A 249,628-nucleotide genomic window follows, 5' to 3' on the forward strand; every position below is an offset into this window, starting at 1 on the left:
CTTAATCTTTGAAGGTCAACCTTTATAAGTTGATAGTAAATATTCACACCTATTGATGCTTCAGAATTAACTCCTTCATAAGGTGCAAAATCATGAAAATCACAGAAATGATGGGTGGAATATTTATTGGATATAAATGGAAATACATAAGGATAAAATGCCATTTGTTTTGTTTTCAAATATCTAAAAGGTCAAAAAAACATTCTGAGCTGTAATGACGAAAAATAAAGTAAATTCTAGTCCTCTAAACATCAGTTACAATAATGCATCTTCTGCTTCTAATTCACTGTCATGTTGGTGCTTGAGTGTATCCCAGCATGCATTGGGTGGAAGACAGGTAAGCAGGGATGTCACTACCACGGTGGAGGAAGTACTAAATCTCAGTACTTAAGTAAAAGTACAAATAACCAGAGACATCTTTACTTTAGTAAAAGTAGAAGTACCACAGTGACAACCCTACTTAAGTAAAAAGTACCTGATTTTAAATGTACTTTAAGTTTTAAAAGTAAAAGTATTTGCATAACAATTTATTCTCTTAATCTTATTTGCATATTACCATTTTGGTAATATAAAAAAGTTGGTTAGTTGGTTAGTTTGCACCTTGGTCAGTGAGGACACTGTGTCTAGCGAGCCGTGTTTTACAGAGGGGTGGTTCAGTTATTTTGATGCTGAGCTTCGACACTGTCCACTGACACTGCGCTCGGGCTCTGGAGCACCGGAGCCGGCTTGGAAGCCGATGAAGGATCGGCAGTGCCCCATATCTATGGCAACCAAACTTCACTGGTGAAACAAACGTGTGACGGTCAGGAAGACAAGGGTTATAAATGTAACGGAACATTGCAGAAATGTAGTGGAGTTGAAAGTATAGATAATTGCTGCAAAATGTAACGAATTAAAGTCAAAAGTATGCACTATTGATTCTACTTAAGTAAAGTACAAATACGTGAAGTACATGAAGAAGTACAGTAATGAAGTATTTGTACTTCGTTACATTCCACCACTGGTTACTACCCGATGTGAGTCGAGTGCAGATGTGAGATGCGTGTGCGTCATGTGAGTTGCGCATGCTCAGATTCAAACGGTTTACTGGCTACCCGATGTGAGTTGAGTTTACGGTATAACACCAAGGGATCCGGATCCGGCTGCAAGAAAGGTGGGCACGTCTGTGTCTTACTGAAATTTGTGAAATCCGTAAAATAATAAGCTTTTCTCCTCCCACTTGATTTTTGCCCCAATGCCAGTGGCATCCTCAATGATCCTCAATAGCTCAAAGCTCTATTGAAAATAACCTACAAATCAAAAAATCTATAAATTATTATTATTATTATTATTATTATTCCTGTTTTAAAACTCTAGAGGGCAGACAAGGACTGTCTTTAAAGTACCCATATTATGAAAAAAAACTTTTTCTAGGATTTGGGGTGTTATTTTGTGTCTCTGGTGCTTCAACACGCATACAAACTTTGAAAAAAATCCATCCATGCTGTTTTGAGTGAGATACAGTTTCTGAATGTGTCCTGCCTTCAGTCTCCGGGTGAGCTGTTCAAAATCGGCGTCACAAGCCGAAACAAGCTGGCTAACCGCAACCATTAGCTTGTAGCGCTAGCATGCTACCTCGTTCTCAATAGCAAAGCACTGCTACAACACACACAAGTTCACCATAATCTACGAAAATAACTACTTACATGTGCGCCCTCATTTAGAAGTCTCCCAGCTAATCCTGCCTTGTAACTGACCAAAGTTGGAGAAACAGCCTTTCTTTTACTGTCTATGGAGCTAGCTGAATTCTGATCTACATCTGAGCTACGGCGCATGTGCGAGTGCAATGAAAGAGAGTACAGAAGAAGAAGAAGAAGAAAACAGGTCTCACTCTGTAGCTAAAACAGAGACCAGGTGAAAAGAGGATCTGCAGCAGTGAGAGAGAGCTGTGCAGTACAACAAAAATATGGTGTTTTTTGAAAATTAAACTATGTAAACCTATTCTGGTACAGATGTTTCCTCCCTGTGGGGAGGAGTCAATGCAAAACTCAGATATCTTCACCTCTACTTATCTGAGTGCAGAGAGGAGGACAGAGAACAGTGGACACACAGTTTAACATGATGGACTATAGGACAGGACTGCTGCTTTTAACTCTCTGCTGGGCAGGTGAAGATTTTTACTGATCTCGATTTGAAGTTGTCTTTAAAACATTACCAAAATTAAAAGCAACTGATTATTTTCTTTATTTGACAGGTGTCGATGGTCAGACTCTGAGAGAATCAGAACCAGCAGTAAAAAAACCTGGAGAATCCCACAGACTGACCTGTACAACATCTGGATTGTCATTTAGTAGCTACGATATGGCCTGGATCAGACAGACTCCTGGAAAAGGACTGGAGTGGGTTGCGAGTATCCACACGCTAGCATCCACTACTCTCAGTCAGTCCAAGGCCGGTTTACCATCTCCAGAGACAACAGCAGAGAGCAGCTGTATCTGCAGATGAACAGTCTGAAGACTGAAGATTCTGCTGTTTATTATTGTGCTCGACGCCCACAGTGACTGGAGTTGGTTGAGCAGCTGTACAAAATCCCGCAGATCCCGTTCTTAAAGATATATTCTTTGATACAAATAATTTTTTTTTAGCTTTTGTTGTTTTTAATAAAATCACAAAAATGTGCCCTGAAAAAGACAGACATTAACCACCAACAAAAATATCTTAATTTAATTCCAATGTATTGAATTTATTTAAAGGGGTGATAGAATGATTATATAGGGTATTTCACACTGTTCCTTATGGTCTCCTAATGGGGTATGTAACATTGGTTGGGATGAAAATGGCCTGGTTGATATTTTATGGGCCCTTATGCATCCCTGTGTTTTGGCCCTATTTGTAACAAGAGCTTTTCTTCCAAATATGGTATGGTCATGAATATTTAGATGACGCGTTGCAGTGATTGGTTGGGCGACTTGCCATACGCGACATTAGAGACGCAGCTGATTGGTTGAGCGAATCCCCAATACACATACATTAGAGAAGCAACAGAATCTCATATTCGAGACACTGCAATGTTTCATTACCAAATTCACTTCTGAGACTTTTTAAGCGAGAAATCAATTATATAAAGCTCAAATATGGGCCGTTTACAAAAATTTGATGGCTAATTGCAAATTTGGTAAAGACGTGTCGGACTTTAGGAGCTCCACACAGTCGTCGACGAAGCGACAGCCTGCTGGGCTCCATACCCAGGGCAAAGTCACCCTTTGTGGATACTGCATACGGGGCTCCGCGGCCAGCTGCCGGCATAACTATATCTATAAATAATACATTTACGGTTTTGAATGTCCCAATGTCTTATAAAGCTAACCGTTGTGTCCGATTTGATTTTAAGGCATTTTTATGAACGCGAGGAGTCTTTGTAGGACAAGCAGCTGCTTGCTATATGTCCCATTCATTACAATGGGGAAATACCGCAGCTAGCTAGCTACATTGTCGTCATAACTAAATTATATTTACAGTTTGAATTTCGTCACGCCACTTATACAACATCATTCCCCAATGTCTTATAAAGCTAACCGTTGTGTCCGATTTGATTTTAAGGCATTTTTATGAACGCGAGGCGTCTTTGTAGGACAAGCAGCTGCTTGCTATATGTCCCATTCATTACAATGGGGAAATACCGCAGCTAGCTAGCTACACTTTCGCCATAACTAAATTATATTTACTGTTTGAATTTCGTCACGCCACTTATACAACTCATTCCCCAATGTCTTATAAAGCTAACCGTTGTGTCCGATTTGATTTTAAGGCATTTTTATGAACGCGAGGCGTCTTTGTAGGACGAGCAGCTGCTTGCTATATGTCCCATTCATTACAATGGGGAAATACCGCAGCTAGCTAGCTACATTGTCGCCATAACTAAATTATATTTACAGTTTGAATTTCGTCACGCCACTTATACAACATCATTCCCCAATGTCTTATAAAGCTAACCGTTGTGTCCGATTTGATTTTAAGGCATTTTTATGAACGCAAGGCGTCTTTGTAGGACGAACAGCTGCTTGCTATATGTCCCATTCATTACAATGGGGAAATACCGCAGCTTGCTCACTTTTGCATAACTAAAGTATATTTACAGTTTGAATTTCGTCACGGCATGAATATTACAGGTTCCTCAAGGTCTTACAAAGCTTAGCTAACACTTGTCCGATTTCGGATTTCAATTGAATGTATTTTTGTGATGCAATGTAGCTAGCTCTCATTGATGGACTCCATCTCACCGCGGATCTATCAATGAGACTCGCGGACAAGAGGCGTTTATTTTCCCGATTGTTTGTTTAAATAACTCAACACACATACCCATTATAAGATTAACTGGAACCTGCGGGCTGCGGTAAAAGATTGCAGGCGTAACAAGCTCGCTGACACTGCGGTCAGGGCGGCGATGTAGCAACCCAGGCAGCACCAACACCGGCACTAAACTCCGACACACAGTCGGAGAAAATTTGCAATTAGCCATCCTTTTTCGTAAAGCAGCCCATATTCGAGCTTTATATGGTTGATTTCTCGCATAAAAAAGTTTCAGAAGTGAATTTTGTAATGGAATAGCAGAGATCTGCGTGACCTAGCTAGATTCAGAAGACTACCTGATCTCAGGTCAGTTGTGTAGCCTATGTAAATGTTGGGGCGTGACTGTTCTCTTAAGGTTCCGGATTTTGAGATGCTTGCGCAAGCAACTCAGCTTTGCTGGGATTCGCCCGTTTTCAGAGGCAGTTTCAAAATATGAGATTTTCATAGTAAAGGGGTGTCAGTGGGATTTTGAGCTTCTATGTATGTCCTATTTACCCACCAAACTGTCGTTATTCAACTATGACAGGGTAAAATCGGTTTTGCATTCTATCACCCCTTTAAAGGTCCCATGACATGGTGCTCTTTGGATGCTTTTATATAGACCCTAGTGGTCCCCTAATACTGTATCTGAAGTCTCTTTCCCGAAATTCATCCTTGGTGCAGAATTACAGCCACTAGTGCCAATCCCACAATCAGCTTTCCTTAGGATGTGCCATTTCTGTGTCTGTAGCTATTGAGGAGGAGAGGGGGGGCAAGGTGGAGGGTTGATATGTCTCTCTCTCATGGGTGGGCCAAATTCTCTGGGCGGGCAAAGCAGAGAAAGGGGAGGTAACCTTGCTCCTTATGACCTCATAAGGAGAAGATTCCAGATCGGCCCATCTGAGCTTTCATTTTCTCAAAGGCAGAGCAGGATACCCAGGGCTCGGTTTACACCTATCACCATTTCTAGCCACTGGGGGACCACAGGCAGGCTGGGGGAACTCATATTAATTTAAAAAAACCTCAAAGTCATAACATCAAGTGACATTTTCATGCCATGGGACCTTTAAAGGATAGCCCCTTGAGATGTAGCATATCATTTTAGAGGGGGTCCTATCAATGATCACTTCCTTACAATACAGCTAAAGACAGCAAAACAATCCTTGTCCAGGTATGAATAAAATAAATACTACATACACATTTCAGCCATGTGGCATCTAAAGTGTGAGTGACAAATAATGTTATATTATCATTCATAAAAACCATAGAATGCTTCAGTCTTAAGTTTCTCTATCCTCTATATGGAAACACTTAGTTCTGCTTATCTCTTTGATTTTGACTGACTGCCACTCAAAACTACAATTTTATACTCCGACCCTTTGAGAGCTTGCTTCACCCCAACAAAAATAGAACATTTAGGTGCTGGATCAGCAGTGACTGATTCTTTGTGTATTCATTTACTTGTATAGTTCTCCATTTCATCATTTCAAATCAATTTCAATATAAACAGCTAGAAGACTGAAGGAGCTGCTGTTTATTCTTGTGTATGTAAGTCATTTGGTTGGAAGCTGAATGGATACTGTAGTAATACTGCAAAAAGGCAAACTTTTACTTCCTTGGCTCTTGGAGGATAAACTATGTATTCCTTTGTCACATTGTTTTCTCTATTAGCAGTAATCCACCTCACTTAGGTGAACAATAACCTTTTAAATTAACGTCTTAGACTGACATTACAGCTTGTACTGTACACATTGAACTACACACCACACAATCTTACCCTCTTAGAAATGCACACAGTTGAAAAACTGTCCAAACACACTGAAAACAAGAGAAACAATAAACAACATATTTAATGTATCTCATTCTGTTTTGAAAAACTCTCTCTCTCTCTCTCTCTCTCTCTCTCTCTTTCTCTTTCTCTCTCAGAGTCCAGCACTCCTCCTTTTCTGACAGAAAACTGTATCTCCCACTGATAAAATGTAAATTCACACACTGATGCATAATCCCCACCCATTCTGTCCACACAATATATAATCCCCATAACAGCCTCTGCAGGTGCAGACTGAGTCAAGTTCCCACCATGACAGTTGTACAGAGTGTCCTCCTCTTGGCTCTCATTTCAGGTGAGTGAAGTCGGTGTTGAGCGAAGGAGGAAAAAAGGAGCTTTGGATGTCGGCTGGCTCCCTGTAATCTAAACTCTGTCTTTTCCAGCTGCTCAGGGCCAGTCCCTCACCTCCTCAGAGCCAGTGGTGAGCAGAGCTGGACAACCAGTCACTCTGTCCTGTAAGGTGGACGGACTGTCAGACTGTCAGGATTCGTCAGAAACCAGGGAAAGGACTAGAATGGATCGGACGCATCGATAGCGGAACTGGCACAATATTTGCCCAAAGTGTCCAAGACCAAGTGTCCAAAAGACACTTCCCAAAACCTTGTGCACTTAGAGGTTAAGAGTCTTAAATAAGAAGACTCTGCAGTTTATTATTGTGCACGAGAGCCACAGTGACACACAACACTACTAAGCTGTACAACAACTGAATAACACTGATCTCTGTGTGAGAAGCACTGAAGCATGTCAGGGCTGTGAAAACACATGTTCCACTGAATGATTGACAATTTATAATGAAAGATATGTCATCAATATAAACTGTATTTGTCACTATGTTAGGACAGTTTATCATGACTCAGAGCTTGCATTTGTAAAAAGATTATTGGAATTAGAAAATAAATGAAATATATTATAATATAAGCTCTGTCCTAAAAATATAGCTCTACAGAGATGCAAACCACCAACAGAACTGCAAAAATACCCAGCACCCATGTGACTCAACCATACATTTTAAATCATATCTTTAATTTTTTTTTTTGGTTATATGATAAAACACTACAAAAAAGGAGCCACTCCCTCCCCATTATGTCCTGATGCAAATCTTGAGTCTGTGCAGTGTACTTCTGTCCTGCTGACTGCTCTTGTACTTTGTGTGGAGCATCAGATGTCACATCTCCAGCCTCAGGATGATGAACACACTCACTCTTCTGCTGGTTGCTCTCTCTCTGCCCTGTGAGTTCTCCTGCTTCTTGCTGTGTTATCTTTTCTCAGACAACATGGACTGATGGTCAGTCAGTGACACCAGAAAACTTCCCAGATGATTCATTTCTTCTGTGTTTCCTCTCTCCCTTTTATTTCATCAGGTTGTACAGGTCAGAGTATGGAGTCCATTCCTTCCAGTTGAGTAGTGAAAAAGCCTGGGGAGACTCTCAGTCTCTCCTGAAGGGGATCTGGCTTCACATTTAGCTGCTGTGTTATGAGCTGGATCAGACAACCTGCAGGAGAAGCACTGGAATTGATAGGGAGCGGATACTCTTCTGCAAGCAGTAACACTTATGCCAGCAGTGTGCAGGGCCGTGTAGAAATCAGTAGAGATGACAGCAACAGCATGGTGTATCTGAGACTGTCCAACTTAAAGCCAGAGGACTCTGCTGTGTATTACTGTGCCAGAGAAACACACTGGTTAAAGGAAGCAGAGAGGCTTGACAAAAACCTCACACAATTTATTTTACCAAGTACCTACAGGTGGCAGTAGAAGATAAGACGTCAGATGATACTAAGGAGAAAATGAGTGTCTCTAAACACACACAAATTTATGACCACAATGGAAGCAACAGCTGATGTTGTGGTTTGTGACTTCCTGTTTTGTAGTTTTACATTTGAAATTTGCTTTTACGCAAAAAAATGGTAATAATGTTCTTTTTTTTGATTTTGAACAGCAGATGTTGAGAATATATTTGGACATTTATACATGATATATCCAGTATATGGATGGCCATCAAATAATGCTGAGCAAATTATATAAATACATGTCATTTGAGTATAAATAAATGTATCTTCATTATTGAGAAAATCATGCGTATAATCATATTTAGTTTAGAATGTTTGTTCAAAATCTTAAATTTACAATCCAATTGAATTGCTGAATTTAGAGCTTACCCGTACTGCTTGAAATCTCTTCCTGTTTGTTTTTGATCGGAGTGGAAAACAGTCAAGAGCACTCCGCGGTCCTAACCTTCTTCTTCTCTGAAATACCTTTTTAAGGTTGGAGGTATGAGGCAGGCGATTTTTTGATCCCTGGATAGCCAGTCATCAGCGACCCACGGAGCACTTTTTCCCTGTTTTCTCATCTAATCCTGCCGGACAACGCCAAATTGTGGTGGAAGTTTTTTGATAAATATCAATGATACGAGATGAAACGAATGAAAGACTGTTTGAGAATTAAACCAAAGTTTGGTCTTTGAGTATTTATTATATTTGCAAATAGAGAAATTCAGTTTCACAGGTATACGCAGCACGTCTGAAAAAGTCTTTCTAACCTAAAGTTTAAACATCCAAACATCATATAGTGAAAACCTCAGTTAAGCCACCCCTCTAAATTTATCTTTTAGCATGGCCATAGTTGATCACCTTCCCCTCTGCTCCTGTTCTTTTCATTAGCCTAAACAACAGTTTATCTCAGGAGACAGAAAGAGATACGGTTCAGACAGTGTTATAGCCTTCTTCACTTTATCTGCTAAAAATAAACAGTATGAGAGACCGAGGTCTTCTCAACAAGAAATAACTTCAGCTAGACCCAAGGTTCATAATTTCAGCTATTTCACTTGGAGTGGAAGAGTCTTCACAAAATGTAAGAATATCTTGTAGAATATTAAACAATCATTAAACCAATAATGTTAAAATAAAATGTTCTACCATTACGAGACAAGATTTCTTTTCCTGTTAAATACAAAGAGCTGGATCAGGCAATAACATTTAAAAAGCATGATATACATACCCATTCAAATTTATGCAGTTTAAGTATCCAAATAACATTTTCGTAATTTGGCCATAAAAAATATGTTACCTGCTTTTTTTTTTTTATCTAAAGAATATAATCATCTTAATGAGATCTGAGTCCCCAACCCCCCCCACAAAGCTATTTGATATATTTACATTATATTTCTATATATTTAACTTTGTACTTATAAGTAAATATGTATTCTCTTTATGGTGTTACATCACTTACATTATTAGATAGAGTTTCTTCAATTGTCAAAGCATTATCTACTGTAATAATAAGTTGCCAAAGTCAAGTACAAACCATAATGTTGGAAAATAAATGGTGGATTGACAATAACTTAATTGTCAAAAATGATAGTAGATGTTGATCAGAATGAAATTGTATATGATTATAAATACTCCATGTGCTGCATATTGTTCTTTAAATGACTAATGAGAAACACAGCCTTGATAACAAGATTAATTATGAATTAACACTTTTGAATAAACCTTGTATGTTATTGTGTCAGATGTCATTTGTGTCATTATTCAAATTAATGTGGTTGTGGTGTTAATACTGAAACATTTTACACAAATTAAAACATGTCTGACAAAGGTGAAACCAGCTGACTTGGAGGGTTGACTCTGACTCAGTTTCATTAAATATCTCCAGTCCAGATGTTTCCTCCCTGTGAGGAGGAGTCGATGCAAAACTCAGATATCTTCACCTCTACTTATCTGAGTGCAGAGAGGAGGACAGAGAACAGTGGACACACAGTTTAACATGATGGACTATAGGACAGGACTGCTGCTTTTAACTATCTGCTGGGCAGGTGAAGATTTTCACTGATCTTAATCTTAAATATCTTTTATTTTTTAATTTTTTTCATACAATGTTTTTTATCCTCTTGACAGGTGTTGATGGTCAGACTCTGACACAATCTGAACCAGCGATTAAAAGACCTGGAGAATCTCACAGATTGACCTGTCCAGCCTCTGCATTGGATGTTAATGGCTACACCATGCACTGGATCAGACAGGCTGCTGGAAAAGGACTGGAATGGATCGCTTACATTAGCAGTAACAGTGGCAGCATCCGCTACTCTCAGTCAGTTCAAGGCCGGTTTACCGTCTCCACACTGTAAACCCAGATTTTGATTCAACTCAAAAGATTGAGTTCATATTACTTAAATGTGTCTAATTTATTGACATTACTTGTTAATTCTGATTAAGTTGTACTTTTTCATGTCCTTTCTTATTGTAATTGTGTTTTTAAGTCCAATCAGTAGTTTCTACTCAAACAAACTGAGTTTGTATTACTTAAACATGTGTCATTTCTTTACATTAATTATGAATTCTGAGTAAACTGTACTTTTTAATGGCCTATCTTATTGTAATTATGTGTTTGAGCTCAAACAACTCAATATCATCACGTTTTGCGTGTTACTAACAAGACTGGCTGCAGCCTGGCGCTTCCCATGTCATGCCATCCTGTCTCATGCCATCCCGTCTCATACCGAGGTGTGTCCAACGGTAAGTTCAGAGGGTCAAAAATAAAATACGAAATTGCGAATTACTTTCCAGATTGAGTCATGGGCAAGTTCATGATTTCTGGATGTTATTGTTGTGTCCCTGATGTTAGTACATTTGATGAAACCTCATTTAAAACTGCATTAGCGTTGGTTGACATTTGTTAGTCAATATTAGTTAACAATTTTATCCATACATATAGTTTGCTGATTTCTGGATGTTATTGTTGTGTCCCTGATGTTAACGTACATTTGATGAAACCTCATACACAGCAGTGTCTTCAGGCTGCACATTCTGTCACTGGTCACTGAGTTTGCATAAAATCAAACATATGAAGCATCAATGTTGGTCTAACTGCAGTCAATAGAAGAGTTTGTTCAGTGTTATTATATCTGCAGAATGAAAATATGAGTGTTATTTTTTATTTCTTCATATCTAGGTACAGATGACTTTATTGCATTAAACTGTCAATATTGTCTCCACTTTTATATCTAGACTTTCATTTGTGTTAATACACAACAATAATTCCTTAATGACTATATTATTATTCTATCTGCAAACATTAATAATCTTTTTAATATAAAATAGATATCTCCACACACGATACAAGTAAATTCACTCTAAACTATAACGTTAAATGCTGTCATCACTCATCTCCACTTTCAGCTGTTTTCTCTTAGAAATAATTTTAATGAAATTACAGTATGTGATGGAAAGAGTAACATATTTTTATTTACCTATTGATTTTTATTAAACAGCAATATGAATCATCAGGATTATTAATTTATAATTAAAGCATATATGAAAATAAAATTACAGAATATAAAACAAATTAACAACCTGAAAACAACAAAAATGTAATATAAGATGTTAACCCTTGTGTGGTGTTCGGGTCTGTGGGACCCATTTTCACACACACACACACACACACACACACACACACACACACACACACACACACACACACACACACACACACACACACACACACACACACACACACACACACACACACACACAATCATTACATATGAGTTGTAGGTGATATGAAACTATGTTGTCTTTCTAAATCTGCTATTCCCACACAAAGTTACACAATTGTTACATTTCAAGCACTTTCACCTGTTCTGATTACGTTCTAAAAAATAAGCACCAATATTGATCAATAATCTTGTTTTTTTTTACCTTTTTTATAATTTAATTCCCTTGTTTTCTCACAAAAAACGAAAATGATCATATGATCAGAAATCTGATCTCACAGGGGTAAATGGCAAATATGAACCATAAATTATGTATATATCATTGGTAATTGAGCTATAGTAAACATATATTAAGTATTTTTACATAAATTGGTATGGCTGTATTGATTTAAAAGCCTAATAATGTGGAGGGTCCACCAGACCCAGGAACATTGGCTGTGTAACAAAAATATGAACACCACACAAGGGTTAAATATATACATATTATGAAAAATATTTCAAACTTGTGCACTACCAGCCTGAAAGAATGAGTACTGTAGGATTTTGTACAGCTGCTCAACCAACTCCAGTCACTGTGGCTCTCGAGCACAATAATAAACAGCAGAATCTTCAGTCTTCAGACTGTTCATCTGCAGATACAGCTGCTGTCTGCTGTTGTCCGTGTTCTGTAAGGAAGTGATAATTGATAGGACCCCCTCTAAAGTGATATGCTACATCTCAAGGGGCTATCTTCAAATAAATTCAATAAATTGAAATTAAAGATTAATTAAGATACTTTTCTTGGTGGTTAATGTCTGTCTTTTTCAGGGCACATTTTGAAGATTTTATTAAAATCAACAAAAGCTAAAAAATAAATGAATAATAATACATCTATAAGAATGGGATCTGCAGGATTTTGTACAGCTGCTCAACCGAATCAGTCGTTGCGCACAATAATAAACTCAGAATCTTCAGTCTTCACACTGTTCATCTGCAGATACAGCTGCTCTCTGCTGTTGTCTCTGGAGATGGTAAACCGGCCTTGGACTGACTGAGAGTAGCATTTGGTGCTACCACCGTTACTATTCCAGGCAACCCACTCCAGTCCTTTTCCAGGAGCCTGTCTGATCCAGGCCATGTTGTAGCTGCTGAGTGTGAATCCAGAGACTGTACAGGTCAATCTGTGGGACTCTCCAGGTCTTTTGATCGTTGGTTCAGATTCTGTCAGAGTCTGACCATCAACACCTGTCGAGATATAAAACAAAACATCACATGATCTTAGTTGTTACACAATTCAGAACTATGTTTAATCAAGATCAGTGAAAATCTTCACCTGCCCAGCAGAGAGTTAAAAGCAGCAGTCCTGTCCTATAGTCCATCATGTTAAACTGTGTGTCCACTGTTCACTGTCCTCATCTCTGCACTCAGATAAATAGAGGTAAAGATATCTTAGTTTTGCATTGACTCCTCCTTTTTTGGCTTTCTCCTAAATGTATTTTGTTTTCACAAATTATCTCACCGTATCTCTTACCATTTTGAATTTGTTTCACATTGTCAACCTGATGTTACTAATCCTTTTTTCTTTACTTTAAGTCACTTTGTAACATTTGAATGTGTTTATTTACTCTCAGGTTTGTCCAATGCAATGTACCAATTATGGAATAATGTAATATGTATAATATAAATTGCTTTCAGTTCATGTAGTAGATAAATCACCTTGTCGGCTTGAGATAAGTAAACAACATCTCATGTCTCCTAAAGTTATTTTTGACGAAATTGCTGTTTTTCATGTGAATAAAACTTATGTACAATATTATTAGACCAAAGATCGATTTTTAAACAGTAAAGTTCAGAGCAAAAAAATTAACTTTTGATGAAAATTCAGCTGTATTTATTTTTAATTACTTAAATAAGGTTAATGTTAAACACTTTCTAAAAGTGTAATTCAGTCTGTCTTGTGGGAAAACAGACAATGATGTATCAGTGATTGAAACCTCCAATTATTTAAACTAGGGCTGTCAAAATTAATGCCATAATAATAATAAGAGTTAACGCAAGCGTTTTTAACACCACTAGTTGTTTTAGATGTAGGATTAATGCATGCACGTTTTGTGATTTGGGTCTCGGGACGTTCTTTAGTTTTGGAAAACCCGGAAGCGATGCACAGTAATGTTGTGGGTGGCTAGCAGAAACAAGCCTTGGGCAGAAATTGATAAAGAAAAGAGTTTTGAATGGCAAGTTCAGTTTCAAAGTCCTTCCAGATGGTTCTCTTGACAAGACTAGGGGTAGTGGTGGAATTATGGAAATTGGTTCTCTGACAAACACATTTTAGATTGTTAACAAAAAGAAATAATGATGTTATGAAAGAGAAACTGACTTTTTGAGGATTCATTTATACTGTACTGTAGATAAATCACCATTTAAAAAAAATCTAAAGACTGTTTCTCTCTTTACTGTAACAGTGAGCTGGTGTTGAAACCATTAGTGGTCTGAGGGCTTCTCCTCTGGTGGCTTCATGTTACAAGTGTTCAGGCTCTGAGGGGTTTTTGTTCAGGTCTACTGATGAGTCACTGGGAGAGTCTTAATTCGATACTGAACTTGTTCTTCAGTGAATCTTTGTAGTTTGGTGGATGCAACACCACCATGTACAATCACTCCAGTCCTTTCCCTGCATGCTGTCTGATCCAAGCTGTGTAGTAGCTGCTACTTGCATTCATTTTTTCATATATTCTCCAGGTCTTCTAATCGCTGGTTCAGATTCTGTCAGAGTCTGACCATCAATACCTGTCAAGATATAAAAAAACATTACATGAATTTAGTTGTTACACAATTCAAAACTATGTTTAATCAAGATCAGTGAAAATCTTCACCTGCCCAGCAGAGAGTTAAAAGCAGCAGTCCTGTCCTATAGTCCATCATGTTAAACTGTGTGTCCACTGTTCTCTGTCCTCCTCTCTGCACTCAGATAAGTAGAGGTGAAGATATCTGAGTTTTGCATCGACTCCTCCTCACAGGGAGGAAACCAGGGCCGGTTCTAGCCTTTTGGTTGCCCTAGGCGAGATTGAGTTTTGTGCCCCCCCGTTGCCATAGCGAGCTTTGCCATGTTAATTGATATTACATTACTTAACATTACTGAAGAAACATATATTAACTTAACTGCTTTACTTTGTATAGCAGTTTTTTCACCCACTTATAATTCTACTATTCTACATTGCTGTTAAACAATAAATGATGCATGGACAACAAACACCAGAATAGTTTCATATCTTTTTCTTTTTTATTATTTTAAATAATGTGTTACACACTCAAAGTTTGGTTCAAACCATGGATGAACTCCATGAAGTGTAAAGGTGCTCATAGGAGAAATCTAAATCTTTAAAAGTTAAAAAACAAAAAAAGGTCTACCTCCATACATAAATTAAAGATATTTAAAGGATTTTAACATGAAATGAACAATATTAACTGTGGAAATAAAAGTGCTTTTAAGGACACTGAAAAAGTATATACATATATATATATATATATATATATATATATATATATATATATATATATATATATATATATATATATATATATATATAAATAAAAGAATATTTAACAAATTGTGATTCAAAGAATAGATGAACTCCAGAAACTATACAAACAAAAATGCTCTTGCTCTTATAGTCACTCCAACACTTCAACAAGCAAATTATGACTTAAATAATACACTCTAATAAATTGCACATACAGAAAGAGAATAAGAAGAATGGTCAATGATATTTAACAAATTATGACTCAAACAATGGATGAACAAACAAAAATGCTCTTATAGTCACACTTCAACAAGTAAATTATGACTTGAAGGATCAACTGTGATAAAGTGTTCATACACAAAATGCTACAAATAATGTTCAAGAATATTTACCAAATTGGATTAACTCCATAAACTGTGCAAAAACACTCTTAAGCACCTGCAAGGACACCTTAGCAAATTATGACCCATAAACTGTATTAACTATACCCTTTACAAACAAAAGTGCTATTATGGATAGTGTACGTACCACTACAAAATTAAAAGATTGAAGTTCTTGTAGTTCTATCCCTATCTCAAATAATAAAAGATGAACAGTTGTTTCTGGCATTTCTATTCACCTTCATATTGACGCAGCATTAAAATTTGACTCGTCTGGACTTCCTAATGGCAAATTCATTGATTGTATCATCAAATGATATTTTGCTTGAGACCTCTTGGTTGATGCTCATCAGTGCAAGCCCATTGAGGCGTTCCTGACTCATCGTTGACCTCAGGTAGGTCTTAAGTAATTTTAATTTAGAGGAAGCTTCTTTCAGCAGAAGCTACTGTCACAGGTAGTGTGACAGCAATTCTTAGGGCCACCCACATGTTTGGAAAAACTTCTTCAAGTTTCTTCTCCTTCAAGTTACTCAGAATTTCCATTGTCGTCATGCCAGCTTTTGGCAACACTGGGAAATTTTTCAACTCAAGTGCCAGTTCCCTTCCGTCAACATCTTTATGGTCACCGTGGCTCAGAGTGTTGCTGAGGGTTTCGCACTCCTTTGCGAGTTCTTCCTCTGGCAAATTAGGAAAGTTCACCAACACTCCAAACTTGTCCTCAACATCACCCAAGAGCTTGAAGCGTTCTTGCAGTGATGTAACTGACACATCAACAATGGCATTGAAAAAGGAAATTTCCAATTTCTTTAGCGCATCTCCCTCTGGCTCATCAGGGGATTCATAAGAGAACTGTCTTTTGTTTTTTCTCAGCCTCTTCTGCTTTAGGACAGTATCCACATTCATCTCCTCACACATATCTCTTGCAGATACCTGAGCAGAAGCAAACCCAGTGCTTCTGTAGCTGACCAGAGAGGCTTCAGTTGTCCTCAGGAGATTCAGAGCCGCATCCAGTTGCATAGACATTGACTGCAATGCTTTGCTGACATGATGAATTTTGGCCAGCATGTCATACCACACAACACTACAAATGGAGAAGCGGTATGACCCAACCTCTTCAGCCAAAGACTGTGCCTCAGTTTTAATCATAGAATCAGTGGCTTTCTCCCTGACCTCAAGAAGGGCTTCCCTCACCTCTGCTGTCTGGAATCTCACAGCCTGTACACTGTTAATGCGACTTTCCCATCTTGTATCCGACCAGGATTTCACAGTTGTTTTGACGTGGTGCTTTAGGATGGTCCACCTTTGTGTGGAGGCAGAGAATAGTGTAAAGATGCTCTGTAGGTAGCCAAAATAGTTAATTGCATCTGTGGAGCTTTTTGCTGCATCAGCAACAACAAGATTTAATGTATGTGCTCCACATGGGACAAATAAAGCCCTGGGATTTTGTTTCAAAAGTCTGGCTTGAACGCCTTTTGACTTTCCCTTCATGTTGGCGCCGTTGTCGTAAGACTGTCCCCGGCAGTCTTCAAAGGGAAGGTTAAACTCTTCCAGTCTTCTCAGAATAAGGTTGGAGAGGCTTTCTCCCGTGGATGATTCCACCTCAAGGAACCCCATGAAATGTTCTTTTACTGTAGGGGTGTCTGTGTCATCTGCTGCAACCATTCTAACTATAACTGATAACTGTTCTATGTGGCTGAGGTCTGGGGTGCAATCCAAAATAATTGAATAGTATTTGGCTTGCTTTATCTCCTTTAACATACAGTGTAACATTTTTTCACCAATGCAATCAATTAGTTCATTTTGAGTATCCTTTGATAAGTATGTTGTATGGCTGGCTCCTCTCTCCACATCAGCAACATGCTGTTTGAGGACAGGGTCAAACTTGGCCATGAGCTCAACTTCCTTAAGGAAATTTCCATTATTTGGCTGGCATAGCCTGTCTGAGTTCCCCCGAAGGGGAATATTTCGCTCGGCCAAAGACTGTATTATGACCACCAACCTGGTCAGGACTTCACGCCACTTGCTCCTTTCAACTTGAAGGAGTGCCATTTCCATTTGATCAATTGTCTGTCCCTTTTCAAGTCGAGTCTCCAATTCCTTCCATGCTGTCATGTGCCCCGAATGCTCTGCACTGTGCTCGTGGCTTTTCAGGATTTTACTACAATTCTTCCAGTCATTTAGGCCACTACTAATGAGGTGATACTTTTTCTGTGAAAAGAGCTTGCAGCAGAAGCAATACAGAGTATTTCCTTTCCTTGAATATACAAGCCAGGTTCTCTTGATTTTCTCCCCATTTACTAATTTCCTATAGAAGTGGTTGTGGTGGCAGCGTCTCCGATCATCTCTTTTTGGAAATGTAAAGTCTGGACTGGTCTGGTATGGTCCTCTGCTAACTAACTCTGTCCTTACCGCATCACAGAGGGCTGGCCAGTCAGCAGGATCTGTAGGTGCTCCCTGGATATCAGGAATTGCGGAGGGTGAGGTGTCTGCAGGCGGCAGTGTAGTGGCAGAGCATGTTGTGTTTGTTGTTCCTTCACCTAAAGGCAAATGCATACATGCAAAATTGATGTTAATGCTTTAATAGGGGTACACAATGTCAAGCAAAAATGCAATAACAAATGTACTCTTCATTTTATCCATATCCATCAAATGTTCTTATTTTGTTTGTGCTGTTTATATATATAATAATCTTATAAGTATAATACAACAGACAGTACATATATAAAAAATGTACATCATTACTATGCTGTGCTAAAGCTATACATTACTATAGCAAAGCATATAGAGTATAATAGACCAGCAGTGTTTGAGATAAATTAATGAAGAATGTCAACTTGGTTTTACTTGGAAACAAGTAACAGAAGTTTTAAATTGTGGTTGAATAAATAGTATTCAAGGGTCTTACTTGTTTCAGGCTGCGTGTCCCTGGTGTCAGTCATCTGTGTTTCACTGGTGCCCTGAGTGCTTGATGTGGTCCTGGATGTCCCTTCACCTTCATCTGTATTCAAGCATATTGTATAGCCAGACAAGCAGTGTTTAATATAATAAGTGAAATGATCATGAATGAGGTTGAACTTCTTTAAGAAAACAAGCTAATGCATTGTAATACGTGCTAACCTGTTTCTATTGTAGAGCTGCAAAGATTAATCAATTAGTTGTCAAATTTTAAATTAATCGCCAGCTATTTTGATAATCGATTAGTCGGTTTGGGTAATTTTTAAGACAATAAGTAAACATTCTTTAATTCCAGCTTGTTAAATGTTAGTATGTTCTAGTTTCTTCTCTCCTCTGGGACAGTAAACTGAATATCTTTGGGTTGTGGACAAAACAAGACATTTGAGGACGTCATCTTGGACTTTTTGGGAAACACTGATCCACATTTTTCACCATTTTCTGACATTTTATAGATCAAACAACTAATCGATTAATCCAGAAAATAATCAACAGATTAATTGACAATGAAAATAATCGTTAGTTGCAGCTCTATTCTATTGTACTTTAAGTATGGATCTGGCAAAAATGAATACTATTAAATAGACTCACCTGATGCAAGCTGTGTGTTCCTGGCCTGTCTGTCACTGGTCCCTGGAGCACTACTACTGGATGTCCCTTCTCCTGCAGCTGTATTTAAACACAGTTTATCCATGCTGTTTGTTACATAATTGCATTTGGTCAGTTCTATCATCCTACCACATAGTTGCATTGTACAAATACATTTTATCTGACCATGTAACTTGTAGTAGATAAATTACAATTACTGTTATTACTATTAGGCTGCTACAAGGCTAAATAATACTACTGATTACAATTAGTAGTATTAATGTGATGTGATAAAAGTAATAATTGCTAACAATAATAACAATAACAAAAAAAACAATAGTACTAGCTAGTTGTATTTACCAAGTTCAGAGAGAGGCGAAAATGAAGGGTTAGGCATCCTTTCTCCAGCAGGTGCCGGCTTCTGCAAATATTGCCTGAGTGCATCTGGCCAATTAAAATAAATAAATTAATTAATTAAATTAAAAAACACACATTTTAGTATATTCCTGGAGGGCAACTGTACAGAAGGGTGAACACCACCACTATCACCAAAATGTTTACTGTGTGTGTATGCACCTGCTATGAACTCACTAAACAGAACTTATGCCATTTATAATGAATGTAAAGAGCAACTGTACTTTTCATATCTAGCATATGTTATCCAGATACCGGTGGTCTTTGACATTTACGTCCATGTAGCTAGATTATCAGTGAAGTTACATTTGCTAGTAATTCGAAGCAAACTAGCAAAGTAGCTTGATAGCTAGCTAGCTTAGTACTTGCTAGCTAGCGATAGCTTAGTGACAGCAATGAAACGTCAAATATTAGGTGATTCACAATACTAAATTTATTTCGTTTGACACTTTAATGGCTGAGATGAGAAGACTTACCTCTATACTTGGCTTTCTTTTCTTCGTCTTCCTTTTTCCGTTTTCGTCCCTGTGCACCAGAGGGTTTAGATCGCTTCATTTTTCACCTCTCCGATCAACGCGCCAGCAGCGGGCACTTGCCCGTAACGTAACCCCCCCCCCCGCCCGGTTTGTAAACGATCGACAGTAATCATCCCTGCTTCAACCTAATAATCAGGTTGACAAGTAAACGTGTGGCTGAGGGGGCGCCCTAGGATGATCATGTTTAATAAACATGTTTTATTTCGCGTTATTCTAATTCTATGATTAATGGGAAGTAGGCCTAAGGGCGACACTAGAGGGCGCCCCCAACACATTTGTCGCCCTAGGCAATCGCCTAGTTCGCCTATAGCAAGCGCCGGCCCTGTTTTGAATACACCCATATTACGAACTCACCCAAAAGCTTCTGCAGCTTGTTTCACTTTTAAAAACAAAACAAAATATAAACAAACACAGTAAATATTTGCAGACAATGTGTATATAATATATTTAATTTGTCTAAAATACAAACACATGTATATGCTGCTGATTAGAAAACCCAGATGTTATTATGATCACTACACATATCTGTGGAGGTTTTTGTGCAGCTGCTCCACTGTCTTCAGTCACTGTGTCTGTCGAGCACAGAAGTAAACAGCAGAATCTGCTGCTGTCAGGCTCTGGACCTCGAGGTACTGAGTGCTGCTGGGAACATCTTGAGTAAAACTGAAACGGCTCTGAAAGGAACTGGCATAGCTCGGAGTCGTATCCAGCTTATACCGTAGCTTGTCATGCTATAACCAGATATGATACATGACATCTTCACTGTATTACACATACAGGCAGAGCTTTACAGTGTGAGTATTTCATTCACATTTGCCCCTAAAAATAAATGTGATCCAGAGATATCATTTACCAGCATTGTGCGAGTAACTATTATGACCTACTGTGATCTTTTTTCGTCTCACTGCTCATTGTTCAAAAAAAAGTCCCACAATTCCACAAGCTGCAATGTCCAATCACAGAAGAGTTTTTGTCGCTTTTGGCGCGAGTGAGAGAACAACAATGAAGAATTGGTAGGCTGGTGAGTGTTTTCAAAATTGGGTTCTGGGGAACCACAGAGCTCCTTGAGGGTGTTTAAGGGGTCCCCATCAAAAATGAGGATTTGTTTATTTTTACTCCATTTTCATCCAAGTGAAGACAATGACAGAAGTTCATAAACAATGACAGAATGTATAACTATTTGGGTCATGGGTTTAAACGCTTTCTGTAGTAAAACATCAAAGAGAAGATCAGAAAATCTTATCAAATGGGGGTCAGTGGTCTAATTTGTTTCAGTGTAGGGGTCCTTGATGTGAAAAGTTTGGGAACCACTGCAGCAAGCTATAAGTTAACTTTATACATGCAGATGTCACTAAAAATCCCATTCATTTTATTTGGATTGAGTGAAGAAAAAAAACTGTACATGTTTTTAAATGAACTTAAATGTGTGTATTTTCTTTGCCTCCCCTTTCGAATGCAACATTCAAATTACTAGACAAAAAATTATATCCTGAGAAAAGTGGATTTTGAGGGGTATAGCTCCATAGACATCCATTCATTCTGCACTCCCCCGGAGCGCCCTCATATGGAACCAGAGTGGAACTGCAACCAGTTCAGAAGCCGGAAGTTTCCCGAGAGTGGAAGTTCTCTAACCTGGCTGACACCAGACCCTTCTCAGTTGTAACTGAGCGTGGGTCTGGGCAAGCTTCATTCACAGCTCATTTCCAAAGGGGCGTCACCAAGGGACGCCGCTCAAATACCTCTGGGCGCAATTGGATAGTCCTTCAACCAATCAGACCAACGATCCGGGTGACAGCTAGAGCAGTGGCCGTTATGTTGAATGTAAACAAAAAGCTGTTTGCCGTCGCTGCGCTGTCGTCATCGTGTGAAGCCCGTCTCAACGGTTGTGATCGGTGCCTCGATTTGGAAAAATTGGAAATGGGCTTGAATGGATTCTTGGCCAGACTAACTTGCAGAGCAAATCTCAAATTTGACGGAAGTTCGTCAGGGTTTTCCCAGGCTAGAAGTTCTCCCCTTATTAGACATTCTCTGATATGAATAATTATCCTAATGTTTTATATTTTCTGCGTTTCTCTGCATGTTTAAAGTTATAGTGCGCAGTTTCTGTCTCCCCCATGACAAATTCGAAGTAATGACAACAAGACTTACAGAGCATCCACATGATACAACCCTTCTTCTGTGAATTAGCTTTGTATCAACTCATTTGGCAATGGTTTGAATGTAACGGACGTTCATTAATATCAAAAAGTTACGCACTAAAGCTTTACCTTAACATGCTTATTTTAGACAACATTACTCCAGAAAAAAATAATTCATGTTTACTAATGATTTTTAGTAATGACGACTAATGTAGACTTGTTTAGTCTACTGCATCAACTTACCGTTCTGTGTTAATACAACTCGACCTGTTAAGTTTCACCTTGTGTAAAAATTTAAGGCAACAGGTTTCCAAAAAAATTTCTGGTAAAGTCAACTAATTCAGGATAATTACTGTGCCAGAGAGCCACAGTAACACAAACCATCAGTAGACCTGAACAAAAACCCCTCAGAGCCTGAACACTTGTAACATGAAGCCACCAGAGGAGGAGCCCTCAGACCACTAATGGTTTCAACACCAGCTCACTGTTACAGCAAGGAGATAAAGTGTTTTAGGTTCTTAATGAAATTTATCATTAACAGTACAATCAATCAATTTAAATACTCTGACATAACAATCAGTGATACATTATTGAATGTATATATAACCTTTCAAGTGATGGAATACATTCAGTGATTTAACTACAGTATAAATGAATAGTTTCTCTTCCATCATATCATTATTTACTTTTCATTAACAATCAAACATGTTTGTCTCTTTATGTGAGAACACCTGAACATTTCATCTTCATTTTGATTTATTCAAATATACTTTAGTCAGCTGATTTACTATCATCAGTATGTAAATCAGCCTCCTTGTGTGTTGCCTCAAAAAGAAGTGAAGTGTGTGTGTCAGTGAGAGACAGAAGAGCTGACATCAGTTCAGCTTCAACATCAACATGTTCTCTGTAGCTCTGATACTGCTGCTGGCTGCTGGATCCTGTGAGGAGCTTTCAGTGGATTCACTCTAATACACACATTAGAAACACTGAATAGTCAGATGAATGATGGAGATAATGTTGATTTGTGTTTCCACTGGTGTGAACAGTATTGATCTCATCCAGACAGACTCAATGGTTGTGCAGCCTGGACAGTCTCTGACCATCAGCTGTCAGGTCTCTGGTTATTCTTTGACTGATGACAGCTATGCAACACAGAGCTGGCCCGAGGCATAAGCGAACTAAGCGACTGCTTGGGCCCCCCTGGTCCCATCTGGGCTCTCGTAGTTCCGAATGGGCCCAGCCCTCCCCCCGCGCGTTTGCCATAGTGATACACAAACAACATGGCAGCGACAGTGGCTAACATTAGTTATTTTCTTAACTACTCATTTCATTACTTACTTAACCGTAATATCCGCCAAAATGACCGGCAGCTCATTGTGCTCTGTACCCGGCTCAAAGTCACCTATTTTCGGATTACTGAACTACCGCCTCCTTGAGGAACTCTGATGCGGCTCAACACATCTACTAAAAGCCGCTGATACGACCGAGCTGTGACGGAGGTCTGTAGCGGCTTACAACAACTAGCAATCGCCACTCTGTAGCACGGAGCTCCTCTTCGACGTTTGTTTTTACCGCTAGTTACTACGAAGGAGCTTGCTACAGGTATGCTACACTCATGAGACTATGGCATGTTAATGTACATTACTCAGCAACAGGTGAAAATAGGGGCAAGGTTGCACGACTAAAGTTAAAATGAACTGAACTTTTACTGAGGAACAGAAGTGAATTACCTTTATGTGTGAAAACAGCTTTATCTCACGCATCTGTTTAGTGGTTGTTGAATATATAACATTATTATATAATTTGTTCAATATATAGCATAATATCATTTTTTCACTCTTTCAAAGAGGGCGCCCCCCCCAATACAATGATAGGGAAAACACTCAAACCAATATTTACATAAAATTGGCATGAATAATCATAATGGTATACATGCCCCGTGTGTGTGTGTGTGTGTGTGTGTGTGTGTGTGTGTGTGAGATCTTGTCATTTGTCATCTGCAGATTCATTTTAAGTGTGTGTGTGGGGGGGGGGGAATCATCAAAATCATGAATCAGATTCTTTGTGAAAAAATCAGGGATTTTTTTGAGGCCATATCGCCCAGCCCTACTTCCTACTAACACAGAGTATGTCAGTATTGTTTGGCCCTGAAGCCCAAGTAGTTGTGTGAAGTCACTACCTTAATAAATCAAAAAGCAAAAGGCTATGAATCTGAACAAATTTAGGTATTGCCCTTCTCCAGCTGACCATCCCCAAAATGCACCAGAATACAGGAAATCACATCTATCACATTCAAAATGTCCCTCGCCGTTTGCATCCACTTTTTCACAAATAGAATAGGGGGGGAGGGTCCTTATGCATCTGTGCCCTGGGGGGACAGTAGTTCATAAACCGTCACTGTATTAATAACCTCACTGTATTCATTTATAATGTAACATTATAGCGTGACATTTGTGTCAATAATCGTCAAGCACAGGTGACTCCGCGTGGTGGGAGTGGGGGCCCCCAAATCAAATTCTGCTTAGGGCCCCCAAAAGGCTCGGGCCGGCGCTGATGCAACAGGTTGGATCAGACAGAGTGAAGGAAAACCAATGGACTGGATTTCCCATCAGTGGGGAACAAGTGGCCTTTACCAAAATGATGCTCTGAAGAACAAGTTCAGCTACAGCAGAGACACTTCTGCTCTAACAGTGACTCTAAAAGGACAGAATGTGCAGCCTGAGGACACAGCTGTGTATTACTGTGTACGTTACCCCACAGTGATACAAACCACCAACAGACCTACACAAATACCCAGCAACCAGCAAGACTGGTAAAATAAAATGTAAACAAATAAATTATCCAGCAGAGTATATGTGGCCAGTTACTCCCTGATAGAGAGATTGATTTGAGAAATTTGTCACTACAAGGATATGAGGTTTTGTATCTCTGTAATTGTATTGATATGCTTTGAGATGACAAGAAAAAAATATTTTCTGTTACATACAAAGAGCTGGATCAGACAATAACATTTGAAAAAGCAAGATAAACAGTACCCATTCAAATATGAAGTTAAGTATGCAAAAAACATTTTGTTTGTCACCTGCTCGTCAAAATTTCAAGACTATAATCCAAGAAAATAAACATTTTGATTTCCACTTAAACAGTAAATATATAAGAAATATTTCTCAGTTCAATATACTGTCATAAAAATACATCTTGTCTGTCACTGTAGCATCAAAGTACTATATTTCATAAGCAGAAATAGTTGACAAGACTTTGATATTTCACAGTTTCCTCTGCTGTTATAGAGATACTCTACTTATGGAAATGTATCTGTGTGACATGTTCCCATTTTAAACCTGTAGAGGGAGGTCTATGCAAACTCTTCCTCTCTTATAAACACACCATCAGCAACTTGTGCCAGAAAACTGGGACGGTTTGATATATTTCTGAAACACTCAGATCAGAAAGCACTGAACGACGACTGCTTCTCCCAGAATGGAAAACACCATTATCTGGAGTTTGTTAATTGTAGTTACTATTCATGGTGAGAAAAAAATAATTCTGCTTTACTTCTTTAGTAAATATCCAACCTGGGATTTACAACTTTGTTGGATGATTATCACAATTTCTTTCCTTACAGGAGTTTGGAGTGAGATCAAACTGGACCAGTCTCCCTCTGAGGTGAAAAGACCTGGAGAGACAGTGAAGATGTCATGTATCATATCTGGTTATAGCATGACAAGCAACTATCTTCACTGGATACGACAGAGACCAGGAGAAGCTCTGGAGTGGATTGGGAGGATGGATACAGGTTCAAACTCTGCTAGCTATGGCAGCTCCTTTCAAAGCCGTTTCATCATGACTGAAGATGTTCCCAGCAGCACTCAGTACCTCGAGGTCCAGAGCCTGACAGCAGCAGATTCTGCTGTTTACTTCTGTGCTCGAGAAGACACAGTGACTGAAGACAGTGGAGCAGCTGCACAAAAACCTCCACAGACAAACAGTAATGTGATCTAAAGCATCTGAGTCCCCCCCCCTTACAAAGGACTTTGATATTTTATGAAATATTTCTATACATTTTACATTTTACTTTAAACTGATGAGCACATATTTATTCAGTTCATGATGTTACGTCATTTCAGTTATTAGACAGATTTTCTTCAATTGTCAAAGCATTATCTACTGTAATACTAAATTGCCAAAGTCAAGTATAAACCATTATGTTACAATAGTATAAAATGGTGAAATAAAATAATAATGTTACTGTCAAAAATGATAGTAGATGTTGATCTGAATGAAATTGTATATGATTGCAGGGGCGATTCTAGGATCTGACCTTTGGGGGGGCTCAGCCCCTAATGAAAAGTTGACAGCAGTTAAGCTAGGGGTGTCCAGGGGCATGCCCCCGTAAGAATTTAGAATTTAAACCCTTAAATCATGACTTCTGGTGAGTTTTGGGGAAAGAAATAGACAGATTGAAACAAGCACTTATAACAAACTATCAACAGATTCAAAGCATCTGCTGTGAAAAAAAGATTGAAACTATAAAGCATGATTATTGCAACACACATACCCAGGGGCGTCGGACTGGGGGTGGGGGTGGGGGTCGGGGGGACTGAGTACCCTAAAAAGATGCTAGAATTAATAGCTGTGGATGCAGGTATACGGGCCCATAGAAAATGCCTTTCTAGAGGACCCAGAATTTTGAGCTACACCCCTGCACATACCTTGACAGGATTATTCATGTTTTTTTCTGCTGTTTATTTTTAACTTTTTCATTTACATCATTGATAGAAACTGATTTGTATACAGCTAAATGATGAATAATCTAATCTAATAATGCCTCTGAACCAGATGGGGAAAATCCAACATGTCTTTTTCTTAAGAGCCTAGTCCTCCATGAAATGCATATGTAAATATGATGTGAATGGAATATTTTAAGTGTTTTTGCCCGTATAATATATGTCTACTTAACGTGTTCATTTGATTAGATTTAATTTTCACTCCATTAGCCATACCTGCACAAAAACCTCCACAGATATGTGTAGTGATCTTAATAACATCTGTGTTTTCTAATCAGCAGCATATGCATGTGTTTATATTTTAGACAAATGAAATATATTATATACACATTGTCTGAAAATATTTACTGTGTTTACACAATTTGTGTGTGGCTGACCAGCAAAAAATACTATTTTGGAATCACAAAAAATATTTTCTTCCTAAAACATCATGGGCTTTTAGAATTTGTTTTATTTTTTTAAGTGAAACAAGCTGCAGAAGCTTTGGGTTGAGTTGATAATATGGGTGTATCCAACATACTGCATAAAGAATAAAGAATCAAAGACAATTTACTAATTTGATGTAATCATTCATTATCCAATTATTTCAAAGCTGTAGCAACTTTAAATCAATGCTACCACTTCAAAAGTGCAACAAATAGTTACCAGTTTATTGGGCTTTTCTCTTTAATATAATGCAATCCAATATGACCCAATAGAGAAGATCCAATATTTTCCATAATGACTGTTTATAATTTAGTTTATAATGTTCTGGTCTACAGAAATTGACCTGGATAATCTGTACCTGTATTGTGCCTGTACAACCTTGTCAGCATTGCCCGATAAAAACCAAAGATTAGCTGTTTAGAGCATTCAATCACCCCCTGTCAGTTGCTGATATATATTGACATGAGTTCTGCTTCTCGGACAGGAACATGGCTGGGATCTTAATATAAGACATATTCAACTTAATTGAAACATGTCAGACAAAAATGAATTGTTTTGATTTAAAGAAATGAAAAAATAAACATTCACTTTTCATTCATCCATTAACTATACCCCCTTATTCTTGAGAGTCATTGGATGCTGGAGCCATCCCAGGTTACATTGGGGTGAGAGGCGACAGGTCGCCAATCACAGGGCTCATTCACATTACATTTTCACCAAACAAAAACGGAATGCCAAGCCTAATCTAGTGGTATCCTCCCTGTGAGGAGGAGTCTATGCAAAGCTCAGATATCTTCACCTCTACTTATCTGAGTGCAGAGAGGAGGACAGAGAACAGTGGACACACAGTTTAACATGATGGACTATAGGACAGGACTGCTGCTTTTAACTCTCTGCTGGGCAGGTGAAGATTTTCACTGATCTTAATTTAACATAGCTTTTATTTATGTCATCAGCTTATTTCACTTGATGTTTTTTATCCACTTGACAGGTGTTGATGGTCAGACTCTGACAGAATCTGAACCAGCGATTAAAAGACCTGGAGAATCCCACAGATTGACCTGTACAACATCTGGATTCACATTCAGCAGCTACGAAATGAACTGGGTCAGACAGGCTCCTGGAAAAGGACTGGAGTGGATCGCTTACATCAGCACATCTAGTTCTTATCTCTATTACTCCCAGTCAGTCCAGGGGAGATTCACCATCTCAAGAGATGACTCCAGCAGTAAACTCTATCTTCAGATGAACAGTCTGAAGACCGAGGACACAGCAGTGTATTACTGTGCACGAGAGACACAGTGAGAGACGATAATAGGAGAGTCATACAAAAACCTCCTCCTTTTTTTCCACCACCACTGACATTCAGCTGTCTCAGTATCACTTGTTTACCATACTGCTGATAAGTTATCTGTGGTGAAACTGTGTCCACATGTCTTCACAAGTACCTGCATGAAGATCATACAAAAATCAACATTTTGGCAACATTTAAAAATAAAAAAGCTTCCACATTGTTTTCAGAATGTACACAGGGTTTTTTTTTGTGTGAAAATGATATTCCTATACAGAACCAAATCCATACAAAATCCTGAAATTAACAATTTGTATATCCATAAAAAGGAAGTGAAGATATTTAACAAATCAAAGCATTGGTGCCACTTTTGCAGATCCTACAACATCAGCTTTAGGACCAGCAGGATGCTTAACAGCTTCTTCCCACAAGCAGTACAAATAATCAATGGACTGTGTCCCCTCCCCTCACACAGTCACTCACTACATCCAATCCCCCCAACACCTTGACAGCTAGTCACATGTCAAGTTGATGACACTGAAATTCACCTTATGATGCTTCCTATTTAATGGACTGATTGTTCTGTCTGAATGTTGGATTTTAGCTCTATTTTATATATGATTGTTTTTTTACTCATAAGTATTTATTCCTGATTTTATGACTGATAAGAAACAACTTTTCGTTTCTTCTGTGAATGCAAGTAGGCCTACTCAGTGAAATGACAGATACAGTGATACTTTTTCTTTGTCTGTTTTAAATATCCTCTGACTTGATAGATTGTTTTAATTTGTCTGCTCATAGATCTTAGCAACAACTCGTCCCATTATGAAAGCAGCTGTATCTGCAGATGAACAGTCTGAAGACTGAAGATTCTGCTGTTTATTATTGTTCTCGATGGCCACAGTGACACAGGAAGGAGGAACGCTGTACAACAACTCATCAAGCCAAAAGTTTGCTTTCAGCTTTTCACATTCACAAAAAATGAACACATTCATTCATGATTCAGTTGCTGATATATATTGACATGAGTTGTACTTCTCTTACAGGAACATGGCTGGGATCTTAATATAAGACATATTCAATTTAATTGAAAGATGTCAGACTAAAATTAATTGTTTTGACTTAGAGAAATAAAAAAATAAACATTCACTTTTCATTCATCCATTAACTATACCCACTTATTCTTGAGAGTCATTGGTGGCTGGAGCCAATCCCAGGTGACATTGGGGTGAGAGGCGGCGTACATCGTGGACAGGTCGCCAATCAATTACAGGGTTCATTCACATTATATTTTCACCAAACAAAAACTGAATGCCAAGCCTAATCTAGTGGTATCCTCCCTGTGAGGAGGAGTCGATGCAAAACTCAGATATCTTCCACCTCTACTTATCTGAGTGCAGAGAGGAGGACAGAGAACAGTGGACACACAGTTTAACATGATGGACTATAGGACAGGACTGCTGCTTTTAACTCTCTGCTCGGCAGGTGAAGATTTTCACTGATCTTGATTTGACATTCCCATTTGTATTACTGACATATTTCACATGAAGATTTTCTCTGATCTTTGTACCAAGGTAATGCATGACAGGCTTATCGTTTTTGGTTTGACAGGTGTTGATGGTCAGACTCTGACAGAATCTGAACCAGCGATTAAAAGACGTGGAGAATCCCACAGATTGACCTGTACAACATCTGGATTCACATTCAGTGGCTACAGCATGCACTGGGTCAGACAGGCTCCTGGAAAAGGACTGGAGTGGATTGCTTATATCAGATATGATAGTGCTAGCATCTACTACTCTCAGTCAGTTCAAGGCCGGTTTACCGTCTCCAGAGACAACAGCAGAGAGCAGCTGTATCTGCAGATGAACAGTCTGAAGACTGAAGATTCTGCTGTTTATTATTGTGCTCGACACCCACAGTGACTGGAGTTGGTTGAGCAGCTGTACAAAATCCTACAGTACTCATTCTTTCAGGCTGGTAGTGCACAAGTTTGAAGTATTTTTCTAACGTGTATTTATTTATTTTTATATTAGCTTTTGTTGTTTTGAGGTTGTTAATTTGTGTTATATGCTGTGATTTACTTGAAATGTTTTTTAAAATAAAGTAATAATCCTCCCTGCATTATACACATTCCTGAAAACACATTAAAAACACAATAAAGATCACTCATTGATAAAAGATCCAAAGACAGCCCAACAATCTGGTTGCTGAAATTAAACTTCTACAAATACTTTACATTTCTACAAATTAAAACACAATACTGTCTGAGAAAACAGCTGAAAGTGGAGATGAGTGATGATAGCATTTAACGTTATTGTTTACATATAAAGTGAATTTATTTGTATCGTGTATGGAGATAACTATTTTATATTAAACAATTTTCTATGTTTGAAAAAGTCTGGAAAATATGTGGAAATAATATTGACAATTTAAAGTTATCTGTATCTGGATATGAAGAAATCAAAAATGCCACGCATATTTTCACTCTGCAGATATAATAACACTGAACAAACTCTTCCAGTTAGACCAACATTGATGCTGCATATGTTTGATTTTATGCAAACTCAGTGACCTTCCTTGTTTCTCAGCTATAAAAACATCACATCAGGCTGTCAGTGGAGTTCACAGCACGTCAGTTACAACATAAACCATGTTCTCTGGAGCTCTGCTGCTGCTGTTGGCAGCTGGATGTGAGTCTCTCTGGATTTGTTAAAGTCAACAGTTCTTCTTTTGCAGTATAACTATAATTTGTTACAAAACCTTTTTTTTTCTACAGGTGTGAAGTGTGAACAGTTGACCCAGCCAGCCTCTGTGACTGTGCAGCCAGGTCAACGTCTGACCATCACCTGTCAGGTCTCTTATTCTGTTGGTAGCTACTACACAGCTTGGATCAGACAGCCTGCAGGGAAAGGACTGGAGTGGATTGTAAGTGGAGCTGCTGGATACACAACATACTACAAAGATTCACTGAAGAACAAGTTCAGTATCAGCTTGGACTCTTCCAGCAACACAGTGACTCTAAATGGACAGAATGTGCAGCCTGAAGACACTGCTGTGTATTACTGTGCCAGACACCCACAGTAACACAAACCATCAGTAGACCTGAACAAAAACCCCTCAGAGCCTGAACACTTGTAACATGAAGCCACCAGAGGAGGAGCCCTCAGACCACTAATGGTTTCAACACCAGCACACAGCCTGCACTCTTGCTTGACTTTAAATTATTTGGGGTTTCAATCACTGATCATTGTCTCTTCTCCCACAACAAAAACTGAATTACATGTTTACATTGTTAAATGCACACAACTGAAACATTTTGGATGTCAGAGTTTTCCTGGAACAAATGCATGAAACCCTGTTCTTATTATCAGGATTCAAAATTACAAATTAGTAAAAACAAACAAGTAAAAAAGGAGACATAACATAATGTTTGTTGATCTCAAACCAAGCATACAAGTTGATTTAATAAACAAAAACACATTTTTCTAATGCTTGATAACTTTTATATGTAGACAGTAACACTATTACATTATTTGTAAGTTGCATTTAACAAAAAACATCTGCCAAGTAAATAAATGTGTTCAAATGTTAGAGTGACTTACAGTAAAACATGGATAATAATCACATTACGTTAAAAATGTAAATAGAATCTGAATTCTAAGATACAGTAAGATTATTCTTACTGTAAGAATGACACAAATGATGTTAAGGAGAAAGCTGTAACATGAAAATGTTTTGAGGAAAGATTGAACAAAAAACACTGTTCAATCAAAAAGGAGGAGTTAATGCAAAACTCAGATATCTTCACCTCTACTTATCTGAGTGCAGAGAGGAGGACAGAGAACAGTGGAAACACAGTTTAACATGATGGACTATAGGACAGGACTGCTGCTTTTAACTCTCTGCTGGGCAGGTGAAGATTTTCACTGATCTTAATTTAACATAGCTTTAATTTGGTGTCATCAGCTTATTTCACTTGATGTTTTTTATCCTCTTGACAGGTGTTGATGGTCAGACTCTAACAGAATCTGAACCAGCGATTGAAAGACCTGGAGAATCTCACAGATTGACCTGTACAACATCTGGATTCACATTCAGCAGCTACCCTATGAACTGGGTCAGACATGCTCCTGGAAAAGGACTGGAGTGGATTGCTTTCGTACACACAGGCAGTTCTCATCTCTTTTACTCCCAGTCAGTCCAGGGGAGATTCACCATCTCCAGAGATGACTCCAGCAGTAAACTCTATCTGCAGATGAACAGTCTGAAGACCGAGGACACAGCAGTGTATTACTGTGCCCGAGAGACACAGTGAGAGACGATAATAGGAGAGTCATACAAAAACTACTTCCTCTGTTTACAATCACCACTGGGATCATATAGTTGACTCAGTATTACTTTTTTTGTGCCATACTGCTGATAAGTACACAAGTAACACAAGTAAATGTGTAGTACAGGTGTGGCGCCAGGTTTTGATGCTAATATGCTAATATTGAATATATTTTGTTCATTGGACCCCACCCCGTACAATTTAGAACAGTTTAGTTTCTCGCCTATTCATTATTTTTGTTATTTTAAGATGCATGTAGTTACAGCAAGACAGACGGTCTAGCGGTGTTTAAGTCTGTTGCACTCCTCGCCACTAGGCGGCGACATTGACCAGTAAATGGCAGAGTGAACTCTAGGGGCAGAACTAACGTGAGTTTTACTTAGTTTTGCAAAAGCGTCTGTTAACATCGGCGGCCATTAGGCTTGTGGAAACTACAGTGCAACTTATATTGTCTTTCTTCTGTTAATTACAGGTAAGTAACAGTATGAATCAAAACATGATAATATGTTAGCAGAGGTGGGTAGTAACGAGTTACATTTACTCCGTTACATTTACTTGAGTAAGTTTTTGAAAAAATTATACTTCCAGGAGTAGTTTTAAATCACTATGCTTTTTACTTTTACTTGAGTAGATTTGTGAAGAAGAAACTGTACTCTTACTCCGCTACATTAGGCTACAATGAGCTCGTTACTTTTCTTTTTACCTCTTTGGTATTCTACGTGTCATTGTTTTTATCCCCCAAATGTTCACCTCATTTTAATGTTTTATTTTGACAGAGAGAGAGACTTCCGCTAAAGGCTCTACCACGTGACTTTGTTTCACCAATCAAACATAGTTGTAGTTGTGCAGTCTCGTCACATGACCATAGGCCGGATCAACATGTCCTGGATTTATTATTTATTACCCGGCTTCACCTAACCTAACAACCGCGGTCCCGCAAGCTGTGTCACGACCACTGACATATAGAACGGTGGTTAACAACTAGTTCAATCAACCATCAGGGTTTCCCAATCTAGCGGCGCTTTACATAAAAGAGGCGATGTTTGCACAACAAGACCAATAGCCACATATTTTACATAAGAAGAGTAAACTACAATTCTACATAAATATGAAGAACACAGACACGGTTTTACAGACAAAACTTAATACAGTCTCTGCTTCCTAAAACAGGAGGACAGCTGGCAAAAAAAGAAATAAATAGGCGACGCTGTAGATGCGTAGGCTAGCCTACATCACAACGCTTACAACATCTGACCATAATTACACTTGTGCTTTCCATAAATTGCCGTTGCTTTAGCCTATTATTTCAGTTGCAACCCTGGCAGTGGAAGCGATCGTGAGAGCAAATAAAAAATATGAAAAACATAATTCAAACCGCTGTGCGCGTTGGCGACACAAGGCTCAAGAAGCCGAGAAATAGCCGATATGTAATTCCCTCCCATTAAAATCTATATATTTCATAAATATACCCATCAGGGAATGTTAACGGGGTTGTCGGTCTCTAAAGGTTTTTTGTATGAGCGCACCCCTCTCTCTCTCTCTCTCTCTGCGCACCGAGCTCCGCCTGATCTTCTAAGAACTGTGACGCTATTATCAATCGAGTATTGATTGGTCAGTAGGCGGTGCTTTTACACCGGTTGATCTCTGATCTCCAACATAACCTGCTCCTGACCAGGTTAGGCGTCCAGCATAAGTTACCACGGCGATTGAACCCGGTAACAAGTGATCCACCTTCGTGATACAGAAAACCAAATCTTGCTTCGTAGTCCAGGCCTCTGGCCTCATAATGAAAGCTTGTTTACCTTAGTAAAATTGCCAAACAGCAGCTACATTACCTTGTTCTAGTTCTGCCTGCAGAGCCTGGTAAAAAAAAATGATAAAGGTTTGGAAATTTGTGTTACTTGTGCTTATTTATTTTTTATGTATTATTATTTTATTCATTTTATTTTTTAAGTATTTGAATTTACCTGGATCATTTTAATTTAAGCTATTTTGTAATTAATTAATTAATTAAAATTTATTTTATTGATTGTTTGAACTAGGCTATAATTTGCCTAAAGATGATTATTTTGTATTTTTGTCCGTCTGATTGAATGTTTGTGTTAAAAATAAACCAGACGTTACTCAACAGTAACTCAGTACTTGAGTAGTTTTTTCACTAAGTACTTTTTTACTCTTACTCAAGTAATTATTTGGATGACTACTTTTTACTTTTACTTGAGTCATATTATTCTGAAGTAACAGTACTTTTACTTGAGTACAATTTTTGGCTACTCTACCCACCTCTGTATGTTAGTAACTCAGCGAATAGCCTTCTTGATGTGTGTTGATGTAGTTTAAAACGTTAGCATCACACACGCTAGCACTACTGTTAGCTAGCTGGTTAAGTCCGTCTATATCTGTTAGGGCGCTGACACACTAACCCGATAATCGGCCGTCGGACAGTCTGGCGAGGTCGGTGATCGAGTCTGTTCGGTGTGTCCCGTGCCGTCGTCAGTCTCGGGGGCTGTCGGCGTTCATTTTGGCCGACCTGACATGTTCAGTCGGAGGCAGGGCAGTCGGGACTCACCCGGAAATGGCGAGCGGAATGAGCGTGACTAGAGTCTCTCAAAATCTGACGAAAATCTTTTAAACTGACCTTTGTTGAGCTGAAATGAAGACAGATTCAGCAACTGCATGGCCTATTTCTCGCTTACAATCTTTTCAGAAACACGTTTCAGTGAACTATTTTAGTACAATATGAGATCGTATTCTGAACAAGCCGCCATGACAGTCTGGCTTTGAATTTCCGGAGAAAACAAACCCATGTGACGCGTTCGTCCAATCAGCTGCAGGTTTTCATTTTTTTGGGCAACAATACAGAGTAGCGCTGCCTGGTCTTATGGAGACGTATTACGTCTCGTCTCTTTGGCGTGTTCTGTGGCACTTTTTGGACCAACTCCGGGAGACTGATCAGTTCGACTGGCTTTTCTGCCGACGGTTGGCCGTCTGGTTGGTGTGTAACTGCCATTAGGCTAACGTGGTGTGTGAGCAGTTATGATTAGGTTCCTTTTTGTTATTCAATGCCAGATGTTTCAAATGGATATCTGAATATAATCTGTTAAATTGATGTGTTTAGAATCACTGTATAGTATGTAACTGGGGCAGCTGTAATGATGCAGTGTATTTTGTGTTCAAATGAGAATGTGCTGAGGAACATTTTGGTTTTATTATTGTATTTAGTTTTGCAAAAGCATCTATTAACGTCGGCAGCCATTAGGTTTGTGGAAACTACAGTGCAACTTATAGTCTTTCTTCTGTTAATTACAGAAACTGAGTTTTTTTTAAATTAAAACATGTGGCACCAGATTCATCCTTCTGTCGTCAATCTGCACCTGCTACACATGCATGAAGATCATGCAAGAATCACCATTTTGGTAACATTTAAAAATAAAAAGCTTTCACATGATTTTCAGATTGTATATAGGTTTTTTCATGAAAAAGACAGAATGACAGAACCAGTTTTACACCAAATCCTGGAATTCACACATTTTACAGCCATTAAAAGGAAGCATCAACAAACCAAAACCTTGTTGCCATTTAGTCTCTTTCAGTTTTAAAATAACTCTGACTTGAAAGATTGTTTTTGTCTGTTCATAGATCTTAGCAAAAACTCTTCCTATTATGAAAGAAGTTATATCTGCAGATGAATGTACAATATCCTACAGAACTGTCTGACATTCTCCATCTTTGAAGGTTAACCTTTACAAGTTAAAAGTATATGTTCACACCTTGTGATGCTTCAGAATTTAACACCGGGGCAGAATCATGAAAATTAGTTAGAAACCAAAAAATGGCAACTGATTTCCTCAATTTTTTTGAGTACCGCTTACTTATTTGGGTTTGCACTGTACATAAGGATAAAATGCTATTTGTTTTGTTTTCAATTAAAAATCTGAAGCTAATAAAAACATTCTGAGCTGTAATGATGAAAAATTAAATACATTCTAGTCCTCTAAACATCATTTAAGTTCAAAACTTTTGTCAATATGGACATGCTGTATATCGTTTGATTGGTAAAATTCTCTGCAATTTAATCATCCAGTTCATTTTACTGAAATCATAAGCACCAAAGCATTATTCATGATCTTAGTGCTCATGCTATTTGGAAAAAAAAAAAAAGAAAAAAAAAATTATGACGCTTCCCTACCTGTATGCTGTCCTAAACGCTCAATCGTCGTCCATTCCTGGCTTATTTATATTCCTCTAGTCCGTAAGTGTCCACAGATCAAAAGGATAACAAGGTTTTTTCACAAGAATTAATCCAGGTTATGAATATTGTCCTGTAGAACCCATGCTAATTGTCCGCTAACTGTCTGCTAACTTCATTAGCCGATCTCATTCGTCTGTGTCACTACCCAAAATGAGTAGAGTGCAGCTTTGAGTTGCGCATGCGTCACTTTGCGACGAGTGCAGATGTGAGTTGCGCATGCATCACTTTGCGACAAGTAGCCTACAAGATGCTAACGGCGGTTTGAGCTAACGTTAGCAATCAAGTAGCCTACTAGATGCTAACAGCGTTTTTAGCTAACGTTAGCAATCAAGTAGCTAGCCTACTAGATGCTAATGGCGTTTTTAGCTAACGTTAGCAGTCAAACAATCATAAATAGCTAAAACTTTTTGAAATGACTGCTAGCTACAAGTTTGCAATCAAACACAACATTGGCTGTCACTTGAATGACGTTTTGAGCTAACGTTAGCAACCAAACAATCATAGAGAGCTAAAATGTTTTTGAAATGACTGCTAGCTACAAGTTAGCAATCAGACACAAAGACTGTCACTTTAATGGCGTTTTGAGCTAACGTTAGCAACCAAACAATCATAGATAGCTAAAACGTTTTAGAAATGATTTCCATCTTCTGTTATTGTATGTAAAGAGAAAAGTTTATTATTTTACAGATTTCACAAATTTCAGTAAGACACGTTATGCCGTAAACAGTTTAAATCTGACCATGCGCAACTCACATTTGCACTCGACCAAAGCCGGTCTGACTCGGCTAACATCGGGTATGACACGTTATGCCGTAAACCGTTTAAATCTGAACATGCGCAACTCAAAGCTGCACTCTACTCATTTTGGGTAGTGACAGTGTCAGTACCTCGATCCGTTCCACCTGCACAATCCGTTCTGCGCATGTGCAAGATGACACGTATGCCATGACGTAGCCGCAGATGATAATGCTGCGTTCATGCCACCTCGAAATAACAGGCACCGCCCCACTGGTTACGTTGTTTCTGCAGCTAGATTCAGTCTAAAATAACGTTAAGTCAAACTTAATGGGAAAAGCAGGCTACAGCTAAATTAAGACATTACAGTAATAACAATAAAGACAAGTATTGAGTGATTGTATTTTAAATGAGCACAAGTAAAGTAGAACTGATGTAACAGCTGTTATATATGTTAACGTTTATTCCCGGTGGAGGCTAACGGCAGACCGCTATAATCACCTAGCGGTCCGCCGAATTAACCGTTAGCTACCGCTATAATCACCTAGCGGTCCGCCGAATTAGCTATTAGCTAACTAACGTTAGCTGGAGGCTAGCGTGTGAACATCTTGCGCATGCGCAGAACGGATCGTGCAGGTGGAAGCGGTGCCGTTATTCCAAGGTGGTGGTGGAATGAACGCAGCATTATCATCTGCGCCTACGTCATGGCATACGTGTCATCTTGCACATGCGCAGAACGGATTATGCAGGTGGAACGGATCGGGTACTGACAGACAGTCTGAAATAATATATTTCTCCTTGCCCTGCACCGTGTTGCTGGGTATGTTTGTTTTCCTCAGGTTGCTGCCTACACAATGAAACTATCCCCACCTTTGTCTGTTTAGTTTTCACCCCGGAACAGCCCCCGACGCCCAACAAGCGCTCCCACTGTGGACGTCAATACGCTGCGTCATCTCTCTGAGCAGCCATCTTAGAAAAAGCTGTCATTGGCTATCAACACGTCAATCATGGCAGTTGTAGCCAATCACATTCCCTTTCCAACGGTATATAGCATGATAGGAATATCCAATGGGAACCAGTCCAAATGAATGGGTAACAGACCTAAGCCTCGCCTCCCAGAGCCAGCATGCGCATGTGATTTATGAGAAAAAAATATGATCAACAGTGTTTGAATGAATGTAAAAAGGTTTTGTAAGTCATTTTAAGTATTTTGTATGTTTTTTTCTAATAGCATAGAAGTGAGTAAAAGCATTTAGCAACATTTGGTCACTTGGAGAAGTTTTGGAGAGGTTTTGGCACACCGGTGACATCTGTTATACCAAATAGGCTACTGAAAACTCCCTAGCTCCCATTAGGTTAGGACTAGAGTTCTGAAACTTTATAGAGGTCTTCTTGACAAGGTCTAGAAGGTATGTGTTGTGTTCTGCATAGTGTGGCACAAAGTATTTTTTTGTTATTTCTTTTCAAAAATTACGTTTTTTTAGACAGGACCAAAATAACTATTTTGAACCATGTTTGAACTGCTGTAGTGTATGTTGTGTTTTAATCACATGCTAATCAAGAACACTTCCCTAAAGTAGAAGAATTTAGGTTTCAAATGAAGCCTCATACATGCATTTTGGCCTTGCAGTTCTTCTGTTATAAGCTTTTCCCTTTGGGAACGAGAAATAGGCGAAAATCAGACAAAAGAGGTGGATGCAAACAAATCTTATTGGGTGTCACAAGTGAGTTATCGTTCTCTGTTTAAAAGTAGCTACCATTCCTGTTTTAAAACTCTAGAGGGCAGACAAGGACTGGCTTTAACACGTATCCCAGTGACGTCCATATACAGGAACAAAAGACAGGGAAGAAAAGCAGTACATGTTTTATTGTTTTCAGCCCCTAATGCTCCAGATATTGATGTTTTCCTCCTAATGATAATCTTTTACCAACGTTTCTGCCATGAAATTACCGTAAACCTTCACAATGCCCCATCCAGGTGTGCTGGGCACCACTGATCCACTGATTGTAACTTATCATTTAAAAATAATTAATCAGATGACATTGTGCTTAAATTATTGTTGTGGTAATGTTGATACCCAAGTTAGTCATTGTTAAACAGCATTTAAAAATGTGCAAACTAATATGGACACTTCCTGGTCAGTACACATTAATTCTAGTTTCACCAAAGAAGATGTTAGATTAAGTCCAGTCCAGATGTTTCCTCCCTGTGAGGAGGAGTTAATGCAAAACTCAGATATCTTCCACCTCTACTTATCTGAGTGCAGAGAGGAGGACAGAGAACAGTGGACACACAGTTTAACATGATGGACTATAGGACAGGACTGCTGCTGTTAACTATCTGCTGGGCAGGTGAAGACTTTTACCACCTTTCTTTTGAGGCTAATTTAGTTGAAAAAATATGTATATATCTTGGTATGTTGTTTGGCTCTGTTCTGATCAAACTGCTTTTCTCTCCAGGTGTTTGCAGTCAGACTCTGACTGAGTCTCAACCAGTGGTAAAGCGCCCTGGAGAATCCCACAAACTGACCTGTACATATGCAGGAATATCAGATAATAGCGCTGATATCGCTTGGATCAGACAAGCTGAAGGAAAAGGACTGGAGTGGGTTGCCTTTATTTCTGCTCCAAGTGGAAGCACTAAAGCTTATTCAACGTCAGTCCAGAATCGCTTCACCATATCCAGAGACAACAACGTGGACCAGGTGTATCTGCAGATGAACAGCCTGACGACTGAAGACTCTGCTGTTTATTATTGTGCTCGAAGGCCACAGTGATACAGGAAGCCACAGAGCTGTACACAAACCACTGCAGATGTCACTGTGACAGTCACTGATAGAAAGTGCAAGTTTAAATACCCCATCATTGACAGTATTTGATGCATTTCCCCACACTATGCTTTTATCACAACTTGCCCTAAACAGAAACAAAAAGTGGAGTTCACACACCTTCAGGATTATCATATTATATGAGGCTGAGCTGTAAGAACAATAACAAAAAAATTATCTAAGTCTTTCCTGTCCCCTCACTACTGAAGGCTTGCCAAAAGGTCCAAATAAAAACAAAATATTCATCAGTGCTTTGATGTTAAGATTTTTATTTATCAATTTTACAACAGCATTAATTATATTTCACCAAATGACAATAATTATATAATCTATTGTTTATTTTCATTTAACTGTGTTTTGTTCTGAGCTTTTCAAGTTCCATAAGATGCTGTACATTTACAAGTTCCCAGTATTTCTCAAATATCTTACAAAACATTAATAAATAAAAAAAAAAATCAACCAATATAGCTCTTTTATACTATGATAGATTATTCAGTGCCCCAGTTCAACACATTTTCATGAACAGTGTTTGGATAAAAAATGTGTATTATGGTCTGAGTAAAGGATATTGGCCGACCTTTATTGGCATGGTGTTTTATCAATATATAAAATGTTTTTATATTACAGTTTTTTATATTGAAATACATACATTAGTCATGTCATGGTATATCAATGATAAATGATAAAAAACAATTGAATTTAAAACTTTGAAAAACTGAAAAAAAAAATACATTCAATGCAAAATACAATTTAACCAACTTACAACCTTAAATATAGTTATTAGATTAGAATATTTTGTTTTTTTCTTACCCACTGCTGATAATACAGGCCCCCTTCCCTCCAGAGCAGGAAACAGTGTATGGTTTTTGTATTAGGGTTTATCACAGTGATGGGTTGGGACACACTGAGATATAGATCAATATAAAAACCTAAGAGCAATAATCTCACGCTCTCCCATTGTTGTGATGAAAAAAAAAAGCTCAGGACTGAATATTTCCTACTGAAATGTGAGGTAACTATTGTGTTTATCATTTTTAATGAGCAGATTTGTAGTTAAAAGTTAGTAAATTAGTAGTTTAAAGTCAGAGTTGGTGCACAGACGTAATTGTCATCTTGCAGTAAATCTTAACTTTAAGAGCTGATTAAGAATCAGTGACTGAAGACAGTGAAGCAGCTGCACAAAAAATTGTATATGATTGTAAATACTCCATGTGCTGCCTATTATTCTCAAAATGACTAATGAGAAACAGCCTTGATAACAAGATTAATTATGATTTAACACATTTTAATAACCCTTATTTATACCATAGGTCAATGTGTCAGATGTCATTTGTATATTATTAGAATACATTTGGTTGTGGTGTTAAAGGTGCAATATGTAATATTGTGTGTAATACTGGCAGCTAGCGGTTAAAATAGTTACTGCAGTACAAATTCAAAATACTGGAGAGTCGTTTCCCCCGCCCCCTCCTGCCCAGACTCGAAGTTCACGGAGGTTGCCAGGCTGAGACCGCAGCATTCACAACAATGTTGCTAGATGCTTTTCTCACATAGCCAGACATTACTTCACAGCACAGCAGAGTAGCTAACGTTAGATGCTAGTCTCACATAGCCAGACATTACTCCACAGCACAGCGTAGCTAACGTTAGATTCTGGCTATATTGACAGTCATAAAAGCCCGTGCTCATTCGGGGCTCTGTAACCAACTGACAGACACACTTTTTCGGTTTAAAATTACAGTATGAACCGCTAAAAACACAACAACCTCACCGTCCTCTCCACACGCCAGTCAGGCACACTTCCTCGGCTTAGAATTACAATACGAAACGCTAAATATACCACTACCTTGCCGACGGAACACACTTCATTGGCTTAGAATTACGGCAACAATCGCTAAACACACTGCAAACTCACAGTCCTCTCTTTCCGATTTACAGCCCCCCTCGTGGTTTAAAATAACTCACCGTTGTCGGCTCCAGCCGCTGAAGAGGCGACATGCTGTAAACAGCCATGGGCTTGCCTGGTCCCCGGAAGCGTTAGCAGTAAGCAGGGTTAGCAAGGCAGCGTTAGCCAGGACCAGTCGGGATCACTTTACTGTCTCAATTGTTTTTGCAAGTAACCAACTCCGGTACTCTAGCTATATAATTCAATGTGAGTACACAAATGTTGAAATGACAAAAATGCCCCTAGTAGCTGTGATAAATTAGCCTGAAGCTAATGCTTACCGGTTCAGGAGGAAATAAGCCAATTCTGCGTCCTTTTGGGCTCTAAGCTGTCTCCATCTTTCAAATACATCTCCAATATTTACCAGGGGTTGTTACGTCTCTGGTCACGCAACTGTTAGAAAAATGCTGTTTTCTTTTTTAGGTGGGTGGAGAATCTATCTCTGTTGATCCTGTTCGTTTGTTTGCTGCTTTCATGGCTGTACTACCGTTACAGCTGTAGCGTGCTGGGTTTACGTTTTTACAGGTATATCTGGCAACCCAGCCTGGCTGTAAAACTGGGCCGTTGATAACAACACACAGATCAAAACATAAACATAAATTCCGTCACGGAATGTAAATTTCAAAAAGAAAAATACTGAAATTAGCATTGTTGTCAGAAAAGATAGTATTTCAGTTTAACATGTTTCCTTAATATCTGATGAGGCATTGGTGTCATTTTTGGATTTATTACAGTACAAATATTACATATTGGACCTTTAATACTGAAACCTTTTACACAAATTAAAACATGTCAGACAAAGGTCAAAACAGCTGACTTGGAGGGTTGACTCTGACTCACTTTCATTAAATATCTCCAGTCCAGATGTTTCCTCCCTGTGAGGAGGAGTCAATGCAAAACTCAGATACCTTCACCTCTACTTATCTGAGTGCAGAGAGGAGGACAGAGAACAGTGGACACACAGTTTAACATGATGGACTATAGGACAGGACTGCTGCTTTTAACTCTCTGCTGGGCAGGTGAAGATTTTCACTGATCTCAATTTAACATAGTTCTGAATTGTGTAACAACTAAGATCATGTGATGTTTTTTTATATATCTTTTTTTTAGGTGTTGATGGTCAGACTCTGACAGACTCTAAACCAGTAATTAAAAGACCTGGAGAATCCCACAGATTGACCTGTACAACATCTGGATTCACATTTAGTAGCTACTGTATGGCCTGGATCAGACAGGCTCCTGGAAAAGGACTGGAGTGGATTGCGATTATCTACACTACTAGCATCTACTACTCTCAGTCAGTTCCGAGCCGGTTATCATTATTGTTATTATCATTTTTAGATAATAAATTACCCTTTGTCTCTTCATCATATAACGTCCTGCTTTCCTAAGAAATATTATGACTCAACATGAAACACACAAAAACACAATAAAGATCACTTGTTGGCAAAAGTGCAAAAAACATCGACGATCTGGTTGCTTAAATGAAACTACTTCAACTCCTGCAGTAAGAAACATTTCTTGTCTTTCCTCAACCTCCCAGGGCTGATAAACTCTGCACTGTCTCACATGACTTTTTTACAGAAGAGTAACTTGTAAATGGATGAACTACAATAGTTTTAATCTTTTGTTAAAGGATTTAGTATTTTTCATTTTGTCATGTTTCAGTTCCTGAGCAGCTGTTTTCCTCTAAAAGGCTCCAAGTTTCTCTGTATGTCTGTTTCTTTAAACATCTGCAAACACTGAAACCATTAAAAGTCTTTTATTAAAACCTGAAAAATATATTACTATTCACATGATTGTGGCTGCTGTCAGTGTATTTATGTTTGCAGCAAATACAGTCAGCAACCAAATATATGAAAAAATAAATGCAGGTAGCAGCTACTACACAGCTTGGATCAGACAGCATGCAGGGAAAGGACTGGAGTGATTCTACATGGTGGTGTTGCATCCACCAAACTACAAAGATTCACTGAAGAACAAGTTCAGTATCGAATTATGACTCTCCCAGTGACTCATCAGTAGACCTGAACAAAAACCCCTCAGAGCCTGAACACTTGTAACATGAAGCCACCAGAGGAGGAGCCCTCAGACCACTAATGGTTTCACCACCAGCTCACTGTTACACTAAAGGATGAAACAATCTTTAGATTTTTTTAAAATGGTGATTTATCTACAGTATAAATGAATCCTCAAAAAGTCAGTTTCTCTTTCATAACATTATTTCTTTTCGTTAACAATCTAAAATGTGTTTGTCAGAGAACCAATTTCCACAATTCCACCACTACCTCTAGTCTTGTCAAGAGAACCATCTGGAAGGGCTTTGAATCTGAACTTGCCATTCAAAACTCTTTTCTTTATCCATTTCTGCCCAAGGCTTGTTTCTGCTAGCCACCCACAACATTACTGTGCATCGCTTCCTGGTTTCCCAAAACTAAAGAACGTCCAGAGGCCCAAATCACAAAACACGCTTGCATTAATCTTACATCAAAAACAAGTGGTGTTAAAAGCATTTGCGTTAACTCTTTATTATGGCGTTAATTTTGACAGCCCTAGTTTAAATATTTGGAGGTTTCAATCACTGATACACCATTGTCTGTACTCCCACAAGACAGACTGAATTAGAATTTTAGAAATCATTTTACCTTATTTAAAGTTCCAATATGTAATATATTTTCTGTAATAAATCCAAAAATGACCCCAGTGCGTCATCAAACATTAAGGAGACATGCAAAGTTGAAATACTATCTTTTCTGACAACAATGCTAACGCCAGTATTTTCTCCTTTAGCTTACCAACGAACGGGATAAACGGAGAAAGATTCTACCTGCCCTAAAAGAAAACGGCATGTTTCTAACAGTTGCGTGACCAGAGATGTAACAAACCCCTGGGAAATATTGGAGATGTATTTGAAAGATGGAGACAGCTTAGAGTAGCGTGACCAGATTTCCCGGAACTAAAACCGGGACACTTTGCGTGTGATCGTATATTTATACGATTTTAACGTGAACATGTGCCAGCCCAGGTCAGACATAGACAGATTAGACACAATTTTGCCAACAGCACACATAGGCCTACTGCTCACAACATAATGGGGTATCTCAGCTAATCATGAATTTTCTTGGTATGTAGCCTACATATCTAAGAAATAATATTAAAAGACACTGAGTGAGTTTCGTGCAGGACCAACTTTATTTTTCCGAATGAAAGCATTCTTTTGGAAAATGCACCCACTGAACTTGTGAAAAACTTTGTGAAAATGTATTTTTCATTGCATGGCACTAGACAGATTATTTGTAACTGCTGCCACTACTGCTGCTGCTACTATGAAATTGCGCACAGGTGACAGCAAAATTGGCCCATGTGACGAGTAGCGCCTTGAATGGTCAACATTTGTGTACTCACATTGAATTATATAGCTAGAGTACCCGAGTTGGTTACTCGAAAAAACAACTGAGACACAGATAGTAAAGTGATCCCAACTGGTCCTGGCTAGTCCTGGCTAACACTGCCATGCTAACCCTGCTAACTGCTAACGTTACCGGAAGACCAGGCAAGCAGCCCATGGCTGTTTACAAAATGTAGTTCAGCGGCCAGAGCCGACAATGGTGAGTTATTTTAAGCCACGAGAGGGGGGCTGTAAATCGGGAAGAGAGGACTGTGAGTTTGCAGCGTCTTTAGCGATTGTTGCCGTAATTCTAAACCAATGAAGTGTGTTCAGTCGGCAAGGTAGTGGTATTTTTAACAGTTCCTATTGTAATTCTAAGCCGAGGAAGTGTGCCTGTCTGGCGTGTGTAGAGCACAGCGAGGTTGTGGGGTTTTTGGCGGTTCCTACTGTAATTCTAAGCTGAAGAAGTGTGTCTGTCAGTTGGGTACAGAGCTTCGCATGAGCATGGGCTTTTATGACTGTCAATATAGCCAGCATCTAACAATAGCTACTCCGCTGTGCTGTGAAGTAATGTGTGGCTATGTGAGACAATCGTCTAATAACATTGTTGTGGAAGCTGTGGTCTCAGCCTGGCAACCTCCGTAAACTTCGAGTCTGGGGAGGAGGGGGAGGGGGAGACGACTCTCTCCAGGATTTAGAATTTGTACTGCAGTAGGCTAACTTTTTCTAACACTAGCTGTCAGTATTGCATATTGCACCTTTAAGTGATTATGTAGAAATGCAGCTGAATTTTCTTCAAAAGTTCAATTTTGTGCTCTGAATTTTGCTAGTTTAAAAATCAATGTTTGGTCTAATAATATTGTACATAAGCTTTATTCACATGAAAAACAGCAATTTGATCAAAAATAACTTTAGGAGACATGAGATGTTGTTTATCTATCTCAAGCCGACAAGGTGATTTACAAACTACATCAACTGAAAGCAATTTTTTGAATGAAAATATTATTAATAACTTGTATTTATGAACGGTAACATTATTCCATTATTTGTACTTTGTATTGGACAAAAGTGAGGGTAAATAAACACATCCAAATGTTACAATGTGACTTAAAGTAAAAATAAATAAAAAATAAAGGATTAGGTAACATCAGGTTAAAAATGTGAAACAAAGTCAAAATGGTAAGAGATATGATGAGATAATTTGTGAAAACACAAAATACAGTTATGAGAAAGCCAAAAAAGGAGGAGTCAATGCAAAACTCAGATATCTTTACCTCTACTTATCTGAGTGCAGAGAGGAGGACAGAGAACAGGGGACACACAGTTTAACATGATGGACTATAGGACAGGACTGCTGCTTTTAACTCTCTGCTGGGCATCTTGATTTAAAGTTGTCTTTAAAACATTACCAAAATAGAAAAGCAACTGATTATTTTCTTTATTTGACGGGTGTTGATGGTCAGACTCTAACAGAATCTGAACCAGCGATTAAAAGACCTGGAGAATCCCAAAGATTGACTTGTACAACATCGGGATTGTCATTCAGTAGCAACTGGATGGCCTGGATCAGACATGCTCCTGGAAATGGACTGGAATTTGTAGCAACTATCGAATATGATAGTGACAGAATCTATTACTCTCAGTCCGTCCAAGGCCGGTTTACCATCTCCAGAGACAACAGCAGAGAGCAGCTGTATCTGCAGATGAACAGTCTGAAGACTGAAGATTCTGCTGTTTATTATTGTGCTCGAGACCCACAGTGACTGGAGTTGGTTGAGCAGCTGTATAAAATCCTACAGTACTCATTCTTTCAGGCTGGTAGTGCACAAGTTTAAATATATTTCATAAAATGTATATATTTAAACATTTTATATTACATTGTTGTTGTTTTCAGTTTGTTAAGTTTTAAGTTTTACATTCTGTAATTTTATTGTCATATATGTTTTTATTATAAATTAATACTCCTCCCTGCATTATACACAAACTTGAAAACACATTAAAAACACAATAATTATCACTCATTGATAAAAGGTCCAAAGACAGCCCAACAGTCTGGCTGCTGAAATTAAACTTCTAGAAATACTTTACATTTCTACAAAGTAAGACACAATTATGTCTGTAAATGATATGATGTGGAATCTATGAGAATGAAAAATAATGTTAGTGTTTCTTTTATAAAATCACTAGAGGACAGTCAGTGTCTAGTTTCTCTCTCCTCTGTTACTAAAAGGAGAAACTCAGATCTGCTGTTCTCATTGATCTTAACTGACTGATACTCAAACTTTGAAATGATTAATATCGTTCTGTAATAAAATCAATAGGTAAGTAAGAATATGTCACTTTTTTCATCACATACTGTAATATCATTAAAATTATTTCTAAGAGAAAACAGCTGAAAGTGGAGATGATGATGACAGCATTTAACGTTATTGTTTAGAGTGAATTTACTTGTATCGTGTATGCAGATAACTATTTTATATAAAAGAGATTTTTAATGTTTGAAGACAGAATAATAATATAGTCATTACGGAGTTATTGTTGTGTATAAAACAAATGTAAGTCTAGAAAGTAAGTGGAGACAATATTGACAGTTTAATGCAATAAAGTCATCTGTACCTAGATATGAAGAAATCAAAAATGACACGCATATTTTCACTCTGCAGATATAATAACACTGAACAAACTCTTCTATTGACTCCAGTTAGACCAACATTGATGCTTCATATGTTTGATTTTATGCAAACTCAGTGACCTTCCTTGTTTCTCAGCTATAAAAACATCACATCAGGCTGTCAGTGGAGTTCACAGCACGTCAGTTTCAACATAAACCATGTTCTCTGGAGCTCTGCTGCTGCTGTTGGCAGCTGGATGTGAGTCTCTCTGGATTTGTTAAAGTAAACAGTTCTTCTTTTGCATTATAACTATAATTTGTTACAAAACATTTTCTTTTTTATCAGGTGTGAAGTGTGAACAGTTGACCCAGCCAGCCTCTGTGACTGTGCAGCCAGGTCAACGTCTGACCATCACCTGTCAGGTCTCTTATTCTCTCAGCAGCTACTACACAGCTTGGATCAGACAGCCTGCAGGGAAAGGACTGGAGTGGATTAGTAGTGATACAAACGTCAAAGATTCACTGAAGAACAAGTTCAGTGTAAACATGGAATCTTCCAGCAAGACAGTGACTCTAAATGGACAGAATGTGCAGCCTGAAGACACTGCTGTGTATTACTGTGCCAGAGAGCCACAGTAACACAAACCATCAGTAGACCTGAACAAAAACCCCTCAGAGCCTGAACACTTGTAACATGAAGCCACCAGAGGAGGAGCCCTCAGACCACTAAAGGTTTCAACACCAGCTTACTGTTACAGTAAACAGAGAAACAGACACAACAAAAAAGGATCTTAATTAAATTTAACAGCCACAGTTTTCATCAAATGAAATACTTTAAAATTAAAATCAATGATACATCATAATATGTATATACTGTGTAATCTTCAAGCGATGGAATAAATTCATCTCACAACTTCATTTTAAAAGAATGTAATCTAACAGTAGAAATGAATCCTAAAAATCAGTGTCTCTTCCATAATATTATTTTTATATATATTTTTATATTTTTATTTTTATAATAGTGTTTAGGAAACATCATTGTAATGTAAATTAGTCAAACTACAAAAAAAAACTATTTTCATTAACTAACACGTATTTGTCAGAGTTCAAACTTTTCTTTGTGAGAGATGAAGACCTGAACATTTCATCTTCATTTTGATTTATTCAAATATACTTTAGTCAGCTGATTTACTATCATCAGTATGTAAATCAGCCTCCTTGTGTGTTGCCTCATAAAGAAGTGAAGAGTGTGTGTGTCAGTGAGAGACAGAAGAGCTGACATCAGTTCAGCTTCAACATCAACATGTTCTCTGTAGCTCTGATACTGCTGCTGGCTGCTGGATCCTGTGAGGAGCTTTCAGTGGATTCACTCTAATACACACATTAGAAACCCTGAATAGTCAGATGAATGATGGAGATAATGTTGATTTGTGTTTCCACAGGTGTGAACAGTATTGATCTCATCCAGACAGACTCAGTGGTTGTGCAGCCTGGACAGTCTCTGACCATCAGCTGTCAGGTCTCTGGTTATTCTTTGACTGATAACAGCTATGCAACAGGTTGGATCAGACAGAGTGAAGGAAAACCAATGGACTGGATTTCCCATCAGTGGGGTGAAGGTAGCCTTACTCAAAATAATGCTCTGAAGAACAAGTTCAGCTACAGCAGAGACACTTCTGCTCTAACAGTGACTCTAAAAGGACAGAATGTGCAGCCTGAGGACACAGCTGTTTATTACTGTGTATGTCAGCCCACAGTGATACAAACCACCAACAGACCTGCACAAATACCCAGCAACCAGCAAGACTCAACCACACACACTTTGTAAAATTAGTGTGAACAAATAAATTATCCAGCAGAGTATATGTGGCCAGTTACTCCCTGATAGAGAGATTTTCTATGATTAAATGTATTTGAGAAATTTGTCACTACAAGGATGTGAGGTTTTGTATCTGTGTAATTGTATCTTGATACTTAGAACAGACAAGAAAAAAATAATTTCCTGTTACATACAAAAAGCTGAATCAGGCAATAACATTTGAAAAAAACAAGATAAACATACCCATTCAAATATGCAGTTTAAGTATGCAAATAACATTATTGTAATTTGGACAAGAAAAATATCATGTCATCTGCTTTTTTTAAATGTCAAGACTAGAATCCAAGAAAATAAACATTTTGTTATCACTTAAACAGTATATATATATATATATATAAGAAATCCTCACATCCTCCATCACCATCTGGCACGCTGCTGCCACTGCCAAGGACAAGGGCAGACTGCAGCGTGTCATTCGGTCAGCTGAGAAGGTGATTGGCTGCAATCTCCCACCGCTCCAGGACCTATACGCCACCAGGACTCTGAAGCGTGCTGGAAAGATTGTGGCTGATCCCTTCCTCTTTGAGTAACTCCCCTCTGGCAGGAGGCTGAGGTCCATCAGGACCAAAACCTCACGTCACAGGCACAGCTTTTTCCCCTCCGCCACTAGCCTTATTAACAAGGCCCGGAAACCACCCTGATTCTCTCCACACCCACATCTGGCTCTACATGCCACTGTACTTAATCTGCACTTTTTATCTTAATTGTTACTCTTATTTTATTATATTACATCCTGTGTGTGTATATATACACATATATTTATACTTATATTGTCTGTTCTGTTTACCTGTTTGTTTAACTATTTTAGATAATGTGTGACATGCACCTACGACACCAAAACAAATTCCTTGTATGTGTAAAAAATGTACTTGGCAATAAAGCTTTTCTGATTCTGATTCTGATTCTGAATATTTCACAGTTCATTATACTGTCAGAAAAATACATCTTGTCTGTCCCTGTAGTATTTCATAGCAGAAATAGTTGACAGGTAATTGGTATTTTTTAGTTTCCTACTCTTGTAGAAAACTACTGATGTTAAAGTCCATCTGCTTTCCATGTTCCCTTTTCAAACCTGAAGAGGGAGATTCATGCAAACTCTTCCTTCCTTATAATCACACCATCAACATCTCTTAGAACATTTATGACAGAACAACTGGGACACTTTAGAAAACTTAGAAATATTCAGATCAGAAAACACTGGATTACAGTGTTTATTACAGAATGGAAAATATGATTTCACTGAGTTTATTCTTTATACTTACTTTTCACGGTAAGAGTAATTTCTGCTTTAAAACACTGAAGACAGTGTAACTATTTAACCTCTGTGATGGATGATTATCCGTTTGGAGTGAGATCAAACTGGACCAGTCTCCTTTTGAGGTGAAAAGACCTGGAGAGACAGTGAAGATGTCATGTATCATATCTGGCTTTGACATGACAGACTACTATATTCACTGGATCCGACAGAGACCAGGAGAAGCTCTGGAGTGGATTGGGAGGATGAATGCAGGCTCAAACTCTGCTAGCTATGGCAGCTCCTTTCAAAGCTGTTTCATCATGACTGAAGATGTTCCCAGCAGCACTCAGTACCTCGAGGTCCAGAGCCTGACAGCAGCAGATTCTGCTGTTTACTTCTGTGCTCGAGAGACACAGTGACTGAAGACAGTGGAGCAGCTGCACAAAAACCTCCACAGACAACAAACAGCAATGTGATCTTAATGACATCTGCGTCCCCCCTCCCTCCCCCACACCTTACAAAGCACTGTGATATATCTTCATTATATTTCTATATATTTTACTTTTTACTTATGATTACATATTTATGCTCTTTATGATGTTATATCACTTTAATTATTAGACAGAGTTTCTACAATTGCCAAAGCATTATCTACTGTAATACTAAGTTGCCAAAGTCAAGTACAAACCATAATGTTATAATAGTATAAAATGGTGAAATGACAATAACTTAATTGTCAAAAATTATAGTAGATGTTGATCTGAATGAAATTGTATATGATTGTAAATACTCCATGTGCTGTCTATTGTTCTCAGAATGACTAATGAGAAACAGAGCCTTGATAAGAAGATTAATTATGATTTAACACATTTGAATAAACCTTATATGTGTCAAGGTTCATTTGTATATTATTAGAATACATTGGGTTGTGCTGTTAATACTGAAACATTTTACACAAATTAAAACATGTCAGACAAAGATTAAAACAGCTGACTTGGAGGGTTGACTCTGACTCAGTTTCATTAAATATCTCCAGTCCAGATGTTTCCTCCCTGTGAGGAGGAGTCAATGCAAAACTCAGATATCTTAACCTCTACTTATCTGAGTGCAGAGAGGAGGACATAGAACAGTGGACACACAGTTTAACATGATGGACTATAGGACAGGACTGCTGCTTTTAACTCTCTGCTGGGCAGGTGAAGATTTTTACCACCTTTCTTTTGAGGCTAATTTAGTTGTAAAAATATGTATATATCTTGGTATGTTGTTTGGCTCTGTTCTGATCAAACTGCTTTTCTCTCCAGGTGTTTACAGTCAGACTCTGACTGAGTCTGAACCAGTGGTAAAGCGCCCTGGAGAATCCCACAAACTGACCTGTACATATGCAGGAATATCAGATGACGATGCTGATATCAGCTGGATCAGACAAGCTGAAGGAAAAGGACTGGAGTGGGTTGCCTTTATTTCTGCTCCAAGTGGAGGCACTAAAGCTTATTCAACGTCAGTCCAGAATCGCTTCACCATATCCAGAGACAACAACGTGGACCAGGTGTATCTGCAGATGAACAGCCTGACGACTGAAGACTCTGCTGTTTATTATTGTGCTCGAGAGCCACAGTGATACAGGAAGCCACGGAGCTGTACACAAACCACTGCAGATGTCACTGTGACAGTCACTGATAGAAAGTGTACGTTTAAATACCCCACAATTCACAGTATTTGATGCATTTCCCCACACTATGCTTTTATCACAACTTGCCATAACCAGAAACAAAAAGTGGAGTTCACACACCATCAGATTATCATCTCTTATATGAGGCTGAGCTGTAAGAACAATAACAAAAAAATGATCTGAGTCTTTCCTGACCTCTCACTACTGATGGCTTGCCAAAAGGTCCAAATAAAAAAAAGCATTCATCATTGCTTTGATGTTAAGATTTTTATTGATCAATTTTACAACAGGGTTAATTTCATTTCACCAAATGACAATAATTATATAATCTATTGTTTATTTTCATTTAACTGTGTTTTGTTCTGAGCTCTTCAAGTCCCGTAAAAAGCTGTACGTTTACAAGCTCCCAGTATTTCTCAAATATTTTAATAAATATTTTGAAAAAAAATTATGGATTTATATTTTCATATATATATATATATATATATATATATATATATATATATAATATATATATATTTAACCAATATAGCTCTTTTTTTACCATTATAGATTATTCAGTGCCACAGTTCAACACATTTTCATGAACAGTTTTTGGATAAAAAATGTGTATTATGGTCTGAATAAAGGATATTGGCCAACCTTTTTTTTTAAATGTTAAGAAAATACAGTTTTTCCATATTGAAATACATAAGTGATGTCATGGTATATCAATGATAAATAATACAAAACAAAATTGTATTTAAAACTTTGATAAACGGAAGAAAAAAAATATGTTTAATGCAAAATGCAATTTAACCAATTTACAACCTTTAATATAGTTATGTTGATTAGAATATTTTGTTTTATTCTTACCCACTGCTGATAATACAGGCCCCCTTCCCTCCAGGGCAGGAAACAGTGTTTGGTTTTTGTATTAGGCTTCATCACAGTGATGGCGGGGTGGGGCACTGAGATATAGATCCATACAAAAACCTAAGAGCAATAATCTAACACTCTCATTCTTGTGATGAAAGAAAAAGTTGAGGACTGAATATTTCCTACTGAAAAAGTTGTTTTAAAATGTGTTTATCATTTTTATTAAGCAGATTCGTAGTTAAAAGTTAGTAAATTAGTAGTTTAAAGTCAGAGATGTAATTGTCATCTTGCAGTAAATTTTAACTTTAAGAACTGATTAAGAATCAGCACAAAACACATAGCTCACAGGATGACATCAGGGGATAATGCTGATCAGGATGTATGTGTTCTTTAGTCACGTTATGAGGTTTCCACACATTATTTTTGGTATGTCAGGTTTTTGTTCCAGCAGTGAGTGGAGATGCAGCACTGTGATTACTTCGACTACTGGGGCCGTGGGACTGAAGTCACAGTAACAGGTAAGTCACATTTAAACAATATATTTTTAGTCAGAAGATTATTTTTGAACTTTATAATGTGATTATTGGTGCTAGAGAAGTTTAACTTATAGTCCTATTTAGATTTATATTGATGTTGGACACACTAGAAAACAGAGCAGACAGATGTTTTTAATGCAGCTGTTTCTTAGAAAGCATTTGAAAAACTTCCTCTTAATGCAGATGGTGGTTTGAGTTAATCCTGTAATTGATTCAGCTGGATTGTAATTGGTGTTGATGAATGTTTGCATCTTTTTATTCACATTATTATTCAATACATGTTGTATTACCGTGGATATTAATCACCATACTATACCTGAATTTAAGAACTATTTATCAGTTCAATATACTGTCAGAAAAATACATCTTGTCTGTCCCTGTAGTATTTCATAGCAGAAATAGTTGACAGGTATTTGGTATTTTTCCCTGCTCTTGTAGAAAACTACTGATGATAAAGTGCATCTGCTTTCCATGTTCCTTCCTTATAATCACACCATCAACAGCTCTAAGAACATTTATGACAGAACAACTGGGACACTTTAGAAAACTTAGAAATATTCACCAGGGCTGTAACAATATGCAATATGAAACCGAAATCGCGACACTCAGATCCACGAACCTGTGTCGCGCTGTGAAAAGGCAGAATCGCGACACACCCCTTCCAGATCACAAGATCACATGGCAAGTTGCGTTTTAAGCTCCTCTTTTTTCTGCTTGTCGAGAGCTATGTGACACTATATCACTGACGACCGTCGAGTTAAATCGGCTGTCGAGAGACAGGCAGACAGACGCAGACACTGGAGACAGGCTCGGACATACACGCCGCGGGCCGCTGTGGACTTGTGCAGTCCCGCAAGCGGTTTCAGGAAAGTGACTACTGTGTCCTACTGTGGACACGGAGTGCGGAAAGTGTGTCAGAGCCTCCTGAGAATCTGTTGCCTGTGCTTTCTTTTGGAAGGCTGTATGCTGCCCCAAAATCGCTTCTTACTAGCTAATTAAAGAGCCCATATTATGAAAAAAACACTTTTTCTGGGATTTGGGGTGTTCTTTTGTGTCTCTGGTGCTTCCACACACATACAAACTTTGAAAAAAATCCATCCATGCTGTTTTGAGTGAGATACGGTTTTTGAATGTGTCCTGCCTTCAGTCTCCGGGTGAGCTGGTCAAAATCGTCACGGCTTGTGACGTCACAAGCCGTGAACGAACTCGTGAACGAAACGAGTTGGCTAACCGCAACCGTTAGCTAACGCTAGCATGCTACCTCGTTCTCAATAGCAAAGCACTGCTACAACACACACAAGTTCACCATAATCTACAAAAGAACTACTTACATGTGCGTCCTCGTTTAGAAGAAGTCTCCCAGCTAATCCTGCCTTGTAACTGACCGAAGTTGGAGAAACAGCCTTTCTTTTACTGTCTATGGAGCTAGCTGACATCTGATCTACATCTGAGCTACTGCGCATGTGCGAGTGCAATCAAAGATAGTACAGAAGAAGAAGAAGAAGAAAAGAGGTCTCACTCTGTAGCTAAAACAGAGACCAGGTGAAAAGAGGAACTGCAGCAGTGAGAGAGAGCTGTGCAGTACAACAAAAATATGGTGTTTTTTGAAAATTAAACCTTGTAAACCTATTCTGGTACAACCTTAAAATACAATTATGAACCTGAAAATGAGCATAATATGGGCACTTTAATTAGCCTGCATTAAACGCTAGCTATAAGTAAACAGAAGGTATTTGCTGGTGGTGGCTGGTGTGTGCGCCAGTGTTCATGCGTTTGTGTGTCGGCCGACCCCCACATTTGGCAACAGGCAAGTGTTAATTTCGGACCCTGCACAGTACTGTGAAAAAGTAGCCAGAACTTGATTGAAGAAGAATTTTCAACAAGCTTGAATAATCTCCACAATGGAGTTTAGTTCTGTTTGTTTTTCAACAGCATTTTGTTACAAAAAGAAGAGAAGTGTTATAGCTGTGGCTATTTATTTATTTGACTTAGGTATATTGTTAATAATTTGCATAGTTAATATTTTTCTTTGGTGTTCAGTTTATACAGGTTTTTCAAATGTTATTTAATAAAAATGCTATTACAGATTGGAAAATATGATTTCATTGAGTTTATTCTTTATTGTTACTTTTCATGGTAAGAGTATTTTTTTCTTTACACACTGAAGAAACTCTAGTCTAATATTTAACCTCTGTGATGGATGATCATCACAATTTCTTTCCTTACAGGACTCTGGAGTGAGATCAAACTGGACCAGTCTCCCTCTGAGGTGAAAAGACCTGGAGAGACAGTGAAGACAGTGAATAATGTATCATATCTAGTTGTAGCATGACAAGCAATGCTATTAACTTGATACAACAGAGACCAGGAGAATATTGAATATTTACCACCACCATCAATTCCAAGTATTCCTTTTGGCTTGAAATTTTACGTTTGCATTCGCTTGAACTGGGGTAGACGCTCCATATTCATGCGCCATCTTGAAATAGGTTAGCCGGTAAGAGACATACAGGACATACTGCTCCACCTTTCGCGTTTCCGCTGTCACTTGATAAACTCACAGGTGCTGCTAATGCTGCTAATGGGTATCGTAGCTTCCCGGCCCCGGCAACTTTGAAGAAGGAAACATGGAGGACCACACGTTATCTTAATATATTCTGCGGTAGAGTGGGACAAAAATAATCTACTGGGAATTATATTGATTTTGAAGCGTGAAGGCTACCGTAGCTGTAATACGAAATTTAAACGGCGTAGTGCGAGAGTTGATTGCAATATATGAGCTCAATGCTAGATGGGAGTAATTCCTATACATTGGACCTTTAAGTATCTGAGTGATTGTAAATACTCCATGTGCTGCCTATTCTTCTAAAAATGACTAATGAGAAACAGAGTCTTGATCACAAGATTAATTATAAATTAACACATTTTAATAACCCTTATATATACAGTATGTCAATGTGTCAGATGCCATTTGTATATTATTAGAATATATTTGGTTGTGGTGTTAATACTGAAAGATTTTACACAAATCAAAACATGTCAGACAAAGGCCAAAGGACTCAGTTTCATTAAATATCTCCAGTCCAGATGTTTCCTCCCTGTGAGGAGGAGTCAATGCAAAACTCAGATATCTTCACCTATCTGAGTGCAGAGAGGAGGACAGAGAACAGTGGACACACAGTTTAACATGATGGACTATAGGACAGGACTGCTGCTTTTAACTCTCTTCTGAGCAGGTGAAGATTTTCACTGATATTAATTTAACATAGTTTTGAATTGTGTAACAACTAAGATCATGTGATGTTTTTTAGTATATCTTGACAGGTGTTGATGGTCAGACTCTGACAGAATCTGAACCAGCGACCTGGAGAATCCCACAGATTGACCTGTACAACATCTGGATTCACATTTAGTAGTTACGGGATGGCCTGGATCAGACCGGCTCCTGGAAAAGGACTGGAGTGGATTGCTACTATCACTCAGTAGCAACATGTACTACTCTCAGTCAGTCCAAGGCCGGTTTACCATCTCCAGAGACAACAGCAGAGAGCAGCTGTATCTGCAGATGAACAGTCTGAAGACTGAAGATTCTGCTGTTTATTATTGTGCTCGAGACCCACAGTGACTGGAGTTGGTTGAGCAGCTGTACTAAATCCTACAGTACTCATTCTTTCAGGCTGGTAGTGCACAAGTTTGAAATATTTTTCATGAAATGTTTACATTTAAAGATTTTATATTACATTTTTGTTGTTTTCAAGTTGTTACGTTGTTTTATATTCTGCAATTGTATTTTCATATATGTTTTATTATAAATTAATAATCCTCCCTGCATTATACACAAACTTGATCAAAGAAAACACATTAAACACACAATAAATATAACTCATTGATACAAGGTCCAAAGACAGCCCAACAATCTGGTTGCGGAAATTAAACTTCTACAAATAGTTTACATTTCTACAAATTAAGACACAATACTGTCTGTAAATGATATGATATGGAATCTATGAGAATGAAAAATAATGTTACTGTTTCTTTTATAAAATCACTAGAGGACAGTCCGTGTCTAGTTTCTCTCTCCTCTGTTACTAAAAGGAGAAACTCTGATCTGCTGTTCTCATTGATCTTAACTGACTGATACTTAAACTCTGAAATGATTCATATTGCTCTCTAATAAAATCAATAGGTAAATAAGAATATGTCACCTTTTCCATCACATACTGTAATTTCATTAAAATTATTTCTAAGAGAAAACAGCTGAAAGTGGAGATGAGTGATGACAGCATTTAATGTTATTGTTTAGAGTGAATTTACTTGTATCGTGTATGGAGATAACTATTTTATATTGTTGCCAGATAAAAACTCAAAAACAAAGAAATAGCAGAATCCATGTCATTTCTTGCTTTACAGCATATGTAGCGTTGTCAGTATTAACAAGATAACCATATGTGGCGGCACGAGAGCTGACAAAACCAAACACCGACAACGCCACCCTGGGAATTTCACTCAGAGAATGATATCACTTACTAATGAATGATTTTACTTCCAATTGCAAGATTATTGATATATTTAAGGTCACACAGGTCAGTATACAAAGGCGCCAAAGACGAGGTTCAACTTACAAAAAGAATACAATTTTATTTCAATAAAAATCCATTACGTTAAAAAGCAATCAATTTAAAACACATTCACACCAAAAAGGGGAAAAAATAATTAGGGCTGAGGCTTACCAGTGGAGGGGGAGAAGGGAACGAGGAAGGTAAAGGGGGATCCCAGGGAAAGTCACCCGTGAACACACTAAAACAACACAACAGTGAACATGGCAAATGAAAACGGGGAGACACAGCACGCAGGGGAGGAGATACCACCACCCGGACACCAACACCGCTACCACCAACGGCTGGTGGTGTAAGAAACACACACAATTAAAGGGTTTTACTCCACAAAAGAAATCTCAAAAAATCAATAACAGATTATAAAGAAACAAATTGAAAGAAATCGAACACAATATAAATACCATATAATGGCCAGAACCACTAGTGGTTCCAGGAAGCCATACAAAGCAAGAAACAAAACACTTATAATTGACACAATAACATAACCAAAAAAAAAAAAATCAATGTTTAAATAGAAAAAGACTAACTAAAAGAAACTAAACAAAATATAAATACAACTTTTAATTAAATTGAAAACAAAATAGAAAGAAAATAAAGAAAGACACAACTAAATCAACCAAATTAAAGTAGGGAGTCAAAACCCCTCAACTATAAAACAATACAATACGCTTACATATTAATCTGTTTTTTGCTTATACTGATCTGTTTTTGCATTTTAGGACAGAAAGAGCTTTCTTTGAGAAACAGTAAAGTATAGGAAAGCACCTAGACAGATAAGAAGAGCACAGGCAGAGGCTGAGGCCTTGATGGGTGCATGCAGCTGTGTGTGTGTGCGTCTTGAAGGCACATGTGTGGCCATACACAGTACACGAGCTGTAGAGTTCATGAGGTTAATTACTGTAACGTTATTTGTGAAGTGTTTCCTACATTACCTTACAAGGATAGGGACGTACATATAGTACGTCCCTTTTGATAATTTTGGGAGGAGTAAAATGTTTTTCGTGTATAAATATGAGTGTTTTTGCCGAGTAGCAGCCCCTTTTCGGGTGCCCTTCTTTTGGGTGCCTTTTGGCCCCTTTTTCCATTTTGGGTCCCTTTTGGGCTCTTCTAGTGCTTTACGTGGCATCGGGATGCCATGAAGCCTTCTCCATCTGCCCTTGCACTTTCTGTTGCATTGGGGAAGATTCATTATGCCTCTCTCAGCTGGAGAGGGGTTCCCTTGTGCTCGCTGAGTGTAAGGGAGGAAAAGTAAAAGAAAAAAAGAAAAAAAGACTATCTCTGAGAAGCGGCTTCGAATACCTCTGTTAAACAAAGGCCAAAAAGTGCTCTTCTCTCTTAGTTTGCCCAGACGCTCTTTTCACTGCGTTTTGGGGAAGATTTATTTGCCCTCTTTGACATAGTGAGAGGAGATTACCTGCACTTTTATGAGTGTGGGAGACACAGAGCCAGGAGGAAAAGAGAAGCAGCTTTAAATACTTCTGTTAGAGCGGAGGCTTTATCTTTATTTTTATTTTTAGTTTCATTTTGTAGAGGACCACTTGCTTTTAATTTCTGCTTTTGTCACAAAATAATAAAAATCACCTGAGTCCGACTTTGGACTAGGGGAGCCAACCTTTGCCAGTTCTTTATTTTCTCTGGGATCGTCTTGCCCGCTGTCAAGCGGGGAGGGTTTCCCCCCCCTACGGGGGTTAGTGACTCCTCTTTAACCGCCCGTGGAGAGTTGCGTCCCGGCGGGGATCGACTTGGACATGCATACCTCCTGTTATCTCCTAGTGGGAGTGCATTTCCCTATCCGCGCGGCCTGGTCAGAGCCTCTGAGCATCCCCCTCTCTCAGTCCGGCGACCAAGAAGGGCAAGGCGGGCGTCCTTGAGAAGGAAGGGACCTCCGGTGACCCTGGGAGGACGGCTGAGACCGTGAGTACTAAAGAAAAATCATTGGTTTTAAAGATCCCCTTGGGCAGTGCTTGTCATATACAGGGGAATAAGAGCCCGTGTTTTATTGGGGACGTCTGGTGTAGTGTGTATCTAACCTCTTGCCTCGCCTCCGGGTTCCCTGATCCGGGTGAGGGCTTCTCCTTAGACGGAGGGCGTGTCTCTATAAACTAAATTAATCAGGGAAGCGTCAAAAGCAACACCTTTTTAGTATAGGTAAAAACATCCGCCCCGCTGACGGGCAACTGGCGTTCGTCCTTACTGCTGAAGAGGGCACTAGTAGGGCTGGGGGTTTGCTGAGGGGAAGGCAATAAAAAGGGGTTGGCTCGGCCACAGCGAGCGACGCCTCAGCGAACTGCCACACCGGTCGACAATATACAAAACATTATTAATTTTTAAAGATAGAATAATAATACAGTCATTAAGGAATTATTGTTGTATATTAACACAAATGAAAGTCTAGAAAATAAGTGGAGACAATATTGACAATTTAATGCAATAAAGTTATCTGTACCTAGATATGAAGAAATCAAAAATGAAACGCATATTTTCACTCTGCAGATATAATAACACTGAATAAAGTTTTCTGTTGACTCCAGTTAGACCAACATTGATGCTTCATATGTTTGATTTTATGCAAACTCAGTGACCTTCCTTGTTTCTCAGCTATAAAAACATCACATCAGGCTGTCAGTGGAGTTCACAGCACGTCAGTTTCAACATAAAACATGTTCTCTGGAGCTCTGCTGCTGCTGTTGGCAGCTGGATGTGAGTCTCTCTGGATTTGTTAAAGTCAACAGTTCTTCTTTTGCATTATAACTTTATAATTTGTTACAAACCATTTTCTTTTTTAACGGGTGTGAAGTGTGAACAGTTGACCCAGCCAGCCTCTGTGACTGTGCAGCCAGGTCAACATCTGACCATCACCTGTCAGGTCTCTTATTCTCTCAGCAGCTACTACACAGCTTGGATCAGACAGCCTGCAGGGAAAGGACTGGAGTGGATTGGAGTGAAATATACTGGAGGTTCACACTACAAAGATTCACTGAAGAACAAGTCCAGTATCGACTTAGAGACTTCCAGCAAGACAGTGACTCTAAATGGACAGAATGTGCAGCCTGAAGACACTGCTGTGTATTACTGTGCCAGAGAGCCACAGTAACACAAACCATCAGTAGACCTGAACAAAAACCCCTCAGAGCCTGAACACTTGTAACATGAAGCCACCAGAGGAGGAGCCCTCAGACCACTAATGGTTTCAACACCAGCTCACTGTTACAGCAAGGAGAGAAACAGACACAACACAAATGGTTCTTAATTCAACAGCCACAGCTTTCATCAATTTAAATACTTTGAAATTACAATCAATGATACATCATAATATCTATATATTACTCAAACTACACAGTTTTTTTATTTTCATTAACTAACACGTATTTGTCAGAGATTCAAGTTCCACATTTTATTTGTGTGAGATGAAGACCTGAACATTTCATCTTCATTTTGATTTATTCAAATATACTTTAGTCAGCTGATTTACTATCATCAGTATGTAAATCAGCCTCCTTGTGTGTTGCCTCATAAAGAAGAGAAGTGTGTGTGTGTCAGTGAGAGACAGAAGAGCTCACATCAGTTCAGTGATTTGTGTTTCCACAAGTGTGAACAGTATTGATCTCATCCAGACAGACTCAATGGTTGTGCAGCCTGGACAGTCTCTGACCATCAGCTGTCAGGTCTCTGGTTATTCTTTGACTGATGACAGCTATGCAACAGGTTGGATCAGACAGAGTGAAGGAAAACCAATGGACTGGATTTCCCATCAGTGGGGTGGAGGTAGCCTTATTCAAAATAATGCTCTGAAGAACAAGTTCAGCTACGGCAGAGACACTTCTGCTCTAACAGTGACTCTAAAAGGACAGAATGTGCAGCCTGAGGACACAGATGTGTATTACTGTGTACGTTACCACACAGTGATACAAACCACCAACAGACCTGCACAAATACCCAGCAACCAGCCAGATTCAACCACACACACTTTGTAAAATTAGTGTAAACAAATAAATTATCCAGCAGAGTCTATGTGGACAGTTACTCCCTGATAGAGAGATTGTCTATGATTAAATGTATTTGAGAAATTTTTCACTACAAGGATGTGAGGTTTTGTATCTGTGTAATTGTATTTTGATGTTTTGAGATGAGAAGACAAGAGAAAAAATGATTTCCTGTTACATACAAAGAGCTGTATCAGGCAATAACATTTGAAAAAAGTAATATAAACATACCTATTCAAATATGCAGTTTAAGTATGCATAACATTATAACATAATAACATTTTTGTAATTTGGCCATGAAAAATATTGTGTCATCTGCTCGTCAAAATTTCAAGAATAGAATCCAAGAAAGATTTCAACACGTAGCTCTGTTGTTTTTGTATCTCTGTTTAGTTCTGGTGTTGAGACGGAAAGACGAGTGCTCCGGGACCGTCTAAAAAGTACAACACAGAGAAGAGATACAAAAATATTTTAAAAAATAGGCATATGCTTATTTTAAGTAAGTGCTGTAGTACAACTAGCAGCAGACAAGTTATAATTGAGTTAAGTTTGGAGACACTACCTTATTTAATCATTAAATTAATACATATTTTTGTATCTCTTTTCGTTGTTGTACTTTGTAGACGGTCCCGAAGCACTCCTCTTGCCTCTCAACACCGGAACTAAACAGAGCTGAATTAGCACACATTTTATGCATTTCTTTCACATCTACTGCAGTCAGATTCACTGTGTGCACTTGTAATGACATTTTGAACATGTTAAAATAATGTTTAAAACGTGCCCAGTTTCAGCCTGCTGGGTGCTAACGCTAGCAGGAGGATAACACGGTGTAGGCTACAGCGATTCTTTTTGTTTTTCTCGCTACTGACAGCACTCCAAATTTAGAAACAACAGCGCTGCATGTTGAAATCGACCTAAATTCTCCTTTAAACAGTAAATATGTAAGAAATATTTCTCAGTTCAATATACTGTCAGAAAAATACATCTTGTCTGCCCCTGTAGCATCAAACTACTGTATTTCATAGCAGAAATAGTTGACATGTATTTGGTATTTTTTAGCTTCCCTGCTCTTGTAGAAAACTACTGATGTTAAAATGCATTTGGTTTCCGTGTTCCCTTTTTAAACGTGAAGAGGGAGGTCCATGCAAACTCTTCCTTCCTTATAATCACACCATCAACAGCTCAAGAGTATATTCTTTATAGTTAGATGTCATGTATCATATCTGGTTATAGCATGACAAGCTACTATATTCACTGGATCCGACAGAGACCAGGAGAAGCTCTGGAGTGGATTGGGAGGATGAATGCAGGTAGAAACTCTGCTATCTATGGCAGCTCCTTTCAAAGCCGTTTCATCATGACTGAAGATGTTCCCAGCAGCACTCAGTACCTCGAGGTCCAGAGCCTGACAGCAGCAGATTCTGCTGTTTACTTCTGTGCTCGAGAAGATATAGTGACTGGAGACAGTGGAGCAGCTGCACAAAAACCTCCACAGACAACAAACAGCAATTTGATCTTAATTAAATCTGAGTCCCCCCCCCTCTTTACAAAGTACTTTGATACATCTACATTATATTTCTATATATTTTTCTTTATACTTATGAGTAAATATTTATTCTCTTTATGATGTTACATCACTTAAATTATTAGACAGAGTTTCTACATTTGTCAAAGCATTATCTACTGTAATACTAAGTTGCCAAAGTCAAGTATAAACCATAATATTACAGTTTTTTCCGATTGCTAAACGACAGTGGGCACAACTGGAGTCACATGTGCAAAACTCAAACTACAGTCTGCACTACCAGGAGTCACCTGAGCTAAACAGTTCACATCACCTGCAAAACTCATTCAAAGCAACGCAACTCTTAACACACGTCTGAAAACAGGCTCAGTGCAGCCAAACACTATGAACAATCCTCACTGAGATAACATACACTGTCACTCAGAACACACTGAGGGTAAAAACACTAGCGTCAAACACCAATACAGAAAATACAAACTTTTTCATCTTTACAGTTTGAACAATTTGAGTGACTTGACACTACTCAACAGTTTATTTAAGGAAAAAAATATAGATTGTATAGCCTACCGATTTTTACATAAGGTAAACAAGAAAGAATGAAAATCAGCAGTTTTCTTCATTAAAGTATTTTGTCTCTAGTAATTTATGGAATTACTGGGGAAAAAAAACTAAAGGTACATACGTAACAGTACCAAAGAATAGTGTGACTAATCCTGCCTCTCTCCAGCATCATGTGGCAAGTTTTCTTCATCACATTGGATGTCTGCATCATCTCTAAATAAAAATGAATGTGGTGTTTCTATTGCTTTCACCTCCATTACTTTCTGAAAAGCAGTAAGAATGCAGTTTTACTATTGTAAAGATATAGTGTTTTTCACTTTTTTTATAGCTGTGTACATAACCTTAGACATCTTACCTGGACATATTGGTATCTCTGCTCTTTTACTTGTATCTCTCAAACGGTACAGTGTTTGTTTCATTCTTATTTGGTGTTTGTATACAAAAAAAGACTTTCTGAGCTTTCTCTGTATGAATACCGTATATGTTCACTAACTAGTCTAAAACAAGACACCTGCTTAGGCTTTCAGCTAAAATTGAAATCAGCAGTGTTTGATAGGCACCAGAATGAAATCTATTTTGTTTTGAATGTGTGGTTAACAGTTTTGACAGCAGGGTGTTAGCATTTGAACAAAGTGCTGTAAATCTACACTGTTGTGCACGTTGTGGTAAAGGCATGGGATAAGTGTGTAGAGTTTTGAAAACTGTCTTCAAGCAATGAAAAACAAACTAGAGTTTGGTCCACATGAACTGCTGCTGTGCAGACTGTAGTTAGCGTTTTGCACGTGTGACTCCAGTTGTGCCCACTGTCGTTTAGCAATCGAAAAAAACTGTATAATAGTATAAAATGGTGAAATGACAATAATGTAATTGTCAAAAATGATAGTAGATGTTGATATGAATGAAATTGTATATGATCGTAAATACTCCATGTGCTGCCTATTGTTCTCAGAATGACTATTGAGAAACAGAGCCTTGATAAGAAGATTAATTATGATTTAACACATGTAAATAACTCTTGTATGGTGATGTGTCAAAGTTAATTTGTGTATTATTCGAATAAATTTGGTTGTGGTGTTCATACTGAAACATTTTACACAAATTATAACATGTCAGACAAACATTAAAACAGCTGACTTGGAGGGTTGACTCTGAATCAGTTTCATTAAATATCTCCAGTCCAGATGTTTCCTCCCTGTGAGGAGGAGTCGATGCAAAACTCAGATATCTTCACCTCTACTTATCTGAGTGCAGAGAGGAGGACAGAGAACAGTGGACACACAGTTTAACATGATGGACTATAGGACAGGACTGCTGCTTTTAACTCTCTGCTGGGCAGGTGAAGATTTTCACTGATCTTGATTAAACATAGTTTTGACTTGTGTAACAACTAAATCCATGTGATGTTTTTCTTATACCTTGACAGGTGTTGATGGTCAGACTCTGACAGAATCTGAGCCATCAGTTAAAAGACCTGGAGAATCCCACAGATTGACCTGTACAACATCTGGATTGTCATTCAGTAGCAGCTGGATGGCCTGGATCAGACAGGCTCCTGGAAAAGGACTGGAGTGGGTTGCTACTATCAGTTATACCAGTGGCAGCATCTACTACTCTCAGTCAGTTCAAGGCCGGTTTACCATCTCCAGAGACAACAGCAGAGAGCAGCTGTATCTGCAGATGAACAGTCTGAAGACTGAAGATTCTGCTGTTTATTATTGTGCTCGATACCCACAGTGACTGGAGTTGGTTGAGCAGCTGTACAAAATCCTACAGTACTCATTCTTTCAGGCTGGTAGTGCACAAGTTTGAAATATTTTTCATGTTATATTTTTGTTGTTTTCAGGTTGTTAACTTGTTTTATATTCTGTAATTTTATTTTCATAAATGTTCTTTTTATGAATTAATAATCCTCCCTGCATTATATACAAACTCAAAAACACAATAAAAACACAATAAAGATCATTGATACAAGGTTCAAAGACAGCACAATAATCTGGTTGCTGAAATTAAACTTCAAAAATACTTTACATTTCTACAAAGTAAGACACAATTCTGTCTGTAAATGATATGATGTGGAATCTATGAGAATGAAAAATAATGTTACTGTTTCTTTTATAAAATCACTAGAGGACAGTCCGTGTCTAGTTTCTCTCTCCTCTGTTACTAAAAGGAGAAACTCAGATCTGCTGTTCTCATTGATCTTAACTGACTGATACTCAAACACTGAAATGATTCATATTGCTCTGTAATAAAATCAATAGGTAAATAAGAATATGTCACTCTTTCCATCACATACTGTAATTTTATTAAAATTATTTCTAAGAGAAAACAGCTGAAAGTGTAGATGAGTGATGACAGTGAATTTACTTGTATCGTGTATGGAGATATCTATTTTATATAAAAAAGATTATTAATGTGTGAACATAGAATAATATATAGTCATTAAGGAATTATTGTTGTGTATTAACACAAATGAAAGCCTAAAAATTAAGTGGAGACAATATTGACAGTTTAATGCAGTAAAGTTATCTGTACCTAGATGTGAAAAAAATCTAAAATGACACGCATATTTTCACTCTGCAGATATAATAACACTGAACAAACTCTTCTATTGACTCCAGTTAGACCAACATTGATGCTTCATATGTTTGATTTTATGCAAACTCAGTGACCTTCCTTGTTTCTCAGCTATAAAAAGATCACATCAGGCTGTCAGTGGAGTTCACAGCACGTCAGTTTCAACATAAACCATGTTCTCTGGAGCTCTGCTGCTGCTGTTGGCAGCTGGATGTGAGTCTCTCTGGATTTGTTAAAGTCAACAGCTCTTCTTTTGCATTATAACTTGATCATTTGTTGATAATTTTCTTATTTTAACAGATGTGAAGTGTGAACAGTTGACCCAGCCAGCCTCTGTGACTGTGCAGCCAGGTCAACGTCTGACCATCACCTGTCAGGTCTCTTATTCTCTCAGCAGCTACTACACAGCTTGGATCAGACAGCCTGCAGGGAAAGGACTGGAGTGGATTGGAATGGCAGCAGTTGGATCCACTACATGCTTAAAAGATTCACTTAAGAACAAGTTCAGTATCAGCTTGGACTCTTCCAGCAAGACAGTGACTCTAAATGGACAGAATGTGCAGCCTGAAGACACTGCTGTGTATTACTGTGCCAGATACACACAGTAACACAAACCATCAGTAGACCTGAACAAAAACCCCTCAGAGCCTGAACACTTGTAACATGAAGCCACCAGAGGAGGAGCCCTCAGACCACTAATGGTTTCAACACCAGTCTTAAGCTCTTAAGTAAATGTAACATTAACAGTACAATCAATAAATTTAAATACTGTGACATAACAATCAGTGATACATCATTGAATATACTATATATAACCTTTCAAGTGATGGAATACATTCAGTAATTTATCTACAGTATAAATGAATTGTTTCTCATCCATCACATCATTATTTACTTTTCATTAACAATCAAACATATGTTTGTCAGAGATTCAGGTTTCACCTTCTCTTTATGTGAGAACATCTGAACATTACATCTTCAATTTGATTTATTCAAATATCCTTTAGTCAGCTGATTTCCTATCATCAGTATGTAAATCAGCCTCCTTGTGTGTAGCCTCATCAAGAAGTGAGGTGTGTGTGTGTCAGTGAGAGACAGAAGAGCTGACATCAGTTCAGCTTCAACATCAACATGTTCTCTGTAGCTCTGATACTGCTGCTGGCTGCTGGATCCTGTGAGGAGCTTTCAGTGGATTCACTCTAATACACACATTAGAAACCCTGAATAGTCAGATGAATGATGGAGATAATGTTGATTTGTGTTTCCACAGGTGTGAACAGTATTGATCTCATCCAGACAGACTCAATGGTTGTGCAGCCTGGACAGTCTCTGACCATCAGCTGTCAGGTCTCTGGTTATTCTTTGACTGATGACAGCTATGCAACAGGTTGGATCAGACAGAGTGAAGGAAAACCAATGGACTGGATTTCCCATCAGTGGGAAGGAGGTAGCCTTCGTCAAAATGATGCTCTGAAGAACAAGTTCAGCTACAGCAGAGACACTTCTGCTCTAACAGTGACTCTAAAAGGACAGAATGTGCAGCCTGAGGACACAGCTGTGTATTACTGTGTAAGTTACCCCACAGTGATACAAACCACCAACAGACCTGCACAAATACCCAGCAACCAGCAAGACTCAACCACACACACACGTTGTAACTGTGAACGTTAATAAAGACAACACTCTCTAATGAGTTAATACATTTAATGTTTATGTATTTCAATGAATGGTATTAATCGTGTTGTAAAGCCTATAAAAGATTTTTTCATGTAACATCTGATAACTAACAACATTTAAACTGTAGCTATTTGTCTTCACAAATACACAAAGTCATATTCATAAGTACAAAGCATGTTTGTTAAAATGACATAGTGAGATGATAATAAAGCAATTCTCAGAAATGTTGGTGATCAGACTAAAACTTTTGTTCATTCATATTATTGTGAATGCTTTCGTGTGCTGTCCATTACGTTCAAAGTGAGTAATGAGAAACAGAGCATTAATACCAAGATGAATCATAATTTAACACATTTTAATAACCCTTCTTTTTGAATGTGTCAGATGTAATTTGTGTATTATTAGATTGAATATGGCTGTGGTGTTAATGCTAACATTTTACAAAAATTAAAACATGTCAGAGAAACATTAAAACAGCTGAATTGGAGGGTTGACTCTGACTCAGTTTCATTAAATATCTCCAGTCCAGATGTTTCCTCCCTGTGAGGAGGAGTCAATGCAAAACTCAGATACCTTCACCTCTACTTATCTGAGTGCAGAGAGGAGGACAGAGAACAGTGGACACACTGTTACGACCCCACCTCTGCAGTGCAGGGGTGGTTCCTCCTGCAGGCAGAGGAGGGTCGTTAATGATTGGAACCACCTGGGCTCAGGGTATTTAAGCTGCTTCTAACCACTCTCTTTTCTCTCTCTGCTCTTCCAGGTATGATCCTGTTTTGTTTGTTCCTTTATAGTTTTACTTATTTTCCACTCAGTCATTTACACCCATACAGATTCACTCATCCATGCACTTTACATACACCTTACATTATGACATTCTCACACCTCATTCCCTTTTCTTTGTTTAAAGTTAATAGTTTTGATTTACATTAAAGTATCTTTTTGATTTGACTATACTTGTTGTTGGTGTCCCCTCATTTCTTTGCCACAGGCCATGAGCCTGTTTGAGGGCTCGTTAAAGTTAATTATACTTTAGTCTTGCTTTAGTATTTTAGTTTACTTTGACAATTTTCCATAGTTGGTTAAAGTTTTGTCTAGATTGTTTTTGCTTTATTTATTTGTAGTATGGATTATTTGATTATTGTTTTGTACTTCACACAGTTTAACATGATGGACTATAGGACAAGACTGCTGCTTTTAACCATCTGCTGGGCAGGTGAACATTTTCACTGATGTAGATTAAACATAGTTTTGAATTGTGTAACATCTAAGATCATGTGATGTTTTTTTTTTATGTCTTGACAGTGTTGATGGTCAGACTCTGACAGAATCTGAACCAGCGATAGGGGTCCGTTCCAGGTAGGAGGTTTAACAAACTCTGAGTCTAACCCTGATGTCTGAGTTGATTTACCCTGAGATGGGAAACTCAGAGTTTTCGGTTCCAGAACAGCTGATATGAGTTGGTTCAATCAACTCGGAGTATGTTCACTCAGGGTTACGTGCGTGCACATAAGGCAGTATGAATGGAGCCATGATTCTACGATTCACCATGGTAACAACCACAAACAAACGGGTCGGCGGAAATACTCATGCGCACAAACTGCGAGTTTGAACATGCATTTCGTTAAAAAAGCAAGACAGCGGCTGCTGCTGCAAAAGAGAGAATTGGTGTGGAAGAAAATTGCTGCTCGAGTCAATGCGTACGCATTAACAGTGTATTAATTTCATATTTAATCACAGTTAACTTATAATATTAGGCTACTGGTGAAAACTGGAATTGTAGGCTACACCTATAATTTTATTCAGGTGCAATTCTGCGGGCGAAAAAGTAAACTATACTATTCCCATTCTGAGGCTGCAGCACGATGATCATTAACAGAATTATTTCTTTTTAATGGCTCTCACTGGTTTGTGTGCAGGGAACACGTTTCAGAGCGATCACACTTTTCTGACAGCTCTACATACAGTGGCTTTACTATTACAGTATGATCCGCTACTGTTATAAAGAAAACTGCCGTTTGCAAAAAACGTAATGCGACACAAAGAATCTGCACTGCGGTCAAGCCAGCCTCCACTTCAAAATGAGCGGTCAAACTAGCCACCCCTATATTCCGCGGTATACACTTGCTATTACGGTGAAACTAAAAAGAGGGAATTTTCTGACGAAGGCAATTTCCCATTCATTTATTCTGTCTGCCTGTCTGTCTATCTGCCTGCCTGTCTGTCTGTCTGTCTGTCAGAAAGAAAGAAGGAAAGAAAGATTTTAGCACACCTCACAACCTCTGTGACAACTGCATGATATGCTGAATTCCAAAATAAGAGCCCCCCCAAAACTCAAATATTAGCTGTTTTGTCTACACATTAAGAAAATCATGAAAATAAAAGTCCTAGCTTCCACAGACCAATTTCACCTCAGATGGAGAGGACTCCTTCTCAATGTGTGATCTACAATGTTTCAGGACATTCTGATGTTGTTTTCCAAAATAAGAGCCCCCCAAAACTCATATATAAGCTGTTTTGTCTACACATTCAGAAAGTTATAAAAATAAAAGTCCTAGCTTCCACAGACCAATTTCACCTCAGATGGAGAGGACTCCTTCTCAATGTGTGATCTACAATGTTTCAGGACATTCTGATGTTGTTTTCCAAAATAAGAGCCCCCCAAAACTCATATATACGCTGTTTTGTCTACACATTCAGAAAGTTATAAAAATAAAAGTCCTAGCTTCCACAGACCAATTTCACCTCAGATGGAGAGGACTCCTTCTTAATGTGTGATCTACAATGTTTCAAGACATTCTGATGTTTTCCAAAATAAGAGCCCCCCAAAGCTCAAATATTAGCTGTTTTGTCTACACATTAAGAAAATCATGAAAATAAAAGTCCTAGCTTCCACTGACCAATTTCACCTCAGATGGAGAGGACTCCTTCTCAATGTGTGATCTACAATGTTTCAGGACATTCTGATGTTTTCCAAAATAAGAGCCCCCCAAAACTCATATATTAGCTGTTTTGTCCATACATTCAGAAAATCATAAAAATAAAAGTCCTAGCTTCCACTGACCAATTTCACCTCAGATGGAGAGGACACCTTCTCAAGGTGTGATCTACAATGTTTCAGGACATTCTGATGTACAGTTTCAAAATAAAAGCCTGTCAAAGTCTTGAATATGAGACAAATTAGATATGATTTTGGATTCAATTTAAAAGGAAACACCCTGTTATCAAACAATAAATCCACTTCAGGGTTATATTACACGACCCCGTGGTGTGACTCATTAAGTATCAAGACATTCTGATGTACAGTTTCAAAATAAAAGCCTGTTAAAGTCTCAAATATGAGGCATATTTAGGCTGGTGACAAATGGTCAAAAAGGGCTTTAGTTTTTGAGATACCCCTACTGGAGGTAGAACTAAACCCAACAATGTTTTTCCTCATCCCTAGGGTCTCCCATATATTAAATTGATTCTTGGCAAAAGATATTTTACTGCTAAGATTGTTAAATTAACAGATATTGTTACACAACCCAAAACCAAAGGAGGACTAAAATATAGCCTGTCCATGGGAGTTAAGGCATCTAAACTAATGCAGATCAATCACACAAGCTCTGAGAGCTTTGAAACATAGCATGTTTGTAGTCAGGAAGTTGCTTTACCTACTAGAAAAGACTGGATGTGAATATCATAATGTATGGAATAAATAAAGACATACCTAAAATAGGCAAACATGCAAAAAATTAATATCTATGCAGAATGTTTTCATTTACTTTGTGGTTAGGATTATAATAGAAACACATATGATTTCTTGTTGGAAAAGTGGGGTTGTGCTTAATCCAGCAATACCAAATGTGTAAATATAGCATGACAAATCAGGGTGTTCTTTCACTCAATGTATGATGTGTCTAAAATGAAAGAAGATGGAACACTGACATAATTTAGTCTCAAGTCCAAAGCCCATTATCAGTGGTATCATATGGCACCTTGTACTATATAGTCCATATGGAAACAAAGATTGAAATCGAAAGATAACACCTTACCATAGCACAAACAGGAGACCAGGATTCAGGATTGCAGTTTGACCTTAATGAGCCTTTTAATAAAACTATAATTTAACACAATACAAATTAAATGACTGTCTTAAACAAACAAATGGCAATCTAACAAAAGAAACACTGTGAGGGGGAATGACCCCCCTCATCACTGAATCTCAAGCTCTTTCTAGCAGCAACCATTTGGAACATGAACTGCTTTTGGTAGTCATTCTGGGGGTTAGGCCATCTCCAGTGGCCACTTTGGGGAGGTCAGCTCCCCATGATGTTACCACTGCAACACACCACTGTCACTCATCCACATTGTCATCAGTGACAAAGTGGGTCATATTTGGATAGCCTGGGAAAGGGCAAGAGCAAGACTCTGTGCAGGTCAAGCCCACTGAAAGACACTGGCATTTGGTAGCATCGTTGCAGTTTCCGTCTTTACAGTATAGTAGTGGGTGATGTCTCTAACTTCTTTAGGTGCTGGTGTCTTCTGTAACATCACAGGTTCAATGCACCCATCTTCTTTGAGCCTCCATCCTCCAACTGGGTTCCAGAGAAGAGGTTTGACCAGGTGGCTGTGACGCCACACTGCTGTTTGGTACAAGGCTCTCAGCACTTGTTGGCCCAGTACTGGCGATGTAGGTGCTGACAAAGCTACATACAGGGATATTCTTGAGCAAAACCTGTTACACTGTGCGTGATTTGATGCTAGGACGGAGGTTCACCTTCCAGCAGGACAATGACCCCAAACACACCTCAATCCAATAGAAAATCTGTGGTCAGACTTAAAGATTGCTGTTCACAAGCGCAAACCATCCAACTTGAAGGAGCTGGAGCAGTTTTGCAAGGAGGAATGGGATGATGTAGATGTGGCAAGCTCATAGAGACTTATCCAAAGGGACTTAGAGCTGTGATTCCCGCAAAAGGTGACTCTACAAAGTATTGACTTTAGGGGGGTGAATAGTTATGCACATTGACTTTTTCTGTTTTTTATTTCTAAAAAATAATTTTATGTATATTTTTCTCATTTCACTTCACCAACTTAGACTATTGTGTTTTGATTCATCACATAACATTCAGATAAAAAAACATTGAACTAAAGCCTCTAATGTAACAAAATAGGTAAAAAGCCAAGGGGGGTGAATACTTTTGCAAGGCACTGTACATGCAATACACCTTGCACAGTCACATTCTTGTCTAATTGTTGAATGTGATGATACAGATGTAATAGTTTTGCTGCTATACTATTCAAGCAAAGGGATGTTTGGATCCTCAGCAGTGTTTATGCACTCGGGACATGGCCTTAAGGAAAGATTTGTCCCTAGTTGATCACTCAGAAGCTTGGAGCAGTGCTTTGTGATTGTTTACCTGCATGACACGTCCTCACAGGTTGTAACACCACAAGCAGTTTGTACAGAATTGGGAAGGCCACTGCCCTCACAAGACTTTTCTGACAGCTCTACATACAGTGGCTTTACTATTACAGTATGATCCGCTACTGTTATAAAGAAAACTGCCGTTTGCAAAAAACGTAATGCGACACAAAGAATCTGCACTGCGGTCAAGCCAGCCTCCACTTCAAAATGAGCGGTCAAACTAGCCACCCCTATATTCCGCGGTATACACTTGCTATTACGGTGAAACTAAAAAGAGGGAATTTTCTGACGAAGGCAATTTCCCATTCATTTATTCTGTCTGCCTGTCTGTCTATCTGCCTGCCTGTCTGTCTGTCTGTCTGTCAGAAAGAAAGAAGGAAAGAAAGATTTTAGCACACCTCACAACCTCTGTGACAACTGCATGATATGCTGAATTCCAAAATAAGAGCCCCCCCAAAACTCAAATATTAGCTGTTTTGTCTACACATTAAGAAAATCATGAAAATAAAAGTCCTAGCTTCCACAGACCAATTTCACCTCAGATGGAGAGGACTCCTTCTCAATGTGTGATCTACAATGTTTCAGGACATTCTGATGTTGTTTTCCAAAATAAGAGCCCCCCAAAACTCATATATACGCTGTTTTGTCTACACATTCAGAAAGTTATAAAAATAAAAGTCCTAGCTTCCACAGACCAATTTCACCTCAGATGGAGAGGACTCCTTCTCAATGTGTGATCTACAATGTTTCAGGACATTCTGATGTTTTCCAAAATAAGAGCCCCCCAAAACTCATATATACGCTGTTTTGTCTACACATTCAGAAAGTTATAAAAATAAAAGTCCTAGCTTCCACAGACCAATTTCACCTCAGATGGAGAGGACTCCTTCTCAATGTGTGATCTACAATGTTTCAGGACATTCTGATGTTTTCCAAAATAAGAGCCCCCCAAAACTCATATATACGCTGTTTTGTCTACACATTCAGAAAGTTATAAAAATAAAAGTCCTAGCTTCCACAGACCAATTTCACCTCAGATGGAGAGGACTCCTTCTCAATGTGTGATCTACAATGTTTCAGGACATTCTGATGTTTTCCAAAATAAGAGCCCCCCAAAACTCATATATACGCTGTTTTGTCTACACATTCAGAAAGTTATAAAAATAAAAGTCCTAGCTTCCACAGACCAATTTCACCTCAGATGGAGAGGACTCCTTCTCAACGTGTGATCTACAATGTTTCAGGACATTCTGATGTTTTCCAAAATAAGAGCCCCCAAAAATCATATATTCGCTGTTTTGTCTACACATTCAGAAAGTTAAAAATAAAAATAAAAGTTCCTAGCTTCAACCAATTTCACCTCAGATGGAGAGGACTCCTTCTCAATGTGTGATCTACAATGTTTCAGGACATTCTGATGTTTTCCAACCTAAGCCCCCAAATCATGTATTGTGTTCGTTCAGATTCCGTCTTTACAAGTATAATAGTGGGTGATGTCTCCAACTTCTTTAGGTGCTGGTGTCTACCGTATCACACAAGTTCAATACACCACATCTTCTTTGAGCCTCCATCCACCTCCAACTGGGTTCCAGGGACGTGCTGTCTACAATGTTGTGAAATTACATGTTTCAAACAAAGAATTCTTCCTATAATGTCATAATTGGCCTTGGGTTAGTAGCTCGTAGTGGGTCTCGGCTTACTAGTAGTAGGGATGTCCTCTAACTTCTTTAACAGTGCTGTGTGTGTTTATAACCTCGTGTTAATGCACCCATTTCTTTGAGCCTCCATCTCCAACTGGGTTCCAGAGAAGAGGTTTGACCAGGTGGCTGTGACGCCACACTGCTGTTTGGTACAAGGCTCTCAGCACTTGTTGGCCCAGTACTGGCGATGTAGGTGCTGACAAAGCTACATACAGGGATATTCTTGAGCAAAACCTGTTACACTGTGCGTGATTTGATGCTAGGACGGAGGTTCACCTTCCAGCAGGACAATGACCCCAAACACACCTCAATCCAATAGAAAATCTGTGGTCAGACTTAAAGATTGCTGTTCACAAGCGCAAACCATCCAACTTGAAGGAGCTGGAGCAGTTTTGCAAGGAGGAATGGGATGATGTAGATGTGGCAAGCTCATAGAGACTTATCCAAAGGGACTTAGAGCTGTGATTCCCGCAAAAGGTGACTCTACAAAGTATTGACTTTAGGGGGTGAATAGTTATGCACATTGACTTTTTCTGTTTTTATTTCTAAAAAATAATTTTATGTATATTTTTCTCATTTCACTTCACCAACTTAGACTATTGTGTTTTGATTCATCACATAACATTCAGATAAAAAAAAAATTGAACTAAAGCCTCTAATGTAACAAAATAGGTAAAAAGCCAAGGGGGTGAATACTTTTGCAAGGCACTGTACATGCAATACACCTTGCACAGTCACATTCTTGTCTAATTGTTGAATGTGATGATACAGATGTAATAGTTTTGCTGCTATACTATTCAAGCAAAGGGATGTTTGGATCCTCAGCAGTGTTTATGCACTCGGGACATGGCCTTAAGGAAAGATTTGTCCCTAGTTGATCACTCAGAAGCTTGGAGCAGTGCTTTGTGATTGTTTACCTGCATGACACGTCCTCACAGGTTGTAACACCACAAGCAGTTTGTACAGAATTGGGAGAGGGCCACTGCCCTCACAAGACTGAAGACCCATCTTTGTAAGTTACAGGCAATTACTAAATGTGGACTCTCTGGTAGCCTGGAAGAGGCTTTGCCTGTGGCAAGAAGTGTATTCCCCTTCTTCTGTATAAGCCAAAAAAAAGTTGGATGGACATCCAACCTGGATGTTATGAGGTACAGATTAGCACTACGAGACCAGACAGCCAGCAGCAAATCTACCCCCAACAGAAGATGCTTTCCAGCATGTCTTCATGCTTTCCAGCTTTCAGAATGTCTTGATACTTACTGGGTTACACTATGGGGTCGTGTACTATAACCCTCAAGTGGAATTATTCTTTGATAACAGGGCGTTTCCTTTTAAAGTGAATCCAACATCATGCAATTAGTCTCATATTTGACATTTTGACAGGCTTTTATTTTGAAACTACACATCAGAATGTCTTGATACTTAATGGGTCACACCAAGGGGTAGTGTACTATAACCCTCAAGTGGAAATAGTCTGTGATAATGGGGCGCTTCCTTTTAAATTGAATCCAAAATCATATGTTCTATGCCTCATATTTAAGACTTTGACAGGCTTTTATTTTGAAACTATACATCAGAATGTCTTGATACTTACTGGGTCACACTATGGGGTTGTGTACTATAACCCTCAAGTGGAATTATTCTTGATAACAGGGCGCTTCCTTTTAAATTGAATCCAAAATCAGATCTAATTTGTCTCATATTTCAGACTTTGAGAGGCTTTTTTTGAAACTGTACATCAGAATGTCTTGATACTTAATGGGTCACACCAAGGGGTTGTGTACTACAACCCTCAAGTGGAATTAGTCTGTGGTAACAGGGCGTTTCCTTTTGAAGTGAATCCAAAATCATATCTAATTTGTCTCATATTTGACTTTGACAGGCTTTTATTTTGAAACTGTAAATCAGAATGTTCTGAAACATTGTAGATCACACCTTGAGAAGGTGTCCTCTCCATCTGATGTGAAAGTTGTCTGTGGAAGCTAGGACTTTTATTTTTATAATTTTCTGAATGTGTAGACAAAACCGCGTATATATGAGTTTTGGGGGGTTCTTATTTTGTAAAACAAAATCAGAATGTCCTGAAACATTGTAGTTGACACCTTGAGAAGGTGTCCTCTCCATCTGATGTGAAATTGGTCTGTGGAAGCTAGGACTTTTATTTTTATGATTTTCTGAATGTGTAGACAAAACAGCTAATATATGAGCTTTGGGGGGCTCTTATTTTGGAAAACAACACCAGAATGTCCTGAAACATTGTAGATCACACCTTGAGAAGGTGTCCTCTCCATCTGAGGTGAAATTGGTCTGTGGAAGCTAGGACTTTTATTTTTATAATTTTCTGAATGTGTAGACAAAACAGCGTATATATGAGTTTTGGGGGGCTCTTATTTTGGAAAACAACATCAGAATGTCCTGAAACATTGTAGATCACACCTTGAGAAGGTGTCCTATCCATCTGATGTGAAATTGGTCTGTGGTAACAGGGCGTTTCCTTTTGAAGTGAATCCAAAATCATATCTAATTTGTCTCATATTTGACTTTGACAGGCTTTTATTTTGAAACTGTAAATCAGAATGTCCTGAAACATTGTAGATCACACCTTGAGAAGGTGTCCTCTCCATCTGATGTGAAATTGGTCTGTGGAAGCTAGGACTTTTATTTTTATAATTTTCTGAATGTGTAGAAAAAAACAGCGTATATATATGAGTTTTGGGGGGCTCTTATTTTGGAATTCAGCATATCATGCAATGACAGGTTGTGAGGTGTGCTAAAATCTTTCTTTCTCTCTTTCTGACAGACAGACAGGCAGGCAGACAGAATAAATGAATGGGAAATTGCCTTCGTCGGAAAATTCCCTGTTTTTAGTTTTGACGGTCTCACCGTAATAGCAAGTGTATACGCGCACCGCGAAATATAGGGGTGGCTAGTTTGACCGCTCATTTTGAAGTGGAGGCTGGCTTGACTGCAGTGAATCTGCTGGGATTTTAAAGCCTGTCCACGACGTTGAACTAGTGGAAGGATAAGGTATCTACATATCTAATGGACTGTGATAAAAAATACCTCTCAAATCGGTTATGTGGAAATGAAAAAACCTCTATAGTCGGGACTCAATATCATCTCCCGACGTAAACTCTCTGAATTAATACAGCTTTTTCATCAACGGGATCGTCGACAAAAGGACATGACATGTTTGAGAAAAAAAACATTTTATAGTCTGCCTAACATAAACCAATACGTTTTTCTATTCATGCAGATAACAAACTGCATTAAAATGCGCCTGATACAGACTGAATGAATGAGGAAATGAGTTTCCCCTCCCTCTGATAGGGAGGAGAATGAGAGAAACTCGAGGTTTTTTTCCCCGTTTCTCTGTCTCCTCCCTCTCCAGGTTTCTTGAAGAAAACCTGCTCCCGACCAGGTTCGGTTCACAGGCTCAGTTACCATAGTAACTAACTCCGGGGTTAAGTTACCTCTCTTTCTGGAACGGAAAACCCAGAGTTTCCCTCATCTCAGGGTTAACCAACTCAGAGTTTTCACTAAACCTGCTTTCTGGAACGGGCCTCTGGAGAATCCCACAGATTGACCTGTACAGCATCTGAATTCAGATTTAGTAGCTACAGGTTGCACTGGATCAGACAGGCTCCTGGAAAAGGACTGGCGTGGATTGCAAGTATCTACATTACTAGCAAATACTCTCAGTCAGTCCAAGGCCAGTTTACCATCTCCAGAGACAACAGCAGAGAGCAGCTGTATCTGCAGATGAACAGTCTGAAGACTGAAGATTCTGCTGTTTATTATTGTGCTCGAGAGCCACAGTGACTGGAGTTGGTTGAGCAGCTGTACAAAATCCTACAGTATTCTTACTCGGCTGATGAAGCCAAATAATGAAGATAATATATGAATGTAATTTATATCATAATTTATACATTTTTAAATATTAAGTTTTTTTTCCCTAAATTTTACATTATGTATAATTAGATAATAAATTACCCTTAAATTACCCTTTGTCTCTTTATTATATTACTTCCTGCTTTCCTGAGAAATATTATGACTCCACATTAAACACACAAAAACACAATAAAGATCACTTGTTGGTAAAAGTGCCAAAAACGTCACAACGATCTGGTTGCTTAAATGAAACTACTTCAACTCCTGCAGTAAGAAACATTTCTTGTCTTTCCTCATCCTCCCTGGGCTGATAAACTCTGCACTGTCTCACATGACTAATGTCCTCAGGTCAAGTCATTCAAAATGAGACAACACAGACATTTGAGTATGATTGTTGTATGACTGGCTTTTAACAATTCTGAATTAAAACAATTAAAAATCATGCTGTGTGATATTTGATATATGATATATTATTATTATTTCTGACATAACTACACACATATGAAGATAAAACGTGTTTTTTACTTTAACTTGTAAATGGATGAACTACAACAGTGTAACGCGAGGGTTCGGTATGTGGTAGTGGACCACTCTTTATGAGAATAAACGGCAGGATGGAGACGGATAACTTTCTCAAGCAGTACTTTACTGAACACTACCAAGACCGTCTTTGACACTACCCACAACAACAACACGACCTTTCACATGACCCCACTAACCAATCAGAAGCGAGAACTTAGCCTGAGGTAAACGTGATGGAATCAGACAGGCTGATTCAACAGAATTAACTGTGTTAAATATGTAAATATGTAACTAATAATTGTGTAATATATTAAATTCTGTGCCTTACAACTTTCAAATATGAATTAAATCCACTTCTAAACCTTACAATAGTTTTAATCTTTTGTTAAAGGATTTAGTTTTTTGCTAAAAGGCTCCAACTTTCTCTGTATGTCTGTTTCTTTAAACATCTGCAAACACTGAAACCATTAAGTCTTATTAAAAACTGTAAAATATATTACTATACACATGATTCTGGCTGCTGTCAATGTATTTATGTTTGCAGCAAATACATTCAGTAACCATATATGTGAAAAAATAAATGCAGGTAGCAGCTACTACACAGCTTGGATCAGACAGCATGCAGGGAAAGGACTGGAGTGATTGTACATGGTGGTGTTACATCCACCAAACTACAAAGATTCACTGAAGAACAAGTTCAGTATCGAATTAAGACTCTCCCAGTGACTCATCAGTAGACCTGAACAAAAACCCCTCAGAGCCTGAACACTTGTAACATGAAGCCACCAGAGGAGGAGCCCTCAGACCACTAATGGTTTCAACACCAGCTAATCTAAATCAATCTAAAATGTGTTTGTCAGAGAACCAATTCCCACAATTCCACCACTACCCCGAGTCTTGTCAAGAGAACCATCTGGAAGGGCTTTGAAACTGAACTTGCCATTCAAAACTCTTTTCTTTATCCATTTCTGTTCAAGGCTTGTTTCTGCTAGCCACACACAACATTACTGTGCATCACTTCCTGGTTTCCCAAAACTATATTAACTTATATAACTTATATTATATTATAAAACTATAATACGCGTGCAGTAATCTTATGTCAAAACAACTAGTGGCATAAAAAGCATTTGCATTAACTTTGAAAGCCCTAGTGGAGGTTTCAATCACTGATACGTCATCTGTACTCCTACAAGATAGACTGAATTAGACTTTTAGAAAGTGTTTAACATTAACCTTATTTAAGTAATTATAAATGATTGCAGCTGAATTGTCTTCAGAAGTTGAATTTTTTACGCTGAATTTTACTAGTTTAAAAAGTGTGATCTAATAATATTGTACATAAGCTTTATTCACAAAGAAAACAGCAATTTTGTCAAGAATAACTTTAGGAAACAAGATGTTGTTTACTTATCTCAAGTCAACAAGGTGATTTACCTACTACATAAACTTAAGCCAATTTTTTGAATGATAATTTTATTATTATTCCACTATTTGTACTTTGCATTTGACAAACCTGATAGTAAATAAACACATGCAAATGTTACAAAGTGACTTACAGTAACAAAAAATAAGGATTAGGTAACATCAGGTTAAAAATGTGAAACAAAGTCAAAATGGTAAGAGATAAGGTGAGGTGATTTGAAAACACATAATACACTTAGGATAAAGCAAAAAAAGGAGGAGTCAATGCAAAACTCAGATATCTTCACCTCTACTTATCTGAGTGCAGAGAGGAGGACAGAGAACAGTGGACACACAGTTTAACATGATGGACTATAGGACAGGACTGCTGCTTTTAACTCTCTGCTGGGCAGGTGAAGATTTTCACTGATAGTTATTAAACATAGTTCTGAATTATGTAACAACAAAATTGATGTGGTGTTTTCTTGTTTATCTTGACAGGTGTTGATGGTCAGACGCTGACAGAATCTGAACCAGCGATTAAAAGACCTGGAGAATCTCACAGATTGACCTGTACAGCATCTGGGTTTACATTCAGTAGCTACGAGATGGCCTGGATCAGACAGGCTCCTGGAAAAGGACTGGAGTGGGTTGCTACTATCAGTCAGCCTACTGGTAGCAGCATCTACTACTCTCAGTCAGTCCAAGGCCGATTTACCGTCTCCAGAGACAACAGCAGAGAGCAGCTGTATCTGCAGATGAACAGTCTGAAGACTGAAGATTCTGCTGTTTATTATTGTGCTCGAGAGCCACAGTGACTGGATTTGGTTGAGCAGCTGTACAAAATCCTACAGTATTCTTACTGGGCTGATGAAGCCAAATAATGAAGATGATATATGAATGTATTATTTATATCATATATTTTATATCATATATTTTTTATAATACTACTTTTTTCTAAGTTTTTTTCCCTAAATTTTACATTATGTATCATTTTTAGATAATAAATTACCCTTTGTCTCTTCATTATTTAATGTCCTGCTTTCCTGAGAAATATTATTACTCAACATTAAACACACAAAAACACAATAAAGATCACTTGTTGGCAAAAGTGCCAAAAACATCACAACGATCTGCTTGCTTAAATGAAACTACTTCAACTCCTGCAGTAAGAAAGATTTCTTGTCTTTCCTCAGATCCCGTTCTTATAGATATATTCTTAGAAAAAAATACAATGTTTTAGCATTTGTTGTTTTTAATAAAATCATGAAAATGTACCCTGAAAAATATAGACATTATTAACCACCAACAATAATCATTATATACATTAAAAAAATATCTTACCTTAATTTCAATTTATTGAATTTATTTAAAGGATAGCCCCTTGATATGTATATCATTTATAGAGGGGGTCCTATCCTCGTACGTGAGATATACTGTATGTGTGTATGTGTTTTTTGTGTTATGGTTGTCTAAGCTACTGGATGCCTAAAATTTCCCTTGGGATGAATAAAGTATCTATCTATCTATCTATCTATCTATCTATCTATCTATCTATCTATCTATCTATCTATCTATCTATATCTATCTATCTATCTATCTATCTATCTATCATCACTTCCTTACAAAACAGCCAAAGACAGCAAAACAATCCTTGTCCCGTTATGAATAAAATAAATACTACACATTTCAGCCATGTGGCATCTAAAGCAGGTATGACAAATAATGTTACATTATCTTTCATAAAAACCCTAGAATGCTTCAGTCTCAAGTTTCTCTGTCCTCTATATGGAAACACTCAGTTATGCTTATCTCTTTGATTTTGACTGACTGCCACTCAAAACTAAAATTTTATACTCAGACCCTTTGAGAGCTTGCTTCACCCCAACAAAAATAGAACATTTAGGTGCTGGATCAGAAGTGACTGATTCTTCATGTATTCATTTAGTTGTACAGTTCAAATCAATTTCAATATAAACAGCTAGAAGACTGAAGGAGCTGCTGTTAATTCTTGTGTATGTAAGCCATTGTGTTGGAAGCTGAATGGATACTGTAGTAATACTGCAATAAGGCAAACTTTTACTTCCTTGGCTCTTGGAGGAAAAACTATGTATTCCTTTGTCACATTGTTTTCTCTATTAGCAGTAATCCACCTCACTGAGGTGAACAATAACTTTTTAAATGAACATCTTGACTGACTGACATTACAGCTTGAACTGTATACATTGAACTACACACCACACAATCTTACCCTCTTAGAAATGCACACAGTTGAAAAACTGTCCAAACACACTGAAAATAAGAGAAACAATGAACATCTTTATGTATCTCACTCTGTTTTGAAAACCTCTCTCTCTCTCTCCCTCCCTCTCTCTCTCTCTCTCTCTCTCAGAGTCCAGCACTCCTCTTTTCTGACAGAAAACTGTATCTCCTACTGCTAAAATGTAAATCCACATACTGATGTATAATCCCCACCCATTCTGTCAACACAATATATAATCCCATAACAGCCTCTGCAGGTGCAGACTGAGTCAAGTTCCCACCATGACAGTTGTACAGAGTGTCCTCCTCTTGGCTCTCATTTCAGGTGAGTGAAGTCGGTGTTGAGCGAAGGAGGAGAAAAGGAGCTTTGGATGTCGGCTGGCTCCCTGTAATCTAAACTCTGTCTCTTCCAGCTGCTCAGGGCCAGTCCCTCACCTCCTCAGAGCCAGTGGTGAGCAGAGCTGGACAACAAGTCACTCTGTCCTGTAAGGTGGACGGACTGTCTCTAGCTTGGCTGCACTGGATTCGTCAGAAACCAGGGAAAGGACTGGAATGGATCGGACGCATCGATAGCGGAACTGGCACAATATTTGCCCAAAGTGTCCAAGGCCAGTTTTCCATCACCAAAGACACTTCCCAAAATCTTGTGCATTTAGAGGTTAAGAGTCTGAAACAAGAAGACTCTGCAGTTTATTATTGTGCACGAGAGCCACAGTGACACACAACACTACTAAGCTGTACAACAACTGAATAACACTGATCTCTGTGTGAGAAGCACTGAAGCATGTCAGGGCTGTGAAAACACATGTTCCACTGAATGATCGACAATTTATAATGAAAGATATGTCATCAATAAAAACTGTATTTGTCAGCATGTTGGGACAGTTTATCATGACTCAGAGCCTACATTTGAAAAATATTATTGGAATTAGAAAATAAATTCAATATATTATAATATATATAAGCTCTTTCCTAAAAATATAGCTCTACAGTGATGCAAACCATCAAAAGTCCTGCAAAAATGCCCAGCACCCATGTGACTCAACCATACATTTTACATGACATCATTAATTTGTGAGTACATTTAACATAAGTCTTACAGATAATCCTTAATTTTTTTTAATTTTTTTGGTTATATGATAAAACACTACAAAAAAGGAACCACTCCCTCCCATGATATCCTAATGCAAATCTTGAGTCTGTGCAGTGTACTTCTGTCCTGCTGACTGCTGTACTTTGTGTGGAGCATCAGATGTCACATCTCCAGCCTCAGGATGATGAACACACTCACTCTTCTGCTGGTTGCTCTCTCTCTGCCCTGTGAGTTCTCCTGCTTCTTGCTGTGTTATCTTTTCTCAGACAACATGGACTGATGGTCAGTCAGTGACACCAGAAAACATCCCAGATGATTAATTTCTTCCGTGTTTCCTCTCTCCCTTTTATTTCATCAGGTTGTACAGTGTAGGATTCACGTAGGGTACAGATTTGATCATTGGCAAATTATCAAATATGTTTTATCAATATTAATAAAGTTATGAGTAACACTATCAAATCGACAAACAATCAAAAGCGCGCACCACCCTGCAAGTCAGGGACCAATAATCAAACTGTGGAACAGTCTCATTTCTGTAAAAATCCTTTAAAAGGAATTAAAGGAAGAAGGTGATTTGGAGGCGGACCCGTTCAACCAGCAATTATCAAAAACAAATACACAAATAATCACCAGCAACTGCTAATTAAGTATAATCGAATTTATTAACGTCACTATTATCAGTAGCCAATCAATAATCCTTCAATAATAAAACGTATATACCTTTTTCAGTATCACAACCCAAAACAAAGAAAAAAACAAAACAGCATGTGTTGTGGACACATCTGTGTGTGTGTGTGTGTGTGTGTGTGTGTGTGTGTGTGTGTGTGTGTGTGTGTGTGTGTGTGTGTGTGTGTGTGTTGTGAGTGAGAGAGTGAAAGAGGAGGGCGGTGTCGAAGTGTAGTTCTAACACAAAACAACAACCCCCAAAATGGCTACTCCTGTGAGCTGCACAAAACTATTCAGCCTCAAGAGGGCGATAGTGGTGCTGGGTGCACGAGGAGGGGGTTGGACAGGAGCCGAGGGGGTTGCTAGGCAACCCCAGGTGGGTAAGCTTGCAGCGGTAGCTACCTAGCTAGCTTGCTTGTCCGTGTGTGTGTTAGTAAAAGGAACAGAATAAAGGAGGAAAACAAAAGAGACACTCTGATCTTAGTTATTGATAACGGCCAGCTCAGTGGCTAACAGCTGATTTCCGCGATTGTCTCGCAGACAGTAACTAAACTCCGTGAAAGGAGTGGTTTAGCAGGCAGCGCTTACGGTTTTAACCAGCTACTTAACACAACAAAATCAAACAGTATAGTGATCAATTTATACATTCACTGAAAACAGATTAATAATCGAGTAGACCAGTACATAATTAAAATCACAGATCACATTACTGGAAAAAAGTGGTAGCGAACCCTTTGCTCATTAATAAACACACTACTTATCTCTGCCCAGACGTCAGCCTTTTTACGGTGTGTTCAGTCCGTTTGTTCCTGTCCATAGGTTTCCACAGAAATGAAACAGAACGGGTCCTTGGCGCTCGTCAGCGGCCACGGAGAAACTTCCCTCCAAAAAGGCAGCAAGGGGGAAAGTTTGGTCGACTTTGAGAAGGAAAACGTCGTTTCCTTCTCACTGCAGTTATGAAAAACACTGGTGCGTTTTTCATAGGATCCTCCGAAATTAAATCCACTTTCTCCAGAAAATGGAAGTTCAGCACAAGCGCTTGCGTGCCTCCTGTCAGCAACGTGAGTTGCAAGTGAAGACAACAGGATTTTGGGTGATCAGGCTTATTTATAGGTCAAGACTCCATGCTGTGTTTATGGTCCCGCTGACCCAATAGGAAGACTCGAAACTCTCGAAAGTGTCGAGACTACAATCTTGTAGTTCTTTGACTTCCTGCCAGTTGTGAGGCTTGTCCCTTCTGGCTGGGACTTTAGCATAGAGGTGTTAATTAACCAGGCTTTGGGGTTTACATACAGGCCACGATTCCTTTGTCTCTCTGGTCAGCTCAATCTGAGGCCTTTTTGGTTAAATCAGGTTTAACCAGCTTCTTGGTCCCCAACAACAGGTCAGAGTATGGAGTCCATTCCTTCCAGTTCAGTAGTGAAAAAGCCTGGGGAGACTCTCAGTCTCTCCTGCAGGGGATCTGGCTTCACATTTAGCTGCTGTGTTATGAGCTGGATCAGACAACCTGCAGGAGAAGGAATGGAATGGATAGGGAGCGGCTTCTCTACTGCAAGCAGAAACACTTATGCCAGCAGTGTGCAGGGCCGTGTAGAAATCAGTAGAGATGACAGCAACAGCATGGTGTATTTGAGACTGTCCACTAAAGCGCCAGAGGACTCTGCTGTGTATTACTGTGCCAGAGAAACACACTGGTTAGAGGAAGCAGAGGAAGCTGGCAAAAATCTCAGACAAATTATTTTCCAAAGAACCAACAGATGGCAGTAGAAGATAAGACGTCAGGATGATACTAAGTAGAATATGACAGTGGCTCTAAACACACACAAACAAATTCATGACCACAATGGAAGCAACAGCTGATGTCGTGGTTTGTGACTTCCTGTTTTTTAGTGTTGCATTTGACATTGGCTTTTCCAAAGAAAAAATGGTAATAAGGTTACTTTTTTTGATTTTGAACAGCAGGTTTGTTTGTTTGTTTGTTTATTTATTTGATTAGGACAATGCACATTAATGAACATTTCTGTAAATGCGCCAGTGTTAGCCAGTCGGCTAATTTTCAACTGTAGTCCTAGTTGCCTGGCATGCATGTCTTTATGGTGGGAAGAAACCGGAGCACCCGGAGGAAACCCACGCAAGCACGGGGAGAACATGCAAAGGTGTTGAGAATATATTTGGACATTTATGTATGATATATCCAGTATATGGACGGCCATCAAATGCTGCTGAGCATAGTATATAAATACTTCTAATTAGAGTATAAATAAATGTATCTTCATTATTGAGAAAATCAATCGTATGATCATATAATGAAAGAATTATATAAATCATATTTTCCAGAGATATGTTGAGTTTCTGTTTGAGGAGGAGGAGTCAATGCAAATCTCTGACCTCTTCCATCTCTACATATGTGTTGCAGAGTGAAGGACAGACACTAAATCACTGACATACACACTGTAGACTGGACAGAGACAACTGGCTTTAACAATGATCAGACCTGATTATTTGGTTGTTTTTCTCATCCTGTCATTTAACTGGTCAGGTAAGAACAATAGATGTTTTTCTGAGAAACTTCCTGGTACATAGACAACATGGCTGCATTACAGAAACTAATGAGCTGTTTAAATGTCTGTAGGTACTGAGGGTCAAACACTGACTGAGTCTGAACCAGTGGTTAAAAGACCTGGAGAATCCCACACAGACCGCTGCACCATATTCTGGGTTTGGTGGGGATTATACTAATGCTTGGATCAGACAGGCTGCTGGAAAAGGACTGGAATGGATCGCTCGCATCAGCAGTGCTAGTAGCAACATCTACTACTCTCAGTCAGTTCAAGGCCGGTTTACCATCTCCAGAGAAAACAGCAGACAGCAGGTGTATCTGCAGATGAACAGTCTGAAGACTGAAGATTCTGCTGTTTAATATTGTGCTTGAGACCCACAGTGACTGAAGACAGTGGAGCAGCTGCACAAAAACCTCCAAAGACAACTAACAATGTGATCTTAATGATATCTGAGTTCCCCCCCCGCCCCAAATTACAAAGCACTTTGATATATCTACATTATATTCCTATATATTTTACTTTATACTTATGAGTAAATATGTATTCTCTTCATGATGTTACATCACTTAGATTATTAGACAGTTTCTTCATTTATCAAAGCATTATCTACTGAAGAACTAAAGTTAAGCACAAACCATAATGTTACAATAGTATAAAATGATGAAATGACAATAATGTAACTGTCAAAAATGATAGTAGATGTTGATCAGAATGAAATTGTATGTGCTTGTTAATACTCCATGTGGTGCCTATTGTTCTCAAAATGACTAATGAGAAACGGAGCCTTGATAACAAGATTAATTATGAATTAACATACTTGAAAAACCCTTGTATCTTAATGTGTCAGATGTCATTTGTATATTATTAGAATACATTTGGTTGTGGTGTTAATACTGAAACATTTTACACAAATTAAAACATGTCAGACAAAGGTCAAAACAGTTGACTTGGAGGGTTGACTCTGACTCAGTTTCATTAAATTGCAATTATCTACACTACTAGCATCTACTACTCTCAGTCAGTCCAAGGCCGGTTTACCGTCTCCAGAGACGACAGCAGAAAGCAGCTGTATCTGCAGATGAACAGTCTGAAGATTGAAGATGATTGTTGTATGACTGGCTTTTAAGAATTCTGAATAAAAAAAGTAAAAATCATGCTGCATGATATTTGATATATGATTTTATTTCTGACATAACCACACACATATGAAGGTAAAATATTTTGTTTATTACCGAAAAGTAACTTGTAAATGGATGAACTACAATAGTTTTGATCCTTGTTAAAGGATTTAGTTTTTTTCATTTTGTCACGTTTCAGTTCCTGAGCAGCTGTTTTCCTCTAAAAGGCTCCAAGATTCTCTGTATGTCTGTTTCTTTAAACATCTGCAAACACTGAAACCATTAAAAGTCTTTTATTAAAAGCTGCAAAATATATTACTATTCACATGATTGTGGCTGCTGTCAATGGATTTATGTTTGCACCAAATACAGTCAGTAAGCAAATATATGAAAAAATAAATGCAGATAGCAGCAACTACACAGCTTGGATCAGACAGCATGCAGGGAAAGGACTGGAGTGATTGTACATGGTGGTGTTACAGCCACCAAACTACAAATATTCACTGAAGAACAAGTTCAGTACCAAATTAAGACTCTCCCAGTGACTCATCAGTAAACCCCTCAGAGCCTGAACACTTGTAACATGAAGCCACCAGAGGAGGAGCCCTCAGACCACTAATGGTTTCTACACCAGCTCACTGTTACAGTAACAATCTAAAATGTGTTTGTCAGAGAACCAATTTCCACAATTCCACCACTACCCCTAGTCTTGTCAAGAGAACCATCTGGAAGGGCTTTGAAACTGAACTTGCCATTCAAAACTCTTTGCTTTATCCATTTCTGCTCAAGGCTTGTTTCTGCTAGCCACCCACAACATTACTGTGCATCAAAAACAACTAGTGGTGTTAAAAGCTTTTGCGTTAACTCTTTATTATAGCGTTCAATTTGACGGCCCTAGTTTAAATATTTGGAGGTTTCGATCACTGATACATCATTGTCTGTACTCCCACAAGACAGACTGAATTACACTTTTAGAAACCGTTTAAAGGTCCCATGACATGGTACTCTTATAGACCTTAGTGGTCCCCGAATACTGCATCTGAAGTCTCTTTCCCGAAATTCAGCCTTGGTGCAGAATTACAGCCACTAGAGCTTTCAATGAGCTTTCATTAGTATGTGCCATTTCTGAGTCTGTAGCTTTTGAGGAGGAGAGAGAGGCGGGGGGTGCAAGGTGGAGGGTGGGGGTGTGGCCTTGACCCACTTTACTCATTTGGAAACCATGATTTCTCTCTTTAATGGGTGGGCCAAATTCTCTGGGTGGGCAAAGCAGAGAAAGTAAATAAACATATTCAAATGTTACAAAACGACTAATGTAATAAAAAAAGGGATTAGTAACATCAGGTTAAAAATGTGAAACAAAGTCAAAATGGTAAGAGATACGGTGAGATGATTTGTGAAAACACAAAATACAGTTAGGAGAAAGCCAAAAAAGGAGGAGTCAATGCAAAACTCAGATATCTTCCACCTCTACTTATCTGAGTGCAGAGAGGAGGACAGAGAACAGTGGACACACAGTTTAACATGATGGACTATAGGACAGGACTGCTGCTTTTAACTCTCTGCTGGGCAGGTGAAGATTTTCTCTGATCTTAATTTGAAGTTGTCTTTAAAACATTACCAAAATTAAAAGCAACTACTGATTTTCTTTATTTGACAGGTGTTGATGGTCAGACTCTGACAGAATCTGAACCAGCAGTTAAAAGACCTGATGTTGTACAGATTGACCTGTACAACATCTGGATTGTAATTCAGTAGCTACTTGATGGCCTGGATCAGACAGGCTCCTGGAAAAGGACTGGAGTGGGTTGCGAGTAGCTATGACAGTAATAACATCTTCTAATCTGTCAGTCCAAGGCCGGTTTACCATCTCCAGAGACAACAGCAGAGAGCAGCTGTATCTGCAGATGAACAGTCTGAAGACTGAAGATTCTGCTGTTTATTATTGTGCTCGAGAGCCACAGTGACTGGAGTTGGTTGAGCAGCTGTACAAAAATGTTGCAGTACTAATTTGTATGGCTATATCCTAAGAAATAATATATTTATTAATATATTATACTTAAATACTTGGAGGTTATAGTCACTGTTATTTTAATGTATTGTTATCCCACATGAAAAAAAATAATTACACTTTATATATTATATTAACATGTTAAAGCAACAACAATTTTGTTGACAACTTAGCTTTAATGCTTATCATCTAATAATACTTAATATTTTTTTTCAAAGTCTGTTTCATCATTACTGAAAAATCTGAATCAGTCAGCTGTAGGAATGAGTGTGGAGATGAAGAAGGTTGGTGAGCTAAGATGGGGCCTGGTCATATAGAGGATTTGTGAATAAATCAGTGATCAGCTGAGTTCTCAAAGTCTGTTACAGACTTCAGAGGGGTGTACACTGTTATCCCGAATTAGTTGACTTTACTAGAAATTTGTTTGCAAACCCGTTGCTTGTTTTTACACAAGGTGAAACTTAACAGGTCAAGTTGTATTAACACAGAGCGGTAAGTTGATGCAGTAGACAAATCAAGTCTACATTACTGTAGTAGTCAGTCTCGTTTTGCCAGACCTTCCTCCACCACAGTGCTGTGGAAGAGGGTCTGGCTAGTCCACACAGCATTCCTGGATGGGAGAAAAATATCTCTGCTCTGGTTTATTGGCATTTCTATAAAACAATCACAATAGTCATGGGCGGCGCTAAGCGCTGTATGGAGCAACGGTGCCTCTGCAAAATAGCCTCGGCCTGGAACTTGTTTTGGTGGAACTTGTACGTTCTAAAGTTGTTTTAGTCGTACAACAAAAGACAAGATTGGACAGATAGTCTAGCTAGCTGTCTGGATTTACCTTGCAGAGATCTGAGAAAAGTTTAACCTTAGTCCTCATAAATCAACCAGAGTTTAAAATGTCAACACAAAGAAATCCCAAGGCAACGGATATCCGGCGTAATTGAGTGAAATCCGTCGACAGCAACGGAGCAATCCCTGAAGTGCAACATTGAGGATATAGACTAAGTAGTCAGAACTAAAAATCATTAGTAAACATGAATACTTTTTCAGGAGACATGTTGTCTGAAATAAGCATGTTAAAGCTTTAGTGCGTTACATTCAAACCATTGCCAAAATGGGTTGATACAAAGCTGATTAAGACTGTCAGCTCCACACAACTCCCTCTGGATTTCTCAGTATGGCTATGTTCAGAATCTGGTGTTGTCCGAGAACTATGTTCAAGTAACAGAGTTTTTGACACATTGAATAAGCTGAAATGTTCGAACAGCTTAAAAAAAAAAGAATGTAGGGTTTTTGTATTTCTTAGGGTTTATTTAAGTTTATTTAAATACATCTTCACTCAATCCAAATAAAATGAATGGGTTTCAGTTTTAGTGACGTCTGCACGTATAACGTTAACTTATGGCTTATTGCAGTGGTTCCCAAACCTTTTCACATCAAGGTCCCCTACACTGACACAAATTAGACCACTGACCCCCATTTGATAAGATTTTGTTCCCAGATCCCCAATCTGATCTTCTCTTTGATGTTTTACTACAGAAAGTGTTTAAACCCATGACCCAAATAGTTATACATTCTGTCAGTGTATGAACTTCTGTCATTGTACTTAGGAAATATAGTAAAAATAAACAAATACCCTTTTTGCTGGGGACCCCTTAAACACCCTCATGAACCCCTGTGGGTCCCCAGAACCCCCTTTTGAAAACACTCACCAGCCTGCTGTGGCGGCACGAGAGCTGACGAAACCAAACACAGACAACGCCCTAGGAATTTCACCCAGAGAATGATTTTACTTCCAATTACACGATTATCATATTTAAGGTCACACAGGTCAGTATACAAAAGTGCCAAAGACGAGGTTCAACTTACAAAGAATACCATTTTATTTCAATATAAAACAATAAAGTTAAAAAGCAATCAATTTAAAAACACATTCACACCAAAAAAAGGGGGAACATAATTAGGCTGAGGCTTACCAGTGGCGGAGAAGGGGGTACGAGGGGGTAAGGGGGATCCCAGGGAAAGTCACCCGTGACACAAAAAAAATCAGTGAACACAGCAAATCAAAATGGGGAAACACAGCACACCGGGAAGGAGATGCCACCACCCGGACACCAACACCACCACCTTCGGCTCTCAGTCAACTAAAAAATGGGAAGAGAAATGGAAAACACAAAATTAAAGGGTTTCACTCACAAAAGAAATATCAAAAATCATAACAGATTATAAGGAAACAAATTGAAAGGAATCAAACACAATATAAATACAATGTAATGGCCAGAACCACTAGTGGTTCCAGAAAGCCGTACCAAAACAAGAAACAGAACACTTATAATTAACACAACATAACCAAGAAAAATCAATATTTAAATAAAAAAAACTAAACTAAACAAAATATAAGTACAATTTTGAATTAAATTGAAAGCAAAATAAAAAGAAAAGAAAGAAACAACTAAATCAACCAAATTAATATAAGGAGCCAAACCCCTCAACTACATTCATTCAAATAAAAGCAGGTGGCTCATACATCGGCCCAGTAGCCATGAAGGCAACACAGGCGTGCAACAATACTCAGGATTTTTAAATAGCAGCAGTGGCAGTCTCGGCAAAAGCCTCCTTAGGTAAAACAGCAATCTCGACAGACAGCAGCCTCGGCAAAAGCTTTCTTAGGCAAAACAGCAGCCAGTAGTTGAAGTGTTACAGCTAACAGGGATCTCCGGCGGCTTCAGCATTCCGTTCAAGCAGCGTTTTAGTAGACCCAGAGGGAGGCAGCTCCGAGCATGCAAACCGCAGCAGCTATCAGTGTTACTGCTTACTTAAGGTAAAAAAAAAAAAAACCCCCCCCACAAAACAAAAAAAACACACCGCGGTGTAGAAAAACCCGAAAGTGTAGAGGACTTCCGTCAAAAATGAGCAAGAGAGGGCGGAAGGAGGACAACTAGCTGCTTTTATACCAGGCCCTTAGCCAGTGATTGGTCAAAAAAGCGCCAGGTAGTTAGGAGTTCAACTCATACTGCTACACTACCAATACTTAATTATTGTTCTCTCACTCGCGCCTAAAGCGAAAAAACTTTTCTGTGATTGGACATTGCAGCTTGTGGAATTGTGGGACTTTTTTTGAGCAGTGAGCAGTGAGACAAAAAAAGATCACAGTAGGTCATAATAGTTACTCGCACACTGATCATAAATTATATTTCTGGACCACACATTTATGTTTAGGGGCAAATGTGAGTGAAATACTCGCAATGTAAAGCTCTGCCTGTATGTGTAATTTATATATTTTTTATGTATTGTATGCAGGATGTTTACAGTAAAATAACTTGTTTCCAGGCCTTCAATGTTTCATTTCGTGATTTTGTCTTAATTGTTCCATTCTTAAAATAATCACACATCACAAGCAGCAGGTAAAGTCCATCTATGATGTTCCCTTTTAAACCTGTAGAGGGAGGTCTATGCAAACTCTTCCTTCTTTATAAACACACCAACAGCAACTGTAGAATCATTAGAGGCAGAACAGCTGACAGTTTCATACATCTCAGAAAGACTTTGATCAGACATCAGTTCATCGCAGAGTTTGATGGGAAATATGATTGTCTGGGGTTTATTTTTTGTAGTTGCTATTAATGGTGAGGGAATCATTTTTGCAGTTACAAAGTAAAGCAATTAGTTATTTTAAATGCTCATATTTTCAAGTGTGATGGATGATGATCATTTCTTTCCTTACAGGAGTTTGGAGTGAGATCAAACTGGACCAGTCTCCCTCTCAGGTGAAAAGACCTGGAGAGACAGTGAAGATGTCATGTATCATATCTGGTTATAGCATGACAAGCTACAGTATCAACTGGATACGACAGAGACCAGGAGAAGCTCTGGAGTGGATTGGGTGGATAAACACTAATACAAACACTCCGAGCTATGCCAGCTCCTTTCAGAGCCGTTTCAGTTTTACTCAAGATGTTCCCAGCAGCACTCAGTACCTCGAGGTCCAGAGCCTGACAGCAGCAGATTCTGCTGTTTACTTCTGTGCTCGACAGACACAGTGACTGAAGACAGTGGAGCAGCTGCACAAAAACCTCCACAACAGCAATGTGATCTTAATGATATCTGAGTCCCCCCCCTTACAAAGCACTTTGATATATCTACATTATATTTCTATATATTTTACTTTATACTTATGAGTAAATATGTATTCTCTTTATGATGTGACATCACTAAGAGTATTAGACAGAGTTTCTTCAATTGTCAAAGCATAAAGTTGCCAAAGTCAAGTACAAACCATAATGTTATAATAGTATAAAATGGTGAAATGACAATAACGTAATTGTCAAAAATGATAGTAGATGTTGATCTGAATGAAACTGTATATGAATGTAAATGCTCCATGTGCTGCCTATTGTTCTCAAAATGACTAAGAAGAAACAGAGCCTTGATAACAAGATTAATTATGATTTAACACATTTAAAAAAACATTATATCTTAATGTGTCAGATGTTCTTTGTGTATTATTAGAATAAATTTGGTTGTGGTGTTAATACGGAAACATTTACACACAATATAACATGTCAGACAAACGTCAAAACAGCTGACTTGGAGGGTAGACTCTGACTCAGTTTCATTAAATATCTCCAGTCCAGATGTTTCCTCCCTGTGAGGAGGAGTCGATGCAAAACTCAGATATCTTCACCTCTACTTATCTGAGTGCAGAGAGGAGGACAGAGAACAGTGGACACACAGTTTAACATGATGGACTATAGGACAGGACTGCTGCTTTTAACTCTCTGCTGGGCAGGTGAAGATTTTCACTGATCTTGACTTAAAGTTGTCTTTAAAACATTACCAAAACAGAAAAGCAACTGATTATTTTTTGTACTTGACAGGTGTCGATGGTCAGACTCTGACAGAATCTGAACCAGCGATTAAAAGACCTGGAGAATCCCACAGATTGACCTGTACAGCATCTGGATTGTCATTCAGTAGCAGATGGATGGCCTGGATCAGACAGGCTCCTGGAAAAGGACTGGAATTTGTAGCAACTATCGAATATGATAGTGACAGAATCTATTACTCTCAGTCAGTTCAAGGCCGGTTTACCATCTCCAGAGACAACAGCAGAGAGCAGCTGTATCTGCAGATGAACAGTCTGAAGACTGAAGATTCTGCTGTTTATTATTGTGCTCGAGAGCCACAGTGACTGGAGTTGGTTGAGCAGCTGTACAAAATCCTACAGTACTCATTCTTTCAGGCTGGTAGTGCACAAGTTTACATATATTTCATAAAATGTATATATGTAAACATTTTATATTACATTGTTGTTTTCAGTTTGTTACGTAGTTTTACATTCTGTAATTTTATTGTCATATATGTTTTTATTATGAATTAATAATCCTCCCTGTATTATACACAAACTTGAAAACACATTAACAACACAATAAAGATCACTCATTGATAAAAGGTCCAAACACAGTCCAACAATCTGGTTGCTGAAATTAAACTTCTACAAATACTTTACATTTCTTCAAAGTAAGACACAATTATGTCTGGAAATGATATGATGTGGAATCTATGAGAATGAAAAATAATGTTAGTGTTTCTTTTATAAAATCACTAGAGGACAGTCAGTGTCTAGTTTCTCTCTCATCTGTTACTAAAAGGAGAAACTCAGATCTGCTGTTCTCATTGATCTTAACTGACTGATATTCAAACTCTAAAATGATTCATATTGCTCTGTGATAAAATTAATAGGTAAATAAGAATATGTCACTTTTTCCATCACATACTATAATATCATTAAAATTATTTCTAAGAGAAAACAGCTGAAAGTGGAGATGAGTGATGACAGCATTCAATGTTATTGTTTAGAGTGAATTTCCTTGTATCGTGTATGGAGATAACTATTTTATTTATAGAGATTTTTAATGTTTGAAGAAAGAATAATAATATAGTCATTAAGGAGTTAATGTTGTGTATCAACACAAATGTAAGTCTAGAAAGTAAGTGGAGACAATATTGACAGTTTAATGCAATAAAGTCATCTGTACCTAGATATGAAGAAATCAAAAATGACACGCATATTTTCACTCTGCAGATATAATAACACTGAACAAACTCTTCTATTGACTCCAGTTAGACCAACATTGATGCTTCATATGTTTGATTTTATGCAAACTCAGTGACCTTCCTTGTTTCTCAGCTATAAAAACATCACATCAGGCTGTCAGTGGAGTTCACAGCACGTCAGTTTCAACATAAACCATGTTCTCTGGAGCTCTGCTGCTGCTGTTGGCAGCTGGATGTGAGTCTCTCTGGATTTGTTAAAGTCAAAAGTTCTTCTTTTACAGTATAACTTGATCATTTGTTACAAAACATTTTCTTTTTTAACAGGTGTGAAGTGTGAACAGTTGACCCAGCCAGCCTCTGTGACTGTGCAGCCAGGTCAACGTCTGACCATCACCTGTCAGGTCTCTTATTCTCTCAGCAGCTACTACACAGCTTGGATCAGACAGCCTGCAGGGAAAGGACAGGAGTGGATTGGAATGAAATATACTGGAGCTTCATACTACAAAGATTCACTGAAGAACAAGTTCAGTATTGACTTAGAGACTTCCAGCAAGACAGTGACTCTAAATGGACAGAATGTGCAGCCTGAAGACACTGCTGTGTATTACTGTGCCAAGAGAGCCACAGTAACACAAACCATCAGTAGTAAATTAAAATCAATGATACATCATAATATGTATATACTGTATAATCTTCAAGTGATGAAATAAATTCATCTCACAACTTCATTTTAAAAGAATGTAATCTAACAGTAGAAATGAATCCTAAAAATTAGAGTCTCTTCCATAATATTATTTAATAATTATGTAAATCATAACTGCATCAGTAACGGAATTGGGTTTAGGAAACATTGTGATGTAAATTAGTGAAACTACAAATTTTTTTTATTTTCATTAACTAACACTTATTTGTCAGAGTTCCACCTTTTCTTTGTGAGAGATTCAAGTTCCACATTTTATTTGTGTGAGATGAAGACCTGAACATTTCATCTTCATTTTGATTTATTCAAATATACTTTAGTCAGCTGATTTACTATCATCAGTATGTAAATCAGCCTCCTTGTGTGTTGCCTCATAAAGAAGAGAAGTGTGTGTGTGTCAGTGAGAGACAGAAGAGCTCACATCAGTTCAGTGATTTGTGTTTCCACAAGTGTGAACAGTATTGATCTCATCCAGACAGACTCAATGGTTGTGCAGCCTGGACAGTCTCTGACCATCAGCTGTCAGGTCTCTGGTTATTCTTTGACTGATGACAGCTATGCAACAGGTTGGATCAGACAGAGTGAAGGAAAACCAATGGACTGGATTTCCCATCAGTGGGGTGGAGGTAGCCTTATTCAAAATAATGCTCTGAAGAACAAGTTCAGCTACGGCAGAGACACTTCTGCTCTAACAGTGACTCTAAAAGGACAGAATGTGCAGCCTGAGGACACAGATGTGTATTACTGTGTACGTTACCACACAGTGATACAAACCACCAACAGACCTGCACAAATACCCAGCAACCAGCCAGATTCAACCACACACACTTTGTAAAATTAGTGTAAACAAATAAATTATCCAGCAGTCTATGTGGCCAGTTACTCCCTGATAGAGAGATTTTCTATGATTAAATGTATTTGAAAAATTTCTCACTACAAGGATGTGATGTTGTATATCTCTAAATTGTATTCAGAAAGTTAGAAAAGAAAAAAATATTTCCTGTTACATACAAAAAGCTGGATCAGGCAATAACATTTGATATAAGCAAGATAAACATACCCATTCAAATATGCAGCTTAAGTATGCAAATAATATTGTTGTAATTTGGCTATGAAAAATATCATGTCATCTGCTTTTTTTAAATGCCAATACTAGAAACCAAGAAAATACACATTTTGTTATCACTTAAACAGTATATATATATAAGAAATATTTCTCAGTTCAGTATACTGTCAGAAAAATACAGCTTGTCTGTCCCTGTAGTATTTCATAGCAGAAGTAGTTGACATGTATTTGGTATTTTTTAGTTTCCTGCTCTTGTAGAAAACTACTGATGATAAAGTGCATCTGCTTTCCATGTTCCCTTTTTAAACCTGAAGAGGGAGGTCCATGCAAACTCTTCCTTCCTTATAATCACACCATCAACAGCTCTTAGAACATTTATGACAGAACAACTGGGACACTTTAGAAAACTTAGAAATATTCAGATCAGAAAACACTGGATTACAGTGTTTATTACAGAATGGAAAACATGATTTCATTGAGTTTATTCTTTATAGTTACTTTTCACGGTAAGAGTAATTTCTGCTTTAACACACTGAAGACACTCTAGTGTAACTATTTAACCTCTGTGATGGATGATTATCACAATTTCTTTCCTTACAGGAGTTTGGAGTGAGATCAAACTGGACCAGTCTCCCTCTGAGGTGAAAAGACCTGGAGAGACAGTGAAGATGTCATGTATCATATCTGGCTTTGACATGACAGACTACTATATTCACTGGATACGACAGAGACCAGGAGAAGCTCTGGAGTGGATTGGGTGGATGAATGCAGGTTCAAACTCTGCTAGCTATGGCAGCTCCTTTCAAAGCCGTTTCATCATGACTGAAGATGTTCCCAGCAGCACTCAGTACCTCGAGGTCCAGAGCCTGACAGCAGCAGATTCTGCTGTTTACTTCTGTGCTCGAGAGACACAGTGACTGAAGACAGTGGAACAGCTGCACAAAAACCTCCACAGACAACAAACAGGAATGTGATCTTAATGACATCTGAGTCCACCCCCACCGCACCTTACAAAGCACTTTGATATATCTTCATTATATTTCTATATATTTTACTTTTTATTATGAGTACATATGTATTCTCTTTATTATGTTACATCACTTAAATTATAAGACAGAGTTTCTACATTTGTCAATGCCTTGTACAAACCATAATGTTATAATAGTATAAAATGGGGAAATGACAATAACATAATTGTCAAAAATGATAGTAGATGTGGATCGGAATGAAATTGTATATGATTGTAAATACTCCATGTGCTGCCTATTCTCAAAAATGACTAATGAGAAACAGAGCCTTGATAATAACATTAATTATGAATTAACACATTTGAATAAACCTTATATGTTTCAAGGTTCATTTGTATATTATTTGAATACATGTGGTTGTGGTGTTAATACTGAAACATTTTACACAAATTAAACCATGTCAGACAAACGTCTAAACAGCTGACTTGCAGGTTTGACTCTGACTCAGTTTCATTAAATATCTCCAGTCCAGATGTTTCCTCCCTGTGAGGAGGAGTCAATGCAAAACTCAGATATCTTCACCTCTACTTATCTGAGTGCAGAGAGGAGGACAGAGAACAGTGGACACACAGTTTAACATGATGGACTATAGGACAGGACTGCTGCTTTTAACTCTCTTCTGAGCAGGTGAAGATTTTCACTGATATTAATTTAACATAGTTTTGAATTGTGTAACAACTAAGATCATGTGATGTTTTTTAGTATATCTTGACAGGTGTTGATGGTCAGACTCTGACAGAATCTGAACCAGCGACCTGGAGAATCCCACAGATTGACCTGTACAACATCTGGATTCACATTTAGTAGTTACGGGATGGCCTGGATCAGACAGGCTCCTGGAAAAGGACTGGAGTGGGTTGCGATTATCTACAGTACTAACATCTACTACTCTCAGTCAGTCCAAGGCCGGTTTACCATCTCCAGAGACAACAGCAGAGAGCAGCTGTATCTGCAGATGAACAGTCTGAAGACTGAAGATTCTGCTGTTTATTATTGTGCTCGAGAGCCACAGTGACTGGAGTTGGTTGAGCAGCTGTACAAAATCCTACAGTACTAATTTGTATCGCTATATCCTAAGAAATATTATATTTATTGATATGTTATACTTAAATACTTGGAGGTTATAGTCACTGTTATTTTAATGTGTTGTTATCCCAAATGAAATTGAAACATGTTCAAGCATTAACAACAATTTTGTTGACAACTTTGCTTTAATGCTTATCATCTAATAATACTTGAATTTTTTTTTAAAGTCAGTTTCATCATTACTGAAAAAACAACAACACACACTTATTATCAGAATCAGTCAGCTGTGGGAATGAGTGTGGAGATGAAGAAGGTTGGTGAGCTAAGATGGGGCCTGGTCATATAGAGGACTTGTGAGTAAAAAGAAAATGTAAATCAGTGATCAGCTGAGTTCTCAAAGTCTGTTACAGACTTCAGAGGGGTGTACACTGCTATCATGAATTAGTTGACTTTACTATAAATTTGTGTGGAAACCTGTTGCCTTAAACCATCTACGTTTTTACACAAGGTGAAACTTAACAGGTCAAGTTGTATTAACACAGAGCGGTAAGTTGATGCAGTAGACAAATCAAGTCTACATTACTGTAGTAGTCAGTAGTCTCGCTTTGTCAGACCTTCCTCCGCCACAGTGCTGTGGAGGAGGGTCTGGATAGTCCACACAGCATTCCTGGATGGGAGAAAAACATCTCTGCTCTGGTTTATTGGCATTTCTTTAAAGCAATCACGATAGTCATGGGCGGCGCTAAGCGCTGTATGGAGCAACAGTGCCTCTGCAAAATAGCCTCGGCCTGGAACTTGTTTTGGTGGAACTTGTACGTTCTAAAGTTGTTTTAGTCGTACAAAAGAAGACAAGATTGGACAGAAAGTCAAGCTAGCTGTCTGGATTTACCTTGCAGAGATCTGAGAAAAGGTTAACCTTAGTCCTCATAAATCAACCAGAGTTTAAAATGCCAACACAAAGAAATCCCAAGGCAACGGATATCCGGCCTAAATGAGTGAAATCAGTCGACGGCAACAGAGCAATCCCTGAAGTGGAACGTCGAGGATATAGACTAAGTAGTCTGTACTAAAAATCATTAGTAAACATAAATATTTTTTTTATAGAGACATGTTGTCTGAAATAAGAATGTTAAAGCTTTAATGCGTAACTTTTTTATATTCGTGAACGTCCGTCACATTCAAGCCATTGCAAAAAAAGTGTTGATACAAAGCTAATTAAGACTGTCAGCTCCACACAACTCTCTCTGTACTTCTCAGTATGGCTATGTTCAGATACTGGTGTCGTCTGGCGACTTCTGCGCACAGAAAATCAAGCAAAGATAATTACTTCTTCTGAAGAGTCCATCATGTTTTTTTAAAAGACTAGTATCTGAGGAGAGGAGGATGTGATGGTAAATAAATACATCCTTTAACAGATATATTCCATTTTTTCTGGGGTCTAATGCTTTAAAAAGATGTACACTGCGAAAAGACAATTTTCTGTTGCATGCAGTGGAATATGAAAAAGAATTAGGAGCATGCGTGAAAAATGTAACAAGGTTTTGACACATTGAACAGCTGAAATGTTGGAACAGCTTAAAAAAAGAATATAGGGTTTTTGTATTGCTTAGGGTTAATTTAAGTTTATTTAAAAACATGTACAGTTTTTTCTCTTTACTCAATCCAAATAAAATTAATGGGCTTCAGTTTTAGTGAGGTCTGCATGTATAACGTTAACTTATGGCTTATTGCAGTGGTTCCCAAACCTTTTCACATCAAGGACCCCTACACTGACACAAATTAGACCACTGACCCCCATTTGATAAGATTTTGTTTCCGGATCCCCCATCTGATCTTCTCTTTGATGTTTTACTACAGAAAGTGTTTAAACCCATGACCCAAATAGTTATACATTCTGTCATTGTGTATGAATTTCTGTCATTGTCTGTACTTGGATGAAAATATAGTAAAAATAAACAAATCCCCTTTTTGCTGGGGACCTCCTTAAACACCTTCAAGAACCCCTGTGAGCCCACTTTTGAAAACACTCACCAGCCTACCAATACTACATTGTTGTTCTCTCACTCACGCCGAAAGCGAAAAAACTCTTCTGTGATTGGACATTGTGGCTTGTGGAATTGTGGGACTTTTTTTGAACAATGAGCAGTGAGATGAAAAAAGATCACAGTAGGTCATAATAGTTAATATTTACTGTGCTTACACAATTAGTGTGTCGCTGACCAGCAACATTTTTTATTTTGAATTAAATATCTTTTTTTTTCTTGCTAAAACATTATGGGCTTTTAGATTTTGTTTTATTTTTTAAAGTGAAACAAGCTGCAGAAGCTTTTGGGTGAGTTGATAATATGGGTGTATCCAACATACTGCATAAACATACTATTAGAATAGATTATTAAGAATCAAGACAATTTACTCATTTGATGTAATCATTCATTATCCAGCTATGTCAATGTTGTGGCAATTTTAAATCAATCAAAACATGTCAGACAAGCATTAATTGTTTTGACTTAGAGAAATAAAATTCACTTTTCATTCATCTATTAACTATACCCACTAATTCTTGAGAGTCATTGATGGCAGGAGCCAATCCCAGGTGACATTGGGGCGAAAGGCGGCGTACATCGTGGACAGGTCGCCAATCAATCACAGGGCTCATTCACATTACATTTTTACCAAACAAAAACTGAATGCCAAGCCTAGTCTAGTGGTATCCTCCCTGTGAGGAGGAGTCGATGCAAAACTCAGATATCTTCCACCTCTACTTATCTGAGTGCAGAGAGGAGGACAGAGAACAGTGGACACACAGTTTAACATGATGGACTATAGGACAGGACTGCTGCTTTTAACTCTCTGCTGGGCAGGTGAAGATTTTTACCACCTTTCTTTTGAGGCTAATTTAGTTGTAAAAATATGTATATATCTTGGTATGTTGTTTGGCTCTGTTCTGATCAAACTGCTTTTCTCTGCAGGTGTTTACAGTCAGACTCTGACTGAGTCTGAACCAGTGGTAAAGCGCCCTGGAGAATCCCACAAACTGACCTGTACATATGCAGGAATATCAGATGACGATGCTTATATCAGCTGGATCAGACAAGCTGAAGGAAAAGGACTGGAGTGGGTTGCCTACATTTCTGCTGGAAGTGGAAGCACTAAAGCTTATTCAACGTCAGTCCAGAATCGCTTCACCATCTCCAGAGACAACAACGTGGACCAGGTGTATCTGCAGATGAACAGCCTGACGACTGAAGACTCTGCTGTTTATTATTGTGCTCGAGAGCCACCGTGATACAGGAAGCCACAGAGCTGTACACAAACCACTGCAGATGTCACTGTGACAGTCACTGATAGAAAGTGCAAGTTTAAATACCCCATAAATCACAGTATTCTATGCATTTCCCCACACTATGCTTTTATCACAATTTGCCCTAAACAGAAACAAAAAGTGGAGTTCACTCACCATCAGGATTATCATCTCTTATATGAGGCTGAGCTGTAAGAACAATAACAAAAAAATGATCTAAGTCTTTCCTGACCTCTCACTACTGATGGCTTGCCAAAAGGTCCAAATAAAAAAATAATTCATCGTTGCTTTGATGTTAAGATTTTTTTCATCAATTTTACAACAGCGTTCATTTAATTTCACCAAATGACAATAATTATATAATCTATTGTTTATTTTCATTTAACTGTGTTTTGTTCTGGGCTTTTCAAGTTCCGTAAGACGCTGTATGTTTACAAGCTCCCAGTATTTCTCAAATATCTTACAAAACATTTTAATAAATATTTTGAAAAAAGTTTAACTTAAAATTAAAAAAATAAAGTTTTTTTATTTTATTTTTTTACTATTACAGATTATTCAGTGCCACAGTTCAACACATTTTCATGAACAGTTTTATCCAAGATTATGGTCTGTATAAAAGGATGTTGGCCAGCCTTTATTGGCATGGTGTTCTAACAATATATTAAATGGTTTTTTTTAAATGTTAAAAAAAAAATAGTTTTTCATATTCAAATACATACATAAGTCATGTCATGGTATATCAATGACAAATAAAACTAAACAAAATTGAATTTAAATCTGATAAACTGAAGAAAAAAAATGTGTTTAATGCAAAACGCAATTTAACCAACTTACAACCTTAAAAATAGTTATGTTGATTAGAATATTTTGTTTTATTCTTACCCACTGCTGATAATACAGGCCCCCTTCCCTCCAGAGCAGGAAACAGTGTTTGGTTTTTGTATAAGGCTTCATCACAGTGATGGGTGGGCTGGGGCACTGAGATATAGATCCATACAAAAACCTAAGAGCAATAATCTAACGCTCTCCCATTCATGTGAAGAAAAGAAAAGCTGAGGACTGAATATTTCCTACTGAAATATGAGGTAACTACTGTGTTTATCATTTTTAATAAGGTTAACATTAACGTTATGAGGTTTGTCAACAAAAGAAAATCAATAGGACAATATTTATTAAAATATTTAATCATTGAAATTATTTTTTAGGCAGATGTTCTTGTCCTCAGTTTCATCACGCAATGTTGTGCAATATATTTAAAATTAAACTTTATACAAGCTATTGATCATCTGTGTTCTTTAATTGACCTTTATTGGTATTTACCAATTTGGTTTCACAGAAACTACAACTGCATCCCCGACTCTGTTCCCTTTGGTTCAGCGCAATCCTGGGGCTGCAGATAAAGTCACTGTTGGCTGTCACCCCCGTGACACTTTTAAAAGGTATGTGATTTGTTTATACTTATCATCATGACTCTCTTATGTCTATGGGTCCACCTGCATCATCTTATTAATCTCTTTTTTTATGAAAATGGTCAATAATAATGTCTGTTTCTCATGTGTCTGGTATTTTACATTCAAAATTATAATATTTATTATATATACAAATAATATTACTATATAAGCATATCTTGCTTATTCCATAACATAGCTTCATTAAAACATCTCCTCAGAGAAGAAAGCAGCTGAACAATAAACAGCATTTGTATTAAATTAAATTACAATATGCACAGAGTACTGCAAAGTCTGTGGATTGATAAATATCCAAACTGTTTTTCAGCTGTACAGTCACTTAGCGGTCCAAGTTGTCTACTGTTTTGTTTATTTATCTTGATTGTTATATACAGCAGCACTTTCATACACATAATTTAACAGGTACGCCAGCAGGCATTTTTCTGTGCACACAGCAATTAGTTTTTTGAATATCGTCACACAGGTTTTAGTTCCTAAATAGTTCATTTCCTCTCGAGGCTCCAAGTTTCTTTCCATGTCTGTGAAACTGCCACGATTTGAATACTGAAACCTTTAAAAGAAAAACTAATCCCAGTCTGCAGCAAACTATAGTGTTCATTTAGTTTATCTTGCTTTCACTTCAAAAAATAAATCAAACCAGTGTTTAAACACAAGTGAAGCCATAATGTAACTGAGTCAGTCAAATAAAAAAAAGAACAAATCTGCTGAATCTATTGATGAAAAAGAATAATATTTTCTAAATGAAGAGTAGACCACACATTGTAAATTAGGCTGACTTCCTGTTGCCAGTGGTTGGCGCTATGACTATATCTATAATGGCATGTAGATGTCCTCAGGCCTGACTCTTATCAAGCATCACAAATTCCAGGCAGATTGGACAATGTATATTGGAGATACAACAACTTCCTTTTTCATGACAATGTCCATATTACAGCCATGTCGTTTGACGAAAAATGAAACTTTTTTTTTTTCATGGTTAAGGTCTTTAGGAGAAGTTGATTAAAGCACAGCGCCCTGAAATGGCAAAAAAGAAAGCACATTTAATTAAAAATGACTGACTTCCTGTTGGGTTTAGGTTATACCTTCAAGAGGCTTTTTTGTACCTCGCACCCGTAGGTGTTTAGGCCCTAATAATAACAACAGTTTCTTTTTCTTTTTTTTTAACTCCAAACCAACCCACAATCATAGGTGTTGTGTTTGAATCTATGCAAACTCAGAAATCTTCCTGGTGACCCAGGTATAAAGACTTCACATGAGACTGTCAGTGGAGGTTAAAGAGGATAAGAAGCTCACATCTCATCAGTTTCAACATAAACCATGTTCTCTGGAGCTCTGCTGCTGCTGTTGGCAGCTGGATGTGAGTCTCTCTGGATTTGTCAAAGTCAGCTGTTCTTCTTTTGCTGTGCAGCCAGGTCAACGTCTGACCATCACCTGTCAGGTCTCGTATTCTCTCAGCAGCTACTACACAGCTTGGATCAGACAGCCTGCAGGGAAAGGACTGGAGTGGATTGGAATGGCAGCGGTTGGATCCACGACACGCTTTAGAGATGCATTGATTGGAGAGTGGATTGAAATGAAAGATACTGGAGCTTCATACTACAAAGATTCCCTGAAGAACAAGTTCAGTATCGACTTAGAGACTTCCAGCAAGACAGTGACTCTAAATGGACAGAATGTGCAGCCTGAAGACACTGCTGTGTATTACTGTGCCAGAGAGCCACAGTAACACAAACCATCAGTAGACCTGAACAAAAACCCCTCAGAGCCTGAACACTTGTAACATGAAGCCACCAGAGGAGGAGCCCTCAGACCACTAATGGTTTCAACACCAGCTCACTGTTACAGTAAAGAGAGAAATAGATATTTAGCAATGAAAAAGTAAAAGTAATATAACTTTGCTGGGGAATAATATGTACAATATTATTAAAAGGCAATTTCCAAAAAAGTCTCCTCTTTCTGACTCACTGACTCAATATTTATACAAATAAGTCTTCATCCCACATGAAATTAATTTTTTTTGTTTTGACTTAATGGATGTATATTTGTATATATGGATGGATACTGAAAATGGTATGACTCTTGAAGACTTTGTGAAAAACAGTATAACATAATTAACAACCCTTGTTTTTTGTCTTTTACTATTTAAATGTAGTTCACTTCAGGGGTAGTGTAAAAAGTCTCCACATGATGCAGACGGTGGTCAATATGTATATAATGTGTTTGTCAGCCTATTGCACAAAGTATACTGAATGAATGTCTCACATGTACAGTAAACATTCATTTTCCAGTTTCACCAAACAGTAACTGAGATCAAAGTCAGATCCAGTTCCTCCCTGTGAGGAGGAGTCAATGCAAAACTCAGATATCTTCACCTCTACTTATCTGAGTGCAGAGAGGAGGACAGAGAACAGTGGACACACAGTTTAACATGATGGAATATAGGACAGGACTGCTGCTTTTAACTCTCTGCTGGGCAGGTGAAGATTTTCACTGATCTTAATTTGAAATTGTCTTTAAAACATTACCAAAATAGAAAAGCAAACTGATTATTTACTTTATTTGACAGGTGTTGATGGTCAGACTCTGACAGAATCTGAACCAGCGGTTAAAAGACCTGGAGAATCCCACAGATTGACCTGTACAACATCTGGATTGTCATTCAGTAGCAGATGGATGGCCTGGATCAGACAGGCTCCTGGAAAAGGACTGGAATTTGTAGCAACTATCGAATATGATAATGCCAGAATCTACTACTCTCAGTCAGTGCAAGGCCGGTTTTCCATCTCCAGAGACAACAGCAGAGAGCAGCTGTATCTGCAGATGAACAGTCTGAAGACTGAAGATTCTGCTGTTTATTATTGTGCTCGAGAGCCACAGTGACTGGAGTTGGTTGAGCAGCTGTACAAAATCCTACAGTACTCATTCTTTCAGGCTGGTTAGTGCATAAGTTTTAAATATTTTTCATAAAATTTATATATTTAATAATTTTATATTGCATTGTTGCTGTTTTCAGGTTGTTAAGTTGTTTTATATTCTGTAATGGTGGTTTCATATATGTTTTTATTATGAATTAATAATCCTCCCTGCATTATACACAAACTTGAAATCACATTATAAACACAATAAAGATCACTCACTGATACAAGGTCCAAAAGCCCAACAATGTGGTTGCTGAAATTAAACTTCAATAAAAACATCACATCAGGCTGTCAGTGGAGTTCACAGCACGTCAGTTTCAACATAAACCATGTTCTCTGGAGCTCTGCTGCTGCTGTTGGCAGCTGGATGTGAGTCTCTCTGGATTTGTTAAACTCAAGAGTTTTTTCTTTTGTTTTATATCTTGATACTTTGTTACAAAACATTTTCTTTTTTAACAGGTGTGAAGTGTGAACAGTTGACCCAGCCAGCCTCTGTGACTGTGCAGCCAGGTCAACGTCTGACCATCACCTGTCAGGTCTCTTATTCTCTCAGCAGCTACTACACAGCTTGGATCAGACAGCCTGCAGGGAAAGGACTGGAGTGGATTGGAATGGCAGCTGGATCCACCACATACTACAAAGATTCCCTGAAGAACAAGTTCAGTATCGACTTAGAGACTTCCAGCAACACAGTGACTCTAAATGGACAGAATGTACAGCCTGAAGACACTGCTGTGTATTACTGTGCCAGAGAGCCACAGTAACACAAACCATCAGTAGACCTGAACAAAAACCCCTCAGAGCCTGAACACTTGTAACATGAAGCCACCAGAGGAGGAGCCCTCAGACCACTAATGGTTTCACCACCAGCTCACTGTTACAGCAAGGAGAGAAACAGACAGAACACAAATGGATCTTACAGTAATTAAATTTAACATTAACAGTACAATTAATCAATTTAAATACACTGACATAACAATCCGTGATACATCATTGAATGTATATATAACCTTTCAAGTGATGGAATAAATTCAGTGATTTATCTACAGTATAAATGAATTGTTTCTCTTCCATCATATCATTATTTACTTTTCATTAACAATCAAACATATGTTTGTCAGAGATTCTGGTTTAACCTTCTCTTTATGTGAGAACACCTGAACATTACATCTTCATTTTGATTTATTCAAATATACTTTAGTCAGCTGATTTACTATCACCAGTATGTAAATCAGCCTCCTTGTGTGTTGCCTCATAAAGAAGTGAAGTGTGTGTGTGTCAGTGAGAGACAGAAGAGCTGACATCAGTTCAGCTTCAACATCAACATGTTCTCTGTAGCTCTGATACTGCTGCTGGCTGCTGGATCCTGTGAGGAGCTTTCAGTGGATTCACTCTAATACACACATTAGAAAAACTGAATAGTCAGATGAATGATGGAGATAATGTTGATTTGTGTTTCCACTGGTGTGAACAGTATTGATCTCATCCAGACAGACTCAGTGGTTGTGCAGCCTGGACAGTCTCTGACCATCAGCTGTCAGGTCTCTGGTTATTCTTTGACTGATAACAGCTATGCAACAGGTTGGATCAGACAGAGTGAAGGAAACCCAATGGACTGGATATCCCATCAGTGGGAAATAAGTGGCCTGACCAAAATAATGCTCTGAAGAACAAGTTCAGCTACAGCAGAGACACTTCTGCTCTAACAGTGACTCTAAAAGGACAGAATGTGCAGCCTGAGGACACAGCTGTGTATTACTGTGTACGTTACCCCACAGTGATACAAACCACCAACAGACCTGCACAAATACCCAGCAACCAGCAAGACTTAACCACACACACTTTGTAAAATTAGTGTGAACAAATAAATTATCCAGCAGAGTCTATGTGGCCAGTTACTCCCTGATAGAGTGATCGTCTATGATTAAATGTATTTGAGAAATTTGTCACTACAAGGATGTCATGTTTTGTATCTTTGTAATTGTATTCAGAAACTTAGACAAGAAAAAAAATATTTTCTGTTACATACAAGAAGCTGGATCAGGCAATAACATTTGAAAAAAACAAGATAAACATACCCATTTGTAGCAATGGTATCACACCACTAACTGTGCCACTGGACCAGTTCTAGGTTCTAAGGAGTGGGGAGCAAAACAATAATTACACCAGAGACCGTTGCTTTAAATACAAAAGGCCGGCAATTTACTTAATGCAAAAACACACATAAAATACAGTACACAAAACAACCTGCAGGTTCTTAATATTGAATAAATGAAAATGTATTTCACTTTCTTTTTGTTCTTTAGTTCACCTAAGTTATTTTAATAAAGCTAATCTAAGTTAGACCAGTTTTTTTCCCTAGGTTGCACCTATTTTAGGATTCCTATTTTACTTCCTGAGTTAACTCTTTTCCCTTTCTTTTACGGGTAAGAAAATACCTTCAAATACACAACCAAATCAAAGTGGACCACAATCATTTCAAATCACATTCAAACATATGAACATATGTAAACAAAGTATGACACCTTAAATTCAAGTTCAAGTCCAAATGAGAGTTCGATTATTCAGTTCAATGAAGAGTTTCAGTTTGATTCAGTCCAAAAGTAATAATTCAATCAGTTTCCTGTTCAGTTCAAAACCGATTCCTGATACTCCTACCACTCTGGCAGCGAGTCACCATATGCAGGAGATTTCCTCACTGATGCGATGGAGAAGATGAGTTGAAGTTCTGGGTCTGGCTCGCCATCTTGAATCCCGTTTGTGCATGTGCATGCCCGCACACTGCAGACCAATCCTCGCTCCGACCGAGCTTCAAACCAAGCAAAAAAATTGACCTGTGTAACAGGTCATAAGCACAATAAATCTCTTTTAAATCCTTGAATTACACAAATAAATGTTTCACAGTCTCTGAGTTGTATCGTTACTGCTACAGTGTTTTTTTTCCACTTCAAAAATGGTGGCGGAGCGGTCTCTTTTAACTCACGGCTCCATCCCCCACACAACTACTGCACACATCTTTCATCTACACAGCATACATTCACTTTTATAACATTCACAGCCTTCATAAACCCAAAATATTAACCAGTAAACCGTTTATGACGAAGCATCTCCTTGTAAACAGCTAAGTTTTTAGCGTTAGCTCTCCACCAGAGGAAAAAAAAAAAAAGGTACAACACTGCAAAAATACATGAAACTACAAAACTCACCAAAACTGGTGTGGCTTAGTTCTCATAAGATCCCCGTCAATTCCCGTCCAGGTAAATTATGTTTTTCAACTGCAAAATCTACTTTTTCACTCTTTTTTTTCTGCTCATTAACCGACACTCGTTCTCTCCGATTTCTCCTCTGCTCTCTCACGTCTCTCATGAATTTTCTGTCAGCATACTTTTAATCTTAAACATTAAATGATTGTTGTATTAGCGTTTTTAATAAACTCTGATGAATTATCATTAAATAAATCACTTTTAAATTTCAACTTATTTATGCAGCTTTTAAACTATTTATATTTATGTCATATTTTAAACATGGGTTACACATTCAAATATGCAGTTTATGTATGCAAATAACATCATTGTAATTTGGCCATGAAATATATTATGTCATCTGTTTTTTTTTAAATGTCAAGACTAGAATCCAAGACTATAAACATTTTGTTATCACTTAAACATTAAATATATAAGAAATATTTCACAGTTCATTATACTGTCAGAAAAATACATCTTGTCTGTCCTTGTAGAATCAAACTACTGTATTTCATAGCAGAAATAGTTGACAGGTATTTGGTATTTTTCTTGTAGAAAGCTCCTGATGTTAAAGTCCATCTGCTTTCCATGTTCCCTTTTTAAACCTGAAGAGGGAGATCCATGCAAACTCTTCCTTCCTTATAATAACACCATCAACAGCTCTTAGAACATTTATGACAGAACAACTGGGACACTTTAGAAAACTTAGAAATATTCAGATCAGAAAACACTGGATTACAGTGTTTATTACAGAATGGAAAATATGATTTCATTGAGTTTATTCTTACTTACTTTTCACGGTAAGAGTAATTTCTTAACACTGAAGACACTCTAGTGTAACTATTTAACCTCTGTGATGGATGATTATCACAATTTCTTTCCTTACAGGAGTTTAGAGTGAGATCAAACTGGACCAGTCTTCCTCTGAGGTGAAAAGATCTGGAGAGACAGTGAAGATGTAATGTATCATATCTGGCTTTGACATGACAGACTACTATATTCACTGGATACTGGATTCTCAGCAGCCTTCTCCTTTTCCCATGGGCCTCCCTTCCTGTTGCTGTTCTGCTCTTTTTATTTAAAAAACAATCAACCCCTTCTGACCCTCAGGTGCAAGTCCTTAGCCTGATTACCACTGTTCACTGGCGGAAGTTAACATTAAAAACACACACCACATATTTCAGAATAAAAGCATGCAATATAAAAGCTAAAAACACAGCAAATAATAAAACCACAGCAATTAATAAGACCACAACAAATCCAATAAAAGCATGCTCAAATAAAATAAAACTTCCGCCCCGTGACACATGCATGAAGATCATGCAAAAATCAACATTTTGGCAACATTTAAAATTAAAAAGCTTCCACATGATTTTCAGATTGTACACAAGTTTTTTATGAAATAATTTTCTTATTCATACCAAATTTACACAAAATCCTGTAATTAAATCATTTTCCAGCCATAAAAAGGAAACATGTAGATATCTAACAAATCAAAACCTTGTTGTCATTTTTAAAATATACTCTGACTTGACAGATCGTTTTAATACTGTATGTCTGTATACAGATCTTAGCAAAAACTCTTCCCATTATGAAAGAAACTGGATCGGAAATGTCTGAAGACTAAAGTTGCTGTTTATTATTGTGCTCGAGAGCCAAAGAGACTGGAGTTGTTTGAGCAGCTGTACAAAATCCTACAGAACTCATTCTTATACATCGAGTGCAGATGTGAAATGCCCATGCGTCATGTGAGTTACGCATGCTCAGATTCAAACGGTTTACTGGCTACCCGATGTGAGTTGAGTTTACGGCATAACACCAAGGGATCCGGATCAGGCTGCAAGCAAGGTGGGCACGTCAGTGTCATACTGAAATTTGTAAAATCCATAAAATAATAAACCTTTCTCCCCCCTTTTTGCCACAATGCCAGTGGCCTCCTCAATGACCCTCAGTAGCTCAAACCTCTATTGAAAGTAAAGTACAAATCAATAAATTCATCTTGTACATGTTTTATATGGGTACATAAAGCAGACAAATTGGGAGACAGCAGGTACAATATTTATAGAGAAAACAACCTGTTATGGACTCCACTCCCATGACCCCTTACGCATGTTTACTCCACAAGACTCCAAAAAACTGCAGGAAAACATACTGAACCTCATTTAAAGTTTAAAGTTTAAAGCGTGTAGATGTCGCCGCGTCATTGTCGCAAAGTGACGCATGCGCAACTCACATCTGCACTCGACCCACATCGGGTAGTGACAAGGTAGTGTAGAGGGCTTCAATAACAAACGTTTTTTGGGTGTCACAAGTGAGTAATCTTTCTGTTTAAAAGTAGCTACCATTCCTGTTTTAAAACTCTAGAGGGCAGACAAGGACTGACTTTAACACGTATCCCAGTGACGTCCATATACAGGAACAAAGACAGGGAAGAAAAGCAGTATATGTTATATTTAATTGTTTTCAGCCCCTAATGCTCCAGATATTGATGTTCTCCTCCTAATGATGATCTGTTACAAACTTTTCTGCCATGAAATGACTATAAACCTTCAAAATGCCACATCCAGGTGTGCTGGGCACCACTGCTTCAATCTATCACATGACATAAATGATGCTTAAATTGTTGTTGTGGTAACGTTGATAACCTAGTTACTAAATTTAAAATAGAATTTAAAATGTACAAACTAAAATTGACACTTCCTAGTCAATAAAAATGTATTCTAGTTTCATCAAAGAAGATTTTAGATTCCAGTCCAGATGTTTCCTCCCTGTGAGGAGGAGTCAATGCAAAACTCAGATATCTTCACCTCTACTTATCTGAGTGCAGAGAGGAGGACAGAGAACAGTGGACACACAGTTTAACATGATGGACTATAGGACAGGACTGCTGCTTTTAACTATCTGCTGGGCAGGTGAAGATTTTCACTGATCTTAATTTGAAGTTGTCTTTAAAACATTACCAAAGTTAAAAGCAACTGATTATTTTCTTTATTTGACAGGTGTTGATGGTCAGACTCTGACGGAATCAGAACCAGCAGTTAAAAGACCTGGAGAATCCCACAGATTGACATGTACAGCCTCTGGATTGGACATTAACGGCTACTGGTTGGCCTGGATCAGACAAGCTCCTGGAAAAGGACTGGAGTGGGTTGCGAGTAGCTATGACAGTGCTAGCATCTACTACTCTCAGTCAGTGTTACCATCTCCATCCGCAAGATGACATCCAGAGAGCAGCTGTAAAATGAAAATTCAACAGCCTGAATTAAGTGCTGTTGTCTTCTGTGCTCAGACAGACAAAGTGACTAATGATGTTTTGCGCGTGCACAAAACTCCACAAAACAAAAACAATGTGATCTTATTGTAATGACATCTGAGTTTTCTCACTGTCTGAAAAGCACTTTGATATATCCACATACAATTTCTATATATTTTAAACTCACAAGTACATATTTATTTTTATAATGATGTTACGTCCTCTACAGTAATAGACATAGTTCTTTCAATTGTCAAACCCTTATCTAAATTTCCAAAGTCTTATTCATAAGTACTAACCATGAATGGTATAATAGTATGACATAGTGAGATCAATACAAAGCAGTTGTCATAATGATACTAGATGTTGGTGATCAGAATGAAACCAATTATTTATATTATTGTGAATGCTCTCATGTGCTGCTCATTCTGCTCACAGAGACCAATGAGAAACAGAGCCTTGATACCAAGATTAAACATAATTTAACAAATTTGAATTAACCTTGAAAAAACAGATGTAATTTGTGTATTATTAGAATACATGTGGCTATAATGTTAATACTGATAAACATGTTACACAAATTAAGACTCTTGCACATTAATTTCCCACTTTCATTAAATATCTCCAGTCCAGATGTTTCCTCCCTGTGAGGAGGAGTCGATGCAAAACTCAGATATCTTCACCTCTACTTATCTGAGTGCAGAGAGGAGGACAGAGAACAGTGGACACACAGTTTAACATGATGGACTATAGGACAGGACTGCTGCTTTTAACTCTCTGCTGGGCAGGTGAAGATTTTCACTGATATTTATTTGACACAGTTTTAATTTCTATAACTGACATATTTCACATTTTCTTTTTGTCGTGACAGGTGTTGATGGTCAGACTCTAATAAAATCTGAACCAGTGGTTAAAGACCTTAAAGATCTTTAATTTCAATATATTGAATTTATTTAAAGGGGTGATAGAATGATTATATAGGGTGTTTTACACTGTTCCTTAAGGTCTCCTAATGGGGTATGTAACATTGGTTGGGCTGAAAATTGCCCAAATGATATTTTATTAGGCCCTTAACTACCCTGTGAATATGGCTCTATTTGGAACAAGAGCTTCTCTTCCAAATATGGTATGCTAATGAATATTCAGAATGAGCTACGTGCTGATTGGTTTGAGCAAACTACATAGAAACACATGGGAGACTCAGATTTCAGACACTGCAAAGTTATACATTGTTTATCGGGCTATTTCGTTATTAAATTCACTTCAGATACTTTTTTAAGCGAGAAATCAACTATATAAAGCTCAAATATGGGCCGTTTTACGAAAATTGATGGCTAATTGCAAATTTGGTAAGACTGTGTCGGAGTTCTGCCGCTGGTGCTGCCTCGCTGACTGGCTTGCCTTCCTTCACAGACCCCGGCCTGCTATGAGGTACTTGGAGCTTCGTCACGGCTGGCAGCCCACAGCAGGGACTACCAACACCGCTGCCCTGACAGAGCTCCAGGGCCTTCAACTCCCCTCTTCCTGCTAGCTAAATGGCCTGTTGTATTAGAGTGAAAGCGCGGTCAGCGAGCTTGTTACACCAGCAATCTCTTACCACATGTTCCACACATGTCACGCCACTTATACAAAATCTAACTAAATGTCTTATAAAGCTAACAACGGTGTCCGATTTCAAGTTAATGAATATTTGTGAAGACAAGTGTTTCGTTAGCTGTGACTGTCCCTTCAATCCTAGCTGCAAATCACGGATAGTTAGCTTCCTTTTCGCCTTAATTTGAGTATATTTACAGTTTGAATTTCGTCACGCCACTTACACAACATTTAACTATATGTCTTATAAACCTAACAACAGTGTCCGATTTCAAGTTAATGAATATTTGTGAAGACTAGGTGTTTCGTTAGCTGTGACTGTCCCTTCAATCCTATCTATGTGTAGCTACAAATCACGGATAGTTAGCTTCCTTTTGCCTTAATTCGAGTATATTTACAGTTTGAATTTCGTTACGCCACTTACACAACATCTAACTATAGGTCTTATAAAGCTAACAACGGTGTCCGATTTCAAGTTAATGAATATTTGTCAATTCCAGAGGAATTCTAAGAGGAGGCTAGCTAGCTAGCTCATTGATAGAGCTACATCCAGCCGCAGGCTCTATCAATGAGACTCGCGGACAAGCGGCGTTTATTTCCCCAATCGTTTGTTTAAATAACTCAACACATTATAATTACACACATTAAAAGATTAACTGAAACCTGTGGTAACAGATTGCTGATGTAACAAGCTCGCTGACCGTGCTCTCACTCACACACGCATTTAGCTAGCAGGAAGAGGGGAGCTGCAGGCCCTGGAGCTCTGTCAGAGCCGCGGCGTTTAGTGGTCCATTAGCGGTGTTACCGGTACCTCGCCGTGTTTGGCTGCTGCGGCCGCAATGGAGCTCACAGCAGGCCAGCGGCGCAGGCAACAACCCAGGCAGCACCGGCCGCTTAAATTCCAACCCACAGTCGGACAAAATTTGCAATTAGCCATCCATTTTGGAAAGCGGGCCAATATTTGAGCTTTACATAGTTGATTTCTCGCGATGAAAAGTTTCAGAAGTGAATTTTGTAATGGAATAGCAGAGATCGCGTGACCTAGCTAGATTCAGAAGACTACCTGATCTCAGGTCAGTTGTGTAGCCTATGTAAATGTTGGGCGTGACCGTTCTCTTAAGGTTCCGGATTTTGAGATGCTTACGCAAGCAACTAGTTGCTTTTTGCTTGCCCGGTTTGCCAGCGACAGCTTCAAAATATGAGATTTTCATAGTAAAGGGGTGTCAATGGGATTTTGAGATTCTTGTATGTTACCTATTTACCACACGGAATCTCGTTTGTTATTCAACTATATCACCCCTTACAGGGTAAAATCGGTTTTGCATTCTATCATCACCTTTAAAGGATAGCCCTATCAATTGCAATATCATCTTGTACCAACTCTATCATTATCAATTCCAAAAACAAACAGCAAACACAGAAAAAAAAACAATCCTTGTCTAGCTATGAATAAAATAAATACTACATAGACATTTCAGCCATGTGGCATCTAAAGTGGGAGTCACAAATAATGTTACATTTTCTTTCATAAAAACCCTAGAATGCTTCAGTCTCGAGTTTCTCTGTCCTCTATATGGAAACACTTAGTTCTGCTTATCTCTTTGATTTTGACTGACTGCCACTCAAAACTACAATTTTATACTCAGACTCTTTGAGAGCTTGCTTCACCCCAACAAAAATAGAACATTTAGGTGCTGGATCAGCAGTGACTGCTTCTTCATGTATTCATTTAGTTGTATAGTTCTCCATTTCAGGCAAACTTTTACTTCCTTGGCTCTTGGAGGAAAAACTATGTATTCCTTTGTCACATAGTTTTCTCTATTAGCAGTAATCCACCTCACTTAGGTGAACAATAACCTTTTAAATGAACGTCTTAGACTGACATTACAGCTTGTACTGTATACATTGAACTACACACCACACAATCTTACCCTCTTAGAAATGCAGACGGTTGAAAAACTGTCCGAACAACATCTTTAAAGTTGTATCTCAGTCTGTTTCGAAAACCTCTCTCTCTCTCTGTCTCTCTCTCTCTCTCTCAATTTCAATTTTCAATTCACGTTGCTTTATTGGCATGACAAAAAAAATACATCTGTGTTGCCAAAGCAAAAGAACGAACTGTTCTTATGACAAATGACAAGGAGTAAATACATCTGATGTAATAATAATACAAATAAACATATTATAATTATGATATAAATGCAGATACTAAACAACTTCCGTGCAGTTCCCTCAGAGGGTACATTGAAACAATATATAAAAAAAAGAATACAAATAACTAAAATAATAAATTAGAAAAGAAATGATAATCTATACAATTCTCTATTTATTGTTCCTTGTATTGTGGCAGGAGAAGACATATCTAGCTGCTAGCCATGCCGTGTTTTTCTCTTCCCCTAATAGAAAAGGAAGCTTTTTGTCCTCAGTGTAGGTAGTGAAGCCTGGTATATGTTTTTCGAATTTTTGGAAATATTTGGTTCTTAAGCCTTCATATTTGGAACATGTACATAGGAAATGTAATTCTGTTTCGATATCCTGGTGGCAGTGTGTACAGACTCGTTCCTCTTTTGGTCCCCACACTTTTAAATGTCTACCTCTTTCAATTTCAAGCTCATGGTCACTGACTCGGTATTTTGTTAAAATTCGTATTTCTTTTGGATTTTTTGTTTTGAGATATTCAGCCAATTTGATATCTCTGTTCAGGGATTGATAACAGAAGAGTTTGTGTTGTATTTTATTTTCATTTTGCCATTGTTCTGTCTTTTAATTTAGTTTCAAATCTTTTGATTGAAGACTGAGGATTGTGTCTGTGGCGGCTCTGAGGCTCAGAGTACCTGTCTCTCTCTCTCTTTCTCTCTCAGAGTCCAGCACTCCTCCTTTTCTGACAGCAAACTGTATCTTCCACTGCTAACATGTAAATTCACACACTGATGCATAATCCCCACCCATTCTGTCAACACAATATATAATCCCCATAACAGCCTCTGCAGGTGCAGACTGAGTCAAGTTCCCACCATGACAGTTGTACAGAGTGTCCTCCTCTTGGCTCTCATTTCAGGTGAGTGAAGATATTTGCTTAAGGTGTCCAAGGCCAGTTTTCCATCACCAAAGACACAAATTGTGTGCACTTAGAGGTTAAGAGTCTGAAACAAGAAGACTCTGCAGTTTATTATTGTGCACGAGAGCCACAGTGACACACAACACTACTAAGCTGTACACAAACTGAATAACACTGATCTCTGTGTGAGAAGCACTGAAGTTCTTTGATAAAAAAAAATAGCTCTACAGTGATGCAAACCACCAACAGACCTGCACAATTACCCAGCAACCATGTGACTCAACCACACATTTTACATGACATCATTAATTTGTGAGTTCATTTAACATAAACCTTACAGATAATCCTTATGTTTTTAGTTTTTGGTTATATGATAAAACACTACAAAAAAGTGCTCATGTCTCTGGATGTGATATTGTATTTAGCATAGAAGGACAAGCCTCTCTGCTTCCTTTAACCAGTGTGTTTCTCTGGCACAGTAATACACAGCAGAGTCCTCTGGCTTTAAGTTGGACAGTCTCAGATACACCATGCTGTTGCTGTCATCTCTACTGATTTCTACACGGCCCTGAACACTGCTGGCATAAGTGTTACTACTTGCAGTAGAGAAGCCGCTCCCTATCCATTCCAGTCTCGTTCTCCTGCAGGTTGTCTGATCCAGCTCATAACACAGCGGCTAAATGTGAAGCCAGATCCCCTGCAGGAGAGACTGAGAGTCTCCCCAGGCTTTTTCACTACTGAACTGGAAGGAATGGACTCCATACTCTGACCTGTACAACCTGATGAAATAAAAGGGAGAGAGGAAACACAGAAGAAATGAATCATCTGGGAAGTTTTCTGGTGTCACTGACTGACCATCAGTCCATGTTGTCTGAGATAACACAGAAAACACAGCAAGAAGCAGGAGAACTCACAGGGCGAGAGAGAGCAACCAGCAGAAGAGTGAGTGTGTTCATCATCATGAGGCTGGAGATGTGACATCTGATGCTCACACACAAAGTACAAGGCAGTCAGCAGGACAGAGTACACTGCACAGACTGAAGATTTGCATCAGGACATAATGGGGAGGGAGTGGCTCCTAAACCAGCACTCTGTGTAATTTATACAATTATATATATATATATATATATATATATATATATATATATATATATATATATATATATATATAATTGTATTTATTTATGTATATATTTATTTATTTATGTATTTATTTATGTATATATTTATTTATTTATGTATTTATTATGTATTATTGTATTTATTTATACAATTATATATATATATATATATATATATATATATATAATATATAATAATATAATAATTGTATAAATTACACAGAGTGCTGGTTTAGGAGCCACTCCCTCCCCATTATGTCCTGATGCAAATCTTCAGTCTGTGCAGTGTACTTCTGTCCTGCTGATCGCTCTTGTACTTTTGTGTGGAGCATCAGATGTCACATCTCCAGCCTCAGGATGATGAACACACTCACTCTTCTGCTGGTTGCTCTCTCTGCCCTGTGAGTTCTCCTGCTTCTGTTGTGTTATCTTTTCTCCAGACAACATGGACTGATGGTCAGTCAGTGACACCAGAAAACCTCCCAGATGACTGTCTGACTTGTTTCTGTCTCTCTCCTTTTATTTCATCAGGTTGTACAGGTCAGAGTATGGAGTCCATTCCTTCCAGTTCAGTAGTAAAAAGCCTGGGGAGACTCTCAGTCTCTCCTGCAGGGGATCTGGCTTCACATTTAGCTGCTGTGTTATGATGTGGATCAGACAACCTGCAGGAGAAGGAATGAAATGGATAGGGAGCGGATACTCTTCTGCAAGCAGTAACACTTATGCCAGCAGTGTTCAGGGCCGTGTAGAAATCAGTAGAGATGACAGCAACAGCATGGTGTATCTGAGACTGTCCAACTTAAAGCCAGAGGACTCTGCTGTGTATTACTGTGCAAAACACACAGTGGTTAAAAGAAGCAGAGAGGCTTGACAAAAACCTCATACAATTTATTTTCCCAAGTACCTCCAGGTGGCAGTAGAAGATAAGACGTTAGGATGATACTAAGGAGAAAATGACAGTGTCTCTAAACACACACACAAATTCATGACCACAATGGTGACTGTGACTTCCTGTTTTTTAGTGTTACATTTGACATTTGCTTTTCCACAAAATATAATGGTAATAATGTTCCTTTTTTTGATTTTGAACAGCAGGTGTTGAGAATATATTTGGACATTTATGCATGATATAGCCAGAATATGGATGGCAATCAAATGCTGCTGAGCAAAGTATATAAATACATCTAATTTGAGAATAAATAAATGTATCTTCATTATTGAGAAAATCATACGTATAATCATAAAATGAAAGAATGATATAAATCATATTTTTCCAGAGATGTGTTGAGTTTCTGTTTGAGGAGGAGGAGTCAATGCAAATCTCTGACCTCTTCCATCTCTACATATGTGTTGCAGAGTGAAGGACAGACACTAAATCACTGACATACACACTGTAGACTGGACAGAGACACCTGGCTTTAACAATGATCAGACCTGATTATTTGGTTGTTTTTCTCATCCTGTCATTTAACTGGGCAGGTAAGAACAATCTTTTTTCTGACAAACCTCCTGGTATAAAGACAACATGGCTGCATTACAGAAACTAATGAGCTGTTTAAATATCTGTAGGTACTGAGGGTCAAACACTGACTGAGTCTGAACCAGTGGTTAAAAGACCTGGAGAATCCCACAGACTGACCTGCACATATTCTGGGTTTGGTGGGGATTATGCTAATGCTTGGATCAGACAGGCTGCTGGAAAAGGACTGGAATGGATCGCTTACATCAGCAGTGCTAGTAGCTACATCTACTACTCTCAGTCAGTCAAAGGCCGGTTTACCATCTCCAGAGAAAACAGCAGACAGCAGGTGTATCTGCAGATGAACAGTCTGAAGACTGAAGATTCTGCTGTTTATTATTGTGCTCGAGAGCCACAGTGACACAGGAAGGAGCAACGCTGTACAAAAACTCAACATGTCAAAACAAGTCAAATCTTTGCTTTCTTATTTTGTCATTCACATAATAAGCTTCAGTTCAACATCTTCAACACATTCAGAGAAACCGTCTCAATAGTCCTAGTCTGTGGCAGGGGGCAGAGGGGGCAGGGTGGGCAGAGGAGGAAGTGAGGAGGGAGGGAGTGACGGTAGAGCAGGGAGGGAGTTGAGTCTTCTGACAGCCTGATGGAAAAAACTGTCTTTGAGCCTGCTGGATTTGGCCCGGAGACTGCGCAGTCTCCTCCCTGATGGCAGCAGGCTGAAGAGGCTGTGAGATGGGTGGGTGGGGGTCACCTTGTTGTAAATATAAATCTATGTGAAAAAACAAATGGATTTTAATTTTGTTTTAAGTTTGTAATAATAACTACATTTTCTTTCATGTGTCAAAAATATATTTCATAACACAATTTAAAGCTTTACTTGTGGCAGGACACGTCATCCTTCTTTCATAGCTTGTCAGTGTCCTCTATGCAAAGTGAACTTCCTCACAGTCTGCTATAAAGACTTGATATCATGCTGTCAGTTGCAGCAGAAGAAGAGAAGCTCCCATCAGATTTGTGTTTCCACAGGTGTGAACAGTATTGAGCATTGTGCAGCCTGGACAGTCTCTGACCATCAGCTGTCAGGTCTCTGGTTATTCTTTGACTGATGACAGCTATGCAACAGGTTGGATCAGACAGAGTGAAGGAAAACCAATGGACTGGATTTCCCATCAGTGGGGAACAAGTGGCCTTTACCAAAATAATGCTCTGAAGAACAAGTTCAGCTACAGCAGAGACACTTCTGCTCAAGACTCAACCACACACACTTTGTAAAATTAGTGTAAACAAAAAACTATCCAGCAGAGTATATGTGGCCAGTTACTTCCTGATAGAGAGATTGTCTATGATTAAATGTATTTGAGAAATTTGTCACTACAAGGATATGAGGTTTTGTATCTGTGTAATTGTATTTAGATGCTTTGTCATGACAAGAACAAATGATTTCCTGTTACATACAAAGAGCTGGATCAGGCAATAACATTAAAAAAGCAAGATAAACATACCTATTCAAATGTTTGCAGTTTAAGTATCCAAATAACATCTTTGTAATTTGGCCATGAAAACTGCTCGTCAAAATTTCAAGTCTAGAATCCAAGAAAATAAACATTTTGATTTCCACTTAAACAGTAAATAGATAAGAAATATTTCCCAGTTCAATATACTGTCTAAAATACATCTTGTCTGTCCCTGTGGCATCAAACTACTGTATTTCATAGCAGAAATAGTTGACAGGTATTTGGTATTTTTTAGTTTCCTGCTCTTGTAGAAAACTACTGATGATAAAGTGCATCTGCTTTCCATGTTCCCTTTTTAAACCTGAAGAGGGAGGTCCATGCAAACTCTTCCTTCCTTATAATCACACCATCAACAGCTCTTAGAACATTTATGACAGAACAACTGGGACACTTTAGAAAACTTAGAAATATTCAGATCAGAAAACACTGGATTACAGTTTTTATTACAGAATGGAAAATATGATTTCATTGAGTTTATTCTTTATAGTTACTTTTCATGGTAAGAGTCATTCCTGCTTTACAAACTGAAGACACTAGTCTAATATTTAACCTCTGTGATGGATGATTATCACAATTTCTTTCCTTACAGGAGTTTGGAGTGAGATCAAACTGGACCAGTCTCCCTCTGAGGTGAAAAGACCTGGAGAGACAGTGAAGATGTCATGTATCATATCTGGTTATAGCATGACAAGCAATGATATTCACTGGATACGACAGAGACCAGGAGAAGCTCTGGAGTGGATTGGGTGGATGAGCACAGGTTCAAACTCTGCTAGCTATGGCAGCTCCTTTCAAAGCCGTTTCATCATGACTGAAGATGTTCCCAGCAGCACTCAGTACCTCGAGGTCCAGAGCCTGACAGCAGCAGATTCTGCTGTTTACTTCTGTGCTCGAGAAGACACAGTGACTGAAGACAGTGGAGCAGCTGCACAAAAACCTCCACAGACAACAAACAGCAATTTGATCTTACTGTAATGACATCTGAGTTTTCTCACCACCTGAAAAGCACTTTGATATATCCACATAAAACATCTATTTATTTTAAATTCACGAGTACATATTTATTTTTATAATGTTACATGCTCTACAGTAATAGATATAGTTATTTTAATTGTCAAACCATTATCTAAAATGCGAAAGTCTTATTCATAAGTACTAACCATGAATGGTATAATAGTATGACACAGTGAGATCAATACAAAGCAGTTGTCATAAATGATACTAGATGTTGGTGATCAGAATGAAACCGATTATTTATAATATAATATATAATATACATTATTGTGAATGCTCTCATGTGCTGCCCATTCTGCTCACAGAGACCAATGAGAAACAGAGCCTTGATACCAAGATTAAACATAATTTATCAAATTTCAATAAACCTGGATAAAAAAGATGTAATTTGTGTATTATTAGAATACATGTGGTTGTAATGTTAATGCTGATACACATTTTACACAAATTAAGACTCTTGCACATTAATTTCCCACTTTCATTAAATATCTCCAGTCCAGATGTTTCCTCCCTGTGAGGAGGAGTCGATGCAAAACTCAGATACCTTCCACCTCTACTTATCTGAGTGCAGAGAGGAGGACAGAGAACAGTGGACACACAGTTTAACATGATGGACTATAGGACAGGACTGCTGCTTTTAACTCTCTGCTGGGCAGGTGAAGATTTTCACTGATATTTATTTGACCCAGTTTTAATTTCTATAACTGACATATTTCCCATTTTCTTTTTGTCGTGTTGATGGTCAGACTCTAATAGAATCTGGTTAAAGACCTTAAAGATCTTTAATTTCAATTTACTGAATTTATTTAAAGGATAGCCCCTTGAGATGTAGCATGTCATTTTAGAGGGGGTCCTATCAATTATCACTTTCTTACAAAACAGCCAAAGACAGCAAAACAATCCTTGTCCAGCTATGAATAAAAGAAATACTACATACACATTTAAGCCATGTGGCATCTAAAGTGGGAGTGACAAATAATGTTACATTTTCTTTCATAAAATCCCTAGAATGCTTCAGTCTCAAGTTTCTCTGTCCTCTATATGGAAACACTCAGTTCTGCTTATCTCTTTGATTTTGACTGACTGCCACTCAAAACTACAATTTTATACTCCGACCCTTTGAGAGCTTGCTTCACCCCAACAAAAATAGAACATTTAGGTGCTGGATCAGCAGTGACTGATTATTCATGTATTCATTTAGTTGTATAGTTCTCCATTTCATCATTTCAAATCAATTTCAATATTAACAGCTGGAAGACTGAAGGAGCTGCTGTTATGTAAGACATTGGGTTGAAAGCTGAATGGATAGTGTAGTAATACTGCAATAAGGCAAACTTTTACTTCCTTGGCTCTTGGAGGATAAACTATGTATTCCTTTGTCACATTGTTTTCTCTATTAGCAGTAATCCACCTCACTTAGGTGAACAATAACCTTTTAAATAAACGTCTTAGACTGACATTACAGCTTGTACTGTATACATTGAACTACACACCACACAATCTTACCCTCTTAGAAATGCACACAGTTGAAAAACTGTCCAAACACACTGAAAACAAGAGAAACAATGAACAACATCTTTAACGTTGGAACTCAGTCTGTTTCGAAAACCTTTCTCTCCTCCTTTTCTGACAGAAAACTGTATCTCCCACTGCTAAAATGTAAATCCACACACTGATGCATAATCCCCACCCATTCTGTCAACACAATATATAATCCCCATAACAGCCTCTGCAGGTGCAGACTGAGTCAAGTTCCCACCATGACAGTTGTACAGAGTGTCCTCCTCTTGGCTCTCATTTCAGGTGAGTGAAGTCGGTGTTGAGTGAAGGAGGAGAAAAGGAGCTTTGGATGTCGGCTGGCTCCCTGTAATCTAAACTCTGTCTCTTCCAGCTGCTCAGGGCCAGTCCCTCACCTCCTCAGAGCCAGTGGTGAGCAGAGCTGGACAACCAGTCACTCTGTCCTGTAAGGTGGACGGACTGTCTCTAGCTTGGCTGCACTGGATTCGTCAGAAACCAGGGAAAGGACTGGAATGGATCGGACGCATCGATGGCGGAACTGGCACAATATTTGCTCCAAGTGTCCAAGGCCAGTTTTCCATCACCTAAGACACTTCCCAAAATCGTGTGCACTTAGAGGTTAAGAGTCTGAAACAAGAAGACTCTGCAGTTTATTATTGTGCACGAGAGCCACAGTGACACACAACACTACTAAGCTGTACAACAACTGAATAACACTGATCTCTGTGTGAGAAGCACTGAAGCATGTCAGGGCTGTGAAAACACATGTTCCACTGAATGATCGACAATTTATAATGAAAGATATGTCATCAATAAAAACTGTATTTGTCAGCATGTTTATCATGACTCAGAGCCTCCATTTGTAAAAAGATTATTGGAATTAGAAAATAAATTCAATATATTATAATATAAGCTCTTTCCTAAAAATATAGCTCTACAGTGATGCAAACCACCAACAGACCTGCACAAATACCCAGCACCCATGTGACTCAACCACACAGTTTACATTACATAATTAATTTGTGAGATCATTTAACATAAACCTTACAGATAATCCTTAATTCTTTTTAATTGTTTTGGTTATATGATAAAACACTACAAAAAAGGAGCCACTCCCTCCCCATTATGTCCTGATGCAAATCTTCAGTCTGTGCAGTGTACTTCTGTCCTGCTGACTGCTCTTGTACTTTGTGTGGAGCATCAGATGTCACATCTCCAGCCTCAGGATGATGAACACACTCACTCTTCTGCTGGTTGCTCTCTCTCTGCCCTGTGAGTTCTCCCGCTTCTTGCTGTTTTATCTTTTCTCAGACAACATGGACTGATGGTCAGTCAGTGACACCAGAACACTTCCCAGATGATTAATTTCTTCTGTGTTTCCTCTCTCCCTTTTATTTCATCAGGTTGTACAGGTCAGAGTATGGAGTCCATTCCTTCCAGTTCAGTAGTGAAAAAGCCTGGGGAGACTCTCAGTCTCTCCTGCAGGGGATCTGGCTTCACATTTAGCTGCTGTGTTATGAGCTGGATCAGACAACCTGCAGGAGAAGCACTGGAATTGATAGGGAGCGGCTTCTCTACTGCAAGTAGTAACACTTATGCCAGCAGTGTGCAGGGCCGTGTAGAAATCAGTAGAGATGACAGCAACAGCATGGTGTATCTGAGACTGTCCAACTTAAAGCCAGAGGACTCTGCTGTGTATTACTGTGCCAGAGAAACACACTGGTTAAAGGAAGCAAAGAGGCTTGACAAAAACCTCATACAAATAATTTTCCCAAGAACCTACAGGTGGCAGTAGAAGATAAGACATCAGATGATACTAAGGAGAATATGACAGTGTCTCTAAATACACACACACAAATTCATGACCACAATGGAAGCTGATGTCGTGGTTTGTGACTTCCTGTTTTTTAGTGTTATTTTTATTTTATTTTAATAGTTTATTTAGATAGGGACAGTGCATATTAATGGACATCAGTACAAGTACACAATGTAAATATGCTAGAGTTAGCACCATAGCTAATTCTCATCTATTGTCCCTAGGCAGATATATAAAAATAAAAACATGAAAACAGTAACAAGCATACAACACCCTCATAGTTTGAGAGGCAAGACAAACACTAACAAAAACAGTCCAAGACAAAATACAACAGAACATACATTGTTACACATAGTGAAACGTGTGAGGCAGTTAAAAGTTAAAATTGAGTGCAGCTTTGGTTTTCTAAAAGCCAGAATTTTAAATGAGTTTTAAAATTGATGTATGTGGGACGGCCCCTTATTGTGGAGGGAAGGCTATTCCAATATTTATTTCTCTTTACTGACAAAACAGTGATTCTGCTGTTTATTATTGTGCTCGAGAGCCACAGTGACACAGGAAGGAGTAACGCTGTACAAAAACTCAACATGTCAAACGAGTCAAATCTTTGCTTTCAGTCTGCAGTCTCTGTTGATCTTAGTTTAACAGAATTTCAAGTTTTGTGAAGAATTATTAAAAATGAATGTAACTTTGTGTTAACTTTGCTGTGATAATAAATACAATTTCTTTCATGTGTCAGAATGCATTTTTTTTAACATAAGTCCAGTCTTTGACTACTTATGACAGGACAGTCCATCCTTCTTTTATAGCCTGTCAGTGTCTTTCTCTATGCAAAGTGAACTTCCTCACAGTCTGCTATAAAGACTTGATATCATGCTGTCAGTTGCAGCAGAAGAAGAGAAGCTCCCATCAGATCACCTTCAATAGCAACCATGTTCTCTGTAGCTCTGCTGCTGCTGCTGGCTGCTGGATCCTGTGAGTCTCACTGAGGCAGAGACACTGACAGTATGATCACAGCACACTGTTCACTGTTATTACACTGATTCAATACTCAACATGTTTTCCTCCACAGGTGTGAAGTGTGAACAGTTGACCCAGCCAGCCTCTGTGACTGTGCAGCCAGGTCAACGTCTGACCATCACCTGTCAGGTCTCTTATTCTGTTGGTAGCTACGCTACAGCTTGGATCAGACAGCCTGCAGGGAAAGGACTGGAGTGGATTGGAATTAAATATACTGGAGGTTCGCTCTACAAAGATTCCCTGAAGAACAAGTTCAGTATCGACTTAGAGACTTCCAGCAACACAGTGACTCTAAATGGACAGAATGTGCAGCCTGAAGACACTGCTGTGTATTACTGTGCCAGAGAGCCACAGTAACACAAACCATCAGTAGACCTGAACAAAACCCCTCAGAGCCTGAACACTTGTAACATGAAGCCACCAGAGGAGGAGCCCTCAGACCACTAATGGTTTCAACACCAGCACACAGCCTGCACTCTTGCTGGAGTTTAAATACTTTGGGGTTTCAATCACTGATCATTGTCTTTGCTCCAACAACAAAAACTGAATTACATGTTTACATTGTTAAATGCACACAACTGAAATGTGTTGGATGTCAGAGTTTTCCTGGAACAAATGCATGAAACCCTGTTGTTATTATCAGGAGTCAAAATTTCAACTTTGTAAAAAAGGAGACATAAGCTAATGTTTGTTGATCTCAAACCAAGCATACAAGGTGATTTAATGAACAAAAACTAATTTTTCTAATGCTTGATAACTTTTTTATATAGACAGTAACACTATTACATTATTTGTAAGTTGCATTTAACAAAAATCATCTCTAAGTAAATAAATGTGTTCAAATGTTAGAGTGACTTACAGTAAAACATGAATAATAATGACATAAAAATTTTTTGAATCTGAATTCTAAGATACGGTAAGATTATTCTTACAGTAAGAATAACACAAATTACGTTAAGGAGAAAGCCGTAACATGAAAATCTTTTGAGGAAAGATTGAACAAAAAACACTGTTCAATCAAAAAGGAGGAGTTAATGCAAAACTCAGATATCTTCCACCTCTACTTATCTGAGTGCAGAGAGGAGGACAGAGAACAGTGGACACACAGTTTAACATGATGGACTATAGGACAGGACTGCTGCTTTTAACTCTCTGCTGGGCAGGTGAAGATTTTCACTGATCTTGATTTAACATAGCTTTTATTTGGTGTCATCAGCTTATTTCACTTGATGTTTTTTATCCTCTTGACAGGTGTTGATGGTCAGACTCTGACAGAATCTGAATTAGCAGTTAAAAGACCTGGAGAATCTTACAGATTGACCTGTACAACATCTGGATTCACATTCAGCAGCTACGCTATGAGCTGGGTCAGACAGGCTTCTGGAAAAGGACTGGAGTGGATTGCTTTTGTACACACAGGCAGTTCTCATCTCTTTTACTCCCAGTCAGTCCGGGGGAGATTCACCATCTCCAGAGATGACTCCAGCAGTAAACTCTATCTGCAGATGAACAGTCTGAAGACCGAGGACACAGCAGTGTATTACTGTGCCCGAGAGACACAGTGAGAGACGATAATAGAAGAGTCATACAAAAACTTCTTTCCTCTATTTACAATCACCACTGGGATCATATAGTTGACTCAGTATTACTGTTTTTTATGCCATACTGCTGATAAGTACACAAGTACCACAAGTACAGGTCTGGCGCCAGGTTTTGAGGCTAATATGTTAATATTGAATATATGTTGTTCATAGGACCCCACCCCATACAATTTAGAACAGTTTAGTTTCTTGCCTATTCATTATTTTTATTTTAAGATGCATGTAGTTACAGCAAGAATGACGGTCGAGCGGTGTTTAAGTCAGTTGCATTCCTCGCCACTAGGCGGCGACATTGACCAGTAAATGGCAGAGTGAACTCTAGGGGCAGAACTTACGTGAGTTTGACTTAGTTTTGCAAAAGCGTCTGTTAACGTCGGCAGCCATTAGGCTTATGGAAACTACAGTGCAACTTATATTGTCTTTCTTCTGTTAATTACAGGTATGTAACAGTATGAATCAAAACATGATAATATGTTAGTAACTCAGCGTATAGCCTTCTTGACGTGTGTTGTAGTAGTTTAAAATGTTAGCATCACACACGCTAGCACTACTGTTAGCTAGCTGGTTAAGTCCGTCTATATCTGTTAGGGCGCTGACACACTAACCCGATAATCGGCCATCGGACAGTCTGGCGAGGTCGGTGATCGAGTCTGTTCGGTGTGTCCAGTGCCGTCGTCAGTCTGGGGGGCTGTCGGCGTTCATTTTGGCCGACGTGACATGTTCAGTCGGAGGCAGGGCCATCGGGACTCACCCGGAAATGGCGAGCGGAATGAGCGTGACTAGAGTCTCTCAAAATCTGACGAAAATCTTTTAAAGGGGTGATAGAATGCAAAACCGATTTTACCCTGTCATAGTTGAATGAGGACAGTTCGGTGGGTAAATAGGACATACATAGAAGCTCAAAGTCCCACTGACACCCCTTTACTATGAAAATCTCATATTTTGAAGCTGTCGCTGAAAACGGGCGAATCCCAACAAAGCTGAGTTGCTTACGCAAGCGTCTCAAAATCCGGAAACTTAAGAGAACAGTCACGCCCCAACATTTACATAGGCTACACAACTGACCTGAGATCAGGTAGTCTTCTGAATCTAGCTAGGTCACGCAGATCTCTGCTATTCCATTACAAAATTCACTTCTGAAACTTTTTTATGCGAGAAATCAACCATATAAAGCTCAAATATGGGCCGCTTTACGAAAAAGGATGGCTAATTGCAAATTTTCTCCGACTGTATGTCGGAGTTTAGTGCCGGTGTTGGTGCTGCCTGGGTTGCTACATCGCCACCCTGACCGCAGTGTCAGCGAGCTTGTTACGCCCGCAATCTTTTACCGCGCCCGCAGGTTCCAGTTAATCTTATAATGGGTATGTGTGTTGAGTTATTTAAACAAACAATCGGGGAAATAAACGCCTCTTGTCCGCGAGTCTCATTGATAGAGCCGCGGTGAGATGGAGTCCATCAATGAGAGCTAGCTAGCCTCCTCCTAACTCTGACATTCACAAAAATACATTCAATTGATATCCGAAATCGGACAAGTGTTAGCTAAGCTTTGTAAGACCTTGAGGAACCTGTAATATTCATGCCGTGACGAAATTCAAACTGTAAATATACTTTAGTTATGCGAAAGTGAGCAAGCTGCGATATTTCCCCATTGTAATGAATGGGACATATAGGAAGGAGCTGCTCGTCCTACAAAGACGCCTCGCGTTCATAAAAATGCCTTAAAATCAAATCGGACACAATGGTTAGCTTTATAAGACATTGGGGAATGATGTAATATAAGTGGCGTGACGAAATTCAAACTGTAAATATAATTTAGTTATGGCGACAGTGTAGCTAGCTAGCTGCGGTATTTCCCCATTGTAATGAATGGGACATATAGCAAGCAGCTGCTGGTCCTACAAAGACGCCTCGCGTTCATAAAAATGCCTTAAAATCAAATCGGACACAACGGTTAGCTTTATAAGACATTGGGGAATGATGTTGTATAAGGGTGGACGAAATTCAAACTGTAAATATAATTTAGTTATGGCGACAGTGTAGCCGCTAGCTGGGGTATTTCCCCATTGTAATGAATGGGACATATAGCAAGCAGCTGCTCGTCTTTACAAAGACGCACGCCTTCATAAAAATGCCTTAAAATCAAAGTGGCGTGAACGAAATTCAAACCGGTAAATATATTATAGTTATGCCGGCATCTGGCGCGCTGAGCCCCGTAGTGCGGTATCCACAAAGGGTGACTTTGCCCTGGGTATGGAGCCCAGCAGGCTGCCGCTCTCGTCAGACTGTGTGGAGCTCCTAAAGTCCGACACGTCTTACCAAATTTGCAATTAGCCATCAAATTTTGTAAAACGGCCCATATTTCAGCTTTATATAGTTGATTTCTCGCTTAAAAAGTCTCAGAAGTGAATTTGGTAATGAAACATTGCAGTGTCTGGAATATGAGATTCTGTCCCTTCTCTAATGTATGTGTATTGGGGATTCGGCTCAACCAATCAGCGGCGCTCTAATATGCGTATGGCAAGTCGCTCAACCAATCAGCGCGCAGCTCATCTAAATATTCATGACCATACCATATTTGGAAGAAAAGCTCTTGTTACAAATAGGGCCAAAACACAGGGATGCATAAGGGCCAATAAATTATCAACCAGGCCATTTTCAGCCCAACCAATGTTACATACCCCATTAGGAGACCATAAGGAACAGTGTGAAATACCCTATATAATCATTCTATCACCCCTTTAAACTGACCTTTGTTGATCTGAAATGAAGACAGATTCAGCAACTGCGTGGCCTATTTCTTGCTTAAAATGTTTTCAGAAACACGTTTCAGTGAACTATTTTAGTACAATATGAGATCGTATTCTGAACAAGCCGCCATGACAGTCTGGCTTTGAATTTCCAGAGAAAACAAAACCATGTGACGCGTTCGTCCAATCAGCTGCTGGTTTTCATTTTTTTGGGCAACAATACAGAGTAGCGCTGCCTGGTCTTATGGAGACGTATTACGTCTCGTCTCTTTGGCGTGTTCTGTGGCACTTTTTGGACCAACTCCGGGAGACTGATCAGTTCGACTGGCTTTTCTGCCGACGGTTGGCCGTCTGGTTGGTGTGTAACTGCCATTAGGCTAACGTGGTGTGTGAGCAGTTATGATTACGTTCCTTTTTGTTATTCAATGCCAGATGTTTCTAATGGATATCTGAATATAATCTATTAAATTGATGTGTTTAGAATCACTGTATAGTATGTAACTGGGGCAGCTGTAATGATGCAGTGTATTTTGTGTTCAAATGAGAATGTGCTGAGGAACATTTTGGTTTTATTATTGTATTTAGTTTTGCAAAAGCGTCTGTTAACGTCGGCAGCCATTAGGTTTGTGGAAACTACAGTGCAACTTATAGTCTTTCTTCTGTTAATTAGAGAAACTGAGTTTTTTTAAATTAAAATATGTGGCACCAGATTCATCCTTCTGTCGTCAATCTGCACCTGCTACACATGCAGATCATGCAAGAATCACCATTTTGGTAGCATTTAAAAATAAAAAGCTTTCACATGATTTTCAGATTGTACACAAATTTTTTCATGAAAAACACAGAATGACAGAACCAATTTTACACCAAATCCTGGAATTCACACATTTTACAGCCATTAAAAGGAAGCCTCAACAAACCAAAACCTTGTTGCCATTTAGTCTATTTCAGTTTTAAAATAACTCTGACTTGAAAGATTGTTTTTGTCTGTTCATAGATCTTAGCAAAAACTCTTCCTATTATGAAAGAAGTTATATCTGCAGATGAATGTACAAAATCCTACAGAACTTAATGGACTTATAGAGCACATCTGTCTGACATTCTCCATCTTTGAAGGTTAACCTTTACAAGTTGAAAATATATGTTCACACCTTATGATGCTTCAGAATTTAACACCGGGGCAGAATCATGAAAATCAGTTAGAAACCAAAAAATGGCAACTGATTTCCTCAATTTTTTTGAGTACTGCTTACTTATTTGGGTTTACAGTGTACATAAGGATAAAATGCTATTTGTTTTGTTTTCAATTAAAAATCTGAAGCTAATAAAAACATTCTGAGCTGTAATGATGAAAAATGAAATACATTCTAGTCCTCTAAACATCATTTACAACAATGCATCTTCTGCTTTTCATTCACTGTCATGATGGTGCTTGAGTGTATCCCAGCATGCATTGGGTGGAAGGAAGGGAAACAGGGAAAAAGCACAGAGCTTCATTAACAAACAAATCTTATTGGGTGTCACAAGTGAGTTATCGTTCTCTGTTTAAAAGTAGCTACCATTCCTGTTTTAAAACTCTAGAGGGCAGACAAGGACTGGCTTTAACACTTATCCCAGTTACGTCCATATACAGGAACAAAGACAGGGAAGAAAAGCAGTAAATGTTATATTTAATTATTTTCAGCCCCTACTGCTCCAGATATTGATGTTTTCCTCCTAATGATAATCTTTTACCAACGTTTCTGCCATGAAATTACCGTAAACCTTCACAATTCCTCATCCAGGTGTGCTGGGCACCACTGATCCACTGATTGTAACTTATCATTTAAAAATAATTAATCAGATGACATTGTGCTTAAATTAATGTTGTGGTAAAGTTGATACCCAAGTTAGTCATTGTTAAAGAGCATTTAAAATGTGCAAACTAATATGGACACTTCCTGGTCAGTACACATTCATTCTAGTTTCACCAAAGAAGATGTTAGATTACGTCCAGTCCAGATGTTTCCTCCCTGTGAGGAGGAGTCGATGCAAAACTCAGATATCTTCACCTCTACTTATCTGAGTGCAGAGAGGAGGACAGAGAACAGTGGACACACAGTTTAACATGATGGACTATAGGACAGGACTGCTGCTTTTAACTCTCTGCTGGGCAGGTGAATACTTTTACCACCTTTCTTTTGAGGCTAATTTAGTTGTAAAAATATGTATATATCTTGGTATGTTGTTTGCCTCTGTTCTGATCAAACTGCTTTTCTCTCCAGGTGTTTGCAGTCAGACTCTGACTGAGTCTAAACCAGTGGTAAAGCGCCCTGGAGAATCCCACAAACTGACCTGTACATATGCAGGAATAGCAGATAGCAATGCTGATATCAGCTGGATCAGACAAGCTGAAGGAAAAGGACTGGAGTGGGTTGCCCACATTTCTGCTCCAAGTGGAAGCATTATAGCTTATTCAACGTCAGTCCAGAATCGCTTCACCATATCCAGAGACAACAACGTGGACCAGGTGTATCTGCAGATGAACAGCCTGACGACTGAAGACTCTGCTGTTTATTATTGTGCTCGAGAGTAACAGTGATACAGGAAGCCACAGAGCTGTACACAAACCACTGCAGATGTCACTGTGACAGTCATTGATAGAAAGTGTAAGTTTAAATACCCCACAATTCACAGTATTTGATGAGTTTCCCCATACTATGCTTTTATCACAACTTGTCATAACCAGAAACAAAAAGTGGAGTTCACACACCATCAGGATTATCATCTCTTATATGAGGCTGAACTGTAAGAACAATATTAATATATTATAAAAATGATCTAAGTCTTTCCTGACCTCTCACTACTGATGGCTTGCCAAAAGGTCCAAACTAAAAAAAACATTCATCATTGCTTTGATGTTAAGATTTGTATTCATCAATTTTACAACAGCGTTCATTTAATTTCACCAAATGACAATAATTATATAATCCATTGTTTATTTTCATTTAACTGTGTTTTGTTCTGGGTTTTTTAAGTCCCGTAAAAAGCTGTACGTTTACAAGCTCCCAGTATTTCTCAAATATCTTACAAAACAATATAGTTTTTTTTTTTTTTTTTACTATTATCGATTATTCAGTGCCACAGTTCAACACATTTTCATGAACAGTTTTATCCAAGATTATGGTCTGTATAAAAGGATGTTGGCCAGACTTTATTGGCATGGTGTTCTAACAATATATTAAATGTCTTTTTTATGTTAAAAAAATACAGTTACAGTTTTTCATATTCAAATACATACATAAGTCATGTCATGGTATATCAATGATAAATAAAACTAAACAAAATTGAATTTAAAACTTTGATAAACTGAAAAAAAAATATGTTTAATGCTAAACGCAATTTAACCAACTTACAACCTTAAATATAGTTATGTTGATTAGAATATTTTGTTTTATTCTTACCCACTGCTGATAATACAGGCCCCCTTCCCTCCAGGGCAGGAAACAGTGTTTGGTTTTTGTATAAGGCTTCATCACAGTGATGGGCTGGGGCACTGAGATATAGATCCATACAAAAACCTAAGAGCAATAATATAATGCTCTCCCATTCTTGTGATGAAAAAAAAGCTGAGGACTGAATATTTCCTACTGAAATATGAGGTAACTACTGTGTTTATAATTTTTAATGAGCAGATTGATGGTTAAAAGTTAGTAAATTAGTAGTTTAGAGTCATAGTTGGTACATAGACGTAACTGTCATCTTGCAGTAAATCTTAACTTTAAGAGCTGATTAAGAATCAGCACGAAACACATGCTCCCAGGATGACATCAGGGGATAATGCTGATCAGGATGTATGTGTTCTTTAGTCACGTTATGAGGTTTTCACACATTATTTTTGGTATGTCAGGTTTTTGTTCCAGCAGTGAGTGGAGATGTAGCACTGTGATTACTTTGACTACTGGGGCAGCGGGACTGAAGTCACAGTAACAGGTAAGTCACATTTTAAACAATATATTTTTAGTCAGAAGATTATTTTTGAACATTTTAATGTGATTATTGGTGCTAGAGAAGTTTAACTTATAGTCCTATTTAGATTTATATTGATGTTGAACACACTAGAAAACAGAGCAGACAGATGTTTTTAATGCAGCTGTTTCTTAGAAAGCATTTGAAAAACTTCCTCTTAATGCAGGTGGTGGTTTGAGTTAATCTTGTAATTGATTCAGCTGGATTGTAATTGGTGTTGATGAATGTTTGCATCTTTTTATTCACATTATTATTCAATACATGTTGTATTACCGTGGATATTAATCACCATACCGTACCTGAATTTCATACAGAAAGAGTCACCGTAAATCTGAACATAGGCGAAAATATTTTATTTGTGCATTTAATTACTGGGTCAGTATGTGTTTCAATTAAACAACTGAACAAATATGTATTTAAGTACATACTATTACATAGTATGTAGTATCTATTTATAGTTTCATTTGAAACACCAAAGCAACAACTTTTGAAAGACCGTATGCATCATTTGCATTGTAGGTTCAATTGTTAGTAATCTCTTTTAGTTTTAGAGGAATTTTTTTTCATCGAGTGAGTTTCAATTCTTCCAGACAACTTTTCTAGGTTTTCAGATTTAGCGTTAAACCAAAAGGAGCAAATAATGCTCATCAAAAATCATATTTTATGTTCATAATTTTACTATTTTAAAAGTCTTGATTCCAAAAAACAGCGTAGTGGTTTTTATTTGATATGTTGTATTAACCCACTCAGCTCGTCTGCCTGAACAGATCATGTTTTGCTTTTGAAAAAAAGAAGATAGAATTGTCTTTATCTTTCTTGTGCAAACACAGTCATAGTTGCTCGTGTGCATTGTGATAACATTATTATTTAATCATTATTTATTCCTTCATAAGTTACTATTAAATATATAGATATAATGATAAAGATTAAGATAAACCACACACAATGGTAAAGAATGATTTAGGTTCCAGTTTGGGAAATGCTAAAATTCTCCAACAATGAGCGGCATTTTAATATTCACAATAATGCTGATTTTGTAGTCGCAGGTGGTAGTTATAACTACATATATTAGACCTGAGTTTTAAAAATGTATTGAGTTAGTTTACAATTTCATGGTTATATCACCAGTTAAAGTTATTTGTATCATTATTTGTTTAATATTTATTGATTTAGCTTTGGGTTTCTATATTTCAGTTATGTGGTTTAACAATTTAACAAATCATTAGCTTTTAGATTAACAATTGATTATCTGTGATAATGTATGCACATTTGTATTCATAGGATTTTAAACTTAAAAAATCTCCTTTTTGAAAGATTTTAAAACGGTTCCCTTTGGTTCTGTGCAAAACAATTACCTGTTGGTTGTGTTGCACACACCTTCCACCCAGAAGAGTATACCAGCCATGGCAAAAATGCTTTAAATTGATACATTACATTTCACAAAACAGTGCGGTATTAAACATTAGTGCCATTGTATAAGCTACGATCCAGCCTGTTTGTCAAAAAAAAAAAAAAAATTCAATAGGACATTATTTATTAAAACATTTAATCTTTGAAATACATTTTTTTAGGCAGATATTCTTGTCCTCAGCTTCATCATGCAATATTGTGCAATATATTTAAAATGAACCTTTAGACCTATTGATCATCTGTGTTCTTTAATTGACCTTTATTGGTATTTACATGTTTTGACACAACTGTTTCACAGATACTACAACATCACCACCGACTCTGTTCCCTTTGGTTCAGTGCAATCCTGGGGCTGCGAATCTAGTCACTGTTGGCTGTCTTGCACAAGACTTCTACCCAAATAGTCTTACTTTCCAGTGGACCGATGCCAGTGGGACCACCCTGACTGCAGCTGAACAATTTCCTCCAACTGAGAAAAACAACAAATATACAAGAGTCAGTTCGCTCAAGGTACCAAAATCTGAATGGGATTCAAGGAGACCTTATAGTTGTTCTGTGACTCACCCTGGAGGCCCCAAAACCGTGGAACTATTAAAAGGTATGTGATTTTTTTTTTATACTTATCATGACTCTCTTATGTCTATGGGTCCACCTGCATCATCTTATTAATCTTGTTTTTTTACGAAAATGTTCAATAATAATGTCTGTTTCTCATGTATTTTACATTAAAAATTCTAAAATGAATAATTACAGACTGATGCTTTAAAATGGGTATGTTTATTTCAGCTCCTTCAGCTCCTCCTTCCCCAACCATAAAGCCCCCAGTGCCTCCAAATGGACCTGCAGTCAAAGTGGAACTGAAGCAAGTCTCAAGTGTCAAAGAAATCTTTAGCAACAACCAGGCAAAGTTGAAGTGTATCGTTACTGGACAGGACCAGAATGTTGTAAATCAAATTAAAATCACTTGGCAAATCAATGGAAACCCTGTGATCAACAACATCACACCAACACAGTCAGGAGTCAGCACAATGACTCTTACCCGCACTGAGTGGATGAGAAACAACAACGTGGGCTGTTCTGCCACGAAAGACGATATGACACTAGCTAGTCAAGATCTGACTATCCGCAAAGGAGGTAAGTTACTGAGTGTCTTTGACGGAGACAGATTGGTCGAACAGTGACCTGTAAGTCTGGGGAGGCAGCCAATTTACACACACACAAACATGTCATAATCGATGTATAGCAAATGTAAAAGCCTAAATATGAACATCCTTGTTAAACCGAGTATCTCTTTCAGATGGGAGCGAGCCAAAAGTAACAGTCCACATCCTCCCAGATGAGGACATCATCGATGATGTCACTCTGGTGTGCCTGGTTTCCAATCCGGTGCAGCAGGATTACTACATCGCCTGGTCAGAACATATTGGACAAAACACCCCCATCTATACTGATGGCATTAACTTACCCCCAGTGAATACCCAACAAAGATACTCAGTTGCAAGTATTTACACCACCACCAAAGAAAAGTGGAAAAAGTCCACCATGTTCTCCTGCCACGTATGGCCTGGTACTGGCGAAAAGCCTACTATATCCAGAAATGTGTCTAATGCCATGAGTAACTCCATTGAATGTAAGAAATAGTAGATTCAGCTTTAAATGTGGCAGTTTGTGCTAATGTGTTGTTCTGTCTCTGTGTGTACTCTCTGCCATGAGAACCTGTCTTTGTGATTGTAAAACGGTCAATTTACTATTGTTTGTCATATTGTGTTTCAATCTGTCTACGTCACATTGTCTAACAGCTTGAGAAGTGTGCTGACTGTTTCAAATAAATGTTGCATGGAGACACTTTTGTTACACGTTTATGAATGACTTCAATATTTTAAACAATCTATGTACAATTAGTCTTCAATGATATCTTACAATAGTACTGTATAATACTACACTGCTCCACTGGATTAGGATCCACACTTTACATGTCATCAAAGTGAATAATGCTTGATTTCAGTTCCTGAGCACAATTCAAGAGAGAAAAATGTCTTATGTGCTATATTATTAAAAACCTCTCTCTCTCTCTCACACACACACACACACACACCTAACTGCCTATGCCTTCCTCTTCTTAGATTTCACTCCAGAATCAAATCTGAGTTTTGCTCTGAGCTGCACAGATGATGCCTTTGAGGAGGAAGAGTACAGCAGCCTTTGGTCCACAGCCTTCTCCTTCATAATCCTCTTCATATCCTCTCTTCTCTATAGCATGATATTCAGCCTGGTCAAGGTAAACATGCAGGCTTCCTCTTAGTTGTACTAAAGACTGAATGTAATACAGGATTTATACATTACAGTTTGACCAAGTACTTTACAAGTTAAAGCCCAGTCATGTAAATAAAAATCAAGCACTTAAAGGAAAGGATATTTTTGACCTACTCATCTTTGAACAGTTTTTCTGTGGTTGCGGTAGCTAATTTCCATCAACACAAACAATAATGTGCAAGAGAAGAAAAGACTCTAAATTGCCCGGATATTATCAGTATAATATGGGATTCCCCTGTAATAAAAACGATTGCATCCATTTTGCAAAATAAAATAAGACATAAGTAATAAAAATAAAAAAATTCTGAAAAGTTAATTGACACCAAATGATTATCTTTGGCTGGTGAATTGCTCTGACTATAACAATAACTGTAATATTAAAGGTTTATTGTGTTGATTTTAATGGACACAATTACGCTGTAAAAACTGCATCCCTTTTAGAGTTTATTGGAGAGAATAGGCATGGCCAATGAGCTCAGGTGTGACTGATCACAATGAGCATCAGCTGAATGAACACAGAAAATGTGCTGGTTTCTGTGTTTTTAAATGCTCCAATAACCATACTAGTATATTAGCGATTTATTAAATTAAACAGAAATGCCATCTTTAAGTAAGTTTAAGTACTGTACATAGTTATGTACCGGTATGAGGATAAACCTTTTTATGCTACTGTTAAAGTTGTTAAAAAAATCTAATTAAGAACCAATAATCTAGTCCAATAGTTTATATACTGTAGCCAAATCTGCTGGCCAACTATCTATTATTATTGAAGTATTGAAGACACAGAGATCATGGTCAATTCTCAGGCTGGGTTAAACTCCAGATTAAAGTGATCAATCAAACCTTACCACTATTTATCTGTATTTGAGCAGTGAATACATATTTTTTAATTGTTTGTGTGTTTGTTTTTTCAGATGAAGAGAACATAAAGGATGAGATGGATGCACAGCATGATGACGACAGGTCTTCTTGTTTTTTGTCTTTTTTATCTAATTTATCTAAAAAAAACGATGTACATAATCGATAATCTACCGTATATTTGCCAAATAAAATGGTCATCATATATAATGGATTTCTCTGTAACTTGTAAAAAAATAAATAAAATACAATTGCAATTCTTAATCATTTACTGTGTATGAATCAGGCTCATGAAAATGAACATGAACGTACAGCTACGAAAAGTAACGCACTGTAATGTATTCCACGTACGTTTTGCTGTATGCACCACATTGACTGCTGCTGTATAAGAGCGCTCTGGAACCGGTGGATGGGTGGCTCATAAAACACAGTGCTTTCATGTCAGGGAGAGGAGTTCACTTCCAGGGGAAAACAAAAGACTTTCACCCAGGAAACACATGTTCATTCCTCAGGAGTGTTTTAATCCAAACCACAATCTTTTTCCTAAATTTAACAAGTGGTTTTGGTGCCCAAACTTAACTATGGATGCCACATTAAGCTAACTTGTTGTTGGCTAAACTTAACGGCCATGGCCCCTTAAAGGACTATCATCTTGCGTGCCCTGTAGCCAGCTCCCAGTAACCTTTTGTCAGCTAAACAATAGATTGTATAATAATAATGGACAAACAAAAAAATGAAGCCAATGCAGAAGTGCGTTAAACCTGCATTCTATCTACTTAAGGGAGTAACTAAAGGGAAAGTTTGCCAGTTTTCTGTACTGCCTTACATGCAGATGGATGGCGGCAGTTGCCTACCCAGAGGTCCGTGTTTACCTGCTGGTAAATCTCCATTGGATGACTCACTTCAGAAGGGTTGGAAATCAGCAACTTTCCCTCTTTAGCGTTTAGCTTAGCGCAGCGCTCTTGCAACAATAAAAAACACTGGCTTGGCTGCGTCATCCTTCCCCGCTTACCCTTTCGTCAAAAATCATCACATCCGGTTGCAAAAAACACAAGAGCTTGTGTCTCCAAACTCAAAGCTTTAAAATGGCAGTCCATAAACTAATGGGTGACGTCACAGATGGCACGTCCCCTATTATATATGTCTATGGGCTAAACTCAACTAGCAACGGCCGCTGATACGAGCAGCAGCTCATAGAGCTCTGTAGCCGACGTCTTGCCTAATTTCATAGGATGTTAAGGTGTGCATTCATTTTTGTGTAATATCCTACGAACCCATTCATTAGAACGTGTTGCATGAATACATGTTCCAGCACTGGGTACTGTTGTTTCATTATGATTAGGAAGTTATTGATTACTTTTTTATTTTTAGTGTCCTTAAAATGTATTATTGAAGTATAGTATTGATTTTTCATTTACACGTAAATAACAAATTGGACTGTTGTAGAAATAGACATTCTGTATGTGGCTTTGCATTTCATAGTTTGACTATAAATCTTCACTTTTCATGTTTGGTCATTTTGTTGATCATATTTGCTTTCATCTTTAATTTTCAATAAATATAATATTACAATAAATCAAATTTGGACAGCCACATTATTAAATTAAAGGGAGAATGAATATGAGTGATTGTGATGTGCTTGTGATAAACATGGAAAGCTTTTGAGGAATTTGTTGTCATTAAGAGTCACAACACAGGGATCTATGAACATCTAAAATAATAACGCATCAAGTCAACATAACGGAAACATCTGTTAGCAGTTAAGCTCTGTAGGTTTTTCAGTTTCTAAACATATAATCTTTGGCGAGTCACTTCCCCCTCTCTCTGCACCTTTGGGACCACACCTGTCATAGTGAAACTTGTGGAAACCGTCAGAGCTACAAATAAACTTCCTCGAAACAAGAGACCCATCTTTCTGTGAACATTTGCATATCAGCACGTGTCCAGGCCTGAAGCGGCTAACATGCATACAACAGAGATATCAAATACACATTTAATAATATTATAAAATTTAATAAGCTCATTAAACAATATAACAGCAAATGCAAGACATGCAGAGTACAGAAATACCAGATAGAGTACAAATATATTTGTGTACCTATTTGTTTTAGCTGTATGGTGCACAGTTCAGGGACGTGCACAGACATTTGGAGGGGGTATTGCCCTAAACTGGAAAAAAAGGCAAAGACTTTATCATTTTGAATAAGTTCTATTATGTACCTTAAATTAAGAATACTATTGTCCGCAGCATGTATCTTTCTCCTTGTCACACTTTATTACTGACATGGCCCTTTTAGGAACACTCACCATCTTCTTTATGTAGCTGTCTGATTTGTTGAGTGAAGCTCCGCATGCTCTTCCTCACTCTCTGGTCTGGAGCCTTGTGGTTCATCTGAAATAGAATTATTAGAATCAGAATAAAGTAGCTTGCAGTACTTTACTAAGACAACAGAACACTAGTGCAACCAGTTAACTCTACACTCAATGATTCTGGTTGAGATAACTATTGTTATGATTTGGCACTATAAATTATATATATATATATATATATTATAAAGAACAATTAAAACATGACTACTGCTATTACATTTTTTTTGCTTTATCCCCAGTTTCTCAAATGCTCTGTGAACTGGAGCTATTGGGGTTAGCCCCATACATAAAATAATAACTAATTCACAATGCTATGCACAGCACATATACAATATACCGTGGATTTATTCTTGAATGAATAGTGATATAATGATAATAGCCTACTCCAACTTAAAGAAAATGCTTTTGATGAAACAGGCCTACTTCACATTAAATGAATAATGTAGGATGGTTGCTTGACATTATCAAATGCTTCACCTGCAGCTGGCCTGCTGACAGTTTTAATCCAGCTCTGCAAAGTTGCAGTTCTTTTAGCTGCTTCCTTAAGCTCTTTCTCTCTCTTCCTCAGTCGTCTTCATTGTGAAGGCATGCTTAAGCATACAAAACAACTAGGATATACATGTATTTAAAAAAATGCTAAGTTTATTACATTAACCAGTTGGGACATTCATTTATTATCTCATAATAAAATAAGCTAAGGTGACTTCTATCAGCTGCACCAAGCTGCACATTATTTGAAGCTCAGGTGGATTTTTTTTGTACTATTCACAAGGGCATTTGTCATAATTTCCCTAACTTCCAAAGCTCACATGAAGGCAGTCTCTGTCTCTCTCTTTCATGTGCGGTGCTTCGTGTGTAATCGGTAAGAATATCACGTGACTGGGGTCAGAGGGCATCGCTGAGAGCAAAATGAATTGTCATAAGATTGAATGATATGATGATTTAATTTGATTAAACGTTAATATTGCTGGGCTTATCGTATTGATGCAGCCGCAACAAAAAAAAAGAAAAAGAAAAGTGCATTTAGGCTCTTTCTCCAGAGGGGCAGCTTAGCCAATCAGGCCAAACGGGCCGTTGCCTGGGCAACAATAGCCTGTACCTGTGCACGTCCATGGCACAGTTGTTATTTCACATATAGTTTCATATTGGTGTTCTTCTTGATCTAGAACAGGGATCATCAACTACATTTTTTCAAGGGCCAGAATTTTTCTAAGCAGACACTCTGGGGGCCGGAAGCTCAAATAAATAAAATAAAATTAATTTATACCTATAACGCCTATTCTTGTTTGAAAGTTCACTTTCTTACTGAATTAATGCTATTTTTTTTTTTAAATATGTATTAGTGTGAGCAAACTCCTAAAAAACATAGAAACTCCATAATGATAACTGGCTCTTTAACTAGAAAAAGATTTCAGACTAGGAGGCAGTTCACTGAGGAGTGATGGTTAAATTCTGTGATTATGGAAACATTGTTGTAGTAGCGTCCTGATTGGTGGAAAATGCTTGCAGAAAGAAATGGCTGTTGTCAGGTAAACATGTCACTGTCAAAGAGGCTGAAGTGAAAAGTTGATGTGGAAAACTAGAACATGGCAGTACACAGCAGAAGGAGCTGGAAGCCTTTGTGTGTCTTGTGTGACAAGTGTGGACTCGTTACTAGTTCATTTCAGTTATTATCCGAGGAGTGTCTGTCATTGCCTCTGCTTGACTCACTGGGATATTATAAGAGGTGCAGAGTCTACCAAGAACTTGTAGATGGCAGGTAAAATATGATTTGTGATGCTAAATCTCCTCATCGTCCTCACCAGGGACATTTATATTACCCTCAGTAGATTAGGGAGGAATTAGATATTTAGATTAGATTCAACTATATTGTCATTGTGCAGAGTATAAGTAGCCTACAAAGACAACGAAATGCAGTTTGCGTCCAACCAGAAGTGCAAAAAGAGCAGAAAATTGCAATGTGATATACAAAGTATAGACAGGTATCGACAGGTGGTGCATAGACAGGACAAGAAATATAGTGCCATAATATCAGTGAATACTGATAACCCCAAAATATGATGAATATCTGTTGGTGCTGCTCTTAGTGTTTGAACATCATTCATTTTAATTCATTCTAATATATAGATATAGATAGACAGCCTTTATTATTAGACTCATGGTCCTTTTAAAAAAACAACACAATTAAAAAGGACAGATACAAAAGAACAGACACAAATTAAAAAAGAAATTAATCCCATACTGGTATCGCACAGCACTGAACCTCGGGTCAATCAGTTGTAAAATGACAGTGAGTTACAAGAAGAATTCAGTTCAAAAGTCAACAATTCAGTCCTAATGTACGTGACTGCCAAATATATCGTTTTTTTCCCTTTGTTATTTGCTGGTTCATGATTTGTTGCACATGTCAGGTGGTCAATAAAGACAAAATTGAACGCTCGAAGTTGTGGCTGTACTTTACCGAACTGAATCAAGATACAGCAAACTAATGAAAAAAATTAAAATAAATAAAAAGCTGTTGCGTTCAAGGGCTGTAACAACATAATGAGACATTTAGAGGAACTGCATATTGCAATCATCTTTAATTTAATTATTTGTTTACTAACATCTATTCCGTTGTTATTTATTTTAAACATTTTTGCTGCTCAAATCAGCTATTTTAACCGCAGTGACTTTTAAGGTTCATACTATCATTTGTGCTTTTGTAAAGATTCCAAAACATAATATATGCAAGGTTACTTTTAAAAGGGTGTGTAATGATCTTTGCACAGATTTGAACTACTAGGGGCTGTTATTTGTTGTTTATTTGTCTTGCTTTTTTCTTTTTTCTTTTTTTTTTAAATCACGTCTGGTGCAGCAATTGATTAATTCAGGAAAAATAATTCAACCTGTGTACTTTATGTCCTTCAGACTCACTACCAAAAATAAGTCCTTTCTTAAAAGTGATTTCAATCTACCAGCTGAACAATTTCACTTGTACTTAAATGTTTTATAATGTCAGCCAGAGGACATGTTGGCGTACATGCCAGCTGGTTAATAGAAGGCAGAAAAGTGAGTGAAGACTGCCATCTAGCTTTGTGAGGACATTGAAACTATGTCATTGGGAAAACAACCCACTTGTACATACTGTATCAATGTGCTTATATTATGTAAACATAAATACAAGTACTGAAGAGGGTGGGCTTTTTTGTGTGTGCAATTCTCCTCCCATACAGTATCTCAGACATCCAGTGAAACCAAGAGTAGGATCGTTCATGTTTCACAACAAGGCCCTAAGGCCACTGTGGTAGTGTATTCAAATGTGTCCGTGAGTAGCAGCATTTTCAGAAATGTACAGTGGAAACGTTTTCCTCTTTCATACAATAGTAAAATACAGAAAACTCATATAATTCACAATATGCAAGCATTGTAAGTGGTTAGTTTTCCTGAAATGGACTCAAAGGGTTAGGGTTAGGGTTACCAGTGTTTTTGCAGGCCTACATTAAAAGCCTTTACATGTATTTGAATTAAACCTGCTGTACATTAATGCAGCGGCTGATGACAAGCAACCAAAGCCCTGGACTGACCTCTAGCTGCATTCTGCAGCAAAGGTGCTTTTAAAAGTTGAAAATAATGCTCTGCTGCCATCTACAGGCATACATGCACAGATGCTTCATCACAGCTATGTGTGGTCACAAGTGCAATAGACTTACACTTGTCCAGCTTTTTTGTAGATATATGTTGGGACAAGGTCTGGCTTCTGCCGCAGAAGTTTTTTCTGATTAATAAAGTCAAAGAGATTTCTTTTAAAATGCTCCATAGGTTTTACCCAACCAACCACTATTTACAGAAGCTCAAAAAAGACATGTAAACTGTACATACTCTGTGGGAATCAAAGAGAAACTCATTTATTTTGGTTATGCCCTCATACTAAATTACTTTGAAGTAAACTGTCTCGATACTTAACTGATCTTATTTACCCTGAATTCTCCTTGTGTCGGGAAAATATACATTTTGTTTTCATTAACTATGACACAAATCTCACCTCTCAATTTTATTTAATCAACCTAATTAATCAATCAATTTTAATTTTGACCACATTTTGCATCCTTAAGTCCAAATTCCAAAATAAAACACCTATCTTCATAGAGCTGTCCATTCACATTAAACACTATATTTCTACTATATCCTGTTGCAGTAATAAGAAGGCTTTTAGAACACACACACTATTTGTACTTTTCAAATGCTTTATGTAAATTTAGCTGTTTTCCTTCCTTTTATTATTATTTTATTTTTTGTATGTCACCTGGTGTACTTGACCTGTTTGTATTGTATAGAGTTTTGGCTGTATACTTGTTATGTGCTCAATAAAATAATAAATAAGTGCAAAAGACTTGAACCATTGAGCCCACAGGGGTCAGTGCAACAATGCTTTTCTACCATGCTTTAAGATTAAGTGTGGAGATTATCTTTAAAAAGCTTCCTTTTAGTGGTGGGATTTGTCTGCGTTCACAAGGTTCAGAAGAGAAATCTAAATTATAAGCTGTAAGTAAACTCACTGGCTGTGTTTATATGCAGAGAATTCTGTTCCTGACCCAACTGAGTCAGCGTATACAATGTAACAGTTTTAAAATGTAATTGAATTCAATAGAATTGCCCTGCAATAGGATGTTGTTAACCCTGGGACAGCCGGCCAGCGAGGTTGTTAAGCCTGCAAGCGCTTGTGGAGTTTAACTCCAAAAATGCAGCTAACCACAGGTTACTCTTAAAATGGACATGTGTTGTGATACTTAAACAAATAATCCATCAACGGCAAAATAAAAGCCTCTTATTTACGAGAGCGGTCTGAGAGACCTCCACCTTAGAGCGGGGTCTCTGAGCAGGACTGTCTGAGCGACGAGCTCGCGTCACTTTTTGGAGCTACTCAATTCCGAAAACTTTGAAACAAATTGTCAATTCGGCAACTATTTTCGCAAGACTGCCTATATTCGAAATCTAAAGAGTTCATTTCTCGCCTAAAACGTATTCAGAAGTGAATTTAGTGATGAATAAAATGGCAAAAATTGTTAGAATTGTCCTGTTGTTGGTCTGTCTATGTACCGGAAAGCCAATGGTTGAGGCACATGTGCATCACTTAAAAGTGTCCTCTGGAAACACTTCCGTTGTGGTGTGGGCTATTTGCATGTGTTGTCTTATTAGTGCGTGTTGTCTTATTTGCACGTGTTGTCTTATTAGTGCGTGCTGTGGTTTATTTGCACGTGTTGTCTTATTAGTGCGTGTTGTCTTATTTGCACGTGTTGTCTTATTAGTGCGTGCTGTGGTTTATTTGCACGTGTTGTCTTATTAGTGCGTGTTGTCTTATTTGCACGTGTTGTCTTATTAGTGCGTGCTGTGGTTTATTTTCACGTGTTGTCTTATTTGCACGTGTTGTCTTATTAGTGCGTGCTGTGGTTTATTTGCACGTGTTGTCTTATTTGCACGTGTTGTCTTATTAGTGCGTGCTGTGGTTTATTTGCACGTGTTGTCTTATTAGTGCGTGCTGTGGTTTATTTGCACGTGTTGTCTTATTGTTGCGTGCTGTGGCCTCTCAGGGCCACCGTACTCAGGGCCACCGTAATAAAATTATCTTGCGTCCTCCACATAAATATTAGGTTTCGTCTGGGACAGAGGATATATATTTAACTGCAGCAAACCCACTGATCAGCCACTTCAAACACAACTGTAGGTCTTCAATATTAAAACTAATATCAGTTCACACACATAACGTTAGGCTTATCGCCATGTTAACATTAGTTATAGTGGGTGCATTTCTATCCAACAAGCTACTAAACAAACTAGGTAACGTTACATTATATTACACTAACATAGCAAACTTTTTGTCATTACTATTTCATTAATTACTCAGCATCATTTCTATTTGAGAAAAGAAAAACTTCTCCGATGTTTAATTCGAATAAAATAGCCTTGAACCGCCAACTTTCTATATTCCTGTCACTACCGATGTGACTGTAAGTCTAGTGCAGATCCTACCGTACCGCATGAAGTGGACCAAACCACTGTGAGGCAAGGGAGGGGGAACTCAAAATGTTTCTAAACTTAAAAAGCATTTGTTGGGGTTTGTATTGTTTTACTACTTACACAGATATGTTAAGTATACATCATTATGTTATTTACAATACACAGCATTGTTTTAATGATATTTCTAGGGGGCGACAACCCTTAGATGGGGGGAAGGGGGGTCCTGACCCCTCCGACCCCCCTTGGATTTATGCCCTTGATACTTTCAAGAAAATAAAAGTAATTTGACTTGAGAGTCAAAACAATCACATAAAAACATACAACTGTTTCCTAATTGACATTAAATCAAGTCACTTCTCTGAGGGCATCCAACAGACTTGCTTCCTCCTCTCTTGGTCCCGAGCAAATACAACTGCTACTCTATATAGCCTGAAGCCCGCCCCTCAAATTGGAACATACCAACACAACAATACAATGCAGGGGTGGCTCAGGTGAATTGACAGTAACTCCTCATTTCCACAGCATGCGTAACTGCTGCGGACCGGTTCCGCTGCGTGTCTGCTGCGTGCTCCGCCATCCGTCAATACCCACCAGGTCCGGATTTGTTGCGGAACGGCTGCGGCCATGACTGACAGCTGTATTCACGAGCTGTAGTCACGAGGACCCACAAGTTCGCGAATTCACGTAGAATAGAACCACAAAATCAACAACAGTTAGTTTCCATCCAGAGGAGTAGAGGGGAAACGACTCTGTGCTGTGTTTTCAAGGTGTAGTGCAGGGAAATATGATCCGCCGTGAGCACGGTGTATTTTATTTTGAAAATTAACCGGATATTTATTTTGTTTCTGTGCTCGACTTCCTGTCCCGCACTATCTGCCGTGTGCTGAATTGCTGCGGAGCTCTCCGTCGTCAGGCAAAAATAGAAGCTCTGCGTATCTCCTCCGGAGGGCTGCAGACTGACGGAACTGGGACGGAGTAGGGACGCAGACGTTCCGCAGTCTGTGGAAATACACATGTTGACTTTAATGGAAACCTAATGACTCCGTTGACGTTCCGGAGACGTTCCGCATCCAGTGGAAATTGCCAGTAAAGACTCCATACAGCCAAAATGTATCTATGAAGGTAGACATTTACAGAATATCATTTATGTGATTCACATTCACATTAGACAAAGCCACAAGACATATTGATGGCTAATACATGTATTAGCCTACTTAAAGGTCCCATGACATGGTGCTCTTTGGATGCTTTTATATAGACCTTAGTGGTCCCCTAATACTGTATCTGAAGTCTCTTTCCCGAAATTCCGCCTTGGTGCAGAATTACAGCCACTAGAGCCAGTCCCACAATGAGCTTTACTTAGGATGTGCCATTTCTGTGTTTGTAACGATTGAGGGGGAGAGAGAGGGGGGGGGGGCAAGGTGGAGGGTGGGGTTGTGGCCTTGACCAACTGCCACTTTGCTCGTTTGAAAGCCATGATGTCTCTCTCTCATGAGGGTCTGATAAAGAGGAAGTGTTCACTAACCGTTGGCAAACACACTTCATTTTATATAACCCAGACCACAGGAAATGACTATCTCAAGGGAAGTGGTTATTAAATGGTACAGTGGGAATTGGTTTGTAAATGAAACATGTATTCTTTTCTTAGTTTAACATTTGTAGTATTTGTATTAGAAGCAAATTGTAATATATCACTGTGATGGCTTTGACTACTGGGGGAAAGGGACACAAGTCACAGTAACTTCTGGTGAGTAATAATCAAATATATTTTGAGCTAAGACAACTCCATAATTTTCTTGTTTATTATTAAATGTTTGTTGATTTTAACTGCACTTAAACTAGGATGTACTCTGCAGCAAAAGCATCGGGGTAAATGTTAGGTATATACAGTAGTTTACTGATTAAGTACAATCAATTATAAGGTGAAAGAAGCTGTAAAACATTTTTGCACTAAAGAGCTATTGAAACCTATCACTGTGATGACTACTTTGACTACTGGGGAAAAGGAACAATGGTGACCGTCACAACAGGTAAAAGAAGCTTTATTTGTCTTCATATTGAAAATGTAATAATTACACTGTTTAAATATAGGATACTTAGACCTCAGTGGCATCAACGGCATCATTAAGGTGCTTGTTTTTGTATGTTGAATGTGTTGCCATATTACACTGTGACGGTGCTTTTGATTACTGGGGGAAAGGCACAATGGTTACAGTAACATCAGGTAAGCCATTTTTCTTTTTCTTTCTCTAGTGTATACATTTTGATTAAAAAACAGAATTGATCATTTTTAAGAAGTCCAGTTTTGACACCACACAGTTCATCTATTTCTGGGATACTGTGCGTTAAATGTGTTGGAATCAGTAGACTCAATATAAATGTTGGTGTAGAAAAACAAATCATGTTTGGTTCCATCTTCTGAATCTGTATTTGCAAAATTCATGGAAAGTATGTCCGAGGGTAGAATGTCATACGATGGAAAGTGTAGATATCTGGGGAACAGGTTTTTGTATGCAGTGCTTAATAATTTATTGAACTGTGACTACGCTTTTGACTACTGGGGGAAAGGCACCATGGTTACCGTCACCTCAGGTATGTAATCCTAATATGTCTGATTAGAGATTGAAATTCTTAATTGCATTACCAAAATACATATTATAGTCACAACTGTAGGCTGTTATAAAAACAGCCAAAGGTATTTTGTAGCCTGACAAAGAATGTGTAAAAACTTTGAACCTGTTTAGCTCAGCTAGAACGCAAGACTATCACCGGGTGTATATTTTAGTTTGATTGTAACTGTTGTGCCGGAACCAAACTTCATGAATTGGATGTAATGGGATATTAACAGTAACGGGTTTTTGTGAGAAGTGTGAATTGACACTCTTAACTGTGACAACTGGGCTTTCGACTACTGGGGAAAAGGCACTATGGTAACAGTGTCATCAGGTAAGATTTGTACCATTTAAAATCTACAATAGGGTATGTTTCAGACTACAAAATATCATGTTTAAGGTCTCAACATGTCAAGTCTCACTTCAAAAGTTAAGCATTTTATTATAAAAAAAAAATCTGTATGTACGGTAAAAAGTCAAACAGCAATATTCTTACTATGACATAATGGTGGATAATTATGGCTAGTGTATTTTACGGTTATTTTAATGGATTTTAAAACATAGCGGGATTAATTATATATGAAGGCAGATATTTTGCCCTCATCATTAGATGTAGTCTTTTTATACTAACAGCTAAGTAGATTCAGCACTGTGCTACTACGAGGCTTTTGACTACTGGGGAAAGGGTACAACGGTAACTGTTTCATCAGGTAAGAATACTCATATCATACTGTTCATAACTGCTTAATTGACTAAAAGTTTTTGTAACAATGACTACCACCAATAAAATTATTGAAGGTGCTAAACTTTAGTGCAACAAACATCTAAATAAATGGTATAGGGAAAAATAAAGGTCTGTTTAATGGAGGGCTCTTGAAATCTCCACTTTCAACATATTACAAGGTGATGCATTAAATACTGTGCTTTGTTACGCTATTTATCAACTCAATTGTCTTCTCTCTGTTTTAACCAATGCTTGGCGAAAATTTGTATTTTTGTATTTTAATTACACGTATATGTTTTTTCTTTCTTAGCCACTCCAACTGTGTTTCCGCTGATGCAATGTGGTTCTGGGACCGGAGACATGGTCACTCTTGGCTGCCTTGCCACCGGCTTCACACCCTCCTCACTGACCTACGCATGGAACAAAAATGGGGCTGCCTTGACAGACTTCATTCAGTACCCTCCGGTGCAGAAAGGCAACGTTTATACTGGAGTCAGTCAAATTCGAGTGAGCAGACAGGACTGGGAAGCAAGGGAGACTTTCAAATGTGCCGTGGAACATGCATCAGGACAGACACAAGAGTGTTTTTTCCGAAAGCCATGGCCAGGTAAGACCCAAGTCATTTATAAATGCCTTTTGTATGTATGTATTAATTTATATATATATATTACAAATTTGGTAATAGTAACTGATAAATAATAACTTGAGGTAGAGTACACTATCAAACTCTCAGTCAAAGAAAGTTTAATATTTTACATTGCAGTGAACATAGTAATACAAGGCTACTACATATGATAAGAATATCAGCTTAATTTCAAGATCATTTGGTGATTTCTGTCAGTTAATTAAGTTCCAAAAACTTTTGTTGTTATAAATGTTATAAAAGAGACAGTGGAAAACACAATAACAATAATGGTAATAGAATACAGTCATAAATAAGTGTTAGGTAATAATAAGAAGTAAATCTCTATTACTTGGTTTTGTAGATTTCCGAGAAATGTTATTAGAGGCTGACTCTACCACATATTTATAAATTTATCCTGAGCTTGTGTTTAAACGTTTGAACTGAATTAAAAAAAAAAAAAGCAATAATTGGTTTTACTGTTTTAGGGACAAATATACTCCAAGCTGTCATTTCAAAACAAAAATCAACACAGAGGAGACCATAAAAATAAAAAAGCTGTTACCAAATGAAATTACATAAATCAGCGTCATTAAATATTGTTAAATTAATTTTATTTTTATTTTTTATAAACCAAACAGTGAGGTGGAAAGAAAAGGCTGAAGCTCAGCTGCTGACTCACTCTATTTTGTTCTTTACTTATATGCTGTATGTCCTCTGCACCTTATTGCAGTGTTCTGCTTCTTTCTGTCTGTCTGCATAATCCTAGTTCTTCCTGTCTGTCTCCGCTTTCACTGCATGTTGATAATAACATTCAAGCTGTGTTCGCTTTCCCGAGCAATCAATGTATATGCAGAAGTGTACATTTAAACTCTGCTCTTCAATTTTGTAATTGTGATACTATGAAAACCTAATTTTCCTTTTGACTCTGTCTGCACAATTTAGAAACAAGCTACAGTAAGTGTTAATTCGAGGTACATAATCACAATGTGCATATATGTGTGTGCAAGTTGCATAACATACAGTAGTTCAGAAAAGTGATAAAGTCATATTTTGCCAGTCTATCGTAAAATCTAGATTACATGAGCACTGTAGCACATTGTTTACCTTTGCTTCTGCATATATATATACTGTATATAGGATTCCCTGCTTCCGCATACAGATATTTGTGTATGTTTGTTTTTCAGAGGTGCCTTGTTATCCACCAACCCTTAGTGTGTTGGCCTCCTCTGATGAGGGAACCGAGGCTTCCTTCTCCTGCTTTGCCAAAGATTTTTCACCAAAAGATTATGAGATCAAATGGCTGAAAAATGAAGAAGAAATTGTCAACAAAATAGACGAGATCCAAACACATTATGAGGGAAGAATGGACAATAATGGAACTACACGGTACAGCGCAGCAAGTTTTCTCACGGTGAAATCCGAAGAGATGCCTTTAAACACTCAGGTTACATGTGAGTTTAAAGGGAAAAGTGGAGCGTGTCCTACACAGCTCAATTCAACTGTGATCTACCAACCACTCCCTTCAACTGGTGAGTAAAGTGCTACTGTTTCTATAAACATAATATGTAAATGTCAGGCTAATTCTTATGGTGTTTCAGCCATTTCTGTTTATTAATTGTTTATTAATTACACATTCAGAAGATGGAGTATGTCTTGAATCAGATGTGGAGATAGATATCATAGGACCCACAATGGAGGACATGTTTTCACGTGAAGGAAAAGGAAACATAACATGTCAGGTCAAGATAAACAAACCATCCGTCACTGAAATTTCATGGGAGACCCACGATGAAAAACCAATACATGGTGCTTCAGTAGTTCCCCCAAAAGGAAGTACAGGCGTATTTAGATCTTCACTTGCCATCACTTATGACGAATGGATCAAGGGGACAAAGTTTGTCTGCGTAGTGTCACATGACAATTGGGTTATTCCACTTAATAAAACCTACGGAAGGACTGTCGGTAAGAAAACTATCCAGCAATTGTGCAAAAAAAAGTCGGTGTTTAATTCCTCTTGTCATGCCATCAAACCCGTTATTAGTGTGATTTCTAAGTGTATTTTGTAGCATAGATTTCCTACAGTACTGCAGGTGTGTTTATCTGTAGCAGGAGTCCTAATTGTTCTCTCATGCTTGCAGGAGGACAGATTCAGCGTCCTTCAGTGTTTATGCTGCCTCCACTAGAACATACTAAAAAGGAAACGGTGACCCTGACATGCTTTGTGAAAGACTTCTTCCCTCGGGAGGTTTTCGTTTCTTGGCTTGTTGATGACGAGGAAGCAGACTCAGAATTTGAGAAACCCTGTAGAAAACCACGGATCCTATTCTACTTATAGCCAGTTATCTCTCACCCTTGAGCAGTGGCAAGACAGTGACGTGGTGTATAGCTGTGTAGTTCACCATGAGTCTGTGGTTAACACAGCTAAAGCTATTGTCAGGTCCATCGGGCACAGAACATTTGAAAAAACCAACCTGGTCAACCTCAACATGAACATCCCTGAAACGTGCAAGGCCTAGTAGACGTCATTCTGTGTCGCTGTGTCTTCTGCTGTTTGTTGTTTAATGTTTGTTGCTTGTGATTTGACATTGTGTTTTTCTTTTTAATGCAGATTCAAAATAAAAAATAAAAAAAGCCCTTTGCAACTCTGTTGATGTATGTCGCATGCTGTTTATGTCTTTATTTAACCAATATTTTGAGCTACATGTTTGTTGTGTGTGTCACAGTGCTATCCTAATGCAACACAAATTAGACGTAGCTATCACCATGTTTGAATACAATATATCAAACTTTTTTAACACCGTATAGTATTCACTAGAATAACGCTAACTTTAGCCAACAATTTAACTTAATGAAGCCTATTTGTTCAATGTAATTTGTAGTCAGTGCAGTAACACTGTTTGTGTGACTTGTCTTTGTGTGTTTCCTCTACTGGGTCTTGCACCCCCAACAAAAGTCGGATACTTGTTTAAACTCTAGCTCCAGCTCTGTGGTCTCTCAGTCAAATATCAGAATATACTGATTCACAAGCCAAGTCATGCATGCCACACCAATAATGGGGTCTTTCAAAAGTAATTCAGGATCATTGTAGGATGATTGTAATCACCATAATCACATGCAAAACTATAAGGTCCTATGGTACACTAATAACAATGTAATAAGTAACAAGACATATGCCGCTACCGTTCTTTAAATTTATGTTGTGGATTTTATACTTTGACTGACTGACTGACTGACTGACTAGATTCACTCCGACCTGTGAGGTTATGAAATGCATTACCCTATTACAGGATATGAATCCAATTTGGTCATTCATATAATTTGGTGATTTGTCTCATGAGCTAGCCTACTGTTTTGAGCGGGGTTTGTCCCAAGTATTAACTCAATAATTACTCTGCAGTACGTTCATACTTCAACGACCAATGGAACGGTGCCACAGAGGCAGAAGAAGATAACATGGGAAGCACGGCCCTCACCTTCATCCTTCTCTTCCTCATCACTCTGCTGTTTACCATTGGAACCACTGCTATTAAGGTAATAAGGATTTTTATATGTTAGAGTTGTGCACATATTTGGATTTAACTCAAGTAGAAGAAGACAACCGAGTTAATAGTTGTATGTATTCAAACACAAATGGGTTGACAGAAAACTCCTCTAAGATGAGTTGTGAACATAGGTTGATACAGGGCATAGCTGTGATAGAAGAAATGTCAGTAACACATTATAACAATCATCGTAATCACATCGTAACTACCTCATTAAATATCATTATGCATTATTCATGTTTGACTACATCTTGTTGGTGTTATAATTAATGCCGTAACAATCCCAAATTTTGCTGTACAATTAATTGTCTCAGAAATAATTGCGGTTAACAATAAACTTGTCTCTTTCAGTCAAAATTTTGAAAAGTATTTTTTTATTTATTACTTTTGCAAACAAATTAAAGTTTTGAATGAATCCCAGGATACATATTTTGGTTATTTCCCTGTCAAGTGACCCAGATAACATAATAACACAAATACACAGCCTATGAATTAAATCATGCCTCTTTATTATCATAAAACATGTTGTTGTATTGGGGTCAAGTTCCAACAAATAACAATTGAAATAATAATAAAAAAGATATAGTCTGGCCAATAAACATTTATATAACTACAATTTGGCATATCTAATCTACCTGATCTACCAGTCATACGCCTTAAGACCTTAGTTAATATTGCTAAAGATTCCGCGATTATGTAAAAAAAAAAAAAACATTATTTAACAATGTAATAATTGTTACAGGCCTAGTTATAAGAACTTTTTTAACCACTCTGATAAACACAAATTCCTATCTCTTTAAATATTGATTTTTATGCTCTATTATAAAAGTGCAGCGAAAGCTCAACTATCAATGACACGAACAATAGAAATCACCTTTATGAGGTATAATAGTTTTACAGATTATACTGGAGAGATGATGAATCAACTCTTTGGATAGTGAGTTATTGTCTTAACATAATTTTAAAAAATGTTAATGCTATTATACTGAATTGAATTAGCAGAATTATATTTATGTTGCAGGTATCACTATTATTGTGTGTTGAACATTATCCCAAAATGTTTTTTTTTTTCCTCTGGTAAATTAATATATATAATTGATCAATTAAGTACAGCAAAACAGTTATAAATTTGTGTTTAAGCCATATGTTGATACATTTATTTCACAATATTATTAATCTATATTTTTGTATTTTATGTCTTTTCAGGTTAAATGAAACAAAGTGAACTTTCTGTGTAAAAGTATTTTTCACACTTCTTATAAACTCATAGTTTCATGTAAGTAATCACAATTGTCCTTTTTCCATTTCATTACAAGAGCTTTGTGTCTTTTTGAAAATAAATGCTTAAATGAAGAAAAACATTGATGTTGCTCCTCCAGCCTTTTTTTCTCTGCCATTATTTTGAAATTGTTCATGCTCGCTCATTTTAAAAATGATTTCATTATGTAATATGTTCCTATGTTCACCTCCCTAGCATCTGGAATCAACAGCCCATGTTCAACACAATGTGTAAATTTGGAGATTTCACAGTCGGTTAGTTCTCCAGTCTATTATTATTAATAGAGTCGAGAACTAAAACCTTTAGCAAAGTCATGAGAGGCCATTTGAAATCTATGTGAACACACAATCTAAACTGAAATGATATAGGAGTTGCAGCGTCCACCGAACCCGGCCCACCTGCTTCTCCTCGTAGTTAGTTATGCTATTACAATTCTAGACTGCAGGGGAGGCTGTTTCCTTCCTATGACACACTGAGCTGCTCTCTCTTCTCTACTTGTTACTTCTGTATGCATCCTGTCCCAGAATTGCTTGTTACTAATCTAGCTCTGGGGAGTTTACTCCCCGGAGTCCTTATGTTTCTTCTTCGCAGAGCTATGCTCTGTGATTCTCTGCAAATCCCGGCCGCATCCTGCTGCATCCTGCTGCATCCACCCATGCTCTGCAGCGCCACGTTACATCCCGCAACGCCCTGCTGTGATGTTCCTATGCACAGAGTAGTCTGGATACGGTATAGGGGACAGCACTACTCAGTATGACACGATGTGCCCTGCTATGACATGAACTTCCACGATAACCTTCGACATCACTGTGACCTTTAATGTGACTATTATCGCCACTGTTTATCACCCCCCAACCGGCCCATCAGACACCGCCTACCAAGAGTCTGGGTCTGCCAAGGTTTCTTCCTAAAAGGGAGTTTTTCCTTGCCACTGTCGCGATAGCCACTGCTAATGCTTGCTCTTGAGGGAATTACTATAATTGTTGGGGTTTTGGAAATTACAGAGTGTGGTCTAGACCTACTCTATCTGTAAAGTGTCTCGAGATAACTTTTGTTATGATTTGATACTATAAATAAAATTGAATTGAATTGAATTGATATATTTAAATGTGCACTCTGTTTCTCTTACTGGCACCACCACACCTCACACCTGGTGTCTGTGATGCACCGTTGCTCTTTGCATTGTTTCACTTCTGTATTTCGGTACCTTTGGGGACCTGGGTGTGACTCAATGCTTCCGCTTGCTGCTAGCCCTGATCACTCTGCCCCATCATGCTGCAACAGCTGTGCAACAGACCTCCAGCAATTTCTCCACCTGACTTTAAGCCACCAGACACTGTAAAAGTACACCTCTGCCACCTAGCCTAAATACAGAGATGTTACACTTAGAATTGAGACACCACAGTTGGTTACTTAACCAATATCTAAAAGGTATGTATAACTGAGAAAGATGAAATCAGCTCATATTTAAAAAAATAAAAAAATAAATAAAACAAAAGTCCATATCCCATGTTTAAATTAAGGCAATTAAAGACAAAATGATCTCTTTTCTAGTTTAGTTGATCGGATCGTCTATCCAAACATCACATTACACCCTGTCTGGGAAGGTGAATACGGGGCCTCACCAGTCAGACTCCTCTGCACCCTAAGAGGCTTCTACCCAGACGTACTGAGTGTGGAGTGGAAGCAGGACAACCAGCCTCTAACTATTGCCACAATCACAACAAAGCTGCAGAGTGTGGAGGAAAAGGACAAAACCTTCAGTCTAAGCAGTGAGATTGAGCCAAATAGGACTGTTTGGGCATATGGCTCAAGTTTTACATGCAAGTCCATTCACAAGAATCAGGAATTTATAAAAGAAAATAAGTATTTGTCAAACTAAGTATGTGTGCCATCTGTCTCACAGCACAATATGAAAATAGCTAATATATTTCATTTCATTTCATTTTTATTTATTTATTTCGAATAATCAACAGTGATGCAAGGCATTTATTCAATATCATGAATGTTTTAAAATAAATGTATGTTGTAATAGATTGAATTTTAATTTAGTTTGATTTAGATTAGCATCTGCAGCTAAAACCTTTTTTTCCTGCAGTCCATATTAAGTGCCCCTCCTTCCATCCAAGTGGAGATTCCCAGCTTTAAGACAGTAATGACAGAATCCACTAAGTCTGTGAACGCAACGTTTGGTTCCCACTGTTCTTGATGCTAATGCGATGCGATTATCCTTTCTCTACAATCCAGGCCCCAATGTGACTATGGATGAATGTCTGGTTGCATTTTGTGGCGGTTTCTTTTCAATTTAAGTTGAATCAGGGAGATTTTGTAGTGATTTTCATATGTTTCAATAGTCACGTAATAGATATTCTGGATGTGTGTGTGTTGGTGGGGGTGGGGGTGGGGGTCATTCAACATTTTCCAGTTGCCAGTTTAGGATATCAACATAAAAATTTGGTAAAAGATTTAATTACCAACATTTTCTGGAGGTTTCAAATCCTGGGGTCAAATTGACCCCAAGGATAACAGATGTTAGTAAATTTGAGGATAACAGGAGGGTTAATCATCCATTAAACATTTGAGACATTGTTTTTCCTCATAATCAATTTTTGATGGGTGTTGCATTTTCTCCCTCTTTAATGTCACGTTCTTTTTTTCCAGTAACTCCGGCATCATCTCAGATGCTTGGCATATATGTTCAGGGACCACCACTCCAGGAGCTTCAGAACAAGGGTCCGGTGACTATTACCTGTCTTCTAATCGGCCCTTCTCTTAATGATTTCTCTGTCACCTGGAAAGTAGATGGGAAAAGTTATTCCCTCAATGTCCATAAGGAGCCACCAGTGAGTCACAGCAATGGGACGGAGACTTTGCGGAGCTCCCTCGATGTGTTAGCGGAGGATTCGCATGCATATAAACAAGTGTCTTGCGAGGCAAAGCATCGATGTTCCAACCAGAGCTACGAGGACCATATAAGCAAAAGCAGAGGTAGTCCCCTAGAAAGCACATAATTATTTGCAATGGTTTATTGCCGTTTCTGAATTTGTGGTTCAACAGTTTTTTCCATAAAAAAAGCACCATAAAGCACTTTTAAAAGCACCTTAAAGGATGTGTTTGGTGAGCTGAGAATTTGCATTTAGCAAAATTGAAGTTGACTGGTGTTGTTCATTACATGATCCAGCCAATGTGTATCAGCCAATAGGGTAAACATATATTTTAGGTGATTGTATGAGCTAAAAAAGACATTGTATTGTATTTACAAATTCACAAAAAAAATACTTATCTCACTATTTTCCCCAACTAAAGTCACCCACAGCAAACCTTCAGCCATCTTGCTCCAGGGCTCTGGTGAACTTGTGTGCCTGGTCTCCACGTTCAGCCCTGAGTCCATTAACATCACTTGGTTACTCGATGGCAAGGAACTGTGGGACTACAACACCAGTGAACCCCACAGAGGCCCAAACGGAAAGTTCAGCATCCAAAGCCACCTTCGTCTGTCCCAAGTCATCTGGTTACGTGGGGCAGTCCTCACCTGCAGGGTGACACAAACACCACCCTATTCCTGAATAAATCGAAACCAGGTGCTAGTTTGTCCATTGATTCAAGTCTTTCTTGTACATTAAACACTGTACATACTAAGTTAACCACCTATATGTAGCACCGGTATCACACCTCTAACTGCGCCACTGGACCAGTTCTAGGTTCTAAGGAGTGGCGAGCAAAACAATAATTACACCAGAGACCGTTGCTTTAAATACAAAAGGCCGGCCATTTACTAAATGCAAAAACACATAAAATACAGTACACAAAACAAAAATACCCTGCAGGTTCTTAATATTGAATAAATTAAAATGTATTTCACTCTCTTTTTGTTCTTTAGTTCACCTAAGTTATTTTAGTGAAGCTAATCTAAGTTAGACCAGTCTTTTTCCTAGGTTGCACCTATTTTAGGATTCCTATTTTACTTCCTGAGTTAACTCTTTTTCCTTTCTTTTACGGGTAAGAAAATACCTTCAATTTACACAACCAAATCAAAGTGGACCACAATCATTTCAAATCACATTCAAACATATGAACTCAATATGAAAACAAAAGTATGACACCTTAAATTCAAGTTCAAGTCCAAATGCGAGTTTGATTATTCAGTTCAATGAAGAGTTTCAGTTCGATTCAGTCCAAAAATAATAATTCAATCAGTTTCCAGTTCAGTTCAAAAACAATTCCGGATACTCCTACCACTCTGGCAGCGAGTCACCATATGCAGGAGATTTCCTCACTGATGCGATGGAGAAGATGAGTTGAAGTTCTGGGTCTGGCTCGCCATCTTGAATCCCGTCTGTGCATATGCACGCCTGCACACTGCAGACCAATCCTCGCTCCGACCAAGCTTCAAACCAAGCAAAAAAACCTGACCTGTGCAACAGGTCATAAGCACAATAAATCTCTTTAAAAATCCTCAAATTACTAAACTAAATGTTTCCCCGGTCAGGGTAGGCCTACTAAAGTATAATCCGTTTTTCGTTTCAAACCAAAAACGGAAAAACAAAACTATGAGCTCCGTTTTCTCGTTTTTCCAATGTCCATACAAATTAAAAATTAACTGGAAAACTGCTCGTTTTTCAACTGTTGTTTTTTTTGTTATTCATGTTTCCGTTTTAACCCAAGAGCGAGAATACGGGCTCATTTTTATAATGTGCATAATCATTGAAAATCTGATGGAACACAGGTCTCGTTTATAATGTTATTTTGGTTTTACGTCTTAAGATCAAAGTTGACTAAAACAAATCCGCTCTGGACAGGAAGTAACATTAACGTGTCAAAATAAAAGTATGAGAGCTGTAATAACTGCTAGAAGAACAATGTACTTTAGCTTTTGCCTGTAGCTTGTCAGATTAAGCTACAGTTAATTATTTAGGGTTATATAAAGTATTTAATTGAGCAACATTCATTAATATAAGCCACAAAGGGAGTAAGAATGGATATTGTTTTAAAATAGAAATAGGATTATAATAATTTTTAAATCACATTTTAAATAAAATCTGCATTCCCCTAGCATTATGTGTGGCGTTATTGACTAGTTTTACTCTAATCTTACATCAGCCAGTAAAAAAAAAGGCAAAAAATATAAGGGCTTTTTTAAATTGCTCCGCAGAATATTGTATGTGACATGGTTGACCACATTAGTTGCCAGTGAACATGTCAATGTGATGAAGAACATAAATTAACAAGTTAAAGTGTACTGGAGACTCTCTCATTCTGGTCTGGTCTCCTCAGGCCCTGCAGACTGGACCAGAGTTCACGGTGAGCATGGTAGACCTCCTCACTGCTGGACCTGTGCCTGCATCACCCAGCTCGTTAGAGGTTCACTGCTCATACTAAGCCCTTGAAACAGTAGTTGGCCAATATTGGATAATAAAATATAATACATGATAGGTATTGTGTGGTTGAATTACAATAAGGAATGGTCAATGGTAAGCACTGTGGCCTCACAGCAAGAAGCTACTGGGTTGGAACCCTGGTGGCTCGGGGCCTCTCTGCTTGGAGTTTGCATGTTCTTCCCGTTTCTGCATGGGGTTTTCTCCAGGTGCTCCGATTTCCCTCTCCCTTTTACTTAATTGTTAGTCGCTTTGGATAAAAGCACCAGCTAAATGACATGTCATTTAATGTAATGGAATGGAATGAACAAGTGAACTAATGCACATATAATAAGACTTAGAACATAACACCGTAACAACATAAAACTCAAAGAACTAAATAACAAAAACGATGTGCTGCTGTGTGCTTGTGTGCTTTTGTGTGTTGTAAATTAAATAATTGGTACCAGTCCTGACTTTGCAATGCATTATTTTTCTGATCAAGATAACTGACATCTCCTTGTAAGCAATATAAATATTTACTGCCATTGTATTGTTGGAGCAGAAGCAGATGTCACAGAATCATGCAAATGTTTAATGTTACAACCGAGATCTCTCTCTCTCTCTCTCTCTCTGTCTCTCTCGGAACATACACTTTCACAAAGGCTGGTGCATGTTTATCATATATAGTATGGTGCTGTGGACTCAAGTGGCAAATCTGAATCAGCAAAGTGGCCTACTGTAATATTCTAGAAGTAAACCACAAGGGTGGTCCAGTCTGCAGGGCCTGCGGAGACCAGGATGAGAGAAGCAACATGGCAGCTTCCTCACTAATATGATGAGAAGTTTGCAATGTGGCCCAGTTGTATCTGCAGGAGTTCTTCATCACACTCAAATTACAGTTTTTGACAATCACTAATTTCAGAACCATGACGTCATTTTTCAAAACTCTAGACACAAAACTCAAAACAGTCATCACTTGTAACACAGACTGTCCAATGTTCAAAACATTGCATTGTGCATTCATATATTTAAAGAAATATTGCACTTGCACAATCACTGGTTCAAAAAACGATTTGATTGTGAAATACCGTTGAAACGTTACTTTAGATCACCCACACACAAGCTACCCATAGTTTCAATGGGTCATCGTTCGTACAATCATTACAGTTTTTTACAATCACTTTGGCACTAATTTCAGAACCTTGACGTAATTTTTCAAAACTCTAGACACAAAACTCACAACCAATGATCAAAATGCACATTTTTCAAAACTCTAACACTTTTTTCAATTGCTTGGATACAACACACATAATGCTGAGATCATTTGTTCATTTAACAAAGATCATCTGTTCATTATGACACAACTTAACATCAAAGTATTTCAAAAAGCAATTCACACATTACAGTTCAGATGATTATCTATTCATTTCATTACAATCATCTAACTATCAATTGATACAACTACTCAAAATGATAAGTAACTGTTGCATTACTCTTAATGACTAGTTGTATGGAAACAGACAAACAATATTCCATGTTTAGATCATGAAAGTTTCTAGATAACAAGATTCATTGTCACCACTTAGCGTGGAGCATGAACCAATTAGACTACATTATTTATGGATGTAAATTTTCATCATCCTTCTTTACTGTAATATACTACTGTTTATCAGACACTGTTGCTATGCTCCCATGTACCACCTTTAAGACTATTTACTGTATTGACAGTATTGCACTGTATGGATGCAGGCCCTTGGAATTGCTGGTCCAATTCTGCCAACTTGTTACTGATGATTGAGATATATAATTTATATATACTTTATATATAAAGTACTGTATGTGTGTATATATATATATATATATATATATATATATATATATATATATATATATATATATATATATATATATTATATATACTTGTACCACATTGGTCTGTAGTATTCTCTCTACTACTGCAGTACTTTTACAGGGATATATTTATACATATATCACCTAATTTGTACTACAATATTTAATGATTGTAAGAACGATGACCCAGTGAAACTATGGGTAGCTTGTGTGTGGGTGATCTAATGTAATGTTTCAACGGTATTTCACAATAAATTTGTTTTTTGAACCAGTGATTGTGCAAGTGCAATATTTCTTTAAAGATATGAATGCACAATGCAATGTTTTGAACGTTGGACAGCCTGTGTTACAAGTGATGACCGTTTTGAGTTTTGTGTCTAGAGTTTTGAAAAATGACATCAAGGTTCTGAAATTAGTAGCAAAGTGATTGTAAAAAACTGTAATGGTAATGCAACAGTTACTTATCATTTTGAGTAGTTGTATCAATTGATAGTTAGATGATTGTAATGGAATGAATAGACAATCATCTGAACTGTAATGTGTGAATTGCTTTTTGAAATAGTAGTACTTTGATGTTAAGTTGTGTCATATTGAACAGATGATCTTTGTTAAATGAACAAATGATCTTTAGTTTATGTGTATTGTATCCAAGCAATTGAAACAAGTGTTAGAGTTTTGAAAAATGATCATTGGTTTTGAGTTTTGTGTCTAGAGTTTTGAAAAATGACGTCAAGGTTCTGAAATTAGTGCCAAAGTGATTGTAAAAAACTGTTTTGGCAGTTAAGTTGGTCAACCATGTCACATGAATATTCTGCAGAGTTGCAAAAAGAAGCCTTTTCATTTACAGTTTTTTTCGATTGCTAAACGACAGTGGGCACAACTGGAGTCACATGTGCCAAACTCTAACTACAGTCTGCACTACCTACAGTCACCTGAGCTAAACAGTTCACATCACCTGCAAAACTCATTCAAAGCAACACAACTCTTCACACACGTCTCAAACAGTATGCACAGGCCTCACTGAGATAACACACTGTCACTCAGAACACACTGAGAGTAAAAACACTAGCATCAAACACCAATACAGAAATTACAAACTTTCTCATCTTTACAGTTTGAACAATTTGAGTGACTTGACACTACTCAACAGTTTATTTAAGGAAAAAATATAGATTGTATAGCATACCAATTTTTACATAAGGTAAACAAGAAGGAATGAAAATCAGCAGTTTTCTTCAATAAAGTATTTTGTCTCTAGTAATTTATGGAATTACTGTGGAAAAAAACTAAAGGTACATAACAGTACCAACGAATAGTGTGACTAATCCTGCCTCTCTCCAGCATCATGTGGCAAGTTCTCTTCATCACATTGGATGTCTGCATCATCTCTAAATACAAATGAACGTGGTGTTTCTATTGCTTTCACCTCCATTACTTTCTGAAAAACAGTAAGAATGCAGTTTTACTATTGTAAAGATATTGTGTTTTTCACTTTTTTTATAGCTGTGTATATAACCTCAGACATCTTACCTGGACATATTGGTATCTTTGCTCTTTTACCAGTTTCTCTCAAACAGTACAGTGTAGAATTGTTTCATTCTTATTTGGTGTTTGTATACAAAAAAAGACTTTCTGAGCTTTCTCTGTATGAATACCGTATATGTTCACTAACTAGTCTAAAACAAGACACCTGCTTAGGCTTTCAGCTAAAATTGCAATCAGCAGTGTTTGATAGGCACCAGACTGAAATCTATTCTGTTTTGAATGTGTGGTTTACAGTTTTGACAGCAGTGTGTTAGCATTTGAACAAAGTGCTGTAAATCTACAGTGTTGTGCACGTTGTGGTTAAAGTCATGGGATAAGTGTGTAGAGTTTTGAAAACTGTGTTCAAGCAATGAAAAATGAACTAGAGTTTGGTCCACATGAACTGCTGCTGTGCAGACTGTAGTTAGAGTTTTGCACATGTGACTCCAGTTGTGCCCGCTGTCGTTTAGCAATCGAAAAAAACTGTAAGTGGTCAGGTGGTTTAGCTTGTGTTGTCTTATAAATTGGGTCATTATAAATGTTATTGGCATAACTAAATTGACCATTTCATAAAGCATGAAGTAATTTATCACTCAATTCTGGGTTACCCCTTTTATCCAACTTCATTCCACTCATTAGTTTTACACTTATTTTTTGCATTCATGGTCAACAGACCTCATTTACATGAATTATACCTAATTTCTAAGTAAAATGAGGATATACGATTAGTTGTTTTGGATTATAACATTATAATATTCAATTCACTTTTATTTATAGTATCAAATCATAACAAGAGTTATCTCAGGACACTTTACAGGTAGAGTAGGTCTAGACTACACTCTATAATTTACAAAGACCCAACAATTGTGTGTATGTGTGTGTGTGTGTGTGTGTGTGTGTGTGTGTGTGTCTGTCTGTGTCTTTATGTCTGTCTGTCTGTGTATGTGTGTGTTTATGTGAGTGTGTGTGTGTGTGTCTGTGTGTATATATGTGTGTGTGTGTGTGTGTGTACTTGTAAATATATCTTCTGTAAAGCTCAATAGTGCCTTATTGCACTACCAGGTCAAAATTCACCCGGGAAGACCATAACTACTATAACTTTGAATAAAACACCCAAAATGTTATGAAAGTTGTGAATATTAATTTACTTGCAAAGAGCATTGGAAGGGAACAATGCATGTTATGTTTGGTTAATTTGGTTGAAAGAAACCCAAATTTCTTATAAGAAACTTTGAAAACACGACAAATTTAACCCGAAGACAACACAAGTGTTAGATGCCTTTTTACTGGCTGGTGTACGATTGAGTAACTAGTCAATAACTGCCACACATAGGCTAATAATAGATGAATGCAGATTTCATGTGATTTAAAAATTATTATTTAATAATTAAATACTTTATATAACCCTAAATAGCTAACTTTAGCCTAATCTGACAAGCTACAGGCAAACAATGTATTCATTCTTCTGGCAAAAATTATTATAATCCTATTTCTATTTTAAAACAATATCCATTCTTACTCCCTTTGTGGCTTATATAAATGAATGTTGCTCAATTAAATACTTTATATAAACCCTAATAATTAATGTAAATATTAATTTAATCTGACAAGCTACAGGCAAAAGCTAAAGTACATTGTTCTTCTAGCAGTTATTACAGCTCTCATACTTTTATTTTGACACGTTAATGTTACTTCCTGTCCAGAGCGGATTTGTTTTAGTCAACTTTGATCTTAAGACGTAAAACCAAAATAACATTATAAACGAGACCTGTGTTCCATCAGATTTTCAATGATTATGCACATTATAAAACTGAGCCCGTATTCTCGCTCTTGGGTTAAAACGGAAACATGAATAACAAAAAAACAACAGTTGAAAAACGAGCAGTTTTCCAGTTAATTTTTAATTTGAAAAACGAGAAAACGGAGCTCATAGTTTTGTTTTTCCGTTTTTGGTTTGAAACGAAAAAGGATTATACTTCAGTACCCTGACCCTCTAGCGTCACTAGTCCCTTAAAGGGGCAGCGACATGAATTTTCTGTCAGCATACTTTTAATCTTAAACATTAAATTGTTGTATAAACATTTTTAATAAACTCTGATGAATTAACTATCATTAAATTAATCACTTTTAAATTTCAAACTTATTTATGCAGATTTTAAACTATTTATATTTATGTCATATTTTAACATGGGTTACATATAGCTTTTGTAACTGCATGGATTATTTTATTACTGAATCTTTGGAGTCCGTCTTCCAGTGTAACAAAATAAGTGTAAAAGTTAATTAACAAATCTCATTTTAATTGTTTCATAGGCATCTTGGAGGACTTTCATTTCTTAGATGACTGGCTACCATGATTAAGGTAAGATACAACAGTTGTAGTAGTTTTGGTATTTTAAAGTAATCTTCCAGTGCTGTAGTTCATATCACTGTAGGGTCGTATTATCTCGCTTAAGTTTAATATTGTAATGATTCTAGAATACTAATATTTACGGCTAGTTTGAATTTAGCATTTGTTTTGTCCCCCAGATCCTGACACATTCTCTGTTTTCTCCTTTTAGACTAAGTGATGATGATCAAAGGACAGATCCCATTTAATGATCCACATGTGGACTTTTGAGGATTGTTGATGGCATATGGCCTTTCTAGTTTTAAAGTGTAATAAATTAATTTCTGCTACTTCTTTCTTTTATTATGTTATGAAACTATACTATTATACTACTATAATATATTCATTTATTTTTTTATGTTTCATGTTTGTAGTGCATGTGTGTAAGAGGAAACAAGACAAAAATAAATAATATAAATAAATAAATACATGAAGCTTTAAATTCTGACTTTCAGATTCAAATACCAATGTAATGTGATGTAACACATATTCTATCACTGGACTCATTCTTGCATTAAAAAAATAAAAATATGAAAAGCCGTTTGTTTAATTTGCTTCATTGATAACAATAAAACAAAGGATGACAAATGCTGATATGAAACAGTATTTTTTTCTTCTGGGAAACAAAGTATACCATGTCACATGTACGCCCCCTGTATTACTCATATTGTCCACTAGAGTGAGACAAAGCTCCACATGCAGCAGTGGTGATTTGCCACCTCTATGTGAAACACTAGTTGTGTAATAATTTGAAGATGCTGGCAGGCCTGAACTGGATTTACTAAGCAGTATGATACAGAGGTAGCCTAGAAATCGCGACACACCCTAGTGGCAGCAAATTTATTTAGGGTCAGTCCAGGCACTCTCCGTTGGCTTGCGAGCTGGAAAAAACAAATTTTGGTCAGGCCAATCACAGCGTGTATAGAGTCGGTGGGCGGGCTTATGGCTGCTGCTGCTGGGAACAGCGGTCTTCTGGAAGACTTGGAGTTAAGCTTTTCTTTGAGAAAAGAACAAAGAACGGCACAGAAATCATTATTAAAAAAGGAAGATGTGTTAGCTAGCTTCACTACCTTCTTCGTTGCTCTGCCTGGTTGTAGCGCTATCCTATTACGTGCAGAGGGAATTTGAAAGACAACCTTTTATCCCGTCCCGTGGCCACGAGATAGTAAAGTATCTGGACCCTTTGTTATTAAACTGGACCCTAGTGTAGTGCAATACTTTGCTACAGGAGTGCAGGACGGAGGACAGACGGGCAGGACAGCGGAGCCGGAGCCGGAGGACAGCTGTGGATGTTTGGCGGATTGGCGCGCTGGCGTTGTGCAAGTGCGATTTGGGCAAAAATAGAAAATCTGATTTCAACCAGTCTATAGAGAAAGGGACTACAGTCTTTACCCTTTTCTGTTTGAGGGAGGGGGGAAGAGGGCCAGCAGCATGCAACGTCCACTCTGCTTTTCCCGTTCGGGGCACTCGCACAACGCCAACGCGCCGATCCGTCAAACATCCACAGCTGTCCTCCGGCTCTGGCTCCGCTGTCCTGCCCGTCTATCTGTGCTCCGTCCTGCACTCCTGTAGCGTCCCCAACGTTTCTTTTTGCTCTCTATCCGCTCCTCTTTCCTCCTTGTGTCTCAGCCATTCATTATCAAAATACGCTCCCGGTGTGTTGGAGCGCGTTCCGTGTTCCTCCAGCACCTCTCCTGATGAGATCTGCCTCAGGTGCGCTGGGAGGAGTCTTCAGTTCTTTGCCAGGTAAACCAAAACACCACACTATGTACAAAATAAAACACCCAAAACACCACACTATATACAACATAAGAAAACTCTGGCTGCCTTGCTCCACTTTGTGAAATATATACATGCAAAAAGTATAAACATAGGCTATAAAATATGAAGAAGAATTATCTCGTGGCCTCAAGATACTATCTCGTGGCCACGAGATAGTTATAATAAATTGTTTTGACAAGAAACATCGCCCCAAGTCACGCTAGTAAACACTAATAACATGTTACATAGCAGGTAACGTTAGCCTACCGTTAGGTACAGTAAACACTAATAAAACGTTACATAGCAGGTAACGTTAGCCTACCATTAGCTACAGTCAACACTAATAACACGTTACACAGCAGGTAATGTTAGCGTACCATTAGCTACAGTCAACACTAATAACACGTTACACAGCAGGTAATGTTAGCCTACCATTAGCTACTGTCAACACTAATAACACGTTACACAGCAGGTAATGTTAGCCTACCATTAGCTACAGTCAACACTAATAACACGTTAAACAGCAGGTAATGTTAGCCTACCATTAGCTACAGTCAACACTAATAACACATTACACAGCAGGTAACGTTAGCCTACCGTTACCTACAGTAGTAACTGGATTAAACACGGCTAAAATGCTGACAGCTGAACGGTGTAAAAGTATGACTGTATTTCACTGTAGAGGATTCCAACAGCGGGACGAACAACAGTCTGCCGCTAAAGCTATGAGCTAAAAGAAACTAACTAGCTCTATGGTCACTACTGTTGTCTGAAAAACAACACAGATGGGACAAAATGTTGCGTTTACTGGTAAACTGGTAAACCTCAGGACCGACTGCTATCTGTTGTGGAATTTTCCTCATGTTACTCTCTGTCCTCTGCGACTGTCTACATCTAAACTAAGCTGCGCTGTGCAGGGAACAACTCTGATTGGCTCATGGAAGCACGTGATCAGACAGAAGAAACTTTGACACGTAGCGTTTATGAACTGAATGACGCATTTTAAATATCGCTCGATCACGTGAATTTGATCGTAGGAAGCCAAAATCGTGATCGTGATTAAAATTTGATTAATTGTGCAGCCCTACAGCAAGGCCTTATGGCCACTGTAGTAGTGTATTCAAATGTGGCCGTGAGTAGCAGCATTTTCAGAAATGTACAGTGGAAACATTGTCCTCTTTCATACAATAGTAAAGTACAGAAAAGTCATATAATTTACAATATGCAAGCATTGTAAGTGGTTAGTTTTGCTGAAATGGGCTCAGAGGGTTAATGCAGCGGCTGATGACAAGCAACCAAAGCCCTGGACTGCCCTCTAGCTGCATTCTGCAGCAAAGGTGCTTTTAAAAGTTGAAAATAATGCTCTGCTGCCATTTACAGGCGTACATGCACAGATGCTTCATCACAGCTATGTGTGGTCACTAGTGCAACAGACTTACACTGGTCCAGCTTTTTTGGAGATATATGTTGGGACAAGGTCTGGCTTCTGCCGAAGAAGTTTTTTCTGATTAATAAAGTCAAAGAGATTTCTTTTAAAATGCTCCATAGGTTTAACCCAACCAACCACTATTTACAGAAGCTCAAAAAAGACATGTAAACTGTACATTCTGTGGGAATCAAAGAGAAACTTTTGCACATATATTTTGGTTATGCACTCATACTTAATTACTTTGGAGTAAACTGTCTCGATACTTAACTGATATTATTTACCCTGAATTCTCCTCGTGTCGGGAAAATATACTTTTTGGTTTCATTAACTATGACACAAATCTAGAGCTGGGCAATATATCGATATTATATCGATATCGTGATATGAGACTAGATATCGTCTTCGATTTTGGATATCGTAATATCGTAATATGGCCTAAGTGTTGTCTTTTCCTGGTTTTAAGGGCTGCATTACAGTAAAGTGATGTCATTTTCTGAACTTACCAGACTGTTGTAACTGTTCTATTATTTGCCTTTACTATCCACATTACTGATGATTATTTATCAAAAATCTCATTGCGTAAATATTTTGTGAAAGCACCAATAGTCAACACTACAGTATCGATGCGGTATCGATATCGAGGTATTTGGTCAAAAATATCGTGATATTTGATTTTCTCCATATCGCCCAGCACTACACAAATCTCACCTCTCAATTTTATTTAATCAACCTGATTTTAATTTTGACCAAATATTGCATCCATAGTCCAAATTCCAAAATAAAACACAGATCTTCATAGAGCTGTCCATTCACATTAAACAATATATTTCTACTATATCCTGTTGCAGCAATAAGAAGGCTGTTAAAACACACACACACTATTTGTCCTTTTTAAATGCTTTATGTAAATTGAGCTGTTTTCCTTCATTTTATTATTGTTTATTTATTATTATTATGTTTGTATTGTATACACTGTTGGCTGTATACTTGTTATGTGCTCAATAAAATAAAAAATAAGTGCAACAGACTTCAACCGTTGAGCCCACAGGGGTCAGTGCAACAATGCTTTTCTACCATGCTTTAAGATTAAGTGTGGAGATTATCTTTAAAAAGATTCCTTTAAGTGGTGGGATTTGTCTGCGTTCACAAGGTTCAGAAGAGAAATCTAAATTATAAGCTGTAAGTAAACTCACTGGCTGTGTTTTTATGTGGAGAATTCTGTTCCTGACCCAACTGAGTCAGCGTATACAATGTAACAGTTTTCAAATGTAATTGAATTCAATAGAATTGCCCTGCAATAGGATGTTGTTAACCCTGGGACACTGCCAATTTAACACTGTGGTAATGTATCAATATACAGTAAAAGGTTGGCTGCTATATAGTTTACTAAAGCACATAACAAAACCCCATGAATACAGTATAATGTCTTCTAAGTTATTGAATTATTCCTAAAATGAATTAGTCCTAATCAAACAATCTGAATTCATAAAAACAGAAAACAAATACCTATAGTTATTACAATCCCATGAAATCTGTTATTATAATATATAATAATTCATCTAAAAAAATTGCTGTCTTATTGTGTATTGCAGAGAAGTAGACAGCTACATTGTGGCACAGGTTTTTGCATCGTAGTGTTTCACTGTGTATATTACTGGGGTGGCCACAGTGATTAACACAGTTACAAAAACCTCTCAACAGAGGCTAAAGTTGGTATATACTGTAAATAAATGGTGTATGTATACACTCAGTACAATCCTTGTGGCTTAATTAAAATACAGTCAGCCCAGGTAAACTAACATTCTGGATATGCATACTTTAAAGACTTAATAATTGACTGGGTACTGTTTTTTATGTCAGTGATACAGTACTGTCCCTTTCCAGCTTTTGGTAAATATGAATCCTCCTGTCAGTTGAAATTTTGTTTTGTTTTTGTTTTTTTGGTCATACATTTTATTTGTTTTGTTATTTGTTTTTCTTGTTATACATTGTATTTGTTTATACATTTTGTGTGTTATATATATATATATATATATATATATCTTTTAATCGTCGAAATAAAGATTTCATTCGTTCATTCATCCTGTCAGAGCCTATTTTCCGTGTTACAGTACTTTCATTTCTCATTCACTTTGTGTGGATGTAATTTGTCCATTGTTGCAGTTTTACTGCACAATGTATAAATATAACTATTTATATGTATTTGTTTTTTGTAATAGTGAAGTCCTTTTGGGAATATATACAAAAGTACCTATTCTAAATAAAGAAAAACAAATCGTCAACAATGATCAGGACTGCACTGCTGATTCATTTCACATGTTTTAATGTTAACATTACCAAATTAAGAATGAAAAAACTGTTAGTTTAAGGTCAAAGCATTTGTGTGCTGTGACAGCCAGTGTGCTGGGTGGAGTTTTTGTATGGAGTTATAACACAGTGCACTATAACAACCACAGTGATATGTCATGTGACAAAAACCTCCTTCCAATGAGAAGGAAATGTGGCGCTGATACAGAAAACAAGTAGGTGAGATATGTGTCCAAAAAACTTTTGAAAGGCAAAGATATATAAATATTGTCAATAATGCGAGCTCACACAAACGGTTGTGCATGAGGTCTTAAAAGTGATAGACTTTTCTTAGAAAATAAACTAACTGCACCAATAGTTAGTGCACTATATCAGGCAGAGGTTTTTGTTTGAGCGTGTGACACTGTGTATGGAGTGGCAGCCACAGTGATATGTGGCAATACAAAAACCTGCTGAACTTTCTCACAAAGTCATTGTGCCTCAAGAAAGATAACAGATAAAAAATGTCCTAATATCATTACACTCTGAAGAAAAGTGATATTAAATAGGATAGTGCAAGGCTAAATTGCTTTTAGGTGGAATTCAATTTTTTTTTAAGTTTTACACGTAAAAAAAAACAGGAAAACATTTTTTTCACTTGCTTTGTATCAGCAAAGACAATATATGTGTTTGTTTTATTGTGTTATTATTATGTAATTGTGAAGCCCTTTTTAGGGGAGTATACAACGAGATTAAATAAAGAAAATTAGATAATAAAAAAACAAACATCATCAGGTGGCCGGGTTGGTTCAGTGGGTAGAGCAGGCGCACATATATGTAGAGGATTATGCCTCGACGCAGAGTTCCAGGGTTCGACTCCGACCTGTGACGATTTCCTGCATGTCTTTCCCTTCTCTCTCCCCTTTCTCACCTGTCCTGTCCATTAAAGGTGGAAAAAGCCCAAAAAAATTATCTTAAAAGAACATCATCAGGGAACTTCCACACTGCTGTTTCCCTCAACGTTATTCAAACCTTAACATTACTTGTTAAACTAATATGAAAAACAATAAAGTAACAGCATTTGTGAGTCACGAGAGCCAGTGTGCAGGGTGGAGTTTTTGTATGGGTTTATAACACAGTGCAATATGGCAACCACAGTGATAAATCCTATGACAAAAACCTCCTTCCACTGAGAACGAAATGCTGTGTATGATGATACAGAGAACAAGGTAGCAGAGACTGCTTTCTGCTGCCTGTATGAGTCCAACAAAACTCTTCTTAGTGTACTCCTACACAAAGGGTAAGGCAACGAGCTTACAAGTGATAGTTTCCTTAGCACACAGAGGATGATGTAAATATTCAAAAAGTAAAATAGATAAGCCAGCAATAATTTGGTTTTAAAGGGCAAACTTGAAAATGAAATGGATCAAAAGAGAAAAATTTTAAAAAGAAAAAGGAAAAAAAAGGTATAGAATTATAGTAAATACTCCTGCTGAGTACAAAGATTACAAAATACTGGTGAAAAGGAGAGTTCTCTGCGCTTCTGCAGACCACAACAATCCGGTGCAACCAAGGCAGGACACAACAGTATAAAATAGCAAAAATAAAACCATCAAGTAAGAAGACATCTGTGTTGCACCGGCAATTTTTTGCTATTTTATTTCAAAATACTGACCACGCACCATACTGGCGAGACTGTTCTCCCCGACAAACACCAAAATCGTTCGTTCAGCACCTTCTAGTGGCCATAGTACTTATGACGGGCACAAACCAGAAAGTAAGGTGACAAAGTATAAAGCGTATTTCATGCTTCATGCTTCATGCTTCATGCAGTCAGTGCGGTCAGTGCGGTCCAGCCGGTGATGTGGATGCCAATTTTACACAGCTGCGGCCTGGGCGACTGTGTGCCGAGGGTCTGAGCGGCAAGACGTGCACCTCCAAGAATTTGTAACAACACGGACTGCAGACTGCATTGCAATTATGGTCTATAGAAGAGAAGAAGTCCATTCTTGGAGCCGCTCTGACCACAATCAGTATTCACAAGCTAGACGGTTTGCGGCGAGCATGCGTGCCATCCACACCGCCCCCAAAACAAACACAGGACGTTTAACCTGGAGACCAGGGTTCATGTCCAGTTTGAAAATAAAAGTAAACAGCGTTTTTATTTTTATTTTTTACAATTTGCGTCACATGCGTAACTGGAAGTCAAGTAACGTTAAACTTTAACCCAAACCACAATCTTTTTTCTAAACTTAACTAAGTAGTTTTGTTGCCTAAACATAACCCAAGTAGTTGTTGTGCCTAAACCTAACCAAACTGTGAATGTTTCACAACATTAACGTTTTTGAAGCAACCAATATTTTGTCTGGTTTAAATATGAAGGCGGAAAACGCTCCTGTGGGTCGTGGAAGCAATAAACGACCTACATCGTGGTCTGGATTGGAGGACTTGTTTATATCAGCAAAGGTTTTTGTATGAGTATGTTCCACTGTGTATCGGGGAGCTGGCCACAGTGATATATGGTAATACAAAAACCTGCCCTGTGTCAGGACAACATGTGCTTAAAGGTGATACAGTTTCCTAAACAGAGGATCATGTAAATATTCACTTTCATTAAGTAAAATGAAACAAAACAGAAATGAGAAGGGTTCAAATGGTAAAAAGGTAGGCTTTAAATGTCAGATAATGGTCATACATTAAAAAGTATTTAATTGTCAAAATAACTACTATCGCTAACCATATATTTTTTGGCCCATGACTTTAAATCTACTTCTAAGACACAGAAAGTGCAAAACAATGAGAACCCCTTAACATTATAGGTCACCCAAACTTTGGATGTTATGCCTCAAAAGATACACTGGAATAGTTTGGTTTCTTATTACAATTTCACACACACACACACACACACACACACATGATTAGATATTTACATTAGGCTACTTAAAGTAACATAATATTTGTGTTGTGATAGCCAGTGTGCAGGGTGGAGTTTTTGTATGGAGTTATATCACAGTGTAGAATATAGCAGCTACCACAGTGATACATCCTACGACAAAAACCTCCTTCCACTGAAAAAGAAATGATGCTGACACAGAACACAAATTAGAAGGTGAGACTGTTTTCTGCTGCCTGTATGCTCTTCTGAGGAAAAGCAAAGATGTTCAAAGACGGTCAATAGTGTGTTCCTACACAGAGTTGTGTCAGGATATCGTGAGCTTAAAAGGGATACACTTTCCTTAACGCAGGGGTACATGTACATTTTCACAAAGTATATAAGAAAAATTAGCAATAATTAAGTTAAAAGAAAAAAAGAAAATAATACAAAGCAAAAGTGAATTTTTTTTTCATGATTTCATAGTTTTACTGGAAAAAAATGTACTGAAATATAGTACATAGTTCTGCTGAGTACAAAGAGTACAAAATACTGACCACGCTCGATATCAGGCAAAGGTTTTTGTATGAGTATGTGGCATTGTGTACCTGGGTGGTAGCCACAGTGATGTGTGGTAGTACAAAAACCTGTCCTGAACTGAGGCACGAAGTCACTGTGCCTCAAGAAAGAGAGGATACAGTCCCAAAACCAAGACATTTTACACATTTATTAGAAGAAAAGTCATATTTAATGAGGTAGTGGAAGGGTTGATGACATTTATGTGGAATTGGAATGTGGTATTTTTTCAGTTTTAGTCTACCACTAATTGCTACACATACTGTACTGTATATTGTTTTGGCAAATTACTTTAAATCTACTTCTACACTAAGACACATACAGTGTAAAGTAAATATGACAAATATGACTTTGTGTTAGGTCACACAACTTTTGGATGATATTCCTGAAAAGATATACTGGGTATGAAGTGTCAACCTTGCCAGAGCCTATTGATCAGGTTTGATTCTACAGTAGATTTGTTTCTTATTCAAATTAGGTAGATGCCATTTGTCCATGATTCTACTGCACAAAGTAGCTCAATAACAATAGGCTATTTATATGGGTTTGTTTAATTGTATAAATATGATAATTGTGAAGCCCTTTCACTAGTGTGTACAACATAACACCAAACAAATAAATACATTTTAATAACCATCATCAGGGAACTTTTGCACTTCTGATTCTGTTCTCTTAACATTGCTTGTTAAACTAATATGAGCACACAGTAACATAAGCAACAGCATTTCTGTGCCAATGACAGCCAATGTGGAGTTTTTTGGGTTGATGGGTTGTGTTCACAGTGCTCGATATAGTAGTGGCTATGGCAGCACAGTGATACATCCTATGACAAAAACCTTTCACTAAGAAGGAAATGTGTATGATCATGATACAGAAAACAAGTCAGAAGGTGAGACTACTTTCTGCTGCTTGTATGTGTCCAATAAAACTCTTCTTAGGAAAAGTGTGTTCCTACACAGAGTTGTGTCAGGATATCGTGAGCTTAAAAGGGATACACTTTCCTTAACACAGGGGTTCATGTACATTTTCACAAAGTATAAGAAAAATCAGCAATAATTAAGTTAAAAGAAAAAAATAATAATAATACAAAGCAAAAGTTTAATGTTTTTTTTCATGATTTCATAGTTTTACTGGATAAAAATTTACTGAAATATAGTTCTGCTTAGTACAAAGAGTACAAAATTCTGACCACGCTCGATATCAGGCAAAGGTTTTTGTATGAGTATGTGGCATTGTGTACCTGGGTGGTGGCCACAGTGATGTGTGGTAGTACAAAAACCTGTCCTGAACTGAGGCACTAAGTCACTGTGCCTCAAGAAAGAGAGGATACAGTCCCAAAACCAAGACATTTTACACATTTATTAGAAGAAAAGTCATATTTAATGGGGTAGTGGAAGGGTAGATGACATTTATTTGGAATTGGAATGTGGTATTTTTTCAGTTTTAGTCTACCACTAATTGCTACACATACTGTACTGTATATTGTTTTGGCAAATTACTTTAAATCTACTTCTACACTAAGACACATACAGTGTAAAGTAAATATGACAAATATGACTTTGTGTTAGGTCACACAACTTTTGGATGATAGTCCTGAAAAGATATACTGGGTATGAAGTGTCAACCTTGCCAGAGCCTATTGATCAGGTTTGATTCTACAGTAGATTTGTTTCTCATTCAAATTAGGTAGATGCCATTTGTCTATGATTCTACTGCACAAAGTAACTCAATAAAAATAGGCTATTTATATGGGTTTGTTTAATTGTATAAATATGATAATTGTGAAGCCCTTTCACTAGTGTGTACAACATAACACCAAACAAATAAATACATTTTAATAACCATCATCAGGGAACTTTTGCACTTCTGATTCTGTTCTCTTAACATTGCTTGTTAAACTAATATGAGAAACACAGTTAAAGCAACAGCATTTCTGTGCCATGACAGCCAATGTGGAGTTTTTGTATGGAGTTATGTCACAGTGCTCGATATAGTAGTGGCTCTGGCAGCACAGTGATACATCCTATGACAAAAACCTTTCACTAAGAAGGAAATGTGTATGATCCTGATACAGAAAACAAGTCAGAAGGTGAGACTACTTTCTGCTGCTTGTATGTGTCCAATAAAACTCTTCTTAGGAAAAGTGTCTTCCTACACAGAGTTGTGTCAGGATATCGTGAGCTTAAAAGGGATACACTTTCCTTAACACAGGGGTTCATGTACATTTTCACAAAGTATAAGAAAAATCAGCAATAATTAAGTTAAAAGAAAAAAATAATAATAATACAAAGCAAAAGTTTAATGTTTTTTTTCATGATTTCATAGTTTTACTGGATAAAAATTTACTGAAATATAGTTCTGCTTAGTACAAAGAGTACAAAATTCTGACCACGCTCGATATCAGGCAAAGGTTTTTGTATGAGTATGTGGCATTGTGTACCTGGGTGGTGGCCACAGTGATGTGTGGTAGTACAAAAACCTGTCCTGAACTGAGGCACTAAGTCACTGTGCCTCAAGAAAAGAGAGGATACAGTCCCAAAACCAAGACATTTTACACATTTATTAGAAGAAAAGTCATATTTAATGGGGTAGTGGAAGGGTATATTACATTAATGTGGAACTGGAATTTCGTATTTTTTCAGCAAGAGCATTTCTGTGCCATGACAGCCAATGTGGGAGTTTTTGTATGGAGTTATGTCACAGTGCTCAATATAGCGGCTATGGCAGCACAGTGATACATCCTCTGACAAAAACCTTTCACTAAGAAGGAAATGTGTATGATCCTGATACAGAAAACAAGTCAGAAGGTGAGACTACTTTCTGCTGCTTGTATGTGCCCAACAAAACTCTTCTTAGGAAAAGCAAAGATCTTTAAAGACTGACAATATGTGTTCTTACACAAATAGTTGTTTGGATATTATGAGCTTTAAAGTGATAGTTTCTTTAACACAGAGAGGACAATGTAAATATTCTCAAATTAAAAAAAGAAGCAATAATTAGGTTCCAAAGGGTAAACTTGAAAAGAGCAAAAGTGTAATGTCCTTTTATGATTTTATAGTTTTACTGTAAAAAGGTGCTGAAATATAGTAAATACTCCTGCTAAGTACAAAGAGTACAAAATACTGACCACACACCATATCAGGCAAAGGTTTTTGTATGAGTTTGTGGCACTGTGTATGACGGGTGGTCACAGTGATATATGGTAATACAAAAACCTGTCCTGAGCATGCACCATATCAGGCAAATGTTTTTGTATGAGTTTGTGGCACTGTGTATGGCTGCGAGGACATGCCAGGATACAGGAGATTTTAGTTTTACAGAAGAAATTATTCTACATTGGCCACAGTGATATGTGGTAATACAAAAACCTGTCCTGAGCACCATATCAGGCAACGGTTGGGAATCAACAAAATCATTATGATTCATTGCCTGGGGACCATGAACGTCTGTAGAAATCCCGACCCCCCTTACCCATGTTGAGACATTTCAGCCTGGACAGAAGTGGTGGACAGACCGACTGACTGACAGACCAACTTTGCCATCCCTACTGCTAGAATGGCTAACCATCACCAAAGTGTAAAAAAAATTTGATTTTCAAAGAAATAATTATTGTTTAAGGTGTACAATTGAAAGCAAAATGGAGAAAAAGTAGAATGCTGTGTCATGATTGAGCCCCTGCTGAGTACGCACAGTTCAAAAAACTAGCAATGCACTGTATATCAAGGAAAGGTTTTTGTACGGGTAAGTGTCACTGTGTATGGGGCACCCACAGTGATATATGGTGATACAAAAACCGGCCCTGTGTCAGGACATCATGAGCTTAAAGTTGATACAGTTTCCTAAACAGAGGATCATGTAAATATTCACTTTCATTAAGTAAAATAAAACAAAACAGAAATGATAAGGTTTCAAGGGGTAAAAAGATATGCTTTAAATGTGTGATAATGGTCATACATTTGAAATCCAATGTATCCAAGCAAGTAGTTAGTAGTTATTTTGATATTTAATTATCAAAATAACTTCTATTGCTACCCATATAGGTTTTGGCCCATGACTTTAAATCTACTTCTAAGACACAGAAAGTGCAAAACTATGAGAACCCCTTAACATAATAGGTCACCCACATTTTGGATGATATGCCTCAAAAGATACACTGGAATTGTTTTGTTTCTTATTCAAATTAGGTAGATGCCATTTGTATGGGTCAATAACAATTTGTGTTTGTTTAATTGTGTTATTATCATAATTGTAAAGCCCTTTTCAATATGAACAAATTAAATTAATGATTTTATAAATTAATAAAAATAAATCATCAGGGCACAAAAGATAGATTATAAAGACCGTCGTGTTCTTGTATACAGGCGGCCACCGTCTTGGGAGCTACTGTCTTTCTAAACTATTTTTTAATTAAAAAAAAAGTGTCTGTACACTTAAAATGTTCTCAATGCTTCGGTTAACATTCAGGGACCCTCATTATGCTACCGTTGAAGTATGGTTATATTGTGAGCCTTTTTAGTGGTATAAATAGCAATTTGTTTTTACTTTCCCTGTGCCCCGAATATTAGCATTGTAAGCTAATCAGCGGTCCATGCTAGCCTGTTTCAAGCTACAAACACATTTGATTAGCATGAAATCAGACAGACAGAGTGGGTACACATCTGTTATTAATCCCTAGGTTCGTTTTGCACCGGGATTGTCCTTTAACATTGCTTGTTAAACTAATATGAGAAACACAGTTAAAGCAACAGCATTTCTGTGCCGTGACAGCCAATGTGGAGTTTTTGTATGGAGTTATGTCACAGTGCTGATGGCAGCTATGGCAGCACAGTGATACATCTTATGACAAAAACCTTTCACTAAGAAGGAAATGTGTATGATCCTGATACAGAAAACAAGTCAGAAGGTGAGACTTCTTTCTGCTGCTTGTCCAACAAAACTCTTCTTAGGAAAAGCAAAGATCTTTAAAGACTGACGATATGTGTTCTTATTTGGATATTATGAGCTTAAAAGTGATAGTTTCTTTAACACAGAGAGGATAATGTAAATATTTTCAAAGGAAGAAAAAGAAGCAATAATTAGGTTTCAAAGGGGAAATTTGAAAAGAGCAAAAGTGTAATGTCCTTTTATGATTTTATAGTTTTACTGTAAAAAGGTGCTGAAATATAGTAAATACTCCTGCTGAGTACAAAGAGTACAAAATACTGACCACACACCATATCAGGCAAAGGTTTTTGTACGAGTTTGTGGCACTGTGTATGGCGGGTGGTCACAGTGATATATGGTAATACAAAAACCTGTCCTAAGCACACACTATATCAGGCAACGGTCGGGAACCAACATAATCATTTTGATTCATCGCCTGGGGACCATGAACGTCTGTATGAACTTCCCCCCCTCACCCATATTGAGACATTTCAGCCTGGACAAAAGTGGTGGACAGACCGACTGACTGACAGACCAACTTTGCCATCCCTACCGCTAGAATGGCTAAACATCACCAAAGTGTAAAAAAAAAAATTGATTTAAAAATAATCACTGTTTATGGTGTACAATTTAAATCAAAATGGAGAAAAAATGCAATGCTGTGTCATGATTGAGCCCCTGCTGAGTACGCACAGTACAAAAAACTAGCAATGCACTATATCAAGACAAGGTTTTTGTACGGGTAAGTGTCACTGTGTATGGGGGCAACCACAGTGATATATGGTGATACAAAAACCTGCCCTGAACTGATCTAAAGCACAAAGTCACTGTGTCTCAAGAAAAAAGAACATCAGAACATTTTATATATAATAAATAACTCTAAGGTGATATACAATGGAATATTGTGGAAGGGTAAATTGCATCTATGTAGAATCTTTTTTTTTTTCACCCTGAAAAAAAAAACCATCGTAACACCTCAGGAAGGCAATTTCACTTGCTTTGTATGAGCAAAGATAATATATTTCACATACTGACAAACATAAAAAGACCTTTGTGACTACTACAGTTATTTCGATGTCAGGTTAATTAAAGTATGTTTTAAATTTGAGTTAACGGTTGCATATAAAAGGATCCAATAAGGATTTAATTATCACATTAAACTACTATTTGCTACCCATAATTTGAAATGTACTTCTACACTAACACAGTATTAAACTCAGACTCACTACAGTTAGGCCTAAACTTAAGTTAGAGATACTATCAAAAGAGAAATGAAAATGTCTGTACGTTTTGGACTTGTGGTAATCAACATCCTCGCTGGTGGTTCATATTTATGTAACACAGAGGAAACAATCTTCACCACAACAGGTGCTTCCGCATCCAGTTAACAAACGGAAACTTTAGACTGAGAGCCAAAGCCTCAGACACCAGCACTGATAATACGTGATAATACATTACATAAAAGAAGGCCAGAGAAACTGGATATGTATGCTTTTTTTTTTACATAAGAATTACATTTATTTTACAAAATAATTAATAAATAAGATACCATTTGTTTATACCATAGCACAGTCGGAACAAGTACCACTGAGTAATACAAATTTAAAATGAGTATGAGGATTTCTGTTGATTATCAATCTGAAAAAGAAGAGCTTGAATGTAACACACAAAATGTAAAATTAATTAGACTAGGACATAGACATAGTGACTATGTCAAATCATTCATTCAAAAATGTATTCTGAACACTAGAGTTTTTAAATGAATAGGTGGGTTAGCAGCAACAGTTCAAGCTACATATCCCAACCTTTGTAGAAATCTATTAAAATAATATAACATAAAAAAATTATTTTAGGATTTCAATACTAAATGTAAATTAAATATAATTATAACTTAGTTATACTAACTTATAAGTTAGTATAAACTAGACCAGCATCGCGTCATCAAGCGCCAATTCCCAAGGCGGAAGCCCCTTTCAGGAGAAAGAATAGCGCTGTCACATACCAGTCCCTCCAGAAAAACGCGATTATGCGATTGCATAATTCAATGCATAATCAGCCAAAGTCCGCATATTTATGTGGGGGCCGCATTTTTTCAAATACGCCGCACTTTCGCCGCATAAATTGCAGATTTCCGCACAAAATATGCGGGGCTTGCATGATTTCATAATCCCCGCATTTTCGTTGCAAAAAAGTCACATATATTTTAGCAGAAAGTAAAAGAAAATGTAGTTCACTTCACACAAGAGCAGTCATTTCCCCCTGTTGCCATGGGAACATTATGAAGTGACGTAATTACGCGATGTGAACATCATCGTAAAGCAGGGTGTTGGGGGAATCACTTTTTTTTTCTCTTTTTCATCAAACCGCAGTTTTTGCAAGTTCCCACAATTTTTGCAAGTTCCCGCAATTTCATCGCATAAAATTACATAAATATCCCGCATAATCCATCGCATTTTTTAAGAAAACGTGTCGCATAAACAAGGATTTTTGCCCGAAACAATCACAAAAAAACTCCAACTTTTTCTGGAAGGACTGACATATGGAGAGAAGCCCAAAAGTTGTGTAGTGGGTTGACTAAGGTTTTCACTGTAATTTCAGCACCTAAAATACGTGACTATTCACTGTCAGGGTGGTAAATCGTTAAATAATGCTGATACGTACTACTGATGGACAGCTAGCTTGAGACTGCATATAGCAGCATCAGACTGCCTCCAGCTAAATCTCAGCCTAGTCTAGAGCAAACAGTTGGATATAACCAGATTGGTTATTAACAAACAAAACTTAGCCTAACGATACCTGGTGACTCAATCAAAGAAAGGCAATATCCGGCCACTGTGTTGGGTCATTGGGTTACTAGTTTATACATTCCCGACGTTCCACTTCCGGGATTGCTCCGTTGCAATCAGAAATTCTGTTGGATTTCACTCTTTTTTTTAGCCTGATGTCTGTTACCTTCCGTTTTGTTTGTGATGGAATTTTAAATGCCGGTTGATTTATGATGACTCTGGTTAACTGCGCCTCAGATCTCTGCAGGGTAAATCCAGACTATCTGTCCAATCCCAATTTTCTGTTGCACGACTAAAATGATTTTGGAACGTACACATGTTCCACCAAAACAAGTTCCTTCCCGAGCCTACTGTGCAGCTGCACCGTGGCTCTGCCGGGTCCTTAGCGACGATGACGATTGTGATTGGTTTAAAGAGATGCAAATAAACTAGAGCACATTTTTCTCCCATCCCAGAATGCTGTGTGGACTAGCCAGACCCTCCTACGCAGCGCTGTGGAGGAAGGTCTGGCAAAGCAAGACTATTGGGGTCACTGAAGAGGCATTGCAGCAGACTGATTAACCTTAATGTACGTTCAGTTAAGGTTTCAAATTAATTATTGGACATTTCTATAAAGCAAACGTTTGTTTAACAAGAAATGAATGCATACACACTTGTCAAAACTATTATCCAAACACACATCAAATTGCAAGGACATCCATAGACCAAATCACGTGACATTGCACTAACACAAAAATCACTTCCGTGTTGACAAATGGCAGTTGATCTGAATTGCGGTGATATGGGAAATCAGCAAACTTGTTTATTTCTGTTTTCATTTTCAGTAATGCTTAACGATATATAGCAGTGTTAAACTTAGCCACATAGTCAGATCCACAAGTAGTATTAATAGTAATACATTTATTTGATATAACACCTTTTACAGACAAAGTCACAAAGTGCTTCACAAGATAAGCATTTGTAAAAAAATACAGTACAATCCAACAGATAATAAACAAGGGAAAAAAGAAAATATTTTCGGAATGACAATTGAAAATTATTTCAACGACTAAAACCTAAAACCCATAGTAGGGGATCTGAGTCTGGAACAACACATTGTCAACTTTTTCCAGCTTTTCCAGCATAATCTGTTCATATGAGACCACGCTTGGGAACCATAACACCTACAATATTTCAGAATTGCTGTTGGCAGCTGGCATTGTAGGCACTAGTGCACCCCCACTCATTTTCAACCCTAACATATTGTTAACCTATTCCCCTGCTGCTGGAAGAATCACCAAAGTCAATAGAATTCACCCTGAGGTTAAAAACAAATATCTGTACCAAATGTAATGGAAATCCATGTAAGTGAGACATTTCACTCAAAACCACAAATATCAACTCTAAAGTCAGGGGATCACCAAATTCAGTTAAATTGATCGTCTGAGTGATGAAAATCCATTTAAGGGCTGACAAGATATTTCAGGAACAATTGGTGGACCAACCGAACAACAGACCATCATTGCTATCCATTGAAACATGCCGTTAGTATGGCTAAAAACAAACCTGAAATCACATTAGCAATCAGCCTGACATGCTCCTGGATATCTAGATTTGTGATGAAGCGTGGTCCTGCGTAACTAGAACTTGAAGGCAGGCAGAGCTCCGTTTTAGGCTCGGGTTTCTTTTGTTTTGGTCATTTCTACAAGACTTGCTAAAGCAGGCTAATTTGGACTATGGAATAACTCATTGTTTTTTTCTTAAATGCGGGTATGGCTTCGGCAATGATGAGACTCATTCTTTAGTGCTTTAGGGTTTACACATTGCAAAAGCTGATTAAGCCTTCTGTTTTTCTTGGGAAACAGAAGCGTGACCCTTGAACTAAAATCTGGAGGCATTCAAATGTCCTGGGGCCTCATGTATAAAAAACTGCGCAGCTTTCATACCAGAAGATGGTGTACGGCAAAAACTTGAAAGGTACCTATGCACAGAAATATTCACATGTATAAAACCGGTCGTACGCCAGGTCCTGCGCACCTTTCCTTTATACATGACAATCCACGTGAAATTGAGCGCACATGAATGAGTGACTGACCCCGCCTTGCCTCCTCCCATAAATGAATATGGAAATTACTATAAATGCGCCCCCGACGTCATTCTTTGTCCAATCACAACAGGTTATCCCGCTGCAGACGAAAAATAAAAAAGAAAAACTTCACTGACTGAGGTTGAGGTGCTGATCGCGGAGGTGGAGGCGAGAAAAAAAAAATCTGTTTGGAGGTTTGTCATAAAAGAAAATGCCCAGAATGGCAATTGGTGACCGGGCGGTGAATGCACCGAACCATGGCAGAATAATAAAAAAATAAAGTTTAATTTCGAAGTGGAAAGCAAGAGAATAGTGGCAGCGCCACACCACTTACAGAACAACATACATCTCAGTGTCAGTCCAAATTACGCATAATAAGCAGTTTGAACTCACTGATGTAATGCCATTTATTTTATTTATTAAGTGTTAGTAGCTCAGTGAAACTGAGTCCAGCGCGAGGGAGACCTGACTCAGAGGAGGAGAGGTTAGTGAGGCCAGCGTCTCAACGGCAGGTGACGTGTGCACAGATCCGCTGTGCCACGCATGGATGAAATAATGAAATAGTAAATAGGACTACAGTAACAGAAATATGTGCAGAATTAAGACGGCCCATTGTTTGGTGGACCGGGTACACCTTGTTCACTTTATAGCCTACGAATCATCCACAATGACGCATCACATGAGTTAGTCCCCCCAACACAGCGTTTGTTCCTGGGGAGATAGATCCGTGCTTCCCGCCTCCTGTGCGCCATGGATGTCTGAGCCTCAGCAACTAAAGACGCACAGACACTCCTGCATTTTCCGTGTAATTTTCCGTGAGTAAGATATTTCATCTATGGGAAATACAGAGGATGACTTAAAGTATTTTCTAAGTGGATTTATTAATCATTTTCCGTCCTCATGTTTAAGGCAGGCAAGGCAAGGCAGCTTTATTTGTATAGCACATTTCAGCAACAGGGCAATTCAAAGTGCTTTACATAAAACATTAAAGAGCAGTTAGAAAACAATTTTAAACAATTTTAAAACATTAATAAACAAATTAAAACAAGAATAAAATTGATAGTGCAGTATAAGAATAAAAGTTACAGTGCAGTATAAGAAATTAAAGTTAATAAAATAGATTATTTAAAGAAAAGCAACATCAAAAAGATAGGTCTTTAGCTTAGATTTAAAAGAACTGAGAGTTACAGCGGACCTGCAGGTTTCTGGGAGTTTGTTCCAGATATGTGGAGCATAAAAACTGAACGCTGCTTCTCCCTGTTTAGTTCTGACTCTGGGGACAACACGTAGACCTGTCCCAGACGACCTGAGAGGTCTGGGTGGGTCATAGTGTAGTAGCAGATCAGAAATGTATTTTGGCCCTAAACCGTTTAGTGATTTATAAACCAGTAAAAGTATTTTGAAATCAATTCTTTGAGGCACTGGAAGCCAGTGTAAAGACTTCAGTACTGGAGTGATGTGATCCACTTTCCTGGTTTTAGTGAGGACTCGAGCAGCAGCGTTCTGAATCAGCTGCAGCTGTCTGATTGATTTTTTAGGGAGACCTGTAAAGACACCGTTACAGTAGTCAAGTCTACTGAAGATAAAAGCATGGACAAGTTTTTCCAGATCTTGCCGAGATATAAGTCCTCTAACCCTTGATATATTTTTAAGGTGATAATATGCTGATTTTTTAATTATGTTAATGTGGCTGTTAAAATTTAGGTCTGAGTCCATGACTACACCAAGATTTCTGGCTTTGTCTGTTGTTTTTAACATTGTCGTTTGAAGCTGCGCTGACTTTCAATCGTTCCTCTTTTGCTCCAAAAACAACCACCTCCGTTTTTCTTCATTTAATTTAAGAAAGTTCTGGCACATCCAATCATTAATTTGTTCAATGCACATATTTAATTGTTGTATTGGGCTATAGTTCCCTGGCGATAAGGTTATGTAAATTTGTGTGTCATCTGCATAACTATGGTAAGTTATTTTGTTGTTTTCCATAATCTGAGCCAGTGGAAGCATGTAGATGTTGAACAGAAGAGGCCCCAGAACTGAGCCTTGGGGAACTCCGCACGTCATGTTTGTATGCTCAGATGTATAATTACCTATAGACACAAAGTAGTCCCTATTCTTTAAATAGGATTCAAACCACTTTAGTACTGAGCCAGAAAGACCAACCCAGTTTTCCAATCGGTCAAGCAATATGTCATGGTCTACTGTATCAAATGCAGCACTAAGATCAAGTAATATTAAGACTGAAATTTTGCCACTATCTGTGTTTAAGTGGATGTCATTAAAGACTTTAACAAGAGCCGTCTCAGTGCTGTGGTGTGGTCGAAAACCTGACTGGAAGGCATCAAAACTGTTGTTTAGCAATAAGAAAAGGTTGAGTTGTTGAAAAACCACTTTTTCTATGATTTTACTTAAAAATGGAGGGTTTGATATTGGCCTATAGTTGCTCATTAGTGTCGTGTCTAGATTGTTCTTTTTTAGGAGTGGCTTGATGACTGCAGTTTTCAGGGCCTGTGGAAAGATACCTGAGAGCAGAGATGTGTTTACAATCTGTAGAAGATCAGAAGCCAAACACTTCGAAACATTTTTGAAAACACCCGTTGGTAGAATATCAAGGCAACAGGAGGAGGTTTTCAGATGTTGTATAATGTCCTCCAGGTTTTTAAGGTTGATCGTATGAAATTGTGTCATGTTGGAATTTGTTTTGCGTGCATACTGTGACAACACATATCCTGTACTTGATATGGAGGCACTGACTGTTTGTCTAATTTTCTGAATTTTGTCTGTGAAGAAGGAGGCAAAGTCGTTGCAAGCCTTGGTAGACAACAGTTCAGATGCTACCGGTACTGGAGGGTTTGTTAATCTATCAACAGTAGCAAACAAAGCACGTGAATTATTATTGTTTCTGGCGATAATGTCAGAGAAAAAGGACCGTCTTGCATTTCTTAGTTCCAGATTATAAATGCGAAGTCTCTCTTTATAAGTGTTATAATGGACCTGGAGATTAGATTTTCGCCAACTGCGTTCAGCTTTTCGACACTCTCTTTTTTCTGTTCTCACACCTATAAAATTTCTCCATGGAGATCTTTTCTTACCAGAGACAGCTTTGACCTTAGTGGGAGCAATAGCATCAATAACATTCGTAATTTTACAGTTGAAATTATCTACCAGCTCAGTGACTGAGGCCCCAGTGAGGGTGGGTGTAGAGGAGAAAAGCTGAATGAATGATTCACTGGTGTTTTCAGTGATATACCGTTTTCTGATTAACTTTGTTTGAACACTTTTGGGCACAGAGATAGTGCCGTTAAAGAAAACACAGGAATGATCAGAGAGAGCAACATCAGTCACCACAACCTTGGGAATGTTCAGACCCTTGGAGATAATCAAGTCCAGAGTGTGCCCCTTATTGTGCGTGGGCTGTGTCACATGCTGAGTCAGTCCATAGCTCTCAAAAACACAACACAGTTCTTTGGTCCCTCGGTCCTGGGGGTTGTCAACATGAATGTTAAAATCACCAGCAATAATTACACGGTCAAAGTTAATACAGATTATAGACAGCAGTTCATTAAAATCGTCAAAGAAGGATGCACAGTATTTAGGTGGCCTGTAGATATTTAGAAGTAGAGCTTGAGGGGAGGATCTTAGCTGAAGAGCCACATATTCAAAAGAAGCACATTTTCCGTAAGATATTTGGGCATCATTTGAATGAGTCATTAAACAAAATGGCGACTCCACCTCCTTTCTTATTCACTCTATTCTCACTCATAAAACTAAAGTTAGGGGGGGCTGACTCAATGAGAACAGCAGCACTGTTATTATGGTCCAACCAGGTTTCAGTTAAAAACATAAAATCAAGATTGTTCTTGATAATAAAATCATTGATTAAAAATGATTTTCCTGCCAAAGATCTAACGTTTAGTAGGGCTAGTGTTAGTGCGTTTTCATTTTTTGGGACAGACTGTGGCTGACGAGGAATGGATGCTAAATTTGCAAAGTTTGCAGTTACGTGCTTATTCGCCATTCTTTTTCTATTACCTATCACAACATAAATTGTGGAAGAACCTAATACGCAGGGCCCAGGCTTGTCTTGGAAAGAGTCATGAGTGCTACTATGCATGCAGCCTGGACCCGGCCCATATCAGTTAATGCTTACTGCATTTTGCACACAAGCATCCTTATCAGTTTGGGGAGAAGGAGTTAGCTGCCGTCCTTGAGGGGGCAGAGGTGCCTGGCGTTTTACGATGGTAGAAGGAAAGGGGGCATACTTGGTTCCAGCATTTACCAGCTGCTTCATCTGGTCAGTGAACTCCAACATGGGGATGGGGGAAAGAGGGGAGAGCGACATATCCTTAAAGAGGTCCTCAAAGCTCTCGTGGTTGTCACAGGGGCTTGAGGAGTGTTGCACGGGTGAGAAGGGGTGTTGAGATTTCTCATCTCCGGTTTTTGGTCTCCCATGGTCAAATCTTTGCTCAGGTGGGGGCTGTGGTGGCTCACTGCCGCACTTTGTTGTTGTGTCTTCCTCTTGTTTTGGTTCATCTTGTCCGCGGCCCCTTGGCCAAGGGAGCAGATGTGTGGCGCAGAAAGTAAAGTAGGCTAGAGGTGAACAGCTTTACTCCTGGCTTGTTAAGGAATAGTCCATCTGCTTTAAAAAGATGTCTGCAGCCCCAGAAAATGTTAAAATTGTCAATGAACTGCAGAGAATGGTTGGTACATGCATTTGAAAGCCATCTGTTCAGTGCCAACAGTCTGCCGAATCTCTCAGCTCCTCCTCTGACTGGCGGTATAGGGCCACTGATAAACACCTTTGCGTTTAGGGAGTTGACTGCGTTCAGCAGATTCATAAAGTCACGATTTAGCACTTCAGACTCTTGCTTTACAACATCATTTGACCCTATATGCAGTATAATGTTCTTCACAGTTGGGTGTGCTGCTATGATATCCTGGATTCTTTGGGCCAAATCAGACACCATGTCTTTGGGAAAACAGAGTATTTTGGTGTTTTTACTGCTTTTTATATCTTTCACAGCAGAGTCACCCACAATCAGAGTTTGGGGCCCAGTCGTTAGCTTTCCCTGTAGCTTTTACTTTTAGAATTGCTCTCAGTCCTTACTCTGCTGTGTGAACGATGAGACGTAATCCAGGTTATGTCCAGTGTCCTGCAGCAGAGGAGCAAATCTGTTCTTCACCTGCACACTCAGTTGTTGGGGAGGCATTTTGTTGCTGATTTTCCCTTTTGCAGTTGTCCACGGCTGTGTCCTACTAAGTATAGGGGTTGAAGAGGCACTCTGCCTGGGTGGTAATGCAGGCCAGCCGGTCATATCACAAATCTCAGGGCGCTGTGCTCTGCCCGTTAGTCGTCCTCCCTTTTCCCAGGAAAATGATTTACTCTTAGGCTTTGCACCAAAAGAGTTCCAGGGAGGACTGCCACTTGTTGATTTATTATCTGTTCCACAGCCCTCTTGTTTCTTTGTGGTCTTGCTGGTGCTAGCTAGCCGTGTGTTAGCATGCTTTTGTCCATTGTTTTGGGTCACTGGTAAAGTGGTGTCATTTCCACATGATCCGTTCACTTCCAGGTTTACTTCTAACCGGTAAATTTTGGTTTCCAGAACTGCAATCTTCTGCAGGAGCTTGTAGTAGTCCTCTATGGAGAAGGTGGCATCTTGCTGCTAATTAGCTTTAGCTGCAGTCACTTTAGGACAGGCTTGAGCTATTGGTAGGCCTCGGTCACGCAGAAAAATTTTCAAATATGACAATAGCCTACTATGTCTACAAAAAATGTATAGTCCAGTGATTTATAAGTATCCAAGAGCCGCTGCTCATAGTTTCTCTCAGAAGAAAAGCTAGATTATCAGCAGAAATATGCAAGCAGAAGCAGGAGCAAGCAGTAGAGCGTCTGCACTGTAAGAAGCAGGAAGAAGAAGAGCAGAAGCAGGAAGAAGAAGAGATTAACGGAGATTAAGTAGCCTGCGAATTAAACAGTTGTGTGAAAGATGTGAAACATTATCCACATAAATGATCAAACTTTTATGGAGTATCAGCGGATATAATTTTTTTTTTCATAGACAACGTTACAGACGTATCCCAGTAACTGTAGTGGAAACTTTATTTTGTAATGTTTAGTGATTTTCGGCACTTTTCAGTTAGAATTCGCTACGTTACAGAGCCAGAAAAGACTTTGCGGACGGCCCGCACATTCTCACGACTGCTCAACAGTTTGCGTGACGGCCCGCACATTCTCACGTCAAGTACATTTTTTATACATCACAAAGTGACCGTGAAAACCAGCGTACGCAAGCTTTTCGTGCGTACGCAACGTTTATACATGAGGCCCCAGGTTATTTTCTGCTTGTATGCTTGTTTGAGAAATGCAGTGTGTTAAGGGTAGATGTCGAAGTCGTGAGCAGGTGTAAACACTCAGGATGAGTCGGAGATGCAGTTGACAAGATGGGATTTTTATTGTTTACCCTAATTAAGGCCAGTGAGGCAAAATTCTGATATAAAAATTAACAAAAATTAAGGACAGCAGAAAAATATATACTTTCCATGGGCGTAAATCTGATCTAACGGTAGGGGGACAATAAACATAACATTTCTGAAGAGCAATTTTACAGCCAATTATACTCGTAGAGGACATGTGTACACAGAGAAAAGCCTTAATACTATCATTAGTGTAGCATGGAGACTGTACCATTATCCTTCTTTTCAGTGTTTCTCTTGATTCAATGAAAAAGCTGACCAAATTGACCAAAATATTCTTCTTTAAAACCATGTATTTATTTTTAAGTTGTTTGCAATCAAGCCACAAAAATACCTTAAAACATAATGACTTATTTTGAAAAAGTGTCCCCATATAAAAGAAATACAATGCTTTTGTACACTTGTTAAATTAGCTAATCATAATGTAAATTAGTAAGCCACTGATGAAGCTCATCTGCTAACCCTGACAGCACACACCTCCAAAAATATGAACTAAGCTCAACATACTTACCTGAGACTCTACACCTGACTGTCCCTGGTCTCCCTGAGACTCTACACCTGACTGTCCCTGGTCTCCCTGTTCCTCAGTTCTTTCTGTCTCCTTTGCCTGTGACATAGTGACGTTAGTATTTCCATAAGCACCCATTCTTATAAAGATGTTACCAAAGTGTCTTGATGTGAGGACTTATTGTACTTACTTGGCGTTTTGGTGTAGGCCTACTGAAAACGGATCTTATGTCTGTTTTTCTTTTCTCTGTCATTTTATCTGGGCAACAACACAAATCTTTAACATCAGATGTCTAAATATGAGTTAGGTTCATAGGTTCACCACGCGGTCATATTATAATTATAAAATGATCTTGCGTCCTCCACATAAATATTAGGTTTCGTCTGGGACAGAGGATATATATTTAACTGCAGCAAACCCACTGATCAGCCACTTCAAACACAACTGTAGGTCTTCAATATTAACACTAATATCAGTTCACACACATAACGTTAGGCTTATCGCCATGTTAACATTAGTTATAGTGGGTGCATTTCTATCCAACAAGCTACTAAACAAACTAGGTAACGTTACATTATATTACACTAACATAGCAAACTTTTTGTCATTACTATTTCATTAATTACTCAGCATCATTTTCTATTTGAGAAAAGAAAAACTTCATCCGATGTTTAATGTGAATAAACTAGCGTTGAACCGCCAACTTTCTATATTCTTGTCACTACCGATGTGACTGTAAGTCTAGTGCAGATCCTAACGTACCGCATGCAGTGGACCAAACTACTGTGAGGCAAGGGAGGGGGAACTCAAAATGTTTCTAAACTTAAAAAGCATTTGTTGGGGTTTGTATTGTTTTACTACTTACACAGATATTTTAGGTATACATCATTATGTTATTTACAATACACAGCATTGTCTTAATGATATTTCTAGGGGGCGACAACCCTTAGATGGGGGGGGGGGGGTCCCGACCCCCGTGGGATTTACGCCCTTGATACTTTCAAGAAAATAAAAGTAATTTGACTTGAGAGTCAAAACAATCACATAATACAAACATACAACAAACATTAAATCAAGTCACTTCTCTGAGGGCATCCAACAGACTTACTTCCTCCTCCCTCAGGTTTTCCTCAAGCTCTCCATCCCGAGCAAATACAACGGCTACTCTATATAGCCTGAAGCCCACCCCTCAAATTGGAACATACCAACACAACAATACAATGCAGGGGTGGCTCAGGTGAATTGACAGTAAAGGCTCCATACAGCCAAACTTAATGTATCTATGAAGTTAGACATTTACAGAATATCATCATCACACCAACTGCCACTTTGCTCGTTTGAAAGCCATGATGTCTCTCTCTCATTGGTGGGCCAAATTCTCTGGGCGGGCAAAGCAGAGAAAGGGGAGGTAACCTTGCTCCTTATGACCTCATAAGGAGCAGATTCCAGATCGGCCCATCTGACCTTTCATTTTCTCAAAGGCAGTGTAGGATACCCAGGGCTCGGTTTACACCTATCACCATTTCTAGAGACTGGGGGACCATAGGCAGGCTGGGGGAATGCATATTAATGTTAAAAAAACCTCATAAAGAGACATTTTCATGCGATGGGACCTTTAAAATTCATGTCACTTCCTGTTTCCCCGGAAGTCAGAGTCATTTAAACCAGAGAATTGCGCCAAACTTTCCCTTATAACAAAAAGAGCACATGCTGGTAAAACAAAGATTAAATGTTACCCTTTGTTACCTTTTAAACTCAATAAATACATGTAGTTAACAAACGACATGTGTTGCGTGGTTATTATAAACTGTCATGTTTGTGTAGAAGTAAATGGCATGGTCTTAAACAATAGAGAATGATGTATTGATGGATGTAGCTATAGCATATAAATCACCGCAGTATTAGATGTTAAATATGTGCACAAGAAAGCTACGGGATTACTGTGGGGAATTTGATTAATGGCTAGTTTAACCGATGATTTGAAAACAGTGTGATAAGTAACAGAACATATTGACACGCTAAACAAACATACACAGGCAACCTTTACACTCATTCTTTGAGATATAAAATAGGTAGCGCATCGCTACCGTGACGGCAGCCATGCAGAAATACACTAACTCACTTATACAGTTACTTAGCTGCCCTTTATGGAGATACTGACTTTCTTTAAAGAGTTTTTGTTTGATTCCAATTTATTCCATTTATTTATTTCAAACTATGATCATGCATCGATGAAATTAATCATTACAAGCCTAAGTATTGTGTTTTTTTCTGTTCAGATACACTGATCACACACAAGATTGATTAGTCTCTCTGTTTCTGCTGCCATATAACCGCATAACTTTAGAAAAGTGAGTTGATGGTCTCACACTAACAGCCCATGCAGGAATTACTATTTGCCTTTAGGTTATTGGTTCAAATTTAACAGCAAATTGACAGCACTCCTCATTAATGTGATGTTATTGGCATAGCCTCAAATTTTTACTTGTACTTAATACTGAGGAAATATTGGCAGAGGTATGTTCAATTTAGTCAGTATTTAAGTTTAAATGAAGTAAATACAAACAGCTAAATTATATTATGACATTGATTCAGGAGGGTCTGATAAAGAGGAAGTGTTCACTAACCGTTGGCAAACACACTTCATTTTATATAACCCAGACCACAGGAAATGACTATCTCAAGGGAAGTGGTTATTAAATGGTACAGTGGGAATTGGTTTGTAAATGAAACATGTATTCTTTTCTTAGTTTAACATTTGTAGTATTTGTATTAGAAGCAGATTGTAATATATCACTGTGATGTCTACTTTGACTACTGGGGGAAAGGGACACAAGTCACAGTAACTTCTGGTGAGTAATAATCAAATATATTTTGAGCTAAGACAACTGCATAATTTTCTTGTTTATTATTAAATGTTTGTTGATTTTAACTGCACTTAAACTAGGATGTACTCTGCAGCAAAAGCATCGGGGTAAATGTTAGGTATATACAGTAGTTTACTGATTAAGTACAATCAATTATAAGGGGAAAGAAGCTGTAAAACATTTTTTGCACTAAAGAGCTATTGAAACCTATCACTGTGACTACTACTTTGACTACTGGGGAAAAGGAACAATGGTGACCGTCACAACAGGTAAAAGAAGCTTTATTTGTCTTCATATTGAAAATGTAATAATTACACTGTTTAAATATAGGATACTTAGACCTCAGTGGCATCAACGGCATCATTAAGGTGCTTGTTTTTGCATGTTGAATGTGTTGTCATATTACACTGTGACGGTGCTTTTGATTACTGGGGGAAAGGCACAATGGTTACAGTAACATCAGGTAAGCCATGTTTCTTTTTCTTTCTCTAGTGTATACATTTTGATTAAAAAACAGAATTGATCATTTTTAAGAAGTCCAGTTTTGACACCACACAGTTCATCTATTTCTGGGATACTGTGCGTTAAATGTGTTGGAATCAGTAGACTCAATATAAATGTTGGTGTTGAAAAACAAATCATGTTTGGTTCCATCTTCTGAATCTGTATTTGCAAAATTCATGGAAAATATGTCCGAGGGTAGATTGTCATACGATGGAAAGTGTAGATATCTGGGGAACAGGTTTTTGTATGCAGTGCTTAATAATTTATTGAACTGTGACTACGCTTTTGACTACTGGGGGAAAGGCACCATGGTTACCGTCACCTCAGGTATGTAATCCTAATATGTCTGATTAGAGATTGAAATTCTTAATCGCATTACCAAAATACATATTATAGTCACAACTGTAGGCCAGTTATAAAAACAGCCAAAGGTATTTTGTAGCCTGACAAAGAATGTGTAAAAACTTTGAACCTGTTTAGCTCAGCTGGAATGCAAGACTATCACCGGGTGTATATTTTAGTTTGATTGTAACTGTTGTGCCGGAACCAAACTTCATGAATTGGATGTAATGGGATATTAACAGTAACGGGTTTTTGTGAGAAGTGTGAATTGACACTCTTAACTGTGACAACTGGGCTTTCGACTACTGGGGAAAAGGCACTATGGTAACAGTGTCATCAGGTAAGATTTGTACCATTTAAAATCTACAATAGGGTATGTTTCAGATTGCAAAATATCATGTTTAAGTTCTCAACATGTCATGTCTCACTTCAAAAGTTAAGCGTTTTATTATTAAAACATAGCGGGATTAATTATATATGAAGGCAGATATTTTGCCCTCATCATTAGATGTAGTCTTTTTATACTAACGGCTAAGTAGATTCAGCACTGTGCTACTACGAGGCTTTTGACTACTGGGGAAAGGGTACAACGGTAACTGTTTCATCAGGTAAGAATACTCATATCATACTGTTCATAACTGCTTAATTGACTAAAAGTTATACGTTTTTGTAACAATGACTGCCATCTGCTCAGTGGACGGTAATCGACTTTACAGCTTCATTCCTTCTAGTTAAAAAATGATTAGTTATTACTGTAAAGGTTGTGCATTTAAATTAATTGACCTATTTATATATGATAATAACAAAACAACTACCACAAATAATTTTATTGAAGGCCTTAAACTTTAGTGCAACAAACATCTAAATAAATGGGATAGGGAAAAATAAAGGTCGGTTTATGGAGGGCACTTGAAATCTCCACTTTCAACATATTACAAGGTGATGCATTAAATACTGTGCTTTGTTACGCTATTTATCAACTCAATTGTCTCTTGTCTGTTTTAACCAATGCTTGGTGAAAATTGTAATTTTTGTATTTTAATTACACGTATATGTTTTTCCTTTCTTAGCCACTCCAACTGCACCAACTGTGTTTCCGCTGATGCAATGTGGTTCTGGGACCGGAGACATGGTCACTCTTGGCTGCCTTGCCACCGGCTTCACACCCTCCTCACTGACCTACGCATGGAACAAAAATGGGGCTGCCTTGACAGACTTCATTAAGTACCCTCCGGTGCAGAAAGACAACGTTTATTCTGGAGTCAGTCAAATCCGAGTGAGCAGACAGGACTGGGACGCAAGGGAGATTTTCAAATGTGTCGTGGAACATGCATCAGGACAGCCAAAAGAGGTTATTTTCCGAAAGGAAGGTAAGACCCAAGTCATTTATAAATGTCTTTTGTATGTATGTATTAATTATATGTATCTTTTTTTTTTTTTTTACAAATTTGGTAATAGTAACTGATAAATAATAACTTTAGGTAGAGTACAGTATCAAACTCTCAGTCAAAGAAAGTTTAATATTTTACATTGCAGTGAACATAGTAATGCAAGGCTACTACATATGATAAGAATTTCAACTTAATTTCAAGATCATTTGGTGATTTCTGTCAGTTAATTTACAAGTTCCAAAAATGTTTGTTGTTATAAAATATAACAATAGTTATATGTAAACAGCACAATTCGCGCAATAAATTTAGTTCGAAGTGCTAAGTGCTTTATGCAGAAAATTAAAAAGAGACAGTAACAATAATGGTAATAGAATACAGTCATAAATAAGTGTTAGGTAATAATAAGTAAGGTAGTAAATCTCTATTACTCGGTTTTGTAGATTTTCGAGAAATGTTATTAGAGGCTGACTCTACCACATATTTATAAATTTATCCTGAGCTTGTGTTTAAACGTTTGAACTGAATTAAAAAAAAAAAAAAAATAAATAATTGGTTTTACTGTTTTAGGGACAAATATACTCCAAGCTGTCATTTCAAAACAAAAATCAACACAGAGGAGACCATAAAAATAAAAGAAAACTATTACCAAATGAAAGTGTGTAAATCAGTATCCTTAAATATTGTTAAATTAAATATTGATTTTTTTTTAAACCGAACAGTGACGTGGAAAGAAAAGGCTGAAGCTCAGCTGCTGACTCACTCTATTTTGTTCTTTACTTATATGCTGTATGTCCTCTGCACCTTATTGCAGTGTTCTGCTTCTTTCTGTCTATCTGCATAATCCTAGTTCTTCCTGTCTGTCTCCGCTTTCACTGCATGTTGATAATAACATTCAAGCTGTGTTCGCTTTCCCGAGCAGTCAATATATATATGCAGAAGTGTGCATTTAAACTCTGCTCTTCAATTTTGTAATTTTGATACTATGAAAACCTAATTTTCCTTTTGACTCTGTCTACAGTATGTGTTAATTCGAGGCACATAATCACAATGTGCATATATGTGTGTGCAAGTTGCATAACATACAATAGTTAAGAAAAGTGATAAACCCATATTTTGCCAGTCTATCGTAAAATCTAGATTACATGAGCAATGTAGCACATTGTTTACCTTTGCTTCTGCATATATATATACTGTATATAGGATTCCCTGCTTCCGCATACAGATATTTGTGTACGTTTGTTTTTCAGTGGTGCCTTGTTATCCGCCAACCCTTAGCGTGTTGGCTTCCTCTGATGAGGGAACCGAGGCTTCCTTCTCCTGTTTTGCCAAAGATTTTTCACCAAAAGATTATGAGATCAAATGGCTGAAAAATGAAGAAGAAATTGTCAACAAAATAGATGAGATCCAAACACATTATGAGGGAAGAATGGACAATAATGGAACTACACGGTACAGCGCAGCAAGTTTTCTCACGGTGAAATCCGAAGAGATGCCTTTAAACACTCCGGTTACATGTGAGTTTAAAGGGAAAAGTGGAGCGTGTCCTACACAGATCAATTCAACTGTGATCTACCAACCAAAGGATTCAATTGGTGAGTAAAGTGCTACTGTTTCTATAAACCTAATATGTAAATGTCAGTCCAATTCTTATGGTTTTTCAGCCATTTCTGTTCATTAATTGTTTATTAATTACACATTCAGGAGAATGTCTTCAAAAAGATGTGGAGACAGATATCATAGGACCCACAATGGAGGACATGTTTTCAGAAGGAAAAGGAAACATAACATGTCAGGTCAAGATAAACAAACCATCCGTCACTGAAATTTCATGGGAGACCCACGATGGAAAACCAATACATGGTGCTTCAGTATCACCCCCAGAAGGAAGTAAAGGTTTATTTAAATCTTCACTTGCCATCACGTATGACGAATGGAACAAGGGGACAAAGTTTGTCTGCGTAGTGTCACATGACAATTGGGTTATTCCACTTAAGAAAACCTACGGAAGGACTGTCGGTAAGAAAACTATCCAGCAATTGTGCAAAAAAAAGTCGGTGTTTACTTCCTCTTGTCATGCCATCAAACCTGTTATGAGTGTGATATCTAAGTGTATTTTGTAGCATAGATTTCCTACAGTACTGCAGGTGTGTTTATCTGTAGCAGGAGCCCTAATTGTTCTCTCATGCTTGCAGGAGGACAGATTCAGCGTCCTTCAGTGTTTATGCTGCCTCCACTAGAACAAACTAAAAAGGAAACGGTGACCCTGACATGCTTTGTGAAAGACTTCTTCCCTCGGGAGGTTTTCGTTTCTTGGCTTGTTGATGACGTGAAAGCAGACTCAGAATTTAAGTTCCATACCACAAACCCTGTAGAAAACAAAGGATCCTATTCTGTTTACAGCCAGTTATCTCTCACCCTTGAGCAGTGGCAAGACAGTGACGTGGTGTATAGCTGTGTAGTTCACCATGAGTCTGTGGTTAACACAGCTAAAGCTATTGTCAGGTCCATCGGGCACAGAACATTTGAAAAAACCAACCTGGTCAACCTCAACATGAACATCCCTGAAACGTGCAAGGCCTAGTAGACGTCGTTCTGTGTCGCTGTGTCTTCTGCTGTTTGTTGTTTAATGTTTGTTGCTTGTGATTTGACATTGTGTTTGTCTTTTTAATGCAGATTCAAAATAAAAAATAAAAAAAAGCACTTTGCAACTCTGTTGATGTATGTCGCATGCTGTTTATGTCTTTATTTAACCAATATTTTGAGCTACATGTTTGTTGTGTGTGTCACAGTGCTATCCTAATGCAACACAAATTAGACGTAGCTATCACCATGTTTGAATACAATATATCAAACTTTTTTAACACCGTATAGTATTCACTAGAATAACGCTAACTTTAGCCAACAATTGACCTTAATGAAGCCTATTTGTTCAATGTCATTTGTAGTCAGTGCAGTAACACTGTTTGTGTGACTTGTCTTTGTGTGTTTCCTCTACTGGGTCTTGCACCCCCAACAAAAGACGGATACTTGTTTAAACTCTAGCTCCAGCTCTGTGGTCTCTCAGTCAAATATCAGAATATACTGATTCACAAGCCAAGTCATGCATGCCACACCAATAATGGGGTCTTTCAAAAGTAATTCAGGATCATTGTAGGATGATTGTAATCACCATAATCACATGCAAAACTATAAGGTCCTATGGTACACTAATAACAATGTAATAAGTAACAAGACATATGCCGCTACCGTTCTTTAAATTTATGTTGTGGATTTTATACTTTGACTGACTGACTGACTGACTGACTGACTGACTGATTAGATTCACTCCGACCTGTGAGGTTATGAAATGCATTACCCTATTACAGGATATGAATCCAATTTGGTCATTCATATAATTTGGTGATTTGTTTCATGAGCTAGCCTACTGTTTTGAGCGGGGTTTGTCCAAAGTATTAACTCAATAATTACTCTGCAGTATGTTCATACTTCATCGACCAATGGAATGGTGCCACAGAGGCAGAAGAAGATAACATGGGAAGCACGGCCCTCACCTTCATCCTTCTCTTCCTCATCACTCTGCTTTTTACCATTGGAACCACTGCTATTAAGGTAATAAGGATTTGTATATGTTAGAGTTGCGCACATATTTGGATTTAACTCAAGCAGAAGAAGACAACCGAGTTAATAGTTGTATGTATTCAAACAACACAAATGGGTTGACAGAAAACTCCTCTAAGATGAGGAGTGAACATAGGTTGATACAGGGCATAGCTGTGATAGAAGAAATGTCAGTAACACATTATAACAATCATCGTAATCACATCGTAACTACCTCATTAAATATCATTAAGCATTATTCATGTTTGACTACGTCTTGTTGGTGTTATAGTTAATGCTGTAACAATCCCAAAATTTTGCTGTACAATTAATTGTCTCAGAAATAATTGCGGTTAACAATAAACTTGTCTCTTTCAGTCAAAATTTTAAAAAGTATTTCTTTATGTAATACTTTTGCAAACAAATTAAAGTTTTGGTTATATCCCTGTCATGTGACCCAGATAACATAATAACACAAATACACAGCCTATGAATTAAATCACGCCTCTTTATTATCATAAAAATGTTTTTCTAATTGTATTAGGGTAAAGTTCCAACAACTAACCATTGAAATAATAATAAAAAAGATATCGTCCGATCAGTAATCCCTTATATAACTACAATTTGGCATATCTAAACAAAATCAACAATTACCAGTCATACGCCTTAAAACCTTAGCTAATGTTGCTAAAGATTCCGCTATTATGTAAAAAAAAAAGACAATTAACAATGTAATAATTGTTACAGGCCTAGTTATAAGAACTTTTTTAACCACTCTGACAAACAAACACAAATTCCTATCTCTTTAAATATTGATTTTTATACTCTATTATGAAAGTACAGCGAAAGCTCAACTATCAATGACACGAACAATAGAAATCACCTTTGTGAGGTATAATAGTTTTACAGATTATACTGGAGAGATGATGAATAAACTCTCTGGATAGTGAGTTATTGTCTTAACATAAATTTAAAAAATGTTAACGCTATTATACTGAACTGAATTTGCAGAATTATATTTATATTGCAGGTATCGCTATTATTCTGTGTTGAAAATTATCCCAAAATGTTTGTTTTTTTTCCTCTGGTAAATTAATATATATATATATATATATATATATATATATATATATATATATATATATATATATATAATATTTGATCAATTAAGTACAGCAAAGTGCAACCAAAGCCAGTTGTAAATTTGTGTTTATGCCATATGTTGATACATTTATTTCACAATATTATTAATCTATATTTTTGTGTTTTATGTCTTTTCAGGTTAAATGAAACAAAGTGAACTTTCTGTGTAAAAGTATTTTTCACACTTCTTCTTATAAACTCATAGTTTCATGTAAGTAATCACAATTGTCCTTTTTCATTTCATTACAAGAGCTTTGTGTCTTTTTGAAAATAAATGCTTAAATGAAGAAAAACATTGATGTTGCTCCTCCAGCCTTTTTTTCTCTGCCATTATTTTGAAATTGTTCATGCTTGCTCATTTTAAAAATTATTTCATTATGTAATATGTTCCTATGTTCACCTCCCTAGCATCTGGAATCAACAGCCCATGTTCAACACAATGTGTAAATTTGGAGATTTCACAGTCGGTTAGTTCTCCAGTCTATTATTATTAATAGAGTCGAGAACTAAAACCTTTAGCAAAGTCATGAGAGGCCATTTGAAATCTATGTGAACACACAATCTAAACTGAAATGATATATTTAAATGTGCACTCTGTTTCTCTTACTGGCACCACCACACCTCACACCTGGTGTCTGTGATGCACCGTTGCTCTTTGCATTGTTTCACTTCTGTATTTCGGTACCTTTGGGGACCTGGGTGTGACTCAATGCTTCCGCTTGCTGCTAGCCCTGATCACTCTGCCCCATCATGCTGCAACAGCTGTGCAACAGACCTCCAGCAATTTCTCCACCTGACTTTAAGCCACCAGACACTGTAAAAGTACACCTCTGCCACCTAGCCTAAATACAGAGATGTTACACTTAGAATTGAGACACCACAGTTGGTTACTTAACCAATATCTAAAAGGTATGTATAACTGAGAAAGATTAAATCAGCTCATATTTTAAAATATATAAATAAATAAATAAAACAAAAGTCAATATCCCATGTTTAAAATATCCAATTAAAGACAAAATGATCTCTTTTCTATTTTAGTTGATCGGATCGTCTATCCAAACATCACATTACACCCTGTCTGGGAAGGTGAATATGGGGCCTCACCAGTCAGACTCCTCTGCACCCTAAGAGGCTTCTGCCCAGACGGACTGAGTGTGGAGTGGAAGCAGGACAACCAGCCTCTAACTATTGCCACAATCACAACAAAGCTGCAGAGTGTGGAGGACAAAACCTTCAGTCTAAGCAGTGAGATTGAGCCAAATAGGACTGTTTGGGCATATGGCTCAAGTTTTACATGCAAGTCCATTCACAAGAATCAGGAATTTATAAAAAAAATAAGTATTTGTCAAAGTAAGTATGTGTGCCATATGTCTCACAGCACAATATGAAAATAGCTAATATATTTCATTTCATTTCATTTTTATTCATTTATCTTGAATAATCAACAGTGATGCAAGGCATTTATTCAATATCATGAATGTTTTAAAATAAATGCATGTTGTAATAGATTGAATTTTAATTTAGTTTGATTTAGATTAGCATCTGCAGCTAAAAACTTTTTTTCCTGCAGTCCATGGAAGTGCCCCTCCTTCCATCCAAGTGGAGATCCCCAGCTTTAAGACAGTAATGACAGAATCCACTAAGTCTGTGAACGCAACATGTTTGGTTCCCACTGTTCTTGATGCCAAGGTGACCTGGCTGATGGATGGGAAACCGAGTACAACAGCGAGCCAGGTCAAAAACACAACTCATATAGTCAGTAAAGTGACAGTTTCTTTAAGTGAATGGAAACAACTCAAGTCTATAACATGTAAAGCTGAACATAAGTGCTTCCCATCTACTGAGAGGACTGTGAGTGTTGCAGGTAAGATGACTATACAACATGAAAATCAGACATCTTGTGACAGCAGAGAAACTAAAAGAATACATTATGCTTTGTTTTCTTTCTGTATCATTAAGGGCCTGCAGTTACAACCCCGTTGGTTGAGATTAGAAGATCCCTCAAAGATTTGTTGAAGATGGACAGCGCAGTGCTGGAGTGTGATGTCACACAACTCTCATCACGTGACCTGTACGTCACCTTTCAGGCCAACAGTGCTGACATCTCTGACAAACAGTATGTTGATCTTCCTGAAGGCCCAGGCCTCCATTCAATCAGCAGAAGCTGCTCTATCCCTACACATTACTGGAAGAAAGACACAAATTTCAGCTGCACAGTGAACCAAGGCTTCTCTGGCAACTTCAAGTCAAACTCAGCTGGCAATGTTTTTGGTGAGTTACTCTTCTTTCCCTTAATGACAGTTTATTTTATGTTTAGCACGTATTCACTGATACACTGATTCATCTCTCCTTCAGTGGACCCATCAATGGAACTTCTTCTGGCCCCCAGTGAAGAATCAGAACAACAGAGGCTCTTATGCTCTGCATGGGGCTTCAACCCTCAAATTAAATGGTCTACTGAGTCTCAGCAAAGATCTTCATCAACTTATGAACTCAGCATGGGTGCAGATGGACGTGTGGCAGTAACCAGTCATCTTCATATCCCTCACACAGAGTGGAGCACAGGGAAGGTGTTCACTTGTGAAGTAACTGACAAGTCTCTGAAAACAAATGTGAAAAAGGAGATCAGCCTCTGCTCAGGTAAAAATAAGTGGAGTCACAACCCCAGCTGTCTACCTAAAACAGTGTGGACATCCAAAACATGGTTTTGACTGAATTAGAAGTATAATGTCAGTATAGTCTCAATTTATAAAAAGGTATTTTAAATAGACGTAGTTTACTCAGGATTCTAGTGTTGCTTCATGATTTGTTTCCCTTGTTTCCTGTCAGTTTATTCAAGTGGCCCTCCTTTCATCCACGTGGAGAGTCCCAGCTTTAAGACAGTAATGATGACAGAATCCACGGAATCCGTGAAATCAACATGTTTGGTCCGCACTGTTCTTGATGCCAAGGTGACCTGGCTGATGGATGGGAAACCGACTACAACAGCGAGCCAGGTCAAAAACACAACTCATATAGTCAGTGAAGTGACGGTTTCTTTAAGTGAATGGAAACAACTCAAGTCTATAACATGTAAAGCTGAACATAAGTGCTTCCCATCCACTGAGAGGACTGTGAGTGTTGCAGGTAAGATGACTATACAACATGAAAATCAGACGTCTTGTGACAGCAGAGAAACTAAAAGAATACATTATGCTTTGTTTTCTTTCTGTATCATTAAGGGCCTGCAGTTACAGCCCCATTGGTTGAGATTAGAAGATCCCTCAAAGATTTGTTGAAGATGGACAGCGCAGTGCTGGAGTGTGATGTCACACAGCTCTCATCACGTGACCTGTACGTCACCTTTCAGGCCAACAGTGCTGACATCTCTGACAAACAGTATGTTGATCTTCCTGAAGCCCCAGGCCTCCATTCAATCAGCAGAAGCTTCTCTATCCCTACAAATTACTGGAAGAAAGAGACAAATTTCAGCTGCACAGTGAACCAAGGCTTCTCTGGCAACTTCAAGTCAAACTCTGCTAGCAATGTTTTTGGTGAGTTACTCTTCTTTCCCTTAATGACAGTTAATTTTATATTTAGCACGTATTCATTGATGCACTGGTTCTTCTCTCCTTCAGTGGACCCATCAATGGAACTTCTTCTGGCCCCCAGTGAAGAATCAGAACAACAGAGGCTCTTATGCTCTGCATGGGGCTTCAACCCTCAAATTAAATGGTCTACTGAGTCTCAGCAAAGATCTTCATCAACTTATGAACTCAGCATGGGTGCAGATGGACGTGTGGCAGTAACCAGTCATCTTCATATCCCTCACACAGAGTGGAGCACAGGGATGGTGTTCACTTGTGAAGTAACTGACAAGTCTCTGAAAACAAATGTGAAAAAGGAGATCAGCCTCTGCTCAGGTAAAAATAAGTGGAGTCACAACCCCAGCTGTCTACCTAAAACAGTGTGGACATCCAAAACATGGTTTTGACTGAATTAGAAGTATAATGTCAGTATAGTCTCAATTTATAAAAAGGTATTTTAAATAGACGTAGTTTACTCAGGATTCTAGTGTTGCTTCATGATTTGTTTCCCTTGTTTCCTGTCAGTTTATTCAAGTGGCCCTCCTTTCATCCACGTGGAGAGTCCCAGCTTTAAGACAGTAATGATGACAGAATCCACGGAATCCGTGAAATCAACATGTTTGGTCCGCACTGTTCTTGATGCCAAGGTGACCTGGCTGATGGATGGGAAACCGAGTACAACAGCGAGCCAGGTCACAAACACAACTCATATAGTCAGTGAAGTGACGGTTTCTTTAAGTGAATGGAAACAACTCAAGTCTATAACATGTAAAGCTGAACATAAGTGCTTCCCATCCACTGAGAGGACTGTGAGTGTTGCAGGTAAGATGACTATACAACATGAAAATCAGACGTCTTGTGACAGCAGAGAAACTAAAAGAATACATTATGCTTTGTTTTCTTTCTGTATCATTAAGGGCCTGCAGTTACAACCCCGTTGGTTGAGATTAGAAGATCCCTCAAAGATTTGTTGAAGATGGACAGCGCAGTGCTGGAGTGTGATGTCACACAACTCTCATCACGTGACCTGTACGTCACCTTTCAGGCCGACAGTGCTGACATCTCTGACAAACAGTATGTTGATCTTCCTGAAGCCCCAGGCCTCCATTCAATCAGTAGAAGCTTCTCTATCCCTACAAATTACTGGAAGAAAGACACAAATTTCAGCTGCACAGTGAACCAAGGCTTCTCTGGCAACTTCAAGTCAAACTCTGCTGACAATGTTTTTGGTGAGTTACTCTTCTTTCCCTTAATGACAGTTCATTTTATGTTTAGCACGTATTCATTGATGCACTGGTTCTTCTCTCCTTCAGTGGACCCATCAATGGAACTTCTTCTGGCCCCCACTGAAGAATCAGAACAACAGAGGCTCTTATGCTCTGCATGGGGCTTCAACCCTCAAATTAAATGGTCTACTGAGTCTCAGCAAAGATCTTCATCAACTTATGAACTCAGCATGGGTGCAGATGGACGTGTGGCAGTAACCAGTCATCTTCATATCCCTCACACAGAGTGGAGCACAGGGATGGTGTTCACTTGTGAAGTAACTGACAAGTCTCTGAAAACAAATGTGAAAAAGGAGATCAGCCTCTGCTCAGGTAAAATTAAGTGGAGTCACAACCCCAGCTGTCTACCTAAAACAGTGTGGACATCCAAAACGTGGTTTTGACTGAATTAGAAGTATAATGTCAATATAGTCTCAATTTATAAAAAGGTATTTTAAATAGACGTAGTTTACTCAGGATTCAAGTGTTGCTTCATGATTTGTTTCCCTTGTTTCCTGTCAGTTTATTCAAGTGGCCCTCCTTTCATCCACGTGGAGAGTCCCAGCTTTAAGACAGTAATGATGACAGAATCCACGGAATCCGTGAAATCAACATGTTTGGTCCGCACTGTTCTTGATGCCAAGGTGACCTGGCTGATGGATGGGAAACCGAGTACAACAGCGAGCCAGGTCAAAAACACAACTCATATAGTCAGTGAAGTGACGGTTTCTTTAAGTGAATGGAAACAACTCAAGTCTATAACATGTAAAGCTGAACATAAGTGCTTCCCATCCACTGAGAGGACTGTGAGTGTTGCAGGTAAGATGACTATACAACATGAAAATCAGACGTCTTGTGACAGCAGAGAAACTAAAAGAATACATTATGCTTTGTTTTCTTTCTGTATCATTAAGGGCCTGCAGTTACAGCCCCGTTGGTTGAGATTAGAAGATCCCTCAAAGATTTGCTGAAGATGGACAGCGCAGTGCTGGAGTGTGATGTCACACAGCTCTCATCACGTGACCTGTACGTCACCTTTCAGGCCAACAGTGCTGACATCTCTGACAAACAGTATGTTGATCTTCCTGAAGCCCCAGGCCTCCATTCAATCAGCAGAAGCTTCTCTATCCCTACAAATTACTGGAAGAAAGACACAAATTTCAGCTGCACAGTGAACCAAGGCTTCTCTGGCAACTTCAAGTCAAACTCTGCTGACAATGTTTTTGGTGAGTTACTCTTCTTTCCCTTAATGACAGTTCATTTTATGTTTAGCACGTATTCATTGATGCACTGGTTCTTCTCTCCTTCAGTGGACCCATCAATGGAACTTCTTCTGGCCCCCAGTGAAGAATCAGAACAACAGAGGCTCTTATGCTCTGCATGGGGCTTCAACCCTCAAATTAAATGGTCTACTGAGTCTCAGCAAAGATCTTCATCAACTTATGAACTCAGCATGGGTGCAGATGGACGTGTGGCAGTAACCAGTCATCTTCATATCCCTCACACAGAGTGGAGCACAGGGAAGGTGTTCACTTGTGAAGTAACTGACAAGTCTCTGAAAACAAATGTGAAAAAGGAGATCAGCCTCTGCTCAGGTAAAATTAAGTGGAGTCACAACCCCAGCTGTCTACCTAAAACAGTGTGGACATCCAAAAAGTGGTTTTGACTGAATTAGAAGTATAATGTCAATATAGTCTCAATTTATAAAAAGGTATTTTAAATAGACGTAGTTTACTCAGGATTCTAGTGTTGCTTCATGATTTGTTTCCCTTGTTTCCTGTCAGTTTATTCAAGTGGCCCTCCTTTCATCCACGTGGAGAGTCCCAGCTTTAAGACAGTAATGATGACAGAATCCACGGAATCCGTGAAATCAACATGTTTGGTCCGCACTGTTCTTGATGCCAAGGTGACCTGGCTGATGGATGGGAAACCGAGTACAACAGCGAGCCAGGTCAAAAACACAACTCATATAGTCAGTGAAGTGACGGTTTCTTTAAGTGAATGGAAACAACTCAAGTCTATAACATGTAAAGCTGAACATAAGTGCTTCCCATCCACTGAGAGGACTGTGAGTGTTGCAGGTAAGATGACTATACAACATGAAAATCAGACGTCTTGTGACAGCAGAGAAACTAAAAGAATACATTATGCTTTGTTTTCTTTCTGTATCATTAAGGGCCTGCAGTTACAGCCCCGTTGGTTGAGATTAGAAGATCCCTCAAAGATTTGTTGAAGATGGACAGCGCAGTGCTGGAGTGTGATGTCACACAGCTCTCATCACGTGACCTGTACGTCACCTTTCAGGCCAACAGTGCTGACATCTCTGACAAACAGTATGTTGATCTTCCTGAAGGCCCAGGCCTCCATTCAATCAGCAGAAGCTTCTCTATCCCTACAAATTACTGGAAGAAAGACACAAATTTCAGCTGCACAGTGAACCAAGGCTTCTCCGGCAACTTCAAGTCAAACTCTGCTGGCAATGTTTTTGGTGAGTTACTCTTCTTTCCCTTAAAGGTCCCATGACATGGTGCTCTTTGGATGCTTTTTTATAGACCTTAGTGGTCCCCTAATACTGTATCTGAAGTCTCTTTCCCGAAATTCAGCTTTGGTGCAGAACTACAGCCACTAGACCCAGTCCTACAATGAGCTTTCCTTAGTATGTGCCATTTCTGTGTCTGAAGCTATTGAGGAGGAGAGTGGGAGTGGCAAGGTGGATGGTGGGGGTGTGGCCTTGACCAACTGCCACTTTTCTCGTTTGAAAGCCATGATGTCTCTCTCTCATGGGTTGGCCAAATTCTCTGGGCGGGCAAAGCAGAGAAAGGGGAGGTAACCTTGCTTGTTATGACCTCATAACAAGCAGATTCCAAAACGGCTCATCTGAGCTTTCATTTTCTCAAAGGCAGAGCAGGGCTCGGTTTACACCTATCGCCATTTCTAGCCACTGGGGGACCATAGACAGGCTGGGGGAACTCATATTAATGTTAAAAAACCTCATAAAGTGAAATTTTCATGCCATGGGACCTTTAATGACAGTTCATTTTATGTTTAGCACGTATTCACTGATGCACTGATTCATCTCTCCTTCAGTGGACCCATCAATGGAACTTCTTCTGGCCCCCAGTGAAGAATCAGAACAACAGAGGCTCTTATGCTCTGCATGGGGCTTCAACCCTCAAATTAAATGGTCTACTGAGTCTCAGCAAAGATCTTCATCAACTTATGACATCAGCATGGGTGCAGATGGACGTGTGGCAGTAACCAGTCATCTTCATATCCCTCGCACAGAGTGGAGCACAGGGAAGGTGTTCACTTGTGAAGTAACTGACAAGTCTCTGAAAACAAATGTGAAAAAGGAGATCAGCCTCTGCTCAGGTAAAATGAAAATACAATCCATAATTACATCAATGTACATCAAAGTGTTGAATAAATACAGTCATACATTTTTTTTAATCATCCATTAAACATTTGAGATTTTTTTTTCCTCATAATCAATTCTTGTTGGGTGTTGCATTTTCTCCCTCTCTAATGTCACGTTCTTTTTTCCCAGTAACTCCGGCATCATCTCAGATGCTTGGCATATATGTTCAGGGACCACCACTCCAGGAGCTTCAGAACAAGGGTCCGGTGACTATTACCTGTCTTCTAGTCGGCCCTTCTCTTAATGATTTCTCTGTCACCTGGAAAGTAGATGGGAAAAGTTATTCCCTCAATGTCCATAAGGAGCCACCAGTGAGTCACAGCAATGGGACGGAGACTTTGCGGAGCTCCCTCGATGTGTTAGCGGAGGATTGGCATGCATATAAACAAGTGTCTTGCGAGGCAAAGCATCAATGTTCCAACCAGAGCTACGAGGATCATATAATCAAAAGCAGAGGTAGTCCCATAGAAAGCACATCATTATTTGCAATTGTTTATTGCCGTTTCTGAATTTGTGGTTCAACATAGTTTTTTCCATAAAAAAGCACCATATAAAGCACTTTTAAAAGCACCATAAAGGATGTTTTGGTGAGCTGAGAATTTGCATTTAGCAACATTGAAGTTGACTGGCCAATGTGTATCAGCCAATACGCTACACATATATTTTAGGTGATTGTATGAGCTAAAATAGACACGCAAAATCCAATCCTTTCTTTACTGTACTGTTTTATCCACCTCAGCCTGCCATCATTGCTGCTCAATGTCAGTCATGTAAGCACAAGAGTAAAGAAGAAAGTAAGACGCGTATCACCTTTAGAACATTTGCTTTCACTTAATTAAAGGGATTTCATTTTTTATGAAAGCCTTCACATACAAATGTTCAATACAAATACAAATTCACAAAAAAAAAAACTATTTTCCCCAACTACAGTCACCCAACCTTCAGCCATCTTGCTCCAGGGCTCTGGTGAACTTGTGTGCCTGGTCTCCACGTTCAGCCCTGAATCCATTAACATCACTTGGTTACTCGATGGCAAGGAACTGTGGGACTACAACACCAGTGAACCCCACAGAGGCCCAAACGGAAAGTTCAGCATCCAAAGCCACCTTCGTCTGTCCCAAGTCATCTGGTTACGTGGGGCAGTCCTCACCTGCAGGGTGACACATGCAAACACCACCCTATTCCTGAATAAATCGAAACCAGGTGCTAGTTTGCCCATTGATTTAAGTCTTTCTTAAACACATTAAACACTGCACATACTAAGTTAACCACCTATAGCTTTTGTAACTGCATGGATTATTTTATTACTGAATCTTTGGAGTCCGTCTTACAGTGTAACAAAATAAGTGTAAAAGTTAATTAACAAATCTCATTTTAATTCTTTCATAGACATCTTGGAGGACTTTAATTTCTTAGATGACACCATGCATGCTGAAGTAAACCAAGACACAGATGTGGAAAGCTGGTATATGGCTTTCACTTTTCTCGCTTGTTTCCTCATCTCCATTATCTATGGTGTCTTGGCTACCATGATTAAGGTAAGATACAACAGTTGTAGTAGTTTTGGTATTTTAAAGTAATCTTCCATTGCTTTAGTTCATATCACCGTAGGGTCGTATTATCTCTCTTAAGTTTAATATTGTAATGATTCTAGAATACAAATATTTACGGCTAGTTTGAATTTAGCATTTGTTTTGTCCCCCAGATCCTGACACATTCTCTGTTTTCTCCTTTTAGACTAAGTGATGATGATCAAAGGACAGATGCCATTTAATGATCCACATGTGGACTTTTGAGGATTGTTGATGGCAGATGGCCTTTCTAGTTTTAAAGTGTAATAAATTAATTTCTGCTACTTCTTTCTTTTATTATGTTATGAAACTGGTTTGTACTATATTCATTTATTTGAATTGTCATATTGTTTCATGTTTATAGTGCGTGTGTGTAAGAGGAAACAAGACAAAAATAAATAATATAAATACATAAATACATTCAAATACCAATGTAATGTGATGTAACACATATTCTATCACAGGACTCATTCTTGCATTTAAAAAATAAAAAATTAAAATATGAAAAACTGTTATAATTTGCTTCATTGATAACAATAAAACAAAGGATGACAAATGCTGATATGAAACAGTATTTTTTTCTTCTGGGAAACAAAGTATACCATGTCACATGTACACCCCCTGTATTACTCATATTGTCCACTAGAGTGAGACAAAGCTCCACATGCAGCAGTGGTGATTTGCCACCTCTATGTGAAACACTAGTTGTGTAATAATTTGAAGATGCTGGCAGGCCTGAACTGGACTTACTAAGCAGTATGATACAGAGGTGCATTCACTTAAAAACCCAAACAAAGACTGTTTTATATGTCTTCTCCTCCCCATACATACACACACTGGGTCACTGTAAATGTGTGCACACTCTGTCTTTGAGTTAGAGCTGCGTGTTTGTGTCTGCATTTGTGTACCTTGTGGGTTTAAAGGAATTCACATTTGGGAGGGATGACACTAAGCACATCCAGGCTTACTATTGGCTTCCTCTGGAGTGATATGGCACTGTGTGTGCCCTGATTGGCTGGGGACCCTTTGGCAGCCAGCCCAAATCTGTGATGCTGTTGCTGGGATGGAGTCACAGCATGCTGCTGCCAGTCTAAGTGCCAAGGCACTGGCGAAGGGGATGCAGGGCACCATGCCCAGCAGAGAGTGTCTCCCTGTCTAACAGCCCCATACCCCCATCCCATCCTCTTATGCCAAGCTTGTCTCCATCGGGATCCTTACTTGACCCCTTCGGTGTGTCCATATAAACCAGGGACAAGTAACAACCAAACATCCTCACACACATGGGGCAACAATCTCTCTCTACAACTACTGTTAAAGCACCGATGAGCGAGGCACTCAACCACAAACTGCCCAGTGGCCAACAGTTGAAGGCTGTGGTTGAACTGAGCAGCTCCCAGCGTTAATTGTGTTGAACTGAATGTGAAGTTTAGTGTAGCGCTGAAAATAGAACAGTCACTTACTGTAGCTTTATCTGGGAAATTAAGGTTTATCTTTATCTTAAAGTATGACTACTCTTGTTTTATCCTACCTTAGAATTATCAAGAGAGAAGCAGTCTGTTGATTTCCTTTTAAACCATATCAGATAATGGGAAGGGAAAAAGATAGGCAACAACATGTTTATAACCACGGTTGGTATAAGTGGTCATTCTAATAATGTTCATTAGAGTATTCACTGTAATTATTGCCATGATCAGCATAATCTTCGTGGCATCTTCAAAGTTCACACACACACACAGAAAATGTACACCTAATATTGAGGCATATGTACAGATACTTTCTGAAAATGCATTTTCAATTATATTTTAAATTACAAAAAATAAAGGAAAGAGGGAAAAGCATTCCAAAGCATTAACCTCATCACTCCACCTCAAGCTAAAGCATCTTCATCTTAGTACCTTCTTATTGTTACAATTGCTTAAAAATAAAGACAGGATGAAGTATAGTTAATCAAAGCATGCCAAGCCTTAAAACACCATACCAACAATCTTATGCCACTATGAAAATAATTACCAAGGTAACAAGTACACTGATGCTCTGTTTAAGCATGTCTTAAGGGCCTACTGCCAACCAAATCTGCAAAGGAAAAATGAACCTGACCATGTGTTTTTGTTACACAGCTTTGTCTCTAGAGAGCCAAAGTGATTCTAAACTAGAGAGAATATCCCACATATTGTTTTAATTCATCCATTAATGTATAGGGCAATACAATACGTTTTGCACTACTCCACCACACACACAAACATGCAAACAAGCTTCAAGTTTCAATCAGTTAATCAAACACATACAATCATAAAATTGTACTTGTATTAAAATAGTATTTGTATGATGCTATGGTGTCATTATTGTCTACCCACTAGCAACCACAGAGTAGCCTAGTTCATATGAGGAGGAGAATATTTTACAAGACTTGAATATTCAGGTGTAACTTTAGTGTCATTGTTGTGACAAAACCAAAGTAACATTTCAAATTATAATGCAAGGCATGTGCATTTTAACACTTCCAGCAGGTGGCAATATTCTACTAACCATATAAACTTATAATGTAATGTCACCAATGGGCCTTTTCACATTTGGCATTTTCTTCCTTTTTTTTTTAAGATTATTTTTTTGGCTTTTCCGCCTTTATTCGATAGGACAGCTAGGTGAGAAAGGGGAGAGAGAGAGGTGGAAGACATGCAGGAAATCGTCACAGGTCGGATTTGAAGCCTGGACCTCTGCGTCGAGGCATAAACCTCCAAGTATATGTGCGCCTGCTCCACCCACTGGTCCAAACCGGCCACACATTTGGCATTTTCACATGTCAAAAGTGTAACGTTAGACTATAATCAAATTAATGATGGCTTAATAGCATTTAGCTACTTCAGATTGAGGGTCCTGGTATTGTGCATTCTGGCCCACTGTTACACGTCCATGCCCAACTAGTACACTTAAATAAAACAGAGCTGACGTTATCATTAATCTAATTAGTAACACCTGTGCTTTTACAAAAATTAGGAAAAAACGGGTTATTGTACTGTGTACCCAGGGCCCTCAGGTGAGGATGGCCCCAAAAGATGCAAGAATGAATAGCTGTGGATGCGGGGCCCATAGAAAATGCCTTTCTACAGGGCCCAGATGTAGGCCTACAGTCGTGGCCTGTTGGACGTCATTCACCTGTATGTACTTTTTAAGTGTTTACCGCTGGGGGCAAGGTCGGACCGTAGATGGTCGGACCGAGAAGATTTCCTGTTTTGATCAGGGGTGGAGGGTGGAACGCAATTAAGTAAGCTATAGCCTACATTTACTCAAGTGGCCCTACTGAGGCTACTTAAACAAATTGGAGGTAGGCTACTTGTGCTTTGGGCCACTTAATTAAATTATTTTCATGTCACTAGGCCTACATTTTAGAGGGAAATATTTTGCTTTTTAACTACAATTATCTGACAGATAGGCCTACACACTTTTCGTATTAAGATATTTACCTGCAAACATTAGCCTAGAAATCTAGACGCACCCTAGCGGCAGCAAATGTAATTTGCAGCCAGGGTCAGTCTCTCCGTTGGCTTGCGAGCTGGAAAAACCTGGTCAGGCCAATCACATCGTGTATAGAGTCGGTGGGCTTGCGTTGAGTTGCGACGGTTCCGCGTGAATTCCCTGCTACTTGAAAACAAAGAAGATGGCTGCTGCTGCTGCTGGCGAACAGCGGACTTTCGAATCTGTTTTGGCCCGCGACTCTGGAAGACTTGGAATTAAGCACTGAAGTCATTCTTAAAAAAGGAAGATGTGTTCGGAGTTTTGCCGACCGGATACGGCAAAAGTTTAATCTATCAACTAGCGTTGCTCTGGTTGGCTATGAGTGCAGAGGAAATTTGAAAGACAACCGTTTATCCCGCCCCTCGGATTGAGCCCTGCCAATGGTGAGTACCCAGACCCAACATCTTGATGTTGGTCTGGCTTGTCAGGCTATGCAAACATATAAATTAGTTAGCCTATAAAGCATGCATGACAGAATATGATGATTTGTTACAAATGAAACTCCCCAACAGTAGTTGTACTACACGTAAGCTACAGCTGAAATGATTAATCGATTTATTGACAGCAAATTATGCCTAATTGGAAACTATTTAGATTTTGAATGCAAAAACATGTCATCATTCCTGCTTCTCAAATTTGAGGATTTGCTGCTTTTCCTTTTAATCATTTTCATGTATTGATAATACATGGAGGTTTGGACAAAACACACATTGTGTAGATGTCACTCTGGGCTCTGGGTAAGAAAGACGTGTCTCTTTTTTTTTTTTTAAAGCAATTTTTACAAACCAAAAAATCAATCAATTATTGGAGAAAATAATCATCAGATTCATCCATAATGAGAATAATCATTAGGTGGAATCCTATAAAAAAATAGTTAACAATTAGCTCCCCCTCCTGCTTTACATTAGTGCTGAGTAATAATGATCTACTGATATAATAATACCACTGTCACAGGTGCCACTTTTCTGATTAGAGTACTTTTACTTTTGAAAGTTTAAGGACATTTTCCTGATTATACTTAAATACTTTTACTTAAGTGTTATTTTCAATGCAAGACTTTTAGTTGTACATAAAGTTTTTTTTTGTAGTGTGGTATTTGTAATCTCTGAATAATTGCTTCCCTACTGATTTTAAGAGGCAAGAAAATAAGAACAAAAAACAATAAAAAAAATAGTAAAATAAAAGCTTCAAATTCTGACTGAAGCATCAGACAAATATTCTTGCTGACCTCTGCTGTAGCCTCAAAATAGAGAGACCCATATAAAGTCTAATGTGCACACAATTCACCATGGTCTTAATTGGAAAATTGGATACTAAATTGGATTTGAAGATGTCAGCACATGATCCAAATGGAGGTGGCATTAGCTCAGTCAGTAGGGGGTTGGGAACTGGAGGGTTGTTGGTTCAAGTCCCCATATGGACCAAAGTATTCAAAGAGTTCACCTCCTGGGCACCGCCAAGGTGCTCTTGAGCAAGGCACCAAACCCCCAACTGCTCGGGGCTGCCTTTCCATGGGCACCTCCCTCACTTTGACATCTCTCCATTGGTACTGAGCATGTGTGTGTAATTCAGGCCTGTGTGTAATGTGTGTAATAACAACAGAGTGAAAACATTGTGATTTCCCATTGCGGGATTAATAAAGTATACATTATTATGAAATATGAGAGTATTAACATATGGTGTTACCATTTATAATCACTTGTACTGTGATCACACTGCAGGTGGTGCAGCATACATATTACGAAGTTTTTATTTATTTATTTTATTTGTATTTAGGTGTTGTTCATTTGTGTTTTCATTATCCTCTGGTGGTACAAGCTCAATGACTATTTGACAACCGGTTAAATAAACACTCCATTCGGCTCTGATTCTTGGAGACCTTCCTCGTGGTTAGTAGTAGTAATGAAATGTATATTGTAGTCTAGGCCGTGCTGTGTGATATACAGCAGTGAGTAACTATGTTTTAACCACAATTACATGCCCTCAGATGCAGCTAATAAATTGGCATACAAGCTTGATTTATTGAAACATGTATACTGCATCAACAGCATGATGGTTACAGTATGTTATGAAAGTATTTCTAGGTATCTTTTCTAAGATAGCCAGTGTCATATCTGGGTCAAGCAAATGTGTGATTGGACTTGTGAAAAAAAAAAAGCTTTTCTTGAAAACAGAAAATCACAACCAGGAGACGGCACTGCTTTGGATATGTTGCAGTTACAATGTACCATACTATTTATTTGCGGCAGTAGGAATCAGCTTTGATATTACACTTTTATTAGCCTTCTCGAGGTATTTGAATTAGGTGGAGTGTGAAAAAAATGCTTATTGACTAACCAGCAGTTGGAACTTCCTGATACAAGACCACTTATTCAGGTGATTTCCATTTAACTTTTGTGACTTCTAAAAACAAGTGGCTCCATTAGTGATGACTTAGATGTGACACAGTAAAGGGTAAAGTATCTGTTCGTGTTTCTTCTTATCTCTTTATCTCTCATCATGCTTTTAACAGCTTACTTGATTGCTACTTGCTCTGACTGAGCTATTTTTTATTTATTATTTTAGCTGAAAGGGAATTTTCACAACATAGCATAACATTTAATGTCAGACATTCAAAAGGCCATGCCACATAGCTAGGGATTGTAAAGCATAGTTGGGGTGATCATGTTTTTTTTTAAATAAATTACACATATGGGGTAATTTCAAATGAGATCCATGAATCATTTAGTTTTCTCTTATCAAATCTGTACCAGACGCAAACGAGGTGTAGTCAACACATGCTAAATCAAAAAATTGTGACTTGAAAAGATGATGCCATGAGGTGACACTTGCTCACTTGTGGGTCTATTTTACATTAAAATTTGCGTAATTTGAACAGAGAGCTTACAGCTGCCCCATTAGGGGATATTTTCTCTTTGAAATCACAATTAAGAGTTTATGAGATCATAGTTGTTATCACCAGTAATTTTACCTCTTATCAGCCTTTACTCAAATGGATATACATTATAACAGACAGGACCTCTGCCAATGAAACACATGAAATATACACATGACAAAAAACAAAAACAATCCAGTGACTAAAGATTTACTTAAACTCAAAACTGCATTCTGAGATGTCGGTCTGTCTAACATGAGCACAGAAACTTATGAGTGATATGCATGACAAAAAACAGCATAGTTTCCAGTGGCAAATGTATTTTCCCAGGGCTGTTTAGTGTAACCATTAACCAAGGTTTGGTTTCTGGTTCCAAGAAAGTCACAGATTACTTTTTTTCCTTTACATGGCCTACACATTCCCAGAAATTGCTGCCATTCTAGTTTTATGTATTGTTGACACTTGAAATATTGTGGTTTAATATCTGCTGGGCCTCCAGCCTCATAATAAATGCTTGCAAGTAGATTCACAGAAAGGATTTGAATGCATATACACAGAAAAGTATAGAAAGATATTGTTGCTGAATTGGGTCAAGAGGTCTAGCATAACCATACAGTGTGCCCATGTACATTTTACCGATAATTACGCCCTAATGGAGAAAGCTGTAGGTGCGCACAGCAGGTATGGGTCATAGCACCCTGTATTTTGCACATAATGCTTCACTTGTTTACAACCAACAAGGGCGCGGCATTATCCCTATACGTGCGCCGGGTTCACTCAAGTTAAATACAGTAAGTAGCCCCCACACACACGCACGCACGCACGGCCTACTTTTCCCACTTCTATCGCAACAGAGAGTGACGGTTTTCCCTTGCAGGCTGCTGCTGCTGCTGCTGTTGCTGTGCCAATGCGCAAACAGTCTACGCCGTGGGATAGGTCTTCCCAAATTGAGGCTGCTCTCGAAACGATCATCCGATTGAATGACGAGCGCGTCATGCTTGTCTTCCTCCTCTTATGTTCCGTGCGATCAGTGGCTCTGTGTTCCGCAATCCCCTGGGATACTGTATCAGCCTCGATGGCTCTGCTATCGGCGTTTAGCTCACACTGAATGGCTGCCTGGAGCAAGGGAAAACGGGAAGAGAGATCGCTGCGTCTCCTCCTTTAAACCAACGCTCTGCGTTAACTTCCCAACGAGGGGGTGAGTGTCTTGCCTGCCGTTGTGTGAGGCGTCATGCCGGGGTCGTCTAAGGTTTCACCGGTGGTGGTAGTGGCGGCGGCGGCAGAGAAGGGGGTAGAGGGGTCTGTACCGGTGTCCTTAGTTAGCGCCGTGGATTTGGGTTGATGGCGAACAGCCAGTAGATACGCCACGGGACAATCAAAGTTTGGGATAAGTAACGTTAGGCCTATATGCCGCTTAGGGGAAGGGTATAAGTTGGCACAGTCCTAAACTTTCTTTAGCCGTTCCAGCCTTTTCCGTTAAATGTATCCTGTTATCAGCGTAGAGTGCAATGTTTGGAGTCAAATGGTTAATTTCAGCTCTTCTCTCAAATATGCGACAATGTGATGCCAGTCAGGTTTTCTGGCACGGCTGCTCTTGCGAGCGCCGGTTATAAGAATTGTGCCTTGTTATGCTCCCACCCCCCGCTCCGTGCCGCACTGGTTCCGTCTGGCTCGCCCTCAGCTGCTGCGTGTCCTGGGATGACCTGTTGATGTCGGTAGAATGGAGAATGGCAGGGGGAGCGATTTCCCCCATCACCAAAATATTTAAATAAGCAACATTTGGGCTTGACAACCGGCGTCGCAGCACAGCTACCTCGTCCGCAAGGCAGTAAGTGTCTTGTTTATATATTAAGTGTGTGGACTATAGCGGAAATGCTTGACATTGTGCTGCTGAGCTGAGTGTGCATGAGGTGGATGGTGCGCCGAGGCGAACCCAAAATATTTAACAGTAGCGTTAGCTTAGCCATTAGCTACCTCTACAGGCCTGCTGCGGATGGGAGAGAGCATCAAACATTTTCAGCGTTGTCAGCCACAAGAGCGAAAGGGGGACGAACTACGACCGCCTAATCTGCTGAAGATGGTTAAGATGAATAAACTTGAATGCCATTTGACCGCACGTAAACAGGAACACACCGTCGCCCTCACCCCGGGTATCACCGGGGCTTGCTGCCATCCTGTGTCGCCCCCCCGCCGTCGCCTCCCGGCTCCGGTGCCAGCAGACAGTGGAGCACTCCCGGCGGGTAGACTGGCACACGGCGCGGTGTGTTAACGAGCTCCTTATCTGTTCCCCATTACCCGGCATTCTGTCCCGTTTAAACATTTTCTGTACAGAGGCACACTATAGTCGGGAACACTCACATGGTACAGCCTCAGTAATATGGAGTTGAGAAGTTTAGACGCTTTAATGTATGTGCTGCTTTATATTCAGGATCCAACCACAAATCAGGCCTACGTATGACTTGACTTGATAGGAGAAGCACAGCCATGCAGGCATGGGCACATGAGAACCAGGAAATGCCTATAGAGGGACTGCACCAATGACTCCACAGTAATCACCCACACAGCAGAGTCAGAGCCAATGCTTCTTTCAATTTTAGAAGTGGATCAATTGGAAAGTAGTCGGACAAGTTCTGAAATATGTTGATAGCCATCCCATCATAACATAGCCCTTATGTTTGTATGTTTGACCTACTTTCCCCACCAGGCTGGTTGGTATAAGACACGGGGTGAATTAGGGTGAATTTCACTCGTTCACTTTGCTGCACTCTATTTATTTAACGGAATAAGGACCTGAGATGATCCCTCTCATCGCTGCAGGCCTCACTGCCCATCCTTGCTGCATAAAGACACACACACACACACACACACACACACACACACACACACACACACACACACACACACACACACACACACACATCACATTCTCTTTCACTGTCAGGGCAAACTGTGCAAACACACCCTGCTCTCAGCCCTGTGTTTGTGTCTTTATGTGCACGCATGTGTGCTTACTGCGGCTCGCCAAACTGTAAACAAGCAGTATTGTCTAATGTCTGTGTGTGACTCAGTGTGCCTTTTGTGGGTTTGTTTGAGTTTGTGTGTGCGCATCTGTGTTTTAGTATGAGGGAGAGGGAGCTTGAGTGAGACAGAGACAAAGAGAGCATTTCTCTTTACCCTGGAGCTTGGCTAGGTCCCAAATGAAAGGCTTTGGATATGATGGGGCGGCTCACTCCAGCCCTCGTCAGTCAGTCACACCAAAGTTGGTTGTGTGCCTCTTACAGGGTGGGCTTCAATCAGTTTGTTCTCACAGTATCAGAGATTGTCTTTGTTTGGTATGTATCTACGTGTGTGTGTGTGTGTGTGTGTGTGTGTGTGTGTGTGTGTGTGTGTGTGTGTGTGTGTGTGTGTGTGTGTGTGTGTGTGTGTGTGTGTGTGTGTGTGTGTGTGTGTGTGTGTGTGTGTGTGTGTGCACAGCTTGTACTCATGAAACACTTTGAGGTGGTAAAGCAACTGTGTGAAAAGCAGCTTTATCTAGGTCTGTATACTCATCTGTGTGGATATATGTGAAAACACTTCTGACTAGTATTCTGCTTTAAGTAAAGGTTTATGACCAATGCAATGTCACGTACACTTATCAATGGGTCTGTTGTATTCCTAGCTGTATTTGTGGAGGTTATATAGTGCTTGTGGGTACAGAGGGCATACAATGCGTATACATGTGAGTCCCTGTACTGAAAAGTAGATTTCTCCCCAAGCTATTGTATAGAATGAGGTCATGGCTACAAATCTAAAACGTAAAAGAAAATATCTGGTGTCTTTACATATCCTGACACTGAATACAAAACCTTCTCAAAGAATCAAGCAGTTACAGTGTTCATAACCTCTCAGCACAGCAGAGGGAACTTGTTTTTAATTCAACATTGAGATGCATAGTAAGGGGGTATGTTTGTCTTTGGCTGTTTAGAGAAGTGAATGGAAACATGCTATGTGGTTTTTGTTTAGGCCACACACTTTCCAACATAGAATAACGGACCATGACCCAGTTATCTGTTTTAATAGCTCATAGAAGACAGAAAATAAAAAGGCTTTTACTGTGCCCGCTCCTGGCAATAACCACTACTGCGAGGCCAAAGTGACTTATAGGATTAATGCGATGCACATTATCCATGGCGGTTTCAACAAAACTTTGTTTGAAATATCAACGTCCTGTGAGCCTGCCAAACGCCTTCAGTAGGACTGTGTGAAGAAATATTTGTGGTCTATGTCAATTGGATATGCCAAGGGATAGAATGGTTATTCAGGAATTCTTTTCTCTAGAGTGCTTCATTATTACAAATTTAGCCTAGTAGTAAGAAAAAAAAAGTTTATGTTTGGTATTACTGTGTCCCTGTGAAAGACTGTCAGCCATTTTATTGTGTCCATTAATGTAAGAGTCTGGCATTCCTCACCTGTTTTGTTTTAGGTCTGTTCTCCCCGAGCTTTCTGTCTTTTAACACAGCCTTGTTACATTACACCTCCTCCCCACTTTGCCTTCTGATACCCTCCTCACACCAAAGACACAGCACATTTTTTGTCATTGTTGTGAATGGGCCTGCCCATTTTATACCACTTGGGACAATGACCCTGCTCTGGTTAAAGCAGTGTAAACACTACAATCAAAAGCCTGCTGAGGAGTAATTTGTACGACTCCTACTCCAAATGGCCCCAACTTAAACATTTAAAAAGTCTTTGTTGTATTTTCTTAACCTTCTCTGCCCTGTAACCATTTTCTAGGTCCTAATATTTCAATGACCCCTAAAAGTAGGAGTCATTAGGAGTCCTACACGTTACTCCTAATGACTCAAGGTATAAACGGCAAGAGTCTGATACTTCCATGTAACCTCCTGTATGTTAACCAGTTTAATACACATAGTTTGTGTGGATGGGGTTTAAATGTCATGTATTGTTGTGTCATTCCTCTTTCTTTCTCCGCTTTTTTGTTTCATTCTCTCTCTTCTGTCTCTCTTTTATTTCCCAACAAGACCCTTTGGTGGTGTGCGTAGGCGCACCATGGCCCAGACCCTCCAGATGGCGATCCCAAACTTTGGCAACAATGTTTTAGAGTGTCTGAATGAGCAGCGGCTGCAGGGCCTCTACTGCGATGTCTCTGTGGTGGTCAAGGGCCATGCCTTCAAGGTACTGATGAGACGGCGAGTTACTGTTTTTATTATGGAAATTAACCTTTCTATTTAAAGTCAAGGCTATATTTAGAGAAGTTAAAGCTTGGGTGTAAACAATTAGCCCTGGGGCTCCATGGCAGCCATGTTGCATGGAGGATGGAATGCCAGTATACTTCAAAAGAAGTGCTGTTTGGACAGTCTGAAAGTGGGGGGGCACGGGGCAGACATCGGAACGTTTTTCTTTTTTGTATCTGGGGTGGATCGACCAACCTGGAATGATGATACACTTTCACAGAGAGCATTTCATCCTAGTATAATTTTGAGAGATATTGAGCTAAATTCTTCCTCTCTGGCTAAAGGTTGGGTGATTTAGTTAAATCATTTCTTGTAGTCTTGACAACTGGACCTCTTTAATTGCATGCAATTTCCCACTTAGCCTTTAAAGGTAATGGGTTAGATTGCCCCCAATTTAAATGCCCTGAGTCTTTGTTGGATTTTCTTAACCTTTTCTGCCCTGTAACCTTTTTTTTTTTTAGGTCCCAATATTTTAATGACCCCAAGTAGGAGAGCTGTCCCTTTTTATTATTATTTTTTTTTTATTAAAGTATGGCTTTCTTTCCAAGAACATTAGGAGAAGTTCAAAATAGTATTTTAGGATTCATATATTAAAGACCTATTAACAAATACACAAATAAATGACTGGAAACAGAACCATGTCATTTACACTTTTCTCAAGTTCCAAATATATTTTATTTGGTTAAAGTTCTTGTGCGGAATATTAACTTTGCACCACTCTAAAAGTTCTAATGTGTCGCCTTCTTATCTGCTTTTGTCTCAGGCCCATCGAGCTGTGCTGGCTGCTAGCAGTTCTTATTTCCGGGACCTTTTCAGCAGCAGCAATAGTGGAGGAGGTAGCAGCAATGAGACAAGCCCAAACATAGTGGAGCTCCCGTCGGCTGTGCAGCCCCAGAGCTTCCAGCAGATTTTGTCTTTCTGCTACACAGGCCGTCTCAGCATGACAGTGGGGGACCAGTTTCTCCTAATGTATACTGCAGGCTTCCTGCAGATCCAACAGATCATGGAAAAAGGCACTGAGTTCTTCCTAAAGGTAAGGCTGAAATGTGTTTAAAACAAAGTGTCTATTCCAGTTGGAACAATATTGAAATGTGTATATTGTGCTCAGAGTTTGAAAAGGCAAAAATTGAAAGGTTCATCTGCAGGCGAGCATGTATGCATGAAGGAAATTTAAGGGCAACCTGCCTCATAGTCAAAAGTGATGGTGGAAGTCAAACTATAGTGTGACGATGGTTCTAACTAGGGAATCATTTACTGAAAACATAAATAAATAAATAAATAAATAAATAAATAAATAATCATACAACATGTGAAGGGAAATTAGCCAATGGTTTTTGAGATGCTGTTGGACGGACAGGCTGACAATCCTTCGTCCCAGCCACCAGCGTGGCAAAACCCTACGAGCAAAAACATTTGTTGGTACATCAGTGTGTTTTATGTATGCTGACACAAAGTTGATATATATATATATATATATACATTCATTTTTTGTTAGGTCTCCTCCCCCAGCTGCGACTCCCAGGGCCTGCACGCTGAGGAGGCCCCACCTTCTGAGCCCCCACCTTCTGAGCCCCAGAGCCCTGTGACGCAGACCAGTAACAGTGCAGGCCGGCCTGCCTCTTGCTTGACGCCGCTCCCTCTGGTATCGCGAGTGAAGACAGAGCAGCCCGCTAGCCAGCCGGAAGCGGCCACCCCGTACTCAGTGGTCTGCACTCCTGTCGCCAAGCGGCTGTGGGAGGGTGGCAGCAGCCGAGATGGAGGCGGGGTAGGCTCAGGGGGAGGCGGTGGGGCCAGGAAGGCAGCCCGTTATTCCCAGGAGGCGGTGCGGGGCAGTGCCATTCAGAGCCCCGGAGCCCTCGGACTGGCCATGGGTATGGGTGCCAACGTAACCAGCCTGGCGGGCATGGTGGCCAGTGGCGGGCTTAGTGGCAGTGCCGGCACCAACGGGAGCTCTGCAGCAGGCCTCGGCATGTCGGAGGGCGCCAGCCCCGGCACCCTGAGCACCTACGCCAGTGACTCACCCATCAGCTACCATGATGATGAAGAAGAGGAAGAGGGGACAGATGAATGTGCTGAAGAGCAGTATCGGCAAATCTGCAACATGTATACCATGTACAGCATGCTCAACATGGGAGCAGCAGGTAATGGACATGAGACAGAGTAGTACTTGTAAATGCACCTGAAAGACTGAGAAGTACATCTTCTCAGTCTAATGTTTACGCCTACTTTTATTTTCGGTGAGAGTGAAATAATTTTTGCCTTCTCTGCTGAGATTTCCTATTTAATTTCAATGGATTTAATAGTAATCCTGGTGTTTTTCCTGTTTTAGCAGGCATTTTACTGTGCACCCTATATAGGGTACTGCACCCTATATAGTTCTATTCTAATTTTGCAGTATTGTTTTTCTCCAGCAGCTGGTGAACGTGTTGAGGCTCTACCAGACCACACAGAGACACGGGGTCGGATGCGAGGCAGAGACCTTACATGTCTCCCCGCAGAACTCATTGCTCAGATAGGCAACCGCTGTCATCCCAAACTGTACGAGGAAGGGGACCCTGCTGAGAAACTAGAGTTAGTCTCAGGTATGTTTTGTGTGTGCATGTGTGTTCTCAGAGAAACCGGTCTTTTCAAAAGACAGACTTTTATAGGAGAGAGTTTTAGAGGAGCTGTTAAAATGCTCAATGACTTGTTTTTCTAAGTGTTAAAGGTCCTTTAAACATTTGGAAGATATATATATGTCTATATTAGAGAAACATACACTGGAGCTATAAAAATATACATGTGGCAATATACCAATACCAATGTTAGTTGATTCAAGGGATCTGGCAAGGCAAATGACAATGATATGTATACACATATTTAGTGGAAGCTGTCCTCAAATGACTGGCCTTGGCATGGAGATTACATGGCAGTACTGCACATTTGACTGTGTGTGTGTGTGTGTGTGTGTGTGTGTGTGTGTGTGTGTGTGTGTGTGTGTGTGTGTGTGTGTGTGTGTGTGTGTGTGTGTGTGTGTGTGTGTGTGTGTGTGTGTGTGCGTGTGCGCACAGGCTGGGTTACATACCTTTCAATGCAGTGTGTGTGACTGTGAGAACTGTAGAGACATGAATAAAGAAAGAAAAGGTGGTAGGTAGTAGTAAAATTAAAAAAAGGCACAAATGCCAAAAAAAAAATTATTGTGCATACCGTAATAATATTAAAATGACTAAACTTGACCCATTATGAAACCTGTGACACAGATGTAAATTCAATATAGAGCAATAAACAGAACAAACAGAAAAGAAATAGCAAGAAGCAAAACTCTTAACTATGACATGTCCCCAAACCACAGCCTCCTCGCTCTCCACCTACAGCTGCAATGTTTGATATGAATCAGACTTGCCACTAGATTATCAAATACTCATTTACATTCCAGTAATTTAAAGTGAAGATTTCATGATTTAGCATTACTGTATATGATAGGGTTGGGCGATTATTTTTGGGCGGCAGCGTGGCTCAGCGTCTTGACAGGGCTTTGAAATATTTCTGTGTGACGATTTTATTTACAATATTTAAACATTTAAACAACAAAAAAATCTATGTAATAGAAATGTCTTCGCTATTCAAACCACGGCTCCCTTTTTCCAAGTCTGTGTGTCTGCTGGGTGTGACAACATCACAGCGTCACGTTCCGTTTTTAACTTTATTATTTTAACTAATTTCACAGTGCTAATCATTTCTCTAACGTTAACTACGCTTATGGAGCGCCAAGCTAAGTTTTGGTGAGCAGGCATTTAGAGAATGGAGATGCTGGTTAGATCCATGGAAAAGACATGATAAACTGGGTTCAAATTCACTTGTGCTGATTAACGGGGCTCAGAGGGCGAACATGCCGCACCACAGAAAACCTCTCTAAATTAATTTTTTAATAATAATTTAGGGGCGGGGGGGGGGGTTCAGGGCCTTGCTCAAGAGCACCTTGGCATTCCCCAGGAGGTGAACTGGGACCTCTCCAGCTACCAGTCCATTCCGTACTTCGGTCCGTACGGGGACTTGGACCAGCGACTCTCCAGTTCCCAACCCAACTCCCCACGGACTGAGCCACACCCAATGAATGCACAGTAGGGCGCACATTCTAGAGGTTGTTATTATAACATACTTTAACATCTTAGTTCTGATAGTAAGTTAGTTAATATTGCCTTTAATATCGGCGCATGAAAAACAATTGTTGATTATCCCTTTGATAACCGATATACGATCCGAGCCTAGTATCCAACCTACAAAATCTCAACTTGAACAAATCAGTCGTGTCCTAAAGCGAGACGAAGTACTGATGATGTTTGGCGGTTCATTTGTTTGTTGATATTCATCGTAGAGATGCACCGATAGACCGGCCGGTGACCGGAATTGGCCGGTTTTCACGTGCTTGGCCATGAATGCCGACCGGCAGGTCAGTCTGACCTATGCCGATTTCATGCCGGTCAACGCTACAATTAACTGACAACATCAATTAAACGAGTTTCAGTTCTCAAGGGCACACACACACACACACACACACACCACACACACACACACACACACACACACACACACACGGACGCGACAGCACAGTCTCTTTTTTCCTTTCTCTCAACTTTTCCGCCGTGTGCGCGTACCCGCTCGCAGTGTGAAGCGCGTGCCCGCGCTATTCTCGCACATGTAGGAACCTCGTCAGCTGTTTGGAAATTCTTCAGCGTGTGTGCAGAAGACAACAAGTTTGCAATATGCAACACCTGCAAGGAAAAAGTAGGGCGTGTAGAGACGACACCAAAAACCCAAATCACATTTTTTTAGTTGGATATTTGATGTGAAAAGAAGGAAATGGTTGTAACATTGCACTTTAGATGCGTGTGAATTTCCCACACCAGGAGTATTTATATAGTTCTATTGTATAGTGATCCATTATCTGTTCCAAAAATGTTCTATATTCTGTGCAAAATGTTATATCAAAGAAAAGATAGAAAATAAATATTTGCGTGTGCTGTAAAGTGGTTAGAAAAAATGAAATCGGAATCGGCTAAAATCAATGAAAATTGGAATCGGCCTAGAAAGTTGTAATCGGTGCATCTCTAATTCATTGCATGTGCATTCTTTGCAGGTACTTCTGTGTATATATCGCGAGCCCAGCTAATGAACTGTCATGTGAGCGCGGGGACCAGACACAAGGTGCTGCTTAGGAGGCTGCTGGCTGCCTTCTTTGACAGGTTTGTTCCTCTTGTCTCTGGGTCTATTTCTGCAAGCGTTTCATGTAAAGTTGGCAAAAGCTTCATTTTAATATAGAGATTAATGTATTTGTTTTTATCTGCTGGCATTAGAGGGATAACACTATTTTTGTTTTCCTCTGTTCTGTGCAACTCATTCTTATTTTTGATGCATCAGGAATACTCTGGCCAACAGTTGTGGAACAGGCATCCGCTCGTCCACCAACGACCCGAGCCGCAAGCCCCTGGACAACAGAGTTCTGCATGCGGTCAAATGTGAGCGTGCATGTTTTTCACTCCGTGGGTGTTTGTCCACAAGCATGCAAACAATTTGCACATTTGCTTGTGAAGATGGGTTCAGATAGAGGGGAATGTACTGTACATACATTCATATTTTACATATACTATATGCATATTGCATAGAACGTTGTTGCTGAATTTAATGATTGGCTGTTGCATGTCTCAGTTCATTTAACAGTGAAACAAGTCTGTTTTTAGTCTACTTTTGAAGTAAAGTGCAAAGGGGAGATTACTTGCTACCTACTGCACCCTTGTGATTATCATTAGGTAATAACCCACAGTGACCACTAGAGAGCAACATTCAACTATGTTCACATTTGTGTGCTTGTATGTAGGTGATAATGGTGTTCAGACATTTATGAGAAAAGCTAACTTGTGTAACTCCTGAGTGCTCAGTGAAGTTTGGTCTTGCTTTGTGAAGATGAACACATTTCCCTACATAGCATTAGTGAAATGAGAAAGGCAGCAGGACATGGTCGAAGAGATCAGCTGCTCCATTTACATTTACAAATCGGTGTCCGTGCCTTTTCTGATCTGCAGGACATTATCGCTCTTAAAATTCCCGTATTCCCTGTATCCATGGTTATACAGTATTTGTTGTTAACATCAACGGAAGTGTGTATGAATGTAGGACATTTCTGATGTCCTTCAGATGATTAAGGATTTTACAAGTACAGTCCAATCTTGGGATGTAATCCCAAATTGACCAGAAAATTGTTGCAGTGTGAGCTGTGATACTTCAGGCTGCTGAAATTCTCCTTGCACCTCGCAAGTAGGCGACATTGTGTCATGAGCCTGCCCTGTCACAAAGAATTGGCAGTACACAGACATCCGCACAGAGCCTACACATATACCCTCTGATGACTACATGTATGCCACGCGAACACTCGCGCGCATGCACAGTATAATTTCAGCTTAATCGAGCCTCAAGTAATGTGTATTCCACTTGCTTGACATTAAAAACATTTCCAATGGCCATTGTTTCTGTTGTTTAGCTTCCTTTCTCGTCTTAGGCGTAGGTCACAGCATAATAAACTCATTTTTTTTTTTCTTCCTTTTTCATGTCAGTTTATTGCCAGAACTTTGCCACTAGCTTCAAAGAGAGCGAGATGAATGCCATCGCAGCCGACATGTGCACCAACGCCCGACGTGTGGTCCGCAAGAGCTGGATCCCCAAGCTGAAGCTACTGATGGCCGAGAGCGACGCCTACACCGCTTACCTTCCCGACGGCGTCAAAATGGAAGACGACACCCTGGGGGCGGACCCAGCCTTCGACTCGGCCTCCGTGGAGGCCGCCGGCGGTGCCGGCATGGAGTCGGGGGGCTCTTCAGGTGAATCGCTACCAGGTGTGGGCGGGGACGGAGGACCGTTATTTTGAACATTGTGTGCGGGGAAAAAGTTGAAATTTGGTGACACACATGCAAGTATTCCCCAGTTCTGCTTGCCTCCTCACTCTTTGGCCAACGCTGATCTCTCACATCTGACTGTCTATACTACACTGCTAGGGTCAACAGTTGTTACCCTGATGTAACCAGGACATGAAAACTTAAATTTTTTGCTTTATGACTGTACAATGGAGTTAGTTGAGGAAAGGGAGAGAGTGAGAGGGTTTTCTCTCTGCCTCCCCTCCCCTTGTCTTTTTTTTATTTTTTATTTTATTTTTTTTTTAGGTGTGTAAGCGCATCCACTGTTGCATATTACATACATTCCCTGAAATGCAGGTGGTGGGGGGAGTTGCCAGTGCAGCTTGAGGAGGAAGGGATGGCTGGATAGACAGGCTAGGAGTAGAGGTGGCGAGTATATTGAATGTAAGCGTCAGTGGCAGTTTTCTTTATGCAACCCTAACACCTTGTATTCCAGCCTAGGAAAAAGGAACTAGATTTTAAAATAGATACAATAATAAACATTAACACTACCTTCCTACTTCCTCTCCTTTCATCTTCCACTCATCATCCTGCGAGTATTCTTCACCACATCACCTCTCGAGACCAGAGAATCTCACCTGAGTGTTTCACTGTGCAGTGTCTTATAGAAATGTAGCTCATCTTTCTCTGTTTTCTAAATGTTTAGCATGTTTCTCTCGTCTACGAACTGAAAAAGTGATCCAGAGAGAAGGGGAAAGCTTTTTACTGAGATGATTGTAAAGAAAATTTAAAGGGCAACAGGTAATCAAAGATGGTCATATTTTTAGAAGACAAAACTATATTTATACAAGTGCCCATGCCTAGAACGGTGTGAGCAAAGAGAGTGAAAGGGGTTGTTTTAAAATCTCTAAGATCTTCGTGTTTTATTGAAAGAGGTCTTGTCAAATAAGGAAAAGTGCTATTTTTTGCATTTAAACAAAAAAAGACGTATAATAAAGCAGTATAATCATAAGTCCCATAGTCATTTATTTTTATCTTTATTTGACAGTGCAGAGGGATGGAATGAGCAGTTGAACTGCTAAATTTGAAGCATTTCATCCTCAGCTTGGCTTAAAATAAATAGAGAGACTGATTCAGCTGGCTTGACTGTTGTCTATGATAACCATTTCTTGTTAGGTTGTGAACCTGCAACGTTTGCATCCTTCGATAAAACATTTTGCCCACAACTTTGAAATTACCTGTAGAAATATAAAGGTTATTGATCTGACGGCTCAGCTAGTTTCTTATTTGTGCTGAAATTATTGACAAGAACAATAAACTGCTGTCAAATAATAATAATTATGGAATATTGGAACGTGCCTTTTTATTTGAAATCAATAAGCAGAAGCTTGGTGGGTACAGTGATATCACGAGGAGGCAATACTGCTTGAAAAGCAAATAGGCTTTATGGTACTATCCATGTGTGGGGAAACAGTTCTTTGGTAAAGAAGGAGAGCCTGTATTTGTGTCTTTTTTAAGTATGTCGTTTATTCATGTATCTAATGCACCACCTCTTTAATAAGGAAATGCAAAATGGCTGACAGTTTTATTTTAGAGTTTAACATGATTTTTGTATCTTCCTTGAGAGTGGAGGTTTCTGCACCTTATTGAGAAAAACCAGAGGTTCATGCACCTTTTGAGAAATGTAGCAATTGAACCCTGTTAGGTTGAATCTGTCTTTTCTTTCTTTATTTTTCCCCATGTCTGCATGTTTCTTGTTTTAGAAGTGGCACAAATTCCTACTGTAAATAATCAAGACGACTGTTGAGTTAAATCCCAAGTGTTCTTCCTTTTTGTTGCTGGATGCGTCTGATTATAAAATGTCAATAACTGACCTCTTTTCTACGTGAAAGTTTGTGTTTGCTAGAAGCTTTTTGAATGACCTGTAAGAGGTCCGCAGCACAGGGATTCATTGTTCCTGTTTCAGATGGATATAAGTGAAAATAGGGTGTGACGTAGGAATGTGTTCTCAACCTGAAATGCTCTCGCAGACGACCGATTGCTTTCTCCTTCTGGAGGGGGCTTTCTAAAGACGTTGTATTTTTCTGAAGACAGGTACAGGGTAAAAACCGGGAAGGAATCGGTGCTTCTTATTCAAGGCAGTTGAGTCAATCTTATTGAGAAAAAAACTAGAAACATGATAGATGAAGCTCAGCCTATTCTCACTATTGATGAAAGGATGAGTTTACTGAAATGTTTGACTGGATGATTTACGGACAGCAAAAGTGCAGTACCTTATAAGTATTCTGTAAAGGGTAATGACAACAATACCTCAGTAAGCTCTGCATTTGACTGTAGATGCCACATGATCACCCCTCCCCCACGAACGTACCTCTCCGGTATCTTTGAAGACTGCTGTGCTTCCTGTCCTTCATGCAGCTGGTGTCATGTTTCACTTCCACAAGATTATTCATGTGTTTCAGAGAAAGGCAAAGCAGTGGTTTTAGGTCGTTAACTCCGAATTATAATAAGTACTTTTTTTTTTTTTCTCAGTGGCTTTTAACTGTTAACTGTTAAAGTTTACAGTTGATCTCAAATTACATCTTAATGTTTTCCCCAATGTTTTAAAAAAAGAAGTAATTATCACACTACTTAAATTTGTATATTTAAGTTAACATAATGCCTGAAATAGTTTGCTGGGACATCAAATTATGTTATACAGAAAAACCTGTCATTTCAGATTTTTTTTATTTTTCAAAATATATCTACTATAATTCCAGATTCTTAGATAATTACTTTGCGTACAGAGTTAAAGGAGATACATGTTAATCACTAGGACCTCTGAATTTAATTGAGGGAGTTTTTGGGACATTCGGCCTTCTTAATATCTTCTTTAGCCTAATGGCTACTACATCTGTGGATGTCCCTGCGTAAAGAAATAAAACCAGATATGACAATAGCCAATTACTGTTCAAATGTCTAAATTTAGTTTCCTAATAGATTGTGTCCTTCACAGAGGTAGAATTGTAGTGTAATCGGAGGGTAACTATGGTTTTGGTACTTATCAGGGTTTTTTACCTATAGTCATTGTTAAGTTCTCTGTCCAAAAAGTCCCTCGCTCACCAACTACTTGCACACCGCATTATCTGCAATAGGTGTGGGAGTGTATTTGTTTAACTTTTATGTGCATTTGAGAATAGAGAGATTCCATGCTTCTTATTTCAGTACGTTCTAAGCATATTGTAATTTCTGTACCTTTCAACGTGTTTACACTTCATAAAACATGTCGACCTACACACTTGAATGGATAAGGTTTTGCACGGCATGGGGATCCTTTTGTCACTAAACAGTACATATATAAATATGATTATACACATGTATAGATAAATACTGTATATTATATATAGACGCACACATAGAGGTCAGATTGTTTGTTGTGCACTCGCAGCATGAGGTATATATTTACCCAGAAACGGCGCTTCTTCACAACCTGAGCAGTAATAGGTCTGCCCATGTCTTTGCCCCTGCTCCTTGCCCTCTGTAACCCTGTAGCGCCAGTGGACATTCTGTAAAGCTCATCCTATTTCTTTCTGTGTTCCAAGTGCCAATAACTTTGTGAAAGCCCTGTAACTGTGACCCAACATTATCAAAAGGTAATTGCACATTAACAACTGTAAAATAAATAAATACAAATCATAGAGAAAATGTCAAAATGGATTAAATAATGAATATCTTAATAAAAGATTTGTAACAATTTCTCTTTGACTCATTTTTTACTGGGCTGTAACTGTTCGGCTGCTTGTTGGGTGTCTGGTTGTTTTTAATACACTTTTCATTCATGACACTGGGATAAAAATAAAGTTATAGAAAAGTGTTTCCTAGTGATTTCACTAGAACTTGATTAAGAAATTGGATATTGCCTTGAAAAAAAATAAGCATTCCCTTTTTACCTAAAAAAAAAAATAATAATAATAATGTGTTTGAATATCAATGTTAATTTAGATTAAAAAATAAATTTACAGCAATATCTCAATTAAGAAGTCAGTTTTTCATGTATATTTCTGTGGTGAAATTCCTTTTCACTGTGAAATAGTTTAATGTAATTCACTGTAAGCACTTTTTTTTATAAACCTGAAGATAAAAAGCTTAAACATGCATGCTCCTTATTGATTGTTCCTTTTCATGCACACTTCAGTACACCCACCTGGAGGCTGCCGTGTATGACCAGTTTCTTTCATGCTTCACAAACATATCACCCACACAGTTATTCCTGCCTTCATTTGGCTGTACTTTTGCTTTCATACTTGATATACAGTACTTTACATATTTAAAACAACAGCTGGCTCGTGAGGCCAGTATTCCTTGACATGTTTCATACTCTACTCTGTATAGAGCAAACTCAACTTTGTATAAAGATTGTGAAATAGGGCTTTATATTGCCTCAAATTATCTAAAACGGTAATTTTACCTTTCCTAAACATGAAAATCTGTTATAGAACAGGTATCAATGACTCATTTTCAATAGTACAGCACCACTTTCAGAATTATTTAGCTACTGTTTGGCTGCTGTAATGACTTAAATAATAATAATAATAAAGAATAATACATTTTATTTGGCGGATGCCTTTCTAGATACACAAGGACATCTTACATGTTTAAGAGGGCATAAAAGAATTAAATACAATGGAATAAATTTAGCTTCATAGAAATACATTTAACAAAATAGACAATATCTGAAAAGTGCTAAGAAATGTCAGAAAAGCAGTAAAGAAAGTGTGTCGGGAGGAAACAGTGATTTGATTGTGGTGGTTTGGCTGAAACTTGGAAATCTCTATATAAGATTATTTCTGATGTAAATGTAAAAACACATTCAGAATGATGCACTGTACGAGATAACCTACTGGCACTCTCTTCCTTTTCTGTGCATGGATGGCCTAATACCAGACATCCAACACTGCATAGACCAGCGCAGAATCAAGTTATCTTTTGAATCTCCCTTAACCCTGAATAAGCGCTGAAAATGTGTAGAAGAAAAATGTAACAATTGAAAACGTTGGAAAAAGCAAAAACAAACTGTGAAAAAAAGGTGTCAAAAATGTTTTTTGCTTTTTTCAAGGTTGACAGGAAGACAACACAAGGGTTAAGAGGGCACCACCTAGTGTTAAAAGGCAGACAAGACAACTGAGTGGAGGAAATCCAATACTAGTTTCCTGCAAAAGACTGCAAAACCCACTCACAAACTTTAAAGCTATAGTGCGTAGTTTCTGTCTCCCCCATGAGGAATTCTAAGTAATGACAACAAAACTGTCGGCGTGTCCACATGATACAATCCTTACGTGATCGTGCACCTGTGTGCTGTGTGCTTTTAACCATAGACAGTAAATAAATGGACACAGCGACGCCATAGACGGAGACCAGTGAAGTCAATTAGAAGCACTTTTCCGGTGATGGCTGAGCGTACTTCACAGCCTCAAACTGAGCTTGACGACGTAGATGTGACGTGAGCAACCTGTCTGAAATTTGTAAGTCTTCTGGTAGCTGTGCCAAGAGAAATCTCAATCATTCCCAATCTTGTAGAGACGGAGATGAGTAGCTGTCCATGAGCATAGGAGCACGAGCAAAACTATTTTGTTCCGATGCTTTCATGGACTTTCTATGGACTTCTCCCTTGACTGTTCCCCCCCGATTGCCTCCGAGCTTCTCTTGACTATATGGTCATTTCTCTACTGTGCGACAGAAAGTCATATGGTCGTGACACAATCATGAGCCTATTTTTACAAAAATGGCTGCTTCGGGGCCATAACGTGAGATACAAGGTAATGGAGCCTTTTATACATTGTCATGTTTCTTTAGAAATAAACAATGGACAAATAGAGTCTTTAAACGCTTCAGATGTCAAAGTGACGCCAAAATGAATGGGAGTCAATGGAATGCTAACGGAAAGTGCTGGCTTGTTAGCCTCAGATTCTCCCCATAGGAGGTACACTTTCCGGATGCTAACTTATCCCCTTGCTTTTAACCGCCATTGATCTATAGGTTTTATATTAACATTAGCCTCTTTTAGCATGTTGTTTTGTTTTTGTTGCTGGCACATTTAATTTATGATTGAGTCCAAGCCGTTTTCACTTACCTAGCAGCATTAGCAAGAAATGTACAATTGAAACAACTTTCACAAACCAAATGTACTGTATACCCAGTAACAACTGGCAGGCAGATAAATTAGCAAATAAATACCACAACAGAGCTAAAAGGAATTTTGTCAGTGGCTCCAAATATGACTGCAATGAGATACCGAAGTGGCTGTGGATCTGTCTGCTTATTGTGATGTTGTACTGCTCTCTAGTGGAAATATATTGCTTAATATGTTTAAGGCATAATATTTTGGAAAGGACTACAGTCCACTGTAGTTGTTACATAAATATACTGGTTGTAACGTGACATTCATCTGAACATTTTTTCCCAAAGACTTTAAGTGGGGTCCCATAATGGCACAAGGGCAATGTGTTGCCTGACATACATGAAATGCAGGACACACATTAGATACTGGATTCAGATTGGATTAAAAAACAAAGAAACTAATGTGAAGAGGGATTAGGAGTGGAGAGGAAAGGTAAGGGTGTTACAATACCCCAAGCTTCAAATCAAGGGCTACAGGCCTGTAGCAGTGTGTGAGTTATTTCCTCTCCAAGGGCACATTTAGTAGCTCATTTGATGAGCTCCACTCTCCACAATTTTGCTTCTGTTCCATTGCACGACCAAAAGAGGGCACTCTTCAAACTATTGTTGCACTGAAATGTCCACAAACAAGTTTCCCTCCACCTCTATTGATGATTTGAAAACTAAAACCAAGTTTCAAAACATCAGTAGGAGGTTAGGAGGAAATGTGTAATGTAATATGTAATGTAATTCCCCACCCTTATCTCTTCTTCTTCTTCTGGGATGCTATTTGTTACAATAACACAATCAGATTGTATCTTTAAAGCTACATTGTGTAAGAATTTCTCCCATCTAGCGGTGAAATTGTATATGACAACCAACTGAATATTACTTTCTAGCCCCTCCCATTCCGAGCATGTTTGAACTCCTACGGTGGCCGTATTATTCCAAGAAGTACGACTTCGTCTGTGAGTGTTCCTTCCAGTGTAATAATAGTTTTACGTTATTTTGGTACCATTTCATTGCTAACATCAGCTATCAGGTTCCCAAACATATGCAAGGTAATGTTAGTAAAGTATCAGTGCTATCGTTATTCTGTATATTGTACGAGATTAATAGTGTAAGGCAATATTTACAGCGGAGAGAAGCAACGGAGGTTTGTGTTTTTAATATATTTCTCTGAGCAGTATGAACAATGTCAATGAAACCAAAATTAGCTCTTAGTATCTCCATCGTTTACACGCAGCTGTTCTAGCTGTAGCTAGTCTGTGTTACAACTGCAAATGACGTGAGTTGTCTGCCAGAGAAATCACGACACATATGATTACGTTTATGTTACAAGGTAGACGATCCTTTTTCCTCATTGACGCGAGGAAAAGTATCCTAGACGTCATTCTAGCATTATGCACAACCATGCTATAGTTAGCCAAGCAACTATAAAACTTTGAATTTACACATAATTAAGAAGAAGAAGAAGAAGAAGAAGAAGAAGAAGAAGAAGAAGAAGAAGAAGAAGAAGAAGAAGAAGAAAGCAGGCAACTTCAGCATCCCTTTTAAAATCTCTGCTCCTTATGAGCTCTTTCCATCTTGGAAAAGCCACTCCAATATTAACTTTGGTCTTGTTGCCTTGCCTGTCATGTTGTCGTTTTAATTCTCTTTTTAACTTCCTTGGCGACTCCGTTACATGTCCTCGAGAATAGGCGTGATCCTCCATCTTCAACAGGCTTTCAAATCTGCCGGCAGTGAGTCGCGAGTAATCTTCTCCCCGTCCCTGGCATTCGTCACGGTGCCACTGAGTGTAAAAGCGCGGAAAGCGGAGGTATGTCCCTCTTTGGCTAATGTATTTTAAAGATGGAGGCACAACATGGCGGCCGTCATTCGAGCGACTGACTGAATGGCAGATTCTACGCGTACGAGAATACTCTGATTAGTTGGTGGAAGTAATTACACATGAATGAGCACATATTTGTGAAAGAACAAAGGTTTTTTCAGCATCAACTCAAAAAAATTACACAGTGGAGCTTTAAGAGAGGCAACTGATCATCTAAAGAATAAGATAATAACTGTTTATGACTTATTTGTCACTGTCAACAGAGGAATTTCATTTACCTTTATTTTCCTTCCTTTCACATGCTGCTAATTGATGCATTTTGCATGCAAAATTGATGCATTGATTTTATGCATTTATACCACATAGCCAGATATTATAGTTACAGCATATTTAAAAAATGTCAGCCTGATATCCTGTGCAACTGATGTTTTGTTGAACTGCAGCCACACCACAAACAATCACCTGCATACCACAAATTCCTCTGGAAGTAGCTTGGAAAAAATGGTGTCTCTCTCTCTCTCTCTCTCTCTCTTTCTGTTTCTCTCTAAGAATTAAAATCTGCTAAAATATGCTTTCAAACTGATGCTCCAGAGGAAAATGTATTGTTATAGCTGCCATATTGATGTATTCACTGTATCCAGTTACAACGTTAAATGACGTAAACGTACGCTGTAGTTTCTGATCATGATACGATCGGGAGGAATGGGTTCCATTGCCCAAATATGGACTTAGGGAAATGGCAAAGCACTGACGCAATCCTCACCGCTGTTACTTTAAATGGCTTCAGGAAACAAGGGCTTCCACTCACGTCATGGGTTTTCCTCTGCATGTGCCACATGAGCAGGATGTGCTTTATATGGGCATTTGTCTGTTAACCTCCACCCACCTTTTATTTTATTTTTTCCCCTTCAAAAGGAAGTAACATGCTCTGGGGGATGGGACAACTAGTGGAATGGTATTCATCCCTGCTGTGAGACAGAAAGACAGAAATATTTTTAGACTTTTCCTGCTCCAGGTTTTGCATAATAAGAAATACATTGTGGTCAATTTATAATGTGCTGGTGGGTTTGAACATTAAGAAAGTCTGACATTAAGAGGGGGAGGGGGGTTCATGTTGCAAATTGTATGTTTTGAATGTTGTTAAAACAAATTTTTTAATTGTTGATCACAAAAAAAATAAAAGAATTGCCTGATATGGGCTCAAAGTCCAAAACTCCAAGGCTGGCTGCATGTGGTAACCAGTACTTAGAAACTAAAGAGATGAGTTATTTTCTAGAATAAATTAACTGCTAAAATAAAAAAGCAAAATAGATAAACCATAAATTGCAATATTATAGCATCCACAATCGACCTCTATTTCTCCATGTGTTTGCGGAATGATTGTGTAAATTAGACATCTTTGGAGTTGTTGTGAGATTTGTTTTCAGTTTTCCCTCCAGTTTTCCAGCCTTTGTGGTAGCGTTGCAAATTTCGGGGCTGTTTTCTCCCGATTGTTGTTCATAGATGGTTACATCACCAGATGGGTGCCCGTGGGTCATTTATATGTGTTCTGTTGATTTTAGTTTCTATTTGAAAAGCAGTAGTATCTTGATAGATTAAAATAGCCACAGTTGCTTAACCAGTTGTTGGAGGGCTGTTTGAAATAGCAGAGCAGGGTATGAGGCCAATGGGCGGGGCTATATGACGCTGAGTGATAGTGACGTCAACGAGGTAATAAGTAGTTATTCTGCACCCGGGCCCGGCCGGTCTTTAATTTTGTCTGTGGAAAGTCATATGCGACAGGCTGAGTCTACCAACCTTAACGTTTTGATTGTTTGTTCTGGACTCATTTCAAAAACAAGCTGTGACATGGAGGTCAGCGTAGAGGCCAAGAGGATCATGGTCGTGGCTTTGGGGAAACTGTACAGCTCCCGCACCCAGCGAGGTGGTCTCCGTCTCCACCGGAGCCTCCTCCTGACTCTGGTAATGAAATCTGCCCGGGACATGTACCATGAGGCCCAGACGACGGCGGAAAGTGCTGCACCAGGATGTGAACACCAGCAACAACAACAACACCAGTCCACGGGTGAGGTGGCCACAGAGCCTACTGGCGTACAAACGGAGCTCCAGGGTCCCGCTTCGCTTGCCACCGGCAAGCCTCGGACTTTACCCGGAGAGGAGGTCGTATGCTCCCCCGCAGAGCTTCGCCGCGACGCAGAAAACAAGGAGAACCTGTGCCCGACTCCGCACTCCAGGAAAAGACGGGGGAAAGCAGCTGTGGAACCGGACTTTCTGCCTTGCAAGAAAGCTAAACTTGAGCAGCAGCTCATCGTAAATTCGGTTTTGCTGGACTATGTGAACTGCAGCAGTGAACTGGGAGCGCACCCAACCCCCATGCCTCTACAGAGAGCCATTGCAGCGTGTTGAAACCCGTGTTGAAAGGCAATAAACTTTCGACACTGCCTGGGAGCCTGAACTCTACTAATAAGGGCCTCTTCCAGGGTCATTGGGATGAACACACGGGATTATGTGTCCTGAAAGAAGCAAACCTGACTCTGAGCGAGTCTGGGCATGTTACAGGAATCAAGGAAGTAGTCCAGTTGGTGTGTAGTAGTCCCAGTGACTTTTGGCCTAATTATTGGTCAATGCTAAGCAATGGACTGGCTTCAGCTGACCAAAGGCGGAACTAAAGCAATAGGTTCATCTGGACGTGCCCTTGAACTGCCTCTCTGAACACTTGCTCCGCAAATGTAACAAGTTGTGAGCGTGGGGACCAGTGCTGTAAGATAAAATGTGTTGATGAGTTCAAGTGTAAAACAATGACTACAACTACCTCAGTATTTATTAAACCATTTTTATTGAATTTGGAGTGCTGTGTTGTTTGTACCAGAAACTGTGTCTGCGAGAGAGATGGAAGCATGATGAGGGTTACATGTTTACTATCTTAGTCATGAATGCTGCTGATATAGTGGCTGATTGTTGTTGCAAGGAAATCAGTGTGCCAAAGTGGTATGTGACAGGAAACTGGTTGTGTGAGAAGTTTTGCTTCCTTCCCCCACACTGATTTGCAGAACAAAAGCAGGGACAATTCATGAGATTTCAGTCCAAAGAGTGAGGGGGGGAGGAGGCTGTAAAGCCATTGACTGGCCCTACACTGAGAACAACCAGGGTCCCCTGGCTCTTAAAGTAGTGTTTTACTATGGCCTGAAAACTGTCCTAATAGTCATTGGTTCAGGGTGCAAAAGGTTAGAATCACTGGATTGATTGCCAACTAAGTAACCCTTACAAGGAGTTTGCCTGCAGTGTGTGCATACATAAACGTAGGCCTATTAAAAGGAAACTAACAAATATACGATAACATAAACAAATATATACCTGTTTTAACAATAAGAAAACAGGACTTTATGGTTTAGTGCCGAATGTGCAAAGATGTTGATTAATGGGCAAAAAGTTGAGATATTGGTGGGATTGTTGTGATGTGTTGATAATCAGTAGTTCTTTACAACATAGAAAGGAACATAAGGGAGTTATTCAGGTTAAACTACAGCTATTCTTATATTCAAGTTGGGTGTAAGTTTTGGAATGTAATGTCACCACAGACTATGGAGTGGGCGCGACAGGGTTTGCCAGTGTTGGGGGAGGGGGGTTAGTCCAGGAAAACAGAAGAAGGAATGTGGGGGGAAGTGCCTGTGTGAGGCCCCTAACTGTGCTGCTTATTCTTCCGGCTGAAACCAGAGCACCCTGTCTGTCTGTGTGCAGAGGGCTGGGAGGAGTGTCCGGAACCGTCTGGACATGCCTGTGAAAAAACACAGGCACACACACACACACGCCTTCTCATGTTTGTCTGTTCGGATCACGTACACACTTTCTTTACTCGTTTTTTTTCTTCCCTCTGAATTGATTTTTCTCACACCCAAGCTCATTTGTGAAGGAATATGCTGACACATCCATGTCCTCTGCATCACTAAGCATAAAGATAAACAAGGCATGTTCTTATGGATATTTGGTAGCTTTCAAAGCTGCTAGAATTCACAGGAACATAAGAGCTCAATTCACTTCAAGCTATTGGGGTGATTTAAATCTCGCTTTCCTCATCGGCCCCGTTAGGTTGGATAACAGCTGAACTAATGCATGTTTTTATACTAACAATGCATCTAGAATGGAATTATCACCCAACAGTTCCTCTCAGGTCATCTTACAGTTCATAATTTTGGTTTTACAGCCCTCAAATGTATTGTTTGCTTTACTCTCGTCAACCCGGTTCCCAGCACCAAATGGCAGATGGACATTATTGACTAGCTGGCGAACATAGTGCAGAATTTAGCAGATTTTTCCATCAGGAGCTGGTGAAAGGCCAAAACAGAGTTAAAAGAGAGCAAATTGGAGATACGTGTTCGGAAACACAACTCCAAATGAATGATAATACTGCTCTGTGTCTGCTAGATATTTATATAGTTTGAAGTGCTCACATTATAGTCATTTTCAGGTTCATAATTGTATTTAGAGGTTGTACCAGAATAGGTTTACATGGTCTAATTTTCAAAAAGAACCATATTTTTGTTGTACTGCACATTGCTGCAGCTCTTTTCACCCTATGTGTTGAGCTCTCTGTTTTAGCTACAGAGTGAGGCATCTCACTTCTACTCCATCTTTGTTGGGAGTCACACATGTGCAGTACCTAGGTAAGGACTACAAGCCAGTCAGAAGCAGAGTATGAGGGAGTGCCATAGCAGCTAGGCGAGCATTATAACGCGTGTTTCAAAGTGACGCACGTTTGTCTCTGAAGTAAAGGCTGGACTACAATAGAGCTGTTTGGAGCAGTTTGTGAACAGTGTTTTCTGTTGGAGATGGTAAGTCCCTTTGGGGTGGACTTTGGACTTTTTCACTTTGTAAACTTATAACGTGCACAAAAAAGATATATAACACAATAAAGGAAAGGGAAAAAGCCAAAAAGTGTGATATGAGCACTATAACACTCACGCCTATTGTATTTACAGCGTGTTCTACTGCCCTCAAGTGGCCACAAAAACAAATCAATTTACAGGCACCCTGGTGAGTCGAGTAGAGCTATGGAGCAGTTTTTTGTAAGTGGGCACTGTCTTGTGCGTTTCTCATTTCTGCCAATAATTTCACATTATTCCACCCATCGGCAAGTGGCAGTAATGCACCAAATAAACGCAGAAATGCGCCAGCAAAGATGACGACCGTACACTAATGGATGTAAACAATGCACGTTTCAAAATGTTCACAAAAATTTGCTTTGTAAGTCTCGATAGAGGAAGGCAGTGTATTAAACACGTTTGCTAAAACCTCAAGGATTTCTACATTACTTTTTGGTGATTAACACTGAATGTAAAGATCACTTTTGTTTGTTTACAAGAAAACTCCACAGGGCATTTTTAAGCCACATATGAGCCATTAACACCCACAACACATCCTCACAGTTAAAAAGACTAAAGCAGTAATGTGGACAAGAAATGAGGCAAAAACAGTGTGCATTCTCTCTGGATTTTATTCTTTAGGAAGAGTTCTGTTTGGAATTACAAAATGCACTGGTAGAAATAGCGGTGAGACAGTTTGAGAGTGCAACAGATAAGAGTGTGAGAGAGACAGAGTTAGAGAGAGAGAAAAAAGAGGGAGTGAGTGAGAGATCAAAGGTTCCAAAGCCAGTTTTAATACAGTACATCATCAGACTTGGCTAGCTCCTGCACCCCCTGACCTCCACAAAAAGTAGAAGGGAGAATACACCATCTTCTGAACTGTACTTTCTTTTCTTTGTATATATATTTTTTTAAAAACAGTTCTTTTCTGTGGTGTCCTGAACATGGTTGTGTTGTTCCTCAACCCCACGTAACAGAAGAAAACTCTCACCAAAGTCTCTTTTGTGTTTTCATTCTGTAGACATTTTTTTTTTTTTTATAATTTTTAACCTTTTTTGTTCTCAAAAATAGAAGGAAAAAAG

The 249,628-nt window shown here is 38.5% G+C and overlaps 5 protein-coding genes, 2 long non-coding RNA genes, 1 pseudogene and 19 gene segments (V, D, J or C); 26 read left to right on the forward strand and 1 right to left on the reverse strand.

The window, feature by feature from the left end:
• The first annotated feature begins 6,351 nt into the window (after positions 1-6,351).
• LOC120574638 lies at positions 6,352-6,975 on the forward strand (annotated as a pseudogene).
• Positions 6,976-12,137: 5,162 nt separating this feature from the next.
• LOC120574648 lies at positions 12,138-12,986 on the reverse strand. The segment is given in 3 exon segments: positions 12,138-12,273; positions 12,606-12,849; positions 12,938-12,986. Coding segments are annotated over 3 exon segments (372 nt in total).
• Positions 12,987-25,554: 12,568 nt separating this feature from the next.
• On the forward strand, positions 25,555-26,132 carry LOC120574404. The segment is given in 2 exon segments: positions 25,555-25,659; positions 25,756-26,132. Coding segments are annotated over 2 exon segments (426 nt in total).
• A 2,066-nt stretch (positions 26,133-28,198) lies between these two features.
• LOC120574405 lies at positions 28,199-28,648 on the forward strand. The segment is given in 2 exon segments: positions 28,199-28,247; positions 28,335-28,648. Coding segments are annotated over 2 exon segments (363 nt in total).
• Positions 28,649-30,070: 1,422 nt separating this feature from the next.
• On the forward strand, positions 30,071-30,615 carry LOC120574632. The segment is given in 2 exon segments: positions 30,071-30,119; positions 30,246-30,615. Coding segments are annotated over 2 exon segments (363 nt in total).
• A 653-nt stretch (positions 30,616-31,268) lies between these two features.
• LOC120574406 lies at positions 31,269-32,952 on the forward strand. The segment is given in 4 exon segments: positions 31,269-31,327; positions 31,414-31,709; positions 32,639-32,647; positions 32,833-32,952. Coding segments are annotated over 4 exon segments (465 nt in total).
• A 7,305-nt stretch (positions 32,953-40,257) lies between these two features.
• On the forward strand, positions 40,258-40,872 carry LOC120574590. The segment is given in 2 exon segments: positions 40,258-40,306; positions 40,415-40,872. Coding segments are annotated over 2 exon segments (366 nt in total).
• A 7,917-nt stretch (positions 40,873-48,789) lies between these two features.
• On the forward strand, positions 48,790-49,492 carry LOC120574644. The segment is given in 2 exon segments: positions 48,790-48,985; positions 49,073-49,492. Coding segments are annotated over 2 exon segments (333 nt in total).
• A 555-nt stretch (positions 49,493-50,047) lies between these two features.
• Positions 50,048-62,655, forward strand: LOC120574407 (the record flags this gene model as incomplete). The annotated part of the segment is given in 2 exon segments: positions 50,048-50,072; positions 62,314-62,655. Coding segments are annotated over 2 exon segments (330 nt in total), but the record flags the coding sequence as incomplete, so codon positions are not given.
• Positions 52,978-54,883, forward strand: LOC120574665. Its single transcript, XR_005641881.1, has 3 exons — positions 52,978-53,038; positions 53,147-53,530; positions 54,808-54,883. It is a non-coding gene; the product is annotated as an uncharacterized LOC120574665 (long non-coding RNA).
• A 4,225-nt stretch (positions 62,656-66,880) lies between the features above and the next one.
• On the forward strand, positions 66,881-67,444 carry LOC120574408. The segment is given in 3 exon segments: positions 66,881-66,929; positions 67,017-67,316; positions 67,437-67,444. Coding segments are annotated over 3 exon segments (357 nt in total).
• An 880-nt stretch (positions 67,445-68,324) lies between these two features.
• Positions 68,325-68,778, forward strand: LOC120574612. The segment is given in 2 exon segments: positions 68,325-68,383; positions 68,471-68,778. Coding segments are annotated over 2 exon segments (348 nt in total).
• A 516-nt stretch (positions 68,779-69,294) lies between these two features.
• LOC120574409 (immunoglobulin alpha-2 heavy chain-like) lies at positions 69,295-77,960 on the forward strand. The gene is made up of 5 exons (XM_039824667.1): positions 69,295-69,344; positions 69,441-69,798; positions 74,389-74,522; positions 77,042-77,149; positions 77,899-77,960. Exons 1-5 carry the CDS (start codon positions 69,302-69,304, stop codon positions 77,958-77,960), a joined length of 705 nt encoding a protein of 234 aa, XP_039680601.1. The 5' UTR covers positions 69,295-69,301.
• Positions 77,961-83,138: 5,178 nt separating this feature from the next.
• On the forward strand, positions 83,139-83,577 carry LOC120574608 (the record flags this gene model as incomplete). The annotated part of the segment is given in 2 exon segments: positions 83,139-83,187; positions 83,276-83,577. Coding segments are annotated over 2 exon segments (351 nt in total), but the record flags the coding sequence as incomplete, so codon positions are not given.
• A 1,704-nt stretch (positions 83,578-85,281) lies between these two features.
• On the forward strand, positions 85,282-85,842 carry LOC120574613. The segment is given in 2 exon segments: positions 85,282-85,361; positions 85,450-85,842. Coding segments are annotated over 2 exon segments (348 nt in total).
• Positions 85,843-95,987: 10,145 nt separating this feature from the next.
• LOC120574588 lies at positions 95,988-96,540 on the forward strand. The segment is given in 2 exon segments: positions 95,988-96,102; positions 96,203-96,540. Coding segments are annotated over 2 exon segments (366 nt in total).
• A 2,032-nt stretch (positions 96,541-98,572) lies between these two features.
• Positions 98,573-110,144, forward strand: LOC120574412. The segment is given in 5 exon segments: positions 98,573-98,768; positions 98,858-98,908; positions 108,536-108,636; positions 108,697-108,838; positions 110,137-110,144. Coding segments are annotated over 5 exon segments (342 nt in total).
• Positions 110,145-110,323: 179 nt separating this feature from the next.
• LOC120574623 lies at positions 110,324-110,805 on the forward strand. The segment is given in 2 exon segments: positions 110,324-110,410; positions 110,501-110,805. Coding segments are annotated over 2 exon segments (345 nt in total).
• A 10,339-nt stretch (positions 110,806-121,144) lies between these two features.
• LOC120574413 lies at positions 121,145-124,188 on the forward strand. The segment is given in 2 exon segments: positions 121,145-121,187; positions 123,878-124,188. Coding segments are annotated over 2 exon segments (354 nt in total).
• A 1,475-nt stretch (positions 124,189-125,663) lies between these two features.
• LOC120574414 lies at positions 125,664-126,274 on the forward strand. The segment is given in 2 exon segments: positions 125,664-125,798; positions 125,889-126,274. Coding segments are annotated over 2 exon segments (435 nt in total).
• Positions 126,275-128,011: 1,737 nt separating this feature from the next.
• Positions 128,012-128,597, forward strand: LOC120574658. The segment is given in 2 exon segments: positions 128,012-128,116; positions 128,205-128,597. Coding segments are annotated over 2 exon segments (258 nt in total).
• A 358-nt stretch (positions 128,598-128,955) lies between these two features.
• Positions 128,956-129,626, forward strand: LOC120574415 (Ig heavy chain V region 914). Its single transcript, XM_039824673.1, has 2 exons — positions 128,956-129,103; positions 129,235-129,626. Exons 1-2 carry the CDS (start codon positions 129,058-129,060, stop codon positions 129,624-129,626), a joined length of 438 nt encoding a protein of 145 aa, XP_039680607.1. The 5' UTR covers positions 128,956-129,057.
• An 889-nt stretch (positions 129,627-130,515) lies between these two features.
• LOC120574577 (hemicentin-1) lies at positions 130,516-217,718 on the forward strand. Of its 6 annotated transcripts, XM_039824991.1 has the most exons (25): positions 130,516-130,622; positions 130,720-131,013; positions 186,481-186,491; positions 200,639-200,687; positions 202,335-202,634; positions 208,434-208,745; positions 208,966-209,259; positions 209,355-209,666; positions 209,751-210,035; positions 210,225-210,521; positions 210,617-210,928; positions 211,013-211,297; positions 211,487-211,783; positions 211,879-212,190; positions 212,275-212,559; positions 212,749-213,045; positions 213,141-213,452; positions 213,537-213,821; positions 214,011-214,307; positions 214,403-214,714; positions 215,314-215,598; positions 215,774-216,100; positions 216,575-216,847; positions 217,034-217,182; positions 217,382-217,718. In XM_039824991.1, exons 1-25 carry the CDS (start codon positions 130,580-130,582, stop codon positions 217,388-217,390), a joined length of 6,234 nt encoding a protein of 2,077 aa, XP_039680925.1. In that variant the 5' UTR covers positions 130,516-130,579; the 3' UTR covers positions 217,391-217,718. The 6 variants fall into 6 exon arrangements, with proteins under 6 accessions (XP_039680925.1, XP_039680926.1, XP_039680927.1 ...); XM_039824992.1 differs by lacking the exons at positions 130,516-130,622; positions 186,481-186,491; positions 200,639-200,687 and adding exons at positions 134,781-134,788; positions 153,954-154,001 and having other exon boundaries at positions 130,882-131,015; XM_039824993.1 differs by lacking the exons at positions 130,516-130,622; positions 130,720-131,013; positions 186,481-186,491; positions 200,639-200,687 and adding exons at positions 182,782-182,804; positions 201,200-201,249.
• Positions 137,564-140,865, forward strand: LOC120574664. 2 transcript variants are annotated; one of them, XR_005641879.1, is made up of 3 exons: positions 137,564-137,663; positions 138,905-138,987; positions 140,732-140,865. It is a non-coding gene; the product is annotated as an uncharacterized LOC120574664 (long non-coding RNA). The 2 variants fall into 2 exon arrangements; XR_005641880.1 differs by lacking the exon at positions 137,564-137,663 and adding an exon at positions 138,600-138,656.
• On the forward strand, positions 163,197-164,566 carry LOC120574581. The segment is given in 2 exon segments: positions 163,197-163,741; positions 164,060-164,566. Coding segments are annotated over 2 exon segments (636 nt in total).
• A 6,836-nt stretch (positions 217,719-224,554) lies between the features above and the next one.
• LOC120574578 (nucleus accumbens-associated protein 1) lies at positions 224,555-239,456 on the forward strand. Of its 3 annotated transcripts, none has more exons than XM_039824998.1 (8): positions 224,555-224,801; positions 228,625-228,778; positions 229,601-229,870; positions 230,333-230,978; positions 231,252-231,419; positions 233,954-234,059; positions 234,235-234,332; positions 235,425-239,456. In XM_039824998.1, the coding sequence occupies exons 1-8, from the start codon at positions 224,584-224,586 to the stop codon at positions 235,733-235,735; spliced, it is 1,971 nt and encodes a 656-aa protein (XP_039680932.1). In that variant the 5' UTR covers positions 224,555-224,583; the 3' UTR covers positions 235,736-239,456. The 3 variants fall into 3 exon arrangements, with proteins under 3 accessions (XP_039680932.1, XP_039680933.1, XP_039680934.1); XM_039824999.1 differs by lacking the exon at positions 224,555-224,801 and adding an exon at positions 225,324-225,431 and having other exon boundaries at positions 231,249-231,419; XM_039825000.1 differs by lacking the exon at positions 224,555-224,801 and adding an exon at positions 225,457-225,863 and having other exon boundaries at positions 231,249-231,419.
• Positions 239,457-245,400: 5,944 nt separating this feature from the next.
• ier2a (immediate early response 2a) lies at positions 245,401-246,529 on the forward strand. Its single transcript, XM_039826307.1, has one exon. The coding sequence runs from the start codon at positions 245,461-245,463 to the stop codon at positions 246,091-246,093; it is 633 nt and encodes a 210-aa protein (XP_039682241.1). The 5' UTR covers positions 245,401-245,460; the 3' UTR covers positions 246,094-246,529.
• Positions 246,530-249,628: the final 3,099 nt, after the last annotated feature.

This window comes from Perca fluviatilis, chromosome 15 (genome assembly GCF_010015445.1).
Source record: "Perca fluviatilis chromosome 15, GENO_Pfluv_1.0, whole genome shotgun sequence".
Lineage (NCBI taxonomy): Eukaryota > Metazoa > Chordata > Actinopteri > Perciformes > Percidae > Perca > Perca fluviatilis.

What these genes read in the sequence shown, in the direction of transcription:
- LOC120574409 (XM_039824667.1), top strand. Translation starts at nt 69,302, where the DNA reads ATGTTCTCTGTAGCTCTGATACTGCTGCTGGCTGCTGGATCCT. An exon ending in GTTGGCCCAGTACTGGCGAT is followed by an intron (nt 74,523 to 77,041) that starts GTAGGTGCTGAC and finishes CATTTCTTTGAG; the next exon opens with CCTCCATCTCCAACTGGGTT. An exon ending in GTTGGCCCAGTACTGGCGAT is followed by an intron (nt 77,150 to 77,898) that starts GTAGGTGCTGAC and finishes ACGTCCTCACAG; the next exon opens with GTTGTAACACCACAAGCAGT.
- LOC120574415 (XM_039824673.1), top strand. Translation starts at nt 129,058, where the DNA reads ATGATGAACACACTCACTCTTCTGCTGGTTGCTCTCTCTCTGCCCT. An exon ending in GGTTGCTCTCTCTCTGCCCT is followed by an intron (nt 129,104 to 129,234) that starts GTGAGTTCTCCC and finishes TTATTTCATCAG; the next exon opens with GTTGTACAGGTCAGAGTATG.
- LOC120574577 (XM_039824991.1), top strand. Translation starts at nt 130,580, where the DNA reads ATGTTCTCTGTAGCTCTGCTGCTGCTGCTGGCTGCTGGATCCT. An exon ending in AATGGTGACCGTCACAACAG is followed by an intron (nt 200,688 to 202,334) that starts GTAAAAGAAGCT and finishes TTCCTTTCTTAG; the next exon opens with CCACTCCAACTGCACCAACT. An exon ending in CTCTGCTGGCAATGTTTTTG is followed by an intron (nt 214,715 to 215,313) that starts GTGAGTTACTCT and finishes TCTCTCCTTCAG; the next exon opens with TGGACCCATCAATGGAACTT.
- LOC120574578 (XM_039824998.1), top strand. Translation starts at nt 224,584, where the DNA reads ATGACGAGCGCGTCATGCTTGTCTTCCTCCTCTTATGTTCCGTGCGAT. An exon ending in GCACTGAGTTCTTCCTAAAG is followed by an intron (nt 229,871 to 230,332) that starts GTAAGGCTGAAA and finishes ATTTTTTGTTAG; the next exon opens with GTCTCCTCCCCCAGCTGCGA. An exon ending in AGTTCTGCATGCGGTCAAAT is followed by an intron (nt 234,333 to 235,424) that starts GTGAGCGTGCAT and finishes TTTTCATGTCAG; the next exon opens with TTTATTGCCAGAACTTTGCC.
- ier2a (XM_039826307.1), top strand. Translation starts at nt 245,461, where the DNA reads ATGCGACAGGCTGAGTCTACCAACCTTAACGTTTTGATTGTTTGTTCT.